This window comes from Patella vulgata, chromosome 1, assembly GCF_932274485.2.
Source record: "Patella vulgata chromosome 1, xgPatVulg1.2, whole genome shotgun sequence".
NCBI lineage: Eukaryota > Metazoa > Mollusca > Gastropoda > Patellidae > Patella > Patella vulgata.
This window is the reverse complement of record NC_065879.2, coordinates 24,088,525-24,335,151: the sequence shown is the minus strand read 5'-3', so window position 1 is coordinate 24,335,151 and position 246,627 is coordinate 24,088,525. Positions and strand designations below refer to the sequence as shown.

Here is a 246,627-nt window from a genome sequence, read left to right as displayed (position 1 = left end):
CTACAAAATCGTACATGAAGCAGGTCTGTGATATCCCCCTGGTTTTATTACAACATTAAATGGAACTGTTTTTCACTCATACGGAAGAACCGATGTTCTGTGTCAAGAAGTTGTTAAAGAAATGATTGGGTTTGGTGGAACAAAAATAAGCCGTTTTATGATTCTGTTAATTTCTAACCAGGATTTTGTAAAACAAAAAAAAAAACAAAAAAAATGTTTTAACATTTATAACCCTTGACAGACATATCCAGTCTTTTTAGCTCCTCACTGACTACTGAATTACTTTATACAGAACAGTTCAGACATGTCACATGACACAATTAAATAAATCTCAGGTTACTAGATGTTTATTTCTGGCGAATTCTCGATGCAGATTCTCTCGTCGCTATTAGGGAATGAAAAACAGTTCAAACTATCTGCGTCACCAACTCGCCTTCACTTTAGCCCCCCCCCCCCCCGATACATATAAAATTCTTCACAACAGATTGGAGCCAATGCCAAACTATACATCCTTGTCAAATGCAACCATACGAATAAGATCAACCAACTAAAATAACGCAAGCAAAATGGCGTGTCCTGTATCTAAAACTTGACGTCGATATTTTCCCAAATATTATCAAAACTTGATCAATCAGTGCAACAATTTTTTAAAAATGTAATTGTTAGAGTAGCATTGCGACGCGCATATATCACATCTATATGTTTGCCGTCTAGATATTTACATGGTACTGGATGAAATAATGTTCAGTGCGTACACGGTGGTACTTTTTACCGCCGACCACCACCGACTACCGCCGACCAAATGCTTTTTACCGCCGACCGTCGTGTAATTACCCCCGACCAAATACTTGTTACCGCCGACCAAAGGGTCAAAGGCACAAACCAATTCACGAAATTCGAACTCAACCGTCATTATGGTGTGACCTGTATAGTTTCCACAAGCTAAAACGCGCCAATATCGCAAGGAAGCGAGATCTTTGGGTTATAAACATAATGGGATAAAAATTGTGACCTCTAGAGTATACAATCAGGGGCCATAATCCACGAAGCCAATATCGAAAGGAACTGAAATCTTTGGGATATAAACCTATATTTCAAGTTATGACCTGTAGAGTGTCCACAAACAAAACGTGAACGAACGGACATAGGCCACGTCCATATACATGTACGTCCACATGAAAATGTGGGCGTATAAAAACGTTTCTTCGATCAAGTGATTGTGACCTCTACATAGGAACCACAGGCTAAAAACGCGATTTGATTTTTCGTACAGTCAAGGGCCACAATTCATGAAGTTATGATCCGATATGCGCAAATATCGAAAGGAACCAAGATCTTTAGGTTATAAATATGTATTTCATGTTTCATCAAAATCGGATAAAAATTGTGAGGTCTAGAGTATCCACAACCTTGATATACCATATTTTTACACTGTTTGCGTACGAGGCGCGGCCATTTTGTCCGGCAGTTTTGGTCCGATTTTCACAAAATTCGAACTCAACCGTCACTATAAGGTGTAACGGTGATATATTCAAACGATGTTTTTTTTTTAAATCGGAATAAAATTGTGACCTCCATAGGGCCTACAAGCTAAATAAACATGATTTTTCGTACAATGCAGGGGCCATAATTCAAGGAGTTACGGTTGGATATGCGCGAATATCGAAAGGAACAAGATCTTTGGGTTATAAACTTTCATTTCAAATTTCAACAAAATCAGATAAAATTGTGATCTCTATAGGGCCCACATGCTAAAAACGCGATTTTTCGAACAATCAAGGGTCATGAATTAAGTTACGGTCCGATACATGCCAATATCGAAAGAACCGAGATCATATATAGGGAGATAAACCTGTATTTTATGATCAGTAGTGGAATACCGCGTTTTATCAGTGAATTAAAGTGTTTTTCCACTGGTTAGTTGTTTTTACCTAAAATGATTGTAAAATAATAAAATAAATAGAACATTTGTCGTTTTGTCGTGAATAACATATTTTAGTTCACCTCTAAGCAAGAAAACGTTTATATTTTCACACATGCTACGCATTCGTGAAAATATAAGTTTTCTTGCTTCTCGATGAAATAAAATATGTTATTCACTCTAAAACGACAAATATCCTCTATATATTTCAAGTTTCGTTGAAATCGAATAAAAAAATAGTGACCTGTAGAGTGTCCACAAACAATTGTGGACGGACGGACGGACGGGGCGACGACAATGTGGGGGCGTATACAAATAGGCGGGTCAAATGACGGCTAAATCATGTCGTACGTAGAACAAATTGCAACAAAAGGTTTTTTTGTTTTCTATTGATTCATTATGATGTCCTAAGTAACGAAAAGAAAGTTTACCAAAATCGGAGTCAAAATAAGGACAGGGGGCGTGGCCAAATCCAAGATGGCGGCTGTCGATCAAAAATTGCAAATATCTCTAAAACTATTGGATTTAGACACCATAAATGTATTGCGGACAGATAGGAAGTCGGTACCAGCGAGTCCAAAAATGGCGACGTTAATGTCTCTACGACGTCATGACGTTACTGTGACGACACAACGGCATATCAGACGTCGCATTTCTTCCAAAATTAGTCCATTTATGTCAATCTGTTTTACAGACCTAATGCGACATCCGTCTTTTATCTCTGTCCAAGATGACTGACCTTTAAATGGTCAGACCGCTGTAGTTCTAAGGGTGACGTCACATCACAATGTTTACCAACAAAGCAAGATGGCATCGATAACGCCAAAAAAAATTACTTCTGTGGCTTGTAAACAAACACGAGCAGGTCAATCAGATTAGACGGTAAAAAATGTACTTCTGAAAGAATTCAGAGTAAACAAACAGAAAAAAACGTCAAATTGATGGTCACACGTGCGTTGTTATTTACATCGAACGTAGTAATATGAACTGGTACGGGCAGAATTATATCGTTCTACCCATTTTCACCTCCGCGTACTATTTTCTGTACCTATTTACGCTAATTATGGAATATTTTTTTATCAAGATATACTTCAAACACCATTATTTATTTTGCTAATACTAAAAAAAAATGTTTCAGAATTTAATTTGTCGAAAGAAAAAAGTTAATATTTTGTAGTCATTAAGTCGCATCAATGTCCTCCTTATCAGTGATTGTAGCGGCCAAGCGAATATTCACTGCGGATCAGTGTGCATTTATGCATGTTAACAGTAAAAACGAATGCTGATTCAGAGAAGAGGGTATGCCCATTATGGGTTGATAAACAAGAACAATGTGTTACAATAACGTAGAAGGAAGCTAAAAGTATATGAATATCGCTGCATTGTCGAAAGGTGATACTATTACAGTAGCCGCAGGAACACGGATTCATTTCAATTGTCGACAAAAATAGCCTATATCAATAAAAAGAAATGAAATGAAATGGGGTGATACATATACGTCCTACTGTTCTGCTCCAACTGGGCTCCACCAGTGTGCTATGAGGAGAGTTTTGCCGTGCAGAGCGCAAAGGCACTCTTATATCGAATTCCAACTGCAAAGGGTGCTTTACTGGAGAACAGAGGCGTAGCCGTGAAATATATATTGGGGGGGGGGGGGGTCCGCAACCCTAACCCCTAGCCCTAACCCATTTTTTAAAACCCCTAAAAAATAGAAACAAACACCATGTGGCCATGCTGTCTACCAAGACAAAGCGTGTAAATGCATTATGGTTACGTTGCTGGCTGAGCGGGCGATAAATATTTGGTTTAGGCGGTTATGTTTTGGGGTACCTACATGCGATTCACTCTGATAAGTGGCAGAAACAAATTAACAAAATATTACTGACAGGCTAACTAGACACAATTTTATGGAACACAGGTACTTTTCACTTCACACATGTTTCCAGGATGATTAGTCTGTGTTTTATTTTAGCAGTATAAACCATATTGGGATATGTACAGGTTTCATACAGATAGAATCTTAACTAATCCTAATAATTGTTGTAAATAAATAGGAGTTTGGGCCTACTATGTAAATTTTTTTGGGGGTCCAAGTATATTTTGACACAGGCGTATTCGAGATGTGTTACAAAAAAAAAGATTTGGCTGTAATGCGACCAGCGCCCCCTGGCAGTGTTCCTAAAGGCATCACTTAAAGAATTACGTTTTGGGGGCCCCGTATATGTGGACAGACAGGGAGTCAATACCACAGAGTTCAAAAAGATGAAAACTGGTCTACCCGACATTTTACGTTTTACCACGGGCTCTAGCTGAGAGTCTGTTGGGGTGTAATTTTCCTGATGAGCCAGGCTAATAGTACTAATCCGGTAGTCAAACACCAGGTTAAGCCTTGCAATGGAAATAAAGCAGGGCCCGTAAGAGAGGGGGGGGGGCGACTGCGACATTTGTCCAGGGTCCCGGAAGTATGCCGAGTAATGGTAATGTTTAAAAAAATACATTTGTTGGTATAAAGTAATAAATAAAAACACACTGTTACTTGATCGTAAAGCAGAAGAAAACCGGTAACCTTTCTGAATGTAGGTATCTAGTTCCATGGGGAAGATTAGAATCGGATTCTGTCAGTTCTACTTTTTGGGAAAAATTGGTAAATTTAAAACTATAAATCACCTGCCCCAGCCTTAGTGCCCTCCCTGGAGCCCAGACCTGTTCTCGTTCCGTTTGATGCTATCGTCATCGTCAGGGTATCCGGGCCTGTAGAACGCTACAATGAATGAATGATCGCTCTAGGTCGGCTGACTCATATCCGATCATTAAGAACGAAACTGAAAGCAAAACTTCTACTTTCGTCTTCGTTTTATTAGGTGCTAAAAATCTCGAGGTTTTTCGACATTTTTGCAAAGTGAGGACCCTTTTCCCACCAATGTGCTTTAGCAAAGTGACCTCCAGTTACCCCAGATATACGCCAAGTGACGCTGACTATGTCTCTTGCGAAGCCTTTCGCCGAGTTGCCTGTCCCAGGGCCTCGATCTCACTGTCGCAGGCCATGAAGGAGCAACATTAAGGAGCTCAGCGACTCAATGTTTGACACCTATTTTGTGCTTGTACTGTGGAAGTGCATTGAATGTTGCATGGACAGGGCTAACCGATTTTCACCTTTTTGGACTCTCTGGTATCGAGTTCCTATCTGTCCACATATAAAGTAATGCTTTTGGGGACACCGCCAGGGGGTGCTGTTCACATTACCGCGAAAGTTGGTTTTGTAACACATCTCGGGTACATCTACGAAACCGGTGTCAAAATATAAATCTTTCTGATGATTTTTGGGCCAAATGTCAAAATTGATCAGCCCCACCCATTCACCCTTTGATGCACTACTTCTCCAGTAAAAGACCTCTTGGCGGATGAAATTCGATATACGAGAAGGCTGTTGCGCCATTGCAGGGAAAATTTTCCCTCATAGTACACTAAGGAAGCCATATCGGAGCAGAACAATAGGATGTATAACCTCATTTCATTTCATTTCTTCAACAATTGAAATGAATCCGTGTTCCTGCAGCTACTCTAATAGTATCACATATCGGCAATCTAGCAGTAGTTCTTTTAGCCCCCTTCTCCGTACTTTTAACATATTGTTCTTCTTTGTCAACCCAACAAAATGGGGACACACTCTTCTCTGCATCAGCATTCGTTTCTGCTGTTAAGATGCGTAAATGAACTAATTTTGGAAGAAATGCGACGTCTGGTATGCCGTTATGACGTCACAGCAACGTCATGACGTCATAGAGACATAACGTCGAAATTTTTGGACTCGCTGATACCGACTTCCTATCTGTCCACAATACACAATACATTTATGGTGTCTAAATCCAATAGCTTTAGAGATATTTGCAATTTTTGATCGACAACCGCCATCTTGGATTTGGCCACGCCCCCTGTCCTTATTTGGACTCCGATTTTTGTAAACTTTCTTTTCCTTTACTTAGGACATCATAATGAGTCAATAGAAATCAAAAAACCTTTTGTTGCAATTTGTTCTACGTCAAATGTTAGTTTGACCCGCCTAAAACATCAAAGGGTGACGTCATGTCAATGTTTTAAATGATAAGACCTGATAGGCTCACCACGATTACTCCACGATTAAAAACACGATTTCTATCGTGTGTAGCGCGAATGGTGACAGCTGAACGTAGGCTTAATAGGAAGCTTTTCGGGATTATGGTTTATTTTTAGATTTTTCTGATACGTCTGGATAACCTATCTATCGAAAGTAAAACGATTGGACAGGATGGGACCGAGTTAGATACAAAATATGCTGCTGTTCGTCTTTGTCTTGAGTTTATTATTTTTAAATACTGATTTCTCAAATTGTTTACAGTGTTTAGATTACGAAGGAAAACCAGTTGACTGGTAAGTATTAATTCATGGTTCCAGGAGGTCCTATGTCACACTGATCCTATGTATGTAGACTAATTTCAAGTCTGTACGGGAAGTTCAAGAAAGAAGTACGAAAGTGCATATATATATGGCCATTAATAATTATTAATTAATATAGTTACTATAAGTATAAGTATATTAATTAATAATTATTAATGGGCATATATGTTCATTATTGTAGATTTTTGTTGCACTCTTTGCATCTTTTAACAGTTTTTGCAGGAGATAAGAGCACATAATTACGTACTAGATAACAAATAAACAAACCTTAATCTCCTAACCCTCCGTGTTTCGAGATAAGAGATGATACCATTACCTTCAATGTAGCACATGGGGGAGCGATTCGCACCCGGCATTTGTAAACAAAATTGACAATATTTTTAATCAAAAAAACGATTGGTTATTGTTATTTATAATATTTCTGCCACACCCAACTACAATTAAGCATATAATCCTACCTGAAACGGGTACAAATCCCCTCTTTTTAAATCGAAGCGACAGTAGATTGCCTTTTCTGACATTTAAAATTTACGTCTGTAACACATAAAGGCGGAGCCTCGTGTGCAATAGCCGATCAAAGTACCCATCTGATCAGAGTTGCGCAGTAGTAATACAGCGTAACTATGAACGTCCGAATCAATTTTGATAAAAACAACGCTTGATTTACTTTATTGTCAATATTTGCTAATAAATGAATGTTGTTTCAGTAGATTGGACTGCATATGTGTAATAAGTACTAATAGTATAAAATTAACTTATTTTTAAGATGGTACATACATTAATAAAGAAATTGAGTTTGCCACTTAATAATAATAATAATAATATCTTTATTTTCAAAGGTGAAAAATTAGGCTTAGAGCCTGTTTACAATTTTGCCCTTTATAACAAAGAAATGAAAAAGACAGTAACAGAACAAGACACTTAACAAATACTCACACACAAGACATTCAAATATACTATTCAAAAAAAGTAGGGGATATTTGATTTTTAAGTGTTATTAAAGTCACCTAATGAAACTGACGAAGAAACAAATGACAAAATGAAATGAAGTTCACATTCATCGATTTATTCCAAATGATCGTTAGACTAAGTAAGGCACAGACTGACCATTATAAGGGTAAAATGATACCCGGGGTCAAACAGCAAAGTTACCACAGCATCACAACCAAGTCAGTAACGGGTAAATCCTCCTCTGTTTGCCAAAAAAGCATTGATCCGACGTGGCATACTCCTAATGAGACGTCTAAGGTCATTTTGGTCCAGATTGTCCCATTCCTGTTGCAACGCAGCAGCAAGTTCTTGGACATTGGCAGGACGTTGTTGACGTTGACGTAACCTCTGTCCAAGCATGTCCCAGACATGCTCGATGGGGGAGAGGTCGGGACTCAGTGCTGGCCAAGGTAATGTGGTGATGTTCTGTTGTTGGAGGTAACCTGTAACGATCCTGGCCCTGTGACATCTTGCGTTGTCATCCTGGAAGATGAAACGGCGGCCATGACGTCGTGCGAACGGCACAACATGGACTGCCAAGATGTTGTCCCGGTAGTACTGGCCTGTAACACGCCCTGCAACAACATGTAAAGCCGTTCTTCCAGCAACAGTGATGCCTCCCCACACCATAACAGAACCACCCCCAAATCGATCATGTCTGATGACGTTAACGTCTTGGAAGCGCTCGTTTCGACGACGCCACACCCTCCTACGTCTGTCCAAAAAATCAACAGTGAACCTTGACTCATCACATTGCTCCAGCGTCGATTATCCCAGTGTTGACGATCCCTACACCAACGACGTCTTGCCTGAATGTGATGATCTCTCAAACAAGGGATCACGCGAGGACGCCAGGCGCGAAGGTGACCCCTATGCAGTCGATTCCGAATCGTCTGGCCACTCACTCTCACACCAGTGTCTGTTTGAAGACGAGCGCTGATCTGATTTGCTGTGATGACACGATTTCTCAAGGCCAAGGTACGGATAAATCGATCCTGGGCTTGAGTTGTCGGCCTTGGTCGACCTGAGCGTGGTCTGTCCTGTACAGATTGTGTATCACGGTATCTGGACCATAGCCTGCTTATGACAGACTGAGAAACATTCATCGTCCGCGCCACAACCGCCTGTGTTGTGCCGATCTGTAGCATGCCAAGGGCACATAACCTTTCATTTTGGGTAAGCCGACGCATATCAAAATTTGTTTTCTGGTCACTAAAACAATTAAACTGATGTTTCCACCCTGGAATTCAATGCCACAATGACTGTAACATTCAAAGTCAGAGTCGTGCAAATCTTGGGTTGGACCCCCATGATGATCCCAAGCATCACCTGCATTCCATGCGGTAGCTATTGGTGCGTTTGGGCGTCACATGTAACTGGAAATGTTTCTTCTGTTAGGTTCTATAGTGACTTTTTTCGTAGTCATTTGCATATTTTAGTATTATGCCCCCAAAATCAAATATCCCCTACTTTTTTTGAATAGTATATATATTGATAAGCTAATTAGTTTAACTTTAAAAACTAAAAGTAATATGATAGATAATATGTAGTAAGTAGTTGATATATTAAATATAGGCTACAGGTTAAGAAGAAGAAATAACATGCCTAGTGATATTTTTCTTAAATAAATGAAGATTTTTAATATTTTTAAGTGAATATGGGAGAGAATTCCAAAGCACTGTGCCTCTATATTGTAAACCTCATTTAAATATTTCATTATTAGGTCTACAGATAGAAATTCTATTATTGTCCCCCGGCTTTCGAAGAAAGCAGGGGACTATTAAAATGGGTTCGTCCGTCTGTCTGTCCGTCTGTCTGTCCTGTCTGTCCGTCCGTCTGTCTGTCCGTCACACTTTTTGGGACACAATAACTCTCTTCCTAATTGAGCTAGAATGTTCAAACTTGGTGTATGTGTTTATTAGGTCAATGCCTTGATGGAGTTCGAAGATGAGCATTTTCCGCTTAGGGTAAGCAGAGATAAGCAATTTGATTGGTTGATGCTTTGGGACACGATAACTCTCTTCCTAATTGGGCTAGAATGTTCAAACTTGGTGTATGTGTTGATTAGGTCAATGCCTTGATGGAGTTCGAAGATGAGCATTTTCCGCTTAGGGTAAGCAGAGATAAGCAATTTGATTGGTTGATGCTTTGGGACACGATAACTTTTAATTGAGCTAGAATGTTCAAACTTGGTGTATGTGTTTATTAGGTCAATGCCTTGATGGAGTTCGAAGGTGAGCATTTTCCGCTTAGGGTAAGCAGAGATAAGCAATTTGATTGGTTGATACTTTGGGGCACGATAACTCTCTGCCTAATTGAGCTAGAATGTTCAAACTTGGTGTATGTGTTGATTAGGTCAATGCCTTGATGGAGTTCGAAGATGAGCATTTTCCGCTTAGGGTAAGCAGAGATAAGCAATTTGATTGGTTGATGCTTTGGGACACGATAACTTTAGTTCTAATTAAGTGAGATTGATGAAACTTGGTGTATAGTTTCATTACATCAATACCTTGACTAAGTTCAATCATGAGCATTTTCTACTCAGGCTAAGCAGAGCGATAAGCAATTTGATTGGTCGAGACATTGGAACACAATAATTCACATTCTAATTGATGTAGAATGTTCAAACTTGGTGTAGGCTTTCATTAGGTGAATGCCTTGATGGAGTTCAATGATGAACATTGTATGCTTACGGTAAGCAGAGATAAGCAATCTGATTGGTTGATGCTTTGGGGCATGATAACTTTGAGAGAGATGAAACTCCGAATATAGATTCATTATATCATTACCTTGACTAAGTTCGATGGTGAAAATTTTCTGCTAAGGCTAAGGAGCAATAAGCAATTTAATTGATTGGTCAAGACTTTGGAACATAATAACTCTGCTTTTAATTGAGGTAGAATGTTTAAACTTGATGTAGATGTTCATTAGGTGAATGTCTTGACTAAGTTCAATGATTAACATTTCGAGCTGAAGCCAAGCAGAGCTTATCAGTTTCATAATCTTGATTCTATTTGATAGACAGTGATGAAACTTAGTCTATAGTTTAACTGTTCGATACTTTTGAAAAAAATAAATGTTCTATTAATTAATACGTGTCATCTAATTATTTTGCTATTTCGGCGGGGGACATCAGCCTCACTGTTGGCTTGTTGAGAGATGAATATGGAGTGGTGTTATAATGAAAAATATTATATAAATATGATGGACAAAGTTTATGGATAATTTTTTAAACAAAAATATATTTGTTAATTAAAAGTCTTTGATAAATAGTTTGAAGATTTAAGGATGAAGATAAAAATTGGTAATAAGATGAGAAGGAATGATCAGAGATATTTCTATTGTAAATTAATTTAAAGGATAATTTTTGAAGTCTCTCAAGTTTAGATATAGATGTAATTGAACAAGAGTCCCAAATAGTGGAGCAATAATTGATATGAGATTGAATATGAGCAAAATAGAACAATTTAAGTACTTCAGTAGGAAGCAACTGTTTTAATTTGCGTAATTGAAAATTTTTTTGTCGAGGAAGCTTAGGTAAATGATCAACATGAGGAGACCAAGTGAAATTTTCATCAAAAATGATGCCTAAAAGTTTAAATGTAGAGACATTTTCTATAGGTGAATTATTTATGTGAATTTGAAATTTTGTTGAAAGTAATTTACGCCTTGAAGAAGGTGTAATACTCATTGTTTTAGTTTTGGTTTCATTAATTACCATGTCATTTGTGGAACACCAATTTTGAACAATAGAAGTTTCATTTTGCAATGTGGTAATTAATGAAGTAACATCAGAAGATGAGAAATAGACAGTAGTATCATCAGCAAATAAATCACTATTAACATGTAAATGTAAAGGTAGATCATTAATAAATAAATTAAATAACAAAGGACCAAGGATTGAACCTTGGGGAACACCTTGAGTTATCATAGCAGGGGCAGAATAAGTTTGTCCAATACTGGTACATTGTTGTCTATTATATAAATAGGAAGTTAACAATTTAATAAGAGTACAAGATAAATTATATAATTTCAGTTTTTGAAGTAGAAGATTATGATTTACTAAATCAAAGGCTTTGCGGAAATCAATAAATACCATACCTGTATACAGATTATTATTAATAGCATGATAAATGTTATCAGAAATATTAGTTAATGCCGTTTGGAACTAAAGGCATCCAATCGTAGCTAAAAACAAGCACATCAGTATATCTCAGCATTTTTAGTTACGTTCTCGTAGCTAATAACGTACTATTGTTCAATTCTGTTCTCTCCTCAGTTTTAATTTTTCTCAGAGAAGAAAATAGTCTCTCTGTCTCTGAATTTGAATTTGGTATCAATTAACAGTTTTTCCCTTAAATCAGACAGATTTTTAAACCTTGGGGAACCATCCATTAACTTAATTTTTTTTAACCTTCATCCAATATTGATCTGGTTGGAGAATTTCAGATGGCAATTCTTGCTTTGGACTAAGCTGTTAATCTGTAAACTCTTCAGTCAATTCATCTGACAATTTGAAATCAAGTACCTATATTAGCGCAGGCAAGAACTGAAAAGATAAATTGGGAAAGATCAGACAATTTCATACATAATTATTGCTTATCTAGAAAATAATTGAATTGAATTCTAGAAAATAATTGAAATAAATTCTTTGTGTTCTTACCAGAATTGATTGTAAAATGTTCTCTTCTCTCTGTTTCATGATGAATCCACCCAATATTTTTCAAAATTTGATTATGAAATGGAAATTTCTTTATCATCTTTCTAACCGATTCTTCATAAAAGAACCTGACATGCCTGAAACATAAACAAATAAGTTGTTAGAATATCTTCAAACGGAAGATTGTTACATACCAGTCACAGGATCAAGTGACTAAGTGAGTAAGACGCTGGCTCGCTAGCCTGGAGGTCGGGTGCTGCCTCAACTTTTCACAGTGTATAACTCACTTAATTCACAGAGTACATGTAGATAAAGAAATAGAAACATTACCTGAAATGCAGTATTGAATTCATTCAGAGGTGTTAGAATATACTGAAGAAATAGGAAATACAGCTTCGTTTCCTTGCTTGAAAGGTACTCAAAGTATGTCTTGACACGGCTAGGTTTTTCAACATCATCATGACTTGTAAAATACGAGAGGAGAGCTGGCCATTGCTCAAGAGTGCACCTTATGCACCTTTCAAGGCTTAACCATCTTGTTTGCACATACTTTAGAAGCTTGTTTGGCTCCACCTCACAGAACTCCTGAAAAGCTTTATATTCTTCTTTTCTTTTTATATAAATTATACAATGTTAGAAAGCTATATGACAAAAACACAGTGGATAATATTTGAAGGATCAACAAAGTTGGGCAAAAAGATGAACCCTGCCTCAGTTTTAGGTAAATAACCTTATCAACACTTTTGAAAGTATTACATCACTGATTTCGAGTCTGACTCCTCTGGTAGTGTTTTGAGGGCTATTGTTATGTTTGATCGCCTGGGGATAGCCAAAAAGAATTGGCAATAATTTTTATCAATCCCTCCGAACTCCAATAGGTTTGTGAGGTTTTTACGTATTTTACACACAGATTCAGACAGTAATATATAAATTCTACAATGTTAGAAAGCACTTTCCAGACTTATCTAATATCTGTGACTTGGCACATCTATCCAAAGTTGAGTAAGTACAAAACAATAGACCTATAATATTTTGTCGATCAGGGAGAGTAATTGATAAACAAATCAACTAATTCAGCTTTCTATCCAAATATAATATAAGGTCTTTGAGGGAATTTGTGTGAGGATTAAAATTACCAAATCCTTCATTGTTTTGACCTGATCACTGCAACCTTCCAAATGCTCTGGTTAGCATGTGCGTGCTGCGCTGTATCATATGGTCTGTCATTGAGTCAACTGGCGGGGTTTTGATTCCCCGGTTGTACCTCGTGGGTTTTTTCTCCGGGTCCTCCAGTTTCCTCCCACTGCTAAAGACCCCTACGCGCAAGCGAATTATTGAAATAAAATTGAACCATGTGTTAGTCCTGAAATGACCTAGTTTGTGTCGAGTGGACGTTAAACCCCATTTCTCTCTCTCTCTCTCTCCAAATGCTCTACAGGTTGAGAGCTTTTGAGATTATTTTTGTTATTAAAAAATCTGCTAGTGGATTGTTGCCTGGCAACACTGTGTTACTATTGATAATATACAATGAAAACAATGTTAATAGAAACATTCTCATCTTTCAATTTGATCTCAAAATATAACCTCTTCCACATTGAAATATTGTATTAGTTAGGCATAATATATTTACTGCTAATCACAATCAGAGGTTTAACTTTTCAGCACCGACTTGGCTCCAACCTCACAAATGAAGATGTATGATGAAAAGCCCAAAAATTTAAAAATGTTCAGTTAACAAGTACAAAGACAATTTAAGCTGTACTTCTGGGTGTTAAATATAACAGCCATATACAACCACATCTATATTCAATGGGTACAATACAAAATCATTAACAGTGCCCATTGAATGATCATTGCACAGCAATTCATAACTTGCTGAGAACACTTGTGTTGGCCACTAAAAGTGCAAAAGTTGAATTTCAAGGTTATCCTGTTGAAGCCTATGGGTATGAGATACACCAAAGAAAAAAAAATGATTATTACATTACTTTGTTGACAATTTTGATGAAACTTGAAATGCATGTTTATAACCCCAAGATCTTGGTTCCTTTCGATACTTGGGCATATCGAATGGTAACTTCCTGAATTAGGGCCCCAGATTGTATGAAAAATCACGTTTTTAGCTTGTGGTCCCTGTAGAGATCACAATCATTTTCCGATTTAAAAAAAATGTTTGAATATATAACCATTACACTGTAATGATGCTTGAATTTCGTGAAAATCGGACCAAAACTGCCGGACAAAATGGCCGCCCCTCGTATGCAAGTAATGTAAAAATATGGTACGGCAACGTTGTGGACCCTCTGGAGGTCATAATTTTGATCTGATTTTGATGAAACTTGAAATACCTATCTATAACCCAAAGGTCTTGGTTCCTTTCAAAAATCGTGCATATCGGATCGTAACTTTCTGAATTAAGGCCCTTGATTGTACGAAAAATCATATTTAGCTTGTGGTCGCTAGTGAGGTAACAATTTTTATCCGATTTAAAAAAAACTTTGAATATATCATTGTTACACTCTAATGATGGCTGAGTTCAACTTTTGTGAAAATCGAACCAAAACTGCCAGACAAAATGGCCACCCCTCCTATGCAAATTTTAATATAAATGGTATATCAAGGTTGTGGACACTCTATAAGAGGCCACAATTTTGATCTGATTTTGATGAAGCTTGAAATCATGTTTATAACCCAAAGATCTTGGTTATTTTTGATATTCGCGCATATCAGATTGTAACTTCTTGAATTATGGCCCTTGATTGTACGTAAAATCGCGTTTTTAAGCTTGTGGTCCCTCTAGAGGTCACATTTTTAATCTGATTGAAAAAAACATTTGAATATTTCACTGTTACACCCTAATGACGGCCGAGTTCGAATTTTGTGAACATCGGACCAAAACTGCCAGACAAAATGGCTGCCCCTCGTCCGCAAATAGTGTAAATATATGGTATATCAAGGTTGTCACAATTTTGATCCGATTTTGATGAAATTCGGAATATATCTTTATAAGAGGCCACAATTTCGATCGGATTTTGATGAAGCTTGAAATCATGTTTATAACCAAAAGATCTTGGTTCCTGTCGATATTCACGCATATCAGATCGTAACTTCCTGAATTATGGCCCTTGATTGTAAGAAAAATTGCTTTTTGTTTAGTTCGTTCTCAATCCATTTCTTGCAAAATGTGGGCATATCCTGCCTAGCAGCCACTGGTTATATTTTAATATTGTGTTTCAGGTTTGTTGTATACAAGTTACCAGAATTAGACGAAAATAAATCGAGCCCAATTCTTCATCATGGGTTAGGCCATTTTTATCTGGATGCCAATAATCCAGAATTTCAATTATCAAAATATTCTTTGAACTCTTCAAATGATGCCATTTATTACACTCTACAGCAGATTTACACTGCCAAGGTATTAGTATGAAAAGGTTATTAGCAAAATGCAGAAATGTGATTCAGATATCTAATTTTCCAAAGAGCGAATCTGATCTTCACTTTTGCAAACTGATTTTTTATGACCCTTAAAATGGCTAAATCTCTTTGATTTGCCAATTTTATTTGATTTTATATGTTGATCTCTTTTGTGGGATGACAATTTGGCTTTGTTTAATTAATAAAATTTGATGTCTATAGATATAGCTAATGATGAGATAGAACTGATTTTATATCCCTCTGTTGACACGGCAAACTAAAATTGGTAAAATCACTTGAAATATACCTTTAATTTGAAATAAGACCTCACATCAACTCAATGAAGCATTTTATTTTGATCTAAAGCAAAGCAGTTTAGTTCCTTCAAGGCTAATGTGTACCAGCTTGATATCTGAACAGATAACGTCATAATTCCAAACTAATCCTTGTTTTACTGCTGCCATTTCTGAAACCTAACTGGACCTAACAACATTCTTATTGATGGGGGAATGTAGGAGGTGGTGTTGTTGGTGGGTAGCAGAACGGTTGAACGTGTGTGCATTAGATCATAAAGTCTGTGGTTTTGATTCCCCGCAAGTACAAGCAAGGAGTAGGGTCATCTGCCCAACCTCGTGGGCTTTCTCCAGGTGCTCTTGTTTTCCCCCCACTGCTAAAGACTCCTATGCACAAGCAAATTATTGAAATAGAATTAAACCTTAGTCCCGAAATGACCTAGTTTGTGTCGAGTGGATGTTAAACACCATTTCTCTCTCTCTGTGTTAAAGTTTTAGTTTATGCATTTGCCCATACCCTAATTCTCAAATCAGGACAATGTTTACTCATAAAATTCACTATTGATAGGCCTTTTTACTTCCCATCAAACAATCATGCAAAACATTTTCACAGAGTGCTTTAAAAATAAGGGAAAAAAAATCACAAGCTGGTTGTAGGCCTATGACAAATATTATTGTCACCTTTAAATTTGTATACCATTATTGTCCGTCTATAGTCGCTTGTGAGAACACTACATATAAAAGTTGTTTGCAGATTTTTTTTTCAAATCAAAAGGGATAGTTTATTTGTTTATAAGGAAGACTAAACTGAAATTCAAGATCCTTTTATCACAAACCATAAAGTTAATATCTTGTTGGTTCATCTTCCACTATTTCTGCATGAAATTCTTATGTATTGTTCAGATTAATGAAATGAAGAATCTTCCTCAATTTCAACGATTTATTTATAACAATTTTTGAATATATTTGCTACAGTTATTGCCCTTGATTATGTTATAAAATATTTTCAGATTTCCAAAGATGTTTTACAATATATTACACATTTTACTTTTTATTTAAGCAACAAATTATAATGCGACAACATTTATCGACTGCTCGGATGACTTAGCTAGCTGCTGTGGGTGTATATTTCGTTGCCTGATTGCATTGTTATTTTTTTAAATTTAGGATGATTCGATATTATATGGTATGTATAATGATCAACCACCAAAACACAAGGGTTCCTTAAACCATGGCCATACAAAAGGTAGAAGTTAGCCTTTAATCATTAATATTACAGAATGAGGGACAAAATGAAAATTGATAGATAAATTTGGTGGTGAGAGGGAATTGGGCACTATTAAAGTTGGCATGTCTTATAATGGACATTAAAGGACTTTGCAAACATGACTCTTTTCTCTCTTTTTCTATGAGTCATTAAAGGACTATTATGCTGTTCTCATAGGGCCAAAAACGGCACATACCGGTAATAAAAACAATTCTAATTACATTGCTGATGGAATGTTAACAATATCAGAAGTAATCATGAATAAGACTAACCTGTTATTTTTAGGTGCATGAGATTGGGGCCTTCATTGAGGAATAGCATGTGAGCGATATCATTTTTCGACATAAAATACATGCAAATATCATATTTGATACAGGGATCTTAATTGGGAGATTATAGGTGACTGCAGACTTTAATGTTTGAAAAAAAAAAAAACAATTGATAAAACAATGAACAGCTACCATGGTATCATAAATTCAACAAGTTAATTATTTTTTTTTGATTACTTGTTGTAAATACAGTTTCATTCAGTTCACAATCCAAGTAATAAAGAAAATTTAACAGTAATTGTGATATCCTGCAAATCTTGCTGATTATTCATAAAATTTTCAGTTAATAGTATACTGACATTCCAAATTATTTTCTATAGTCTACGAGGACTGACTGGAAGTTCTAAGCCTGAAAATGATAGATCAATTGTGTTGAACAAACTTTTGCGACCAACAAGTACAATCATAGTGATTCAGACATAAGAATTGCAACTGTAGTGTTATTATTGTCTTCGTACCAGACTATCTTGTGAACCTACCCAATGAAATCACCAGAAATGGTCAAAACTGCCCATAGGGCAATCATCAAGTACCTGCTTCTGAAAGGACAATCCCAACACAGATACATGTTGACATAGTCTCCACTTTAGGGGATGATTCCCCTTCCTGAAGTGGGCTGGGGAATTTAAGCGTGGCAGAGAGAGCCGTGATGATGACCCGCATCCTGGAAGGGCAGTCATTAAGCCCAGCAACTGAAAGGACTAATCCCAATATAGATACATGCCGACATCGTCAGACTTACACCTGTTTCCAAAAATGAAAAAAGGAACTAGCTAGTCGTCATTTTCCTAGTAATGATGACGACATGTCAGCTGTGAATGACATTTTTTTAGAGTGACCTTTCAACTTTGTTGGCAAAAGTGTGTAAACCTCAAAGGGGACTATGTAGAAAAATAAATGAAAACCATGGACTTTGTACAGGTCTTTCACAGATAGGCTTAGAACTTTTCAGCCAGCCCCTGTATGTAAGTGGTAGTATATGTTTATTATTACAATTATTGTTAAGATAAATGTATATTATAGGTGTGATAGCAAGTAATGAAAATCAAGGCTATTGGTTGGTACACAGTGTACCCAAATACCCTCCACTTAAAAATGAATCTTACACCTGGCCAAAAAGTGCGACAGTTTATGGTCAGAACTTCTTATGTATCACAATTGATTATGAGACAGTTGACAAGATAGGTATGTAGTCTTACAAAACATCATAACATCACTGTATATACAAAACTTTGTGCTTGTACTATGATAGCTGCTCTTCATATATAGACACTGAGCTTGTTAGATCAAATGCTATTACATGACCTGCTCTGTATTAGTTTTGTTAAGATAGAGACGACAGAAATACCCTCATGTCACAGTCAGTGATTTTTACTTGTAGTGCATGGTTGTAACTAATAACAATACCAAAATTCAATCAGCCATGGCTTGAAACATTATTTGAATTTGAATATTTGAGTGAGCACTACAACTTTTCAGGGTAGGATGAAAAACTTAGATCCACCAAATAATATAATGTTAGCTACCTTTAAAGAGGCATTAGTTAAGAGTTTAATAAAGAGTTGGCCATTCTTGTTATAATAAATTACTTTATTCTGAACGGAGTTGTCACTGTTGGAAGTTTGGACTAGAAATAGGCATCAACTATGTCCGCACCGTCTACGAGAATTGCCGATCGTTTGATTGACAGATGATACTTCCACCCATATATATTCTCGATTATCAAGTAACATTCTCAATGGCTATGGTACCCTCGCTTGGTAGGCCTTTCATCGGAAGTCTCCCGATAAACGTTAGCTTGGTCGGCCGTTTCTTGATTTAATTTTAAATGGACGACTGTTTAAATCCAAGCTATATCCAAGCCATCCGAGGGTCTACAGAGGTCTAACAAATAATTTCTGTAACATCTGAAGCCTAAATAAAGACTTGCAATAGGCAGGTTTAGCTCTTGCATAATGTATGTTTAAGTGTTTGTAACTTTAAATAATCAGTTTACCTGGTTGTGAGTTAGTTACATGACTAAGCACTTTGAATCCTCTTGTCAACCACCAATGCTGCTTGATCTCGGTATTTGTAGTACTATATATGTTGAAATCATACCAAACATTCATCAAAACATTCAATTCAACATTGAAAGCCCTTTCATTCTAAGGTTAAGGGTTTGTGCCGCCCAGGGCAGCCTTTGAGTTTCCTGTTTTCAAATCTGTATTTATTCTGGTAGACTAATGAGAAATAAAACATGGATAATTAATTTACTAGAAAAAAATCATTAGTTTTTGGACCAGGAACTGGTTTCTAACTGCTACTCATCTTCTTCTTGGTCTTCTTCTTGAACAATTTGCAGAAAAAAAGCAATTCAGTGAATGTATGATCTTACCAGCTTATTTTTTAGCCATTTTATTATGGTACAGTACAAGGCCATAATGTTAAAAAATGGCGACTGATAATGACCTTCTCTTACTTTGATACCTTTTAACAGGTTTGTTTCTTCAATATACTTAATTTATAGATATTTTACATTTCAGGAAAGCAGTATTTGTATAATTATCCCAAGTTTTATGATGAATATATGCCACCACAATTTGCTGATGACAATCCAAATATGGTTAAGGCTTTTAACAAAGTACATGTTCAGTCTCCACCATGGAACAACACGGCTGATTTCTATTCAAGTGGTGGAACTAAATTTTACAGTTTTGCAAAGTTTTGTAATTTTGAAAGAGGTGTGATATATAGCTTTTACCTTAAATCATAAATTATATATAGCTTTTACCTTAAATCATAAATTATTTCTTGAGTAGTAGGAGGAAGAAGTGGTGGTTAAGGGACTGATTATTTTTATTATTATTTTTTTATTGGTGTTCTGCAAACTGTCGCCAAGTTGTTGCAATGTAGACATATTCCCTCTCTTTGTCTCTCTCTTTCCCATCCGCCCTCCACCATCGCATTTTTGCACAGCACAGAGAATACTGGAATGTTTAATAATTTGCTGTGATTCTTTATTCAGGTCCGATATATGACAGAGTTATGACTAAAAATTTTAAAACTTGATGGAATTGGTGATTGGGGCATCAGCAAAAATCCTATTGAATTTCAGAATTTTTTTACTTTTAATGCTCTCGAATATTGAGTTACCTCCCTCCCCCAATATTTTCAAATGCTTGGTATAATGGCTGGATTTATTCTTTAAAGGAAAGGTTCATGTAAACAAGACATATTGTATATAATTCTGATAATTGAAAACAATATTGTTACATTTATAATGAAGATACAAATTGGTAGTGAACGCCAACATGTGTGACGTCATAGTGCACTACGTATTACATCATCTAGTCCACTTACCTTTAGAATAGTTTGCTGTTCAAAACAATTTTTTTCAACTTCCAATTAACTATTCCGATAATTTATTCTGTGTTTGTCCGTCCACAATTTGTTTGTGGACACTCTACAGGTCATAATTTTTATCTGATTTTGACGAAACTTAAAAATATAGGTCTATCTCTTGAAGATCTTGGTTCCTTTTGATATTGACATGTATAGGACCATAACTTCCTCGATTATAGCCCCTGATTGTATGAAAAGTCACGTTTTTAGCTTGTGGACAATCTATAGGTCACAATCTTGATTTGATTTTGATGAAACTTGAAATACATCTTTATAACCCAAAGATCTTGGTTCCTTTCGATATTCGCTCATATCGGATCTTAACTTCCTGAATTATGGCCCCTGTTTGTACGAAAAGTCGTAGTTTTAGCATGTGGTCCCTCTAGAGGTCCCAATTATTATCCGATTTAAAAAAACGTTAGAAGATATCACCGTTACACCGTAATTTTGGTTGAGTTCGAATTTTGTGAAAATCAGACCAAAACTGCCAGACAAAATGGTATATCAAGGTTGTGGACCCTCAAGAGGTCACATGTTGATTCGATTTTGATGAAACTTGAAATACATGTTTATAACCCAAAGATCTTGGTTCCTATCGATATTTGTGCATATTGGATCATAACTTCCTGAATTATGGCCCTTGATTTTACAAAAAATGGTATATCAAGGTTGTGGATCCTCAAGAGGTCACATGTTGATTCGATTTTGATGAAACTTGAAATACATGTTTATAACCCAAAGATCTTGGTTCCTATCGATATTTGTGCATATTGGATCATAACTTCCTGAATTATGGCCCTTGATTTTACAAAAAAATCACGTTTTTAGCTTGTGGTCCCTGTAGAGGTCACAATTTTTATACGATTTAAAAAAAAAATGTGTCAATATATCACCATTGCCCACTAAGATCTTGGTTCCTTTTGATAATCGCGCATATCCGAACGTAACTTCATGGATTATAACCCCTGATTGTTTGAAAAATCGCATTTTTAGCTTGCAGATTCTCTAGAGGTCACAATTTTTTTTCCGATTTTACAAACCCTTTAAATATATCACTAATACACAATAATGGAGGTTGAATTCGAATTTCGGGAAAATTGAAATGAAACTGCCCAACAAAATGACCACTCTTTGTATGCAAATTCTGTAAAAGTATGTAATACAAAGATTATGGGACCCTCCGGAGGTCACAATTTTTATCCGATTTTGATGAAACTTAAAACATATCTTCATATCCCGAAGATCTCAGTCTCTTTTGATATTTGCGCATTTCAGACCATAACTTTCTAGATTATTGCCCCTGATTGTACAAAAAATCGTGTTTGTTTTTAGCTTGTTCTCTATCCATCTCTTGCAAAATGTGGGCATGTCCTGCCTGGCAGCCGCTGGTTGGAATGGCATATTTATTTAAACATTATCTAAGTGTTGCTCCAACAATTCACCACACAAATCCTGCACACAACTGTCATTACTGAAATGGTCGGAAAGCAGAGTCTTGTTGCTGAACTTAAATTTGTCTATTTTATGACTGGTACACCGATGTTCCTTTCTACTGGTCATCTGGGTGGGATGGAAATTTTAAAATAGGTCACTTTCCTAATTTTGCAGGTCTTATTTAAGCACCCATAAGTTGCATATTTAGTTATGTCATCTGTATGGATATTGCATTCTGATGTCAACAGTTTGTCGACATAATTAATTTGTAATCTTAGTTTTGATTGGTTGAGAATTAGCGATGGACAGGAACATGGTGCACTCCTTTGCAATGACATTTATTAAATAAAATGAGCCTATTTGGTCTATAATATTTAATAATATTTTTAATTTTTCAACACAAGTACTTTTTGATTTATTATTATATGATTAAGCTTGGATGAACATTTTCTTTAAGACAACTGATAGTCATATGTATGTTACTTCTGATTGAGCAATTTCACAATTTGTTCATTTATATATTTAATTATTTTGAAGATTTATATGATGCCTGGCTTGCTCCATATTTTAAGTCTGACATGTTCGCAGAAACCTGGCAGAATGGAAAAGGAAAATTACCTTCCTACTGTTCGGTCCCTTTTAAGGTAAATGAAATATTTTTCTGTTAATTTCAATACTTTATTTAACTTTAAAGAAAATAATAAAAAATAATTCACACGCCTAAATATTTATATTGGTAATTTATCACCTACATCATGAAATCTGAATAACTTTAAACCTTGTGTTGCAAATGAAATTCGCTTGAGTAAACTGTGGACATGTTCTATACATCATCCATCTGTCCATTATTCTTTAGATTTTCTCATTTACTCTGTTCCTGATGGAAATTTTAAATTGATCATCATGGCATATGGATGAACCCTTTTCAATTTCAATGCTTTCTGGTAACAGTTCTATATGCCAACATTTAATGTGGTTGTCGTCTTCTGCTTCCAATGTCCGGCGGTCGATTCAGCCTTTCTTGTGAACGCTCTACGCAATACATTTCCTATCAAACTTGGAACGGTTTGTATCGCATATTTAAGGAATATTTCCTCATTACATTCTAATTTTATAAAACTGTTTCTATTGCATATTTTAGGATTATTTCCTCATTACATTCTAATTTTATAAAACTGTTTTTATTGCATATTTTAAGATTATTTCCTCATTACATTCTAATTATAGAAAACTTGTGAACATGATACATTTATTGATGGAATGCTTTTAAACTCAGTGAAACTGTTCACTAGGATATTGGAAGAACACTTTTGAATTTTGTGTTTTCCAAGTTGGATTTTGATTTTTAAACATATGGAATCTATAAAAGTTGATGGCATATATTGTTCATTTCAGTTGAAGCGGGAACCCTATAAAAATTCATAATTTTTTGAGCGCATATTGCAGTGTTGAGATATGCTCCAATTACATTAAAATTTATGACATTTTGTGAACTCACTACAGGACAAAAGCCAATCCAATTATTATATCAGATTTTTCATGTTATCCGAATGACTAGACACTGCTTCTTGCAAGGCTCTCCATTTGCAAAATTTTATATGTTATAGGTGTTAAATGTTATAGAAATTTCACTACCTGAAGGTATCAAGTTTATAGAAACAAAAGATCATTCTAAATGGGCCATTACCAGAGATGTTGGCAACTGGGTGTGTATCGGAGATATCAATAGAGAGGTAACCATATTTAGTTGAATTTCATACTTTTGACCACTTGAGAGCAGTGGTGGCTCAGTGGGTACGGTGCTGGCTCCATAACGGGGAGGTCTAGTTTCGATCCCAGTGTTTGTCAAGAAATTATCTTATAATTTTCCAGTGTGTTTTCCACTTGTATTGGGTGCAGATTCAGGGCATGGCAAGGAGCGTTGTCTTGTCGCGGATGGAGACAGGGGTGTGGTGACCCATGACTTTGCATGAGCAACAAGATCCCTCCCAATGCCGCCGGGTAATATTGGAACATGCTAGGGGCGATTTGTAGCATAACTGACCTACGGTATATGGTTGACACTGGTTGAGCATTATGATTACGATGCTGAAAACTGCATAATTTCCTGCCATTTGCTGGCTCGCTAGCCTGGAGGTCGGGTGTTCGATCCCTGCATTGGCCAAGAAAGTTCATCAGGATTTTCCGACGTGGTTTCCTCTTGTCAATGGTGCAGAACGGAGGGACTGACAAGGACAGCTGTCTAGTCCTTCGGATGAGACAAAAAACCGAGGTCCCGTGTATATGGAATGCATGTAAAAGATCCCCTGGCATTTGGAATTCGATATAAGAGAGGCAATAGTGCCGCTGCCCGGGCAAAATTTTTACTCATAGCACACTGTATGTGGCGTATGCCCGTCTTCATTAGCTCAGTATAGGAGCAGAACAGTAGGACGTTAAACCCCATTTCATTTCATTTCATTTCCTGCCATTTGCGAGGGGGCACAAGAACTCGAGCGGATGCAAAAACTCAAAAGCATGTCACAAAGCTCTTCATTGCATCCCTCTCACTTAGCCCCTGGATGGAGAATCGCTGTCCCATGTACAATTAAAAGAACTCTTTTATAAACAATTTAGGTTGCACCAAGGCAATGTATCTTCAACAAAAAAACAAAAATAACTTGTATAATGACATCACGTTATCAATTCAGACATGTTTGTATAATGTTGACATTGTAAAGGTGCGAACAATTATCAGGGTACTTTTGTTTTTTTCAGGAAACACAGGAGAAGCGGGCAGGAGGTACTGTGTGTTTTCAAAATAAAGATGTTTGGAAGAACTATAATAACAGTATATTTGATGTACAAAACTGCTCACCTAGATATTCTGTTGTAAATCTTTAAAAAGAACCCAGATATGTTTGTTATCTCCCTTGATATGAAGAACACATTCCAGCCCTAACCCCCACATCTTTAATAGAAGGCTTGATCTCGCTTTAACTACATACATCTTATCAAGCCCTTCACGTAATACCCTGCATTTTTCGGCACTAATTTCGATTGAGTACAAGCCCAGCTTGTGAGCCTATCAGATTCCTCAATCGTTGTGAATACCAAGTCTTGCGCTTTCAAGCTAAAACGTCTACCTGTGATAATTGAGTTGCAAAGTTAAAGGTTCATTCAATGCCAAAGTTTCTTTGGAGGTCGCTATCTTACAACTTCTGATTGGACGCTACTGTTCACATGTCTGTAGATAACGTAGCTATAAGCTCGGGAATTGTGAAGTAATCTAGCAATGTCCAGATGTTATAAAACACGCAGTCATTGCTTCAGGAACATATGTAACCCCCACAGATTATTTTGTTTCTCAATAATGGCATGTTGTTATGTTTTGATCAAAAAGTAGTCATATCAAGAACACTTAGAATATCCCATAGATTATTTTTATACGCCCACATGGAAATGTGGTCGTATATTGCTTGCCATCGCCCCTGTCCATCCGTCCGTCCGTCGTCCACAATGTCTTGTGAACACTCTACAGACTACATTTATCATCTGATTGTTTTGAAATTGATGTTGTTTGCATTAGTGAGATGAAGAAGCCCATTGAATTTCAATAACTTCCGTTAATTTCTTCTGGAGTTATGGCCCCTGTTTCTCTTAGTTGCACCTTGTGAACACTCTAACAACAAAAGTTATCAACCGATCTGTATGAAATTTATATGCATCATTTAAATTAGTAAAACAAAGAAGCATATTGAAGTTCAGCAATTTCTGTTAATTACATCTAGAGTTATGGCCCTTGTTTCACTTTGTTGAATCTTGTGAACGCTCCAACGACAAAAGTTATTATCCGATCTGTATGAAATTTATATGTATTGTTTAAATTAGTAAAATGAACAAGCCTATTGAGTTTCAGCAAATTTCCGTTAATTACATCTAGAGGTATGACCCTTGTTTCACTTTGTTGAATCTTGTGAACGCTTGAATGACAAAAGTTATCACCCAATCATATGCATGATTTAAATTAGTGAAATGAAGCAGCCTATTGAATGTCAGCAATTTCCGTCAATTACTTCTAGAGTTATGGCCCTTGTTTTACCTTGTTGTACCTTATGAACGTTAGAATGACAAAAGTTATCATCCGATCTGTATGAAACGGATGATCTGTATGAAATTTATATGCATTATTTGAATTAGTAAAACAAAAAAGCCTGTTGAATTTCAACAATTTCTGTAGAATACTTCCAGAGTTACGGCCCGTGTTTTAGTGTTTAGAACCTTGTGAACCCTCAAACGACGAAAATTATAATGTCATCTGTATGAAATTGTCTATTAGATGCCCCTAATTACCTACAAAAGAATAAATATGTGACAACCCTTGTCGTCGACTGCTCGGACGATTTAGCTGCTGTGGGCATAGGTTTTGTTGCCTGGCAACCTATCTTGAGACTACTAATACATTTTATTGTCAAGACTTTAATGTGTTGAAACTAATTATAATGAGGGTTGCCACTTGTCATAAATGTGTATTGAAATTCAAGTGTTATAAATGCAATCTACAATACAGTATCTTACTCTTCTGATTCTAAAAAGAGAGAGAGAGAAATGGGGTTTAATGTTCACTCGACACAAACTAGGTCATTTCGGGACTAACATGTGGTTTAATTTTATTTCAATAATTCGCTTGCGCGTATGGGTCTTTAGCAGTGGGAGGAAACCGGAGGACCTGGAGAAAACCCACGAGGTTGGACAGGCAACCCTACTCCTTGTCACGTACAACCGGGGATTCGAAACCACGCCAGTTGACTCAATGACAGACTTAATGATACAGCGCGCACGTTCTAACCACTAAGCTATCCAACCCCCCTGATTCTAAAAAAAAGTGGTCCCTTTAAGTGTAATCATAATATACATAAGACATTTTTTATCTATTGACTTTAGCTTTATGTTATCAACGAAATTGATGATTTTATTGTTTTCTTAGATTTAAGAGGGAAGATACTCAAAATGCTTATTGGAATTAATGTCAGATTCAACACATTAATTTGTTTTGCAAGCATTCTTTTCTTGTTTTACAGTACTCAAGCTTAAACACATTTTATTATTTGATACTATTGCAATTCTATTGTATTGTACAGCACTGTATGCCCACATTGATTATAGACAAAATGACCAAAATATTGACCACGACAAGATGTTAAACTCCATTCCACTCCTATTGAACATAATACTCAAATCATATACTTTATTGCTCACCTTACTGGATCAGCCGACACACTTTTTATAGTCCCACATTTAATAACAAAGATACTGTTATCGGCCCAAATAGGCCTATATTTTTATAAATTTAATCTTGTCACATATTGTAAATATCCATATAATTTGGTTTCTCATTCTTGGGTTTAACCAAGTGCCAATTTAAATATTTTTTGTTTTTTACTTTCCTTTGTTTATGTATTTTCTGTAATTAAAATATGTACATGGACATTCTGAACAAATAATATGGCTGAAACCAAAATTGATTTACACACGATATGTATGTATTAAAAATATATTATTGTTCTAAAGATATTGAAATATAATATTGTTCATAGATAAGACAAGATTTTGGCACACCCTGTTTTGTTTTTTTCATTTATTATTTGATTCATGTGGTCGTATATTGTCGTCGCCCTTTATCCGTCGGTCTGTCTGGCGTCCACAATTGCCTGTGAATGCTCTAGAGGCTAAACTTAATATCCGATTGACTTTCAATTTATACACAGTGTTTAAGGTCATGAGACGAAGAATCCTATTGATTTTCAACGATTTCTGATAATTACTGTCTGAGTCATGGCATGATCACTCTAAAAAATCTTGTGGACGTTCTGGAGGCTACAGTTAATATCCGATTGACTTTAAATTTATTACTTTTAAATATTTAATTCATTTTTATACGGCCACATTGAAATGTGGTCGTATATTGTCCTTGCCCCCGTCCGTACGTCGGTGTGTCTGGCGTCCACCATTGCTTGTGGATGCTCTAGTAGCTAAAGTTAATATCTGATTGACTTCAAATTTATGCATGGTATTTTAGGTCATGAGCCGAAGAAGCCAATTGATATTCAACGATTTCAAATAATTACTGCCATAGTTATGGCATTTGATCACTTTGAAAAATCTTGTAGGTACTCGGGAGTCTTAAGTTAAAGGCTCAATACCACTCTTGTTGTAACTGAATAATATATCCCAATCTTTATTCTGGTCAACAAATTGTACTATTTTAGAATATTTCAATTAATTGATGATACAAATTTCATCTTAACACACCTTATTTAAAAATTTTGAAAAATTCAACATAATGGTTTGAAACGTCTAACGTAAACCTTTTCAAATAAAACTTCGATTTAAAAATATTTTCGAACCCTCTGGACAAGTAAAATAGGATGTAATGGATAATTTACACAACAGGTAGGACACTTAAACATCTGGTACTTAGATAGAGATATTATTTATTTTCTGGAGCTTTCAAGCCAGCAAGAATGTTATTGTCCCTTTAAAATATCTGGTTGAATTTAAATTTTATGTTTAAGGTCATGAGACAAAGAAGTTATTGATTTTCAACGATTTCCGATGATTATGGCAATTGATATTATATGTTTTGTATGCTAAATGTTAGAATAGGGCAGAACTAGAAGCTAAATGGGTTGTTACTCGTAATCAGATTTTAGTGTGTTGTAAATGTTTTCATGTCTGACAAAAGAAAAAATATGACACAAGTCTTGTTGACTCCCCAGAGCATTTAGCTGCTGTGGGCATATGTTTCGTTGCCTGGCACAATGCAAGATAATCTGTAAGTAACTTAAGAAATGAAATGGGTTTGACGTCCTACTGTTCTGTTCCGACTGGGCTAATAAAGATGGGCATATGCCATACAGTGTGCTATGAGGGAAATTTTGCCCGGGCAGGGGCACTATGGCGTACTCTTATATCGAATTCCAACTGCCAACGGATCTTTTACGTGCACGCCAATGTATACATGAGACCTCGTTTTTTTGTCCCATCTGAATGACTAGTCAGCTGTCCTGGTCAGGCCCTCCGGGAAGTATCTTCAGATTTATTTGACTGACATTACATGCGTAAAAAATTGTGCCCTTTAATTTTCGGACAATCCGGTTTTTCGGCAAACAGGTACTTTGTTTCTTTGCCTTCTAGTCTGCAAAATCAAGTGTCCTTAACCCCTTAAGTCTGAGAATATTTTGAGAACTCGGGGCCAGGTTCCTGTATTAATGATTTGGAGCATTTTTATTTTATACAATGACATGACGTTACCCAAGTAAAATCTCGAGTAGCCGTTGTATTAAAATCATAGACGTATGTGGTTTTCATTTTTTATTGCAATGTGGATTAGTTAATTATAAAGTAAATTATGTGTAGTACCTTTGAGGCTCAGATTAATTGGAAATCATGAGAGTTAGAGCCCTGTAACTTTTCGTAACTTACAAAAACTCAAAGGACGTCCTAAGAACGGAAGTTATCTGTAGTGGATCCATACCCCCGTGAACCTGCGGTTGGCACTCTACTATTTTAACTATTTTGATAAAAAAAACAAAACAACAACGACAAAGTAAGTATAAGCTACGCACTTTTTTTCAGACTATATGATCCCAAACCAATACCAATGTAAAGCTGCATAAACATTATCAGTCGGTACACAAACAAGGGAACTTTCATTCATCAGTTGAAGACGATGTTAAACATAACCGACCTATATAATGTTAATCTTTACTTGGCTTATACCTCTAGTAAACTTATTTATATATGGTGTATGGTATTTTACACAAATCTCTAGATTAACACACAAATTAAAACAAAAATCCTGACCCAAAATCTGGTTTATCAATGAATTTTATTAGGTGTTTTACAAATAGCGACATTAATGTAGTTATTGCAAATGATGCACATAAAATAGTTCTTAACATGGTTTAAAATAGAAAATGAATCTGATAAGAACATAATTTGATAACTGAAACGACGAGAAAGGCTAAAAGTTCAAGACACGTGCCTGTAAAGACTACTATCTCGTGCCCTTTCCAGTAATTTTGCATTCCTGAAACATCTTAACGAGGAGTTTATGTCTTCACAAAGTAATAAAAGCTAATAGTCACAATCTAACTTGAATATTTTTGAAAGGAATGCGGGTGACACATGATTTTAGCATTTTGGATATATAACACCAGCTTACTGAATTCACACCAATTACGCTGCTTTTTTTCCCCTCAAATCTGGAACACTCTCAGACTCGGTGAACCAGTGTTGTTGTCTATTTCACCAATGACATGCTTAATTTGTATGTATCCGAAAATACGTTATATTTTAGAGAATCAACTTCTCTATTATGGGAGTACATATATTATATTATTGTCATCATGACTGCCCGTCAGTCCTTTCTAATTTTTCCGATTTCTTGAATTAAATTTCCAAGATCGTTCCGCTATATTCGCGCAATGAAGTTTCTTACATGAGTTATTGCCCCCCACTAGACCGGGAGCCCAGGGGGCCAACCTAGCTAAATAGTTTACCAAGTTTTTTCTTTATGTTATCAATGCATGTATATCTGTTATCATCAGAACGTAAGTCTGCCGGGTTTCCGGTGGTGGGTGTGGTATTCCACGCCAAAAATGACATGCACCCTAACTAGGCTAGATTAGCTCAAAAGTGTGCAACATGAAAATCGTACAGCAGTGTACCGTACATCTTCAGGTGTTACAAAAACACTCTAACAGACATTTCTAGTGGTGGGTTACCCCTGACAGAGCTATGTAATTGTCAGACATTTGTAGTGGTAGAGTATCCTTGACAAGAGTTATCTAATTTCCAGTCCACAGCTAGGCTAGATTAGCTGAAATCTGTACCCCCTAAAACAGCTTCGGAGTTGTTCAGTACCACCACAGGAATCATGAATGACCACTGCCAGACAGTGCCGGTTAATCTATCGTAGTGGGGGGGGGGGTCATTTTGGGCGTGTCTGTTAGGGGTAATCCACCGCATAAACTGTCTGGCAGTGGTCAGTCATGATTCCTGGAGTGGTACTGAACAACTCCAAAGCTGTTTATATAGAGATGTTCATACCATAAACATTATTGGGCCGACATGTGAATGCTATAGCCTACAAAATCGTACATGAAGCAGGTCTGTGATATTACCCTGGTTTTATTACAACATTTATAATGGAACTGTTTTTCACTCATACGGAAGAACCGATGTTCTGTGTCAATAAGTTGTTAAAGAAAAGGTTGGGTTTATCGTTGTTCAAAGACACCGTAAGAACTGTGTTGTGTGTAGGTCTACCATTTGTTGGAACAAAAATGAGCCGTTTAATGATTCTTAACCAGGATTTTATATATATATATATATATATATATATATATATATATATATATGTTTTAATAAGTTGCAAAGCCGTCCTTTGTTAAAAGCTTTTGTTAAGTAACTTTTCAAGAATTTCCGAGATATATATATATAAGAGAATCAATATTTAAGAAGAGCGAAAAGCTTGATACATATAATATGTGTACCCTCACGTCCATTACAAACAGGTAATTGATTTGTCAATGTGACAGTAGTCTGATTGGCGGTACTATAATTAATGAACCAGGAGGTCTCCAAATCAAACTAACAGTAGAACCCATGGGTTCATCTCCAACTAGCTTAGAGACTTTGACATACATGTGTTAATTATTGTATGGTGCAAGACAATGATCTTTACGACGCCAGGCCTAAGTAGGAGGCCTTTAGATCAACCTCTTTCCTTCTCGGTTATATGTAGATCTAAATCCCTTGTCTGATATTAACTACAAAACATACTTTATAATTTCCAATATTCCAAAACGTGTGATCCTTCCCTGTGTTCTTTATGGTTATTTTGATTGTTGGCTGACAGGGGGAGTCAGAACGACAAAGGCCCGTTTTTAAGAATTTTCACACAAATTAATTACCATTCCAAATATGTAGCTTTTAACCAATTGATAACGCAAGTCGGTGAAAAATTTGAACAAATTAAATGAAATGGGGTTTAACGTCCTACTTTTTTTTTCATCCTCCGGGCCAACTGAAGATTTGAATAAGCGGCGTCTCCCCTGCTCTTCTTCTGTCAAGGGCTCTTTACGTGCACGCCAATGTGAATACCGGATGACTGTTCATTGTTCCCTGCAGTGCTAAAATAGAAAATTTCACCTTTTGACCTCCGGGGGCACAAAGAACAAAGATGAATTTAGCGCGTTTACATTTTTATTGAAAGGGTGATTACTTTCGATCATTTCAGCATATTTTTATGATACAAGAATGGCTGCGCATTCACTTTCTGTGCAAATGAACTCATTTGACCTTTGACCCCGAATATCTCGAAAACGCCCCAACGGCGGACTGATTACCACTCGGCGTCGTATTCTACGCAAAATTTTACTCTAGAAATGTTGTGTCTGCTTTTGTGCCCATTTGATCTACACCCCTCCGCACTGAGCCTCCAGACTAAGTCACTTCCTATTAAAATCCGCGCTGACGAGTAATATGAAAACAATCATCTTTTACAATTTCGGGTAAGGGGGGTAACCCACAACCCCTCAAACTGAACGCCTACACACACTCACACCTGCAAATTCCTAGTTCCTCCACTGCTACGTTATCTATATAGACTAAGAAGCCGTATTCTTTGCCAAATTCTTATCATTCCTGTAGCATGATTGTTGGTGTCTCATTATCGCATGTCGAAATATTTCCTTGCGTTAAATGTCATTTGTATGACCACCTTTTAATCCCGGATAATCCTTGTCACATATTAAACTGTCATAATACCGCCTGTTTTATATATCACATTAATACATGTTAATGTAAACAACCAGTCGCGTGACACGTCTTACTGAATGAATGAAATACCTTAATCTGTAAATATATGGTTACAAAATGTCAAGGAGAATTATTACAACGTCTATAACTCCTGGACAATGTTATGGCTCTTAATCGTTTTGTAGAAAACCGTGAACGCTGTAACCACCAAAGCCTTTATCGCTTTGTGGAATCTTGTGCTTGGAATGAAGAATCATGTTGATTTTATACAATTTCTGTGAATTACTTCTTGAGTTATTGCCCTTGTCATAAGAGTACGAATCCTATCAATTTTCAGCGTTCCGCTACCTTACGTTGCGGAGCTTTGAACTATTTTCTGTATACCTTGCTTGTATGAACACAATAAAGGCTATACAGTGTTTAACGTATTTTTATACGCCCACATTCCAGTGTGCAGTGTGGGTGTATTATGTCGTCAGCCTGTCCGTCGGCCCGTCAACAATTTCTTTTCAAATTTGGTGTGAAGAATCGTGGTCATGAGAGAACGAACCCTATCGATTGTCAGCGCCCCGCGACGTTTCGTCCTGGAGATATGCCCCCTTTTTCAGAAATACTTGTAAACGCAAAAGAGGCTATAGTTTTTGATGTCTTCTTTTTAAATTTTATATGAGAGGGCGAACCCTATCGATATTAAGCTTTCCACAACTTTCGGTTCCGTAGTAATATCCCCATTGCCGAAAGCCTTCTGAACGCGATTGAGGTTATATTTTTTAACGATTATTTTTTAAAAATATTCAGAGAGAGAGAGAGAGATGGTTTTAACGTTCATTCGACACAAACTAGGTCATTTTGGGACTAACACATGGTTCAATTTTATTTCAATAATTCACTTGCGCGTAGGGGTCTTCAGCAGTGTTTAATGGATCTTTTTCATATTTGGCTTAAAGCATTGGGGTCATCGATTCCTATCGATATTCATAATCCACAGTCCCCCATTCCGTTCCGTTGCCAAAAACCGTGTGAACGCGATGGTTGGAAACAATGGGGTCATAAGAGGATGAATCCTAGCGATTAGATTTCTTAAATGATTCTAGATCCTTATAAAGTTTGTTCAGCATCCAAGCTTTCCTTTCGGATAAGCTGGCTGTAGTTGAGACAAAGCTGCTGTGTCGGCGTGTTCTACGTTTGCGTGGTTATCTTTATCAAATTTGATAAGAAGCATTGAGGCCATGAGAGGCCATATCGTATTGACTTTATGCAGAATAACGTTTCGCAGTTATGTCCCTTTTCCGAAAACATTGTGAACGTGATAGAGGTCAGCCGGGGGGGGGGGATCCTATTGGTCTTCAAATTTGGTGTGAATCATCGAGGAGGATGAACCCTGTCGATTTTCTGCATTGTGGGACTTTCTGTTCCAGAGATATAATACATGCCCGAAAGCCAATATAGACCAGTCTAATCAACATCCAAGTTTTCCTCTCTGATAAACTGCTATCTATGACCTCCTTTCTTTCGAAACGTAACTGCCGTGTTATAGTCTCGCCATTATTTTATCTGTTAATTTAATTTGTCATCTTTCAGAGAAAATATACATGTGTAGAGACAGCTGCTAGTTTACTGTTTGGTCTGTGACGTCATGGCAGTGTTAAAAAACTAATCTTTAAACCGGATTACCCCTCCACACCACTGTCACTAAGTTTTCGTTGATTATATAATATCATACAAGGAGGTAAGATTATGTATTATGTTCCTGGAGCAATGACCAGACACATCCTCGGGTGGGATTAGGTCTAATCAAGTGAAACACTGTGAGGAATATGAAATTGTATAGACCTTTCTGCCCAGAACTGAAAGTCTAACAGTCGAATCCCCAGCATTTTGTCTTGAACACCAAGAGCATATGCTGGAACAATGTCTATCATAATATATCACTTTTCGGTGATATCGCCATAGGTGGAAGCGACGTTATCCCCCAGTAGTATAGTTCATGTCTATGTTCTGCGACTAAGCTCTTCACAAACATTTCCAATCAAACCGGTGAATACGATATTTAGTATGAGCCCGTATTATGCTTCATTTTATTTGACTGTAATGTATGATCATGTACAATGTAGGCCGTTTCGTATTTTTATTATGAACACAACTGTTTCAGTAAATCAATATTATTTTTTTTCTACAATTTGATTAACTTTATCAGTACGCGTATTATGAGTTCAGGTTTTTTAACTGTTGTAATTAATTGGCCTTCAGTTTATGGAAATACTTACTTTATCATCAATCTGTACTAATTTCATAGTTTTTTGTGTATGATCGAGGGAGCAGAAATAATTTTATTGGCGTGACCTGCACATTTAAACCACGTGCAATAGCAACAGAGGTTAGTCAATAATACCAAGCAATCAACGGTATAATTTTGACCTAATCTGAACGGTAAATCCTTCCACTGTGTAAAAGGTACAGATATTACCGCGATATAAAGTGAAAACCTAAAAACGAAGCGAAGATCAATCGAAAGTATTATTAATAAACGTAATGACCAATGTCTGTTTACAGTCCACTATTGTAATTATTATTAATAATTAAAGAAAACAAGTCCAACATAGTTTCAGTCAGATGATTTTATTAATTTCTTATAATTTTAAAATATATCACATATTTTGTATTTATATGTAAAACATTCGTGGATTTCTTAACACATTGCAGTGAAAACAAAACAAAACCAACAACAAAAATGGCATAGTATAAAAATTATACCAATAAATGACACCATCATTATTATATATAAAATGACTTAGCTGCGTTGATTATGATTATGGTTGTTTAAAAAGAATAAAAACAAAAACAATTTTACTATACTGTAATGAATTCCTATAATATGTTTTACAGTATTTGGCATAAAGGTACAAGGTTTCCCGCTCCCCATCAAAGTATGTACATTGTATTTTCAAAGTCAAGAAAGGTACACTGTATGTTTATTTTTTACATACGAGCGAAGATCTCCAAAGCGCTACCCTTTTAAATACATGTAATACATTTTGAGACGGACAATATACTACCGTCTATATTAATAAATTTATATCAAGGAAAATTAAAGTATAAACCAACGAAAGTAAAACAAAACAAAAAGAGAGCAAGTTAGGAAGCATTTTAAAGGCTCGATGCGTCACTTGCATTTTCGTTAAAATATCAAAGTTCACACGCCTTATATACACGCTGAATATGCGCTCAGGTTGATTAGTTAATAGAGCAGGAGCCCAGGGGGTCAACCTAGCTGAAAAGTGTATCAATTTTCTCCTATATGGTATCAATGTATGTATATCTGGTATCATCAGAATGTAAGTCTGCCGGGTTTCTGGTGGTGGGTGTGGTATTCCACGCCCAAAATGCCATGCCCCCCAACTAGTCTAGACTAGCTCAAAAGTGTACCACATGAAAATTGCACAGCAATGTACCGTACATCTTCAGGTATTACAAAAACATTCTGACAGACATTTCTAGTGGTGGGGTACCCCTGACAGAGCTATGTAATTGCCAGACATTTGTAGTGATGGAGTATCCCTGACAAGAGTTATCTAATTTCCAGACCAAAGCTAGGCTAGATTAGCTAAAATCTGTACCACCTAAAACAGCTTTGGAGTTGTTCAGTACCACCACCGGAATCATGAATGATCACTGCCAGACAGTCTGTGCGGTGGGTTGCCCCTAACAGACACGCCAAAAATAACACGACCCCCAACTAGGATAGATTAGTCGGCACTGTTCCTGTGGACCAAAAAATTAAAAATTATGCCAGGATGCGTAGAATACTAATACCTAGCACATATGGGAGAGGCGATAAACTGCGGTTGTAGGAACAATTTTATTTTTCAAAAACGCATTTTTAGGCCATTAAATGTTTTTTGCCCAAAAATCAATTTCTTGCAATCGCAGTTTATCGCCTCTTCCATACGTGCTAGGTATTAGTATCCTACGCATCCTGGCTAAAAATCTAATTTTTTAGAACACGGGAACAGTGCCTGCAAAGCTAGCCTAGTTGGGGGCGTGGCATTTTGGGGCGTGTCTGTTAGGGGTAACCCACCGCACAAACTGTCGGGCGGTGGTCATTCATGACTCCTGTGGTGGTACTGAACAACTCCAAAGCTGTTTTAGGTGGTACAGATTTCAGCTAATCTAGCCTAGCTTTGGTCTAAATATTAGATAACTCTTGTCGGGGATACTCCACCACTACAAATGTCTGGCAATTACATAGCTCTGTAAGGGGTTCCCCACCACTAGAAATGTCTGTCAGAGTGTTTTTGTAATACCTGAAGATGTACGGTACACTGCAGTAAGATTTTCGTGTGGTACACTTTTGAGCTAATCTAGCCTAGTCGGGGATCACGGCATTTAGGGCGTGGAATACCACACCCACCACCAGAAACCCGGCAGACTTACATTACTAGATATACATACATTGATACCATATAGGAGAAAATTGGTACACTTTTCAGCTAGGTTGCCCCCCTGGGCTCCCGGTCTATAACTCAATATCATCCAAAGTCTTCGACATTGAAAATACCAATTGTTTGCCAGTTTAAATCAACATTGATGTTCTGATCTTACCGGGAAAAGAGGTGTTTCTGATATCCAATTGCAACAAGGGACTCAAAGAACGAGGCTAGACATATTCCACAAGTCATGTCTAACGGTGACGTCATATTCCTATCTGGAGAGCATGCGCAATAAATATACTATCGGTATAGACTGGAATAACCAGACGCTAGAGATTGCCATTCGATTGAGACTTCTGGCGTATTTCGCCGAACATAACTGATTTGAAATTAGAGTAAAAACGGAAACGAGTGTAAATCAGTTTATATAATTCATATTGCATTATTATATGCGTTACGACCCATTTGGGTCAATTTTTAAACATATATAGAAAATAAATCAACAAATAAACTGCAATCAAATCAGTATGTTTAATTTTTTCCCCAAATCAAAGAAGGGATGTTATCTCGAATTCTATAGCTGATATTTTAGAAGGTTGAGAAAAATTCCTGTTGAAAAATAAACACATTAATCATATGTTTCTGTATAGAATTATTGTTAACAAGAAAACAGTTGGTTGTCATTGCTGGTTATAGAAGTTGTAGATTAACCAACATTCCAGGATCTTGTTATAACCTTTAGGTTATTAACTTCACTACTGTTTCTTAGAAGTGATAGAGTGGTTTTAAAGTTAAACCAGTGGCTTAAAGATGTATTAGGTAAGATTTAGATAAAGAGCTGGACGTTCTTGCTATAATAGTTCAAAAATAGAGAATGCAAAATGAGTATATATTTAAAGTTTCGTTCAAATTACTTTATTCTGAGCGAGGTTATCCCTAGTTGAAGTTTTGACTTAGCCTCAAGTCGCCATTTTGAAATTAAATCATTAATGTTTTAATATTTAAATCGCCGACAGACGATATTCTAGAGAGTTGATTATGGGCTTGTCACGTGAAACAATGTCCAAACAGTAGTTTATATAACATTTGAGGGCCAAATAAAGACTTGCAATAGGCTGATTTAATGCATCTTTCTTTAAAGATACATTATGGGAGATAAGATAAAGAAATGGCAGCTCTCGCTATAATAGTTAAAAACTAGATAGTGTAAAGGTAATTTGCTGAAAATTTCAGTCAAATTGATCCACTATGAGCCGAGAAAGAAGCTGGTGAAATTTTGGCATAGTCTCGGTCATCATTACTAAAATCATTAATATAAACAGCATAGTCTATATTATCCACTTTATCTGATTTAATTATCTTTGGCCGTTAGCGGCATAGATGAATCTAATCCAGCCTACATCGAAGGCTAGCCTTGACATCGAGAGTTTATTATGGTCTGGATAAGTTAATTAATGTCTAATTGATAATTTAGATAACATTTCAGGCCTAAAGAAAGACTTGTAATAAGCATATTTTGCTCTTGCATGTTTAAAGGAGCTAAGTGGCTAATATTTGGGACCTAGAAATTGACACAAATGGGTCGCAACGCATAATATGAATGTATATAAATTGATTTACATTCAATCGTTTCTGTTTTTACTGTAATTTCTAATCAGTTAGGTTCGGCGAAATACGCCAGTATTCTCAATCGAATTTCCAGTCTACACCGATAGTATTTATTGGGCCTGCTCTCCAGATAAGAATATAGCGTCACCGTTTGACATGACTTGTGGAATATGCCTCGCCTCGTTTTTCGGGTCCCTTATTACAGATAGCGCTGAAACGCATTATGGTACACTATTCGTGTACCAATTGTAAAATGTTTATTTTTTCTTCAATATTGGATATCAGAAGGCCATCTTTTCCCTGTAAGATCACAAGACCAATTTTGATTTGAATTGACAAATAATTCGTGTTTTCAATGTCGAAGATTTTGGATGATATTGAGTTAGAGACTTAGCTACTTTAAGGCTTGAAATGATGATTTGTCAAACATTAGCTAAGAATGAGTTTAATTGTCGTTTATGGCGGTTTTCTAAATTTGTGTTGTACTTTTGAATGCTATAACCAAAACTAAACCCAAATAAACAAACAAAAGAACCCCCAAAAGCTACTATTCTCCTGATGCTGTAAATGTTTATGTTGTTATAATCTTTACACGGACAAAATAAGCCTGAGATTTATATCTGTCTCCGCATGACATATATTGTTTTTATTGCTTGGATTAAACAAAAGTAAATTGTTAGTAATAGTTTTGACTTCAAAAAACTTTGACAGCGATAGCTACATATACCAAGTAGTAAAAATGAAATTCCTTATGGCTGTAAATAATGAAAAATGAAGTTGGATAAGAATTTCCAGATTTGTGCATGCACAGTGACATATTCCCGGCACACCTTCGTTTTTTCCCTTATTTTCTGTTGCGGACTGCAGGCAGCGATTAATAGGATTTTTCAGGTTATTGCTGCCTCTTAATTACCTGTTGGCAAAGTTTATAACCTCTCGTGTCCGTATTCTTCAATATTGTGAGGTGAAACTTTAAAGCAGGAGACACACTAGCCGAATTATTCGGCCGAAACCAATCGCCGCCGAATTGCAGCCGAATACATTTGGCCGATTGAGTGAACACACTTGGTGAATTCTTCGCCCGATTCATTAGTCGATTGCATCACCTTTCACGTGATAATTCACAAGAAAAAGAAAAAGAAAAAAAAGCTGCAGCGGTAATAATGTCATAATGAAATAAAATGGGGTTTAAAGTCCTACGGTTCTGCTCCGAACTGGGCCAATAAAGACGGGAATACGCCATACAGTGTGCTATGAGGGAAATTTTGCCCGGACAGCGCCACTACGGCCTACTCTTATATCGAATTCCAACTGTCAAGGGATCTTTTACGTGCACGTCAATGTGTACACGGGACCTCGGATTTTCGTCCCATCCGAACGACTAGACAGCTGTCCCTGTCAGGCCCTCCGTCCTGCATCACTGACAAGGGGGAACCACGCCGGAAAATCTGGATGAACTTTCTCGGCCAATGCAGGGATCGAACACCCGAGCTCCAGGCTAGCGAGTCAGCGTCTTACCCACTTAGACCGTGACCCCCTATAATGTAATAAAGAAATTATATTTAGCAACAACATCTTAATAAACTCTTTTAAAAATTTCAAATTTAAATACTCCAAATCCATTTGTTTAATTTTACGCCGTATAATAAGTCCCGATTCTTTCTCGGAATTCTACGTTTGTCTTAAAAATACCATATTACTTTCTCGACATTAGTGTTGATTGGCTAATAAATTCAGTGTCCGTGACAGGTGGGCCTAGGTGCATTAAAAAAACGTGGGCCTAAGTCTATAAAGAAAAAGAGAAAGAAAAAAGAGAAAGAAAAAAGAAAAAAAGAAAAGAGAAAGAAAGGAGGGGGGAAAGAAAGAAGGAAGGAGAGGACAGGACACAGGACAGGAAAAGGAAAAGATGGGGAAAAATGACTGACAAACAGCACAAGGAAAGAACTCCAAGGAAAGAACTTTATGAGTTTGACCTCATTATACCGAGAACCGTGTAATTCATCTTTTAACCTCTACTTAGTTCAGGAAATAAAAAATTTGCCTTCTTGTGCTTTGGTCTGAAATGCTTGGAAAATGGGTTTGCGGTTGTCAATAAACATGTTTGATTCGAGTGAATCATTCGGGCGAATACATATTCGGCATCGGGACACTGGACACACTAGGTGAATTTCGGCGGCGATTGATTCGGCCGAATGATTGGGCTAGTGTGTCCACCGCTTTAGACCGTAACAATTTCTCCCCATTTTGGCGATTTACTTGCATACTTAGTACTCTGCATCCCCAAACGACCCCCACCCCCTTTACATGTATGTGCTGTCTCATTTTAACATGATTGCACAATTTTCCTTTCCCTTTTATTAATATTCATAAAATACGTTACTCAACCTATTTTCCATGCGATATTCATTACACTGCTATATCCATCACACTCTGTGATAAAACTTCCTCAAACTTTTGGATAAAATCATTTAAGATGTTTACTTTTACAAATCTTATTATTCGTGGGAACCGTGTTATATAACTCTTTTCCAGCCGGTAAATTTAAATTTTGTATTCAGAGAAAGGCCACTCCCGGTGATATTAGGGCTATACTATATACCGGAAAACACCGAAAAAAAACGGAAAACAATCGGAAAACTACCGGAAAACACCATGTTATAACCGCGAATTAGCCGTAGTTATATTATGGTTCATTCCAGTTTTAAATCAAAATTTAGCAACAATTACATTATGGCTCATTCATATTTAAAAGCGAAGAAAAGATAATGGTTCATATATAGCCAATGAGATATTGGGGACACTTTATTTGCCGGCAAATACTTTTGGGCCTGTGGTGGCCGAGTAATATGATAAAAAAAAAAATGAGTCTAAATATCAATTCTGTATAAATATGTAAAAACGGTGTGGTCAAACTATTGTGGTTAAATCATCAGTGGTCAAACTTCTGTCTAATCCAACTGTTAACACATCATACGGTCTAAAAGTACTTCCGGGAAAGGATGAAGATGGGACAGGGTAAATGAGTATTTGATCACGTGGTTGAGGTAACGTCACTTTTTTGGCTGGGGTAACATATTCTTGTCTTAATGGAACAACTTCCGGCGGAACATCGCCAACCACTTCCGGCATATCGGTTACCGTTCGATTAGATTCCCGTGAATAGCAACACAATAACACAGACTTGAAATGATTCCTGAATTTACCACTTATTAAGGTGTAAATAATTGGGTTCACAGAATTGGCACCATAGGAAAAACACAAAGCAAATACTTCCCGTTTACGGAATATCAGGGTATCTCCTTGTCCTGTAAAATCCTCGTAAAGATATATTATATGAATAGGGAGCCAGCCAACACCAAAGGCTATTGTAATAGCTAATATTATCTTAGCAATTTTCCGTCGCGTCCTTAAACCACTTAAAGCTATATCATTTGGCCGGAATCCGGGTCGAACACTTGTCCACAGCTGTTTAATAATCCTTATATGGAAAGCACCAAGAACTATCTGAGGCAGTATGAACATTGTGATAAACATAACCAATGTGTCAATCTGTTTGTGACCTAAATTATCACTTTTTCTCATACAAAACATTCTAGTCTGAAACACAAGAAAATACTCTTCTTGGTGGTATATAAATATACGTGGTATCATAACAACTAAAGAAATACACCATATTAGACATATCACAGTCTGAGCTCTTCTTGATGTCCTGAAATAAAACAAATAATTATATATTCATCTGAACAAAGGGAATGGCCATGGATAGTATTTTACTCATCTAGGTATTTTAACCACTCAAGGAACTATAAATGATCAACATGGTCTCTATCGTCATTTTGGAGTATATACATACACACTAAGCGTTTTAAAGAGAGAAATCTAACACAAAATGAAATGAAATGAAATGAAATGGGGTTTAACGTCCTACTGTTCTGCTCCGAACTGGGCTAATGAAGACGGGCATACGCCATACAGTGTGCTATGAGGGAAATTTTGCCCGGACAGCGGCACTACGGCCTACTCTTATATCGAATTCCAACTGTCAAGGGATCTTTTACGTGCATTCCAATTTATACACGGGACCTCGGTTTTTCGTCCCATCCGAACGACTAGACAGCTGTCCTTGTCAGGCCCTCCGTCCGAAATCCAACACATTACTTGTGGTATCACAAATGCCTATATTATTATCTTGCACTTTGAATGCCAATCCACGAAGAAGGCATTCGCTATAAGCCATTATTATGCAGCTGGAGTGCGGGCATTGCTAAGTTCAGTGAACTTGAGCTTTTCCACTATTTCAGAGCAGTGAAAATAATATTGTACCTCTCTTCACCCTGTTAATTTAGCTGGTCTTGCCATGATATGCTTACCAGATTTTGTATTCACCCGCATGTTATTGTTTGGTGTGCCATTATAGTGACATTCACGTCCAAAAACAACAGCTTATATCTACGTGGCAAGTTTCATTCATTAAACATAGTTGGAATAACTTCTTTGTGTGGCAGAATTTTAATATAAGGCAATGTGCCTTTAAGTTGGCATTGCACACCAACCTTTACTTAAAATATTCGACTAAAACGGCGCTACAATATTATTAGTTTAAGCCTACCTGGTAGTTCTGGATCTAACGGGGTGAATTATAGCATAATATCGATCTACACTAGTCGCTGTTAAAGTTAAAACACTTATAGCCAAGCTAACACTCTGTACATAATTGACAAATCTACCTAGAATTACAAAAGTACATGTTACCAATGGAATTAGTACATCCTCATCGAAATAAAGGGAGAGAGAGAGAGAGAGAGAAATGGGGTTTAACGTCCACTCGACACAAACTAGGTCATTTCGGGACTAACATATGGTTTAATTTTATTTCAATAATTCGCTTGCGCGTAGGGGTCTTTAGCAGTGGGAGGAAACCGGAGGACCCGGAGAAAACCCACGAGGTTGGACAGGCGACCCTACTCCTTGTCACGTACAACCGGGGATTCGAAACCACGCCAGTCGACTCAATGATAGACTTTATGATACAGCGCGCGCACGCTAACCATTCAGCCATCCAACCCCCCTCGAAATAAAGGACACACCGGTCCTTATGTATATCATTGATACATTGTATTGTTTTATTTTCGTTTTTATTTTTTTTTTTTCGTTTTGGGGGGATCACGTGGCTAAGTGGGTAAGACGATGGCTCGCTAGCCTGGAGGTCGGTTGTTCGATCCCTGCATTGGCCGAGAAAGTTCATAGCCAGATTTTCCGGCATGGTTTTCCCTTGTCAGTGATGCAGGACGGAGGGCCTGACAAGGACAGCTGTCTAGTCGTTCGGCTGGGACGAAAAACCGAGCTACCGTGTACATATTGGCGTGCACGTAAAAGATCCCTTGACAGTTGGGATTCGATATAAGAGTAGGTCACAGTGCCGCTGTCCGGGCAAAATTTCCCCCATAGCACACTGTATGGCATATGCCCGTCTTCATTAGCCCAGTTCGGAGCAGAACAGTAGGACGTTAAACCCCATTTCATTTCATTTCATTTCTATTTTCGTTTTGAAATTCCCACATTATCAAACCACGGTGTGGAATGTACCCTTTACGCGGTGGTATGAATTTCTGTTCCGATTTAGTGGAAACTATGTCGTAGGTTGATTTTGTTTTATTGCCAGAAGGCTAGCCTCTGTTGCAATTTCATGGGATAGAAATCGGCAAGTCACGTCAATAAAATGATTTCTATTCCCACAATCAAACACAAAAAAGACGATGAAATTAGTACAATATGGCATTACTAACGCAAGTCGTTGCTAACGAAAGGTCTGACTTTTACGCATTCTATATGAAAGAGAAAACAAGTTAAAATTAGTGTTTTGAGATAACAATAGCCGCCACTTCAGTATATTGTTAAGAGTTTCAGGAATGTGGCGTTTTGGGGAAAAAAATTCCGCCATGAAGAATGCACAGATTAGCTCGGCATCAATGTATGTAGTTATGTAGGGGGGGCGCCGAGCAGATAGTGCAAGTGCTTTTGGGAAGCAAACCCACACTACACTCCACTGACCATTTTTGGAATTTTAAAGTGTATTTAAATATTTTATAATCCCTACTTTCGTACTTGCAAGTACTTTGTATTTAAGGAAAAATAAATTAATATACAAGCAATGTCGTGCGTTTTAAATACTGTAAATTCCAGCTGAGATACAGATAGCTGTTTATCGATTTTCATCAAATAAGCGTACGGTTGGATACAGGATGCAAATACAAACTGAATGACACGTAAACAATCCAGCTCAGGTCATCTTTCATAAGACCTGCCGATGTATCTAAAAAACGTTTCTATCGTTGCAGTACAGACCTATATTATTTTCCGTGTCCGAAAAGTTACGTTTCCTCGAATACAACTGCCCAACCACACTTTCATTAACAGCTCCACAGCTCTGAAAGTTCGTTGGGTCTCCGTGGACAAGTTGTAGTCTACCCGTGCTTTAAAATCCCAAATGTTATCAGTCCAGCGACACTTAGGTATCTCGAAGGTTCTTCTTCGTCCAAGATACAACTGAGTTTGACCATGCCTACCAGTCTACCCCCGCCACCGAAAGTTCTCCTTGGCCAAAATTGGATCCACACGTTTGATGATGCCCGGGGCCACTCCTTGATTATATGCCCCCAAGAATTAAATATAGGACCTAGAGGGTTCACGAATGTGAAAAAGGGCGACATTTTGAATATGTAAAATAGGATGAAATAAACTTTGTATTCAAATTAAGTAGGGCAGATTGTTCAACCAAGTGACAATTTCACATTTAAAAAAAAAACTTAATTTTAATTTCATTCTTTGATTTGATGACCGCTTGGTATGGATGTCCGGGTCTGTCACCCACTCGGCTTCCCCCCTCATCTCTGTACGCCACCGATGGAATCAATACTTGTCAATCTAGTCTTTCAAAATATATAGAAGCATTTTCCAATGACAATTTGGCAAAAACAACCACTGGTGTTCTCTTTTGACTGGATTAGAACGCATCCTAGTTTAACAGATAATAAACTATTGTAAGTAAACAACATAGAAGTAGACTTGCCAGACTACCTAACATACACATTTCCATGCACACGGCGCTACACGTAGGTGCCAAACTGGAGCACAAATAGATGAGTTTTCAATTCTGTTTGGACAGTGCCCCATGGGCTTCCAGCCTCTTTGGGACCCTCGACTTAAATTAATTTTAGCGACACGAAGGGATGCGTTTGCCGAATCCATAGGGTTAACATTTAAGACTAAAAGAAAAAAAAAAGTGGCTGCATGAGACCCTGCTGTTCGTGGGCCCATAGGTTTGAGCCTTTCGGATAGTACGGTAATACATTTGGAAGATATTGGATGCGAGTTTATATTTTGTAACTAGAAGATGTTTCTGTTAAAGCGGGGTGTGCGAGAACTTAAAGTCTATACTTCGCATCATGGGTAGCCAAAAAACTTTTCGACATCTCTGGTGACATGTGTTAATAAGCAACTCCAGCGTCTGGAGTTTTGATATTGGGTTATAGGTTATGCTATATATAGATAAGAGGCTGTTACAGTAGTCTAGTCTTGGCAAAACAATACACCGAACAAGCGGACACAGCTCACACGAGGTAAGGGCCAAAGTTATTTTAGTCTCCACCCTCCCCTTTCTCCCTTTTGCATGGCGATCTCTGCTGACATTTAGGTCTAGAATCAAAGAGAAAGGTTGGAATATACACTTTCTTGTTGGTGAATATTTATGATTTGGAGACGGTAGGAAACACGAGTTAAGAGGTTGGTTAGGTTTAATTGTAGGATGAGAAGTTGTATGTCACATGTTGCTCCATCTGTAGTAGAAAGCGTTCAACCCCACGACAAATTGGGAAAAAGTTAGAGCTGGTCTAAGAAACGAGAATTATCATTAAAATCAATGGGAAAAAAATTAATGATCAGTGGTCAAGTGTATGAGCTGCAATCTTAGGTAGGAGGCGAAAGGATGTTTCCAATAGTCCGAAGGTGGAAAAAGCAAGCTTTACAAATATTAACTATTTGAATGTCCGATCAGTTTTGCGGATTTCACAAGGTTTTCAGAAACGGGACAGAACTCCAGAATGGAAGGTTTAAAATCGTCCTCATATGACCCCAATTCTTCAAACCTAATTTGAGAAAGAAACATCATTAGAAGACTGTTGGACACAATAACCTCTACCGCCTGCACAAGGTTTATGTAAAAGTAGGTGAGTGATGTGGTGTTTACTCCGGAACGGACAATCGCGTAACCCTGAACATCGATAGGCTTCGTCCTCTCATGACCAAAATAATGCTTCCCAAAGAATTTGAAAAAAAAACCCCAAATCAATCCAATTTATTGTTTAGCTTCTATCTCATTTACATGGGATGGCGAAATATTTTAGATGCAGAATTAGTTTTGCGTTTGACGTACTGTGGCGATTTCTAATTTGAGCTACGATCGAATTGATCACAGCCTATATAAAGAAGTTTGCTGAAATTTATTATGACATAAAACTTTGATGAAAGTTGTAATGACCTAAGTTACACCAGGAATGACCTAAAATGTCTACTTTGTTGCGCAAGTGACACATGTATGAGATAAATAGTCTAAATAATGACATTTATTGTATTTAAAACATTTATATTTGACACATTATGTCATTTTTGTCGCCCTCTCATAGATGTACTTAGACGCTTTTAAAGGGGCATTGGCGAATTTGGTGACCCTGACTATTTAACTATTGATTTCACGCTCTAAATATTGAAAAAATATTAAATGTGGTTTCACAATATTTTCTCTTTCACACGTTATTAACAAAAGATTTAATTATTCAAAACTGGCACTAATTCTGCCATGTTTGAAAATAAATATTGCCTGGATAATCGGGGTTAGAAAGTTATCGTAACAATTAGCCTGACGCCCGGACTTTCAAAATGATCTTTGATCGGAATATTATATAACGACGAAAATCTTACAAATACTACGTTACGACATGGTATACTTGAGGCACTCACACCCAACAACGCCAGAGCTCCTGTCTGGTAAATTTTACCGTTAAACACAGCTGTAATATCTGACTTTATCCCTTACAAACATTGTCAGGGATTCCGGTTGCGCTCTGTCGTAGTGGAAATAATCAGCGTCGATTCATTGAGCATCGGAATTTGGAACAATGGACTGATCTGTGTTATGCAGGCCACCCTCATTATACATCCACCTGCACGATTTTGAAAATATTATATTCCTTACGATTGACTTAACAAAGGATTCTAGCATATTCCACTGGGTGAGGAGGATAATATAAGTCTGAATTGTAACTGAAATATTCGCTGAAGGGCAAACTTTTAGTATCATACCGATCAAATTATATACTTAATTTAAATTTTACATTAATTTCTATTGATTTCAAACCGCCATCTTTATCTGACTTAGACCAATCAACTAAAAACAATTCAACTACCTTTTCCTTACAACCCAACCCGTCCTTCGCCAAGTTTTCATTTTTATACAGGTGTGCTTAATTACATAATAATAACGAAAGTCTTTAAATTAAAATAGTATAATATATATATTTTTCTTTTGAGATATTTGTGAACAATCTGGCTTGCTGTACCTTTAAGTTTGAATCTTATACTTACAACGTTTAAGGAAAGTACGACCAAATTCCTAGAACAGACCAATCCTACAATTAAATATGGCTGTAATGTAATTGTTTGCTTTAACTTGTATCCGTAAGTGAAAAAAAAAACCATCGCAAATGTGAGCGTTGAAAATTGTCTAGTAGTGATCGAGATATTACTGTTTTAATAAATAAAACCAAGATAATTTCACTGTTTAAATATAAAATAACTGTATTACACCCTACAAGACAAAAGATCGCTACGAGCAAACGAATTATTGAAAATAAAATTGTAGCATATGTTGGTCCAGAAATGACCTAATTTGTATCAAGTGGACGTTAAACCCTATTTACTCTCGTTCTGATTTCTTCACTATACATAAGATCTAACATCCATTATGCATTATGCCACAGTGAGTTTATAAAGAGATCATTAGAGGACGTTTGGTGTGGTAGGACGAATTGAGACAAATAATAGGACATATTTATTTAAAGGACAATATTGGTGTCAGTCATTATTACATATGTGATAGAACTGGTTAAATACATTCCAAATATAATTTCAACACAGAGATCATTGCTATGGGAGATGTGTAACAAGCACGTGAAGAAACGGGAAGTGACGCCAAACATGACAAACACGGGTTATCTATATATATATTTGTGACTGTCGTTTGTCTGTTCGGGGTTGGCGGCTACAATAGGTCTGCCCCGAGTCTGAAATTTGGGGTATAGGGGTAGCTCGGACCGAGGAGTAACATAGGCCAGGTGGCGTTAGTCTACCACTTCCGGTTTCGGAGTTATGACCCCCGAGCGAAGTCTGTTCGGGGTTGGCAGCTACATCTGCCCCGAGTCTGAAATTTGGGGTAACTCGGACCGGGGAGTAACATAGGCCAGGTGGCGTTAGTCTACCACTTCCGGTTTCGGAGTTATGACCCCCGAGCGAAGCCGGTCTGTTCGGGGATGGCGGCTACACTAGGTCTGGCCCGAGTCTGAAATTTGGGGTATAGGGGTAGCTCGGACCGGGGAGTAACATAGGCCAGGTGGCGTTAGTCTACCACTTCCGGTTTCGGAGTTATGACCCCCGAGCGAAGCCGGGTATCCTGCTAGTCCTTATATAAAACTGACTGAAGTAACGAGCGATAACAGACAAACGATCGAATTTCATTTCACTGATAATTCCGTTGAAGACGAAAGGTTATTATATGGGACGGCAAGCGGGTATCTCACAATTCAAAAATAGAATTGGCTGTCACTAGATAAGGGAAAACGAGAAAAATAGAAATATCCCGTGCATTCCCCCGTTTTTATTCATTCTGTTCTTAATAAAAACATGGTAATGCACGGACTTTTTCTAATTTGTTCGTTATCTTTAATCTACTGACAGCCAATTCTGTGTTAAAATTATATTTGGGATGTATTTAACCAGTTCTATCACATATTTTATAATGACTGACACCAATATTGTCCTTTAAGACCGGTAAAATATAATATACGGAATGTAAAAAAGAAGAAAGTAATTTGAAAGGCGCAGGAAACATTAAATACCGAGACATAGAAATATAATCTGTCACACGAACAAAACTGTTAATCTTGAAATAATATTTCTCCTAAAACGTCAATGCACATAACCTTTAATATTTCTTTTGGGTCTAGCATATTTTTATAAATATTTTTAGATTATAATCAAAGAACAAAAGAATAGACTAAGAAGTATAGTGGGCGTTTGACTGACAGGAAATATCATGTATTATTCCTTAAATAGACAAAAATCAATTTTTATAATAACATAAAGAATATATTTCATTCCTCCCTTTTATTCCAAGAATAGTTATTCAATCAACCGAATGATCAAATAATGACTTTGGTCACAAATTGTTATTTTTTGATTGAATGCGTATTCTAAACTAAATTAATATCGAATTACTTGGACTAAAAAACTGCTAGGAGGCATTCCGAAAATTCCCCGTTTTAATGTCTACGCGTTGTACTATAATTAACGAGAATATGGATGTAGTTGCTAAACTTTAAGAAAATTATCCATGTAAAACACAGTACAACAAATATAGATTATTAAGAAAGCGGAGCCGAGGACGGTACCTTGTGGTATCCCATAAGCAAATACAAAGCATAAAGACATTCACTGATCTATGACGCAGTATTTAAACTAAAATATATATCCGGTCGTCACCTGATATTGAAAACCAGAGCAAACACCTTAATATTTTAGGTGTTTAGAAAATAGTGTAATACCCCACCTCGTGCACAATCCATACCACTACTTAGAAATAATTCTTGTAGCCTTGGAATTCAGAACCCAATGCTGCTTGGTATATATAGGGCGATCTGGAGGCATTTGCCAGTAGTAAATTGCAGCATTTAGACTTCATGGTAAAGACTTATACGTGTTATGACCCGAAGCAAAGCAATGATTATATTGGGGTAGATTAATTAAAAAGTAATTCGTTTATAATAATACTTACATAAAAATAATCCAAAAGGCCAGTATGTTAGAGCAAATCCTGCTGAGGTAAGGGGCACACAAACTAATAAATACAATAAATCTATGGCAGCCAAATTAGCTAAATATAGGTTAGTCACGGTTCGCATGTCTGGACGTCGCATAACAATATATATCACAATAGAGTTACCTATAGATCCAACAAGAAATATGAACATAAATACCACAGGCACAATAAACTTTTCTAACTGTTGTTCAACATCAATAAATGACGTATCGTTGCTATCATCAGTAAAAATATAAGCATCCGAATTATTAATGAAATCTTCGTAATTAAAATCCTCGTAATTAAAATCTTCATAACCAGAGTCGTCATAATATTCATAATTTCCATAATTTCCATAATTTTCATCCTCACTCGTCGGTATGGGCTCAAGCATTGTTTGCCGGCTACCATCCATGCGACAAACGTCTGTTAGCGCAGTTTATTGTTGATCAATTTCATTTGTGTAATGATGTCGATAAGGTTGGTCATTAACGTAATATTCCAAAAGAAATACGCAAGGCATCGCATGTCGTGTCGGCAATCCAGCCGTACCACCTGCAGAGTTACTGCTACGATTTCTTAATCCGGTAATCCGATAAAGATCCAATGACGCGCGGCACTGGGGTTCGGTCTTGACCAACGGCGAGGTAAAAACAATAACAAAGCCACTAATATTATGTTTACCATTTTGCCCAGTGGATATATATAGCTGGTGGAATTTTAAAACTATTCAGAATTGTTGAAATAGTGGGAGAGAGTCCCACAATGCAGTATAATTAAGTACCTTGGGTTATATTTACAAGAGTTGATAATTAACCCATGACAGATACTCATAAAACATGACTTACTAATTCACATTACATAAAAAACGGCACACGGGTTTAAAAGAATTTAGCTGGAATCACGCCAGTATTTTTTCGGTCAATGTCCGTTGGAATGGACGTAAAGGACTGAAGTAAAGCGGAAAGAACTTAGTAAAAGTTGGTTAAATTATGCAAAACGAAATAAAAAGAAAGTTCTTCTGTCACTCATTACATAATGAATACATTATGTACAGGTAACGCTTGAGTAATTTACACGAATTCTTTTGACGTTTTATTAGTTTGTCTAATTGACGTCTGTGTATTCTCATTCATACAAATTTAGTGAATTGCGAGGCGGTGGAACTTGTTGAGATTGGCTAACCCCTACCAAGAAGCCCCTCCCACATCGCTGGCCGCGATAAGTATTCAGGCGATAAATATCAAACATGTTTGATATTGACGGAGGGGGGTTGGGATAGTCTAGTTGTCTAGAGTGCCGTGCTTCGACCTCTAGCTGGCCGGTCACCTCTGGTTGCGGTTGTGGTTTCGATTCCTCGTGGGTTTACCCCGGTTTCAACCCACAGGAAAGGCTCGGGTGTGCACTAGGATAATACACATGAAAATAGAACAACTTGTCTGCGATATCACCTTCGATGGAAGCGGACGTTAAACACTGAGAACAGCAACAATATTAGCGGATGGTGTCGACCGACGCCAGAGACACACTAGGTGAAATCCGCTTGCAAAGGGTAGGCGCGAATGATATGCCGTAAAAATTCGCCTAGTGTTTCCTAGACCCAGAACTAATGACTGGGTTTTCAACCGATATAAAGGTTTTCAACCGATATAAATATTCGTTCCTTATGGGCCCAGACCGCTATATTTCAACAAAAAATTTTACAACCCAAGCCAGAGTTTGTTTGCCTGGTTCTTATTCGGAAAATAGGAAACTTGCCCCTTTGCCTCGAAGATATCTAAACTTGCCCCTCTGTAATACTATTTGGTAATTTATGAGAATATAAGTGCACCAGGTGCAGAGGTTTCCTGAGGACTAGTTAGAAATTTACAAGAGTGGGGTTGAGAGAAAGACATGTTAATTTTAAGTATTGTAATGTAGACTATTGTTTAACTGTTGCTTGCAACATAAAACTTTATAGAGAAAAACTATCGTTGTTCCCGTTACTTATTTAATTTTGGTATCGTGAGAAAACACAATGGTGAAGTCCTTAAGAAGAGAGATATAACAGTAGTCAGTCCAGAGTCAAATCGACGCCAAGACGATCAGGCCAAAAGAGTGGTAGTGCTACGCCTTCGAGGTACCCCTGCACCGTTTCTGGCAACTTCTTTTGATCTGATATCTACTACCGGTTTAGGAGAGGATCTGAACAAACCAAAATGACATGATCACCAAAAATTATTGATCTACATCTGGACGGAATTGGTGGCTCACTTTAATAATGGGTATACCGGACATATCTGTCCATATCCAACAAACACGTTTTGTTTAGTAATTTTTAGTTTTCGGTTATGAAAATGGAATAAATGTGATTCCGTATTCTTTGATCAGAACTAATTTACTGGAAGCGAAACCGAGTGATCCAGACTATCAAGCTCCTACCAACTCACTTTACTTTTCAGATTCCAAATTCCAACTGTTCATTTCTATATCTTTGAAGAAAACTATGATGATCGTAGCTTTAAGTTTATGAATCAGACCTCTTTAGTCAGATGTCACAATTCATCTAGTGGGAGTTTTAATTCACAACTCTATTAACGGCCTTTTCGCATACGTAACAGTAAAGTGCTTGTTAACTTTATTTAATTCTGATACTTTACACGTACAAAAATCTGTCCGTTGCCAAATTCGTCATTCACAACCATGTGTTTACAATACATTTTGAAGCCAGGATAGCTCCCAGAGAAAGGCAGTCGCTAAGGCTTACGCTCCCGGTTTTGGCCGAGAAAGTCGCTCGGGATTTTCCAGTCTGGTATTCACTTGTCAGTGGTGCAAGACTGTGGGTCTGGCAAGGAGCATCCTCTGGTCGTTCTGAAGGGACGATACCCGAGGTCCCGTGTGTATGTTAGCTCGCAGATAAAAGAAAAATATTCATTGACAGCCGGAAACGCCACTGTTCGGGCAAAATTTCAATCATAGTAATCTGAAGAGTTTATGTATGACTTCATTGGTCCGGTTGGTGCAGAAAGGGATAGACCGGGGGCCCAGTGCGGGGAGGCGTCCATCAAATCGGCCCAACTTTTCTATGGTAAAATTTTGCGTAGAATAAGATGCCGGGCCGTAATCAGTCCGCCGTCGGGGCGTTTTCGAGATATTTGGCGTCAAAGGTCAAATGAGGTCATTTGCACTGAAAGTGAATGCGCAGCCATTCTTATATAATGAAAATATGCTAAAAATGATCGAAAGTAATCACTCTTTAAATAAAAATGTGAACTTGCTAAATACACCTTTGTTCTTTGTGACCCCGGAGGTCAGAAGGTGAAATTTTTCGTTTTAGCACTAGGAAGATTTAAAGCAATAAATGTCAGCGTAAAATATAAAAACTAAAGCGAAACCTGTTCTAATTAATAATAGGAAGATTTAAAATATATCTTTAGGTGGTCTAAGCACCGAACTTTTACTTTGGAACGTCGTAAAAGATCTTGCATTACAGAACCAAAACACTTCGAAACCTGATTCAAAAATACGTAAAAACTGCCAAATCAAAATCTCCCCGAATTAGTTTTACAACGAATGTTATACATAATGATACTAGTCGTCTGAAAAAGACTGCCAAACTTTTCCCCGGTAACATTTACAAATACAACATTTATATCCCGTGAGCTATTATGTACAATGCATCCGTCGGTTTTATCTGTGTCCATGTTCCGGCGAAATTCATGAAAACTCTCGTCGTTAGATACATGTTTTCCGGTCACAGATTAATGTTGGTTTTCCCAGATTGGGATTCCCGGAAATCCACGCGCCTGCAGGCTGGAGTCCAACCATTGAACTATTCAATTGTTTTTCAGACAACTAGTTTCATTATGTATAACAATCGTTGTTAAACTAAATCGGGGAGATTACCATTCGGTATCGTATTCTAAGCAAAAGTTTACTGTAGAAAAATTAGGTCTGGTTTTGTGCCCATCTGATGCCCCCCCCCCCTCCCACTAAGCCTCCGGACCAGGAGCAGGATGTTAAGCATCAGATTTCGTTTACAGTGTATTTTACCTAAAACGCCTTCTTTGTAGTCTCAAACATCCAGACTACATCTATACTGATATTTGTGACTGTCCTTTGTCTGTTCAGGGTTGGGGAGTAACATGGGCTAGGTGACGTTGGCCTACCGCTTCCGGTTTCGGAGTAATCGGCGCAATCCGTGCAGCGCATCATTCGCTAGTATCTATATATATATTTGTGACTGTCGTTTGTCTGTCTGTCTGTCTGTCTGTTCGGGGATGGCGGCTACACTAGGTCTACCCCGAGTCTGAAATTTGGGGTATAGGGGTAGCTCGGACCGGGGAGTAACATAGACCAGGTGGCGTTAGTCTACCACTTCCGGTTTCGGAGTTATGACCCCCGAGCGAAGCCGGTCTGTTCGGGGTTGGCGGCTACACTAGGTCTGCCCCGAGTCTGAAATTTGGGGTATAGGGGTAGCTCGGACCGGGGAGTAACATAAGCCAGGTGGCGTTAGTCTACCACTTCCGGTTTCGGAGTTATGACCCCCGAGCGAAGTCTGTCTGTTCGGGGTTGGCGGCTACATCTGCCCCGAGTCTGAAATTTGGGGTATAGGGGTAGCTCCGACCGGGGAGTAACATAGGCCAGGTGGCGTTAGTCTACCCCTTCCGGTTTCGGAGTTATGACCCCCGAGCGAAGCCGGTCTGTTCGGGGTTGGCGGCTACACTAGGTCTGCCCTGAGTCTGAAATTTGGGGTATAGGGGTAGCTCGGACCGGGGAATAACATAAGCCAGGTGGCGTTAGTCTACCACTTCCGGTTTCGGAGTTATGACCCCCGAGCGAAGCCGGGTACCCTGCTAGTATTATATATTCTAGTCTGAGGGTTTTATTATTTGAAAATTATATGTATGTATAGCCAGTGGTTATATATATATCTTACCAATTATGGCAAGTTCACACCAATAAGACGTCTAATAATCTCTACTCCACATCTTCAGTAACTATGTATTGTTCAACTTATAAATATCTCGAAATTTTTTCATGCACCAACAATAAACCCAATAATGTCACTTTTATAATTAATAAATCATAATATTTAACCCGAGCAGACACTGAAATGGTTAAATTGTTCTAACTGTTTTATGGATACATGAATGTTAAAGAGACAGTGCCAACTATTTTATGAATTGGCGTCGATTGGTAATTTCGTTTTAGAATATAATTGCATGTCAGCCCGTGCAACAGGCGTACCTGGACAAAATAAACAGTCATTTCAACCAAAGATTCCAAATATAATACTAAACAATCTTAACTGTGGTGGACACATTACGTTTACGCGTGACGCAAATACGGTAGAGCTGTTATTGTTACTGATTCAAATGGAGAGTACTAACATACTCTGGACACGCATATCCACAGCACCATGGAAACAATAGTTCAAAATGATATAAATAAAGTCATAATATTGTTCCAGACTAGTTATTTTTACTGACGGAAGTTCATACCGGTATACATGAACTAAAGTTGTACTATTTAAATTTGCAACCCAGGTGATCTTAATTGATCAAATACTATATTTATTTGCGTTTCCCAGTCGACATAATACGTTCGTGCATATATCCATAGACAAAAAGACCTTGTAACACGAAGTCTTGTTCAGAAATGTCCACATATTCGATGAATTTTGTGCTGGAAGGAATGCGATAGATCTATAAATAATGATAGTTTTAAGCCTAGACAAACATGCTCATACCTGTATATTATACATGGCAATTATCTAAAGCTATAAATCAGATGATTTGTATAAAATATTTTTATATTCGATTTCTGAAATCAGTGTTTAGCCGCAAACATTTATGATATCGGATGGGAAATCCATACAAAGCCCAAGCCGGATTTCGATTTGTAATCCATGTGGTGGACTTAATAGCTTATTTTTTTTTTAAACAAAAAGATATATCGTGTAACTTTAGTTCGTATATAACGGGCAAACGCTAAATGCCAAGACTGATAGCAGATTTCGTCATAGGTCACGAGATTTATATAGGGTTAGGGCACGTGATTGTTGACGAAATCTGCTACCGGTCTTGGCCTTTAGACCTTACCGTATATACGACGTAACGCTGTCTAATCAGTGATAATAACTGGTCTTACAACATTTGCGTCAAACTAGGTACATGTGCATGGACCATTCTGATCAACCCTAGCAAAGATCTGTACTTCAAGGTTACATCTGGAGTCTATGATAGGCCCGTAGCTAGCGAGGGGGGTGGGGTGTGTGGGGGTGGTGGTTGTTATGGAAAAAATCGGCGGCTCAATGGGGACAAAATCACCGCCCCCACCCACATCCATTGTCACTTAGTTTTGTGGGCACCCCGCTATTTATACCCCCTCCACCTCCCTGGAGAAAAATTCGGCGCCCGTTGGGGATCCCCCCCACCCGCCAACCAATGTTACTTGATTTTATGGGCGCCTCGATAATCATGTGGTTATATATGACGCCCTCCGCCCCCCCCCCTCCGAAGAAAAAAAATGGCGAGGCGCCTCAAAATGAATGACACAACTTGATTGATGGAGCGCCCAAAGCGGTGTAGTGTTTGGGATGCCTTATCCCGGAGTGGCGCCTATAATGACATGAATGGTGGAGCGCCTTATAATGACAATATATACTATTCAAAAAAAGTAGGGGATATTTGATTTTTAAGTGTTATTAAAGTCACCTAATGAAACTGACGAAGAAACAAATGACAAAATGAAATGAAGTTCACATTCATCGATTTATTCCAAATGATCGTTAGACTAAGTAAGGCACAGACTGACCATTATAAGGGTAAAATGATACCCGGGGTCAAACAGCAAAGTTACCACAGCATCACAACCAAGTCAGTAACGGGTAAATCCTCCTCTGTTTGCCAAACAAGCATTGATCCGACGTCTAAGGTCATTTTGGTCCAGATTGTCCCATTCCTGTTGCAACGCAGCAGCAAGTTCTTGGACATTGGCAGGACGTTGTTGACGTTGACGTAACTTCTGTCCAAGCATGTCCCAGACGTGCTCGATGGGGGAGAGGTCGGGACTCAGTGCTGGACAAGGTAATGTGGTGATGTTCTGTTGTTGGAGGTATCCTGTAACGATCCTGGCCCTGTGACATCTTGCGTTGTCATCTTGGAAGATGAAACGGCGGCCATGACGTCGTGCGAACGGCACAACATGGACTGCCAAGATGTTGTCCCGGTAGTACTGGCCTGTAACACGCCCTGCAACAACATGTAAAGCCGTTCTTCCAGCAACAGTGATGCCTCCCCACACCATAACAGAACCACCCCCAAATCGATCATGTCTGATGACGTTAACGTCTTGGAAGCCCTCGTTTCGACGACGCCACACCCTCCTACGTCTGTCCAAAAAATCAACAGTGAACCTTGACTCATCTGAAAACATCACATTGCTCCAGCGTCGATTATCCCAGTGTTGACGATCCCTACACCAACGACGTCTTGCCTGAATGTGATGATCTCTCAAACAAGGGATCACGCGAGGACGTCGGGCGCGAAGGTGACCCCTATGCAGTCGATTCCGAATCGTCTGGCCACTCACTCTCACACCAGTGTCTGTTTGAAGACGAGCGCTGATCTGATTTGCTGTGATGACACGATTTCTCAAGGCCAAGGTACGGATAAATCGATCCTGGGCTTGAGTTGTCGCCCTTGGTCGACCTGAGCGGGGTCTGTCCTGTACAGATTGTGTATCACGGTATCTGGACCATAGCCTGCTTATGACAGACTGAGAAACATTCATCGTCCGCGCCACAACCGCCTGTGTTGTGCCGATCTGTAGCATGCCAAGGGCACGTAACCTTTCATTTTGGGTAAGCCGACGCATATCAAAATTTGTTTTCTGGTCACTAAAACAATTAAACTGATGTTTCCACCCTGGAATTCAATGCCACAATGACTGTAACATTCAAAGTCAGAGTCGTGCAAATCTTGGGTTGGACCCCCATGATGATCCCAAGCATCACCTGCATTCCATGCGGTAGCTATTGGTGCGTTTGGGCGTCACATGTAACTGGAAATGTTTCTTCTGTTAGGTTCTATAGTGACTTTTTTCGTAGTCATTTGCATATTTTAGTATTATGCCCCCAAAATCAAATATCCCCTACTTTTTTTGAATAGCATATGATTGTTGGGCCGCACATAATGCATAATGCCGAGTGAGATTGGTTGGGTACCCACGACTTGATCAGTTGGGCGCCCAAAACAGCATGATAGGTGGGGTGCCTCATCCCGCAGGCAGGGGTGACCATAATGCCGAGATTGGCGGGCCGCCCACGACGAGATTATGGGTGCCCATAATATAATTGGAGGGGGGCGCATAATTCCGATTTTTTTATCGCCCAAAAATTCCTCTCCTCAGATGCAAACCCTAATTTCCAAAATTTTCTTGGGGGAGGGGGGGGGAGGTACCCTAGACCTTTCTCCGAAAGGAGGTACGTGCGTCCACAGTGCCGTTTCCCGTGGGCCGTCAAGTGTAGGTACATCGGCGCCCCTAGAAGCACAATCGGCGCACCCAGAAGTCCTTGGGCTAGCTACAGGCCTGTGTGATGGACGGTAACACTGTCCCTTAAGCCTACGGCGCCCTTACCCATCCCACAAATCTTTAAAACGACAACGACAAAAATTGTCCCTTTAAACGAAGGCTTTAATTAAGTTAATGAATACTGGTGAGACTACATGTAGGGTATGAGGTTAATGGTCGATAGGTTATTTTAGCATCATTATATTTAGTATAGTCTTTATATTCCCTTAGTTAAAAACGTTATTCAGTTTCACGTAATGTATTATTTATCATATTCCCTTAGTTCAAAACGTTATTCAGTGTGTGTGTCAATAATGGAACTCGTTTCACGTAATGTATTCTTTAAAAACTTAAGACGCCGTGGAATTGGATTCGCTGATATCAGTGATTCTGATTGGTTTATATATAGGTTACACCGTTAAGTTTTAAGAGCTAGTGCATTTCTCCCCATAGCATTGTTTGCTTTTTCAGAGAGAGAGAGAGAGAGAGAGAGAGAGAGACTAGGTCATTTCGAGACTAACATATGATTCAATTTTATATTTTTTATTTTTTTAAATTTCTTACGAGAGAGAGAGAGAGAGAGAGAGAGAGAGAGAGAGAGAGAGAGTTTAACGTTCACTCGACCAAAACTTGGTCATTTCGAGACTGACCCCTTATCTGAGTTGAATGTCATTTGCCAAGTAGTCTTCCATCTCTCTAGTAATTTGAGATCCTCCTGTAGGGCGATGGTGACCTGAAGAGATCGGATTCTTCTGTATAACAGTGAGTCATCCGCAAACAAGCGTATATATGATTGTGTTTGTTCCTGCATGTCATTCATACATGTCGGGAATAATAGGGGTTTGAGAACTGTCCCCTGGGGGACTCCGGACCTGACGTCTGCACTGGTTGGTGTTACACCCTCTAACACTACTTGTTGCTTCTTTGTTGATAGGAAGACCTGAACCCATTAGGCGGTGTTCCCTCGTACTCCATAGTTCATCTATTTCTGCGGGAGACGGTTGTTGGGGGACTTTATCAAATGCTTTAGAGAAGCCAAGGAGGAACAGTAGCTGACTTCCTCCAATCCTCTGGAATCTTAGCCTCATCTAGCTACGTGTGGAATAATCGGGTTAGCAAAGGTATCATCTCATTTTCATATTCCTTCAACAACCCTACCTGGAACCTCAACTGCTTGGGGTTACCCAGAAACTTGTGAACGGCCTGGATTCAGTGGTGATCGGCCCAGATCTGGTTGGTTGCTCATTATCTCAGTTATATACAAGGATTCAAACTGTGAGTTCAGGAGCTCCGCCTTTGTTTAGCTGTCGCTGCGTAGGTAGCCATCTGGATGTTTAAGTGGGGCTACTCCGCTTGTGACCTGCTTCTGGCTCTTCAGGTAAGTCCACGGTTTCTTGTTGTTACCTTTCTCATCACCGAAGGTTATGCTATCTAAATATTTGCCATGGACTTTTCTGGCCTTTTGCTGGAGTATTGCGCTGTTGGGTTGTTTATAACGCCTCCAGTCGTTTGCGATTTTGGTGGATTTAGCTTTCTTATAAGTCCTCTGCTTCCGTTTCTCTAGTGTTATTAGCTCGCGAGTGGTCCAGGTTTTTTTGATGTTTGGTGTCCACTTAGATTAGATATGGTTCTTGATGATAGACATGCAGAAGTTTCTGAAGGTAATCTACATGCCATTAACACTACCAAAACTTTTCTCCAGGATTTCTGTTTGGAATTGTTCAAGGTCGTTTTTGATATTGTCATAGTCGGCTCGTGTCCAGATCTTAATCTTTCTCTTTACAGGTTGGTGCGGCTGGCGGTAATAGCAGTGCCTATTAATACAATGTCGTGATCACTCTTACCCAGCGGTGGGATGGATTCGCATTTGATTAAAAACAAAAAGATAGCTGAATAATCTACAACATAAAACACTATAGAATACTATTTTCTTATTGAAATTTTAGCATAAACTTTAGGCGTTTGTTCTTGATGCTTTGAAAATTAACAACGAGGATGCGTAGGCTTTAGAAGCTATTTGCTTTCAAATTTGGTAATTTCATTGTCTTTGGAGAGGAGGTGGTTTTAAGTCTCCATACAACAGATCTAGATGATGATAAAAATTAACCTAAGTGAGAATTGTCACTAGATGATATGGATGTGAGTCTTGGGAAAGAGTTGTTGCTGACTGTTATCGAGTCATATACGATGGGAGCATAGTTTGGTTGGTTGCATGTTGTACAATGCCATGCCCATGACACTGAGCTGTTATTGAGTCTGTCATACACTGAGTTGATCATGCCCATATACCCTGCATGGTACCATGTATCGCACTCATCGCACGCTACTGCCTTTTGGTTCCATATGCTTGCTTTGTTGCAGGATCCACATGGATGTTTAGGTAGGCCGGGGTTTGTCTCGATGCCGCTAATTACACGGACTAGTGACTTATAATTCAACTAGAATTAGCGAGATTTTCCCTCTGTATAAACGATTTGGGTTTATCGCGCACTATCGGGCTTTCAAATATAAATAGAGATTTCGGCTGGAAACGATGATATAAATTAAACAAATGATGAAAACTGGTCGAAGATTGTCTCCTATCAGACGAGCAAACAGTTTGTCTGCAAATTGATACCAGTCATTGTAACCATACCCAGACCAAAGTGTCAAAGGTCCCGTTACTGGAAATTCGAATGGCCTACGCGCATGACAAGAAAGGTCCAATTTTCGAGGGTGTACATCTTTAAACGTGGAGACATACAAGACATTCAATAATTAAATCAACAAAATTTTCTAGGCTGTAATGGCGTTTTTAAGTCGTTTAGTTCATTTTTGGTGCGAAAATGTACGTAGATTTATCCAAAATCTGAGATTGTAGCCAAACATCCTAGATGGAGGATAATGTTTATTTTTTAGCCCATGTAGACCATATAGTATGTTTCTTTCTATGGTTTTTGGGGTCGAAGAGTACGAATCCAGAATCCGTGTTCAAAAAGACTGGTATGATACAACTGGATTATTCACTTCATTATAATGGCTAAGCATGTGAATGGTATAATTGTGTTGATTGGTAGCTACAATGACGATTTGAATGTGAAGTGGTGCCCACTGACTGATATTGATCATGGGCGTCACACAATTGATTTTCTGAGGGGTCTGAATATACTTGGACCCCCCAAAACTTCAGGCCCAAACTCCTATTTATTTACAACAATTATTGGGATTAGTTCAGATTCTATCTGTATAAAACCTGTACATGGTTTAGGCTACATTGCTAAAATAAAACAGAGGGAATCATCCTGGAAACATGTGTGAAGTGAAAAGTAACTGTGTTCCATAAAATTGTGTCTAGTTAGCCTGTCAGTAATATTTTGTTAATTTTTTTCTGCCACTTATCAGAGTGAATCGCATGTAGGTACCCAAAAACATTATCGCCTAAACCAAATATTTATCGACCGCTCAGCCAGCCACGTAACAATAATACTTTGCACGCGGTGTCTGGGCCAATCAGCAAACGAGTTGTGTAGACAGCATGGCCACATGGTGTTTGTTTATATTTTTTAGGTGTTTTTTAAAAGGGTTAGGGGTTAGGGTTGGAACCCCCCCTAATATATATTTCACGGCTACGCCTCTGATATTGATCAGTACATTGTATTGATGTATTTGATATTTCATCCAAATTTGAAGTAATGCGCTGATGTCATGCAAAGTGTATAGATGTTTGAATTAATTGTCATGTCGAATAATTGACATTTTCTATTTTCAGATGAAATAGAACACGATTGCTTCGCAGAAGCAAATTGTTGACTTGGTGTATTATGAAACAGCGAACTTTCTTAATGGATTTCTACCTACAACACAGCCAATTCTATTTTTGAATTGTGAGATACCCTCTCACCGTCCCATATAATAACTTTTCAACTTCAACGGAATTATCAGTGAAATGAAATTCGATCGTTTGTCTGTTATCGCTCGTTACTTCAGCCAGTTATATAGAAGGACAACTCGTGTTTGTCATGTTTGACGTCACTTCCCGTTTCTTCACGTGCTTGTTACACATCCCCCGTAGCAATGATCTCTGTGTTAAAATTATATTTGGGATGTATTTAACGAGCTCTATCACATATTTTATAATGACTGACACCAATATTGTCCTTTAAACCATTGACAGTTAAATTACCACACTGATCCGCAGTGAATATTTGCTTGGCCGCGACAATCACTGATAAGGATGACATTGATGCGGCTTAATGAGCTAGAAATATTAACTTTTTTCCTGCGACAAATTAAATTCTAAAACATTTTTTGTATATATTGGAAAAATAAATAAAGGCGTTTGACGTATTTGTAGGTAAAAATTATTTCCGATTTAGTGTAAATGGGTATTAAAAGGACTAAAATGCAGCATTCCCTCCGAAGCAGTTATGTCTTATGTAAACAATGCACGCGCCATTCAGCCAATGATTCACACCGCGTGCTGTGACAGCACGTGTTAAGGCAGTCATCTATGACAGAGATATTATACGAGACTCGTAATTCTCTGTGAAACAGATTGTTAAATTATATACGACGAAGAGTAGGCGAAAACGTCGCTATCCGAGCAAGATTTTCTCCCGTAGCGCACTATGCGTAGCGTATGTCCGTCTTCATTAGCCCGGTTGGCACAGAAAAGTGGGATGTTAAACTCAACAGTTCATTTCATTTCTGATATTTTGCTAAATCGCTGTATATATATAAATAACCAAACACCGAAACATACAGGGATATAAACAACGATAGAGAAGTTAAAAAAAAACCCAACATGATAACATGTGACTAAACAGGTTGTATGTCATATTGCTTAATCGCTGTAAATAAAGACACTAAAGACACGCAGTAAACAATCTTCTAGTTATAAGTAAATAAGGTAAATATCTGGTTTCCTAGCCAACAAAATAATAAGTTTAGCTAAATATAGGTTTTGTTTTTCAACAACATAGTGGATTTAAATTATAAATTTAGGTAAATATCTGGATCCTTGACAACAACATAACAATGTTAAATTAAAAGTTTAGATAAATATCTGACCTGTCATTGGCCAACATCCGGGTCTTCCTCAGATAAACAGTTACATGCCTCAGCAGGGTATGTTTACCATTTCTAAGAAAAAATACAAATTATCTCTTTGTTTTCCGAGGGTGAGAGGGTGAGGAATAGGGTTTAACGTCCACTCGATACAAACTAGGATTAATTTTATTTCAATACTTCGTTTGTGCGTAGGGGTCTTTAGCAATGGGAGGAAATCGGAGGACCCGAATGGTTAGCATGTGCGCGCTGCGCTGTATCATAAGGTCTGTCATTGAGTCAACTGGCGTCGTTTCGATTTCCCGGTTGTACGTGACAAGGAGTAGGATCGCCTGTTCAACCTCGTGGGTTTTCTCTGGGTTCTCCGTTTTCCCCTCACTGCTATAGACCCCTACACGCAAGCGAATTATTGAAATAAAATTAATCCTAGTTTGTATCGAGTGGACGTTAACCCCAATTTTCCCCCTCGGAAAACAAAGAGATAATCACGAGAATAGAAAACGACCAGTCGTCAGTCACCAATAAAAGCTCTGTTATGGCACAGTGCTACTTGCAAGCATGTTCCTTATTATTACTGATTGGTCTTTGCTACTGCAATATACCTTATACCATGGGGATATGGGATTCCAAAGCTAACAGACGGTTGTAGGTAACGAAAGGATTGGTTAACAATGGCAAAGGGGCTTCGTATGGCTCTGTCAACAAAACGCAAGCTTCCACTTCAATGGTTTAAAAAAGTTCGGACAGGCAACAAACTGATCTTGAAACTCAAATCTTATTTTACTAATAAATAGGCCTATATCAAAATAAAGCTTTCAATTCTTGTTTTTAATGGACTAATGAAGTATTAAATCTCTAATATTGTAGTAGGTTCATTTGATTATTTACCTCATTACTCCGTTAAACATACATTATGCAAGAGCTAAATCTGATTATTGCAAGTCTTTATTTAGGCTTCAGATGTCATAGAAATTATAAATTAGATCTTTATTTACACAACAAGCACAAAATCAACTCTGTAGACCCACGGATGGCTTGGATTCGCTTGGATTTAAACAGGATTTCATTGATTGATTAAATTTTTAAATGGCGTCGTAAGCTGAGATTAACCGTTAGGCCTACGTTGACGTCATACTCCGGGAAATTTTAGATCAAGGCTGAATTATAGAGTGTACGAAGCGAGGCCGCTGTTGAGCCAGGCCGCATATTTGATTGAAAGTTCGATATATACGGCCTTGATATTATGTTTATTTGTGGTTAAAATGAGTTTGGATGTCAGTATTATACACTCTTTTGTCACTTGCGTTTACAGAAAAATTATGGAAATTGATAAATATCGCAGCCCATGCAGCCCCATTGGATCAATGTTTCCTATTTCAATTTGTCGGCTTCGGGAGTACACGCAGGCTAATAAGATTGAAGAAGTCGGCTATAATTATGCCTCATTGATTTGGTCCATTCCTTTAAAACTTTCGCTTCTTATCTATATAATAAAAGTCCTATTTTTAACTTGTAGTAAAAATAAATGTGATACGAATTGAAAACGTTACTTGATAATCGAGATGATGTAGGTGGAGTTAACGTACGCCTGTCAATCAAACGGCCTGCATTCTCGTAGACGGTGAAGAGGGGTTTGACTCCTATTTCTAGTCAAAAATTACAATGGTGATAACTTTGGTCAGAATAAAGATATTTGACTGAAATTTTCAATATATTCTTCTTTTATCATCTAGTTTTGAACTGTTATAGCAAGAACGGCCAACTCTCTATTAAAATCTCCCATAATGTATCTTTAATTTCACTGAAAGTCTCCTATGCCAAGATTATTTCTAACGCTAACGAGTGTGGAACAACCTCGGGGTGCAAAACCTGACAATGTGGAATATGTCTCCGAAAAGTCAGTTCCCTACTAACTCGAATTATAAAGCTCCGAAATTAGATCAGTGCCCACTGTCCCCAGATGTCACTGTTTGGTTAAAAACACAAGTACGCTGACCTAGTTTCAACTGTACCCAATTAAATGTAAAATAACAGAGTGTTGACCGATGTGTACGGCAGGTAACTACATTTCCTTCACCTCGAGCCGCTGTGGTTAGCTACCCTTGGTAATTGCGGAGGTATATATAAAGATGATGGAAACAATTGGCATTTGATCTGTGCCAGACGGCTAGTTTTAGTCTATCGGCTGAGGTAGGTTCATCCTCGGTATCCCCATGCAGTGTACTCATTCCGTTCTACTCCACTATACCCTGGGTTAATTCTTAAAGGACAATATTGGTGTCAGTCATTATAAAATATGTGAGAGAACTGGTTAAATACATTCCAAATATAATTTTAACACAGAGATCATTGTTACGGGAGATGTGTAACAAGCACGTGAAGAAACGGGAAGTGATGACAAACACGAGTTATCCTTCTATATATCTGATTGAAGTAACTAGCGATAACAGACAAAACGATCGAATTTCATTTCACTGATAATTCAGTTGAAGTTGAAAAGTTATTATAAGGGACGGTGGAGTGCGAGTTATAAATAGACAATTTTTCCCTTAATTTTTTTCTCCCCTCTTCCTGCATTTTTGGGTTGACTTTTTGGTCTAGAATTGGAGAAAAGGGATCAAATTTGCAATTTCATAGCAGTTTTGGGTAATACTGATGATATTACAGCGGAGGGATAGGGGCACACTGATCCGCAGTGAATATTTGCTTGGCCGCGACAATCACTGATAAGGATGACATTGATGCGGCTTAATGAGCTAGAAATATTAACTTTTTTCCTGCGACAAATTAAATTCTAAAACATTTTTTGTATATATTGGAAAAATAAATTAAGGCGTTTGACGTATTTGTAGGTAAAAATTATTTCCGATTTAGTGTAAATGGGTATTAAATTGACTAAAATGCAGCATTCTCTCCGAAGCAGTTATGTCTTATGTAAACAATGCACGCGCCATTCAGCCAATGATTCACACCGCGTGCTGTGACAGCACGTGTTAAGGCAGTCATCTATGACAGAGATATTATACGAGACTCGTAATTCTCTGTGAAACAGATTGGGATAGGGGGTGTAAAGTGTCTTTCTGCAGAGCAATCATTGTGTCGGAAGTGAGATTTTCACCCCAGTCAACTTCAAATCCGTGTAGCAAAAAATCTAAATGGTCAACCCCCCTACAAAATTATGATGAGGAGATTGCCAAATGTTGTCCCCATTGTGCCTATAAAGATTGGAACCAACGGATTGTTGAGAAAAAAGCTACAGCCTGTGATGTTACAGCCATTTAACATTGAAGTCAATGGGCAAATAATTGCTAGTCTGGGTCCTTAATTGGAGGCAGACCACCATTAATTTCCCCATTGACTTCAATGTTAATTCTGGCCAATTTGCCCACCTCCAACTTTTCCCCAAATTTTCGTTGGGCTGAATGCTTTCCACTACAGACAGAGGAACAAATGGTCATGTCTTTGCACTAAAATTTGTATGAGGTTGACCACCAAAATTTTGAGATACACAAACTTGAAGAAGCATACTAAAAACATGTAACTAGTTGCCGTACATATCGCCGTAGCTAACCTGATAACCCTCTTATCCTTCCGCCTCAAAATCATGAATATTTACCAAAACCTGGCAGAAAATGTTAATTCAAACCCTCTTCATCCATTCTAGACCAAAAAATCAACACAAATGGGCATGCAAAAGGGGAGAAAAGAGAGAGAGAGAGAATTGCTATAAATAGACGATGATGAAATTTAATGGTGGTCTGCCTCCTAAACGATAAGAGTTATGCCCCTTTATTTTCCGGAAAAGTTTTGAAATCCCATCACTGCGCCTGTAGGATAATCACCAACATATCTGACCAGAGGGGAAAGTGTCAAAATGAAATGGGGTTTAACGTCCTACTGTACTGCTCCTATACTGGGCTAATGAAGACGGGCATACGCCATACTGTGTGCTATGAGGGAAATTTTGCCTGGGCAGCGGCACTATCGCCTACTCTTATATCGAATTCCAACTGCCAAGGGATCTTTTACGTGCATTCCAATGTATACACGGGACCTCGGTTTTTCGTATCATCCGAAGGACTAGACAGCTGTCCTTGTCAGGCCCTCCGTTCTGCACCACTGACAAGGGGAAACCACCTCGGAAAATCCAGATGAACTTTCTCTGCCAATGCAGGGATCGAACACCCGACCTCCAGCGTCTTAACCACCTAGCCACTGTGGCTCCCCAAAAAAGAACGACATGAGTGAATCAAAAGTGAATGAATATCTCGCCGCGTCAGACTCTACAACATACAAGTCTACTGCTATGACAGAGTGGGAGTGTGGGATTTAATCACCGCTGAAGTGATTCAGTACCGAAACATTTCAGAAATATTTTATTTTTTAATATTGGGGGACAAACAGAGGGCAGACCAGATTTAAGGCAGAGTGGGGGGGGATAATACCTACACTTCACCAGAAAGTCTGGGCGTATAAATATAACTCAGTGGTTTAATAGTGAAATGGCTTCCTCGTGACCAAATTATAGATAGATAAAAGGAGATAAACTGCTTTAGGTGAAAATAAAGTATTGAATAGATCTGATGTGTTTTATCAATTAGTGGAGAGGTAGTTCTACATGATTAAATGTTTGTTTTGGTATCGACTTGTTAACTAATTTTAGTTTTATTAATTATAACTAAACACTGTCATTAACGTGCATTTCACCCCAAAACACAAAGCAATATATGAAATCCAATAAAATCCACAATTTTTATTCTTGACTATAATCGAAAGGTCTATCCATTTAACGGTTATAATATACAACATACATTCCACATTAAAGCTGAACTCCGATTACAAAACTACAGAAATAATTAAATAAAAACAATTAAAGATACATTATGGGAGATAAGATAACGAGATGGCATTTCTCGCTATAATAGTTAAAAACTAGATAGTGTAAAGGTAATTTGCTGAAAATTTCAGTCAAATTGATCCACCATGAGCCGAGAAAGAAGCTCGTGAAATTTTGGCATAGTCTCGGTCATCATTACTTAAATCATTAATATAAACAGCAAGTCTCGATTATCCACCTTTATTTATATAATTATCAACGGCCGTTAGCGGCGTATAGGAATCTAATCCAGCCAACATCGAAGGCTAGCCTTGACATCGAGAGTTTATTATGGTCTGGATAAGTTAGTTAATGTCTTATTGATAATTTAGATAACATTTCAGGCCTAAAGAAAGACTTGTAATAAGCATATTTTGCTCATGCATAATGCATGTTTAACTCCCTAAATAATCGGCATACTTGTTTTCAAGTTGTAGAACAATCATGCCGATTGTACGACGTACAAAAACAGAGGCAGGCCACGCCCACATCCAGTTCAAGCCTTGTCAACCACGCTGTCCACATCCGGCTAGCAATATTTCAGCTTACTGATTGACGTTTTTCACTATCAGTTTACTGAAAATATTATTGCTACTCAATTATTATGTCTGATCAGGTACATATTATTTTACTAATTAGACGAAATAAGTAAACCATGGTGTACTTTTGCACTAAAAATATGAGAAAAACTGCCTTACCCCAAACAATAACAAATCTACCAACGTCAACAATTTTTTTCTTATTCCTTGAAATGTTTTGTACAGCAACATTGAAACACCAAATAATTTCTAGTATTATCAAGTCTAGTATTATCGTTCCAAAATATATCCAAAGCAGCAATAAAACTGTTGTTCTCTTAATCAAAGTAGTATGTTAACACTTCAAAATATTCACCATCTTGTGAAGTAGTTATGTCCCTTGATGTTATGTCAACAACATAGCACTGGTTGGTGTTCATAGATTTGTTATTGTTTGGGGTAAGACAGTGTGGTTGAAAAGGCGTGAACTGGATGTGGGCTTGTCCTGCCTCTGTTTTTGTACGCTGTACAATCCTCATGATTGTTCTACAACTTAAAAACAAGTATGGCGGTTATTTAGGATGTTAATTTTTTTTATTTGATTATTTCTGTAGTTTTGTAATCGGAGTTCAGCTTTAAATATGCACATATTAAAAACAAATCTTTAGTAGGTCGGTATAAACAAGTTTATTTACAAAATATATATACAAACGTTTCTTTTTACAAGATAACAAAACAATACTTGATGATCAGTTGGAACCATTTACTATTTAGTTTTGAAGAAGAGCAGCTTTGAATGCAAGGTCTAGAATCTAACAGTAATCAGTGAACATACTGTATGTCTAAATTCTTGTAAGCATCAAAACAAAATTTAATTCTAAACAATTTTTACGAAGTTCTAAAATGTTAGAAATCAAATGCTTCTTCTTTAAAACTAAATGGAAACCATTGGATATGAAGTGAACAACAACAAATGCCTGATACAAATAAATGCAGTTACTAAAATATTGTTAAAGACATATCCTTGCCGGTCGTAAGCTTAAATAGGTAACAATGAAAGATTTCTAACAATCTATAAATTTTAACATACCTGCCACTCATACCTATTACACTTTCAAACCTACAGTAAGGTGTGGGTAATGCACGCCCCTGACATAGCAATTAGTTGTTGACAAACTGTAATAATCAAGTGTTTTAATTAATTTGTCACTTATTAAACAATTTGATTAAAAGATTTGATTCTTCCTGAGCATTACAAAATATATACTTTCAGATACAAAAGAGTTTAGAAGGTCCAACAGACAAGACAATTATGCTTTAGGAAACACATTTTTAATATTTGTATTGGAGTTTGATTTTATGTATTTATGATTATTTACCACAAATCTTAACCATACTGATGGTTCAACCACAACAAACACTCTTTAAACATACATTATGCAAAAGCTAATTATCGCCTATTGCAGGTCTTTCTTTAGGCCTGAAATGTTATCTAAATTTTTAATTAAGCATTAATTAGCTTATCCAGACCATAATCAACTCTTGATGCCATCGCTAGCCTGCGATGTTTATTGGATTAGGTTCCGATTTGCTGTTCGACTTCCATTCATAATTTAATCATGAAATGTATAATCGAGACTATGTTTTTATCGTACCGACTTTAGTAATGATGATCGAGACAAGGACAAAAATTCAATTGCTAAAATCTTGGTTCAGAGTGGATCAATTTGACTGAAATTTTCAGCAAATTGCCTTTACATTATCTAGTTTTTAACTATTATAGTGAGAACTGCCTGCTCTTTGTCTAATCTCCCATAATGTATCTTTAAGTTGTTGATTTATTTTCTGTAATAGACTTTGCTTCTTGTGGGGTGTTTTGATTGTACAAAACATAACAGCGCCATTGAACAGCATATGGTTGTTGGTGTTCGAGCACTTTATAAATATATTATAAAATTACAATTACTTAACGCTTGGATACAGTAGCCAATTTGTTGGACCAATTAATTGCCTGTATGTAACAGGACTGCTGCTCATACATTTAATATTACTAGCAGCGCCTTTGTTAGTGATTACCATGTGTCACTGGGTGATTTGTAAGTAATATTTTGATACAATGTGTAGTAACATCCATACACTATATTTGTTCTTCTCAGCTGTTTTTCTGTCTTTTCCAGAATTTTTTAACATCATCATGTCCTGATCTTGTTACAACCATTACTCTCTTAGACGCATTTTCAAACACTAACACTCCTAAATCCTGAAATCAATAATAAAACAAAATTAAATCATAATTCTCTGTAATTCTGTGTCAGAAAATGTTATCATTGATTATATTTAAGCCATTATGCCATTTTGAAAAATTTGCTTCACATACATTTGTTACAAAAAGACATAATATCTTTTGAGTAACTTCAAGGGAAACTTTTGTGGAACGATCTACAAATGTTAACATGTTTAATTTATTGCGAGTAATTTGCTTATCATGGTCTTTACATATATCATACTTTCCGATATTTGTTGTAGTCTATTAAAGAAGAGATATATTAGGCTGTTGTGATTGAGTATAGCCTTAATGTATATGTATTGTTCATACCTTGGCATAATCACTGAGTAGTTCGTAATCTGACTGTGAGTTAAACTGACTATATAATACGCCATCATCAAACTTTAACCTATCACGTTCTAATTCCCATAATCTAACTTGATCTGTTATAGTCGGAGGTAATACTGGTGCCTGAAATAACACAATTAGAAGGGAGACAACTATATTTACGAAGAAATATAAACTTGTTTCATCTTTGTTTAATGTTTATTAGTATTAAACCCAGCTTTATACCTTCCCTAAGGGTTCTTAAACTGATCTAATATACACAAACAATGTATCTAATATGCATTCTGAAGATAATAATTGACCTTTTATTTTGCAATTTTTCATTTTGTGTAGTGTCAAAAGAATGACTATTTCAGAGCACTATGTACTGAAAATCGACTGGACTTCAATTTGTTTATAAATATATAGACTAAGTATAAGAAACAACAACAAGTGGTTACCATGCAAGACACGCCCACATTTTGCTAGAGATGGAGAGAGAACAAGTAAAAAAGATTTTTCATACAAGGCTGACCTTAAAAATATCTTTGTTTCACCAAACCCGACCCACAATCGAGGAGAAGGGTCGGTAGGTCGGTTTTTTTTTCAGATTTTTTTTTTAAGAGCTAATTTGACAGCTTGATAATTTTTCGGGTGCAAACATTCGTCTTCTTTTATTGGCAAACAAATCAATGACATCGGGATTTTTCTTGATGCACGACTCGAACACAAATTGCCACAAACTCACGTTTGAAACTCCCTCAACACGTTTTTAACGATCGTGCGGGTTGTGCCTTCATTTTTCTCGAAAACGGATATTGAAAATATCGTCGTCATGTTTAAAACGACGCCCCACAGACATAGAGGCAGAATCATTTCGTGGGAATGGACGTGCTTTCGTCTGCAACCATTTTGTTGAGAAGCGACACCTATGACGCTTTCGTCTTGATCAACCAGTTTCAATAATGAATCAAACCATAGCCATAGTAAAGGGAAATAACTCTTGTGATATATTTCAGGTTGACACACAAAATAAAATAAAAAGATCGCGGAAAAGTGCAATAAAATAATTTAAGTCGGGGGTGGTTTTAGTTAGTCGGTCGCGTTAGGCGAAACAAAGATATTTTTAAGGTCAGCCCAATCAGGAGCCATAATCCATGAAGTTACTGTCCGATACATGCCAATATCGAACAGAACCAAGATCTTTGGGAATAAACCTATGTCTGTATTTAAAGTTTTGTCAAAATCGGATTAAAATTGTGACCTGTTGTATGTCTTGATGGACAGGAACGATGACAATATACGTCTATAAGAAAATGTTAGCATATAAAAACTAAAATAGGTCACAGCATATGAGTAAACTAAAAGTAGGAAAACCAACATGTTTTCATATAAATAACTTACTGTGGCTAACATTTTAGGATGGGCATGAGATCGCAGAAAATTCAGTATCTGAAAGTAGACAAGCTATATAACAATACAACGATATAACACTCTGTCAACAAAATTTTGTCTTATTGTTTGTAAAATGTTAAATCAAGCATTTATTTTCAAAATTCAGTGAAACATTACTGTCATCTCAATCACAATAGCATGAGTAGTTTAGTTTACCAAAAAGCTCAAGCAAATATAATAATGAATCGGGTTGTCAGGCCCCCTCAGACACCCACCAGCAGCAAATTATTGATACTAGCTCTAAAAATGATTGCCAACAAACCCCAATAACGCAATCCACCTAAATTAAAAAGAATTCAAGTGAAGAACTTTGATCTATATCTCAAATAATATTTCATAAACAGGAGATCTTGAAAATTAATAGGGTTCTTCCTTACACCCTAATGAACAATCCACAGAGTTTGAAAAATTATACCAAAAACTTATATCATGTTCAGTAAAACAGGTGGCTGACAGGAAGTAAATGGATATTTATAGAGGACTTTATTACCAAAATGAACTAACTCGCAGATTTAAAAATAAAATGTTTTTTATTTTGTCAAAATCTAGCATTTTGTTTTTTTTAAGAAACACATTTAATATTTATTCAACGCTTAATAAGGAAAACAAAAGATAAATAAGATTTTGAAATAATGACTGAATAATTCTGTGACTTAATCAAATTTACCTCCTGGGAAAAATGATTTCAAAACTGTCAGATTTTGTTTTGGCGACCATTATTACGTGGTATCAATACCTTACCGATTGTCATACATGGATTTTTCTGGCGATTTAAATCAAAGTCAACACCCTCGATCTCCTCACAAACAATACTTTTGGTCGTAGTTCTCAGGAAAGGCATTTTGACAGCAAAACTGTCGCCATCATTACAGAATAACAATTTAACTGTTGGTTATTCAGTGCCCATTTTTGATGACATGGCAGTATCTGAGAATCAGAATATTATTTTGGTGTGGCCTAAATGTGGACATATAAAAACTTTGTATTTACTTGTTCTGCTGTGATTCCTCTTATAAGAGCTTCCCTAACACTTGTTCGACTTAAATTACACACTGTCATGGTTGGAAATCTAAATATGAACGTAAAAACAAAAACATCTAATAACCATTTAAATAGATAGCTTGCCTGGCAAAATAATATGCTTATGAGAAGCTTTGTTGTCCATACATATATAAATATTATTTTATATTGAAAATCATTCTGGAAATAGAAATGAAATAAAAGTAAAAAGGGAATCATTAAAAAACAATCCATTTTAAAAGAAAAACTTTGTTTGGCCTCACCTAGGATTGTTTTGTGTTGTTAAAATCTGAAAGGATTTATAAAATTATACAACTTACCTATATAACATATCACAGAAAATGGCTAATAAAGCAATCTTTAGCGGGGAATCTAAAATATAAACAAGCCAATAGTGAGGCTGATGTCCCCCACCTCAAACCCAAAATAAATAGATGACACTGATTCATTACTTGCACATTTTTATATTTACAAATCATCAAGTACAATTTGCTTGTCACTTTGTTATGGTGAATATGTTCATTTTCAAACTTGGTCAAGATAATCACCTAATGAATATCAATACCAAGTGTGAGCATTCTACTTCAATTAGAAAGAGAGCTATTGTTTTCCAAAAAAGTGAGCTGGACAGGCTCACACATAGTAATAGTCCTGTACTTTCTACAGGGCAGTAATAATGAAATGCAATGGTTTAGTTAACATGGGACAATCAGTTTTGAGCCAGACTGCTAAATTTCAACCAAAAGTCTTCTACAAGTTACAGTAACACAACAAACAATAGTATATAAGAGTAAACAAGTTTACAATGGATTACTTAAAGTTACAATTTCATATTTTTAAGTTATATTATAAAAATGTATTAAAATAAAGCCCTAAAATAAATGGTGTCTATAAACAGTTCTACCTTGTTAAAGAATAAACCTATTAATCCTATAATTCACTATTGCCAGTTGAGAAATTGGCAAAAATATAATTTTCAACTTCAAATTCAAACATTTGAAGATAGCTATTCCATGGTGGGGAATAGGAAAACAAGGGCGTTAATTGGGAGGTAATTGTGTTATTATTTCCGGTGTGAAGATGTTTAAGTGTGAGAAAGATAACCTATGATCCTATAATAGTGAGTTGACAACCTATTGAGCAAAAGACATAGAAATAATTATGTTTTGACTTTCTTAGAAAATATGAAATTGTAACATTAACATATTTATTGAAGAAGTGATTGAGTGTGTTAGTAAACATAACAAAATGTCTTGAGAACTGATGTAATCATATCTGTGAAGAGAAGATGAGTCATTCAGTAAGAATAAACCTACCTGTATAGGCATATATTCTGTAGTTGGTTTCTACAATAATAAATCCTACTTTCTCTTGATCAGAAGATACACCGGACAAACCGGATGCTAAATTTATAGCTAAACATGTTGGATAATAACGCTGAGATTTCCTCTGAAAAATGAAAATTGATTATGTCAATCAATGGGTAAAACCACATATCCAGTTTTGTAGTTTTCAGTGTCCATTTTTTAAAGAGGCATTATCACCTTCAGTAAGAATAGAAATATGTGTATCTCAAAATTCACTATTCGTGTAAGTACTATTTACAAGTACTGTAGAAACTTTTTGAAATGTTGGCAGAGCTAGGAAAATACAATTCTTTAGCATTTTTGACAATGAGTTTCATAGGCATAGGTTTTCTTAATTATTCAGATCATTCACTTACTTTCCTCTGATAAACTAGACCGAATTCCCTCAAATGTTGTAGAAACTTTAACTGTGATTCACTCATACCATCTGTGGAATAATCCTGTTTATATACAAAATAATACCAATATAAAACTCACAGCTCTTTTTTGGGCCAGTTTTGCTATATACTGAAGATATACATCAGAGTAATCAGCCATTTGCATTCCAAATATTTAAAAAAAAATTAAGAAAGCAAAATAGGCAATCATATTCGACTTAGACAAAGGCGATAACTCTGTGAATAATTGGTGAATTAAGTTAAAATTAGAAATCGTCCCAGATCTCTTGGATATAAAGCCATATCTTAGACAATATATGGCCAAATCTCAGCAATCACTACACGAATAATTCACAAACCTAGTTCAAATTCAACAGTATTTTAAAAACCAAATGAAAAAGATTTGGTGGTTACCATCTCCATCCATCCAGGGTCTAGGGTAACATCACAGATAAATGTTTTTTAAGAAACTTGCCAGAAGTGCCAGTTGTGTCTGATGCACTAGTAAAGCATAGGGTGGGAAATGCAGGTCAATAAAAGGAAATATGTGACCCCATCAAAAGAAAAGCCTTTCAGTAATTAAACACAAATAGAAAACCAAACTTGTTCTCACCTGACCCAGGGTAGAGAAACTTAGTTGAAAGAGAAATGAAAGACATTCTACTAAATCCATTCCTCTATGCTGTAAAAACAAGGTACATATACTATATAGTTATATAAAGATAAATTACCAATATATATATCATATTATATCTTTCTTGTAAATTTTAATTTTTTTTTCATTTTGAGTGAAGCTTATATTATTATATTCCCAGGACTGTACTGTGCAGTGGATGGCAATGGCTACACCCCTTATCCATTCACTTCATTTGATATTTGTTGTTTATTTCTTGCATGGTCTGTGTAGTTTGTTTTGTCCACAGGTTTGTCTTATCGGGTTTGTTTTGTATATAGTTCAGTCCTCCTGCACATACTAATACAGACACAGTAGATTTTCTAAGAAACCGACAGTTCAAATTTTCAATATCAATGGCTGTATTGGTCTTTACATTTAGCATCTACCAATTGCAAACATATATTTCTTTATACGGTTGAACATGACAAGTAGGGTCAGCTGTCCAACCTCGTGGGTTTTCTCTGGGTCCTCCGGTTTCCTCCCACTGCTAAAGACCCCTATGCTCAAGCGAATTATTGAAATAAAATTGATCCATATGTTAGTCCCGAAATGACCTAGTTGTATCGAATGGACGTTAAACGCCATTTCTCTCTCTCTCTATTTCTTTATATTTTATAGTACGATTTTATTTACAATGTCCTGTGACATCTAGGACTGCTTGTTTAACCTTTACTCTCACAGATTGGGGGTGGGGCTAACTCACCTCAACAGTTTCTAGATACTGTAACATGAAATACCAGACTTGAGATTGTGTGTCCATTAACAGAAACTGAAATCCTGCTGGTGTTATCAGTGGGTTTGAATCCGTGGCATCCCTGTCAATAAAGAATACAATCATATAAAATTCTTATAACATATAAAAAGATGCAGTAAAATAGAAATGAAAAGAAATGGGGGTTTAACGTCCTACTTTTCTGCACCAACCAGGCTAATGAAATGAAATCAAATGAAATGGGGTTTATCATCCTGGCTAATGAAATGGGGTTTAACGTCCAGGCTAATGAAGACAGCCATATGCCATGTACTGTCCAATCTGAACAACTTTCTCGGCCAACAACTTTGCTCCCCAGTAAAATAGAAATCTCTGCTCTTCATTCCTTTGACCAAAGAAAGCTCCTTATTAACTCAGCACAGAAAAGAAGATTGCATTATAATTATATAGTAGATTTTCACTTTTTTTAAATATAAATTTGTAACAATATGTTTGCTTTAAAGCTAGGTCTTTTCTTCTGTACAAAGATGCCTTCCTTATTTACTTTTCATATTTTTAAAAAATCAAGTAAGATATTCAAAAACAATAGATGTACCTACACTTTCATAAGACCACTATTATTGAGCACTTCAATTATATCTCTACTGACACCTTCACTACCCTCGGATGACCCAACCATAAAATGTAAAACACACTAAAAAGAAAAATACTAACAACAATATATTGGGTATTAATTGTTGATTTCAAAGATAGAGAAATCATTCTGAACTATATGTTGCATGTCACTGATATATATGGTAAGGTAAGGTATGTAAACCCTTTCTGTCACTATTACGAAATAGAAGGGAGACCACTTTTGTTTACCCAAGCGGGAGTTTACACCATTCTGAACTGTTTTATGTGTTTAATAATGTTTAAACATCATAAAAATTTCACAAAAGGTATCTGGGATGGATTTTGATTATTTATCGTTTAAATTTCATGGTTTAAGGTAAATAAAACATGTACAACTTTTCTTTAAAGATACATTATGTAAGATTTAGATAAAGAACTGATTGTTCTTGCTATATTGTGATAATTGTTCAAAAATAAATAATACAAAATGAATATATTGAAAATTACATTAAATTTACTTTATTCTGAGCAAAGTTATCAATGTTTTTAGTTTTCATAAGATGTATCCATTGACTGGGTATTATCATAACCATAGTGCTACTTATTCGAGGCTTAGCGAAGTTATTAATGTTTTTAGTTTTGAATATATTGAAAATGTTATTCAATTTACTTTATTCTGAGCAAAGTTATCATTGTTTTTAGTTTTGACAAGATGCATTCATGATTGTTTATTATCTTAACAACAGTGCTGGTTATTCAAGGCTTAGCCTCGAATCTCCATTTTTAAAATTAAATGGCAGAACCGTTTTAATCTACTTAAAATCGGAGCCATCCAATGGCATCAAGAGTTGATTATGGTCTTGTCATGTTAATAAATGTCCAATTAATAATTTATATAACATCTAAGGCCTAAAGAAAGACCTGCAGCAGGCATAATATTAGTGAAAAGTTTGTGAAACTACATGTATTTACTAATATGTTCAATATTCTCACCTCCCATCTATCTTGACCATATTTATCTAAAAAAGGAATATCTTTAGCATATTTATCTACAGTAGTTGATCTTCCTCCAATCCATGGACTTCCTCTGAAATGTCATTTAAATATATTAAAGGCCTTATATGCCTAAATAACGATTAAATATAGAGTTTAAGCCCATACGAAATCAAAAATACTTATATTAAAAACAAATTAAATTATAGTTATTTAATGTTTCTACTGATTTCACAGCTCCATCTTTAGCTCTACTGTTATCTTTTCTTCAAGACAGATTTTTTATACCTGAAACTGCTTAATTACATAGTAACAAGAGTCTTTAAATAAAAATACTAAATATTTGTGAGCCGATTAAGTAAAACAATGAATGATAAAAACATGTGGCCTGATGGTTTCATTATCTCCAGATACATGTACACATAATTTACTTCATTAATGCTAAAATCGGAGACTTGACATAGTTCAATATATACCGATGTCCAAAAGAAAGTATACACACTCAAAGTATGACTAAGTTTTGTTTAGATTAAAAACATTTGATAAAGCATTACTGAGTTTGTCTCTTGTGTCCAAACTCAACATATCTAAACAAAATAAAAATATGAAACAAATTGACTTTCCACCCAAATATCATATACCATGGAAAAACGACTTTGGTTGATGCAGCACAAAATGCACAGTGTATACTTTCTTTTGGACATTAGTATATTAATATTTGAAATGAACTGTAATGTAAAATGTAATATAAAATGTAACAGAAAAGTAACTGGCCATTACATGTATTCTGGAATGTACATGTATTTAATTACATTTCATTTAATCATTATTTTTGGAATATTCCATTTCCCTGTCATAATACTATACGTTGTTTCCTTGTTGTTGGATACAGTCTCTAGCTTATTGTTTTATAAATAGAAGGACAAATGTTGAAGGAATATATGTTTAAATGACAGAGTTTACAAAATGAAGCTATTAATATTATCTTGGTTGTAAAAAAAACTAATTTAATATAATATATAACATTCAAATGAATTTACTCACCCTCCAAGTAGAGCTACCTTTGTATTATTTCTAAACGTTTGATTTAGAATCCATCCTGGTTGACCTCCAGGAATCGGCTGTTCATACCATACCCGCAATTCACTTAATGCTTTACAAGCATATTTATGTTCGCTAAAAAAAACCAAAATAGATACATTGACTTACACTTTGCTAGAGAAATTTCTATAAAATATACTTTATACGTTTCAAACAGATACTTGTAGTCATTTTTTTCAGACTTTCTGGATTGGATTTGAATTCATATAAAAAAATATAAAATAAAGGCAGAGGTTCCACATAGAGATTGGACATTAAATGTACATTTGGATTTGTAACCTTCATGATATGCTTGGTTTGTGGTTTGCGTTTTTCCTGCTTTGTATAAATACAATTCAATACAAGTAGAGGTTTGGTGACCAAGTAGTGTCAAACACTTTAAATTAAGAAGGATTACAAAAACTAAGTTAACACCTAATTTCCTGATGTTGATGTAACCTTCTACATGTTTATTTACCTTCTACATGTACCTACATAACATACTATACTGTTAGAATTTGGTGAAGAATAAAAAGGAAATAAATATTTAATTTGTTTGACCTTATGGAGATGCTTAAAAGGATTTTAGACTTGTTAGAGTATTTATAGACTACTGGAAATCTCTAATTGAAGAAATTTTAACATAAATTGTATGATGGTTCTTACTTAGTAAATTTATTAACAACCCATTGTCCTATCACAGCTTGGGAGACTGGTTGTTCTATAAATAGATTTCTCATCACATACTGTCGAGCTAAATCTGGTAATTCTCTGAAAATACAAAATAGGTAAAAATAAAGGATTTTCCGATGACTATTTATAGAAGTTTTAACTCCCAATCAACACACAATCTTGTTAAGTTAAGCACTAAAACTCAAGGCATGGGCCAACCTATAAGGGATGTAAGCTATTTTTCTTAACTTCTTTTAGATATTGTTCAATTCAAAATATATAATTTTTGCTACCCCAAGCTCATTCAGTCAGCCTACATGTAATTTTATGCTTTTTGTCACTAACATATAATAGCTATAAAATAAAAAGTTAAATAAACTTAAAAAGCAGGTAAAGGATGAGTTCTATCTAATCGTTTGGAAAGTTTTGTCTCTCTAGCTCAAAACTGAATTTCGGTAAGTCCATGGTATGCTATCTAATTTTACTAATCCATGGCATTTCATTATTATAGGCTACTTATATAGGCTAGCGGTTTAAGTCCATATTTTTTCCAATACCCCTACCATAACAATGGTTATTTGGTATGGTTGGAAAGGTAATTTTATCGGCATTATAAAATCGGTTCTTGGGTGATTTTCAAAACAGGCTATAATAGTTTTTTCTCCTGGTTTCAATAGCAACTGTAAAAAATCATCATAGACGCATCACATAAGCTATATTTTGTGTTTTTTTCCAGCACACTCTGTGATTTAAATTAAAAAATTGCAAATAACAAATGCAATATCATTTTAGGACTAGTAATTGGCCCCTTAGCGCTACTGATCTTGTCCTTGTTGTTCTGTAGTTGGCCCTTTTCGATAAAATCCCAAGGCTCTGTCAATTTTGTGGGCGAATTCTGATATCTTCAAAGTGAATTCTGGTGATTGTAAGTGAATTCCGGCATTTATATAGAGCAAAGCTCTTCTAAAGCAAAGCTCTTTTCCGGTAACACAGGAGCATAACTAAAACTGTCACCCACAGACTGTTGATTAAAAAAAAAATTCAGATCGGAACCAGATACACTGGGCCAAACTGGTAAGTGAGACTACACATCTCCTAGGAATATTTCTATGACGCGTCTAATCAATGACGTCACATATTTTTGACATCAATGAAATAATTTTCACACATTTTTGTTCTTTTTTTTTTAAAACAAAATTAATCATACAATTTACATGTAGATCTAAATTAAAATCAATTCGGAAAATGAAATTATTTAAAGGGCCAATCCCGATAATATTTTGGAGAATAAAACTGCTAAATTTTTTGTTAAAATCCCCTAAATTCCTCTACCTCAAGCCGAGCAACTAACTCAATATATGTGATACGTTTTCAAACAACTCAAATCCGTCAGTCTTCATCTGAAAATGGAGACCAGTGTCTCAACCGGTATTATACGGTGTCTGGATAAAACCAGACTTTTATATTATAAAAATAATGTGTAGGTGAAATTTACCTTTCGTTATCAAGTACAGCACATGGGTCAATCACTGTATAGACCTCTAAAGGAATGTGAATCGATTATTAGGTCACCCAACAAAAAAATCGACCCAAAATCTTAAAAGGGTTACGTGTCCGGATAAGCAGTTTTGACGTTCATGTCCAAACGACTCAACATTTTGGGCTGAAATTTTAAGACAAGCTAAATACACCCTTCCTCTATATTTTTGCGCTTAAATTTCATACATACTCAGACTTTTATTTTTGAGGCTCTGTTCTAATCGGGATAGTCCCTTTAACATTTTTTGTATCACTTGAACTTGAAGGTTTTATATTTTCAAGACAACAATCACATCAGCTTCGCTCAACTCGGGTAGGCTAATCTGTTACATATTAAGTGAATTCCGGTGATTAGTCTATCCGTTTACATTGTACAATATTTTCGAAATAAATAGTTTAAAGCAATTTAGATGTTCATTCCGTAAAGAATGTCTTGACTCACAATGAATGACTGACGACCTACCTCATTCATGCTATTACTATACAGAACCGATAGCCTACCCTACTATCGTCAAAAGCGATTAACTAAAATACAAACTGAACATAAATGAAACATAGGCTATGTCATAGCAGCTACGTGTACCTGAATACGGCAAGGCATGTTGCCGGGTGATTGTAAAGTCGGTCTAACACAGGGCCGGGTAACGTCTTCAAATACGAATGCAAATCTTTACAGTCCAACTTTCTTGGCGTGAAGGAGGCTGCCATATTGCCATTCTAGGACCATTTGTAACTCATTGACAGGAAGATTAAAGATTGACTTCTAAGGGAAGTAACCGCGCTTTGTAATTTGGGCTCAGACTAGCAATCAATGGCCCGTTGACTTTTTAAATGGCTGTAACATCACAGGCTGTACCTTTTAGCTCAACTTTCCGTTGATTCCAAACTTTACAGACACACAGGGGAACCCATTTGGCACTTTCCTCATCATATTAATCTTGTAGGTGGTTGATCGTTTAGGGGGATGGGGGGTTGGATGGCTGAATGGTTAGCGTGCGCGCGCTGTATCATAAAGTCTGGCATTGAGTCGACTGGCGTGGTTTCGAATACCCAGTTGTACGTGGCAAGGAATAGGGTTGCCTGTCCAACCTCGTGGGTTTTCTCCGGGTCCTCCGGTTTCCTCCCACTGCTAAAGACCCCTACGCGCAAGCGAATTATGTAAATAAAATTAAACCATATGTTAGTCCCGAAATGACCTAGTTTGTGTCGAGTGGACGTTAAACCCCATTTCTCTCTCTCTCTCGTTTAGGGGTATTTGATGTTGACTGGGGTCAAAATGCCACTTCCGACGTAATGATTGCTCTACACAAAGACACTTTACACCCCCTATTCCTCCGCTATAATATCATTAGTAATACCCAAAATTGCTATAAAATTGCAAATTTGATCCCTTTTCTCCAATTCTAGACCAAAAAGTCAACACAAAATCCTCCTAGCAAAAAATCTAAACGATCATTCCTCTACAAAATTATGACGAGGAGAGTGTCAAATGCGGTCCACTTTGTAACGTACTGTAAAGATTGGTACAAACGAAATGTTGCGCAAAAACTTACAGCCTGTGATGTTACAGCCATTTAACACTGAAGTAAATGTGCAAATAATTGCTAGTCTGAGCCCATTTGGTCTAAGGCCCCAATGCGGGGGGGGGGGGCGAAACTTTTTGCAGCCCCCCCCCCTCCTACTTACGGACCTGCCCCAATGTTGAATTTCTCAAAAATAATCTAGCTCCTTTATACTTATCTGAACTTGTATAAATATATAAGATTAAACCAAATCGCACGTCTCATAAACTTTCAGTCTTTTAAAAGGGTTATATCTCTTTGATTTGAGTCCAAATAAACAATCAATTAATAAGTGGATATGGTGTGTTATTCGATGAGTGATGGAAGAAGCTTTATACGATTATTTTTGTTTGTTCGGAAAGATAAAGAAGAGGCCAATTGGTTTCATTTTTGGCGTAGATCGACTGTGTCGACACAGGAACACACAATCAATAATATTTCAAAATCGGCTTTATTTATGTGGATGTATAATTTTAAACGAAGACAGTTTGTCATCATACAAAACACTAGCTTTGGCATTTCATGGTAAAAGGGACCAAGGGCATCAAAGAGGTATGTTGTCATCTTTACATGTTCAAGTTATCGGACTGTTAACATATTTAGTGCGCAAAGATGTCGTATACGTTTTAATTGTTACCGTGTAGACTTTAGGTTTCCAATTAACAAAATCTGCTTGTGATAAATGGATGCCTGCTTACAAAAGTTACAGAAGATACCCAAGACTTAATGACGAATTATCAGTTTACCCTATTCAGACCAGGTCATCGGTATTTTTCTGATCATTCATTTGTTAAATATAGATAGAAACGAGTACTCTATCCATCTGGTAGGTTCTGACGAAATCGTAATTTTCAGGACCCCACCTCCACTTCTGTCACACCAGAAATAGAATCAGATGACTTAAAGGACGCATATGTTTCAATATTTCAAATTGTAGCAGGTAATCCATTCGAAGCCTTCGGTGCACTGTACATAAATGCTCTGTAGCCATATGTTTTGTTTGACATAGTTGGCAAGTTGAGTCTGACAGCTTCTGATGATCGGGTTATCTTGTTTGGATATAACGAAGTTCTTTTAAATACATAGGAATAGTCCAGTGGCTGAAGGGGGGAATCGCCACCCGAGCTGTTTTCGAGACCATTTTTTTGCGTAGATTCCGAAATCATTTGGTTCAATATTGACCTTAATTAAAAGTGGTTTTTCGTTAGCTTTTCGTTCAGTACCTTTATTTGGTCATTCAAAATATTAAATTATGATGGTACTTTTCAAGAGATCTGGAAATGTAAATCGAAAACACAGTAAATCAGAGACATGTTTAGATGTTAGTTTATTCTTAGTCTTTATCAGAAGATTCAAAATCAAAAGTTCATAATATGAGCGAGATATATATCTTCATGGTTGCTTACCAAAAGCTCTCATATGTCCTTTGGATATGCTTCAGATACCAGTTCACATTGTAAATCTTCATTTCGATCCCTGCATTGGCCGAGAAAGTTCATCCCGATTTTCCGACGTGGTTTCCCCTTGTCAGTGATGCAGGGTGGAGGGGCTGACAAGGACAGCTGTCTAGTCCTTCGGATGAGACGAAAAACCGAGGTCCCGTGTAAACATTGGAATGCACGTAAAAGATCCCTTGGCAGTTGGAATTCGATATAAGAGTAGGCGATAGTGCCGCTGCCCGGGCAAAATTTCCCTCATAGCACACTGTATGGCGTATGCCCGTCTTCATAAGCCCAGTATAGGAGCAGAACAGTAGGGCGTTAAACCCCATTTCATTTCATTTCATTTTGTAAATCTTCATTCCAGCCATGTTATTTTTTCACCCAGAAAATCTTTCTTCTAGTGTCATCTACTGATGTAAGTCGCCTTCCGTCATATTTTCTACCTTTGCCTGTCTCATTATCGATCAAAATGTGTATTTTTGGATCATCGTGTGCGAGGAGAATGATTGGGATGTCTATTTCGCCCGAGCAAGAACACAAAATACAATTCGTTTCAGCGCCTCCATTAATTTGCAATACAAAGAGGAGTAGATAAGCTAGTTTGGTGTCCTCGTGGTTTGCTTCGGTGGAAGCGGACGTTAAACGCTAAGAACAACAACAACAACAACTCGTGGTTTGTTGTCAGTTCTAGGATATTCTCGACACTTTCAATACTAATCTTGATATAAGTGTCTAGGAATATCTAGGCCTGCATGCTTTCAATGGTAATGACTATCTGTTTTTCTTTTACAAGATAATTCCAACTTTCTAACAATTTTTAAAGAGCTGGGACAGGCAAATGATGTTTCTGATGACGTAATTACTGGAATAGAACTAAGTGTTTGTGCCATGTACGGAAAAGGCGACTTATCAGTAGATGACATTAGAAGAAAGATTTTCTGGAGGAATTTTAATGGTTTCTTTTATTACCATCTTGCCTGGGTAGTCTTTTGCTGCACATTAAATGATCGAACAAGATCACATTGCGATACAATACGAGGCTGGAATGAAGATGTACTATGCGAATGGGTATCTGAAGCATATCCACAGGATATATGCGAGCTGTTGACCACCCATAAAGACGCCAGAGATTGATTAATCAACCAGCGTTGATAAGAACCCGCCGTAACAGACCGTTTCATTGGCTAATCCCTCACATTAACCAGAACGCGGCTTACACAACAACTTTTCCAGATCCTAGTGTTATGAAGACAAAATTTTGAACTATAAAAAACGGAACAAAATAGGATCAGTGTTTTAATCAGATTGCAAAATATAATATAATATTTTGAATGATGAAATTGGTACTGAACGAAATAAAAAGCTAACGAAAAGCCACTTTTCAGGTCAATTTTGAACCAAGTGCTTTCTGTCCCCAAAAATACATTTTACCCCCACCCCCCATACAATGGGAATCTGATACACATATTTAGAGATGTGCAATGATATTAAAAAGTAATGTTTTTATCAAGCTCTAAGAAAATCATCATTTAAATCAACGTGAACTCATTTCCTGCCAATTTTATCCCCCCCCCCCGACCCTTCCACACACGCACACCAGCACCCCCCACCTCCACAAATTAAAACAGTTGTCCAGGGGCATCATATACACTTATTTAGAGGTAGGCAGTCCTAGAAATTTATGTTTTATTAATATATAACATGATAATCATTTATGTCAACATAATGACATTTCCCCTCAATTGTAGACATTGGACCCCCTTATCTCGAAAACGCCCCCCCCCCCACCCTAAAACGCCTGATCACTTTTTGCCCACACTGCCACCCCCATTAAATGGGAATTTATACTCATATTTAGAGATGTGCAGCGGAATTTAAAAAAGTAATGATTTTATCAAGCTCTAAGAAAATCATCATTTAAATCGACGTGAACTCATTTCCCGCTAATTTTACCTCCCTCCCCCCCTTACACACACGCACACCTGCAACCACCTGCCCAACCTCGCCACAAATCAAAACAGTTGAACAGGGGCATCATAAACACTTAGTTAGAGATGGACAGTCCTAGTAATGTATGTTTTATTAATATATAACATGATCATCATTTAAGTGAACATAATCACATTTCCCCCCAATTGTAGACATTGGACCCCCTGTATCTCGAAAACGCCCCCTCAAAGGCCTGATCACCACCCAGATTCGGAATCTACGCAAAAAACTGGTCTAGAAAAACGTGGTCTCATAAATTCACAGATCGGGTGGCGACCCCCCCCCCCCCTTCAGCCACCGGACTAGAACGGAAAGATCGAAAATTTAAAGGTTAAACATAAAAGCTTAAAGAGACATCTTTGTACTATGGGAAACCAGCGCAGGTCGCGAAGAACGGGGGTGATATGTTTCCGAGTAACAAGCCGTGCTGCAGAATTTGGAATTCTTTGTAGCCCCCCCCCCCCCCCTCACAGTCTGCGTCAGCTAGTCCATGTAATAGACTATTACAGAAATCTAATCTAGAGGTAACGAAAGCATGAACCAATTTCTCAGCAGTAGACTGACCGAGAACTAAATCTTGAGGTACTCCGTAGTTCAAACGTACCACGTCGGACATATTCGAATTTATACTAACCCTCTGTGTGCGACCCCGAATGAACGAGTTTATCCATTCCAGGACTAGTCGTTTGAATTAATCAACACTCAACATTCCAGGACTAGTCGTTTGAAGTAATCAACACTCAACAATTCAAAATTCAGTAACTGGGAATTACAGGTTAAAGGCTCTGACGGTGCCACTGACCTAGCACCACCACATGAATATTTTGGATGTTAGTGACACTGGACATTCCCCAATAAATACCGGTAATTTCTGTTGTATTTGAATGTACCGTCGGTCATTGTTTAGGCTGGGGGATTATAGATTTAAGACTAATAAACTTTCTGCGAGCGCATAAAGTTTTATGAAATGTTGTTTATTTTCTTTCCGATTTTAGAGTTTGTTTGAATATATCGAATAGACATTGAAGGAAAACGAGAGCTATAAGCATTTATATATATGTCACAGACTTCATGATCTAATCTGTTTTTATATAGTCCAGTAATCACGTATGGTTATTTGATTATTGTAGTCTCTATCATTGCTACTTCCTGCAGCCTGCAGCGGTCTCTTCACGAGTTCAAATTGAATATGGTGCCCGATAGACTATCTGATTCTGTGACAAGTAAAATAGGATTAAAATGAAATGTTTATGGCATTTTCTAAATCGTGATTACCAGCTAAGCGAAGCGTCCGACGGGGGGTGTGGGGGGCCTCCCCCAGAAAATTTTGAAAACCAGACGGCCGTTGACGCGATTTCCAGGCATTTCGAAAACTTTCTAGTAATTTGGAGTGGGTAGTAAATTATGTCAGTTGCAGCATAAAAACTGGTAAAAGTCATCTTTAAAATACAAGCTCTATTACTACGAAAACAAGAACAAGTCAAACGATTTACTTTTGCCACATTTTATGAGATATACTTTTGCTTCATTTTATGAGACTTCACATTTTTTATCCAGATCTCAGATGTATAGAAGACTTGTATATACTTTATCTTCTTTTAATATATGAATGACCATTTTAAAAGAGTTCAAATTTACAATCTATATATTCCGTATTACGATTTACTTTTGCCACGTTTTTCATTATATGACAGTTCACATTCTTTATCCATATCTAAGATAGATATATCTAGAATCAAGATAGAAGACTTTTTGAACTTGTAAAATTTATATACTTTTAATATATGAATGACCATTTTAGTTCAAGTTTATTTTTTTTTTATGAAAATATTTGGGGGGGTGGGGGCGGTGCGCTTCCGCTCCCCGCCTCGTACGCCTATGCATTTCACGCATATTAACGGTGGTGCTTTAATAATACAAGAATTATTTCCAGGCTCTCAGTGCACAGCTGCTCGCTTCCTGTGCAAAATGTCCACCCTTTTCGAAAGGCTAGATTCATTAACGTTGCTTTTATATTTGTGTATTTTTATAACCAGGCCCATTTATCCCTGGTAACCCTTTGAACACTCATTTATTTAGGAACTGAAAATTCGATGTGGTAATATGTATAATATAGCTTTGATATTAATGCCATTAATGGGGTCGTTTATTATTAAATAAAAATATGGAAACACATAAATATTTGAGATAATATTTTATTTTTGATGAGGTTGTGCCTTTTTGGAATGCTTGGCAGAGGTATGTAACAAATTTGTACAGTTGAAATTAGCAGGAATGGGGGATTTCCCTGTGGAACTGTAGATCACAATGCTGGCACAGTGTGTCTTGGCATCAATGATGTGAGTGTTCGTATTCACTACTCCGTTGACAGAATAAGCAAAAGTAACATTTTCATTCGCAGCACCTCGTAAAGTGACTGCAACATTGTCATCGTCCACCCATAATTTTGCAACTCTTTGTGATGACATCCAGACAAATTTGTTTGTTCCGCCATAGATAATTATCGTTTGATTTCTGAAGAAAGAAATAAGAAAAATATAAATACATATGTTTAATTCGAAATCGGACAGGATTCTCGCAAATTTTAAGTAAATACTAGATCATATTCAAAATTGATCATGACTTTATCATTCGATATTAGGATAGCAATATCAACTCACCCTCGCTTCATAACAGGACTGGTATAATAAAGACAGTAGTTTGCATTATCCAGTAAACATGTTGGTAAGCTAAATGGACTGGTCTCGCTGAAACTTGTAGATTTGGTCATGTTTTTGCTGTCATATATCACAGAATCGGGGTACTAGAAATAATGAAAATAAATATAACAGATCTATGCAAAAGCACAAAATGGTAAGTAATGTTTTAGAGAGAATAAGCACACCCACCACTTCCCCATTGTACGACTGCTGTCATTACACACAGCAGACCTGTATAATAATTACGATATGATTTTTACTTGATACGTCATATTTGACGTAGTTTTATTATATAATACCTTCGATAAATTGAAACGCCTAGCATATCGTTTTCGCCGTTTGAATACAAGTTGTACCTAACTTGTTTTCAGCAAACTCCGAAGTACCATGGCAAATAAACGACGTATAATCAAGATGTTCATTTGAAGTAATTTGCTCGGAATCACGACAGATTAAGCGACAACCATCTATAGCTCTTTATCTTGATGGGGAAATAAGCACTCATATTTCACAAGTTAAGATTTCCATCAGTATAAGGTCCGTGACATATACCGAACAACCATATATATTACCGCAGAATTATTAGAAGCATTATCGACTCATTAACCATTGCTACATTTAGATTCCAATTATGGACGACTGTTTTCATTGATCTTGTCGACTGATTAAAATACGATACATCCTCTGGTGACAGAAACTGGACCCATGGAAAATAGCCACCGTAAATATTGCTTATCAATATGAAACATACTGGACTATTTTAAGAAGAAATTGGATTATAGCAAGGGCAGATAATAAGGCACTTGATATATAAAGACCATACCTGATTAATTTCCACATCTAAAGATGCCCTAGAAGGAGTTATAGAATAAGGTTTGGATAGATTAGCCACCATTATAATACCAAACCGTATTTTATTATATTCACCAAAATCTGTATACGTCGACCATACTTGACCACTTGCTCCACTACCATCATTAAAAGCTGTCTGTAAAAGAAACAGTCCTTATTGTTAATCCAACTCAAAAGAACAAATAAGACTTAAGTAACTAGACCAGCTATATGAAAATAGTTTTGAAACGGTTGTTATCAACAAAACCAATTCCTGCGTGACGTCCTATTGCAGTAGTTTCGGTAGCATTTGGAAATTCATCATGCAGGCACTGTAGTTGAATTAGCCATTCTTAGCATTGATGCTACCAAACGCGACGCCTTAGGCGATTCTAAAAGATAGCTTTCATGTTAACTTTGACGGTATCTGAAACGTGATTGAAAAAGCGGTCAGACTGACACCCCTGTTATCGCGTGAATGACGTTGGTAGACTATTGCGTTAATAAAATACAATATGTTTTGGTGGTATTTTATACATATTGACACCGTTTGTGGCTTTTGCAAAATAGGCGTCGTTTTTATAAGTCGTTGGGTATTTCTACAATGCACATTTTTAATAATGGAAACAAGTGGTTTTAATCTGATTAAATTCTTGACTGTAGTCCTGATACTGTCATACTATTGAATGTATTGGCTCTTGGTTGGCAATAATGCTTCTGTGTATTACTAATAACCTGATTAACTTACCTCGATAATTTGATCATTTATAGCTGTAGCAGGTTTGGAAGGCTTTAATATCAAACCATCCGAATTACAACACCTGAAAATCAGATGTATTCTATTAAAATACAATTATATTAAAACATAAACATATGTGAATGAATATACACTAAAAGTGTGGGGCCTGTAATTTGAAAAGTAATTGCACAAAGCTGATTTTTCCATCGGATTGAAACCCACCGGGCCAAGTGAGACCAATTCCAATGGCCTTTTTAATACTACATGTAGTTAATTCCGAAGAATTTATGTTGCCTATACAAGAATCGCTCATCAAGTGATTTTCTGTGTCTCACTCTGATTGCTGTTAGGAAAGTAAATGAACTGGCCATAATTACTTCATTAATAGATCTTTATTTGTGTAACCAATTTTATCACTGGGTCCAACTGGTCCAGTACTTAAAACAGCTACTAGTGTCTGTAGAGCAGGATATTGTTCTGTTGTATCTGAAATACGTAAAGGGGATATAAAATAAATATATTCGTACATACCACTTAGGTTCTTGGTAGTCGAGTGACGGGGCACTCTTTCGAATCCAATAGTGGGCCGAGAAGAACCATTGGTATTTTTCGAACCCGGTTCTTATAACTTGTTAGTAGTGAACCCCGAAGGGAGGGATTAAAAATCCAGGCTAACGTGAGTATATTGGTGTGGACATAAAAGAACCCTTTGCAGATGGAATTCGAAGCGCACACATAACTACACAAATAAAAATATCGCATATTAGTCTCAAAATGACCGAAGTATTGTGTTGAACCCCATTCCAGGCATTCGACTAACATACCCTTTTGTTTACGGTACACTTTACTCAGGTACTCATAGGTGCAGTCAAAATTATAATCGCAAGAAAGAACAAAATCGTTACAGTAACAGTACATTAACGACACACGCAAATTAAAACTGCCGAAGATTATTTTAGTACTTTTAATAAATTTTAGAAACGCCGTAAAAAATATTTGTAAGTAAATTTACTGAAAGGATTTCCAGGTTGGTTGGTTGTTGTCCAGAATGTATCTTTAGATGGTGCCACGCCTACAGCATGAGCAAACAGCGAACTTATTCCGATCTTCCATTGATCGTGCTGTAAATGATAATCATCTGACACACGGGCCTGAAAAAGAACAAATGAAATCAATTATAATCGTTCGTTAAATTTATGATTTCTTTTAGGTTTCGTAAATAGATCTGAGTTCGGGAAAACCCCGAAACGGAGAATAGAAAGGGTTCATCCTCGCATAACTCCAATGCTTCCCACCTTATTTGAGAAAAAAAACCAACATTCAATAAAAACTACAGCCTCTATCGAGTCCACAATTTTTCGGCAAACGGGGGTAACTCCGGAACGGAAAGTCACGGAACGCAAAAAAGCAATCCGCTCATGACCCCATGCTTTCCGACATATTTATAAAGAATCCATCAAAAACTATAGCCTCTGACACGTTCACAAGATTTTCGGTTAAGGGGTGATAACTCCACAATGGAAAGTCGCGGAACTCTGAAAATCGACACGGTTCCGTCTTCTAATGACCCCAGTGCTTCCCACATCCGTTACAAATTACAGCCTCTATCGCGTTCACAAGGTTGTTGGAAATGGAGGGATAACTCCGGAACGGATACTCGCGGAACGGTGAAATCGACACGGCTCATCCTTTCATGGTTCCAATGCTTCCCACCTAAACATCCGTTTAAATTTACAAACACGATCGCTTTCATAAGATTTTCGTGGAAGGCTAAAAATCGATGTTTCATTCGTCTCTTGACCTCAGTGCTTCCCACCAAATTTCAAAAGAAAAGCGTTCACAAGTCAATTGTTGACGGACGGACCGACAGACAAGAGTGACAACATAATTCGAAAGATGAAGAATGATAAATAGAAACATATACTGATAAGTTCCTATATTACCTGTGTGACAGCGGTATATTTTAAACTCTGTAGTGCCTGTCGAGATTGGGCCATACAGTATTGTATAGTAACATCATTATTCTCTGCTGATTTAGCCATGGCGTCCATCCAGGTTGTTGCTAGGGTCAAATTAGTTTTCATCACTTCAAGAAACATAAATTGTACATACATCCAATCCTTTAATGTATAAATTTATAGAAATAAACAGAGATAAATAAATAATTAAATAAATAAATAAGACCCCCCCCCCTCCCCCGAAGTATATTATTATTATTATTATGCTTATCCTCGAAGACGTCGAGAGTAGCTTGTATAGTTCGTGCTCCATATACAATGTAATATCGAAGTTGATGGACTGCTTGAACGTTTAATTTGCATTGTCAGAAATTTCTTCTGAAGTAAAGGAATTATACCTGTTCGTAAACGATGAGACCCCAGGTCTTGGCTCTTTGTAACAGGAAATCCCAGAATCTCTGAAAATTAAAAATACTTATTAAATGTGTATTATGTAAGATTTAGATAAAGAGATGACCGTTCTTGCTATAATGGATCAAAAATAGATAATAAAATATTTCTACTGAAAATTTCATTGAAATTAATTTATTCAGAGCGAAGTTATGGGTGCTAGAAGATGTAGCCGATATTGTTTATTATCGTAGCAACGGTACAGAGAGACTTAGACTCGACTATCCATTTTATCGTTATTATTTTAATCTAGCGAGAGTTTGAATCCATTTAAATCTCTGTCATCCGATGATCTAGAGCGTTGATTATGGGGGGTTTATCATGTTAATAAATGTCTAAATGATATTTGAAGCCAAAATAAGGACATAGACAGATTTAGCTCTTACATAATGCCCCTTTCAGTTACTAGTTCACATAACTGCCGGTACTTAATATTTGGCTTAAACCAACATTTCTATAAAGACTTTAAAAATGGCCATACTGAAAAACCCACTACAAATAAAATCTCTGTTCATTGCTAGGCGCCTGGGACTTTGTTTCTGGCCTTTGGCCCCAATGTTACCTTAAACCCAATAGCCTTTTTGGCTTGGTTGGTTATAAGCAGTGACCAGTATTGTGCATGGGAAGGGTATGCCTACTATTTCTAGAATACCTGATACCACTTCCCGTTTGCCGAGTTGACATAACTAACAATGCCCCGCACACCTTTGTCTTAATAGTATTCTTTTTGCCCAGAATTTTAGAAAAGTAAAGGCCGGGTCGCACTAAAGAGAATACCTCAGGTACGTGAGCGGTTAAATTCGTTCAATGGATTACATTATGTTTTAGCCTGCACATAAATCCTAAAGTATATAACAAGTCCTATTCATATAGGAGTTGTCTGACCAGCACCGATTCTTCTTAAAATGGCTGATGTCGAGCACAAAGAACCGAAACCAGACCATCTTGAATATTTAAATTTCCCCACGCGTGCCAGGGTGGCATCCGGATTCTGAATCGACACATACTAAAGATTTATAATCCATCAAAAAATATTAGGTGGGCTATATTTCCAGGTTTGGCGAGCTGCTGCTGGACGACTACAGAACATATCCTTATACGATTTTGGCTAGTATTTGTCTTAAATGATCAATTCACAAGTGTAACTTTACGGAGATTAACATACGGTTGTAATTGGAACACTTAATCCAAGGCCTTTCAGAAATTTGTAGTTTACTGCGTATGGTGTATCTTTTGACCTGTAACAGATAAACACAATAAAACCCAATTAAACACTTTTATTTATTAAATAGTTTATAATAAATGATGAGGCAGACAATATTATTTGAACAATAACTTATCACCTTCGGGGCGTTTAACATATTGGTCAAAATACATTACGAGTTGCATGTAAATTCAGTTATAATTCTGTTAAAATGAACATGCCACCTTATACAACCCACTTAAGCAATACAAAAACAAATGCCTACTATAAGCGAAATTCGCAAAAATTATCGATCAAATAGTTCGCAAGATCAGATTTCGTAAAATAAAAGTTATCACGTTCAAGTCTTGGAATGACCTCATATAGATAGCCGATATATTTAAAATCTAATTGAAATCAAATGTTAATTTCGTTTCGTTTAATACATGTAATACAATTTGAAATGACAAATACTAGTATTTGTGCTAGTTAACAGTGAGTCTGAATAAGAAAAATAACGGGAATGTTATCTTAATATCTTATTAAATAATCACAAATTATAACTTACCAATATCTGTTATGAAGCACTAATGGTAATCCCAGTTCTTGTCCCACTTTCCTATATTTCATAACATAAAAATGAGTGCACTTCATAATATTATGTAATATAGCATGCTGGTACTAAAAACGCCACAAGTAACTTTCTCATATTTAAAGGACTATGGTTTTTGGTAGACATGGTTCAAAATAGTCCATATAACTTCTTTGGTGATTTTACGTTCCACTCCTAAATCTCACAAATTGCGTCCTTTAAATTTTTCGAAAATGTCCAGTAGTCCAGTTTTAATGCGATCGACATTAGCAGATAAATTGTGATTGACGTTAAAGGTCGAGACTGTGGACATTATCAAACTGGATGATTTAGTAACACAGTTGTTGAAAAACCTTAAAGAACTGAACTGTTATAATATCATAGTGATATTAATTCATGTTTTATTTGAGACATGAGTAAAACAAACACAGCAACTTACACTAAACCGTCCGGAAATATATCAGGACGAGGTTCCCATTTTGTGACCGCTTCGTTTGTATCTTTATAATACCACCAGGAATCCAGTTGTATATACCTGTAATTAACATAGAACATGCTATTGAAGTGTGCGCTATACAAGCAGGGTTATATTGTTTTAAAATACAGGACAACATTTACTTATGTTCTAATTGTAGTTTATATTCAAATTTCGGTCCACACTCTTATAAAAGGAATGTACCCGTTAGACTGTTGTTGTTTTTGTTCTATGTTTTAATCTAAATACTGAATTTGAGATAAATTACCGACATCTATATCATTCAGTAATCTAGGTTTTATAGCGTTTCAAAACTCATTGTATGTAATTAGAACATGTGTAAGAGTTACAAGATTTCATCAATTATTTTAGATTAAATAAAATATAAAAGTAAACATAAAACAAAATAAAACAACAACAAAACAAACACAAGAGACAAATCCGGGGTAAAAGTTTTTATAATAGAAAATGTTGGCAAGTGTTTAGGAACAGATAATATGTTTTCTTACTTGTATGGTATTTGTGTTTTATTCATATCTTGTTTGATGTCCAACATTGTCTGCTCATAATTCTTACCGGGTTCTGTATTATAATAGTAGTAACCACCTTAAATATAGAAACAAAACAGATTCGGTATTATTATATTGGCACCGGTCTAAATATGGATAAACAGATTTGGTGTTATTATACTGGCACCGGTCTAAATACAGGTAACACTGGTGCGATATTATCATAGTGGCAGCGATCTAAATACATTATAGTGACACCGGTTCAGTATTGTGCCAGGACACCTAGTCCTGGTTAGTATTCACTAGAAAGTGAATAAGGGCACCTTTGTACCAGAATGTGATATTATCGGATTTTAACGATATAATATAATAATATTACTAAGGCAACCATCTAATCACTATTTGCCTTACTCCTAGTTGTGATACCTAACAAGATAGATTTTTACCTTTGTTTTAGATATATAGATAGATTGTTACCTTTGATTTAAATATATACTTCTCCCAGATACAAAGTTAGCTCTATTCACAATGAAATTTATACTCTAATAACGATCTTCATATGAACCAGATTGGATTAGTATTTACTTCTAATCAAGCTCATCACGTGCATTTCCCAATAAAATATAAATTGAAACTATTAACAAGCTTACCATTATCTGTCCAGTAACCAATATAATTTAAAGATACATCAGTCTTCTGGCGTTCTGTATTTTTATCATGGTAATATCTCATAATGGTGCCAAACTTAGAAAATACCTAAGGAATATATATTTAAAATGTAAATACCTAAGGAATATATATATATATATAACATGTAAATATCTAAGGAATGTATATTTAAAATATAATACCTAATATATATTTCAAATATATATTTCAAATGTAAATTACCTAAGGAATATATATTTAAAATGTAAATGCTCTTCCTTTCTGAAATTGAATTGAACTCTTTCTAAAAAATAATAACACATAACTGATATATGAGCTGCCGTATTTGCAATTGTTTTGATAGGAAATATAGCAATTGAGCATATTAACACATAGTGCAGTTTTAGAGCTACTATAAAAGGTACTACTTTCGGGTAATTTTGGTTCCTCTCAAAAACCTTTGACAAGTAGGTAGAATGAAGGTCGATGTCATAAGTAGGTAGAATGAAGTTCGATGTCATATTATAGTTAATATTTTATATCGCAATACTAAGTAGTTTTATCGTTACTTGTAATATACCAGAATTTGTCTTAATCTGGCAATCTTTTGACTCATTTGAACTACCTTCGTAAGGATCTTCGCTTTTACGATTATACAAAATATTATTGAGATTTGAAACCGAGGTCTTGGGACCTGGAATATTACTGCCAATTTAGCAAGTCTCGCGTCTTTGTAACCAATTGTATATTCAACTTACCCCGTTTACACCTTGATCACTGTAAACCATAATGACAGAATATGTGAACCCAGCAGGTATTTCATCAACACCTCCCATAGTTCCCCAAGATATAGTCGAATTATCCCGATCAATAGAATACGAAGTGGTCATAAAACTATCTAAGGGAGCAAACAGGAAGGCATTTCCCAGTTTATCGAAGGTTACGATTGGACCTGTCCCATCCAGTCCATCACGGACGGTCAGAGCGTCTGGACCCCAGCTATTAAATAAGAAATAAGTAATTAAATAAACTGTCAGAAATAAATACAATGCTCAATATGCTATCCTAGATATTTGAATATATTTTATTCATGTAATATTTAAATCTTAGCTCACATATTGTTTTAGTTCTACATGGATCTATTGGCCAGTCCAACCCAACAAAATGAAGCTTAAGCCTTAGAGCCCCTTCTCCCAAAGAAGCCCCCAATAACGACTTTAGTCTACATTGCTCAAAATTTTAGTGGTGGTACCGTTAGTGCTTAGAATAGGAAAGTTTATTGGTGAATAGAATGTGGTTATAATCCATTTGAATGGGGATTTATTGTAATTGAATTGGGCGAGTGTAGGTTTTGCATTAACTTCACCGTCTTCAAAAATTGAACAATATACTATAGAATACAGCTATGGTTATCCCGATCTCTTTCTGTTTGCGAAGGTCCCCCCATAAGAGTTCAAGTTTCAGGGTTCCGAAAATGTAATTCCGCCAATGAAACAACCAGGTACAATGGCAAACGGCGACATCATGTGTGACTAGAACATTGGTATTTAAGACATTAGTTATCAATTGGTGCAAAACGCTTGGAAGCGACATACATTCTATCAGTTCTATTGGCGCATCATAGGTTGGCACACAAGCAAGCCTGGGCATAAGACATCTGTCACATATATTGTCAGACACAAATTATCACACAACTTATATATTATAAAATGTGCGTTGTGTAAATTTCTGTGACAGGTGCCTTATTTCCAAGCTAGCACACAAGGAAGAATACGCCAACATTGTCTTGTTGATTGAATTTGGGAAGGCTAAAAGAAATAACTTACATTCCTAGCTTCTTCTTTCTGTCCCCGAACATATCAGCAGAATAGGCAAGATACCCAACCGTTTGATTTAAATCTAGAATATTAAAACTCGGCCAACCACTTATAGTTTTATTGGCCGATGTAGCTTTAGTACCTTTAGCTGATGTCACATAGTTCTGAAAATAAAAATATAAAATGATGTGATAATATAAATATCAAGTGGTTCAGGATCGTCAACATCACTGTTAATATTTCACGATATATTTTGAACATGGAATAGAGAAAGCTTAGAAACTGAATGAAAACTCAGATCAAATTTGCATCGTATAATAAAATTACAGCCTCAGCTGTTCGCATATAAAGATATTTTATTTTCTAAACCTATCCACCATGCAATTTTTTGGTAGATTTCAGTTCGCACTATTTTAGCTTGTGCTTCGCGCTGACAAACGCAGGCTTGAAATATGTTTTACTGGACCAATAAACGTTAACCGCTTTGATATCATTATTTTGAAATGCATATGAAATGGCTGACTTACCATTGTAAAAATAACAGCTGGGATGTCGTTCGTTTGGTAAGATTTTATCTCAAATACAATCCTAGTATCGTTATTTTTAAACTTAAACGTATTTGACTGCCAAGGTCCCAATTTATCTAAACCACTATACGCATAATCACCATCGAACGTCATAGACTTGTCAACGGTAGAGAAAACTTTACCATCCAGGTTGCAAAAAGTTGGACCGCTCGTGAACCATTTGGTATCATTAATGGATACATAATACCGATTGTCCGTAACAATGCCAATAACAAAATCTGAAATGAAACCAGAGTAGGATAAAAACTTACCATGGTAAAAATAACGGCGGGGATTTTGTCTGTTTGGTATGTTTTCATCTTAAACTCGACGGTTGTATCGTTATCTTTAAAGACCCATCTATCTCCTTGCCACGGACCCAACTTATCCAAACCACTACTTCCATAATCAACGTTAAAAGTAATATTAGAGTGGGTATTTCCGTTCAGGTTGCAAAACGTGTGGCCGCTCGTAAACCATTTAGTTTTGTTGACAGTTACGTAATATTGACCGGACGTTATGGTTCCAATACCAAAATCTGAAAACAAGTTAGTATTTGCTCTAGAGCTCAGGTATGAGTAGGAGAACAACACCACACATAACAATGAACTAGAAACACAGAATAGAAACCCGGGCAATATACAAAAAATAGACATTGGAATAGTAATATATACAGTTAACTAGAAACACAGAAGTCAAACATTTTTGCAATACAAAAACACTATCAAATCAATGGAATGGGCCGGGCGCAAGCGACCAGTACACTTCGCAATTCTGGGGACTGTGGTAACACAGACTTCGCTTAACTTGCAAATGAAAAATCACAACAGTATACAGTTTTTGAATAGGGCAAATAGGACAGTGCTGCTTATTAGAAGACTAAAATATAAAGTTTCTGAATCCGGATCAAGTAAGTTACAAAGACACATATAAACCATGTACAACCACCATGTCAGTTAACTGACTCATAATTATCAACCTGATGATAAAAGAAGTCATTTGCCCCAGAAGGTCAATAAACATTTCTTTATTTAACTTTTAGAAACATAAGAACTGAAAATATAATTCTTTAGATAGTAATTTTTAAGTTTACCCCACACCCACCTCATCCACCCCCACCCCCGTTGCCAAAAAGACAGACAAAGCAACAAACAAACAAACAAATTATAAACAACAAATCAACAACAAAAACAAAGCCAGCTAAAATCTTGACCGCCCGCGATAGTGAGGGACTAACACCTGGTTCGATTTTATTTCAATAATTCTCTTGCGCGTAGGGTGGGAGGAAACCGCAGCACCCGGAGAAAACCCACAAGGTTGGACAGGCGACCCTATTCCCTGGGGAAATAATTGAGCTATCCTTGGTAAGACAATAAGATAGCGGTACAAAATAATAGAACGTAATTAGAAGTTTAGATGATCATAATTTTCTTTAGGGTTAATCCGTTTAAAATCATTTTTGGAATAATTTGATTAGATAAGATAGGATTTTATTTCCATACTCACGTTTTGATAAATTTAACTCTTTATTTTCTGACTTGTGTTATTGATAATATGCTGTGATATTGCTTTCGTTCTTGAATTTATTTAAAGTATTTCGCGGTTTTATACATTGTAAAGCACCCCTGAACACGGAAGGGAAAAGAGGGCTACATGTATACTAACAATAAGACAATAACTAATTGGTGCACATACCTAAATAAATGTTTCCCTTTTAATTAATTAATGGTTTCATATAATATAATGGTCTGAAAGTCTATATTAGTCTTGGATATTGTGACTTTAATATCAGTTCATCTTCTGGTGAAAAACGTCTCCAGTTATAAAGTAATTATATAAAATCGACCTACTAACCAGCAGTAACTGAAGAGAAGACAGATGCCAGAAGCAACAGGGGTTTGAGATCCTTCATGGTGGACACCGATCCACTGACACAGTAGAGAATATTTATAGAGCAAATTTGATCGGCTTAATGATCCACGTTATCTTGAACTTTAAACATATAAACATATGAGAGTGACTGACGTAGAGATATAGATATCTACAGTCGCCAAGGATAGGTATAGTATTGATAGAAAGATTGCATAGTAAAAATCAACTGTTCGTGTAGCCTATTTATGAGCAATGGTGTTCACCATATATGGAACCTTAAATGATAGACGGAAAGGTTGGAAGGCCAATGTCAGGGCCAAATCACATCTTAGACTTGTACACGTATCCACTGGGAATATAAATAACCACATATTAGTCCCCAAATCTCCTAGACAAAGTGTACTCGAGACGTTTGAGTCCATTCCATATATTTGGCCCTAGAGTTAGATTAATTGGAGAAAAAAGTTCTATTTAACAAAGGGTTGTGGAATAAAAAGAACTTGAATAGGATTTGACATGGTCATTTTGAGATAAGATTCCAGTATTCAGTGGTGAATATTTCTGTAGCAATAGTTCACCATTGGTTATGCTGAAGTTGTGTTTCTGATTAACTTATTTTCTAGTCACAGTCAATTTCTGTTTTGAATTGTCAGATATCCTTTTCACCGTCTCACATAACAACTTTTGGTCTTCCAAGGAATTATTAGTGAGCAGAAATTCGCCGTGTATCTGTTATCACTCGTCACTTCAGTCAGTTATATAGAAGGATAACTCGTGTTTTCCTTTTGCGTTCGCCATTCCGTTTATTGAAACCTTGATAACGTATCTATCGTAGCAATGATCTCTGTGTTAAAATTATATTTGGAACGTGTTAAACCAGTTCTATCACATATGTGATAATGACTAACACCAAAATTGTCCTTTAAGAATTTTCTAGGAATCGGGGCCCTGATGTTTTTCCACTATGAAATGTTGCTATTGATAGTTTAGAAGTTTTGATTACCTTACCCATTAGTTTTTTATTCGTTATAAACACTATCCTGTCTAGTTTAATAAAATAATCACTTTGATTACGTGGGTATGTTGACTGAATTATACAGGGGGGTGGGGTGGATGGCTGAATGGTTAGCGTGCGCACGCTGTATCATAAAGTTTGTCATTGAGTCCACTGGCGTGGTTTCGAATCCCCGGTTGTACGTGACAAGGAGTAGGGTCGCCTGTCCAACCTCGTGGGTTTTCTCCGGGTCCTCCGGTTTCCTACCACTGCTAAAGACCCCTACGCGCAAGCGAATTATGTAAATAAAATTAAACCATATGTTAGTCCCGAAATGACCTAGTTTGTGTCGAGTGGACGTTAAACCCCATTTCTCTCTCTCTCTCTCTGAATTATACATATAAAATCGGAAGGTTTACAAAAGAACAATTAACAGTTTAATATTTATAGTGTAAATCATAATTGTATATTATACTCATATCTGGTTATAACACCCATGACTCGCTTATCATTTAAAATATTTCACAATTAATATATCCTATCTTATGATTAATGGTCATGTTTTCTTCTAGATTCAGTCAAAGATTCTTGTTTTAGACAGAAGTTAATTTCTCATCAAATAATACATAGTATGCCAATAAAATGTGTTCCTGTTCAGTCGGTTATAGTTAAGCTAACCGGAAATCTCTAGTAATAGTAAGCGTGACTTTGCCGTCTGAAACCAAACCCGGGCAATTAAGCCAGTTTAAATTCTCCTGCTTCCGATGTTGTTTAACTCCCAACCTTCTGGTATAAATGATATCCTGTTATATGATATGCACATGCGTAATTTGTAATATCTGACCAATAAAGTGAGATTCATTGGTCAGAACTGTTTAAGTCAGGTGAACGCTACACTCTCCACGAAATGTCAGTTAACTATTTCTCACTGCATGTTCAATTATCTGTGGGGGGGGGGGGGCTCGGTGGCTAAGTGGGTAAGACCCTGGCTCGCTAGCCTGGAGGTTGGGTGTTCGATCCTTGCATTGGTCGAGAAAGTTCATCAAGTTCTCCCTTGTCAGGAGAGCTGTCTAGTGGTTCGGATGGTATGGAAAACCGAGGCCCTGTGTACACATTGGCGTGCACGTAAAAGATCCCTTGACAGTTGGAATTTGATATAAGAGTAGGCCGTAGTGCCGCTGCCCGGGCAAAATTTCCCCCATAGCACACTGTATGGCGTATACCCGTCTTCATTAACACAGTTCGGAGCAGAACAGTAGGACGTTAAACCCCATTTCATTTCATTTCATTTCTCAATTAACTGTGCTTTCGTTAAGAACAGCGACCGAATAAAATTCTAAATAAAGGGAGACAAACATCGTTTCCTCATGGGAGGACTATACTAGTAGCAAAGTTCCTTTTCCAAATTGATTTCGATGTAACAGTATGACATTCTGTGCATTAAATTTCCAATTATCTGATAGAAATATTGAATAACGATAGTTGCAGTTACAAAGTAATGTCCCTAGGCCTAGTCCGAAGCAATGGACCCCAAACCCGTAAGGATGTGGCTTTTGATATGCAAAGTACATCGATTCCTAGTCTACACAGTAATTATTCAGCTGACTGACATATAGTTAGACGCAGCCTTTTCATATGTACACCAGGGCGTGTGCATTTTGCCCGAAGCATATGCGCTTGATAATACCCGCAAATTATTTTTGACAGTGACCTTTAATTTTAGTTGTACATGTATCTAATAGTTTGAATTGTAATGATTATGTTCCTATCTGTCTATAATTACCCGTAGTTAATAATTTAAACGGTGCCTATCAATAAAAGTGCACAAAAGCAGAATTAAATACATGACGTATTAATGGCTAAATAAACAACAAATAACATTTCCTGTGATGTACAACGAACTACTCCGTGGGCGTATACAAGACAATGCTTACGACTGTATTCATACACTGATCACACTGCCCGTGTGTTGCTTAATCAGTGTCAGTTAGAATTCGATTACTGTCCGGCCAAATTTTCCCAAAGCAAACTGTGAGAGGTAGTAGGCCCGTCTTCATTAGCGTCGTGAGTGCAAAAGCGTAGGACTTTAACCCCCAGTCTATTTATAGCCAGGTTTCAAAAGTGAAGAATCTCTCACTTAAAAAAAAGGTCAACCATGAAATCAACCATGCCAAAGCCGTGATATGCCGGAGCAATTATAATGGCTGCTACTGTGCAAAATTAAATTTGATTGGCTATAATGATCACGTAGATGTACCCAGTCTCAATGTAATAAAACTGCCAAACCAAGGGATTTTCTAAACAAAATATTATCGGTGACATTCATTCAGCATAATACAAAACCTTGTCTCGCGACCTTCAACGCCATGAATTCCAGTTAATTTTTTTAAAAAATGTAATAGTTAAATGTGAATGTTCCTTGAATAAAACCCTGACTAAACACCTGTTGTCCCGATAAACACGGAATAATAATATATTCGTCCTACAAGTATCCCGATTCAAATTTATCAATGATGTGCCATGCATATCGTGGGTTGGGCAAGGTTTTCGTAAAAAAAAATCGTCAAATAAGACATACCACTTTCTCGTCAAATCGACCAGAAAGTGCTTCCTGTTAGCTTGTTCATCACCTTCGTAATGAGAATGTATTTTAATATTAAAATTCGTTATCTTTATTATTGGATTCTTCCGAGAGACGACGAGTTAGTAGAACAGGTCTTCCGTAGAACATAGAATTGTTTTATTCCCTCTCGTTAAGAGGTTTTTGTAATTTGGTATGCTGATGTATTTTTCCAATTATCATTAAAGATCAGAGAGTAGATTTATACGTCTGTGGATAAAATTGTTTACTCTGATATTTAATCCAAGATGTAAGAAATCGATTATACTGTTTTGTAATTTGAAAAGTTCGATGTCCTAACAGTCTTGCTCTGTATAGTATTACATGTTATGTTCTCGACTCACGTATTTTCAACTTGCGTCCGGCTGACTTAGGAAAGAAATGCATAATTTTAGCACGATCATCTCCTACAATATGTGAATGTCGAATTGATTGATTATCAGTGGTGAGAATTCTCTACGACAACAGATTTAGAGACCAAATCCTCATTGCAAATGAATATCAAGGCGCATGTATCGGAGAGAAATTGGTTTAAGGGATTAAAACTTTTTAACCCCGATTTAAGATTGTTTGTATCAAACTGGTTCATACAGCCGATCAAATCAGTTTAATTATTTAGCAGATAGTCAAAATTTAAGTTGATTTGTTGATTATTTGAGAGACGGGTTATCAAGTAGGCAAACTGCCTTCGGCCCGTCGAAAATCGGCCCAGTAGAAAATTGAATTACATTGAAAAAACAAATCCAACGTAAACTGATAATACGGCATGAATTGAATTGTATATATATATAGAGTGACATGGTGATCAATCTAATCCCAGGTGTCAATGTTTCCTTTTGTATCGTTTTACAGCCGATCTGACCCCGTATGCAGATGCAGTGTCGACAACTCACCATAAGCCCGGATGTGGTCGCCGGGCTTGATGCTGTAAGTAACGTCTGTCCCGATACTGGGAAGATTGTGGTTTAGAGGCCACGGCCACAGGATCGGTCACAGGGCCTATATGGTACCTAGCTGTGAAATATCATCGATACACAGTATTGCAACGGGTCTATTTTCCCACAGGCATCTGTCCAATATCGGATAGCAGACTAAAAGTTTCCTCAGTATCTGAGCGCATCATCCCTCATCTGGCATCATTGGTATTGTCTTTTTTGTGGTGCAACATCCGTATGTTAAACTGAAATTCTCAATTTATTGCAAGGTTGTCAATTACAGATATAGTATGTGCCCGGAAATAATTTCCTTGTGGCATAAAGGATCCGCATTCAAGTCTTGACCGGCGAAGTATGGAAAAAGTCTTCCGAAAATGAGATGTTATATAACTTACTGCTGATGAAGTGTAAGATAACATTCTGCTGGGGCCTGTTTCACGAAATTTTAACTGAGATAAAATCCAAATTTTAGTAATTTGATTGGATAATATTAGATTGATTTTAGTGCTTAGCCAATCAAAATTGAAGTATCTACTAAAATTTGGAGAAACAGGGCCCTGATAACACTCGGTTAATGAATTGTAAAAAAGCTGTAAAAAAAACCGGCTTCTAAAGAAGTTTAAACTAACTGGCTGCGGATGCAGAAGAACTGTAAAATACTATTGTTAATGAACCTTAAAATACGATTATTTCAATGAATTGTAAGATAACATAATGTTAATGAACTGTGAAGTAACCTCCTGACAATAAAGTGTAAAAAAAGCTTGCTTCTGATTAACTGTAAAGTAAATTTCTGCCTATGGAATGTTGAATAACAATAAATGTATTACCGCGCAGTCTAAAATAAAAAAAAATAGTCTTTGAGTGTTGTCTTTATCGGTGACTGAAAAGAATATTTTTAAAAATTCATTTTAAATCTCTAACAAGCAGGCGGCTATAAAAACTGACGACTTCGACGTATTACTTCCACGTGTTGCTCCCACGTGTTATGCCATTTATTTTAATGGCCGGACGAACAGTTTTTCAACCAGTTTTCAACATGAAATGTCAGTGTCGAATTTCCTTATAAACAGAGATAATAACGCTGTATTTACTGTTAAATTGAAACTCTATTTAAACATGCTAATTTTGTTGACATACTATTGATTAATGGCCTAGTTCAGAAGTTAGAAATATGATAATAATACGATAGGACTAATATTAAGTAAGAATAAGTGGTGTTTGTTTTTCTTAATTTATCTTTCTAAAATAAACCAGCGGCTGCCAGGCAGGATACGCCCACATTTTCGAGAGATGGATAGAGAACAAGCTAAAAAGAAAGTGATTTTTCCTACAATCAAGGGCCATAATTCAGGAAATTACAATTCGATATGCGCAAATATCGAAAGGAACCGAGATCTTTGTGTTATAAACTTACATTTCAAGTTTCAACAAAATCGGATAAAAATTGTGACCTCTATAGGGTCCACAACCTTGATATACCATATTTTTACGCTATTTGAGAACGAACGGCGGCCATTTTGTCTGTCAATTTTCGTCCGATTTTCACGAAATTTGAACTCAGCCATCCTTAGGGTGTAACGGTGATATAATAATACGTTTTTTTTAAATCGGATAAAAATTATGACCTCTATAGGGTCCACAAGCTAAAAACGCGATTTTTCGTACAATCAGGGGCCATAATTCAGGAAGTTACGGTCCGATATGCGCGAATATCGAAAGTAAAAGAGATCGTTGTGTTATAAACTTACATTTCAAGTTTCAACAAAATCGGATAAAAATTGTGACCTCTATAGGGTCCACAACCTTGATATACCATATTTTTACGCTATTTGAGAACAAACGGCGGCCATTTTGTCTGTCAATTTTCGGCCGATTTTCACGAAATTCGAACTCAGCCATCCTTAGGGTGTAACGGTGATATAATAACACGTTTTTTTTTAAATCGGATAAAAATTATGACCTTTTTAGGGTCCACAAGCTAAAAACGCGATTTTTCGTACAATCAGGGGCCATAATTCAGGAAGTTACGGTCCGATATGCGCGAATATCGAAAGGAACCGAGATCTTTGGATTATCAACTTAGATTTCAAGTTTCAACAAAATCGGATAAAAATTGTGACCTCTATATAGTGTCCACCAGCTAAAAAACGTGATTTTTCGTACAAACAGGGGCCATAATCCATGAAGTTTCGATCCAATACATGCCAATATCGAAAGGAACCGAGATCTTTTGGAGATAAACCTATATTTCAAGTTTCGTCAATATCGGATAAGAATTGTGACCTGTAGAGTGTCCACAAACAATTGTGGACGGACGGGCGTCCGGACGGACAGGGGCGACGACAATATACGTCCACATGAAAATGTGGGCGTATAAAAAGTATCTAGCCGACTTAAGTTCTTGAATACTAGCTTAAAGATACATTCCGATGAAAGTATTTACAGAGTAGTAATTTCCAATAAAAGTATGTCATATCTGGTATATAGAAAGTAGAGACAGCCGATCTTACTAGAAAATTACTGGATTCCCTGAAAAACAATCATGGCGCGCCCACAATGTATTTGTCCGAGTGACGTAAGGAACATTTTGTACGTGTTGATCTAATTATTAGCGGTTGTGAAAAGATTGAGAGACTTAAATACAAGCTGGTAAATGCAAGCTGATAATGGATTCCCCTTCAATCAAGTCACGTGACAAACAGGGAAGTTTAAAATCGAGGGTAGTATAGGGTAATTTTCTTACGATTAAAATGTTTTGAAAGGTTTGAATATGTTTTTAGTAAAAATGTATCATCAAATCACACAGTGTCTACGCGGGAAGGCATCTTTTATGGACCTGTATTAGTTAAATCATGATCTGTGATCATCAGTTTTAACTGCAGGATATGAAAGTGGATTTCCTTCTATTAAATGTTATAGAAGTGGAGTTCTGCGGGATTTCATTTTACAACATTTTTTAAAAATATTATGATCAAAGTTTTAGAAGACAAGGAAAAAAAAATCGCGAATTTAGACATTTTAGATCTGTCCGATTCCCTTTAAATAGCCGATGTTATTATAGGTGCTGTTTGCAACAAAAAAGGTGGGGAATAACTTCCATAAGTAATCAGTGTACTAGGTAAATAATCGTGATACGGAACATAATTATATTTACACTAATTGACGTATATGTAACATGCCGGGATATGGTGGGTTTATTCAATATTTAACTACTTAGGAGGTCAAGGGTCATAGAGTAAGTGTGTATATAACAGAACATGTACAGAACCAAAGAAGCAGTAGAGTTTGTATAGAACCAGGCACTTTACATTGTATATATAGTTGGTAAGTATTATTATGCTAAAATGGTTGGGGTGCGTCGCGAATGCGGGGGGGGGGGCACATAATTGCTAGTTTACTTAAAATGACATTAATGTGACGCGGGCGATATTCTGATCTGTACACTGTTTAGTTTATAATGAATAGACGCCCCTACAGAAGTCTGTGGGGTTCTCCTTGTCTCCAACCACTTCAAAAACATGTTTATTAGGACCAACAAGACATTGGAAATAAACCTAGTTTTAATTTAAGCCGGGTTTCATGGGTTATCCTCAAGTGGCTGATCATTCATGACATCATTAATCTTCCTCTCATTAAAACTTTCTCATCTTATTATCATGTAACTTTATATTATCATCTCTATTCTCATTTTTGTCTCTTGGGGGGAAAAAAGCCTATAAATGTTATTTTGAGAATGGCGATAAAATGTAGACTAGTGTGATATAAATGTTAACTTACTTCCTCAATCCATCTATATGGTAAATAGTGTGCTCAAATACCAGAACAACTACTAAATGGACGAGGAGCAGAGCATGGCGTGCACGCAGCCATCTTTGAATTTATTATAAAGTGATGCGCAATTGCCCATTGAAGAAGCATGTCCAGTTTTATGTCGATCGTACTCGAAGAACAAGAAGATGAGTAGAGCTTAAACTGGGGACCAGTTTTTTGTCCAAAATCTCTGCATTTTTGCTCAATCAATCAACAATATTTGCCCTTCACATCCATTATTTATCACACAGTTCAATGATTAACTATCGTTCTAACCATGTCAGTTATGTTATTGTATAATTATAAACATGTTCTACAATGTATAAACGTCAATGTATAAACGCGATGAAAATAACTGCCTTCTGTGGACATTCGAATCCCAATGTCGCTGCTATTCCATAATGGAATTTCCATTCTACATAAAACTGTTCCTTAGTAAGGTGTTCCATAGCTGTAAACACCTTTTCTGTAAAAGGACCGCCCAACATATCACAGGTTTAAGTATACAAATCAAACACCAAAATTAGTCTAATAGTCTGACATTTTCCAATTGAGTCGTTCGGAAATTAACACTACATTATTGATTAACAGGGGTTACGAAAGTACTTTTAAGTAAGTTCGTTGTTCTAGTGTATGAGTGACTTGATAAACCTGAGCACGATAGCTTTACAAGTATAAACAGGGTTGTCTAAGCAATTATTTCAGAACTTATCCCCCCAACTCCCACATGGAATCTGATAGAGCAGCACAGAGTTTCACAGGTCTAGAATAAAGGTTTCTAAGAGTCTTTCTTTAATATAGAATTAATAATGTTATTTACTGAAATATACATATTTATGAATAACTTAGGTAATGTCTTACATTGTAGATTTAAAAAGATATTCAAAATGAAGATTGTATTTGCTGCGGTCATCTGCATGCTTGTTATTATGGTTATTGAACCCATCGACTCGTATTGCTTTGCCGGACGTCCTAAAGTTTCAATGACAGGTAAGCTATTTAGAAATCTCAGGTGGGAGCTGCGCAATAAGTAAATTTGGCAAAAGAATATATTCATATTCTAGAATTACTTTCTTTTCACAAAAACATAACATCTTCATTTTGTAATTTCCATATTTGCTCTTCCCCGGTGTGTTTATTTACAGCATGACGTTATTTGAGACTTGAAAAGTCAGGAATTGATGTATCATAAATGGGTGATTTTGTTTATTTAGTAGTATCTTAAAGGACAAGCTTGTCTCCACCAGTTTTACATAAAACCTGGTTAAACATTCCAAATAATTATGATATTAATATAGAAATGTGTCCTACACACCTCGTGTTATAAAATGCAGCCATTTAATTTTATTCAAGGGCGACTTTAAGTGTCAAGAGCTATGTAATAGTCTCATACTAATAAATTTGTTTCAAATGGGTAGCACTGCTAAGCTCTAGATATTCAACAAACTTCGAATATTTCTTCAAATGCAACATTGACTGCTGCTACAGTCGGTTACTTATTAAGAAAGTGAGAAATAAGATAAAAATCATAATTACAACAAAGGAAATCGATGATATACAACACCTGAACACATTTATCGATCACAATCGTATTAATGGGGTGCTGTCCAATTTAAATCACATTCAGTCGTGTATAAAAAAATAAACATTTATAGATGGACTTTATAATGGAAAATTGATTTTAATCGTATTAATAGGGTGCTGTCCAATTTAAATCACATTCAGTCGTGTATAAAAAAATAAACATTTATAGATGGACTTTATAAAGTCCATCTATTAATGTTTATTTTTTTATACACGACTGTTTCTGAAAGTCTACCCAAATAAATCTTTGTTGTTGTGATCTACTCAGTTGATACGTTCCTTGCAGACATTCGTGTACTTGATGGGTGCACGATTGAATAGTGTTTACCGTCCAGGTGAATTTTGTTTATAACCAATTAAATTTTGGGGACGACGCCAATTCAAGTATGATCGATATAAAACTTGGCAGGTCTTTTTGATTTGACTTCACAATTCCAAGATGACGACGATGACATCCCGGTCGGTTTCTGGTTTATATAGTACTATCGTCCTCTTTTAAAAGTTAAGGACAAAATATTCTGATTAATACATTCGACACTATGTTATTGCGAATAGCCCACAGCATCAGCTTTTGTCTCCATGACAAAAGCCATCTTTAAACACAACTGTAAGGTCTGGCAGTATCCATTTAGAGCCTTAAATATTGTTAAGTATCACTTCTAATATTTCAGTTAAGATTCACAACAACTGCTACATTGTTACTTTCAATGGCACTTATAAAATTTGATTTTAACGCAGTAGAATCTGTCTCCTATTAATGAATACTCACTAACAACCCCACTGTACTATTATAACAGTGCCGAAGATCTTCCGGCCAAAACTATAACCTACATTTTTTTTATATTTACCACATGTCGCGCAACTTCTCGAAAATAATTAGGTTTTGTGGGCCTAGATTCCTGTTAAAGTGACCTAATGAAGAAAGTAATATATATACACCCAAGCCTGGCTTTGGTCATCCTCGGTTACCCAGTGTAATCATTCCGTTCTACTCCACTATACCCTGGGTTAATCCATAGGATTTCCACGATTTCAAATTATCTGCCCTGGCCTAGAATGTAGCTACAATCTACGAACCAATCAGAAAACAGTTTACAAACCAATCGTTTCGCCTTCGTTTTTATAAGGGTAGATAACCATATTCATGTCCATTTACTGAATGATTTTTGTAAATAATGTATATATTTATAATTTATTTATATTCAATTGTATTATCAAAATCTGTAGTATGTGTTGTTGATTTCAAATATGTATAACATCTATATGTTTGACTTTTGTTATTATTATTACTATTCTTTCTTTGTCTGAAATATGTCATTCTGTTATGTTTATTATTATTGAACTTATACTTGGCAATTTGATTCTCAATAACCTAATACCATATCACGTGGACATAAAATTCCGGGAACGAATGAACGATTCTAAATAAAACTAATTTCCCCCTTCATTATTATATGAACGTCTGGTCTTCATTAACATAATATATAATTAGTTGTTAATAATTACGCATTTAGAATAGGCCAACTCCTAACATTGTCCGATGAGAGTTACTTCGCTTTGCCAACTTCCTTTTCAAATAACAATTTATTTGATTGGTCGATAAAAATAGCACAATCATCAAGGGCGGATAACTTGAAAACGTGTCTCCCCCTTAGATTAACCCAGGGTATAGTGGAGTAGAATGGAATGAGTACACTGGGTAACCGAGGATGGGCTTTGGTCCTTCGTAGTCAATTTTTCCCTAATTACGAGCAGGTTTATTTAAAGAATCATAAAAAGAATTTTTGTTATTTTTCAAAAATTTCCTTACATATTAAGGAGCTTGTGATTTTAAATTGTAAATGGTGGAAAACACACCAAAATCTGAAGCCCTGCTTAGCCCTGAATCAAACAAACAAAGTTTCTCTTCTATGACGTAAAATTTTCGGCAAATTATTGTGATGCACAACCGAATTTACTTATTAGACTTTTGGCAAGCGGAATTTTCCCATCCGTATCACGTATCCGTATCGTATACGTGACACGTTGCGTCAATCTAGTTTTAGAGTTTTGGCAGATTTTCGCTAAGCTTAGTTCTATTACAGCATGATGGCGGATATCTACCAAGATCACTATCAGTGCTAGTCAAGTACCTATTATAGCCGACAATTTCCAGGAGGGAATGAAGTCGCTCAACAGTCGCTGAGCTATTAAAAAAAAATGAATGTCGAATCTTATTAACAATCTTCGACTTCGACTCTACTGCAATTTTTGGTTTCACTAATGTATCATTTCAGAAAGTGTATACCCCCTTTACCATAGAATTACATCATTTACAGTTTTGCAAGGTGCCACCTCCCTAACTTTAGCACGTAGATCAACCATCATGGTTAAAATCACATCAAATATACACCTTCGTGTTCTAGAATACACAAAAATTCATAAAAACGCTACGATACAACATTTCGGCGTCAAAAAGTAGCAAAAAAGACGGTAAAAGGACACGACAATGTTATACGGCCCTTTTCCGTATGAAAGCTGTTCGATACGTGCTGCCGTATCCGTGTGCCGTATCACGTATGAGAAATACACACACATTGATGACGTCACACGCAAAATCCATACGGATACGGACCAGAAATTTACGCTTGTCAAAAATCTCTATGGCGAGTCGTGGTTCTTGTATGTCGTGGAGATCGTGAAAATGTATAGCTGCTTTCATGTCCGATTTTCTGCCAACCACATAGCTAAAATACAATTGAGTTCTTGAATGTAAAGCAGAAGGTTGGATGACCGAATGGTTAGCGCGTGCACGTTGTATCAAACGGTCTATCATAGAGTCAACTGGCGTTCATTCGATTCCACGGCTGTACGTGACAAGGAATAGGGTCGCCGGTCCAACCTCGTGGTTCCTCTGGTTTCCTACCACTGCTATAATTGAACCATATTATGTTAGTCCCGAAATGACCTGGTCTGTGTCGAGTGGACGCTAAATCCCATCTCTGTCTCTCTCTCTCTCTCTCTCTCTCTCGAATATAAAGCAAAAAAGTAATGTTTAACGTCTTTCGTCCAATCTGGGGGCCCCTATATTAGATGAGAAAGCCATTGTACACAGTTGGTTCCCATTGAAAGACTTTCTACAAAATTTAGTCTTTAAACGGGTCACTTTTTGTCCTAAAATCAATATGGACGTATTATTCATCATACATCTATTCGTATTACGAGGAAGGGGTTCGACAAGTGTAGATGGATAAAATTATACTTATCTATTCATCGTATTACACACGAAGTTAATACGAAAGTATCCAACTGATCGAAGAATGACGGAAATTGAAGTGACGCCCCCCCCCCCCTTCCTCCCCGACGCACACTTGCGGATATAAGATTAAACATGTTATTTTCAGGAGGTAAATTTGAGGTCTTCTGCGACAGTCCACATGGTATCATGAAGCCTGGTCAAGTTATCAGAGATAATTGTGAAGAATGTCGTTGTACATTTCGAAATTTCAACTGTTGTGGGTTCGTAACATTCAATTTATTATACTCCAACATTTTCATGTGGTCGTTATATTATGTCATTTTTGTGAACAATTTAGAGGTCACAAATTTTATCTGATTTTGCTCAAAGCTTAATTTATTTGTTTATAGCCAAAATATCTCGGATGTTTTCAATATTGGCACGTATTAGAACATTATCTTAAGTTACCCCCCCCCCCCGCAACCACCCACCCACACACTCACATACTCACACACTCACGCACTCACACTTTACGCTAATAGTGGCGAAGCATGTAATGCATATAATACCAAGGTTCGTGACATCATTTGTCGCCGAGGGAGTTGATACCAAGATTTGAAACCCAAATGCATCGAAGCCCGTCAATACCGATTGCGATTCTCCTTTTGGATTATGATCATTCACGTCTTATTTCTTTACAGAATTGGTTATAATGCTGGTTCATTTAAGATACCCGGATGTAAGATAAAGAAACTGGATAACTGTTGCTACCAATTTGTAAAGAGCAGTAACTCATCTATTCCTTGTACTGAAGTGGAATGTCCCACGCCATATAAACCATGAGACCACATTTAATCGAGAAAGATATCAAATGACTAAATATGTTTCAGTCGACCAGTCAGAAAACATTGTGATTGAATAAACAAATATTTTCTGATATAAATAGAGTATATGCTTGTCATTTGCGTGGCCTTAATTCGATGATATATTTTCAAGAACTGACTAAGAACATCTGCAAAGGATCTTCAGTTATGCAGTGACTAAAAATACTTTATGTTTCACTGGTCACAAAGCCTGTCGATAATGATTTCATATCATCTCTCTGTAATTGGCTAAGCTGGGTTAGCATGGCTGAATTTTGAATTCCAGAAACATGTTTTCGTCAAATTAGGTCTTGTACCCCTTTAATGATGTCTAAGCTGTTGTTTTGTTGTGTTAGGACACGAATCCAATACGACACAAACAGCCCGAGTTATTCCCCGGTTTCACATGGACTACGAATGCCACGAATCGCCCCGAATAGTGCTGAATTCATATTAATCGAAATTCGTGGCGCTGCGGAAAAAGAAATGAACATTTGTGGAGAATGGAGAGTTACAAAAATTCGTAAGTAATCGGGTGAAAATATGCCGAATGTCAAGATGGGGTTACGATAAAATACTGAATGAAGTAAGCATCTACGATTCGTAGCGATTCAGTTACGAAGTAGTTACGAATATGCCGATAAGGCTACGCAAAGTTTCCGATATTCTTTGGTCTCTAAACGCTATAAAAAGCCACCGATCGTTGCAGTAGCCGTCATCTGCGCAATGGATGTTCAACGGAGAGTAGATCTGACTACCAACTACTGGTAGCTGAGAACCTGGGGAGAACCCCCAAGAAGACAGAAATGAAATGAAATGAAATGGGGTTTAACGTCCTAGTGTTCTGCTCCTGTGCTGGGCTAATGAAGACGGGTATACGCCATACAGTGTGCTATGAGGGAAATTTTGCCCGGGCAGCGGCACTATCGCCTACTCTTATATCGATTTCCAACTGCCAACAGATCTTTTACGTGCATTCCAATGTATACACGGGACCTCGGTTTTTCGTCTCATCTGAAGGACTAGACAGCTGTCATTGTCAAGCCCTCCGTCCTGCATCACTGACAAGGGGGAACCATGCCGGAAAACAAGAAGACAGAGAAGACCGCAACGCTGGTAGGTTCGACCATGGCTGAGTCCCCAGAAAAGGCCAGAATATGGCAATTACAACAGACTGATGGATTATCTGACGGTGGAAGTTGAGAAATCTATCAGAATGCCACCCCAGATGAGCTCCTCCAGAGTATTGACCCTGAAATCCAGAGTAAGCACATCCCCATTAGACCACACCTTGAAGCTGAACTCAAGCTGGCAGTGACCCTCAGACACCTGCTGGCTACAGGAGACCAGTACCCCACTCTCCACTATGACAAGGGCAATGCTCGAGACATCATCACAGAGAAGTGACAGGCCTTCATTAAAGACCTGAGGGACGAGGTCATGCCACTGCCCCGGACCCAGGATGACTTAAATGCCAATGCCAAGCAATTCCAAGACCGGTGGAATGTTCCTCGTGGTGGCCTTGGATGGAAGAGACCACCTACGTCCGGCTGTGTCTTCTACAACTACAAGGGCTTCTTCTCCTGGTTTCGATGGCCCTGGTGACTGCAAGTTCATCCGAACAGAATGAAGTCATCGAAGACGGGGCCATTAACTTCCCTAATGCTGTTCTTGACCTCTTGGCCACTTTGTAAATGGCGTTTTGGAGTCGTTGGAAGGAGGGAACGGCACTGATGGGGGGGGGGGGGGCTGGGGAATCTCCAGTAACTTTATTACCTCTACCTGGAGCTGGCCATCTCGGACCGGAAATCCGCCTGCTCCTGGTTGGCGAGGTCGGACACCACCCTGGGCTTCTTGGTATTTGCTCCGGTGGTAGGCGCTCACCCGTTGGCAATCTCGTCGTCCTCCTACTCCATCACCCGGTGTGGCTCGTCATCCGCCCGCTGGCGCTACTCCTGGGTGGGGTCATATCTTAAGAGCCTTCATATGCTGCCAGAATGTCACCCGGTGGAGGTGTAGATCCCCTGGGGCTTTCCTGTTCCCGTGGCCGCTTGCCTTTGCCCTTAGTGGACATTGGAGGTTTGTGTGGCATCATGAAGATATTGGGAATCGTGCCTTACAGATAAGTGATATAAAAATTTGAATTACTATTTTGTTCTGAAAATAACCGCGTTACATTAATAGCGAAATGTAATCTTTGAGGGATGTTACAATAATTCACTTAATTACTAAATGAGTAGAATAATTGAATCACAACCGCGGTTCTGAAATTTGACATTATAAGGTGTCAAAGGTCATACCCAAACTGTCTATATTAGCAAGTTAACTTCCATATTATATAGCTACAAGAGATAATCGTAGTGCTAAATAGTTATAGATTCGTAAGATCTAACTAGGATTGGGGTGAGTAATTACACAATAATTTGTTAGTGATAGTTCTGGTTGATTAGTAATTATAAAAGTCATATTTATAATTAAAGGAGTACTTAGACAGTCAGACTCTGATCGTCTAACCCTAGATTGCATTCACATTCTGTGGCAAGTCTCTCCAATCAATAGACGTTTTAAGATTCAGTGCGACTAACTGGAAAATGATTTGTTCTATGGAAGCCTATGATGGATTACCGTGTGTTTAAGGTTATCGTGAATATACTTTAATTACATTTGCTTTTTGGTTAATAGTGATAATTCCTCTTTAGAGAAAGGACGAGGGAAGGTGGGTGGGGTGTGTGTGTAATGGTTAACCAGGTTTATTATACAATGTTATGGAATACATATTATACGAAAGTTGTTTGACTATTATTATAATTATTAATTATCATTATGATAATTCCTAAATAATATTATACAGTCTGCGTTAATAATTATTTAATAATAACAGATTTACTATCAAAATGACATTCCTTCTTTAGCACTGGTCATAAACAAAATTGTAGATTTCAAGGGATTTTATATGTAGATGAAACCAATGTTGATATATTATTGTTCAAGTATCGACACAGAATGCTAAAAATAAATCTGAACCTACTTCTGGTTTTAATCTTTAATAATCATGTAGCGCTTGTTCCATTACTAATCGAAAAAACAAATCAGATTATCCCAATTCATTACTTTAGATTCAGCTCCTTTAAGGATTGTGTAAGTTTTAAATAAAGAGTTGGTCGTTCTTGCTATACCAAATCAATCAACAATACATAACGATAAATAAATATTTTGAAAATTTCAGTCCAATTCCATTTACTTTATTCTGAGAGAATAGGTGTTTGACAAGATGGTCTCGATTGTCAATTACCATTGCTACGACAAAAAAACTCCCCAATAAACGAAAAAGTCTCGCTTATCCATTTGCACGTTAAATTATTAACTGGCGTGGATGTTCTAATCCATTTAATATATCGATCACCCGAGTTGATTATGTCTAAATAATGATTCATATAACGTTTGAAGCTAGGGGAAATTTAGCTCGTACATAATGCATCTTTAAATAGTAAATATTTTTGTATTGTTGTGACATTTGTGGACCACCTAGCTGCATGGTAATTATACGAGCAACACCACCATGATTTGCTTATCTGTTGTTAAGATACAAAAGTCAATGTTATTCAGTTAATTAATAATATACATCATTAATGCCCAATCATTTTTCTGTATTATGAATTCTCATTATTGGGCCTAGTTGGACAGAAATAGATCCGAATCCCCTTTCTTGGCAGGATAATATGAAATGAATTACATGCTGCTTATCTATTTGAACAGAACTTTTCAGACTAAAGGAATATTTCTTAAAAACCCTCCAACATTAATTACTGATTTGTTTTCGTAATCCCGTAACTATTCTGATGTCCACAAAACACAATACAGCGCAATAGTTACCGGTATTAAAATCCCTTTTTATCTGGATAACTGATGTGAAAGGTGGATAAATATGTCAACGAAACACAACCAACCTATCTGATGGTTTCCGGTTTGAATTTCATCGGGATTTTCCGGCGTGGTTTCCCTTTGTCAGTGGTGCAGGACAGAGGGCCTGACAAGGACAGCTGTCTAGTCGTTCGGATGGGACAAAAGACCGAGGTCCCGTGTATACATTGGCGTGTACGTAAAAGATCCCTTGGCAGTTGGAATTCGATATAAGAGTAGGCCATAGTCGCGGTGCCCGCGCAAAATTTCCCTCATAGCACACTTTATGGCGTATGCCCGTCTTCATTAGCCCAGTCGGAGCAGAACAGTAGGACGTTAAAACCCATTCATTTCATTTCACCTATCCACAACCCCTGCCCACACCCACACCTGCCACTATGGTCTTCGTTCCGAAGGCCGGGTGTATATGTTTTTAATTCGGGGGATCAGCTTGTTTAATGAAATGTTTTGTCATTTCAGATTTGAAACAAAATTGTATCGACAAATACAATGAAGTTTAGGGAGATTTTGGCTATCGGCTTATTGGTTATCTTAATGCGTGAAGAAATAAATGCTTTCTGTTTCTATGGACGCCCAAAGATTGCATTTACTAGTAAGTATTGAAATGTTTAATGATATTCGATAACAGAATCATTGTGGTGTTTAATGGAGTCCGATCAACTTTTCGAGCGCCAAAAAATAACTATTATAAGTATTGCAGATTTCCATGTCTTTGCCGGGTTTCGACTAGATCGGGGTGGAAATAGGAATGCTTCCATCACTCATGACTTGCAGACTTTGGAATATACTACTGGTTGTTTTTATATGAACAACTGCAGACTTTTGAATATCTGGTTGTTTTTATGTGTACAACTGCAGACTTTTGAATATACTGTTGGTTGTTTTTATACGTACTACTATTATAAAGACTGTTGATTATACTGTTGGTTGTTTATATATATATATATAGGTAAAGGTAAACTAGATATATATTGTGCTGTACCAAATGGTAAGATGAGACCCGGTGACAGATTTCGTGCTGGTTGCGAAGAGTGTTCGTGTACACGTACTAGTTGGCGCTGTTGTGGGTGGGTATTTTTATAACCTTCATATACTGTAATATCCAATAAACAGTGTGCTCGCCATTTAAAATAAAACGGTTGAAAGGGATGCGTATTGTTTCTATAGAAGTATTGAATGATTCTGTACAGCTCTAATATTTGTGAATGGACAGAATACAATACTGTCATTAACTATTGTCAAGTGTCGATTAACTGATTTTCAATTCTGGTGGGTTTGTGGTAAACAGGAAATCGTCTGTCATTCCTGTTGCGGGATATTTCCCGGTATTTTAATTTTAGTCCGTCAATCGTCAGATCGGATTTCACTAGCAAAGTTAATAAAGCACACCTGCCACTTCATTAATGCCTGACACCGAATGAATAGAAGAATGAATGAAAAATGTCAGCCGGCGGGAACAACTGAAACCATGACGACAAAATTAAATGACTGGTATTATTATTATAGGATTAACTCATAACGTATTTTAATTTTGATAATATTGACATATCAGTACCACACAAGGCCATCATTTCAATCAGTTAAACTAAACACAGATGATTACGAGTGCAATGCGAGTAGGTGGAGTGGGGTGGATGCCAAGAAACTGTATTTCCACGTTTCTTCTTTGTATTACAACTGTCTTGTAGAGAGGGCGAGAAAGGGGAGGGGGAGAGGAAGATGGGTTTAACGTCCGCTCGACACAAACTAAGTCATTTCGGTACTAACATATGATTCAGTTTTATTTCAACAATTCGCTTGCACCTGGGGTTGGGGGATCTTTAGCAGCGGGAGGAAACTGGAGGACTCGGAGAAAACCCACAAGGTAGAACAGGCGATCCAACTTATTGTCACGTTCAAGCAGAGAATCGAAACCATGCCTATGACAGACCTTGTGATTTTCACACGCACGCGTTAAACCACTAGGCCCCCACCACCACCACCACCCCACCGCCCCACCGCACCCAAAATGTCATTGGATTTGCTAGGGCTACTATCCAGTTTGTACACCGGATCTCTACACACCTTCCTCGTCAGTTTCGGAGGAGCCACCCTTGTTGAGAGAAGGGGGGGGGGCATTCTGGTTGCATGTCCAATGTCATAATCTTGAAAGTAAATTTTTGATCTAGCTTGTCAAATAATGGAGCACAAGAAATGTAGATGTGGAGTGTGTATAGAAAGGATTTTATAACTATTAGGCTCCTAGCCGTGAAACACCTGGGGGTGTAAGTATGTTCGCAATCCAAAGGCCCGCTTTCCTTGTGCACGTTTTCGCGCGCATTTTGTTTTGTTTTTTTTTATTTCCACATGTACAGAAAAATCGCTGAAAACTTTGGGGAATGCCACGTTTAAAAAAAATGTCCAAAACACCTGGAGAGCCACGGTGGCTAAGTGGGTAAGACACTGGCTGGCTAGCCTGGAAGTAGCGTGTTCGATCCCTGCATTGGCCGAGATATTCATCGGGATTTGCCGACGTGGTTTCCCCTGGTCAGTGGTGCAAGACGGACGGCCTGACAAGAACAGCTGTCTAGTCGTTCGGATGCATTGATGTGCACGTAAAAGATCCCTTTGCAGTTTGAATTTGATATAAGAGTAGGCCATAGTGCCGCTGTCCGGGCAAAATTTCCCTCATAGCACACTGTATGGCGTATGTCCGTCTTCATTAGCCCAGGATAGGAGCAGAACAGTAGGACGTTAAACCTCTTTCATTTCATTGTAAACTGAATTAGCAATAAGAGCGGTTTATTGACTTAGAGATCCCGTCCAGAAAATAAACATGCACACCTCGCGCCCGGAAAACTGCGAAAAATCCGCTCACCGAGCAACTTTTTTTCCTCGTGGGGTTCTATCGCGCGCGGAAACGCTTACATGAAAGCGTCCCCATTACATTTGCATTCGTCCGACTTTTTCGCCGGCGGAAACGCGTACATGGCAAACGGGCCTAACCGGAGGTCCGAAATCGTTTCCGAAATTTGTCTACAGTGCTTCAAGATTTAAAGATGGTTCAAAGTTTTTCCTCGTGGGTTTTATCGCGCGCGGAAACGCTTACACGAAAGCGGCCCTATTACATTTGCATTCGTCCGACTTTTTCGCCGACGGAAACGCGCACATGGCAAACGGGCCTAACCGGAGGTCCGAAATCGTTTCCGGAATTTGTCTACAGTGCTTCAAGATTTTAAGATGGTCCAAAGTTGTAGCATGGGTAGTTACAGACCAAGTCCGAAGACGACATTTAGTGCAATTACGGCCATTTGATTTAGAAAATGTTTTCCGGTTCTTTTCCTTTTATGCTTCAAAATCTGAAGCTGGTCCATAGGCATGTAATATATGCACACGGGATATAATTTTACAATTGACAGGCGTGTATGTTTATACATTCAAGACCACCTGATACCACTTCTGATTTTGATTAAAAATGTCCACATAATTTCACATTAAGTTGCACTTTTTGTTGCACTTTTGCATTTACTAAGCGTGCTCTTAATTAGAGTATTCTCTTGGTCGTTTACGACCGTAAATCGTCGAAGCTTGGTCGTTTACAACCGTAAATCGGCGAAGCTCTCTACTTTGAGCCCACCACCACACTGGCTTTTATTTCTCTTTTAAAATCGGCCAGAATCTGTTAATGGACTTTTGTTGTTTTATTTCCTAGGATTGGTTTTAAGTCCGGTTTAACTGTAATGCCGGGCTGCACGAAGAAGAAGTTGGATTATTGTTGCTACCAGTTTGTGAACAACACAGATCCTTATATTGCTTGTTCGCCTGTGCAATGTCCACCATCATTCACAAGACTGAGTTATACACCGGTTAAAAATATTTATACCAACTTTGTGCACAACTGATTCTTGTACCCAAGACTGAATTTGCTGTACTCGATGAATATCTGTATAAAAGAAAGTAGGGGTGGATGGATGACGGTGCATTACTTATGATTTAAATTTTGGTAATGAATATTATAGTTCAAATAAAATATTTTTGCAATCTTTTTTTTGGATTTTATATAACACGATTAACCTGGGGGGGGGGGGGGTAACTAACTAACGCCTTTCAAGGCAAGAGAAACATACATCAAGATGATAGTGTTCACGAGCAATTTTACGATCAATCCCGAGGAAATCCCTCTTTGAGAGAAATTGTTGACGAAAGTTGCATGACAGTTGGAAAACCTCCACAAAATGTTAATTTGCGAAACTTGTTCGAGTTTATCAGAAAAAGTATGATTTGTGAGATATAGACATATAAGAGAGAGAGAGAGAGAAATGGGGTTTAACGTCCACTCGACACAAACTAGGTCATTTCGGGACCAACATATGGTTCAATTTTATTTCAATAATTCGCTTGCGCGTAGGGGTCTTTAGCAGTGGGAGGAAACCGGAGGACCCGGAGAAAACCCACGAGGTTGGACAGGCGACCCTACTCCTTGTCACGTTCAACCGGGGATTCGAAACCACGCCAGTCGACTCAATGACAGACTTTATGATACAGCGCGCGCACGCTAACCATACAGCCATCCACCCCACCCCCCCCTAGACATATAAGGGAATATAGAAATATGTAATTAAATATTGATTGATCCTTCAACCAGCATAGGATCTGGGTGGTCGAGTGGTCTATAGCGTTGGCTGTAGATCATAAAGCCTGTTGTCTATGCAAGGTATGGGTTCAGCTTCTGATTTGAACGTAACACATAGTAGGGTCGCCTTGCCTAACCTCGTGGGTTTTTATCAGTACCTCCCTTCTGAGTCAACAAAAATGGATATGGTGATAGAAGCCATTATTGGCATTACATATGTAAAGATTGCCGACTTTTCGATCATACACGCTGCAGATAATCCTCCAATTACATGCAACCCCAAAGGATACCCCAAACCCCCCCCCCCCCCCCCCCAGAAAAGAAATAATTTGTCCCCTAAAATCTGGCGGGAATGTACCCTTGGATCGATTTTATTTTTTATGCATCGAAATCTCAAGGTCCACGCTATATGGACACGACTATCAATCACATTTGCAACTCGGGCCACAACTCAGTGACCATACCAAATTAATCTCAATGATGGGGAACGCGGTCCCGGTGATTCTGTATTTTTAATCGAACCACGAACCACGAAGCAAGGAATGGTTTTACTTATCTACTTAGAATTTTTAACCCATAACGTTAATGAACTATGATGATCAAGTTTACACTAGCGAGCAGGTTGAAGAAAGTTACCTCCCCGTTGATCTCAACTGAGCGAAGCTGTTGTGTCACAGACGGGTCAAATGTATTTACCAAGGCCACCTGCAGATTTCGTCCATATCACGAGATGTAAACATGGTTGAGACACGTGATTGTGGGTTAGCTTTAAGAATTTGGGAAAGAGGTTAAGCCTCCACATTAGCACTGATCTAGGATGATGGAAATTTAGTTCGTGATATTTCCTAGTTTTATAAAAAAAAATACATACAATACATTAGATTTATATACAGAGTTGATTTCGCTGTTTTGTTTGGTATTGGTGGCGTTGATGGCCTTCCTTAGGTGTCGCTTGTGGTATTCTGGTATTTTTATTTCTGAAGAAAAGAAATCAAATTTGAGATTCTCCTGTGACAGACACATTAGTGTGTTTCCCACCAAGGATTGGATTTTCAAAAAATAAGTTTGTTTCAATATTCTCGGGTTAGTGCTAGGTATTCATATATCTAGTTGATTTTATTTACTCAGGGTTAAGACTAGGGTTTGATATATTGTTCGCTTTTGGTTAGGGAGAGGACTGGTCTTATTTAGTCTAATTTACTGTGCACTAAAATGTCCAGATTTTTTTTATAGAATATGTAATTATAAGTTTCCGTTTGAAGACTTTCGGATGATTTTTCTGGAGATCAGTATAGTGTTTTCTGATTGTTTTGGATGCACTTGCTGCTGTTGCACTAAATGGGACTACAAAAGGTGTTCTTGCGCAAGCCGCATGACTATTCAAACCTATGTGTGTGTGTGTGTGTCTGTGTGTGTGTGTGTGTGAGGCGGGGGGGGGGGGGGCTATTTGTTTCCAACTTGTCAATCCAGATTTTTTCTCTTGTTAGCCTAAACGTTTTAATTTCTTCTGTAGTTTCAAAGTCGCTCTTAGTCTTTTCTGTTGGCGTGACATTGAGGTTAGAGGTATCATGATTTGGTTGGTTGAAGTGAATTGAGACCGGTTTGTCTTTTTTGGTGACCGGTGACTGTTTATTCTTTCAAGTGTATTTTCGATCTCCTCTACGTATTGTTTGTCACATTGTCCACATGAAATTAGACAAATTATGTAAGTTGGTCTAATACTGGAAATTGTGTGCCAGATGTTTTGTTATGGAAGTGGTCGGATATGTTTATGATTTTGCATGTTTGACATCTGGGGTGGCCACAAGTTTTGTTTTTATCTGCTGAATCCATATTGTTTGCTTCTTTGGCAGCAAGTTCTACAAATTGAAAACAAATGTTGCGACTGTTTAGGGCGTTAACCTTTTTTTTATTTAATTAATTCTGTAGTTTTGTAATCGAAGGTCAGCTTTAAACACGTAGATAGCATGTATATTTTTAGCATATATTATATTCAATGTTCCTAATAAAACTCAAGAAATTGTTAAATTTTTGGAAATTAATAAACCTGTTCATAATTGGTAAAATTACTCTTATGCATTCATTATTGCTATCACAACACTGTTACAATCTACCTGATATACTATTTTCCTAAAAATTGAAATATAAATGTCCAAATGTTAAAGACTAAATTTTGGTGTATATGGAAATTAGAGACACCCAATCTTACTCGAAAATTGCCGGATTCCCTGAAAAAAAAACACCCATGGGGAGCGCAGAAGACAAAAATGTATGGGTATCCCTTAACAACAGGTCGTCAGTTTAGCTGTCTGTTTGAGTGACGCAATGGACATGTGTTGTGTTGATCTAATGGCTAACGGTTGTGAGATTAAACGGCGGAATTAGAAGTTGGCAGGGGATAATCCAGAAATTTCCTTCGATATTTATAGTAAATGGAAATCGACTAACGACAAATACAAGCTGTTAATGGAGTCTCCCTCAATCTATTTACGTGATAAACACGAATGATTAAAATTAGAATAGTTCAACTATATTATCCAATCGCGCGGTTTGTATGAATGATATAGGTGAAACGCTGTCAACTCTTGCTATAATAATTCAAAAACAGATCATGAAAAATGAATGTTTATATTCCTAGTTTCAGTCAAATTACTCTATTCTGAGCGAAGTTATAAATTTTAGAGGCTTTGACAAGAAATAGCCTTAATTGTACCAACGCCACTGTAATAAAAGAAGTGACGATTTCAGACCTTCTATCGACAGCGGCGGCCATATTATCGTTTAACGCAGATAATGGGGTTTAGCCTTTTACTGTTATGCTCCGACTGAACTAATGAAGACGGCATACGTCACGCAGTGTGCTATGGGGAAAATTTACCCGTACAGCGGCACTACGGGTAAACGACTTATTCACTAAGCCACCGCGACTCCCTATATATATATATATATATATATATATATTATATGCCGATATTTAAATAGTGTACATAAAACCTGTTAATGTTTCATTACCATGAAGCCATCATAAATTATATACTATTATCTAAAAACAAGTATAAAACGTATTTAGAATAGTCAATTGGTATAATTCCTTTTTACGACCACTGCACTGATATTAACTGTACTGTATGTGAATAAATATCTTTACAAGAGAAAAAAAATCTTCCCAAAAAGGAAAAAGAGTACGGTAGGCAGGCAATGCTGAACGGGTAAAGAATTAATCTAAAATTGAAATTAGAAAACGATTTCAAATCAATATAGCCTTTTCCATTTTCGATCTTTTAGATCTTCGCATCGCCATCAAGGGGTGGGGGGTGGGGTGGATGACCGAATGGTTAGCACGTGCGTGCTGTATCATAAGGCCTGTCATTGAGTAAACTGGCGTGGTTTCGAATCCCCGGTGGTACGTGACAAGGAGTAGGGTCGCCTGTTAAACCTCGTGGGTTCCCCGGGTACTCCGGTTTCCTCCCACTGCTAAATACCCTTACGCGCAGCGAATTATTGAAATAAAATTAAACCATATGTTAGTCCCGAAATGACCTAGTTTGTGTTGAGTGGACGTTAACCCCCATCCCCCTCTCTCTCTTTCTCATCAAGGGATAATATCACCCACTTTGGGACGCCTGTACCATACAGACATATTTTCTGATGAATTTTCTTGGGATATTTTTTATTCACAGGCGTTAGAAACAGACAGTATAATCATTGCAAATATTGTAAACAGAAACCGATAAAGAGCTTGGTGAACGCGGGGGCTTTGATGGGCGATTGCAAACTCAAGTAGAACTAGGTTTCACGATCCGGAAGATCATGTCAACCAAGCATGTCATAACAAATACAGCTCAGCTACAGGCGTAGTTCGATACATTTCCCCTACGCGCAAGCGAATTAATGAAATAAAATTGAACCATATTTTAGTCCGGAAATGACCTAGTTTGTGTCGTGTGGACGTTAAACCTCATTTCTCTCTCTCGATACACTGATTGTTCTTTTATTATCAAACCTTTTTTTGTAAACAATGTTTCAAAATTTATGAAAAGGGATCAGGGAACGAGCATAGCGTATCAGGTCTGCTCAGTGCCGGACTGGTGAGCCGAAGGCCCACCTGTCAGGTCATTGACCAAGGCCCACACAAGTACCCGCCGAAGGCGTGTAACGAGCGAGGTCCGAGGGGGTCTTTGGGGCTCTCCCCCAGGAAAATTTTGAAAATTGACAACCGCAAACCCATTTTCCAGGCATTTCAAACCTAAGCAGAAGAAGGAAAACGTTTGATTTCCTGATACAATTAGATAACAGAAGACCTAAGAGCACTATCATTAGATGAATTTGAGAATTCTAGTACATATGTACACTTCTTCTTTTGTGTTGTCTGTCATTTTTTTCCTATCTTTTCTTTCTCCTGTCCTGTCTGTCTCCTGTCCTCTCCTTCCTTCTTTCTTTTCTTTCCTCCTCCTCTCCTTTCTTTCTCTTTTCTTTCTCTTTTTTCTTTTTTCTTTATAGGCTTAGGCCCACTTTTTTTTAATGAGTTTCGGTCCACCTGTCACGGACAGGTGGACAGATGGGCCCAGTCCGGCACTGGGTCTGCTATGTGCATTTTGTAAAATAATGGGGAAAATCATATAAAATAAATAAGTTATATACGCACTATTGATAACAAATGAAAGAAGAGGAAGTGCTATTTTATAACATTAATGTCACTATTTTACATTACATTATACTAACCACAGTTGAAATACGTGACGCTGACAATGTCTGTTCAACATAACTATAAGTTCTCCGTTATATACATTAACTAATTTAACAATTGGCATTATTATAACAGCGTTTAATTGTTCTCAAGTACGTTATAGGAATAACAATTTCAAGTACTCATACAGCCACAGGAAAATATTCAATTGAGCTTTCATTAATATCAATAAGTAATCTCCAATGAATAATTATTTACATTCATATTAACTGAGTATAATTGAAAGTTCAAAATGTGTAGTTTAACAATATCGTTAATTAAAATCATATCAAAATATATTTTCAGGCAATTTGTCTGCTCTTCGAAAATAACTACCATTCAATCCCAACTCAACATGAAAACTTTTTACATATAATATATATATTTAGATCTATATAATGTTAATGTGATATACAATTATTTATATTGTCCAGATTAAAAGTATGATTAAATACAATTATAGAGTATAAACCACCTAAATTTAGGTAATAAATGGGGATGCATTAAGAGTTAGCGGAAAACCTATTTTATTCATTTTTCATTTAATTCAGGCACATAAATGATTAGTACATAATATGACGTCGTGGGAGGCCCTGTTAACCACTGCAAATAAAGTTTACAACAGAATGTCAATACAAGATAATGAATAAAGTATCATCTAATGTGTTACATTTGGCTAAAGCCCACATTTGTTGGCCGAACAATGTTTTCCGACAAAAGTTTGTCGGTGTATGTTGGATTTCATATGACAATAACATCGGTCTCTTTTGAACAAATGCTGGTCGGTTGTGTTGAACATTCTTCGTTTGCGGGAAATTTTAAAATATATAAAACATTTGTTAGTCGGTCTACAGAGGGCTTTATGCAACAATATAGATATCATATACGCACAGACCAATCAATCATCCATTGTAGTAGTTGCAAGTTATGAAATAAAATGGGGTTTAACGTCCTACTTTTCTACTCCATCCAGATTTTGTCCGGACAGTGGCGAAATGGCCTACTCTTATTCTGAATTCAGATGGGACAAAAAACCGAGGTCCAGGGTACACATTGGCGTGCATTTAAAAGAACCCCATGTAGATGAAATTGAAAGAGAGAGAGAGAGAAATGGGGTTTAACGTCCACTCGACACAAACTAGGTCCTTTCGAGACTAACACATGGTTCAATTTTATTTCAATAATTCGTTTGCGCATAGGGGTCTTTAGCAGTGGGAGGAAACCGGAGGACCCGGAGAAAACCCACGAGGTTGACAGGCGACCCTACTCCTTGTCACGTACAACCGGGGATTCGAAACCACGCCAGTTGACTCAATGACAGGCCCTATGATACGAAATTCAAAGAAGAGTAACAGGAAACGCCGCTGTCGGACAAAATTTCTTTCTTCATGTTGGTTTAGCAGTTACACGTTAAACTCCATTTTATTTTATTTCCATGAAGGCAAAGTCAGGATGGGTAATGACACGTATATCAGTTAAAATAGCATGGGGTTTTAGCGTCTGGTAATTTTTATTTCAATATCTACGTGTGCAATGCGGTGCGAGACATGTTCCCCGACAGAGGCTATTCCGGCTAATATCGTTAACTTTCCTTTTATAAAGGTATTATGATTTAAATCTGTGCAGCTTTAGCAGTTTATTTGCAGCGGACAGGGGAATTAGATTCTCATTAGACATCCCTGTTCAGCTCATTACCCTACTTATTCTTTAACCTTTGATTTGATTAAGGATAAATGAATCACTGAACTATTTTTACACCCAACGGAACACATCCTATATAAAAGTAACGGTTAATGACTTGGAAAGATATAAGATGGAAACCTACATTAAATGGCACCTGAAAAAACATAAAATATAAAGTATGGGGTGGGGAAGGAGAGGTCACAATTAAATGGCATCTGTGACAGCATAAACACTATATAGAGTATGGCTTGGGATGGGCAGCACAGATACATCAATTCATTAGGAAAGGGTGAAATCAAGATCATTTTATAGTAAATAGGAATATGTCAAGATTATAAATAACGCAATAGCGAAGAGAAATCGAGTGTTCTAGAAATAGTGAGATACCTACAGAGACGTAAAGAACTAAAAAAAAAAAAAAAGTTCATCATAATAATCTACGTTATTCAGTCATAGATCACCTGCACATTTGAGTGTAGGCAGACAAAAGTGTAATATTATTATACGAAACGAAATAGAGTTCTGAATATTAATCAGATGAGGTTTTCTAAAGATCGATGCCACAGTGGACTTTATCTTAGTGACTGGGACGTGTACAGGAATTTGAGCAGAGGAGGTCCAGATCCCATTTTTGGAGACACGCCTGTGGGAGCAGTCTTACCCAACACAAAGTTAATGGAGATTTGAAACACAAAACCAAGTTAAGATGAGCCATAGAACAATCGCAGCAGCTTTTCATTTGGGTGAAAAATAAAAGTGTCAATGTATTCAATTGTTTTGTTGGGTCGATATATTATTTTATAATTAAGATTGGAAAAATATTTTTTTTCATATTTAAACTTTCAAATACGATATTAAAACAGATACATCGACCGACTTCCGCTTCCCATGCCAGAATGAAAATTTAATGGTACAGAAGGCAACTTGGTTGTAATCGAAAGTTTAGCGCTACATAACGAAGAAGATACGTCCTTTATATATTTCTAGCAAACGACCCCGGTACTTTTGAATATTAGAACACTGCATACGGTAGACATCTCACACTATACCGTCTACGTAGAAAGAGTCTTAATTCACTTGTGTGATCTTTGTAAACATTGCATACTGGAACATGGAATGTTTTCATTATAGGTTTTCACAAATTGATAACAGCAATTCTCATAGATCTTGATAAAACACCCTCTTTCCTTCACTGACGCATCCCGGTAGCCCATTCTGAAAAATAAAATAAATCATAAAGATAAACAAAAACAAAAAATTATTGGCTGGATTAATTGGCCTCGATGTTTGTGGATAGAAAATGGTTATTATCGTTCATATGGCAACAGACGATAACTAGAAATTAAAGATGGCGGCGTGAAATCAACAAGAACTATTGTGAAGTCCGGAATGGCCATAACCAACGGTAGGATTGATCGATTTGATTGCAATCTGAACCAAAATGTTTTTGGGGGAAAGTTTAAACTAAGGAATATCGCACATTATAGGGATTACATACAAATTATACTCTTCAAAAAAAAAGTAGGGCATATTGAAATGCCAATAGCTATGCAGGTTGTGATATGATAAATAGTCATGGACATTTAACCTGCTTTGAGAGTATGTTCACAGATGATGAACACTTATCGCCCCAACAGAACCACTGAGCTTCATGTGCGACACACAATAGCGCCATACACGTGGGAGGGGTTCATTGTCAAATTTGACACTTCAAGGAAGGGTTGATGAACACTGCCGCTTGCTGGTTTATCCTATCCATGTGTGCTTTCTTGCATAAGATTTACAGTTTAGCGTATCTTTGCTTTAGTGTGTTACATTTAATTTGATCGGGAGACGTGTTTGTCGACGTCAACGTCAACGTCAACCGACAACACTGCAGGAATTGGCCGTGGCACTGCAAGAGAAGTGGGACGGTTGATTAGGAGCATGCCACGGCGAATTGCTGAAAGTCAGAGGATTGGTGGAGCAATTACTCATTATCAGTGACATTAAGACAAAAAATCAAAAACGTCCATTTTCACTTTTGACAGTGTATCTCTTTGCGAGTGAAAAAGGGCCGTCGGATAAGCCGCCCATATGAACTGTTTATGTTCATGTGTAGGCAATTGACCTGTTATTAACATACACTGGTTACCTCTAATAAAAACAGCAGTGAATTTCCGCAGTTTTGTATTGTTTCTGAATATCCCCTACTTTTTTTTGAAGAGTATATAATTGATCAACTGTTCAATATACAAAAAAACTGTCCCAAAGTAAAATAAAATACTTACCCACAACAAATCCAGTATTCTTTAGAGCACATACATTCTTTACACGTTCTACTTAATACTCTTGTTTCATTTATTCTTAATTTTACACCTCCAATTTCACAAAAATTCTTTCCTGAAAATATCAATATGAAATATACAATTCTTCATATCGAAATTCAATGAAATCGAGCGGTAAAGAAAAAACAAACCAGGGGCGGATTGGGGCTGGGAACCACCCGGGCTCCCGTGTCGGAGCGGCCCCTTTTACGGACCGCGGTGTCCGGGTCCGGGGCTTTCCCCCGGGAAAATTTTGGAAAATGAACCCCAAATATGCGATTTGGTGGCATATCTGATTATAATATCTGTCAAATAATATATCTCATAAATCGATTAATTTAGGCCAAAACCCCGACCTGCAAGTAATTTACAACCATCAACCTGTGAAATTATCGTATCGTCATATTATTAATTAACGTATTATCATTGTATCGTCAAGATTCAAGAGAATTTAACTGGTTAAAAAACACCAGCCTCAGGAAATCGTCTCGCACTCATATTCAGCCAGCCAACCAGCTATCATCAAATTTTGCCGAGACCTTAAATTTGAATTTTTTTTTGAGTTACGAACCATCGGCAGACGTTTCTGGCGTATCCCCACAAACAGGGTGCAGGTGACTTAATAATTAGTAAATTTGCGGGCGACAGTGTCGAGTGAATCCGATGAAATTTTCGGATGAAATTTGGAATGCCCACACCCAGCACACCCGGCCCAGAAAGTCTATTATACCAGGCCATTCCAGACTCCAGTGATGGCGTGGCGGCTTGTTAAAGCCACCGGCCACATACAACATGATCATCATCGCTCCATGGCCGGTCCAATACCCCCCCCCCCCCCCCATAGGTTTTTTAGGCGAATTGGACAGAATTATTTTTTTCACTTTTTGTCCGACCGGCACTTCGGGCGGCCCAATCCGCCCCTGCATCTGACTTCTAAAGCGCATAATCTTACAGGGAATTCGTGAGAAACTGAAAATGAGCTATAAAAGGAAACCGGGAAAGAAACCGACAGTTATACTATATGACCTGCCTTGTTAATTAGCATTCCACGAAAGATCCCGCAAACAACAATGTATTATTAAAATACTTAAAGCACTGTGACAAACAAAAGTCATCTGTGTGATTGATGTCATAGCGCGTGCAAAAATAAACTTAGAGAGCGACTATAATTCGTACTTATATACATATACATACCTCCATTTAATCCAATATCGCAGTCACTCCAAACTCCCGCCAGCAAAACTACACATACAACTAATAGTACTAGGCAACACGTGGACGTCATCTGTAATTACAGGAAAAAGGAAGAGTACCGAGTGTTAATTACTGCGGCAGAAATCAATAAAATGCTGTCAGTTTTATAAGTATTCAAATGGACACAGAAGCCCAATAAATTCCAACATCTGGTTAGGTTACCAATAAAATCTTACATCTGTTTACGTTACCAATAAATTCCTACACCTGGTTAAGTTACCAATAATAATACATTCCTACACCTGGTTACGTTACCAATAAATTCCTACATCTGGTCCCGGTTTCACAAAACATTCTCAGACTTAAGAATTTACTCAAAATTGTTCACCTTATTTTAACTAAGATATAGCCCTTTATTAGACGTTTATTGTTTCAGTGTATCAAATACATCAATAAGAAACTATGTGCAACTGTTTGTGTTTCTGGATTAAAGATATTTCTTATAAACAGTGATTGAAAGTTGAGTTAATTCTTAACTTAATTCTGAGAATGCCTTGTGAAACTGGCACCTGGTTACGCATCCATTGTTGGATTGGCTTTTGATACTTGAGCTTTTGAAGGAGTGTGTCTATTCTCCCCGTTTAATTAAATCTATCCCAAATACAGCAACATGACAGCCCTTGGTTTACTCTGGGGTCTTCCCTAAAACTTTGGACAGTGATTTAATAGACCAGGAGCCCAGAGAGTCAACCTAGCTGAAAAGTATATCCATTTTCACCTATATGGTATCAATGCATGTATAACTGGTATCATCAGAATGTAAGTCTGTCGGGTTTCTGGTGGTGGTCATTCATGATTCCTGTGGTGGTACTAAACAACTCCAAAGCTGTTTTAGGTGGTACAGACTTCAGCTAATCTAGCCTAGCTATGGCCTGGAAATTAGATAACTCTTGTCAGGGATACAAATGTCTGGCAATTACATAGCTCTGTCAGGGGTACCCCACCACTAGAAATGTCTGTCAGAGTGTTTTTGTAACACCTGAAGATGTACGGTACACTGCAGTAAGATTTTCGTGTGGTACACTTTTGAGCTAATCTAGCCTAGTTGGGGAGCATGGCATTTTGGACGTGGAATACCACACCCACCACCCAAAACCCGACAGACTTACATCATGCATTGGTACCATATAGGAGAAAATTGATACACTTTTCAGCTAGGTTACCCCCCTGGGCTCCCGCTCTATAAGGTATAATAACGATGAAAGTATTGTTTGTCTCTAAACAGTAATGTTTACATTGTATCCGTGCTGATTGCCTCGTTTGTCACGCAATTAGTTTCTCTGCAATATTCTGCTATGCATTGGTTAATTGGGCATAATTTTCGGCCCGGTTTTAGTAAATGTTCACGATTTTGACGCGAAGAATAACAAGGTTGCAAGATGGGTGACGTATATATATTTCAGTTTTAATATACTACTCCCAGTTTGAGTTATTACACGGCTTCTATGAACCTCCTAGTGCATGCTTTTTGGCAAAAGACGTTGCCACATGCAGCCCCATCGCCGGCTCAACCCAATAGCGGAATCAATGATGCAGTCGTCAAATGGTTCATAGTGATCCGATATATTTGAAATCCCATATCTAGAATACGACTAGACCTAAAAAAGCCTTATTGGCAACATTTTTTTTTTTGCTTACTTTATCATAATTGCCTTAATCCCGATTCCATTTTGCCCTGTTAAGAAATTCTTGACTCTTGGAATATTTCCTTGAAGGACATTATCCCACAATCAATAGTTAATAACTTTGGTGTGGATTAATTTTAATTTAATCATATTTGTAAATGTTAACCACTTTACAGCATATTTTAAATTAAAAGATAATAATTATCACTTTACGGGCGAGATTGGCGACAATGGAAGTGTCAAGGTCATTTCGATTGTTTTAAAACGTTAGATTGTTGTAAACATGTTTATCAAAATTTATTGAATCAGTGAATATAGGTCTAGGTCACGTCTAGGTTTCAATCCCAGTATAGGCCAATAAATTTGCTCGGGGTTTTCTATCGTTCTTGCTCCTTGTCAGTGGTGCTGGTTGGAAAAAGAGCTTCTATACGTTCGGATGGGACGAAGTTCCGTGTACACATTGTCATGCGCATAAAAGCAACCCCGACATTTGGAGTAGGACATAAAACCCCATTTTATTCCATTTCAACAATTTAATATTTATGTATCTGTCCAGAATGGAGTTACATGATTGGTGTACGACATATGACGTTTCGTTTAGACATTTATGGGGGAGGTAGAAAGCCTCGGGGATGTAAAATGATTATTACATTAAATTACACAACGTTATAGCCGTTTTTTGTTTCCTCCATTTTTCTTTTCACGGGAGTATGTTTGGCGATGGTGGGAGAGGTCCAGCCTAAAAAGGTATATATTATTTCGGAGCCAATATATAGTATATTTCCTTTGCTGGTGAAATAGTCCAGAGAACCCAGAAAGCTCAGTGTGATGTGAATGTTCCTGGCCGTGTAGTTACATACATACACAGGCGAGTGGAGTGAGTCAAAATGGCATTAATGGTTCGCACGTTTGTTTGTTCCAACAAAATGCCCCCCTTGAACCCCCACCTTAGATACACACCTGCACCACCTCAGAGCAACGTCACGTAATCCACCTCAGAAAATCGTCTTTGATTTCGCTTAACTGTTGCATAAGCACACATGCACTGCCACGTCTCCGTAAATACAATGGGGATAAATTTGTTTAGTAGAAATTGATTAATTTAATCAATTATCAATAGTACAAGGTCCAACAATAAAAACAATAAAAAAAACAAACAATGGTACAGAATACAGGCCCGTAAGAAAGGGGCGAAGCCCCCCCCCCACCGCGAAAAAAATTTTCGTCCATAAAAAATAGATATACATTGTCCTTTAATATTACAGCACCCCCGAGAACACCCCCCCCCCCCGACAGAATAATACAATAAACATAAATTTGTTAACGAGAAAAAACGGTTATGTCAATGGATTATCATAATAGTACAAGGTCCAACAATAACAAAAACCCAAAACAATGATACACCACATAATTGACATAAATTATATTTAAAGAGACATACAGTTGTATAAAATCATAGGGAGCCACGGTGGCTAGTTGGTTAAGACGCTGGTTTCCCCTTGTCAGTGGTGCAGAACGGAGGGCCTGACAAGGACAGCTGCCTAGTCCTTTCGGATGAGACGAAAAACCGAGGTCCCGTGTATATATTGGAATGCACGTAAAAGATCCCCTGGCAGTTGGAATTCGATATAAGAGTAGTCGATAGTGCCGCTGTCCGGGCAAAATTTCCCTCATAGCACACTTGTATGGCGTATGTCCGTCTTCATTAGCCCAGTATAGGAGCAGAACAGTAGGACGTTAAACCCCATTTCATTTCATTTCTGTATAAAATCATAGAGATCTCTGCCTGTTTGTAAAAAAAACCAAAAAACAAATTCGATTTGCCGTAATATGCATTGAAATTAGATTGATGTAATACATATTTTGGACTTTCTAAATCGAATATACATAAATGTGATTTTATGATTGGTATTCGTACATCTCTATACAAATACCATTTATACCGTCTATTAAATTTAATAGTTTTAGCTTTTATTGTCTTGTTTTGATACCTGAACTTATTAAGAAAGGTCAGCGAAAGATAACGAGACAATACAAAACACCATCTTTGAGTATCACACGAGTTCATTATTATTCGGGTATACATATGGAACGGTAAACCGAGGTATATCATTAGTAGCACATTAAAGATGCTGGACAAGATTTCCCTCAATAGCACTGCATAGCGTCTGTCCGCCTTGATGCAGGAAAGCATCCTAAGATGTTCAAAACCATTTCATTTCATTTTTGCAAATTTACTACAGTCTCATATTGTTCGGCATTCAAGTGTCACCAATGTCCAGTTGCCCTGTGTTGGCCAACCATTTATTTTTTTATTCGAAATCAGTTATTTAAATCTAAGGAAGGTTATCCCTTTAGCCTAAGTTAAAGAGGGTCTCTTTCTATATTCTTACAAAACATGGGTTATAGCCCCTTCAAACATAACGAAGACCTCGTTACGCACTAACTAAGCGCAAAAATTCTATAGAGCGTAGTGATGTCGAGGTGAAATGCAGACACCTTCAAGTGTGAAGGCAACTACACTCTCAGTCAGTGGCGGCGCCAGCTGCCGGTGGTTGGGGGGGGGGGGGCAAAGCTGGGGCAAAGTCCAAGGTTAAGGAGGCAAAAGCACGAGCTTCAACTACGGGTAGGGGGGCCTCCCCCAGAAATTTTTAGAAAAACATACTGCCGGGAATGCAGTCTGGCAGTATTTCAGGCACTGATCGTTGAGATAAAGAGTCAAACGACCGAAACCCACTCACGAGCGCCAAAGTAGGGAGGGTATGGGGGACCTGTCTGACAGTATTTAGGCACCGATTGTCGAGATAGAGCTGATCAGATACCATCTGTCGCCTGATCACTAAGCTATCCGACCCAAGAGAGGAAAGTGTCAAATGAACGGACCTGCGAACCTCAAGGGAAATGTCAAACGAACGGAGTGAGTGTATCAAGTGAATGCATATTCTCGCCGCTTTGAACCTATATACATAAAAACTTTGAGGATCGTAAAAAGCACTTCTCAAGTGGTTCACGTGTTATTGTTTATAGTAGGTTTACAGCAGGATGGGCTTGGTAAGAAATCACTGAGACTCTACAACATGCAAGTCTATGACTGATTGGGGATGTGGGATTTAATCACCGTAGAAGGTATTGATTACCGAAACATATCACAAATAATTTTTTTTTATTTTCCAAAATTATGGGGGGGGGGGGCAAACAGAGGGCAGACCAGATTTATGTGGGGGCAAACGCCCCCCCCCCTTGCCCCCTCTTGGCGCCGCCACTGCTCTCAGTTCGCGCAAAATCGCGACTATGCGTACCATGTTCCACACCAACCACACTCTTCGTACGCTGACAAAGACCTCGCTACGTCCATGCCACTCTCAGTCACAATCGTGGTCATGAGGGTATAATGAACACCGTCAGCCGATCATCGTTTAGCAAAGTTCTAAGGGGACTCGGTTGAAGCACCACCCTTTGTTAAATGAATGCATTAAACTATTATATCGTGTAATATGGCGCCCAGAAGTCTACAGTCATTCGGCAAATTGTGTTTTTCTTGTGTGTGTCAAAATTAGTCGTGTGTCCACCCTTTCCTATTGACATTTTATTTTGATAGTTCTGGTTCTGTCATGAACACAATTTTTAATTTAGAACGGAGTACGAACGGAGGCGCCTAATAGTTTTTTTAAAAGTCAATTCTGTTAACTATATCAGTCATCTCTATTTAAGTATTGTGTGTCTGTAGAAATATTTGGACCATGACCGTTAAAGATTTGTCAATTTATTGCGTTCGTTATGTGAACTACTCAACTGAGAAACGAGTATTTGTGATGAAATTGAGTTTAAAATACCCGATTTCTTCTACATCGCCGTTAACATTAAATATGATATCAATAATATGATCTCAAAATTGACCTTCCCTACTTAGATGACAATCATTTATGTCTGATGAGATAATTGCCACATCATCACAAAATCTGCATCGATATTTTCTATCGTTTCAAACAAACATTCCCTTATATCACTCTTTAAAGTGCATAAATATCCAAGTGCAACGTCATCATCTTTTCGGCGAATGCTCAATAGTCCGCGAGTGCACTAGTCCGCCGATATCTATTATTGTCATTTTTTCGATTGAAAAATCGAACTCTGACAATAATACTAACGCATCCACCCTAACAATGAAATGTAACACATCCTCGCTGACAATGAAATAATGCACCCACCCTGACAATGACATAACACACCCACCCTGACAATGACATAACACACCCACCCCGACAATGACATAATGCACCCACTCTGACATAATGCAACCAACCTAACAATGAAATGTAACAACACACCTACGTTGGCAATGAAACGTAACGGCGCACCCACCCTGACAATGACATCACGCACACACCCTGACAATGGCATAACATACCCACCCTCAAAATGAAATGTAACGCACCCACACTGACAAAATAGGCACCGATCTTGGGTATTTGAATTTAGGTTTTATCATCCGCTGTATTATGATTTATGTGATATCCATATATGTCTTGCATTTTTCAAACCCTGGTAGCTGTTTCGATTGATCGATATCTTCTAATATTCGCTGGTTCTTTTGATACCCATGTAACAATATTTTGACTTCCCGGTCTGATCGTGACCTTTGACCATGACAAAACATGACCTAAAACGGCGGACTAGTGCACCCGCGGACTAGTGGACCCCTTTCATATTTTCCTGTTTGATGTTTCTTTTTTCGACAACGAACATCTAAAATCAGTGTAAGCTATTTGTAGAGCATTTTTATGTTGTCAATGTAAACAAACTGGATTTCAGTTTACGGCTGTATTCCCGTGGCGGCAATTAGCTAACCGATGGCGTACCTTTATTGTCCGATGAAATATCATATAAATTATTCATGTTTCGTAAAATTATCAGTAGTATTGTGTGGGAGAATAACTAGTTACTGTTGATATTGATTAAGTATACAATGATGATTAAAATCGCAATGGCACATTAAATCGTCCGCCCACGCGCCGCCCACACCACCACTCCTAAATAAGACATTAAAGGGACAATAACACTCTTGCTGGCTTGACAGCTCCAGAAAATAAAAAATAGCCTTATTCTAAGTACTAGATGTGTTAGTGTCTTACCTGTTGTGTAAATTATCCATTAAATCCTATTTTACTTGTCCAGAGGATTCAAAAATATTTTTAAACCCAAGTCGCGTTTGAAAAGCTTCACGTCAGGACTTTCAAATCATTTAGTTGAATTTTTCCATTTTTTTAAATTAGGTGTGTTACGATGAAATTTGTATCATCAATTAATTAGAATATTGTAAAATAGTACAATTTGTTGACCAGAATAAAGATTGGGACATATTATTCAGTTACAACAAGAGTGGTATTGAGCCTTTAAGCACCAAGTAGAATGTTTGAGCCGAAATTACTCCTGCCCTTCCAACTCTCTCTCTCTCTCTCTAGGATTGTTCTGTATTTGTACTAGACACCTATCATATAATATTTCCTAATAATAGAATCTTCTATATCCAGAAAAGGAAAATATTTTACAAAGGTAAATGGGATATTGTTTTACACCATCTTGTGTTTAAAGATGGGTTCCCGCGTACAAACTGGGTGATTTAATGGTATATAGGGACTAAAAACATATTCAAACTAATTAATTTGTCATAATTTTGCTTCAAATCCTTCTCAAACATTGTAATTTCGAAGGAATGTCCTGCTATAAAAATTCAATCAAACCAGGTCATGTTTACGTCACGTGACTTACCTCTCTTGGAAGTCAGAGGAGAATTCATTGCATACATAAGACGATGTTGTCTTTAATTGCTTACTATTTATTACAAATATCGAATCCTAATTAAATTCTCGGATTATCCACTACCCGCGTCTTTTCCCGTCATTTTTATCTCAGAATGTGTTGTACGTCTAACTCTTCATAAAGTTTATCAACTTTTACATCAAGCGCTCAATGTTCGCGTGTGACCTTTGACATCACGCGTGCAGAAATTCCTAATCGTCGGGCTGTTGATTAGGGGAACCCTTACATTTTGTCCTGTATACGCTCCATGAGTCTTTTTCGGGGAATCCAGTATTTTTCTAGTAAGATTGGATATCTCTACTTTCCATATATACCAAAATTACCATACTTTTATTGGAAATAACCACCCGATAAATACTTTTCTGGGAACGCATCTTTAAATTACAGAGGATAGAATTAGAATATTTCCGCCGAGTTTGGTCGTTTAATTGGCTGAAAAATTCAGATAAATTAAAATTTCAATCAATAAATCTTATAGCAAAAAACTGGTCGAAATCAACCAAGCCCATTAATTGATAGGGAAGCTGAAATTCGATTAATCCAATTTTTTAACTACCTGCAAGGTCTGTGGGTCTAGACGTATATACCATTCTTTTCCGATTGATTTAAAAACTATGTACATCGACGATTAATTTGTGGCGGTTTTCCATCACCAACGAATAACCATTGATCATTACATTACCCCTGATGTTTCAGTGGTAATAATAAGTAATCACTGGAAGGACAATGTATTTCTAGGCCTCCGTCCTGCACCACTAACAAGGGGGAGAAACCGCGCTGGGAAATCTCGAGCGACTTGCTCGGCTGACATTGGGAGGGAACCTGAGAGTTCCTGGTTAACGAGAATCTTACTCACTGAGCCACCGCGGCTCCACGCGTGAGCGAATAAAATGAAATGCAATTTTAAGTATAGTTTAAAGTCCCACTGTTCTACAGTCATACAGTTTGCTATGAGGAAAATTTGGGGAATTTGGTCGTTTTAATTCGGGATTCATTTTACTCGTTACAATAATTACGATCAAAATGACGATTAAAAACGTAACGTAGAAGGATTATTTTACACAGGCTGCATAAGCAAATACTGTATGTATTATTTTGCATGCATATATAGTTTTACTAAGATATTTGCTCGATGTTTTTCATATCTTGGATTGTTTCGTATACACATTAGCAGTACTATCAATATATTGGAATCATTCCTTAGTTTTATCACACCACATCTATCTGATATTCCTGGAAGCGGACCTGTTTAAAGATGTAAAAAGAATAAAGGTTTCTTTTGGGTGATGATCACGCTGTATTTGAAAGACGATATACCAGTTTCCCCACTAACCGACCGGCACTCGACACTGTTGTTCATCTAGCAGTTCTAAGAGTTTGCTTTTGAATCGAAATAAAATGAAATGGGGTTTAACGTCCTACTGTTCTGCTCCTATGCTGGGCTAATGAAGACGGGCATACGCCATACAGTGTGCTATGAGGGAAATTTTGCCCGAGCAGCGGCACTATCGCCTACGCTTATATCGAATTCCAACTTCCAAGTGATCTTTTACGTGCATTCCAATGTATACATACACGGGACCTCGGTTTTTCGTCTCATCCGAGGGACTAGACAGCTGTCCTTGTCAGCTCCTCTGTTCTGCATCACTGACAAGGGGGAACCACGCCGGAAAATCTGGATGAACTTTCTCGGCCAATGCAGGGATCGAACACCCGACCTCCAGGCTAGCGAGCCAGCGTCATACCCACTTAGCCACGTGATCCCCACTCGAAATTGTCAATCTTTTCACAAGGGCATTTCATCTTGGTGTTCCCCTTCTTTGGGGCTACGCTCTTCGAAAAATTCTAATATTCCGCCAATTGAAGTACGACGTCATAGTATGAAGTACGCTTTTTGCATTCTAGGGCGGCTAGGCTGCCTTTAACATTGGGTATGACCAATTGTAATGGATTTTTATAGTTATGTATTGTAACAATGTCGTTAGCATCGGTTTTCAGAATTTCGGTTAATTGTTTTCTTGGAAATGTCTCAAGTTAACTTTCCCACAGATGATGAGGAAATTTGACTTAAGAAGAAGGAAGTATATAATTCTTAAGTCGAAATAATCCTAATAATATTTTCCCGAATTTTAACAATGACGTCTTTAACGACCTGTCTGGTATTTCCTTAAGTCGCATTTGCCACGGATGATAAGTATACCCGTCTGTAGTCCTTCGGATGAGACGAAAAACCGAGGTCCCGTGTATACATTGGAATGCACGTAAAAGATCCCTTGGCAGTTGGAATTCGATATAAGAGTAGGCGATAGTGCCGCTGCCCGGGCAAAATTTCCCTCATAGCACACTGTATGGCGTATGCCCGTCTTCATTAGCCCAGTATAGGAGCAGAACAGTAGGACGTTAAACCTCATTTTATTTATACCCGTCTGAATAGACAAACTGCACAGACATTACACGCAATAACAGACAAACATATATTTCATATCAAGTACATGGGTCCGCAATGTCTTTCAAAATCATTATAAACACATACGTAAAAACAAATACACTGATGAAAATAGAATAACAGGAAACATCAATACCAAGGAAAAAAATAATGCGAAGAATGTAAATGATCTGTTAAGTTGCATTAATATCAAAATCGATTTTAATATTTAATTTATTACCGTATTTAAGTTCTAATTAAATTGCAATATTTTCATGTCGCACATATATTTACAACAATTATATAAAAATCTGATATATGATAAAAAATTAAATAAAATATATATATGTACTTACCGTATATAGATCCAACCCTGTTGGTTCGCAGTTGTCAGTGTGTCCTTGTTCTATGACTAGATGAGTAGTTAGGAATTACTAGAGTTACGTCCTTATATAGCGGTTAGTCTAACAAACTACGTGCGCAATCAATGTTTAATATCTTGATATCTAGATATGTTTAATTAATGATAGGATGTAAACTGCGTAGCTGTGTATTTTATGGACAGTTTGTCGTGGCTATCCACACCTACAAAATGACAAAGGCAACGCCTCTCGAATTCATACTTTTATCTTTTGTATAAGTCCGGATATGGGAATTTAACCAGTGTGGAGTGCCTACAACACGAAGTGTTTTGCGCTCCCCTCCCTGCATGCATTGGTTTTGCACGACACTCATCATTACCCCTGGTTGGTACAGACAAGTAGGACGTTAAACCCTATTTTATTTCCGATCATTACTAATATTGGTTACAGACTGATTCCGCTATAATTGTTAACATATATAATACATTCTTGGTATGCTAGTCTCTAAATATTCATAGTACAGCGTCAACACCCATTTCCTGTATTAAAATATGTCGTCGTTTTTTTTGCTGATCTATGTACGGTTCCGAGAGATTCAGACATAGCTATCATTTCGCTATGTATTTTTTTATTTATTTTTATTTTTTTATTTTTTGGGGTTTTTTGTTGTTGTTTTTTTGGTATAATTATTGCGCACATTATCGGGTGGAAAACGTAGTTAATGCGTCAGTTTGGCAGATGCGGGGTAAAATATAGTCAGGCGATGAAGGGAATTACAGTTTTTTTTTATTATTAAACACGCTTCATATCTTTGTCTAGTTGGTCTGAAATTGTATTTTGCATTATAAAGATATAAAAAGACTGAAGTTATTATGTCATGAGGCCAAGAAAAAAATACCTATGTTTACGTTTACTTGCACACACCAAATATTATTTCTATTTCTTTCATGGGGTTTGAATTATTTATTTCCTAGCTTAAAGAGGCGAGAGAGAGAGAGAGAGAGAGAGAGAGAGAGAAATTCGGTTTAACGTCCACTCGACACAAACTAGGTCATTTCGGGACTAACATATGGTTTAATTTTTATTTCAATAATTCGCTTGCGCGTAGGGGTCGACAGTGGAAAACTATAACGGTTCATTGTATCATTATATCTATGTAAGATTTTCAACTTTGACATAATATAGTCCACAAAAAAATCAAGTTTTATTTTTGTTCCAAATCAAAGTGTCCAAGCCATTTTAAAATGCAGCTGTTAGTTCAGAAACATAACTCTGCAACAGAAAAAGGCTATAAAAGACCTTCGCAGTGATCCAAAGATAACCATTGTAGCTGCTGACAAGGGTAAGGCAACAGTAGTGATGAACACAGATGAATACCAGACCCTTGTGAAAGACCTACTCAATGATACCTCAACCTACCGACGCCTTAGGAAAGACCCTACCAATAACCATGTTAAAGATTATGCTAAGCTTTTGAAATCACTCTGTTAAGAGGAGAAGATCACCGACAACATCCATAACAGACTGAAACCAGACCACCCCTGTTCACCATACGCTAGAGCATCAATAAAGATCCACAAAGATCCAATTAAAGCCAGACTCCTGATATGCTCCATAGACTCAGTTTATTACAATACTGCCAAGTATCTTTCAAAATTACTCTCACCACTAGGGAAAATGGCAGATTCGTTCATTAAAGACTCCACTGAATTTTGCGCCCAACTCAAAGAGATAAGAAACCCAGGGAAAATGCTCTCGTACGATGTTATTGATCTATTTACCAATGTGCCAAGAGAAGATGCCCTCAAAGTCCTAGAAACCCGCATCCGCCAACTCTCTACGCCACTGGAAACATCTTTACAAGTCGATACCATCATCTGTCTAATCAAGCAATGCCTGGAATCTACATACTTCACATGGGGAGACAACTATTACCAACAGATCCATGGGTTACCAATGGGCAGTCCCTTATCCCCCCTGATAGCAGAAATTTTCATGACGTCACTGGAAGAAATAGCCATTGAAACCGCACCATTCCAACCCTTATTCTGGTCTCGTAAGGTTGACGACGTAGTTGTCATGATGAAAGAACAAGATGATGCGGGTATCCTACTACACCATTTGAACAACCAACACCCAAGGATCAAGTTCACCATGGAGAATGAAACCAGCAACAGTCTTCCTTTCCTAGACATACTAGTTAAAAGAAAGGACTCTAAAATAATTACCTCAGTATACAGAAAGCCAACCCACACGGACCAGTATATTCATTATAAATCAAACCACCCTAACAGCACTAAGGCAGCCGTCGTCGCCACCCTAACAAAAAGAGCCAAAAACATTTGTGACCCTGAAACACTCCCCCACGAAGTACAACACCTTACAGACGTTTTCACCAAACACAATGGGTATCAGCTACAGATGGTCAAAAAGATTATTAATTCCACACTATCCGACCTACCAAAACCAGATAAACTAAAACCTGTTAAAGCCCCTATACGAGTGTTTATACCCTTCCACGGAAACATCTCCCACCAAATTAGAAGATTATTAAAACAAGAAGCGCAGATAGAAACCACATATCTCAAAGGCAAGACAACCAAGGATTTAATAAAAGCAAATGGTAAGATAACCCCCACCAAACCCATCTCCCCAAAAGGGTGTGTTTACCAAGTCATCTGCAGCTGTGGGGAATCATACATTGGAGAATCGAAGAGGCCCTTAGACATCAGAATTAAAGAACACATGTCGAAAACACCCACTAACCAATCTGCCATTGCCGAACACCTATTTGAAAACCCGCGCCACCGAGTGAACTGGACTAACGTCAAAAGTTAGCTGTTAATTGCCACAACAAACGAAACCGAAGAACCAATGAAGCTATTAATATACGCAGGCATGAACCAAAACTAAACAGGGACCCAGGAATTTACATTCCAAGAGCGTATGATCGCATCATTAAAATGTAGTTTACATCGTCTCTGAACTATCCTTTAATTTTAATATTTGTATTGCTTTTAACTTTGTATATATTTAAATTGTTAGATAATTTCTGAGTATTTTGTAAGGATGTCTTTTCGTTTGCAAATCTAAACGTACCGCTATTTACAGGAATAAAGCCCGGCTCAGATCGGCGACTATCGTAGATTGCACTCAGATCGAATTCAGCAATGATCGCCGACCAGTTGCTATCGGTCGTACGATTGAACGCGAGCGCGCTCACATCGACACCGATACACCGACTTGTGGCGTCTTCACGAATAGATCATGTGACTCGTTCAAAATGGCGCCACACAGAATGCAGGTACGCGCACACAAATTTTCCCCATAAAAATACAAAACATGCCTAATTATTCCATAATCTCTCCATCTAATTAGCGAAATTATAGTGAGAAAGCAATTTAAATTACCTCGAGGGATTCACATTTTTGTTTATGATTCTATTTGATATGATTTATATTCGGTCGTCCATGAGGTCGCCATGTTGATTTTTTATTCGCCACTCTGATTGGCTAAAGTTTATAGCGCAGTCGGCAACCGATTGTAGAAACGCACACATCGACGATGACGAGTCGGCGACTGGTTCCGTCGCGTCGTAGAAGTAGAACATGTTCAACTCCTGCGACTCAGTCGCAAATCGTGAAAAACTGTCGCACGACGGTCGTAGCTAGATTCAGATCGACTAGAATCGGCGACGGAAATTGTGCGACGATCGCCGGCAGTCGCCGGAAAACCAGTCGGCGACCAGTTGAGTCGCGTCGTAAGGTCGATCTGAGCCCCCCTTTACAGTACTTCTACCCTAGCTGCAATATTTTAGCGGCGTCTTGTTTTGTCAACCGCTACAATCGATACACTCATACAGTGTGCTGTGAGGGAAATTTTGCCCGGACAGCGGCGCTACCGCCTATCAAATTCCAACTGCCAAGGGATCTTTTACGATCACTCGATTGTGTACACGAGATGTCTGTCTTTGCCAGCCCCTTCGTCAGGGCAAGACGGGAGAAATCAGTAGTGGAACCATTTCTACTTCGTGATAAGTATGCGTTGTACGGAAATTTAAGTTTATTCTTACAATGGGTTATTGAAGATATCGGTATCTTTCATAGTGTATGTATACAAATAGTTATAATATAGAATTGTAGTTTACTGAGTACGTTGTCGAGCCCACAAGACGTGTTTTTTGTCAAGAGAAAGAAAATTTAAAACAAATCGATCTTTAGGTTAGAAAAATTATTTGTATTTTGACCCTATAAATACAGTAATAATACAGGCATTTCGATTTGCGCGTTAGCATAGATATGTACGTAAAACTGTTAAAACATGTAGGGGGGGGGGGCAAAGCAGAGAGAGAGAGAGAGAGAGAGAGAGAGAAATGGGGTTTAACGTCCACTCGACACAAATTAGATCATTTCGGGACTAACACATGGTTCAATTTTATTTCAATAATTCGCTTGCGCGTAGGGTCTTTAGCAGTGGGAGGAAACCGGGGGACCCGGAGAAAACCCACGAGGTTGGACAGGCGACCCTACTCCTTGTCACGTACAACCGGGGATTCCAAACCCCGCCAGTTGACTCAATGACAGACCGTATGATACAGCGCAGCGCGCACGTGCTAACCATTCGGCCATCCACCCCCCTCCCCACCCCCAACTCAAAAGCAACTAGTTCCAGTTATTTGCAGGTGAGCTTATGTCGAACATATCAACAACTGAGGACAACTGAGAGCAACTGAATTCAGAGCGCTCATGTCGACTCAGAACTGATAGCGATAACACTTGACACGTGACTAATATTTCTTTCATCGCCTAATCAACAAAATGGCGAATACCTTAAAAGAAGCACCCCAAATATTAAGGCCACCAGCAGATTTCGTCAAAGTGCAAGAGTTGTTAACAGGGTTAGGGCACGTGATTGTTCCTGAGGATTGTGGGCTAGGGTTAGGGTTAGTGCTCACCATCAAGATTTGAAACGTGGGTGTCTTCGTTCGCTTCCATTTTGCTTAATTATAAAGTCACATGACACATGTTTCTTATTACGTGATGTTATTTCCATGGAAACGAGTTAAGGCCAGTTGTAAGAGCATTCATGTCGACGACAACTAATTGCCGCTAGTTGGTCTCAGACTAGCAATTATTGGCCCATTGACTTTAATGTTAAATGGTTCCAATCTTTATAGGCACAATGGGGACCACATCTGGCAATCTCACTTCCGACACAATGATTGCTCTGCAGAAAGACATTTTACACCCCTTATCACTCCGCTGCAATATCATCAGTATTACCCCAAACTGCTAAGAAATTGCAAATTTGACCCCTTGTTTTCCATTTCCAGACCAAAAAGTCAACCCAAAAATGCAGGAAGAGGGGAGACAAAAATTAAGGGAAAAAATGTCTATTTATAACTCGCAAGGGGAAATAATTACTAGTCCTAGTCCAATTGAAGCGAACTGCAGAAATTTAAACATGGGCAACTGACTAGAACTAGTTGCTTTGAGTTGTGAGAGGCGCTAAGGTCCCAAGTTCACAAAGCACTCTCATACTTAAAGTTAGGAATTTACTCAAAATTGTTCGCCTTATTTGAACTAAAATATAGCCGTTTTTTATAAAGCTTTTGTTGTTTTAATGTATCAAATACGTCAATACAATAAGAAACTACGTGCAATGTTTCGTGTTTATGGATGAAAGATATTTCTCATAAACAGTGATTAAAAGTTGAGTAAATTCTTAACTTAAGTCTTAGTGCACTGAATTTGTGACGTGGTTGCTGATTGATTTCGAGGGTGACCAACTGTTGCATTGTAAAAGAAAAAAAAAAACTCCTCAGAGTCAGTTAATCTTTTTTTTTCACATTATTTTGTGTATTAATGCATTTTATTGGTTTCAAGTTTCAGTAACAAGTGTTCTTCATTTCTGCGATGTTCAACTCCAGAAAGAAATGAAATATATCGGTAACGTTTACTAGACGGTCTGTCATGGTAGGACTTGTTCGGGTCACCCTGAAACGCCAGAGATACTGCCCAGCCTTAGATGATAATTCTCACTTAACACCAACCATGAACACTCTATGGGATAACCATCAACAAACCGGATGTTCAGTGGCGTCAGAGATTCTTCAGAAATTTCAGAAATTATCGACAAAAGATAACTTTACTCATGCAAGGCTCCCGATCACTCACAGACGACAGTTCTCATATAGATCCCACTGCGACTCTATAACTTCATTTTAAAATAATAAATGTCCAAATATATATTTCAGTTATTGATAATTGTGGTGTCTAATAAGTGTTTTTATAGTGTTTCTAATGGTGATTGTGTTACTATAATGATATGTGCAGGAGAACCGCACATTATGCAAAAAACAAAAAGCCGACAAGACAAACGAGCGGACAAGACAAATGTGCGGACAAAACAAACTACACAGACATTGCAAGAAATAAACAACAAATATCAAATGAAGTGAATGGATCAGGGGGCCAGCCGTTAGCATCCACTGCAAGGTACGGTCCTGGGGATATAATACAGGCTTCACTCAAAATGAAAAATAAATATGATTTACAAAAAAGACGTAAAATAAATAATACGACCGATCATGACAGTGGTCATCTCAATGAAATAGGGGCTATAATCCGAATGGAATGTACAACTCTGTGGACCTATTTAATTACCCGCAAAGCACAGTTATTAGGGTATGTTTGATATATATCGTTATTTTTATCTGTATAATATGCATTGCAGAAGTTTCCATTGTTCTTTACAACCTTCGATAAACTTCTAATAAGTTCTATATGGCAATTCTTCGAATTTTCAACTGTAAACGTATCCGCATCCGTATCCGCACCCGCATCCGTATCCGCGTTTTGCCGTTCAATTTACTTCAAACAGAAAACGCGAAAACGTCCGGCTTTCAAGGCTGAATTGTCTGTCTCTTATCTAATGACATTCAATTACTTTATTGAATTGTCAGGTATCCTCTTACAGTCCCATATAACAACTTTTGGTCTTCGAAGGAATTATTAGTGAGTAGAAATTCGGCCGTGTATCTGTTATCACTCGTCGCTTCAGTCAGTTATATAGAGCGGCGACTCATCTTTTCCTTTGGCGTTCGTCACTTCCGATACGGGAAACCTGTATTACTCAGCTATCGTAGCAATGATCTCTGTGTTAAAAATATATTTGGAATGTGTTTAACCAGCTCTTACGCATATGTGATAATGACTGGCACCAATATTGTCCTTTAACGGACGCAGTTGTTTTTGTGCGCAATACGTGCCGGATTCTATTTGAACCCTTTCTCTAAAAATGACTAAAGTATACCAGTACGTATTCACGCACGTATTTACAGATACGGATACGGATGATGTATGAACGGACCTTTACTGTATACCTACGAATACAAAAAAGCGAGTCTATATACAAAACATGTCAATCAATGTAGCTGCCATCTTAGATTTCCGCAATTTTGTATTTTCAAATCATAACGTTCATATCCTAAATGTACTCAGCGTCCCCCAAGACTTCCAAATCAGAATAGATAGAGTGAATAGTAATAAGACATTCGGTGAAATCACTACTTGTTTCCCCTTATTGTACCACCCTAAATTCACGGTGTATGTACAGGGAGGGGGTGGGGCAGAAAACGGGCTGGGTAACAATAACTTTTGAGGCGGGTCCCGATAAAATACATATAAGTATATGCTATTGGACTACCACGGCAGACAATTTCCACATTCGCTTGTAAACTGGAATGGTGACGGTGGTGAGATCAGCTTATTGTTTTAAACTTGCCTAGAGTTGGCGTATAAAAGGGAGATAACCTCATACTACAGTGTCGACGAATTTCAGATTTTTACAAATATTCCATCCAGGCTAATCAAGACGGGTATACGCCGTGCTATGGGGGACATTTTGAGGAGGGGGGGGGGTTGTATAATCTATGCCTGCTCCCTGGTCCTTTTACATTCCTTTGAAATAAAACATTGTTTACACAAAACATAAGCAAGGGCGCCATCAAACGTGATCTGTTAAACAGATTATTTAATACAGGTATACTGTATACCACCACCACACACACACACACACACACACACACCCTTTTTATTGTCTTATTTTAAATCACTTCTCTAATAAAAACTTTTCTCCGAAATAACACTGTTTACGATATTAACTTCATCAATTTAGCTGTCAATTTTCTATAAACTTTAATGGCATATTCTACATTTTATTTATCCTTATTTGGGGTTCTCGTAATTCTATGCTTACCCAACAACTAATCTGGACTGTCGGAACACTGTTATTTTTGTGTTTGCGGGATTTAAAGTACGATTCAAAAACGGCGCCGGGTGTGGACCGATCATTTCGAAAATTAAAATTTAACTACTGAGCTTTTATATACTAACTTTGCTTAACATGTTGGAACACATAAATATGCTACTGATTTGTCAATATATACTCAGCCAAATTAAAAATTTGACACTCGGGATTTTTGGGACTAGATTTTTAATATTTGGTTTAAGGCAACTGTTTTAGTGTTATGTTGTGCACAGACGACCTTGGCATCAACAGAAAGCAAGAATACGTCTCGCCAAAGTCCTTGACATTGATAACGTTCATGATGTCACAGTACCCCCAAAGTGAAATTCACAGACTTGGACAACAATCTGAATAAAGTGTTTAGTAACGGTTGTGGCCTCCTCTAGCGTCTCGTACTGCCACACAACGTCTTCTCGTGTATCTCAGAACATTAGTAAACACTACCCGAGGAAGACGTCGCCACTGCTCAGCAAGAGCATGTTGAAGGTTCTGCAACGTCAGTGGTGGATTCACTTGCTGACGAACACGTCGACCCAGTTCGTCCCAGATGTGTTCAATAGGATTAAGGTCGGGGCTAAGCGACAGCCAATCCAGGACTTGGACACCGGCATTTCTTAAAACAATTCTGGGTAGCAATTGCTGTATGGGGTCGAGCATTGTCTTGTTGAAACGTTAGTCCAGGCCCATGTCTCTGCATAAACGGAAGAAGAACAGGTTGCAAAATCTGATCCCTGTACTGGACAGCATTTAAGTTCCCTTGGAAAACAAGAGGAGAACGTCCATGTGCACAAAAAGAACCCCAAACCATGACGCTGCCGCCATCAAATCGGTCAACTTCTCTGACGCATACTTGAGCGTAACGTTCACCTCGTCTGCGGTACACTCGGACCCTGCCATCGGAAAATCTCAAAGTGAATCGAGATTCGTCACTAAAGACAACCGAATTCCACTGTCTTTGAGTAAATCTTATGTGTCTTGTGGCCCACACAAGTCGGTTACGGCGATGAAGAGGTGTCAATATTGGTCCATTATAGGGCCTCCGAGCTCGAAGACCAGCAGCCTGCAAGCGATTTCGAACAGTTTGTGCAGTTACCCTTCCACCAAACATCTCTCTACTTGTGGAGGTTGCAGTGACAAATCTGTTTCTAAGATGACGTAATCGTATTGCTTGATCTTCCTGGAGTGACGTCACACGTGGCGCTCCCGCCCTTGGGCGGTCTGCAATAGTTCCAGTTTGACGCACTCTCATTCTAAGATTAATTATTGTCTGGCGTGAACAATTAAAGGCTCTTGCAACAGTGACCACAGACTGACCAGCATAGAGCCTACCTATAGCAAGTAGACGTTCTACATTTGAAAGGCGCGGCATTTTCTAACAAAGATGAAAATAACAATTTTAATTTGTTTTTCCAGTTCAAGTTACGTGCGCGTGTTCAGTTTAAGCAAACTTGCATCGATTGACCTCACGAGTTTGTGTTTGTACGTGTTTTTCAGGTTTTTCATCTTTATATGCTCAAAAGTCACGTACGTGACTTTACAATTTTATGAAATTAAAGGCTTCTTACTACTTACTATTGTTAGAAACACTTTAAAATTTATTTGACTTACCAGAAAAAAAAATTGTTGAAATTCATCAGTGTCAAGTTTTTAATTTGGCTGAGTATATTATTTTGTATAAAATATTATAAAATCTCAAAAGGAACAATCAACATGTCCTTTATTATATAAAAACGTCGAAAGTATATTTGTATATATCAAGATTCAAAGAGCTAGGAATTTTTTTATTTGGCTATATGTCGGCTCGGGGTTCTTTCTATTCTTAAATCTCTTTGCAGGGAATGATAGGTGTTACCACATATCGGTAAGAAATCAAAACTGTGCCGCGGACAATATTGTGTCAACATATGAAACGGGAATAAAAATATCACAAACAACAAATTGCACTTTTTTTTAGTCCACTTTGCTATGCTTTTTTCTATGAAAAATCGCAAGAAATGGTCCCAAATATTTTGTCAATTAACTTTTTACTTGTTTGTCATTATATTATATAAAATGATATAAATTGTATATCAAGCTTCAAAGAGCTAGAATAATTTTTTTTGGGGCTGGTAACGCTCAGGGTTCCTTCTTTCCTTATATCTTTGTCGGGAATGTCGTCAATAAGAATATCAAAAACATTTTAGATGTAACAAATTGCGTGTTTAGTTCACTGTGGGTTTATTCTGGTAAATAAGAAAACGGTCCAAAATCATTTTGCTTCGTTTGCTCCCACCCTCTTTCAAAATTCCCGTATCCGCCCCTGGTATAGTCGTCCGGGTGGGACGAAAAACCGAAGTCCCGTGTACACATTGGCGTACATGTAAAAGAACCATTGGCTGTTGGAATTCGAAATAAGAGTAGGCCGTAGCGCCGTTGTACGGGTAAAATTTCCCTTATAGAACACTGCGTGACGTATGTCCGTCTTCAATTCATTAGAACAGTCGGTGCAGAATAGTGGGACGTTAGACCCCATTTCATTTCACTTGGGCTGTTTTCAATTTATCTTAAATATGCAACAAAGAAGGACAACTGTGTTCACATTTTATTGAAATACAAAGTTAATATTTTTACAGATGGATCTATAGTTAATATAACTGGTTCTATATAACTAATTGCGTGTATCTTATTTGTTCTCTAGGCTTATCAGGGGCACCTTTCACGACGACAAGGGACAGAGTAATTTGCTCTTAGGACAAATTGGTAACAACAGTTTTCTAGTCTTTTCTGAATACACCCTTCTGGTGTGTAAGCTTTCCCTGCGTTATATCCAATTCTGTAAAAAAAAAACATGACATAAGTTAAAAAAATAAAACAGGGGATACCTTTCTAAATATACAGTAGGCCTATTACTCCCTTAACACACATAGCCCACTTATTTTTCTTGTACACACAAATGTGTTTTAGTTGATTACCTGCAGCATATGTATTGTGAATCAACCCCAGGTCCGTTTTATTCATTGGTGAAACATATACCAGATGAATAAAATTGAACTCTTGTTTAGTTACGTACCGGTCACTTTGTTTACCTTTAATAAATTCTTAATGACCCCTAGGATTTCATTGCATCATAAAACGAACTATTACATCTCGTACTCGTAGTCCAATTAATAGACTACAAAATCATGTAGGATTTATTAAGAAGTGATCAAAAATAAAGTAATAAAAAGATATGCCACTTATACCCCAACCCTTTTTATTTCACTTTTTTAGAGTTGTGACAGTTTTGGGATATGGTTAATAGTGGAACCTTTTTTTAAAATTGATGCTTGTGTTATGACCACAGGGCTCCTGTCCACATGGCCCACTCTTTCGTAACTCACAAGGGTGTAAAATTACAGGTTAACTGGAACCAGAGAATTATATTTATGATATAAAACATGATAACAGTTCATCCCCATCTTTATGTATTGTTTAATGGTCGAGAGCGAGACATTAAGTAATATATTGTAACAACATGAGGGCCGTGAGGCCCGAATGTTTTTACAATATATTACGCAATGTCTTAAGCTCGAGACCATTAAACAACTTAAAATACAGACACTTGCACGTGCTTTGCAATGAAATACGTCAAGTTACGCTTGGTACATTGCCCGTACGATTATTTGAAATAATGGTACTCCAACATCAAAGTATGACGTCACATCTGTATTTTAATAGTTCGATGGAAGCGGACGTAAAATACAACTCACACACAGATACCGTAACAAAAAATGTAAACCAGGACTAAACTATGCAAGGCGTGCCGACTTGACATCGCTACACTTGGCATCCACCCAGCCATATACTGCACATCGCGATCTACTTTATTGCGGTGGTATGCACGTGTCTAACATGAAATGATTTTAAAATTTTCATGTAATTCCGCCCCTCTACTATAGTGAAATATCTCAAGACTGCTAAATTCTGCAATGCTACTATAACATATAAAGATATGTTGCCAATTACTTACCCACAACAAGTCAAACTAGTTGAACTACATGTGCATATTTCACATGTTACTAAATCTACTGTTTGCTCATCTATCTCCCACTTTTTTGTTCCTAATTCGCAGTAATCGACTGGACTCATTGTTTTTATATCTAAAATAAAAACACATTATTCCAATATTTCAGAATAAAAACATACATCACACAAGATACACATATTAATAGATAAATAAGATTTTATTGTATCATTGCATCCACCAAGGACAGCATACACAGTTTAAACAAAAGTTGATCATGATTATAATATAGCATCTGGGGTGATGCAATTTGATATAATCTATAAGCATTAAAAGATGGTCTGTATAATGAAAATCAGTATAGAGCTAAAACGAAAATTATCTAAACTAGCTGGAAAGTAAACAAACTATTTCTACCGTAAATTTTAGTATAATAAACATATTGTATTGAACAGGGGTGTTGCTTAACGGGTAACCTGACTAGCATTTTCGTTTGGAGGATTTAAAACAGTAATCATATTACATGAGATGTGCGGTTGCTTTTGAAAATTGGCGTAAATTTAGAATTTCTAAGATTGTTATATTTATTACAGTCAAATATGAAATGGTATTTTGTTTATTATTATTACATTGTTTACATAAACGTGCATGTGGCGGAATATTTTTATAACGACCACTCTCTATCTCGAGATGGTGTGTGCTAAGCCTAATCGAAGTCTGCGCAACTTTATGGGCCTTCGATTTAACGGAGTGCAGATAGAACGGTATCGCATAAAAATCTGGCTTAATCTTCCCATACGTCAGAAGTTTATGGATCGATTGTGAATTTTCTTGTTGATCAGTAACTATTAGGAAAAGATCGACAAGTTTCTTTTCGGTGGCAGATTTTAGGTCATTTTGTTCAAGTTCAAAATATCTGGTTAAAACCCCTATGCTATGACAATACGATTGTCTTGAACCAGCAGTTTTACAAGAAAGTTCATAATCCGTTACAAATGACGCGTCAAGGGGTTTGTTTTTATCATCCGATAAGAATCTTTTGAAGTAAAGAAGCGTGCGCTGATATATGTCCAGAGATAGTAGATGATTACCACATTCAGCTAGACATCCCATGTTACTGGCATATTTAAAATGGATTTACAAGATCGTACTTCTATTTTCTTCAAATTTATCCCATCTGTCAATCTTAATTATGTTTTTGTTTTTGATAACGTATGAAACCCAAATCTCTGCCCCATAAAGGGCTATCTGCTTAACAATAGAATGATAAAGTTTTATCATTACTGTAGAGGCCAGGGATTCAGTACAGCATAGTTTCTGTCTTATCGCATACCACGCTCGTCGGGCTTTTTTCATTTGGTCACAAAATGCTGTTTTAAAGCTAGAAGTACTAGTAATCGTTAATTATTTTTGAGTTTAAATTCTTCAAAATAAAATTTATATACACACTTTTGCTTTTTACTTGTTTTAGAATTAAGGAACGTCATTATTTTTTGTTTTATTCGGATTAAGTTTCAGTTGCCAATCCGAAAAGAACTCAGATAAATTATTTAATTGATTCTGTAGGTTAGCCTCATTGGAAGACAATAAAACTAAATCATCCGCAAACATAAGATGAGTTAACAGTTTACCATTAAGCAGCGGGGTGCTAGCTGATATTTGAAGGTACTTTGGTAGATCATTAACATATATTAAACAGGGTTGGGCTCATGTTAAAACCCTGCTTGACACCAACCGTCGAAGAAATTACCTTGGATAATTTATCATTAGATTTTATCTTATAAGTTGTTTTATGACACACAGATTGTATAATATTATATACATTACCGTTTATATTATGTTTAACTAATTTGTAGAAAAGGCCAATTCGCTATACTGAATCAAATGCTTTTTTGAAATATTAAAGACGAGACTATAGATATAACACTGAAATCAAGACCGCCCCCCACCACACACACACACACACAAACACACACCTACTACCACCGCCACTCCCCCACCCCCCATAAAAACATTTGAAGTACCTTCGGGGAGGGGGGCGTCACATAACCGCCACACAAGATAAATGCATTAAAGCCAAGATTGTAGATCCCAGAGAAGATAATACCATTGAAATTAAGAATCCAAAGAAAAAAGACACGTAACCGCGTAATGTACTGTATATGTACAGAATTGAAGACCTTAATTCATCCACGTATTACCTCAAGGCAACAATGTCGGGCGTCCTTTATTGGACCAAAATTAATCTTTACTTGTTTTGTAATAATTATGATCTTTAGGCCTGAGATGTTATCTAAATTATTAATTAGACATTAATTAACTTATCCAGACCATAATCAACCCCCGGTGTCATCGCTAGCCTGCGATGTTTATTGGATTAGGTTCCGATTTGCTGTTCGACTTCCATTCATGATTTAATCATGAACTGGATAATCGAGACTATGTTTTTTTTTATCGTACCGACTTTAGTAATGATGATCGGGGCTAGGCCGAAAATAAAATCGGTAAAATCTCGGTTCAGAGTGGATCAATTTGACTGATATTTTCAGCAAATTTCCTTTACATTATCTAGTTTTTAACTATTATAGTGAGAACTGCCAGCTCTTTATCTAATCTCCCATAATGTATCTTTAATTACTGCTTGATTGTGGCTATTATTTTAGATTTAAAGTATTTGTGGACTATCTCTGCCCAACCTCAATCCCAAAATAAATAGATAACATTTATATGTTACTTGTACGTTTATCTTTTTATAAAGTATCTAGCAATCAAATTGCTTATCACTCTACTCACCCTAAGCAGAAAGTGCCCATTAACATCCTACTGTTCTATCTAGTCGTTCGGATGGGACGAAAAACCGAGATCTCGTGTACACATTGGCGTGCACGTAAAAGATCCCTTGGCAGTTGGAATTCGATATAAAAGTAGGCCGTAGCGCCACTGTCCGGACGAAATTTTCCTCATAGCACATTGTATGGCGTATGCCCTTCTTCATTTGCCCAGTCAGAGCAGAACAATAGAACGTTAAACCCCATTTCATTTCATTTCATTTTCAATCACATAACATTATATGTCGTTATTTGAACGTTCCTGGTGATAATACGTTATTTTGTTTATTAGAAACTATATTAAAACTTATATACTTTTTATAAACAAAAACATTTTGGGGACAGACCACGTTTATTTAAACTACGTCTTAGTTTATCAAGCAGGGTACTTCTCTGCATCAATGAAGACGCGGTAAATTTTGCCCAGACAGCGGCTCCACGGCCTACTTTTATTTAAAATTCCAACTGACAAAGGTACCATTACGTGGGGAAGCCATGCTGGACGCAGACCTTCTCGTTAGTGAACCAGCGATACAGTTAATCCTAATTTTTGGCAAAGTCAGGGAGATTTGAAATTGGGGTGTGGGCAAGAAAAAGCCTTAGCGTATTCCGCAAAAGAAACTTGCATAGAAACATCCTAAGAAAAAGGGATTTAAATTTTAAATATTTTTTATTATAGCAAAGCTAGCATAGTGTATTCTCAATTACGATATATATATATTGAAAGCATGCATTAGAATACATATCAACATATAAAACTGACTCTCTTCTGAAATATAGACTCCTAATTTTACGGGCCGTTAGCTGCAAATTTAAGCAAACGATCATTTCAATCCTATCTGTGTAATTCTCAGGTGTAGCAAGCAAAAACAAATACTGAATAATTGCTCCCTCGTCTCGTCGGGATTAGGCTTCCATACTTAACCGAAGAATGCTTGCTCATGCGCAGTGATTGACTTTCGAGGCGACAAGTCGCGGCACGACAAAGCGAAGTGTAATTTGTCCGACTTGTCGTGTTGTGAATAAGTCAAAGGTGAAATCAGAAATAACAACAACAAAATGTATACTTTACCAAATAGTCTGACTATTTCTCTGGCGTAACAGTAGGCGTGGCAGTAAGGAAGTACAGTCGCTAAAAATGCCACTAAAGCAACAGTCAACGATTTCATCTTGATAATCTTGATAAAATAAACAAAATGAACAGTTATAATATTTATGTATTTCAAATACCACGTCGTGGCATATATTTACACCATAATTATGCATACTTAATTCAAGGGATATTGCGGAGAGAAATATTTTCACCATAATTTTATGCATACTTAATTCAAATGATATTACGGAGAGTGAGAGAAAGAGAGAGAGAGAGAGAGAGAGAGAGAGAGGAGTAAACAAAACCTAGAGAAAATCCACGAGGTTAACCATGCGACAAAACTGAAACCATAACAATATTCGGTGCATATGACTATTCGCATGTCCACTGTCGTTACTTGATTTTGCCGTATTATTTGAATATGATATTACTATAAAACTAATTACGTTGATTTTCTTCTTGAAAGTGACTGCTTGCTTAACGACGGGGTGTCTCTTTAAGGAATGTAACAAATAATGTTAATTTGCACATGTTCTAATGAGTAAATCATTAATTCGTTTTCTAAAGAGCTATTATTTTATTTTGGTGATTAATCTAAATTGTGTGGACTTACTGAACCCTATGGTAAACCCAAATCTCTTTTTTATAGGTTGTTCGCTAATTTCAAGTATTCGCTTAATTCTTGCATCTTCCGGAACATACAGCTTTTTGTAAAAGAAAATATTTCTGTCTTTCTTGTTCAAAGAATACATTTTTTAGTACATGCTTCTATTATCAGGATGGCGCCTGTGGGAAATTACGAAAAGCGATGTTCACCTATTTATTGGCATGCACGTAAAAGGGCCCTTGATATCGAAGAATCGGGGAAAATTACCCTATCCTGCATTGCAGATAGGAAATAAAATTACCATATGCTTGTCTCAAAACGACCAAATATATTCCATATATTACGGTATTCACCTTGATGGTAATACAGCGCACCCCCCCCCCCCCCCACACACACACACAACCACCCACCCACCCACACACTCACACTTTACGCTAATAGTGGCGAAGCATGTAATGCATATAATACCAAGGGTTCGTGACATCATTTGTCGCCGAGGGAGTTGATACCAAGATTTGAAACCCAAATGCATCGATGCCCGTCAATACCGATTGCGATTCTCCTTTTGGATTATGATCATTCACGTCTTATTTCTTTACAGAATTGGTTATAATGCTGGTTCATTTGTGATACCCGGATGTAAGATACAGAAACTGGATAACTGTTGCTACCAATTTGTAAAGAGCAGTAACTCATCTATTCCTTGTACTGAAGTGGAATGTCCCACGCCATATAAACCATAAGACCACATTTAATCGAGAAAGATATCAAATGACTAAATATATTTCAATCGGCCAGTCAGAAAACATTGTGATTGAATAAACAAATATTTTCTGATATAAATATAGTGTATGCTTGTCATTTGCGTGGCCTTAATTCGATGATATATTTTCAAGAACTGACAAAGAACATCTTCAAAGGATCTTCAGTTATGCAGTGACTAAAAATACTTTATGTTTGCACTGGTCACAAAGCCTGTCGATAATGATTTCATATCATCTCTCTGTAATTGGCTAAGCTGGGTTAGCATGGCTGAATTTTGAATTTCAGAAACATGTTTTCGTCAAATTAGATCTTGCACCCCTTTAATGAAGACTAAGCTGTTGTTTTGTTGTGTTAAGACACGAATCCAATACGACACAAATAGCCCGAGTTATTCCCCGGTTTCACATGGACTACGACTGCCACGAATCGCCCCGAATAGTGCCGAATTCATATTAATCGAAATTCGTGGCGCTGCGGAAAAAGAAATGAACATTTGTGGAGAATGGAGAGTTACAAAAATTCGTTAGTAATCGGGTGAAAATATGCCGAATGTCAAGATGGGGTTACGATAAAAATACTGAATGAAGTAAGCATCTACGATTCGTAGCGATTCAGTTACGAAGTAGTTACGAATATGCCGATAAGGCTACGTAAAGTTTCCGATATTCTTTGGTCTCTAAACGCTATAAAAAGCCACCGATCAATGCCGAAGCCGTCATCTGCGCAATGGATGTTCAACGGAGAGTAGATCTGACTACCAACTACTGGTAGCTGAGAACCTGGGGAGAACCCCCAAGAAGACAGAAATGAAATGAAATGAAATGGTGTTTAACGTCCTACTGTTCTGCTCCTATGCTGGGCTAATGAAGACGGGTATACGCCATACAGTGTGCTATGAGGGAAATTTTGCCCGGGCAGCGGCACTATCGCCTACTCTTATATCGATTTCCAACTGCCAAGGGATATTTTACGTGCATTCCAATGTATACACGGGACCTCGGTTTTTCGTCTCATCCGAAGGACTAGACAGATGTCATTGTCAAGCCCTCCGTCCTGCATCACTGACAAGGGGGGACCATGCCGGAAAACAAGAAGACAGAGAAGACCCCAACGCTGGTAGGTTAGACCATGGCTGAGTCCCCAGAAAAGGCCAGAATATGGCAATTACAACAGACTGATGGATTATCTGACGGTGGAAGTTAAGAAATCTATCAGAATGCCACCCCAGATGAGCTCCTCCAGAGTATTGACCCTGAACTCAAGCTGGCAGTGACCCTAAGACACCTGCTGGCTACAGGAGACCAGTACCCCACTCTCCACTATGACAAGGGCAATGCTCGAGACATCGTCACAGAGAAGTGACAGGACTTCATTAAAGACCTGAGGGACGAGGTCTTGCCACTGCCCCGGACCCATGATGACTTAAATGCCATTGCCCAGCAATTCCAAGACCGGTGGAATGTTCCTCGTGGTAGCCTTGGATGGAAGAGACGTCCGGCTGTGTCTTCTACAACTACAAGGGCTTCTTCTCCTGGTTTCGATGGCCCTGGTGACTGCAAGTTCATCAGAACAGAATGAAGTCATCGAAGACGGGGCCATTAACTTCCCTAATGCTGTTCTTGACCTCTTGGCCACTTTGTAAATGGCGTTTTGGAGTCGTTGGAAGGAGGGAACGGCACTGATGGGGGGGGGGGGGGGCTGGGGAATCTCCAGTAACTTTATTACCTCTACCTGGAGCTGGCCATCTCGGACCGGAAATCCGCCTGCTCCTGGTTGGCGAGGTCGGACACCACCCTGGGCTTCTTGGTATTTGCTCCGGTGGTAGGCGCTCACCCGTTGGCAATATCGTCGTCCTCCTACTCCATCACCTGGAGTGGCTCGTCATCCACCCGCTGGCGCTACTCCTGGGTGGGGTCATATCTTAAGAGCCTTCATATGCTGCCGGAATGTCACCCGGTGGAGGTGTAGATCCCCTGGGGCTTTCCTGTTCCCGTGGCCGCTTGCCTTTGCCCTTAGTGGACATCGGAGGTTTGTGTGGCATCATGAAGATATTGGGAATCGTGCCTTACAGATAAGTGATATAAAAATTTGAATTACTATTTTGTTCTGAAAATAACCGCGTTACATTAATAGCGAAATGTAATCTTTGAGGGATGTTACAACAATTCACTTAATTACTAAATGAGTAGAATAATTGAATCACAACCTCGGTTCTGAAATTTGACATTATAAGGTGTCAAAGGTCATACCCAAACTGTCTATATTAGCAAGTTAACTTCCATATTATATAGCTACAAGAGATAATCGTAGTGCTAAAAAGTTATAGATTCGTAAGATCTAACACGGAGTGAGTAATTACACAATAATTTGTTAGTGATAGTTCTGGTTGATTAGTAATTATACCTTGTCATATTTATAATTAAAGGGGTACTCAGACAGCCAGACTCTGATCGTCTAAACTTAGATTGCATTCACAATCTGTGGCAAGTCTCTCCAGTCAATAGACGTTTTAAGATTCCGTGGGACTAAATGACAACTCGTGGAAAATGATTTGTTCTAAGGAAGCCTATGATGGATTAACGTCCGTTTAAAGTAGCTAAGTCTCTAACTCAATATCACCAAAAATCTTCGACATTGAAAACACGAATTATTTGTCAGTTCAAATCAACATTGATCCTGTGATCTTACAGGGAAAAGATGGGCTTCTGATATCCAATATTCAAGACAAAATAAACATTTTACCATTTGGAACACGGGACTCAAAGAACAGGGCTAGACATATTCCACAAGTCATGTCAAATGGTGACGCTATATTCTTATCTGGAGAGCATGCGCAATAAATACCATCGGTGTAGACTGGAAAAACCAGACGCTAAAGATTGCTATTCACATGAGACTTTTGGCGTATTTCGCCGAACATAACTGATTAGAAATTACAGTAAAAACAGAAGCGATTGAATGTAAATCAGTTTATATACATTCATATTACATTATTATATGCGTTGCGACCCATTTTTGTCGATTTCTAGGTCCCAAATATGAGCGATTTGGCTCCTTTAAGTTTATCGTGAATATACTATAATTACATTTGATTTTTGGTTAAAAGTGATAATTCCTCTTTAGAGAAAGGGCGAGGGAAGGTGTGTGTGTAATGGTTAACCAGGTTTATTATACAATGTTATGGAATACATATTATACGAAAGTTGTTTGACAATTATTATAATTATTAATTATCATTATGATAATTCCTAAATAATATTATACAGTCTGCGTTAATATTTATTTCATAATAACATATTTGCTATCAAAATGACATTCCTTATTTAGCACTGGTCATAAACAAAATTGTAGATTTCAAGGGATTTTATATGTAGATGAAACTAATGTTGATGTATTATTGTTCAAGTATCGACACAGAATGCTAAAAATAAATCTGAACCTACTTCTGGTTTTAATCTTTAATAATCATGTAGCGCTTGTTCCATTACTAATCGAAAAAACAAATCAGATTATCCCAATTCATTACTTTAGATTCAGCTCCTTTAAGGATTGTGTAAGTTTTAAATAAAGAGTTGGTCGTTCTTGCTATACCAAATCAATCAACAATACATAACGATAAATAAATATTTTGAAAATTTCAGTCCAATTCCATTTACTTTATTCTGAGAGAATAGGTGTTTGACAAGATGGTCTCGATTGTCAATTACCATTGATGAGACAAAAAACCCTCCAATAAACGAAAAAGTCTCGCTTATCCATTTGCACGTTATATTATTAACTGGCGTGGATGTTCTAATGCATTTAATATATCGATCACCCGAGTTGATTATGTCTAAATAATAATTCATATAACATTTGAAGCTTGGGGAAATTTAGCTCTTACATAATGCATCTTTAAATAGTAAATATTTTTGTATTGTTGTGACATTTGTGGACCACCTAGCTGCATGGTAATTATACGAGCAACACCACCATGATTTGCTTATCTGTTGTTGAGATACAAAAGTCAATGTTATTCAGTTAATTAATAATATACATCATTAATGCCCACTCATTTTTCTGTATTATGAATTCTCATTATTGGGCCTAGTTGGACAGAAATAGATCCGAATCCCCTTTCTAGGCAGGATAATATGAAATGAATTACATGCTGCTTAACTATTTGAACAGAACTTTTCAGACTAAAGGAATATTTCTTAAAAACCCTCCAACATTAATTACTGATTTGTTTTCGTAATCCCGTAACTATTCTGATATCCACAAAACACAATACAGCTCAATAGTTACCGGTATTAAAATCCCTTTTTATCTGGATAACTGATGTGAAAGGTGGATAAATATGTCAACGAAACACAACCGACCTATCTGATGGTTTCCGGTTTGAATTTCATCGGGATTTTCCAGCGTGGTTTCCCTTTGTCAGTGGTGCAGGACAGAGGGCCTGACAAGGACAGCTGTCTAGTCGTTCGGATGGGACAAAAGACCGAGGTCCCGTGTATACATTGGCATGTACGTAAAAGATCCCTTGGCAGTTGGAATTCGATATAAGAGTAGGCCATAGTCGCGGTGCCCGCGCAAAATTTCCCTCATAGCACACTTTATGGCGTATGCCCGTCTTCATTAGCCCAGTCGGAGCAGAACAGTAGGGCGTTAAACCCCATTCATTTCATTTCACCTATCCACAACCCCCGCCCACCCCCACACCTGCTACTATGGTCTTCGTTCCGACGGCCGGGTGTATGTCTTTAATTCGGGGGATCAGCTTGTTTAATTAAATGTTTTATCATTTCAGATTTGAAACAAAATTGTATCGACAAATACAATGAAGTTTAGGGAGATTTTGGCTATCGGCTTATTGGTTATCTTAATGAGTGAAGAAATAAATACTTACTGTTTCTATGGACGCCCAAAGATTGCATTTACTAGTAAGTATTGAAATGTTTAATGATATTCGATAACAGAATCATTGTGGTGTTTAATGGAGTCCGATCAACTTTTCGAGCGCCAAAAAATAACTATTATAAGTATTGCAGATTTCCATGTCTTTGCCGGGTTTCGACTAGATCGGGGTGGAAATGGGAATGCTTCCATCACTCATGACTTGCAGACTTTTGAATATACTACTGGTTGTTTTTATATGAACAACTGCAGACTTTTGAATATCTGGTTGTTTTTATGTGTACAACTGCAGACTTTTGAATATACTGTTGGTTGTTTTTAAACGTACTACTATTATAAAGACTGTTGATTATACTGTTGGTTGTTTATATATATATATATATATATATATATATATATATATATATATATATATATATATATATATATAGGTAAAGGTAAACTAGATATATATTGTGCTGTACCAAATGGGAAGATGAGACCCGGTGACAGATTTCGTGCTGGTTGCGAAGAGTGTTCGTGTACACGTACTAGTTGGCGCTGTTGTGGGTGGGTATTTTTATAACCTTCATATACTGTAATATCCAATAAACAGTCTACTCGCCATTTAAAATAAAACGGTTGAAAGGGATGCGTATTTTTTCTATAGAAGTATTGAATGATTCTGTACATCTCTAATATTTGTGAATGGACAGAATACAATACTGTCATTAACTATTGTCAAGTGTCGATTAACTGATTTTCAATTCTGGTGGGTTTGTGGTAAACAGGAAATCGTCTGTCATTCCTGTTGCGGGATATTTCCCGGTATTTTAATTTTAGTCCGTCAATCGTCAGATCGGATTTCACTAGCAAAGTTAATAAAGCACACCTGCCACTTCATTAATGCCTGACACCGAATGAATAGAAGAATGAATGAAAAATGTCAGCCGGCGGGAAGAACTGAAACCATGACGACAAAATTAAATGACTGGTATTATTATTATAGGATTAACTCATAACGTATTTTAATTTTGATAATATTGACATATCAGTACCACACAAGGCCATCATTTCAATCAGTTAAACTAAACACAGATGATTACGAGTGCAAGGCGAGTAGGTGGAGTGGGGTGGATGCCAAGAAACTGTATTTCCACGTTTCTTCTTTGTTTTACAACTGTCTTGTAGAGAGGGCGAGAAAGGGGAGGGGGAGAGGAAGATGGGTTTAACGTCCGCTCGACACAAACTAAGTCATTTCGGTACTAACATATGATTCAGTTTTATTTCAAGAATTCGCTTGCACCTGGGGGTGGGGGATCTTTAGCAGCGGGAGGAAACTGGAGGACTCGGAGAAAACCCACAAGGTAGAACAGGCGATCCAACTTATTGTCACGTTCAAGCAGAGAATCGAAACCATGCCTATGACAGACCTTGTGATTTTCAGACGCACGCGTTAAACCACTAGGCCCCCACCACCACCACCACCACCACCCCACCGCCCCACCGCACCCAAAATGTCATGGGATTTGCTAGGGCTACTATCCAGTTTGTACACCGGATCTCTACACACCTTCCTCGTCAGTTTCGGAGGAGCCACCCTTGTTGAGAGAAGGGTGGGGGGCATTCTGATATTTGATATAAGAGTAGGCCATAGTGCCGCTGTCCGGGCAAAATTTCCCTCATAGCACACTGTATGGCGTATGTCCGTCTTCATTAGCCCAGGATAGGAGCAGAACAGTAGGACGTTAAACCTCTTTCATTTCATTGTAAACTGAATTAGCAATAAGAGCGGTTTATTGACTTAGAGATCCCGTCCAGAAAATAAACATGCACACCTCGCGCGCGGAAAACTGCGAAAAATCCGCTCACCGAGCAACTTTTTTTCCTCGTGGGGTTCTATCGCGCGCGGAAACGCTTACATGAAAGCGTCCCCATTACATTTGCATTCGTCCGACTTTTTCGCCGGCGGAAACGCGTACATGGCAAACGGGCCTAACCGGAGGTCCGAAATCGTTTCCGAAATTTGTCTACAGTGCTTCAAGATTTAAAGATGGTTCAAAGTTTTTCCTCGTGGGTTTTATCGCGCGCGGAAACGCTTACATGAAAGCGGCCCTATTACATTTGCATTCGTCCGACTTTTTCGCCGACGGAAACGCGTACATGGCAAACGGGCCTAACCGGAGGTCCGAAATCATTTCCGGAATTTGTCTACAGTGCTTCAAGATTTTAAGATGGTCCAAAGTTGTAGCATGGGTAGTTACAGACCAAGTCCGAAGACGACATTTAGTGCAATTACGGCCATTTGATTTAGAAAATGTTTTCCGGTTCTTTTCCTTTTATGCTTCAAAATCTGAAGCTGGTCCATAGGATAATATGCACATAGGATATAATTTTACAATTGACAGGCGTGTATGTTTATACATTCAAGACCACCTGATACCACTTCTGATTTTGATTAAAAATGTCCACATAATTTCACATTAAGTTGCACTTTTTGTTGCACTTTTGCATTTACTAAGCGTGCTCTTAATTAGAGTGTTCTCTTGGTCGTTTACGACCGTAAATCGTCGAAGCTTGGTCGTTTACAATCGTAAATCGGCGAAGCTCTCTACTTTGAGCCCACCACCACACTGGCTTTTATTTCTCTTTTAAAATCGGCCAGAATCTGTTAATGGACTTTTGTTGTTTTATTTCCTAGGATTGGTTTTAAGTCCGGTTTAACTGTAATGCCGGGCTGCACGAAGAAGAAGTTGGATTATTGTTGCTACCAGTTTGTGAACAACACAGATCCTTATATTGCTTGTTCGCCTGTGCAATGTCCACCATCATTCACAAGACTGAGTTATACACCGGTTAAAAATATTTATACTAACTTTGTGCACAACTGATTCTTGTACCCAAGACTGAATTTGCTGTACTCGATGAATATCTGTATAAAAGAAAGTAGGGGTGGATGGATGACGGTGCATTACTTATGATTTCAATTTTGGTAATGAATATTATAGTTCAAATAAAATATTTTTGCAATCTTTTATTTGGATTTTATATAACACGATTAACCGGGGGGGGGGGGGGGGGTAACTAACTAACGCCTTTCAAGGCAAGAGAAACATACATCAAGATGATAGTGTTCACGAGCAATTTTACGATCAATCCCGAGGAAATCCCTCTTTGAGAGAAATTGTTGTCGAAAGTTGCATGACAGTTGGAAAACCTCCACAAAATGTTAATTTGCGAAACTTGTTCGAGTTTATCAGAAAAAGTATGATTTGTGAGATATAGACATATAAGAGAGAGAGAGAGAGAGAGAAATGGGGTTTAACGTCCACTCGACACAAACTAGGTCATTTCGGGACTAACATATGGTTCAATTTTATTTCAATAATTCGCTTGCGCGTAGGGGTCTTTAGCAGTGGGAGGAAACCGGAGGACCCGGAGAAAACCCACGAGGTTGGACAGGCGACCCTACTCCTTGTCACGTTCAACCGGGGATTCGAAACCACGCCAGTCGACTCAATGACAGACTTTATGATACAGCGCGCGCACGCTAACCATTCAGCCATCCAACCCCCCCTAGACATATAAGGGAATATAGAAATATGTAATTAAATATTGATTGATCCTTCAACCAGCATAGGATCTGGGTGGTCGAGTGGTCTATAGCGTTGGCTGTAGATCATAGAGCCTGTTGTCTATGCAAGGTATGGGTTCAGCTTCTGATTTGAACGTAACACATAGTAGGGTCGCCTTGCCTAACCTCGTGGGTTTTTATCAGTACCTCCCTTCTGAGTCAACAAAAATGGATATAATGATAGAAGCCATTATTGGCATTACATATGTAAAGATTGCCGACTTTTCGATCATACACGCTGCAGATAATCCTCCAATTACATGCAACCCATAACGTTAATGAACTATGATGATCAAGTTTACACTAGCGAGCAGGTTGAAGAAAGTTACCTCCCCGTTGATCTCAACTGAGCAAAGCTGTTGTGTCACAGACGGGTCAAATGTATTTACCAAGGCCACCTGCAGATTTCGTCCAGATCACGAGATGTAAACATGGTTGAGACACGTGATTGTGGGTTAGCTTTAAGAATTTGGGAAAGAGGTTAAGCCTTCACATTAGCACTGATCTAGGATGATGGAAATTTAGTGATATTTCCTAGTTTTATAAAAATAAAAATACATACAATACATTAGATTTATATACAGAGTTGATTTCGCTGTTTTTTTTGGTATTGGTGGCGTTGATGGCCTTCCTTAGGTGTCGCTTGTGGTATTCTGGTATTTTTATTTCTGAAGAAAAAAAATCAAATTTGAGATTCTCCTGTGACAGACACATTAGTGTGTTTCCCACCAAGGATTGGATTTTCAAAAAATAAGTTTGTTTCAATATTCTCGGGTTAGTGCTAGGGATTCATATATCTAGTTGATTTTATTTACTCAGGGTTAAGACTAGGGTTTGATATATTGTTCGCTTTTGGTTAGGGAGAGGACTGGTCTTATTTAGTCTAATTTACTGTGCACTAAAATGTCCAGATTTTTTTTTATAGAATATGCAATTATAAGTTTCTGTTTGAAGACTTTCGGATGATTTTTCTGGAGATCAGTATAGTGTTTTCTGATTGTTTTGGATGCACTTGCTGCTGTTGCACTAAATGGGACTACAAAAGGTGTTCTTGCGCAAGCCGCATGAATATTCAAACCTATGTGTGTGTGTGTGGGGGGGGGGGGGGCTATTTGTTTCCAACTTGTCAATCCAGATTTTTTCTCTTGTTAGCCTAAACGTTTTAATTTCTTCTGTAGTTTCAAAGTCGCTCTTAGTCTTTTCTGTTGGCGTGACATTGAGGTTAGAGGTATCATGATTTGGTTGGTTGAAGTGAATTGAGACCGGTTTGTCTTTTTTGGTGACCGGTGACTGTTTATTCTTTCAAGTGTATTTTCGATCTCCTCTACGTATTGTTTGTCACATTGTCTACATGAAATTAAACAAATTATGTAAGTTGGTCTAATACTGGAAATTGTGTGCCAGATGTTTTGTTATGGAAGTGGTCGGATATGTTTATGATTTTGCATGTTTGACATCTGGGGTGGCCACAAGTTTTGTTTTTATCTGCTGAATCCATATTGTTTGCTTCTTTGGCAGCAAGTTCCACAAATTGAAAACAAATGTTGCGACTGTTTAGGGCGTTAACTTTTTTTTTATTTAATTAATTCTGTAGTTTTGTAATCGAAGGTCAGCTTTAAACACGTAGATAGCATGTATATTTTTAGCATATATTATATTCAATGTTCCTAATAAAACTCAAGAAATTGTTAAATTTTTGGAAATTAATAAACCTGTTCATAATTGGTAAAATTACTCTTATGCATTCATTATTGCTATCACAACACTGTTACAATCTACCTGTTATACTATTTTCCTAAAAATTGAAATATAAATGTCCAAATGTTAAAGACTAAATTTTGGTGTATATGGAAATTAGAGACACCCAATCTTACTCGAAAATTGCCGGATTCCCTGAAAAAAAAACCACCCATGGGGAGCGCAGAAGACAAAAATGTATGGGTATCCCTTAACAACAGGTCGTCAGTTTAGCTGTCTGTTTGAGTGACGCAATGGACATGTGTTGTGTTGATCTAATGGCTAACGGTTGTGAGATTAAACGGCGGAATTAGAAGTTGGCAGGGGATAATCCAGAAATTTCCTTCGATATTTATAGTAAATGGAAATCGACTAACGACAAATACAAGCTGTTAATGGAGTCTCCCTCAATCTATTTACGTGATAAACACGAATGATTAAACTTAGAATAGTTCAAATATATTATCCAATCGCGCGGTTTGTATGCGGAAAGATATCTTTACAGAGATTATGTGAATGATATAGGTGAAACGCTGTCAACTCTTGCTATAATAATTCAAAAACAGATCATGAAAAATGAATGTTTATATTCCTAGTTTCAGACAAATTACTCTATTCTGAGCGAAGTTATAAATTTTAGAGGCTTTGACAAGAAATAGCCTTAATTGTACCAACGCCACTGTAATAAAAGAAGTGACGATTTCAGACCTTCTATCGACAGTCCCCGTGAATGGCGGCCATATTATCGTTTAACGCAGATAATGGGGTTTAGCCTTTTACTGTTATGCTCCGACTGAACTAATGAAGACGGCATACGTCACGCAGTGTGCTATGGGGAAAATTTACCCGTACAGCGGCACTGCGGGTAAACGACTTATTCACTAAGCCACCGCGACTCCCTATATATATATATATTATATGCCGATATTTAAATAGTGTACATAAAACCTGTTAATGTTTCATTACCATGAAGCCATCATAAATTATATACTATTATCTAAAAACAAGTATAAAACGTATTTAGAATAGTCAATTGGTATAATTCCTTTTTACGACCACTGCACTGATATTAACTGTACTGTATGTGAATAAATATCTTTACAAGAGAAAAAAAAATCTTCCCAAAAAGGAAAAAGAGTACGGTAGGCAGGCAATGCTGAACGGGTAAAGAATTAATCTAAAACTGAAATTAGAAAACGATTTCAAATCAATATAGCCTTTTCCATTTTCGATCTTTTAGATCTTCGCATCGCCATCAAGGGGTGGGGGGTGGGGTGGATGACCGAATGGTTAGCACGTGCGTGCTGTATCATAAGGCCTGTCATTGAGTAAACTGGCGTGGTTTCGAATCCCCGGTGGTACGTGACAAGGAGTAGGGTCGCCTGTTAAACCTCGTGGGTTCCCCGGGTACTCCGGTTTCCTCCCACTGCTAAATACCCTTACGCGCAGCGAATTATTGAAATAAAATTAAACCATATGTTAGTCCCGAAATGACCTAGTTTGTGTTGAGTGGACGTTAACCCCCATCCCCCTCTCTCTCTCTTTCTCATCAAGGGATAATATCACCCACTTTGGGACGCCTGTACCATACAGACATATTTTCTGATGAATTTTCTTGGGATATTTTTTATTCACAGGCGTTAGAAACAGACAGTATAATCATTGCAAATATTGTAAACAGAAACCGATAAAGAGCTTGGTGAACGCGGGGGCTTTGATGGGCGATTGCAAACTCAAGTAGAACTAGGTTTCACGATCCGGAAGATCATGTCAACCACGCATGTCATAACAAATACAGCTCAGCTACAGGCGTAGTTCGATACATTTCCCCTACGCGCAAGCGAATTAATGAAATAAAATTGAACCATATTTTAGTCCGGAAATGACCTAGTTTGTGTCGTGTGGACGTTAAACCTCATTTCTCTCTCTCGATACACTGATTGTTCTTTTATTATCAAACCTTTTTTTGTAAACAATGTTTCAAAATTTATGAAAAGGGGTCAGGGAACGGGCATAGCGTATCAGGTCTGCTCAGTGCCGGACTGGTGAGCCGAAGGCCCACCTGTCAGGTCATTAACCAAGGCCCACACAAGTACCCGCCGAAGGCGTGTAACGAGCGAGGTCCGAGGGGGTCTTTGGGGCTCTCCCCCAGGAAAATTTTGAAAATTGACAACCGCAAACCCATTTTCCAGGCATTTCAAACCTAAGCAGAAGAAGGGAAACGTTTGATTTCCTGATACAATTAGATAACAGAAGACCTAAGAGCACTATCATTAGATGAATTTGAGAATTCTAGTACATATGTACACTTCTTCTTTTGTGTTGTCTGTCATTTTTTTCCTATCTTTTCTTTCTCCTGTCCTGTCTGTCTCCTGTCCTCTCCTTCCTTCTTTCTTTTCTTTCCTCCTCCTCTCCTTTCTTTCTCTTTTCTTTTTTCTTTCTCTTTTTTCTTTTTTCTTTATAGGCTTAGGCCCACTTTTTTTTTTAATGAGTTTCGGTCCACCTGTCACGGACAGGTGGACAGGTGGGCCCAGTCCGGCACTGGGTCTGCTATGTGCATTTTGTAAAATAATGGTGAAAATCATATAAAATAAATAAGTTATATACGCACTATTGATAACAAATGAAAGAAGAGGAAGTGCTATTTTATAACATTGACGTCACTATTTTACATTACATTATACTAACCACAGTTGAAATACGTGACGCTGACAATGTCTGTTCAACATAACTACAAGTTATCCGTTATATACATTAACTAATTTAACAATTGGCATTATTATAACAGCGTTTAATTGTTCTCAAGTACGTTATAGGAATAACAATGTCACGCACTCATACAGCCACAGGAAAATATTCAATTGAGCTTTCATTAATATCAATAAGTAATCTCCAATGAATAATTATTTACATTCATATTAACTGAGTATAATTGAAAGTTCAAAATGTGTAGTTTTACAATATCGTTACTTAAAATCATATCAAAATATATTTTCAGACAATTTGTCTGCTCTTCGAAAATAACTACCATTCAATCCCAAATCAACTTGAACACTTTTTACATATAATATATATATTTAGATCTATATAAAGTTAATGTGATATACAATTATTTATATTGTCCAGATTAAAAGTATGATTAAATACAATTATAGAGTATAAACCACCTAAATTTAGGTAATAAATGGGGATGCATTAAGAGTTAGCGGAAAACCTATTTTATTCATTTTTCATTTAATTCAGGCACATAAATGATTAGTACATAATATGACGTCGTGGGAGGCCCTGTTAACCACTGCAAATAAAGTTTACAACAGAATGTCAATACAAGATAATGAATGAAGTATCATCTAATGTGTTACATTTGGCTAAAGCCCACCGCAGACCGGCTAACATTTGTTGGCCGAACAATGTTTTCCGACAAAAGTTTGTCGGTGTATGTTGGATTTCATATGAAAATAACATCGGTCTCTTTTGAACAAATGCTGGTCGGTTGTGTTGAACATTCTTCGTTTGCGGGAAATTTTAAAATATATAAAACATTTGTTAGTCGGTCTACAGAGGGCTTTATGCAACAATATAGATATCATATACGCACAGACCAATCAATCATCCATTGTAGTAGTTGCAAGTTATGAAATAAAATGGGGTTTAACGTCCTACTTTTCTACTCCATCCAGATTTTGTCCGGACAGTGGCGAAATGGCCTACTCTTATTCTGAATTCAGATGGGACGAAAAACCGAGGTCCAGGGTACACACTGGCGTGCTTTAAAAGAACCCCATGTAGATGAAATTGAAAGAGAGAGAGAGAAATGGGGTTTAACGTCCACTCGACACAAACTAGGTCCTTTCGGGACTAACACATGGTTCAATTTTATTTCAATAATTCGCTTGCGCATAGGGGTCTTTAGCAGTGGGAGGAAACCGGAGGACCCGGAGAAAACCCACGAGGTTGACAGGCGACCCTACTCCTTGTCACGTACAACCAGGGATTCGAAACCACGCCAGTTGACTCAATGACAGGCCTTATGATACGAAATTCAAAGAAGAGTAACAGGAAACGCCGCTGTCGGACAAAATTTCTTTCTTCATGTTGGTTTAGCAGTTACACGTTAAACTCCATTTTATTTTATTTCCATGAACGCAAAGTCAGGATGGGTAATGACACGTATATCAGTTAAAATAGCATGGGGTTTTAGCGTCTGGTAATTTTTATTTCAATATCTACGTGTGCAATGCGGTGCGAGACATGTTCCCCGACAGAGGCTTTTCCGGCTAATATCGTTAACTTTCCTTTTATAAAGGTATTATGATTTAAATCTGTGCAGCTTTAGCAGTTTATTTGCAGCGGACAGGGGAATTAGATTCTCATTAGACATCCCTGTTCAGCTCATTACCCTACTTATTCTTTAACCTTTGATTTGATTAAGGATAAATGAATCACTGAATTATTTTTACACCCAACGGAACACATCCTATATAAAAGTAACGGTTAATGACTTGGAAAGATATAAGATGGAAACCTACATTAAATGGCACCTGAAAAAACATAAAATATAAAGTATGGGGTGGGGAAGGAGAGGTCACAATTAAATGGCATCTGTGACAGCATAAACACTATATAGAGTATGGCTTGGGATGGGCAGCACAGATACATCAATTCATTAGGAAAGGGTGAAATCAAGATCATTTTATAGTAAATAGGAATATGTCAAGATTATAAATAACGCAATAGCGAAGAGAAATCGAGTGTTCTAGAAATAGTGAGATACCTACAGAGACGTAAAGAACTAAAAAAAAAAAAAAAGTTCATCATAATAATCTACGTTATTCAGTCATAGATCACCTGCACATTTGAGTGTAGGCAGACAAAAGTGTAATATTGTTATACGAAACGAAATAGAGTTCTGAATATTAATCAGATGAGGTTTTCTAAAGATCGATGCCACAGTGGACTTTATCTTAGTGACTGGGACGTGTACAGGAATTTGAGCAGAGGAGGTTCAGATCACATTTTTGGAGACACGCCTGTGTGGGCAGTCTTACCCAACACAAAGTTAATGGAGATTTGAAACACAAAACCATGTTAAGATGAGCCATAGAACAATCGCAGCAGCTTTTCATTTGGGTGAAAAATAAAAGTGTCAATGTATTCAATTGTTTTGTTGGGTCGATATATTATTTTATAATTAAGATTGGAAAAATATTTTTTTTCATTTTTAAACTTTCAAATACGATACTAAAACAGATACATCGACCGACTTCCGCTTCCCATGCCAGAATGAAAATTTAATGGTACAGAAGGCAACGTGGTTGTAATCGAAAGTTTAGCGCTACATAACGAAGAAGATACGTCCTTTATATATTTCTAGCAAACGACCCCGGTACTTTTGAATATTAGAACACTGCATACGGTAGACATCTCACACTATACCGTCTACGTAGAAAGAGACTTAATTCACTTGTGTGATCTTTGTAAACATTGCATACTGGAACATGGAATGTTTTCATTATAGGTTTTCACAAATTGATAACAGCAATTCTCATAGATCTTGATAAAACACCCTCTTTCCTTCACTGACGCATCCCGGTAGCCCATTCTGAAAAATAAATCATAAAGATAAACAAAAACAAAAAAATTTGACACTTCAAGGAAGGGTTGATGAACACTGCCGCTTGCTGGTTTATCCTATCCATGTGTGCTTTCTTGCATAAGATTTACAGTTTAGCGTATCTTTGCTTTAGTGTGTTACATTTAATTTGATCGGGAGATCAACGTCAACGTCAACCGACAACACTGCAGGAATTGACCGTGGCACTGCAAGAGAAGTGGGACGGTTGATTAGGAGCATGCCACGGCGAATTGCTGAAAGTCAGAGGATTGGTAGAGCAATTACTCATTATCAATGACATTAAGAGAAAAAATCAAAAACGTCCATTTTCACTTTTGACAGTGTATCTTTTTGCGAGTGAAATAGGGCCGTCGGATAAGCCGCCCATATGAACTGTTTATGTTCATGTGTAGGCAATTGACCTGTTATTAACATACACTGGTTACCTCTAATAAAAACAGCAGTGCATTTCCGCAGTTTTGTATTGTTTCTGAATATCCCCTACTTTTTTTTGAAGAGTATATAATTGATCAACTGTTCAATATACAAAAAAAACTGTCCAAAAGTAAAATAAAATACTTACCCACAACAAATCCAGTATTCTTTAGAGCACATACATTCTTTACACGTTCTACTTAATACTCTTGTTTCATTTATTCTTAATTTTACACCTCCAATTTCACAAAAATTCTTTCCTGAAAATATCAATATGAAATATACAATTCTTCATATCGAAATTCAATGAAATCGAGCATGTATTTATATCCAAGATAGTCCTGGTTCCAAGAACAGCGGTAAAGAAAAAACAAACCAGGGGCGGATTGGGGCCGGGGACCACCCGGGCTCCCGTGTCGGAGCGTCCCTTTTACGGACCGCGTTGTCCGGGTCCGGGGCTTTCCCCCGGGAAAATTTTGAAAAATGAACCCCAAATATGCGATTTGGTGGCATATCTGATTATAATATCTGTCAAATAATATATCTCATAAATCGATTAATTTAGGCCAAAACCCCGACCTGCAAGTAATTTACAACCATCAACCTGTGAAATTATCGTATCGTCATATTATTAATTAACGTATTATCATTGTATCGTCAAGATTCAAGAGAATTTAACTGGTTAAAAAACACCAACCTCAGGAAATCGTCTCGCACTCATATTCAGCCAGCAGACCAGCTATCATCAAATTTTGCCGAGACCTTAAATTTGAATTTTTTTTTGAGTTACGAACCATCGGCAGACGTTTCTGGCGTATCCCCACAAACAGGGTGCAGGTGACTTAATAATTAGTAAATTTGCGGGCGACAGTGTCGAGTGAATCCGATGAAATTTTCGGATGAAATTCGGAATGCCCACACCCAGCACACCCGGCCCAGAAAGTCTATTATACCAGCCCATTCCAGACTCCAGTGATGGCGTGGCAGCTTGTTAAAGCCACCGGCCACATACATGATCATCATCGCTCCATGACCGGTCCAATACCCCCCCCCCCCCCATAGGTTTTTTAGGCGAATTGGACAGAATTATTTTTTTCACTTTTTGTCCGACCGGCCCTTCGGGCGGCCCAATCCGCCCCTGCATCTGACTTCTAAAGCGCATAATCTTACAGGGAATTCGTGAGAAACTGAAAATGAGCTATAAAAGGAAACTGGGAAAAAAAACCGACAGTTATACTATATGACCTGCCTTGTTAATTAGCATTCCACGAAAGATCCCGCAAACAACAATGTATTATTAAAATACTTAAAGCACTGTGACAAACAAAAGTCATCTGTGTGATTGATGTCATAGCGCGTGCAAAAATAAACTTAGAGAGCGACTATAATTCGTACTTATATACATATACATACCTCCATTTAATCCAATATCGCAGTCACTCCAAACTCCCGCCAGCAAAACTACACATACAACTAATAGTACTAGGCAACACGTGGACGTCATCTGTAATTACAGGAAAAAGGAAGAGTACCGAGTGTTAATTACTGCGGCAGAAATCAATAAAATGCTGTCAGTTTTATAAGTATTCAAATGGACACAGAACCCCAATAAATTCCCACATCTGGTTAGGTTACCAATAAAATCTTACATCTGTTTACGTTACCAATAAATTCCTACACCTGGTTAAGTTACCAATAATAATACATTCCTACACCTGGTTACGTTACCAATAAATTCCTACATCTGGTCCCGGTTTCACAAAACATTCTCAGACTTAAGAATTTACTCAAAATTGTTCACCTTATTTTAACTAAGATATAGCCCTTTATTAGACGTTTATTGTTTCAGTGTATCAAATACATCAATAAGAAACTATGTGCAACTGTTTGTGTTTCTGGATTAAAGATATTTCTTATAAACAGTGATTGAAAGTTGAGTTAATTCTTAACTTAATTCTGAGAATGCCTTGTGAAACTGGCACCTGGTTACGCATCCATTGTTGGATTGGCTTTTGATACTTGAGCTTTTGAAGGAGTGTGTCTATTCTCCCCGTTTAATTAAATCTATCCCAAGTACAGCAACATGACAGCCCTTGGTTTACTCTGGGGTCTTCCCTAAAACTTTGGACAGTGATTTAATAGACCAGGAGCCCAGAGGGTCAACCTAGCTGAAAAGTATATCCATTTTCACCTATATGGTATCAATGCATGTATAACTGGTATCATCAGAATGTAAGTCTGTCGGGTTTCTGGTGGTGGTCATTCATGATTCCTGTGGTAGTACTGAACAACTCCAAAGCTGTTTTAGGTGGTACAGACTTCAGCTAATCTAGCCTAGCTATGGCCTGGAAATTAGATAACTCTTGTCAGGGATACAAATGTCTGGCAATTACATAGCTCTGTCAGGGGTACCCCACCACTAGAAATGTCTGTCAGAGTGATTTTGTAACACCTGAAGATGTACGGTACACTGCAGTAAGATTTTCGTGTGGTACACTTTTGAGCTAATCTAGCCTAATTGGGGAGCATGGCATTTTGGACGTGGAATACCACACCCACCACCAGACACCCGACAGACTTACATCATGCATTGGTACCATATAGGAGAAAATTGATACACTTTTCAGCTAGGTTACCCCACTGGGCTCCCGCTCTATAAGGTATAATAACGATGAAAGTATTGTTTGTCTCTAAACAGTAATGTTTACATTGTATCCGTGCTGATTGCCTCGTTTGTCACGCAATTAGTTTCTCTGCAATATTCTGCTATGCATTGGTTAATGTTCACGATTTTGACGCGAAGAATAACAAGGTTGCAAGATGGGTGACGTATATATATATTTCAGTTTTAATATACTACTCCCAGTTTGAGTTATTACACGGCTTCTATGAACCTCCTAGTGCATGCTTTTTGGCAAAAGACGTTGCCACATGCAGCCCCATCGCCGGTTCAACCCAATAGCGGAATCAATGATGCAGTCGTCAAATGGTTAATAGTGATCCGGTATATTTGAAATCTCATATCCAGAATACGACTAGACCTAAAATAGCCTTATCGGCAACATTTTTTTTTTTTGCTTACTTTATCCTTTCATAATTGCCTTAATCCCAATTCCATTTTGCCCTGTTAAGAAATTCTTGACTCTGGGATTATTTCCTTGAAGGACATTATCCCACAATCAATAGTTAATAACTTTGGTGTGGATTAATTTTAATTTAATCATATTTGTAAATGTTAACCACTTTACAGCATATGTTAAATTAAAAGATAATAATTATCACTTTACGGGCGAGATTGGCGACAATGGAAGTGTCAAGGTCATTTCGATTGTTTTAAAGCGTTAGATTGTTGTAAACATGTTTATCAAAATTTATTGAATCAGTGAATATAGGTCTAGGTCACGTCTAGGTTTCAATCCCAGTATAGGCCAATAAATTTTCTCGGGGTTTTCTATCGTTCTTGCTCCTTGTCAGTAGTGCTGGTTGGAAAAAGAGCTTCTATACGTTCGGATGGGACGAAGTCCCGTGTACACATTGTCATGCGCATAAAATCAACCCCGACATTTGGAGTAGGACATAAAACCCCATTTTATTCCATTTCAACAATTTAATATTTATGTATCTGTCCAGAATGAAGTTACATGATTGGTGTACGACATAGGACGTTTCGTTTAGACATTTATGGGGGAGGTAGAAAGCCTCGGGGATGTAAAATGATTATTACATTAAATTACACAACGTTATAGCCGTTTTTTGTTTCCTCCATTTTTCTTTTCACGGGAGTATATGTTTGGCGATGGTGGGAGAGGTCTACCCTAAAAAGGTATATATTATTTCGGAGCCAATATATAGTATATTTCCTTTGCTGGTGAAATAGTCCAGAGAACCCAGAAAGCTCAGTGTGATGTGAATGTTCCTGGCCGTGTAGTTACATACATACACAGGCGAGTGGAGTGAGTCAAAATGGCGTTAATGGTTCGCACGTTTGTTTGTTCCAACAAAATGCCCCCTTGGGCAGGGTCCGGATATCAGACATCACCCCCACCTTGGATACGCACCTGCACCACCTCAGAGCAACGTCACGTAATCCACCTCAGAAAATCGTCTTTGATTTCGCTTAACTGTTGCATAAGCACACATGCACTGCCAGGCTCCGTAAATACAATGGGGATAAATTTGTTTAGTAGAAATTGATTAATTTAATCAATTATCAATAGGTCCAACAGTAGAAGGTCCAACAATAAAAACAATAAAACAAACAATGGTACAGAATACAGGCCCGTAACAAAGGGGGGGGGGGCGCAGGGCGGGCGACCCCCCCCCCCCCCCCGCAAATAGTTTCGCCACCCCACCCCCCCCTGTGAAAAAAATTTTCGACCATAAAAAATAGATATACATTGTCCGTTAATATTACAGCACCCCCGAGAACACCCCCCCACCCCCGTTGCTCTGAGCTAGTTACGGCCCTGACAGAATAATACAATAAACATAAATTTGTTAACAAGAAAAAACGGTTATGTCAATGGATTATCATAATAGTACAAGGTCCAACAATAACAAAAACCCAAAACAATGATACACCACATAATTGACATAAATTATATTTAAAGAGACATAAAATTGTATAAAATCATAGGGAGCCACGGTGGCTAGTTGGTTAAGACGCTGGCTCGCTTGCCTGGAGGTCGGGTGTTCGATCCCTGCATTGGCCGAGAAAGTTCATCGAGATTTTCCGACGTGGTTTCCCCTTGTCAGTGGTGCAAAACGGAGGGTCTGACAAGGACAGCTGTCTAGTCCTTTCGGATGAGACGAAAAACCGAGGTTCCGTGTATATATTGGAATGCACGTAAAAGATCCCCTGGCAGTTGGAATTCGATATAAGAGTAGGCGATAGTGCCGCTGTCCGGGCAAAATTTCCCTCATAGCACACTGTATGGCGGATGCCCGTCTTCATTAGCCCAGTATAGGAGCAGAACAGTAGGACGTTAAACCCCATTTCATTTCATTTCTGTATAAAATCATAGAGATCTCTGCCTGTTTGTAAAAAAGACCAAAAAACAAATTCGATTTGCCGTAATATGCATTGAAATTAGATTGATGTAATACATATTCTGGACTTTCTAAATCGAATATACATAAATGTGATTTTATGATTGGTATTCGTACATCTATACTATTCAAAAAAAGTAGGGGATATTTGATTTTTAAGTGTTATTAAAGTCACCAAATGAAACTGACGAAGAAACAAATGACAAAATGAAATGAAGTTCACATTCATCGATTTATTCCAAATGATCGTTAGACTAAGTAAGGCACAGACTGACAATTATAAGGGTAAAATGATACCCGGGGTCAAACAGCAAAGTTACCACAGCATCACAACCAAGTCAGTAACGGGTAAATCCTCCTCTGTTTGCCAAACAAGCATTGATCCGACGTGGCATACTCCTAATGAGACGTCTAAGGTCATTTTGGTCCAGATTGTCCCATTTCTGTTGCAACGCAGCAGCATGTTATTGGACATTGGCAAGACGTTGTTGACGTCTATTAAATTTAATAGTTTTAGCTTTTATTGTCTTGTTTTGATACCTGAACTTATTAAGAAAGGTCAGCGAAAGATAACGAGACAATACAAAACACCATCTTTGAGTATCACACGAGTTCATTATTATTCGGGTATACATATGGAACGGTAAACCGAGGTATATCATTAGTAGCACATTAAAGATGCTGGACAAGATTTCCCTCAATAGCACTGCATGGCGTCTGTCCGCCTTGATGCAGGAAAGCATCCTAAGATGTTCAAAACCATTTCATTTTATTTTTGCAAAATTACTACAGTCTTATATTGTTCGGCATTCAAGTGTCCCCATTGTCCAGTTGCCCTGTGTTGGCCAAGCATTTATTTTTTTATTCAAAATCAGTTGGTATTTAAATCTAAGGAAGGTTATCCCTTTAGCCTATGTTAAAGGGGGCCTCTTTCTATATTGTTACAAAAGATGGGTAATAGCCCCTTCAAACATAACGAAGACCTTGTTACGCACTAACTAAGAGCAAAAATTCTATAGAGCGCAGTGTTGTCGAGGTGAAATGCAGGCAACTACACTCTCAGTCAGTGGCGGCGCCAGTCGCCGGTGGTTGGAGGGGCAAAGCTAGGGCAAAGTCCAAGGTTAAGGAGGCAAAGGTACGAGCTTCAACTACGGGTAGGGGGGCCTCCCCCAGAAATTTTTAGAAAAAACAGGCTGCCGGGAATGCAGCCTGGCAGTATTTCAGGCACTGATCGTTGAGATAAAGTGTCAAACGACCGAACCTCGACGAAGCCCACTCACGAGCGCCAAAGTAGGGAATCATTGTGGAGGGTATGGGGGACCTCCCCCAGAAAATTTTGAAAAATAGACCCCCTCCCCCTGCCCTCTCTTCAAGTCGCCACTACTCTCAGTTCGCGCAAAATCTCAGTCACAATCGTGGTCATGAGGGTATAATGAACACCGTCAGCCGATCATCTTTTAGCAAAGTTCTAAGGGGACCCGGTTGAAGCCCCACCCTTTGTTAAATGAATGCATTAAACTATTATATCGTTTAATATGGCGCCCAGAAGTCTACAGTAATTCGGCAAATTGTGTTTTTCTTGTGTGTGTCAAAATTAGTCGGGTGTCCACCCTTTCCTATTGACATTTTATTTTGATAGTTCTGGTTCTTTCATGAACACAGTTTTTAATTTAAAACAGAGTACGAACGGAGGCGCCTAAAAGTTTTTCAAAAGTCAATACTATTAACTATATCAGTCATCTCTATTTAAGTATTGTGTGTCTGTAGAAATATTTGGACCATGACCGTTAAAGATTTGTCAATTTATTTCGTTCGTTATGTGAACTACTCAACTGAGAAACGTGTATTTGTGATGAAATTGAGTTTAAAATACCCGATTTCTTCGACATCGCAGTTATCAATAATATGATCTCAAAATTGACCTTCCCTACTAGATGACAATCATTTATGTCTGATGAGATAATTGCCACATCATCACAAAATCTGCATCGATATTATCTATCGTTTCAAACAAACATTCCCTTATATCACTCTTTAAAGTGCATAAATATCCAAGTGCAAGGTCATCATCTTTTCGGCGAATGCTCACTAGTCCGCGAGTGCACTAGTCCGCCGATATCTATTATTGTCATTTTTTCGATTGAAAAATCGAACTCTGACAATAATACTAACGCATCCACCCTAACAATGAAATGTAACACACCCACGCTGACAATGACATAACACACCCACCCTGACAATGACATAATGCGCCCACTCTGACATAAAGCAACCAACCTAACAATGAAATGTAACAACACACCTACGTTGGCAATGAAACGTAACGGTGAACCCACCCTGACAATGACATCACGCACCCACATTGGCATAACATACCCACCCTCACAATGAAATGTAACGCACCCACACTGACAAGATAGGCACCGATCTGGGGTATTTGAATTTAGGTTTTATCATCCGCTGTATTATGATTTATGTGATATCCATATATGTCTTGCATTTTTCAAACCCTGGTAGCTGTTTCGATTGATCGATATCTTCTAATATTCGCTGGTTCTTTTGATACCCATGTAACAATATTTTGACTTCCCGGTCTGATCGTGACCTTTGACCATGACAAAACATGACCTAAAACGGCGGACTAGTGCACCCGCGGACTAGTGGACCCCTTTCATATTTTCCTGTTTGATGTTTCTTTTTTCGACAACGAACATCTAAAATCAGTGTAAGCTATTTGTAGAGCATTTTTATGTTGTCAATGTAAACAAACTGGATTTCAGTTTACGGCTGTATTCCCGTGGCGGCAATTAGCTAACCGATGGCGTACCTTTATTGTCCGATGAAATATCATATAAATTATTCATGTTTCGTAAAATTATCAGTAGTATCGTGTGGGAGAATAACTAGTTACTGTTGATATTGATTAAGTATACAATGATGATTAAAATCGCAATGGCACACTAAATCGTCCGCCCACGCGCCGCCCACACCACCACTCCTAAATAAGACATTAAAGGGACAATAACACTCTTGCTGGCTTGACAGCTCCAGAAAATAAAAAATAGCCTTATTCTAAGTACTAGATGTGTTAGTGTCTTACCTGTTGTGTAAATTATCCATTAAATCCTATTTTACTTGTCCAGAGGGTTCAAAAATATTTTAAAACCAAAATCACGTTTGAAAAGCTTTACGTCAGGACTTTCAAATCATTTAGTTGAATTTTTCCATTTTTTTAAATTAGGTGTGTTACGATGAAATTTGTATCATCAATTAATTAGAATATTGTAAAATAGTACAATTTGTTGACCAGAATAAAGATTGGGGCATGTTATTCAGTTACAACAAGAGTAGTATTGAGCCTTTAAGCACCAAGTAGAACGTTTGAGCCGAAGTTACTCCTGCCCTTCCAACTCTCTCTCTCTCTCTCTCTCTCTCACCCACTCTTGTCGAAATACGAGAATTATCAGACGGTTACTTCGTGAACTGAGAATACATGAATCTATTTCATCAGATTTATGAAGAATGTCAAATAACATTTCTATTTGTGGATTCTAGGATTGTTCTGTATGTGTACTAGACACCTATCATATAATATTTCCTAATAATAGAATCTTCTATATCCAGAAAAGGAAAATATTTTACAAAGGTAAATGGGATATTGTTTTACACCATCTTATGTTTAAAGATGGGTTCCCGCGTACAAACTGGGTGATTTAATGGTATATGTGGACTAAAAACATATTCAAACTAATTAATGTCAAATAACATTTCTATTTGTGGATTCTAGGATTGTTCTGTATGTGTACTAGACACCTATCATATAATATTTCCTAATAATAGAATCTTCTATATCCAGAAAAGGAAAATATTTTACAAAGGTAAATGGGATATTGTTTTACACCATCTTATGTTTAAAGATGGGTTCCCGCGTACAAACTGGGTGATTTAATGGGATATGTGGACTAAAAACATATTCAAACTAATTAATTTTTCATAACTTTGCTTCAAATCCTTCTCAAACATTGTAATTGCGAAGGAATGTCCTGCTATAAAAATTCGATCAAACCAGGTCATGTTTACGTCACGTGACTTACCTCTCTTGGAAGTCAGAGGAGAATTCATTGCATACCTAAGACGATGTTGTCTTTAATCGCTTACTATTTACTACAAATATCGAATCCTAATTAAATTCTCGGAATATCCACTACCCGCGTCTTTTTCCGCCATTTTTATCTCAGAAAGTGTTGTACGTCTAACTCTTCATAAAGTTGATCAACTTGTACATCAAGTACTCAATGTTCGCGTGTGACCTTTGACATCACGCGTGCAGAAATTCCTAATCGTCGGGCTGTTGATTAGGGGAACCCTTACATTTTTGTCCTGTATACGTTCCATGAGTGTTTCGGGGAATCCAGTATTTTTCTAGTAAGATTGGATATCTCTACTTTCCATATATACCAAAATTACCATATTTTTTATTGGAAATAACCACCCGATAAATACTTTTCTGGGAACCCATCATTAAATTATGGAGGATAGAATTAGAATATTTCCGCCGAGTTTGGTCATTTAATTGGCTGAAAAATTCAGATAAATTAAAATTTCAATCAATAAATCTTATAGCAAAAAGCTGGTCGAAATCAACCAAGCCCATTAATTGATAGGGAAGCTGAAATCTGATTAATCCAATTTTTGAACTACCCGCAAGGTCTGTGGGTCTAGACGTATATACCATTCTTTTCCGATTGATTTAAAAACTATGTATACCAACGATTAATTTATGGCGGTTTTCCATCACCAACGAATAATCATTGATCAGTACATTACCTCTGATGTTTCAGTGGTAATAATAAGTAATCACTGGAAGGACAATGTATTTCTAGGCCTCCGTCCTGCACCACTAACATGGGGGAAAACGCGCTGGGAAATCTCGAGGGACTTGCTCAGCTAACATTGGTAGTGAACCTGAGAGTTCCTGGTTAACGAGAATCTTATTCACTGAGCCACCGCGGCTCCACGCGTGATTGAATAAAATGAAATGCAATTTTAAGTATAGTTTAAAGGACAATATTGGTGTCAGTCATTATCACATATGTGATAGAACTAATTAAACACGTTCCAAATATAATTTTAACACAGAGATCATTGACGAACGCCAAAGGAAAACACGGGTCATACTATGGAAGACCAAATGGGACAATATTCATGATTCTTGTTTCTACATTCCAGTTTGAACATTTTAGACACGAACGCACTTTCTAAACAAATGATTCTTGTTTCTACATTCTTTTGTAATGATATATAAAAGTTACCGATAAAACGCCGAAAATGAAACATAAAGTCCTACTGTTCTACTCCGACACGTCATACAGTTTGCTATGGGGAAAATTTGGGGGAATTTGGTGGTTTTAATTCGGGATTCATTTTACTCGTAACAATAATGACGATCAAAATGACGATTAAAAACGTAACGTAGAAGGATTATTTTATACAGGCCGCATAAGCAAATACTGTATGTATTATTTTGCATGCATATAATATAGTTTTACTAAAATATTTGCTCGCTGTTTTTCATATCTTGGATTGTTTCGTATACTCATTAGCAGTACTATCAATATATTGGAATCGTTCCTTAGTTTTATCACATCACATCTATCTGATATTCCTGGAAGCGGACCTGTTTAAAGATGTTAAAAGAATTAAGTTTTCTTTTGGGTGATGATCACGCTGTATTTGAAAGACGATACACCAGTTTCCCTACTAACCGACCGGCACTCAACACTGTTGTTCATCTAGCAGTTCTAAGAGTTTGCTTTTGAATCGAAGTGAAATGAAATAAAATGAAATGGGGTTTAACGTCCTACTGTTCTGATCCTATGCTGGACTAATGAAGACGGGCATACGCCATGCAGTGTGCTATGAGGGAACTTTTGTCCGGGCAGCGGCACTATCGCCTACTCTTATATCGAATTCCAACTGCCAAGGGATCTTTTACGCGCATTCCAATGTATACACGGGACCTCGGTTTTTCGTCTCATCCGAAGGACTAGACAGCTGTCCTTGTCAGGCCCTCTGTCCTGCATCACTCACAAGGGGGGAACCACGCCGGAAAATCTGGATGAACTTTCTCGGCCAATGCAGGGATCGAAAACCCGACCTCCAGGCTAGCGAGTCAGCGTCTTACCAACTTAGCCACGTGATCCCCACTCGAAAATATCAATCTTTTCGCACTATTGCACCAGGAACTGCGTCCCAAGGGCATTTCATCTTGGTGTTCCCCTTCTTTGGGGCTACGCTCTTCGAAAAATTCTAAGATTCCGCCAATAGTATGAATTACTAGGTGTCTCATCCATAGTACGCTTTTTGCATTCTAGGGCGGCTAGGCTGCCTTTTCCATTGGGTATGACCAATTGTAATGGATTTTTATAGTTATGTATTGTAACAATGTCGTTAGCATCGGTTTTCAGAATTTCGGTTAATTGTTTTCTTGGAAATGTCTCAAGTTAACTTTCCCACAGATGATGAGGAAATTTGACTTAAGAAGAAGGAAGTATATAATTCTTAAGTCGAAATAATCCTAATAATATTTTCCCGAATTTTAACAATGACGTCTTTAACGACCTGTCTGCTATTTCCTTAAGTCGCATTTCCCACGGATGATATGTATACCCGTCTGTAGTCCTTCGGATGAGACGAAAAACAGAGGCCACGTGTATACATTGGAATGCACGTAAAAGATCCCTTGGCAGTTGGAATTCGATATAAGAGTAGGCGATAGTGCCGCTGCCCGGGCAAAATTTTCCTCATAGCACACTGTATGGCGCATGCCCGTCTGTATTAGCCCAGTATAGGAGCAGAAGAGTAGGACGTTAAACCTCATTTCATTTATACCCGTCTGAATAGACAAACTGCACAGACATTACACGCAATAACAGACAAACATATATGTCATATCAAGTACATGGGTCCGCAATGTCTTTCAAAATCATTATAAACACATATGTAAAAACAAATACACTGATGAAAATAGAATAACAGGAAACATCAATACCAAGAAAAAAAATAATGCGAAGAATGTAAATGATCTGTTAAGTCGCATTAATATCAAAATCGATTTTAATATTTAATTTCTTACCGTATTTAAGTTCTAATTAAATTGCAATATTTTCATGTCGCACATATATTTACAACAATTATATAAAAAATCTGATTTATGATATTAAATTAAGTAAAATATATTTACTTACCGTATATAGATCCAACCCTGCTGGTTCGCAGTTGTCAGTGTGTCCTTGTTCTATGACTAGATGAGTAGTTAGGAATTACTGAGTTACGTCCTTATATAGCGGTTAGTCTAACAAACTACGTGCGCAATCAATGTTTAATATCTTGATATCTATATATGTTTAATTAATGATAGGATGTAAACTGCGTAGCTGTGTATTTTATAGACAGTCTGTCGTGGCTGTTCTCACCTACTAAACGACAAGTGGGGGTGGGGGGGGGTGGCCGAATGGTTAGCACGTGCGTGCTGTATAATACAGCCTGTCATTGAGTCAACTGGCGTGGTTTATTATTTCGATATGTATTTTTTTTTTTATTTATTTATTTATTTTTTTTTTTTAATTATTGCGCACATTATCGGATGGAAAACAGATAGTTAATGCGTCAGTTTGGCAGATGCGGGGTAAAATACAGTCAAGCGATGAAGGGAATTACATTTTTTTTATTATTCCACACGCTTCATATTTTTCTCTAGTTGATCTGAAATTGTATTTTGCATTATAAAGATATAAAAAGAATGTAGTTATTGTGTCATTAGTCCAAGAAAAAAATACTTATATGTTTACGGTTACTTGCACACAAAAATAGGGTTTTTATTTTTATTATTATTTCTATTTTTTTCATGGAGTTTGAATTACTTATTCCCTAGCCTTTCTAGCTTAAAGAGGCATTATGTGAGATTAGATAAAGAGTTGACTGTTCTCGCTATAATAGTTAAAAAATTAGATAACATAAATAGAATATGCTGAAATTACTGTACTCTGAACCTAGATATTAGCTTTTGAATTTTACGCTAGCCTCGGTCATTATTACTAAAGTCGATATGATAAAATACAAAGTCTCGATTATCCACGTGATTATTTTTCAAAAAATGTATTCCAATCCGCTAAATAAGGCAGGCTAGCGATGGCATTGAGAGTTGAATATGGTCTGGATAAGTTAATTAATGTCTAATTTATTAATTTAGATAACATTAATTTCACGCCTAAAGAAAGGTCTGCTATAGGCAAATTTGGCTCTTGCATAATGTATGTTTAATTGCTGAGTAAGCTTCTTAAAAAAAATACCGAAATTTCAGTTAGATTTTTTATAGAGAAAACCATGTCTATACCGAGTTATAGGGGATGAGAAATGAGGAAAAAAGTTTAGGTTCGGTAGGATCGATCGGGTAACCGTAAACACGGGTATTTTTGTTTTATTATTTGGCCTTCGTTATTGTCTTCCGGACATTGCTACGTGAAACCGACTTGAAGTGGGAGTAGTTCTAGGAAATTAAATATAGTTTATGATGTAGATGTTTTAAAGCGACTAAAGCACTTTGAGGTCAAAATAAATAATAATTTGAGTTGATGTTTCATTTCGATTAGCGATTGGGTGAGTTCTATTACATGAAAGTTCACTATCGACAGTGGAAAACAAAAACGGTTCACTATACCATTATATTATCTATGTAAGATTCTCAACGTTGACATATAGTACCACAAAACAAATCAAGTTTCATTTTTGTCCCAAATCAAAGTGGACAAGCCATTTTAAAATGCAAATGTTACTGTGTATATTTTTATTTTGGGATTCCCCAATGTTGCTTACAAAACGACTTTGGCTGTATAAATTCATTTTAACAACAACCAATAGGTAAACAATGGGATATCCGTATAAGTATCAAAGACTGCTTAGTTTTAAGGATGCCATTAATGAACTATTGATTAGACAAATATATTTATATTACCACGATAATTTGTGAGTAGTTTGTGAGGATTTCTTGTCGCTTGCAAATCTAAGCGTACCGTTATCTACAGGAGATTTACGAAAGTACTTCTACCCGAGCTGCAATATTTTAGCAGCGGCTTGTTTTGTCCGCTGCTACAATCGATACACTTGATACAGTGTGCTGTGAGGGGAATTTAGCCCGGACAGCGGCGCTACCGCCTATCGAATTCCAACTGCCAGGGGATCTTTTTCGATATCAGTAGTGGAACCATTACTACTTCGTGATATGTACGCATTGTACGGAAATTTTTAAAGTTTATGCTTACAATGGGTTATTGAAGATATCGGTATCTTTCATAGTGTATGTATACAAATAGTTATAATATAGAATTATAGTTTACTGAGTACGTTGTCGAACCTACAAGACGTGTTCTTGTCAACAGAAGGGACATTTCAAAACAGGTTTATCTTCATTTTAGAAAAATTATTTGTATTTGGACCCTATAAATATAGTAATAATACAGGCATTTCGATTTACGCGTAAGCATAGATATGTACGTAAAGCTGTTAAAACATTAAAGGTGGGGGGGAGGGTATGTCAACTGTGCAACTCAAAGCAACTAGATTCAGTCAGTTACGGGTATAACTTCAACTTTTTATTTGCATATTACGTCTATTAAGAACAGTATACAAAACATACGCATACATCAATATACATGTATACAAAAATATATTTTACATGGAATAATATATTGGAATAACATGATGTAATGAAATGAAAATATACTATTCAAAAAAAGTAGGGGATAATTGATTTTTAAGTGTTATTAAAGTCACCTAATGAAACTGACGAAGAAACAAATGACAAAATGAAATGAAGTTCACATTCATCGATTTATTCCAAATGATCGTTAGACTAAGTAAGGCACAGGCTGACCATTATAAGGGTAAAATGATACCCGGGGTCAAACAGCAAAGTTACCACAGCATCACAACCAAGTCAGTAACGGGTAAATCCTCCTCTGTTTGCCAAACAAGCATTGATCCGACGTGGCATACTCCTAATGAGACGTCTAAGGTCATTTTGGTCCAGATTGTCCCATTCCTGTTGCAACGCAGCAGCAAGTTCTTGGACATTGGCAGGACGTTGTTGACGTTGACGTAACCTCTGTCCAAGCATGTCCCAGACATGCTCGATGGGGGAGAGGTCGGGACTCAGTGCTGGCCAAGGTAATGTGGTGATGTTCTGTTGTTGGAGGTAACCTGTAACGATCCTGGCCCTGTGACATCTTGCGTTGTCATCCTGGAAGATGAAACGGCGGCCATGACGTCGTGCGAACGGCACAACATGAACTGCCAAGATGTTGTCCCGGTAGTACTGGCCTGTAACACGCCCTGCAACAACATGTAAAGCCGTTCTTCCAGCAACAGTGATGCCTCCCCACACCATAACAGAACCACCCCCAAATCGATCATGTCTGATGACGTTAACGTCTTGGAAGACTGTAACATTCAAAGTCAGAGTCGTGCAAATCTTGGGTTGGACCCCCATGATGATCCCAAGCATCACCTGCATTCCATGCGGTAGCTATTGGTGCGTTTGGGCGTCACATGTAACTGGAAATGTTTCTTCTGTTAGGTTCTATAGTGACTTTTTTCGTAGTCATTTGCATATTTTAGTATTATGCCCCCAAAATCAAATATCCTCTACTTTTTTTGAATAGTATATAATGAGATATAATATACATGTACCATTGGGGTGATACAATGAAAGTATAACAATGAAAGTATAACAATGAAATGAAAATATGAAGTATAACCATGTACATACATGTATAATGATCATATAGACCAGGCAGGTGCCCCCTTTCCTTAAGAGCATGATATGTACACATTGCTACTGCTTTAGCAAGAAAATCGGGCGGATTAAAAAGAAGCTCAAAGGTTAATTGACAAGATTATATTAAAGTAGGGTAGATATATTTTAAGCGCAAGTTTTCGTATCTGGGACACTGGAACAGAAAATGGAATTCATCTTCTACGGTAGAAAGAGAACATTGGGTGCATAACCTTTGGTTAGGTGGAATATTCTTGTTTTGCCCTCTCTCTATTTCCAGTTTGTGTGAGCTGAGTCAAAGCGATGAAAAGGCGGATTTAAAACAACTGAGGACAACTGAGAGCAACTGAATTCTGAGCGCCCATGTAGACTCAGAATTAAGCGATAACACTTAACACGTGACTGTTATTTCTTTCATCACATAATCAACAAAATGGCGAATACCGTAAAAAAAACAACACCCGAAAGGCATGGTCAGGTTTAAATATTAAGGCCACCAGCAGATTTCGTCAAAGTCAAGAGTTGTTGCCGAGGATTGTAGGCTAGGGTAAGTGCTAGTCTTGTTTACATCTCGTGACCTTGACGAAATCCGCAGGTGGCCGTAATATTTAGACCTAACTCCACAGGCATGGTCAGTCCTGTCACAATTATATTAATAAATTATTGTCGACATCATTAAGATTCGAAACGTGGGTGCCTTCGTTCGCTTCCATATTGCTTATTTATAAAGTCACATGACACATGTCTCTTATCACGTGATACTATTTCCATGGAAACGAGTTGACACCAGTTTTAAAAGCGTTCATGTCGACGACAACTAGTTGCCGCTAGTTGGTCTCAGACTAGCAATTATTTGCCCATTGACTTCCATGATAAATGGCTGTAACATCACAGGCTGTAGCTTTTTTGCTCAACTTTCCGTTGATTCTAATCTTTATCGGCGCAATGGGAACCAGGGGCCCGTTTCACGAAATTTTAACTAAAGATAAAATCCAAATTTTAGTAGATACTTCAATTTTGATTGGCTAAGGACTAAAATCAATTTAATATCATCCAATCAAATTACTAAAATTTGGATTTTATCTTAGTTAAAATTTCGTGAAACAGGCCCTAGATTTGGCAATCTCTTCATCATAATTTTGTAGAGGGTTGACCGTTTAGATTTTTTGCTACGGGGATTTGATGTTAAATATCTCACTTCCGACACAATAATTGCTCTGCAGAAAGACACTTTACACCCCCTATCCGTCCGCTAGATCAAAAAGTCAGCTAAAAAATGCAAGAAGAGGGAGAGAAAAAATTAAGGGAAAAATTGTCTATTTATAACTCGCACTTCATGAAATAAGGGGAAATAATTACTAGTCTTAATCCAGTTGAAGCGAATTGCAGAAATTTAAACATTGGCAACTGACTAGAACTAGTTGCTTTGAGTTGTGATTGGCGCTAAGGCCCCAAGTTCACAAAGCATTCCTAGACTTAAGTTAAGAATTTACTCAAAATTGTTCGGTTTTTTTTTATAAAGATTTTGCTGTTTTAATGTATCAAATACGCCAATACAATAAGAAACTATGTGCAATGTTTCGTGTTTATGGATTAAATATATTTCTCATTAACAGTGATTAGATACATTATGGGAGATTTTTATAGATAGTTGGCCATTCTTGCTGTAACAGTTCAAAAGTACACGATGAAAGAAGAATATATTGAAGATTTCAGTCAAATTACTTTATTCTGAACAAAGTTATCATCGTTGTAATATTTGACTAGAAATGGTAGTCAAATGTATCTTCAGCTTGGCCGATCGTTTGATTGACAGTCGTTAACTCCACCTACATAATCTCCATTATCTAGTAACCTTTTTAAATGGCTTGAGACGGGGTTGCAGTTCAATTTCGTATCACATTTATTTTTACTACGAATTAAAAAATATGACTTTTATTATATAGATAAGAAGCGAAAGTTTGAAAGGAATGGACCAAATCAATGAGGCATAATTATAGCCGACTTCTTGTTAGCCTGTGTGTACTCTTGTACTGTAACGTGATTATACATGACTCCCGAAGCAGACAAACGGGAAGGAAACACTGCAGTGATCCAATGGGTCTGCAATACAACTGGGGTGATGTTAGCTGCGATGTTTATCAATTTCCATAATTTTTCTGTAAACGCAAGTGACAAAAGAGCGTATAATACCGACATCCAAACTCTCATTTTAACCACAAATAAACATAATATCAAGGCCGTATATATCGAACTTTCAATCAAATTGACTGACATGCGGCATCACTCAACAGCGGCCTCGCTTCGTACACTCTATCATTTAGCCTCGATCTAACGGTTAATAATCTCCGCATGGGGCGCCATTTATGATTTAATCAATCAGTGAAATCCTATTTAAATCCAAGCTGTAGCCGAGCCATCCGTGGGTCTACAGAGTTGATTTTGGGCTTGTTTATAATTTATAATTTCTATAACATCTGAAGCCTAAATTAAGACTTGCAATAATCAGATTTAGCTCTCGCATAATGTATGTTTAAGTCTTAGTGCACTAAATTTGTGACGTGGTGGATGACTGATTGACCAACTGTTGTATTGTAAAAGAAAACAAACAAGAAAGCAACTCTTCAGAGTCAGTTAATCTTCTTTTTTTTCACATTAATTTTGTGTATTAATGCATTTTATTGGTTTCGAGTTTCAGTAATAAGTGTTCTTCATTTCTGCGATGTTCAACTCCAGAAAGAAATGAAATGTACCGGTAACGTTTACTAGACGGTCTGTCATGGTAGAGATACTGTCCAGCCTTAGATGATAATTCTCATTCAACACCTACCATGAACACTCTATGGGATAACCATCAACAAACGGGACGTTCAGTGGCGTCAGCGATTATCGACAAAAGATTCCGATCACTCACAGACGACAGTTCTCATATAAATCCCACTGCGACTCTATAACCTTCATTTTTAAATGATAAATGTCCAAATATATATTTCAATTATTTATAATTATGGTGTCTAATAAGTGTTTTTATAATGTTTCTAATGCTAAGTGCGGGAGAACCGCACTTTATGCAAAAACAAAACGCCGACAAGACAAACGAGGGGACAAGGCACGTCTTGCGGACAAGACGAACTAAATAGACACTGCAAGAAATAAACAAAGGGATGGGGGGGGGGGTCAGAAAACGGGTTGGGTTACAATAACTTTTGAGGCGGGCCCCGATAAAATACATATAAGTATATTCTATTGAACTATCACGGTAGACAATTTCTACATTCGCTTGTAAATTGGAATGGTGACAGTGGTGAGATGAGCTAATTGTTTTAAACGTGCCTAGAGTTGGCGTATAAAAGGGAGATAACCTCATACTACACTGTCGAAGAATTTCAGATTTTTAGAAATATTCCATCCAGGCTAATGAAGACGGGTATACGCCGTGCTATATGGGGGACATATTGAGGAGAGAGGTAATATAATCTATCAGGGGCGGATTCAAGACTTTTTGCAGGAGGGGGGTTTGCCAGGTTCCCGAGACAATGTATCCCCCCCCCCTCCTCCCGCATGGTCTCTATGGTCATTTTGGCGTATATACATACACATTGAGCTTTTTAAACTGAGAAATTCAACACCTCGTTTGATGTCAATTTGTATTATGAATTAATACAATGACTGTCATTCAATTTCATGGATGCAAAGCATTAATTGTGATATCACATAATGTCTATATCATTATCTCGTGCTTTGAGTGTCCATGCTGTCCCACATCTGACGATAAAGGATAAAGCACACGGCCGAGAAACTTTTCTCACAAAAAGTACTGATTTACAAAAAAAATTATGTAGGTGAGCAGGGGGAGGGGGGGGGGGGTCGACCCCCCCAAACCCCCCCTCTGGATCCGCCCCTATCTATGCCTGCTCCCTGGTCCTTTTACATGCCCTTGAAATAAAACATTGTTTACAAAAAAAAATAGGCAAGGGCGCTATCAAACGTGATCTGTTAATCAAATTTTTCAATACAGGTATACTGGATGGTGTGCCCCCCCCCCCCAAACACAGCCTTTTTATTATCTTTTTTTATATGTCCCTTCTCTACAATAAAAACTTATCCTTCTGTAGGGTTCTCGTGACTCTATGCTTACTCAACAACTAATCTGGACTGTCGGGACAGTGGTTTTTTCGGGTTTGAGAGATTTTAAGTACGATTCATAAACGGCTCCAGGTGTGGACCGATCATTTTGAAAATTAAAATTTAACTACTGTTTAAAGAAAATTGTTTCGCATCGCTCTTGTATACTATGTGCTTTTATATACTAACTCTGCTTAACATTTTGGAACACATAAATATGCAATTAACTTACTACTGATAAAATATTATAAAATCTCAAAAGGCACAATCAGCATGTCCTTTATTATATAAAAACGTCGGAAGTATATATGTGTATACATCAAGATTCAAAGAGTTTGGACAATTTTTATTTGGCTATGTCGGCTCGGGTTTTTTTTTATTCTTAAATCTCATTGCAGGGAATGATAGGTGTTACCACATATCGGTAAGAAATCAAAAACGTGCCGCGGACAATATTGTGTCAACATATGAAACGGGAATAAACATATCACAAACAACAAATTGCACTTTTTTAGTCCACCTTGCCATGCTTTTTTCTCTGAAAAATGACAAGAAAGTGTCCCAAATATTTTGTCAATTAACTTACTACTTGTTTGTCATATTATATAAAATGTTATAAATTCTGAATAGGCACAATCAACCGATATTCGAAAGTATAATATTTGTAGGCCTATATATCAAGCTTCAAAGAGCTAGAATGATTATTATTTTGGCTGGGAACGCTCAGGGTTCCTGCTTTCCTTATATTTTTGTCGGGAATGTCGGCAATAAGAATATCAAAAACTTTTTAGATGTAACAAATTGCGTGTTTAGTTCACTAGACATGGATTTATTCTGGTAAATAAGAATAAAGTCCAAAATCATTTCGCTTTCGTTTCGCTCGGAAACAAACTCGTTTGCTCCCACCCTCTTTCAAAATTCCTGTATCCGCCCCTGGTATAGTCGTCCGGGTGGGACGAAAAACCGAGGTCCCGTATACAAATTGGCGTACATGTAAAATAACCATTGGCAGTTGGAATTCGAAATAAGAGTAGGCCGTAGCGCCGTTCTACGGGTAAAATTTCCCTATATGGACCACTGCGTGACGTATGTCCGTCTTCATTAGGTCGGTGCAGAAAAGTGGGACGTTAGACCCCATTTCATTTCACTTGGGCTGTTTCCAATTTATTTTAAATATGCAACACAGAAGGACAACTGTGTTCACATTTTATTGAAATACAAAGTTAATATTTTTACAGATGGATCTATAGTTAATATAACTGGTTCTATATAACTAATTGCGTGTATCTTATTGGTTCTCTAGGCTTCAGTGGGGCAAATTAGATTACCACAAGTGACAGCGTCATTTGCACTCTGGACAAATTGGTAACAACATTTTTCTAGATTTTTCTTAACACACCCTTCTGGTGGGTTTACCACACCTGCTTTATATCCAATTCTGTAAAAAAAAACATGACATAAGATAAAAACAATAAAACAGGGGCTACCTTTCTAAATAGGCAATACAGTATTACTCCCTTAACAGACATAGCATATTATGGGGCGCCGTTTGTAAATTAATTATTTAGCTTTTTATATAGCAAAAAACACTAGATTTAATTTAAATTTATATATATAGTTAAATCTCGACTGTTGTGCAATTTTTTCACTTTTAATATTTAAACTAAAAATACAACAAAAATTCAATATTTAACATAATATATATAAATATTTCTTGATTTGTCTCTATTTTCATATTTAACATTTAGCATTGAATATTAAGACCAAAACAAGAGATTTGATGCTATATAAATATTTAGCTAAACATTTAGTTAAATGTTTAAACATTTAGCTAAATATATATTTAGTTAAATGTTAAAATATTTAGTTAAACATTTATATATTTAGTTAAACATTTATATATTTAGTTAAACATTTATATATTTAGTTAAATAATATATATTTAGCTAAATAATATATATTTAGCTAAATAATATATATTTAGCTAAATAATATATATTTAGCTAAATAATATATATTTAGCTAAATAATATATATTTAGCTAAAAAAAATAAATAAATAAATATATATTTAGCTAAATAATATATATTTAGCTAAATAATATATATTTAGCTAAATAATATATATTTAGCTAAATAACATATATTTAGCTAAATATTTATATATTTAACTAAATAATTATATATTTAACTAAATAATTATATATTTAACTAAATATATTTAATTATATATTTAACTAAATATATTTAAATATATATTTAACTAAATAATTATATATATATATATATAACTAAATAATTATATATTTGGCTGAATAATTATATATTTAGCTAAATAATTATATATATATATATAAATAATTATATATTTAGCTAAACATATAGTTAAATTTACAAAGCTCAACCGTACCACGTAGTTTGTAAAATAATTATTGTTGTAAGCGACGTCACACTAAACGATGACGTAGTGTAGAACTTTCCATTGACTGCACCTTGCCTTGATCTGTGCGAACGGCACGGAGTACCGCGGCCGTGATTCTGGTTACAAGTTCGTGGTCAGCTTCCATTTCTAATTGCTAGTAGGCCTATTGTCGGGTACACGTCATCATTTTATGCGCAGTTTTTTGTGTCGCTTACGATAATAGAAATATTGGCGGGACCACAAATGTATTTTTAGTTAAATATTTATACATGTAGCTAAACATATATATTTAGCATGATATTTATTTATTTAGTTAACTGTTTATATATTTAACTAAATATATATATTTAGTTAAATGTTTATATATTTAAATAAATATATATATTTAACTAAATATATATATTTAGCTAAATGTTTATATATTTAGCTAAATGTTTATATATTTAGCTAAATGTTTATATATTTAGCTAAATGTTTATATATTTAGCTAAATGTTTATATATTTAGCTAAATGTTTATATATTTAGCTAAATGTTTATATATTTAGCTAAATGTTTATATATTTAGCTAAATATTTAACTTTAGATTTTTCAGTGATTTAGTATTTAGCATTTATACCTACGAAAAACAGCACATTTAGCTATATATTTAACTAAGCGATGTGAAATCAAGATATAACATTTAAAGTTTTTCATAGACCAAAAACTCGACTTTTAGGTACAATATTTTTTGATATTTACATATATGCCATTTTTGTTCTAATATTTATCTAAATATATATATTCGGAGTTAAATCTAATGTTTTTTGCTATAAAAAAAATTAAATAATTATTTTACAAACGGCGCCCCATAGCATATTTCCTTTTTCTTGTACACCCAAATGTGTTTTAGTTGATTACCAGCATATGTATTGTGAATCAAACCAAGGTCCTATTTATTCGTTGGTGAAACATATAGGCCTACATGATGAATAAAATTGAACTCTTGTTAAGTTACTGGTCACTTTTTTACCTTTAAATTCTTAATGACCCCTAGGATTTCATTGTATCACAAAACGAACTATTACATCTCGTAATCCAATTAATAGACTACAAAATCATGTAGGAATTATTAAGAAGTGATCAATAATAAAATAAAAAAAAAAGATCTGTCACTTTATATATACCCCACCCTTTTTATTTCACTTTTATAGAGTTGTGACAGTTTTAGGATATGGTTAATAGTGGACCCTTTTTTTTTTAAAAATTGATGCTTGTGTTATGACCACAGGGCCCCTGCCCACATGACCCACTCTTTCGTAACTCGCAAGGGTGTTACAGGTTAACGGAATCTGCCGAGGTTTGCCGAGTGAGACTTAGGTTATCAGACCAATATATTCAGACCGCGTTAGTATTTAAAAGAAAGCGAACTAGATACCATAGGCTACCCTTAGCAGGGCGGATCTAGGAATTTTGAAAAGGGGGGGCGCTGCAAAATGAAGGCATTGACCGCGGAGACGGGGCACGTCGCTGGGGGGGGGGGGTCCCAAGAAAATTATCCGTCATTTCCTTGCATCTGTAGCCATTCCAAGAGCTATTTCCCAGATTGGTGTGTTTGAGTCGATGGTTTGAGTCATTTGGGATCCCTACAACGGGTTGGGAACGGACATGTTTGAGTCTGAGAAAAGGCACTTTCAGCAGTAAAAAAGGGCACTGTCGAAAATTAGGGGGGTCGCGCGCCCCTCGCGCCCCCCATTGAATCCGCCTCTGCTTAGGTGGAAATGAACGTAAAACTCTAGGAATGAACGAACGAAGATACCGTAGTGTCTGCGTAGTGACTTGACATCGCTACACTTGGCATCCACCCTAGCCATATACTGCACATCGTGATCTACCTTATTGCGTTGGATGCATGTCTCTAACATGAAATGATTTTAAAAAATTTATTTTGTAATTCCGCCCCTATACTATAGTGAAATATCTCAAGACTGCTAAATTCTGCAATGATACTATATAGATATGTTGCCAATTACTTACCCACAACAACTCAAAACAGTTGAACTACATGTGCATTTTTCACATGTTGCTAAATCTACTGTTTGCTCATCTATCTCCCACTTTTTTGTTCCTAATTCGCAGTATTCGACTGGACTCATTGTTTTTATATCTAAAATAAACACACATTATTCCAATATTTCAGAATAAAAACATACATCACACAAGATACACATATTAATAGATAAATAAGATTTTATTGTATCATTGCATCCACCAAGGACAGCATACACAGTTTAAACAAAAGTTGATCATGATTATAATATAGCATCTGGGGTGATGCAATGTGATATAATCTATAAGCATTAAAAGATGGTCTGTATAATGAAAATCAGTATAGAGCTAAAACGAAAATTATCTAAACTAGCTGGAAAGTAAACAAACTATTTCTACCGTAAATTTTAGTATAATAAACATATTGTATTGAACAGGGGTGTTGCTTAACGGGTAACCTGACTAGCATTTTCGTTTGGAGGATTTAAAACAGTAATCATATTACATGAGATGTGCGGTTGCTTTTGAAAATTGGCGTAAATTTAGAATTTCTAAGATTGTTATATTTATTACAGTCAAATATGAAATGGTATTCTTCTTCTATATTTTGTTTATTATTATTACATTGTTTACATAAACGTGCATGTGGCGGAATATTTTTATAACGACCACTCTCTATCTCGAGATGGTGTGTGCTAAGCCCAATCGAAGTCTGCGCAACTTTATAGGCCTTCGATTTAACGGAGTGCAGATAGAAGGGTATCGCATAAAAATCTGGCTTAATCTTCCCATACGTCAGAAGTTTATGGATCGATTGTGAATTTTCTTGTTGATCAGTAACTATTAGGAAAAGATCGACAAATTTCTTTTCGGTGGCAGATTTTAGGTCATTTTGTTCAAGTTCAAAATATCTGGTTAAAACCCCTATGCTATGACAAAACGATTGTCTTGAACCAGCAGTTTTACAAGAAAGTTCATAATCCGTTACAAATGACGCGTCAAGGGGTTTGTTTTTATCATCCGATAAGAATCTTTTGAAGTAAAGAAGCGTGCGCTGATATATGTCCAGAGATAGTAGATGATTACCACATTCAGCTAGACATCCCATGTTACTGGCATATTTAAAATGGATTTACAAGATCGTACTTCTATTTTCTTCAAATTTATCCCATCTGTCAATCTTAATTATGTTTTTGTTTTTGATAACGTATGAAACCCAAATCTCTGCCCCATAAAGGGCTATCTGCTTAACAATAGAATGATAAAGTTTTATCATTACTGTAGAGGCCAGGGATTCAGTACAGCATAGTTTCTGTCTTATCGTATACCAAGCTCGTCGAGCTTTTTTCATTTGGTCACAAAATGCTGTTTTAAAGCTAGAAGTATTAGTAATCGTTAATTATTTTTGAGTTTAAATTCTTCAAAATAAAATTTATATACACACTTTTGCTTTTTACTTGTTTTAGAATTAAGGAACGTCATTATTTTTTGTTTTATTCGGATTAAGTTTCAGTTGCCAATCCGAAAAGAACTCAGATAAATTATTTAATTGATTCTGTAGGTTAGCCTCATTGGAAGACAATAAAACTAAATCATCCGCAAACATAAGATGAGTTAACAGTTTACCATTAAGCAGCGGGGTGCTAGCTGATATTTGAAGGTACTTTGGTAGATCATTAACATATATTAAACAGGGTTGGGCTCATGTTAAAACCCTGCTTGACACCAACCGTCGAAGAAATTACCTTGGATAATTTATCATTAGATTTTATCTTATAAGTTGTTTTATGATACACAGATTGTATAATATTATATACATTACCGTTTATATTATGTTTAACTAATTTGTAGAAAAGGCCAATTCGCTATACTGAATCAAATGCTTTTTTGAAATATTAAAGACGAGACTATAGATATAACACTGAAATCAAGACCGCCCCCCACCACACACACACACACAAACACACACCTACTACCACCGCCACTCCCCCACCTCCCATAAAAACATTTGAAGTACCTTCGGGGAGGGGGGCGTCACATAACCGCCACACAAGATAAATGCATTAAAGCCAAGATTGTAGATCCCAGAGAAGATAATACCATTGAAATTAAGAATCCAAAGAAAAAAGACACGTAACCGCGTAATGTACTGTATATGTACAGAATTGAAGACCTTAATTCATCCACGTATTACCTCAAGGCAACAATGTCGGGCGTCCTTTATTGGACCAAAATTAACCTTTACTTGTTTTGTAATAATTATGATCTTTAGGCCTGAGATGTTATCTAAATTATGAATTAGACATTAATTAACTTATCCAGACCATAATCAACCCCCGGTGTCATCGCTAGCCTGCGATGTTTATTGGATTAGGTTCCGATTTGCTGTTCGACTTCCATTCATGATTTAATCATGAACTGGATAATCGAGACTATGATTTTTTATCGTACCGACTTTAGTAATGATGATCGGGGCTAGGCCGAAAATAAAATCGGTAAAATCTCGGTTCAGAGTGGATCAATTTGACTGATATTTTCAGCAAATTTCCTGGCAAAGTCAGGGAGATTTGAAATTGGGTTGTGGGCAAGATAAGGCCTTAGCGTATTCCGCAAAAGAAACTTGCATAGAAACATCCTAAGAAAAAGGGATTTAAATTTTAAATATTTTTTATTATAGCAAAGCTAGCATAGTGTATTCTCAATTACGATATATATATATTGAAAGCATGCATTAGAATACATATCAACATATAAAACTGACTCTCTTCTGAAATATAGACTCCTAATTTTACGGGCCGTTAGCTGCAAATTTAAGCAAACGATCATTTCAATCCTATCTGTGTAATTCTCAGGTGTAGCAAGCAAAAACAAATACTGAATAATTGCTCCCTCGTCTCGTCGGGATTAGGCTTCCATACTTAACCGAAGAATGCTTGCTCATGCGCAGTGATTGACTTTCGAGGCGACAAGTCGCGGCACGACAAAGCGAAGTGTATTTTGTCCGACTTGTCGTGTTGTGAAGGCGACAAGTCGCGACACGACAAAGCGAAATAATTGTATTTTGTCTACTTGTCGGGTTTTGAATAAGTCAAAGGCGACAAGTCGACAGAATTGACCCGACAAGTCGACAAAATGAAGGCGGACAAAATACAAAATACAAATACAATTATTTCGACTTGATATGCTGCGACATGTCGCCTTCACAACTCGACAAGTCGAGAATATAGAATGACCGCTAACAGCCACCATAGATTTCTTTGGGGTTTTTTTTCATGCAGCTATCTTCTTCAATATTAACTGTGAAATCAGAAATAACAACAACAAAATGTATACTTTACCAAATATTCTGACTGCGTTTGCGGTGTAACAGAAGGCGTGGCAGTAAGGAAGTACAGTCGCTAAAGATGCCACTAAAGCAACAGTCAACGATTTCATCTTGATAATCTTGATAAAATAAACAAAATGAACAGTTATAGTATTTATGTATTTCAAATACCACGTCGTGGCATATATTTACACCATAATTATGCATACTTAATTCAAGGGATATTGCGGAGAGAAATATTTTCACCATAATTTTATGGTGACTTATTTCACATGATATTACGGAGAGTGAGAGAAAGAGAGAGAGAGAGAGAGAGAGAGAGGAGTAAACAAAACCTAGAGAAAATCCACGAGGTTAACCATGCGACAAAACTGAAACCATAACAATATTCGGTGCATATGACTATTCGCATTTCCATTGTCGTTACTTGATTTTGCCGTATTATTTGAATATGATATTACTATAAACCTAATTACGTTGATTTTCTTCTTGAAAGTGACTGCTTGCTTAACGACGGGATGTCTCTTTAAGGAATGTAACAAATAATGTTAATTTGCACATGTTCTAATGAGTAAATCATTAATTCGTTTTCTAAAGAGCTATTATTTTATTTTGGTGATTAATCTAAATTGTGTGGACTTACTGAACCCTATGGTAAACCCAAATCTCTTTTTTATAGGTTGTTCGCTAATTTCAAGTATTCGCTTAATTCTTGCATCTTCCGGAACATACAGCTTTTTGTAAAAGAAAATATTTTTGTCTTTCTTGTTCAAAGAATACATTTTTTAGTACATGCTTCTATTATCAGGATGGCGCCTGTGGGAAATTACGAAAAGCGATGTTCACCTATTTATTGGCATGCACGTAAAAGGGCCCTTGATATCGAAGAATCGGGGAAAATTACCCTATCCTGCATTGCAGATAGGAAATAAAATTACCATATGTTTGTCTCAAAACGACCAAAGTAACGTGTTGACGAGACATTCGTTTCCAATGGCAATATTCCATATATTACGGTATTCACCTTGATGTTAATATAGCGCACCCCCCCCCCCCACACACACACACACACACCCTTTAGGATACAGGACCCAGTAATCGACGCGGAATGGCGCTGATTTAATAAACAATGTACATGAAAGCAATGGTCACATATACCGTTGGTTGGTGAAATTCAATTCGATTTTAAAGCAACCAAAGTACACCAGAAATTATGAATTATTAACCGGATCAAAACGAGGTGTTATTTCTGGGTCTCAGTTGACAACAAGATAATATTTTGACCATGCTAAGACAGTAACACTCGACCTATTGAGTATCGATAATTCTGAATTTCTTGCTGATATAAGATATCAAAAGGTGGTATTTTTTTAATACAGAACATACATTGAAGTCGTAGATGGGTCTTAAATACATTCTCGGAAAGATGATGATTAAGCTGTTGACCGATTTATCATTTAATGGAATACATGTAAAAGTTGTGTAACACCTCGGAACTCTACTCTGGCCGCCAGAACTCTAAATAGCCATAAAACTTCGGAAAAGATAACACTGGACTAATCTGTCTCTGCTGTTCCGTATTCCTCTTTCAAGTCTAAATATATCTAAAACCAAAAAAGGCTTTGAAAACTGAGTGAAACCATTTGAGAAAGATTTATATGACCACATTACTGACCTGAGAAAGATTTATATCACCACATTACTGACCTGAAAATTGTGGATAACTTGACTGACGAAAAGCTGTTAGTGTGTTAATATTTAATTGATTCCAGTTATTTATATACCTGCTCCTACCAACTGTTACCTATATATTAATATTTGTTTTCTGTTAAAGGGGCTAAATCTCTAACTCAGTATTTTCCATAAAAGTCGAAATTAAAAACACCAATTAGATTTCCATATTGGCCCATTTCAATTGATATTAATGTTGTTATATCTTTCCCTGAAAATGTGGGATCCTAATATCCAATATTTAAGACACATTTTATCATCAGTATATTTTATGGTTTCGGGTTCCATTTGTTATACACAAAGAAAAACATATCCTACACGAGAATGCTAAAGTAATTAGTAATGGCTGATTCAACCACAAAATAATAATGATAAAAAAACCGTGTAGAATGGACTAAGCAGGCGTCAATGACTGTCGTTCAATCTGGACTGTTCACGTATTTCACCGAATATAAGGGTTTATAAGTTACAATATTATTCTTTTTACAAATTGAATATAAAACACTTTGTATACATTCATATGAGCTTTTAGGCCCATTTTCGTCTTTGTAAGGTTCCAACCAGGGGCGGATTGGATCATCGGGCGATCGGGCCCGAAGGGCCGGTCGGACAAAAAAATTTTACAAATTGAATATAAATCACTTTGGCCGGTCGGACAAAAAACATTATATGGGGGGCGGGGGAATTGGACCGGCTATGGAGCGATGATGATCATTTTGTATGTGGCCGGTGGCTTTAACGGGCCGCCACGCCATCACTGGAGTTTTGAATGGGCTGGTATAATAGACTTTCTGGGCCGGGTGTGCTGGGTGTGGGCCGGATTTCGGAATCTTGCAATGGGGATTCCGAATTTCATCCGAAAATTTCATCGGATTCACCCGACACTGTCGCCCGCAAATTTACTAATTATTAAGTCACCTGCACCCTGTTTGTGGGGATACGCCAAAAACGTCTGCCAATGGTTCGTATATCCAAAAAAAATTCAATTTTAAGACCTCGGCAAAATTTGGTGATAGCTGGTCTGCTGGTTGAATTTGACAGAGATTATAATCAGATATGGCACCAAATCGCATATTTGGGGTTCATTTTTCAAAATGTTCACGCGGGAGAGCACCAGCCCCCCCCCCCTCACGTCCGGGCTCCGCGGCCAGTAAAAGTTGCCGCTCCGACACGGGAGCCCGGGCCGGTTCCCGACCCCAATCCGCCCCTGGTTCCAACGAATAGAGCCATATATCTTTTAAAGATGTATTGTGTAAGAGATGAATATATGCAGGTCTCTTTCTGGCTTGAAATGTTATATAAAGTATTATTTAGAACATTATAAACCCATAATCAACTCCTTAGAACAAAGGCTGGCTGAAATATAGAATCCGCACTATATAATCGTTTAACGTTAAAATGGACGTCACTCAATAAAAGGACTGGCAATCAGCTATTTCTTGTCAAAACTTCAAAAATGGTGCATCTTTAACTTTTTCATTAAAAAACCTTCAGCTTTTCCTCATAGGTCAATATTGACGAGATTTTAAATAAACGTTTAACAAGAAGCTTGTTGGCGCGTAAAGTCTACAGAATTATCAATACTAATTTACAATAATATTTATTTGTCGATTTTAAGATAAACTGTTACTAGAAGCGCACACTTATTCAAATAAACTTAACTGGACTGAAATGGGGTTTAACGTGCTACTTTTCTGCAGCTTCACATAAACAATAAACAGAAACTGATTTGTGTAGCTAACGTTTCTTGTTTATCGTGTGCTACCCTCAAATTAGAAACAGAAACCAAACCGCATTACAAGGTTCGGACGAAAACCAGGGCCCCGTATACAAAAAGGCAGTGACCATAAAAGATCGTTTCAATCGTTTAAAGCGAGAATTTCATATTTTCTAAGAAAGTCAAAACATAATTATTTCTATGTCTTTTTCTCAATAGGTTGTCAACTCACTATTATACGATCATAGTTATCATTCTTACACTCAAACATGTTTCACACCGGAAATAATAACACAATCACCTCCTAATTACCTCCCTTGTTTTTCTATTCCCTACCATGGAATAGCTATCTTAAAACGTTTGAATTTGAAGTTTAAGTATATTTGCCAATTTCTCAACTGGCAATAGTGAATTATAGGATTAATAGGACTATTTTTTACATAGCATCGACTTTAAGGCGTCGTTTTAATACATTTTAAAAATATAACTTAAAAATATGAAATTGTAACTTTAAAGATGCCTTCCCGCGTACAACCTGTGATATATTTGGACTAAAACATATTCAAATTGATTTTTCTTTCCAGTAGAAGAGGACAGCCTAACTCACTTTAGATGATGTCTGTCATTGAGAGTGAACTCGGGCTTAATCGAAAGAAGTATCGAGTTATCTCAAATCGTATTTGTATACAAATTCATGCAAGATGTGTTTAACTGTGTTATTGTAGGAACACGTGTGTTTGACATGCTGTCACGTCAGAAAATATCACTGGTTTGTGATGTATTAATATACATATAATTTTCTTCTATATATTTATTGATTTAAAATAATGATTAAATAAATTCCTATATATATGAGTGACACCATTGTGATTAAAATACGTCACATGTCAGATTAACCTGGAAGCCCAAATCCTTATATACAGCTAGCTATCTGATTATTGGCAAATGCTTCATCTGCTCTCGTGAATCTAGTGCCTTTGTTTATAGTAACCCCCCCACACACACCCACACACACACACACACACACACCAATTCCTTTTGCATAGTAAGTTTTGTTGACTTTTTGGTCTTGCTTCAAAGAAGAGTGTTTGAATTTCCATGTTCTGCCAGCTTCTGGTGAATATTTCATGAGTTTGAGGCTAAGAGCCGAAAAATAAACAGAGATGAATTAGGTTGATCGCCCCCTAAAATGACGTCACTGCCTATAGATTTTTTTTGACAAGACCTCGCAAAAAATTGAAAAGGTCAACCCCCTTCAATATTTTTCTTATGTTGGTGTCCACCAATATTGCATGTGATAGAACTGGTTAAACACATTCCAAAGAACAGTTTGTTAAAGATGTCTGATGTCTGACAATTAATTATGCTTCAGTTCAATATTTTGACAGGGTTTTTTTTTGTTTGTTTTTAAAAAAAACATAAATGTCCAGTTAGGTGCGTTTCCCGTCTGTTTTCTATGTAAAAGAAGTGTTACGTCGCATATTTTAAACGATTTATAGCTTGTCACTTGGCTTTGAATGAAATCTGTCATTTTATTTCGAAATGGCACCATTTTGAGAGCTAAGTATTTATATATGTTTTACTGTAATGGAATTGATGGGTGTTACTATCCATATGTATCTTATATAAGAAGGACAGTTTAAAATCTCAGATCCCTTCAATCTTGGTTTACAGGATACACAATGCAGTTAACGTATAGTGGTCATATACACAGGGGCTTTCACCTAAATGTGTCTACGTGGTTGAATATTAGCCAGAGATGGTAAAACAACATTTAAAACGTCTGGTAGCCATACAACTGTTTAAAGCGACAGTATATGGCCCCTCTATATTTAGGCGATAGGTTCCTCACAATTTCCATTTTTAAAGTCAAATACCATGAATTTTAATGTACAATATCTGGTTGCTGTGATTAATTTTCGAAATAGTAGTCTCGTTTAATTGATAATTCGAAGACCAATTATTGCCCGAGGACCTGTATTCACCGAAATAGCTATGTCAATAAAAATGGAATGAAATGGAATTTACAACTGATTTTGAAGGTGTGGGTGTTCCGTAAAGACAAACCGAGTCAAAACGGCGCGTGATATACTTTGGTATCCCCAGCGGTATACTAGACAAGATAATGTCGACATTACTTGACGGCAATAGACTGCCATTTGACGTCAAAGTGAAAAAATAAACAATAATATCATTACACGAAATTTGATCAGCTATGAACTTGTAAGTTAAAATGGCCATCTTTGTATTTTTGAAATTTGTGTTTCACCATAGGCAATGCGTATTGATAAACGAACGATCGCGGGATCTATTGTTCGTGATCAAACCGGTCTAAAAAAATATACGAGGACTGGCTGAAAAGTTCTAAGCCTGAAAAAGATAGATCAATTGGATTGTAACACACTTTGTCACCAACAAGTACAAGCATTGAATGAATCACAGACATAAGAACTGCAACTATAGTGTTATTATTGTCTTCGTACCAGACCATCTTATGAACCTACCCATTGAAATCACCAGAAATGGACAAAACTGGCTATAGGGCAGTCATCAAGTTGGACCTCGACAATGTGTTCGATCACTTCGTTAAAATATACTCAAATTTAAGAATATTGTCATCCTTTGATTTCGGTAATGTATTAACAATTCTTGGGTGTTTTGATAGCAGCTTTGCCCCCCAATCCACCGGCAGTGCCATCCGCCACTGATGACGCCCCTTTCTTTTCCAAAGTAAAGACGTGGGCTGCAGAATATAAGCGAGCTTGGCGATGACCCGCGTCCTGGAAGGCCATCAACAGCAACCATTCAAGAAAATATTGCCCTGGTGCATGACATGGCGATGGCTGATCAACCACTCGACATATTGCCAGTGAGACGCTTGGGCACATTATCGCGAACGAGTTTGTAATAACAAAAATTTCTGCAAGGTGGGTGCAAAAGCTCTTCACTGCGGCTTATAAACGTATCAGATTCCTGACGTCCCGTGACAAGCAGATCCTGGTAATTATTTGGAACTAGCCGGCGGTCATTTTCCTAGTAATGGGTGGCTGAAGGCAGAAAATTTCTTCCTGACCGACATCCAGGCCTTGCAACACCGTTGGCAAAAGTGTGTACACCTCAAAGGGGACTATGTAGAAAAATAAATGGAAACCATCGACTTTGCACAGATCTTTATCAGAACTTTTCAACCAACTCTCGTATGTTATTACTACACATCAATTCAAAGGTTACCTTTGTCAGTGGTGCAGGACGGAGGGCCTGACAAGGACAGCTGTCTAGTCGTTCGGATGGGACGAAAAACCGAAGTCTCGTGTGCATATTGGCGTGCACGTAAAAGATCCCTTGGCAGTTGGAATGAGGGAAATTTTGCCCGGGCAGCGGCGCTACGGCCTACTCTTATATCGAATTCCAACTGCCAAGGGATCTTTTACGTGCACGCCAATGTGTACACGGGACCTCGGTTTTTCGTCCCATCCGAACGACTAGACAGAACAGTAGGACGTTAATGGGCATTTTCTGCTTAGGGTGAGTAGAGTGATAAGCAATTTGATTGCTAGATACTTTATTAAAAGATAAACGTACAAGTAACTGACAAGGGAGAACCACGCCGGAAAATCTGGATGAACTTTCTCGGCCAATGCAGGGATCGAACACCCGACCTACAGGCTAGCGAGCTAGCGTCTTACCCACTTAGCCACGTGATCCCCCACATTCGAACAGATAAGTCTTTAATCTCGATTCAGATGATTCCAGTGAAGGGGCAGATTTTACACTTAATGATAAGGAATTCCATAGATTATGAGCACTGAACCGGAAAGATTTGTATCCAAAAGTTTAAAGATTAAATTTCGGATCTTCTACTAAATGCTAGTCTTTGCATCGTAAATTAAGTTGAGGAGTATACACATGAAATAGATCAGACAGATATGTTAAGCCCGGCCCATACCGCTACTACACACAACCCGACAGGACTCAGCGTCTTGGGTAGTTGTAAAAAAAATCGGGTCGCGTCTTTACTTCACTTGCCTACGACGGTACCAGTCCACACAGGCCCGACTGTCACAGATTATGCGTCGTGATTTACGCCACTTCCCTCTCTTCTGTCCAAAAATCTGCCATCTTGAATTTTCCCCGGAAAACAAGGAGCACATGACCTGCACAGTCACATGACTAAATGCTACTCTCTGATTGGCTAAACAACAGTAAGACAATTAATCGTGTCGTGTTAGTGTCCACACCAACACGATGGGTTACGACTGCATCCAACTGCATCCGACTACGACTGAACATGCTCAGTCGGGCCGACGGGCCACGACGCGACGGAAATCGATTGAATCGTGGTCGTGGAACTGTCCACACTGCACTGATTATCTGAGAAAAGATGTTGCGTTGGGTAGAGTCTGGGCAAGTCTTGGCGGTGTGGGCCGGACTTTAGACTAGTTCCATTGAGACATCTCCGTCTTCATTAGCCCAGTTAGGAAAAGAACAGTAGGGCGTTAAACCCCATTTCATTTGAGACATCTAACCATGACATAGTTTTTGCAGTGGATTCCCGAATGGATAGGCAGCTAGTAAAGATCATTTAATAACGTTTGGGTATATACCTTTTGAAGTGCGACTGACTATCCTGGCAGCAGTAATTTGAATAATTTATAGTTTTGAAATTAAGACCACTTAATTTAGACCACTCAAGATTCTGTTGCAGTTATCCAGTCTAGAAAAGACTAGTGACCAAACAAGCGTGTGAGCAGAGTCTTTTTTTACCAGATGCCTGATATTGCCAATAGCTCTCAAATGAAAGTAACAAGTGATTGACATGTTTTTCCGTTGTTAGATTGGTATCTAAGAATACATCAAGTTTGGTTTGTATATAACAGTCCGCAATAGTCACTATGGATGAATCAATATTATGTAGGCTCTTTTTGTACCAATAGATGATCCGCCTCATCTATTATCTTGCTTCATCTAATCACATACAAATGAACTACAATCTGTATTCAGCATTCCATCCAGAAATCCCCATGACGGAAAATATAGTATCTAAATCTGAAAAATTTAGCTTTTTAAACAAAATATACATTGTATAAATCACGCTTACATCTGTTGTGAACTAGGTAATTTATATTGAGTATGAAATTTGCGAGGGCCAATAATTGTAGCTTCTGTTGTCATTTGCGAGGGCCAATAATTGTAGCTTCTGTTGGCATCCGACAATTGAATATAAAGGTCTAAAAATTCTTCACTCTACGGATCGCAGTTCAATATGTTTAAATATCATGCGATTGTAGTCATCAAAAAAGAATAAACTGAGTGTCAGACATTTATGGAGTTTTTGTTTTGTCCATATGATCTAGGCTGATAATCTATTACACCTCGAATTTATTTTAAATATGCAACAAAGAACGAAAACTCTTCAATAACTTTGTTTACGTTTTATTGAAATACAAAGCTAATGTCTTTAAAGATTGATTATAGTTAATAGCTGGTTCTATATAACTAATTGATTGGTTCTCTAGGCTTCAGGGCAAATTATTTCACCACAAGCGAGAGCGTCGTTTGCTCGCTGGACAAATTTGTAACAACATTTTTCAAGATTTTTTTTAAAACACCCCACTGGTGTTTGTATCATTGGTTTATTATGTCCAATTCTGTAAAAAAAAAATCATGATCAGTAATAATACAGGGGCTACCTTTTTTTATGATAAACATTATCACTGTCTTACCTGGGGACACGGACAATTGCATTAATCTCTCTTATCTCTATAACATACATGTGACATGAATTCAAAAACTTTAAAAAAAACAATTAGCCAATATCGCGTGTATACATATTTCAATTTCGCTTAAAGTTACAATTTCATATTTTTAAGTTATATTTTTAAAATGTATTAAAATAAATTCTAAAATAGATGGTATCTATAAACAGTCCTACCTTGTTAAAGAATAATCCTATTAATTCTATAATTCACTATTGCCAGTTGAGAAATTGGCAAAAATATCATTTTCAACTTCAAATTCAAACGTTTAAAGATAGCTATTCCATGGTGGGGAATAGGAAAACAAGGGAGGTAATTGTGTTATTATTTCCGGTGTGAAGATTTTTAAGTGTGAGAAAGATAACCTATGATCGTATAATAGTGAGTTGACAACCTATTGAGCAAAAGACATAGAAATAATTATGTTTTGACTTTCTTAGAAATATGAAGTTGTAACTTTAACACAAATCGTTTTTATCTAAAAAATGGACCTTTAATAATAAACAGGGAGAACATGAAATATAATTAAAGGGGTCTAGTCTTTATAAGATCAAGGGATGCATCATGAAATTGTTACACCCGAGGGGTATGCCAGTAAAAAATACACCTTTCTATGGTTATAAATACAAACAATATAAACATTATTCAATAACTAATAAATTAATTGAGATGTTTAATGTTTGACCAATCCTCCTTGGTGGTCATGTTAAGAATTTTCAGCAGATGGACGGACGATTTGACATAAGACGAAATAAAACGACAAACAAATCGATATTATAGGTTTTGTGTTCAACAGCCGCCCGGTTAATCCCGAAACAAACTAAAATTATCCGCTTAAAGATCTTTTTAAATGACAATGTTGGTAAGCCAATATTAGGCCTACATATGTGACAGATCTTGTTAAACACATTCCAAGTATAATTTTAACACAGAGAATCAGGAAGTGACACAAAAAAGGATAACATACATAGAAATAACACGCCCGATTAATCCAATTCAACACTTTATTTACACTTAAATTCAAGCGATTTACCTGCTTCAAAGGGATATTGCCAGATATCAGTGAAGATAAAAGACTGATGTTATGAACTGTGAAGGTTTTTATAAAGGCGAGAGCCGCGGGGACTCAATTGGTAAGATGACTCGTTAACTTAGAGGTCCCGTGTTGGCCGAGGACGTTTACCGGGATTTTTACGACAAGGTTCCCCCTTGTCAGCGAGCGAGCATGGCGAGGGACAAGGCATAGTTGTTCGGATGGGACGTAAAACCGAGGTCACGTTCACACATTGGCGTGCGCGTAGAAGAACCCTTGGCAGTTGGAATTCCTCATAGCACACTGTATAGCGTATGCCTATCTTCATAAGCCTAGTAGGTGTAGAAAAGTAGACCGTTAAATCCAATTTCATTTCATTTTCTATAAAGGCAGGTCGAAACCGGCATTAACACGTGTTTCCATCCTTATGCCCAACTACATGTATGTCAGTTTATGGTTTTCATTTGCAAGTGTGGAGATGGATCAATGTCTATAATCACAAACTCTTTAAAGTTTTAAGACGTGCGTCAATATATCACCGATTATCAAGGAAATATATTTATATATTCCAACATGACTGGCGGAATTACTGCAAACACTAAGTGAAACATCTCAAGGTTGCTAAAGTCTTCAATGCTGCTATAAGATCTATATGTAGCAAATTACTCACCCACAACACTTTAAATCAGATGGTCCGCATGTGCATCTTTCACAATTTACTAAATCTATTGTTGGCTCACCGTTTATTTCCATCTCTTTGTCACCTAATTTGCAGTATTCCTGCATTGACATTGTTTTCATATCTAAAAATAAACCCATACCAGCTCAATAATTCAGAATAAGTGCCAAGTAGAAAAAAAAACCATTTCTTTGGGGCGGGGGGGGGGGGGAGGGGGAGGGGGTCATGTAACTTCTTCCTCCGCAAAGTTGTCATACTGTTAATGAATAGAATTACAGAGTACTCAATTTAGATCAATCCAGCAATATCAAGCATGGGCAGCAGGCCTCTTTGAACTTTTCATTCATGCATTAATTTCTTGTCTTGTAATACCGGGAATTCTCGTATTTAAGCCCTGGGCTTAATTTCGAATTTGACCATGTCAGTGACGAAACATTTCTTCTGAAATTAAGCCCAGGGCTTAAATTCGAAAAGAGGAAAAAACGACAAACATTTGGGTTCTTTTTATAATTTTAAATGGAACGAACCAAATTCATCAACAAAAATGGCTTTTAAAACATAATTGTGACACCGTCACATAAATGTTCTGAAATACAAAAAGAAACTGTCCATAAACTTTAAATTTCAAAGTTATTTGAACAAATCAGATCTCAAGGCTAGCTTTTACTAGTATGGTGAGCATTCGTTACCCATCAATGGCCTCGTCTGAATTGGAATCCTCGAACGGGTCGGGTCGTCACTGAGTTGGTCCTCAGCTGGCAGTACAATACCGGAATGTGACTGGAGAACATCTCAGCCTGTAGTTCACATGTAGTTTGAAAATTTAAAAGGGAGACCAAACTAAAATGAAATTTAAAATTTAAGCCCATGGGCTTAAATTCGAAATTTAAACTCGTTATTTAGCCCATGGGCTTAATAACGGCATGGCTTAAATACGAGGATTCCCGGTAATTATGAAATCTTTGGCATAAACTGTAAGTCGACATATTATTCTCTACAAATCATTTTGTTAGATTCAAATTATTTGTGGACCATATAGTTTGTGGTCAATAATGAGGCTGATCCCCACCACCCCCATCTCATCATCCCAAAATAAATACAGAACATTAATTAATTACTGTCACATTTTATATTTTAATGTGTCTATTAATCAAATCGCTCACCATTCTACTTAACCTGATCAGAAAATACTCCCTATACACCAAGTTTCATCACTCTCACTCAATGAGAAGCAAAGTTATAGTGTTTCCCATCATCGACAAATCAAATCTTTACTTAGACAAAGCAGAAAATGCCCACAAGCGAGCTCAGTTATCACAGTTATGGAGTGTTTCATAAATATGAGCTAAGCAACATGATAAATCAATTCAAGCTATTATAACTGATCCGGTTTCACTCGAGTCCCGTTTCATTCTACACAATCAACAATACACACAAGGCCTCGATAAATTGTGAAAAATTCAATGTATGAGTCAAGAAAATTTTCGTTTGCATACATACAGGGATCCAGCTCCTCACGCGTAACATTCTTCACTGGCCGAACACTCATGTACAGTTTAGCGTCACAAATCCACGCAAACGATGATGACGTTTTCGTATTCGGTTTCGTACCGCTGCGAAAGGTCCCTATTTATGTGAATTCCTCATATGAGACGTAGTGTATGATGTTTGTTCTACAGAGGAACCCAACCAAACCGGGTACCGAGTCAAACCTCCATACCGTTCGTACATCTATGGGAATTCCTCATATGATAAGTAGTGTGTGATGTTCTAGAGAGAGTAAGCGTGCCCCGAGCCGTGTCAGACACTAGTCACTACTTATCTAACTGGGACCCAGATTCAGAAGCCGAAGCTACTTGGTGAAAGGATCGATAACCCCGTGATTTTGAAACTGTTGTTCCTGTTTGCGTTATTAAAAAAAAAAGTTCAATAACTATCAAAAGAAACAAAAGTTTATACTTTACCGAATCTGGCGGAAAATGGTTCTGTCCGGCAGAATGAATCATTACAGTAAGAAGGTACTGCCACTAAACATACCACTAAAGCAACAGCCAGAGATTTCATCTTGATAATCTTGATAAAAACAAACAAAATGAAATGAACATTTATAGTTTTTATTTATTTTAAATACCACGTCGCGGCATAGAGAAGATCTAACGCCCACTCAACACAAGCAAACGTGGTCATAATATAGTAACATAGCCGAGGGAGTAATCTGAATATCTACAGGTTCCTCCTCACGTGACACCAAATTTGATAAAAATCTGTGGCCTCTCATCGCGTTAACAAGGTTTCGGAAAAAGGGGTAGAGGAAGACCAGATTCACCCCCCTGTGACTTAAATGCTTCACGCTAAGTTTGACAAAAATCAGTTAAAAATTTCAAAAACATGTGTTAAAAACTGTGGCCTCTATCGGAAAATGGGAGGTAAATTCGGAACGAAAGGTCCTCTCATGAATGACCCCAAATATTTCACAAGTTTCGGGGTCAAGGGGAGGGAGAGAGGGTTTTTACTCTTTAACGATTGTACCTTTACAGTACACAATATTTGGTTTGTCATTACCGGGGGGGGGGGGTGTTACGTGGCTAAGTCGGTAAGATGCTGGCACGCTAGCCTGAAGGTCGGATGTTCTATCCCTGCATTGGCCTAGAAAGTTAATCCAGATTGTCCGGTGTGCTCCACCTTGTCAGTGATGCAGGACGGAGGGCCGTACAAGGACAGCTGTCTAGTCCTTCGGATGAGACGAAAAACCGAGGTCCCGTGTATACATTGGAATGCACGTAAAAGTTGGAATTCGATGTAAGAGTAGGCGATAGTGCCGCTGCCCGGGTAAAATTTACCTTGGCGCTGTTATCTTGGCTGGTGAGTTTCATATATTTTCTCTGGTATAGTTTAGAAATGTTACCCAGCAATGGTTATGTATATATGATACCGACTGTCAAGAAACTATATCTTTAAGCTTCCATCTGCAAGTCCTAAATTATGACCGAATGGTTAGCGCGAGCGCGCTGTGTCATAAGCACTGTAATTGAGTCAACTGGCGTGCTTTCGTTTCCTGGTTGTGCGTGACAAGGAGTGGGGTCGCCTGTCCAACTTCGTGGGTTTTCCCCGGGTCCTCCGGTTTCATCCCACTGCTTAAGAACCCTAGGCGTAAGCGAATTATGGAATTGAAATTGAACCATATGTTAGTCCCGAAATGACCTAGTTTGTGTCGAGTGTACGTTAAGCGCGGTATTTTCTGTTTCACGGATTTCACGATGAAGTGGTGTTTTTAAAACAACAAAAAAGAAAAACCAGCGGCTGCCAGGCAGGATACGCCCACATTTTCGAAGGATGGATAGAGAACAAGCTAACAAGAAAGTGATTTTTCCTACAATCAAGGGCCATAATTCAGGAAATTACAATTCGATATTCGCGAATATCGAAAGGAACTGAGATCTTTGTGTTATAAACTTACATTTCAAGTTTCAACAAAGTCGGATAAAAATTGTGACCTCCATAGGGTCCACAACCTTGATATACTATATTTTTACGCTATTTGAGAACGAACGGCGGCCATTTTGTCTTTCAATTTTGGGCCGATTTTCACGAAATTCGAACTCAGTCGTACTTAGGGTGTAACGGTGATATAATAATACGTTTTTTTTTTAAATCGAATAAAAAATTTTGACCTCTATGGGGTTCACAAGCTAAAAACGCGATTTTTCGTACAATCAGGGGCCATAATTCAGGAAGTTACGGTCCGATATGCGCGAATATCGAAAGGAACCGAGATCTTTGGGTTATAAACTTACATTTCAAATTTCAACAAAATCGGATAAAAATTGTGACCTCTATAGGAACCACAACCTTGATATACCATATTCTTATGCTATTTGAGAACGAAGGGCGGCCATTTTGTCTGTCAATTTTGGGCCGATTTTCACGAAATTCGAACTCAGTCGTCCTTAGGGTGTAACGGTGATATAATAAGTTTTTTTTAAATCAGATAAAAATTATGACTTCTATAGGGTCCACAAGCTAAAAACGCGATTTTTCGTACAATCAGGGTCCATAATTCAGGAAGTTTTGGTCCGATATGCGCGAATATCGAAAGGAACCGAGATCTTTGGGTTATAAACTTACATTTAAAGTTTCGACAAAATCAGATAAAAATTGTGACCTCTATAGGGTCCACAACCTTGATATACCATATTCTTACGCTATTTGATAACGAACGGCGGCCATTTTGTCTGTCAATTTTGGGCCGATTTTCACGAAATTCGAACTCAGTCGCCCTTAGGGTGTAACGGTGATATAATCATACGTTTTTTTAAATCGCATAAAAATTATGACCTCTATAGGGTCCACAAGCTAAAAACGCGATTTTTCGTACAATCATGGGCCATAATTAAGGAAGTTATGGTCCGATATGCGCGAATATCGAAAGAAACCGAGATCTTTGGGTTATAAACTTACATTTCAAGTTTCAACAAAATCGCATAAAAATTGTGACCTCTATAGGGTCCACAACCTTGATATGCCATATTTTTACGCTATTTGAGAACGAACGGCGGCCATTTTGTCTTTCAATTTTGGGCCGATTTTCACGAAATTCGAACTCAGTCGTCCTTAGGGTGTAACGGTGATATCATAATACGGTTTTTTAAATTGGATAAAAGTTATGACTTCTATAGGGTCCACAAGCTAAAAACCCGATTTTTCGTACAATCAGGGGCCATAATTCAGGAAGTTATGGTCAGATATGCGCCAATATCGAAAGCAGCCGAGATCTTTTGGGGATAAACCTATATTTCAAGTTTCGTCAAAATCGGATAAGAATTGTGACCTGTAGAGTGTCCACAAATAATTGTGGACGGAAGGACGTCCGGGCGGACAGAGGCGACGACAATATACGTCCACATGAAAATGTGGGCGTATAAAAAAGAAAGAAAGGAGAACGTGATTTGTATGACGTGTCACGAAACGTCGTTTTTAAATAACAGTGAAGAAATAATATCCATATACATGTATACCGTGTGTTGTGTTTTTGTTGTGAATATATATATAATTTATCACTGCGCGAGTATATTGACCTAATCTCTAGGCTCATATACGCATATACAAAACACCTCAAGACAACACCGCGGACAAGACGCGTAATAAACATACAGTGCGAATAATGAACAACAAACCTATTTTATCTGATAAGTGAATGAATCCGGGGACCAATCTTAAGCGTGCAGACCTCGGTCTGTAGTGAAACAGATTTCATTCAAAATGAAAACAAACTAACAATAAAGCAAACGGTCCACAAAAAAGGAGGAATAATAAGTACAGTATTACTTACCTGAAAATGACGGATAACTTGGCTATGGAGAAGTGTTAGTGTATTAATATTTCATTGATTCAAGTCATTTATATACCAGCTCCTACCAACTGTTACCTATATATTAATATTTGGTTTTTGTTAACTCTTTTAATAATAACGTGGCATTCATTAAAAAACCTACACATTTTCCGTATAGGTTAATATTGATGAGATTTTAAATAAACATTTAGCAAGAAGCTTGTTGACGCGTAAAGTCTACAGAATTATCAATACTAATTTACAATAATATTTATTTCTCGATTTAATATAAACTTTTACTATAAAGACTGAAAGTTGAATCGGTCAGTGAGATTATTTAACGGGGTTATATATCACTCGTTCAAGGAATTTCTGCGCGCAACTGTTACGATCGGCTTGATAACCTCGAATATTACCACTTACCCCAGGTAAGAATGTAGACCTGGCTATTTAGGCACGACAGGGGTCGGACGAAAACCGAGGTCCCGTGTACAAACTGATAGGTGGTAGTTTGAGAAGAGTAGGCGGAAACGCTCAGTGCCTGACTGGGCCCACCTGTCCACCCGTCCGTGGCCAGTGGGCCTAATCTCATTTTAAAAAAGTGGGCCTAAGCCTATAAAGAAAAAAGAGAAAGAAAAAAGGAAAAAGGAAAAAAGAAAAGAGAAAGAAAGGAGAGGGGGAGGAAAAGAAAGAAGGAAGGAGAGGACATGACACAGGACAGGAGAAAGAAAAGATAGGAAAAAAATGACTGACAAACAACACAAAAAAAGAAGTGTACTACAAGGAAAGAACTTTATGAGTTTGACCTCATTATACCTAGAACCGTGTAATTGTAATTCATCTTTTAACCTCTACTTAGTTCTTCATAAGTCATTATCGCCGAAATAATCGCATTATTTTCATCACGGAGAATAAAAAGTTTTTGTTTTTGACACTCAAGAGAATTCTCAAATTCATCTAATGATAGTGCTCTTAGGTCATTCTGTTATCTAATTGTATCAGGAAATCAAAAATTTGCCTTCTTCTGCTTTGGTCTGAAATGCTTGGAAAATGGATTGGCGGTTGTCAATTTTCAAAATCCCCCCCCCCCCGCCAGACTCCCCTAAAGTACCGACTTTAGTAATGATGATCGATGCTAGGCCGAAATTTCAATCGCTTAACTCTCGGTTCATAGTGGATCAATTTGACTGAAATTTTCAGCAAATTGCCTTTACATTATATTTAGTTTTTAACTATTATATTGAGAACTGCAAGCTGTTTATCTAATCTCCCATAATGTATCTTTAATAGACAGTGCAGCACTTAATATTAGACTGATTAGATATTAATGTTTTGTTATATGTGTCCTGCTCAATATATACCGATAAATGTTAATAGAGCAGTTGACATTTTATAACAGTCTAGTTGATATTTAATTTTAAAAGCTATAACTATGTTATTACTTAATACTTTAGCAATGGGTGCACTAAAATGCGACACAGGTGCCCATTTTCATGATTGGGTTACTTAAGTGCGGTGCAGATCACACTAGAACTTGCTTGCCCCAACATCATAGATACATTTTTTAATGATAAGTACACAATTTTGAAATAATTCTCTAAAATATTTCAAATCGCCCGATAAATTACCATTCATCTGACAGAGAGAAATCCCGGATGTTATGTTTATTCCCTTCCTGATGATATAAATTGATAATATTAAAAACCTGAAGATTTAGTAGTTACTTACAGTTTGCCCACATTTGAAAATCATTTGCGAGCAAGGTAGTGTATGATCGATGTCATATTTACTCGCGCTGTTATTACAGTAACCTCGAATATTTGGACGCGTTTCATATTTCGCAACAGTATTATTTGGACTTGAAAGCTTACAAAGTCAGCTTGTGTATGTTATACACAGCTGCTATAATATCCCTTTAACACCCAGAAGTAGAGAATCTATCTAATCACGTATACAAATAGCTGGAATATCAAAGATATGAAAATCCAAATCAACTTACGCCCTTTTAATCGGCTACAGACAGTTCATGATAATTCCATAAAGGTCATAATGTCCAAATTGGAATTGGGGGGGGGGGGTGGATGCAAGAATGGTTAGCACGTGCGCGCTGTATCATAAATAAGACCTGTCATTGAGTCAACTGGCGTGGTTTCGAATCCCCGGTTGTACGTGACAAGGAGTAGGATCGCCTGTCCAACGTCGTGGGTTTTCTTCCTGTCCTCCGGTTACCTCCCACTGCTAAAGACCCCTACGCGCAAGCGAATTTCTGAAATAAAATTAAAACATATGTTAGTGTCGAGTGGACGTTAAACCCCATCTCTCTCTCTCTCTCTCTCTTTCTCTCTCTCTCTCCCTCTCTCCAAATTGGAATCAAATATTAGTTTGACATATAATCTTTCCATAAAAATTCACCGGTGATTAGTTTGAATACATAGGGAATAGATGAAACTGGATAATAATATTGATCTGGTAATCACCCCTCCCCACGAGTCTCATACCTCAATCATTCCTCACACCAATACACACCTTCCAGTTCCAATAGATTGGCTCTTTCATATATAGGCCTACCGGGACATGTTACGAAACTGGATTTGTAACCACATTTTACCCTTGTTGCCGATATGTAATTTAAATAAAGAATCAGACACCTGAAATTATTAATAACGATATATATTCGTATTCACGGTTCGAAGGCCTGAACTGTCAATTTTATTTCACATGATATAGATGGGAATTATCACATTGTTTATGACATTACGCATAGTCACACCAAGATTTAGCTATCCAAAGAAAGCATTAATTACCACTGGTCCATATGTTATGTAATTAACCCAATACTTAGCTTCGTTTATACACAATAGTATTAATAGCCGTAATAATCCGACAAAGATATGGTGATGTTTATGTTGAGCGCAGATTACCCTCCGTGGACAGATTACCCATCGCGCATGCGCGAATATCTGTCTAATTTCCGTTGACTAATCTGCGCGCGCGAAGTGGACTTTGCTCGGGCTATTTAATGGTATTAATCGTTTTAATGAATTTTGTGACCGAGAACATTTTTGATGCGTCATAGTCCGACAGTCTTGGGGGAAAAAATGAAAAAATTCGGCCCATACATGTCATCATAGGCATACGATACACATATCTGAGAACTTCTGACCACCGAACCAGATTTCAGAAACTTTAGGTTACATTGCACTTTTATAAAATATTTAGAAACTGTTTGTTATAAATGTGTTTATTTCTATTATACAAAAATAAGACAAAACTTTACGATATAGTAATTTTTTTGACATTCGAACAGTCACGTGGTCAGCGACCAATTATGAAATACTGTGGACTTGAATTAAAAATCTGTTTTTCGAAGCACCAACGCTAATTATGCAGTGATTTTAAAAATTATTTCACTACAAAGTCGATAGGGGGCCAGGTCATATATATAGTTACGTATAGTTACGCCTGACACAACACTTACGTCAATAAAAACATCGAGGGGTAATCAGCGCAAGGTTGGCAATCTGCGCACCAGCTTAATACTAGCGCGCTCAACGGTTGGTTAGTTGTGCTACCAAAAATAGATGATTTGAATAGCAGACGTGAGTCTTCCGGTTGTTCCCGTTGAGGTCGCAGGGTGCTAAAGGGAAATCCATCGTGTCATCGGTATGTTTGTTTACATTAGGCCTATATTAAATGGGCTGTAGTGGTTTGTAGCCTTATTCATTTATTAATTATTGTATTGCTAATAATTGTTACTATTTACGTTGATAGAGGGCTCATTGGCAGTTTATAGGCTATCCCATATTTTCCGTGAGTTTTAACGACTTGCGATTGTCGATGTTTATATCTAGGCCTAACTATAAATAGGCATGAATTTATCGAGTTTTCCCGTGACCACGCGAATTTAATTGGAAGTGAAAAGCTTCACCGCACCGGAGATCTCCATAATTTTTATAGAATTACTAGGCCTAATATTAGTAAGTATTATTAGTAAGTAATAATAATAAATAAGCTTTTCTGACTAAATCATAGATAGCAAGGCTTTAATTACTATTGTTGAATAGGCCTGAATTGAACTAATTAAGATTAGTTTTACCGGATATAATTTGGACTATTATTTTTATGCCTAGTATTAGTGTAATTGTTCCTCATTTACGTTGATAGAGGGCTCATTGGCAGTTTTTAGGCTATCCCATATTTTTCGTGAGTTTTAATGACTTGCGATTGCCGATGTTTATATCTAGGCCTAACTATATAAATAGGCCTGAATTTAGCGAGTTTTCCCGTGACCACGCGAATTTAATTGGAAGTGAAAAGCTTCACTGCACCGGAGGTCTCCATAATTTTTATAGAATTACTAGGTCTAATAATAGAGTATTATTATAATAATAATAACTAAGGTTTTCTGACTAAATCATAGATAGCAATGCTTTAATTACTATTGTTGAATAGGCCTGAATTAAACTAATTAGGATTAGTTTTACCTTATATAATTTGGACTATTATTTTTATGCCTAGTATTAGTACTAGTATAAATTAGTAAGTCTACAGATTAATTAAATTGATTCAATTTATTGCAAGGCCTTATTTAATGGCTAATAAGCTATTAAGCTATATAGGCTAAACTAATTTTGGAATTAGTTTTTACCCGTGACCCGTGAGAACCATAATTGTTGTCCAAAAGGGACACACTAGAAACTCGATAAGCTCACCCGTCACCCGAATCCCATTCTTCACCCGAAGATCACCCGTCACCCAAGACTCAACCGTCACCAAATATTCACTCTTCACCCGAAGATCACCCATCACCCGAGGCTCACCCGAAGATTACCAGTCACCTGAGGTTCACCCTTAGTGACTTGTTGAATGTTATAGAACCCACTATTAACCTGTGGTGTAACCCATAATATAACCTGCTTCACAGGACCAGTGACCATTTTTATAAGTAACGTAATCACCATGCAGTGATTACCTAACCTTATCCATTGTAAATAACCACAATAAGTGTTCTTGTATTAGAGACCTTGATTGCTAAAACTTAGTAAAAGGAAGAGTGGAAATCACGCCTTTGTATTACAAGAGTTTGGAACAAAGGGGAACAAATCCTGCTCGATACATTTATTTATTAAAGTAAATGACTTTTATTAATTGTATAATATAAGATATATATATGATCTATAAATGAACATTATTGTAAAGACTATTTAATATATCTATTCATTGTAATTTGTATTATGTAAGTATTAATTATAATTATTTGTTGAATAAAGTTTATGTAATTTATTATTGAATTTGTTATTCTTTTGATTTACGTGCTAAGACTGAGACGAGCCCGAATAGCGTTAGAAAAAGGGAAACGCAACATACATATTTTAATAATATTATTTGTTGAAAGTCTACGGGATTGAATGAAATGCATTTTAACGTCATAATGGGGGGGGGGGGGGGTAACGGCCACTCGACACATAACCAGGTCATTTCGGGACAAACCCACGAGATTGGACAGGCGACCCGGCCTACCCTTTGTACGTACAACCGGGGAATCGAAACCCCGCCAGTTGACTCAATGAGAGACCTTATGATACAGCGCGCATGTGCTAACCATTCGGCCAGCACCCCCCCCCCCCTCCACAAATTGTATAGAATTCGATTTTTTCTTTTCACGTTGAAGTTTCGGAGGAGGTTGTAGTCTAACTTACTTTAAAATAGATCTTAAGGTCTGTAATCGAATATAACCTAGATTTCAACAAATTCATAGCAAGATGTATTATACTGTGTGATTGTAGCAACATATGTGTTTGACATGCTGTCATATCACAAAATATCATCATTGTCTTGTGTTTATATACATAGAATTTTATTCTATATTTTTTATTAATTTAAAAAAATAAATAAATTCTTGTCTGTGTATGTTTGAGGGACACAATGGTGACTACAAAAAATACATCACTTTGCCGGATTAACCTGAAAGTTCAAATCCCGAAGTAGAGAAAGCTGTCTGATTAGTCATAGACTCAATCCAGTAATTCAACAAACCAGTTGGACCCAAAATTGCTGGCTTAGTACAACACAATTGGATAAATCAAACCAAATAGTATCAGTAGAGTGCGAAATGAAATGAAATGCAATGGGGTTTAACGTCCTATTTTTCTACAGGAGTTAAACATGTCTACCAGCTAAAATAGAGGGATCCTAGTCTTTCACATTCAAGGTTGTTAAAAGTTGACTGACAACCATATTTTTTTCAACAATGCAATTTTACTATCCTTGGCTAATATTCAATCGTAAAAAACATATAGGTGCGAGTCACTGTGTATATTACCACTATACATTAACTGGATTGTGTTTCCTGGCAACCCAGGTTAGAGGGATCTGATCTTTCAAAATTCCGGTCTTCTTTAGAGAAACATATGAAAACTTAGCACCTATCATTTTCATTATAACAAGAAATATATTCATCTATATTTATCTCTCAAAATAAAATGATCGGCATATTTAATTTATAGGCAAGTGAACTGATGTACAGTCCTTTAAAATATGCGGCGCAACACTTCTTCTACATAGAAAACAGAAGGAAAATTCCCGGCAGGACAATTGTGTTCTAAAAAGCTCTCAAATTATTGATGATGATGAAATGCGGTTTAACGTCCTACTGTTCTGCTCCTATACTGGGCTAATGAAGACGGACATTCGCCATACAGTGTGCTATGAGGGAAATTTTGCCCGGGCAGCGGCACTGTCGCCTACTCTTATATCGAATTCCAACTGCCAGGGGATCTTTTACGTGCATTCCAATATATACACGGGATCTCGGTTTTTCGTATCATCCGAAGGACTAGACAGCTGTCCTTGTCAGGCCCTCCATTCTGCACCACTGACAAGGGGAAACCACGTCGGAAAATCTGGATCGAACACCCGACCTCCAGGCTTGCGAGCCAGCGTCTTAACCACCTAGCCACCGTGGCTCCCCTCAAATTATTGAAATGAAGCCTCAATTCAGTTACTCAAGAAAAGGGTTCAGATTTTATAGCGGTATACTGTTCCGATGCGTCTTATGTACCAGCATCATTTATATCTATTTATTCAGTTTTTAGCATTCTATGGTCTTGAAAGTTTGTTGTGCGGTTGTCGTGTCTTCGCCCTAATAATGTCGTAATATTATTTTTTTCGGGTTGTGAAAAGGGTGAGATTTTACATGGCGACTATCAGCCACCATATCATTTTAGACAGCGTGGTTAGAATTATGTCCCTTTTTCCATGTAACATTAATTTGTGACATGTAGAAAAGTTTACGAAATTAAAGAGAGAAAGAGAGGGGTGGTGTTTAACGTCCACTCGACACAGTCTAGGTCATTTCGGGACTAACACGCGGTTCAATGGCAGATCTCATAAATCTTTGCAGTTTACGCGTTAGACAACTTGGTCCATTCAACGCACACATTCCTTGGATATCAAGGTCTGCTAAATTGTACGAAGACCCGGCTTAATGTCCTTTTAAGGCAAAAACTTGTCATCTAACATGCGATAAAGTATCATGGATGATGGACATACGCACCGCCGATAAAATATCACATGATCTCTTAATAAAAAAGAAAAAAAAGGCACGAAACGTGGGAACATAACACCAAAGTGTCGATATGTAATAAACGTCAATGTATATCAAAAAATAAAATTAGATTAAATAATCAAGTACGAAAATCTATAGTTATTGTTATAAATATATTGCACACATGACCTCGCGTGACATACCGGCTTGTTAGAGTATTATTAACAGGTGTTGCATTTACTTTACTATGGTACACACTTGGTATTTATTTTTATTTTTGTCCTTATAAATCGGAAAATTTTAATATATATTTCTTTGAAAGAAATATTTTTAAAAGGTTTTGATTTAAGTAGGTAGTCCCACATTTCACGGTAAAATTTTATTTAAACATGTAAAACTTGACGTTAAGATGTGATGAAGGCTCGATTTGTTTAACCTGGTTTAGAAACTCATTAATTTAATTTCAATTATTCTGAGTCATGTGATCTGATTAGTTGGGGCAGCAGTGGCCGAGTGAATAAGACGCTGGCTCACTTGCATGGGGGTTTCGGGTTCGTACCTGGTTTTGGTCGAGAAAGTTCCTCGGAGTTTTCGGCGTGGTTTTCCAATGTCAGTGGCGCAGGACAGGGGGGCACTGAAATCCGAGGCCTACGTGTACACATTAGCGTCTCGAAAAATAACCTTTGACAGTTGGAATTCGATATAAGAGTAGGCCGTAGCGCCGCTGTCCGGGCAATAGCACTGTATCAAAATTTTGGGAAGGACTAGCCGTTCACGTAAAACGACCACTTCGAATTTTATTTAATGTGATATACCAAATTCATTATTAACGGTACATATATTTTGGCTGTCAGAACTGGGCTAATAAAGACGGCTTATCAAAAGAAAGGCGACTATCCGTTTTGAACTATTTCCGAACCGTCCAAAAACTAGAATGTTTGTGTTTATCTTGCGTAAGGCATTTTGAAGCACATTTGCGACAACTACTCTAGAGCAATTTAAGCTTATGGCCGATTTTTAGCATCACTATAGAGTATTAAATGATAATGAGTAGATTTGTGTATGACTTTCTGGTCGTTTTCGTGTCTTTAATCCCCAAGCTTCGAAACCTGAATTGATAAGACAACTGAATTCTATAGGACTATAATTTTATGCAGATCGCCTGTTTTTAGTAATTAAACCCCCTATCCTTGTCTAGAGCTGCAGAGGAACGTTTTTAATTTATTTTTCTTTTCAGCCAGGTTTTGGTGAATATTCATGTTTTAAAGGCGGAAGGTTCCTAAAGTAACTAGACATGAATTAGGCAAATCAAGCACGCCACACCCTGGCCAATAAATAGCATTGATTAACATTGAAGTCAATGGTGGGGTGGAGGGGGACTTAATAGTCTTTGTATGTTTGAGTACACACTGGCGTTCGCGTAGAAGAGTAGTCGGGAACGATGCTGTCCGGGCAAAATTCTCATCATAGCACACTACATGGCGTGTGCCAGTTTTCATTTGGTGGAGAAAGTTAGGGTGTTAAACCCATTTCATTTCCCTCTTTAATCGATAGACTTTGTGACAGTATTGTGTCTTTATATCAGGTTCAGAGGACAAAGACTAGTTTAACATCTTATAATATTTTTATTCTCTGCTTCTTACATATCACTTACAAACATCGTAATGTTAAAGACACCCAGAACTAACTTGTATTGAGGTAGCCATGTCCTAGCTTGGCTACCTCGTTCCGTCTCGTCTCATTCCAAGACGCCCATGGCCTCCGTTCTCTGCCTCACCTCAACCTGACTCCCGATGTCGTTTCCCTTCTGGGTTTATAAACCCTTCAAGACATCTGGCTAATGTATCATATCAGGTTTAACATTCAGTAGAGTTTGCTTATCAGACAAAGACAGTTAAATAAAACATGCCAATAACATGTTAAGGTTCCATAATGACATAAGGAATGATTGAAACGTAAACTCGTTTCTGAATCACGAGTTAAATATTAGATCCCTACGTCATCATTTGACCACACATTGAATTAATATTATCAACAAACAAAATGACAGACAATGAGATTTAAAGGACTTCATTTCATGACGTCTAAATATTGTATTACATGTACAATGAACACAGATAGTGACATCAATATGTAAACAACAATAAAATGAGGTTAGGGAAAATTTACAATTAGACTACACATTACCTAGACAGTCGAATGGTGCAACGAATTTATCTTTTTTTCTAGACGTTCTAATCGTTCTGAGTACACTGTCTATTGGGTTAATCAGGTCACTCTTATAAACAATTCTAGTTATATGACATCTATAAACTGACCCGAGAAGTAAGGCGCTGGCTCACTCACCAGGAGGTCCGGTGTTCGATCCAGCGCGGTTTCCACTTGCCAGTAGTGCAGGACGGGGGGCTTGGCGAGGACAAGGGCAAGTCGTACTCATTGATAAAAGAACGCTTGTCAGTTAAAATTCGATAAAAGAGTAGTCTATAGCGCCACTGTCCGGGTGCAATTTCCCCGATAGCACACTTTATTAGTCCAGTCGGTGTAGAACAGTAAGACGTTAAACCTCATTTAAACATGCATTATACAAGGGCTAAATCTGCTTATCGCAGGTCTTTCTTTAGGCCTGAAATCTTATCTAAATTATTAATTAGACATTAATTAACTTATCCAGACCATAATCAACTCTCAATGTCAAGGCTAGCCTTCGATATCGACTGGATTAGAATCATATACGCTGCAAACGCTCATTGATAATAACAATGAATAATCGAGACTATGCTTTTTAACGTACTAACTTTAGTAATGATGAACGAGGCTAGGCGGAAATTTACAAAGCTGATATCTCAGTTCATAGTGAACCAATTTGACTGAAATTTTCAACAAATTACCTTTACATTATATAGTTTTTAACTATTATATCTTTAATAAACTGTTTTGACTAAATGGTTGAATAGTTTGAGCTGGAACTTTCATACGAGGTAAATTACAGGCAGTTGTTCACAGTTTGGCCTTTGATTGGCATACTTAAACTTTTGTTTTTCGGAGACCGGTTGATATCTGGTAAGGCATGAAGTTCGGCATATACCAGCGCATGGACGATAATATCACGTGATACCGTAAATAAAATGAAAAGAAAAAAAACTAATAACTCACGACCACGCATTGATTTATAATACTTGTCAATGTATTCCCAAAAATGAGCGAAAATAAAAATTCAGAAAATCTATAGTTACTATTATTTATATATTACTTGCCATGTTTATTTACTAAACCGTAAAATGTGTCGCACGTGATTCATCAAAGAATGCCATTGATATTTGATCTTTTTATCTTAAGAAATAAGTAAGTGAAAAATAACATATTTTTCGCGTTGAAATAACAACATTATCGACTGATGGATTGAGTTTAATTTGTTTTTTTTAAATTTTATTTGCCCTACGAAATCAGACAAGAATTATATGTACCCTTTTGTGGAAACCTGTTCACGCTGTCTGTAGTATTTTTCAGCACATACGGGCCAGAGATTTCATCAAAATGTTCTGAAAATTTCAGAAAAAATGTATTTTGATAAGACGAGTATCCCTATATTCGGCAAAATCGGATTAATATGTATCCCCCTTTTTGACCCAAAACAATTGTCTAGACCACTCGTTATCATGATCAGAGAGCGAGAAATGGTGTTTAACGTCCACTCCACACAAACTAGGTCATTTTGAGACTAACATATGCTTCAATTTTATATCAATAATTCGCTTGAGTATAGGGGTCTTTTGCAGTGGGAGAAGAAACCAGGGGACCTGAAGAAAACCCACGAGGTTGGAAGGCGACCCTACTGCCTGTTACGTACAACCGAGGAATCGAAACCACGCCAGTTGATTGAATGACATACCTTATGATTCAACGCGCACACGCGCTAACCATTCGCCATCCACACACCCACCCCCTACAATGATCAAGGTCGCAGTTATCAGAATGTTCCTGAAACTTTTATTCTTTTTTTTTTTGGGGGGGGGGGAAAGAAGGGGGTCAAAACATTATTACCCTTTCGATATTCGGCGTTCCGCGTCGGGGTTATTTTTTTTTTTTTTTTGGAGGTCGTAGGGATGGGGGTAGGAACTTTTCCGGAAAGCTTGTGAACGCGTTTGAGGCTGCAGGTTTTAATTTTAACAGATATTTTTCAATTTCAAGATTAGATTTCTTGAAGGCTTGTTGTCTCAAAGAATAATATTTAAACATACATTATGCAAGAGCTAAATCTGATTATTGCAAGTCTTTATTTAGGCTTCAGATGTCATAGAAATTATAAATTAGATCTTTATTTACACAATAAGCACAAAATCAACTCTGTAGACCCACGGATGGCTTTAAACAGGATTTCATTGATTGATTAAATTTTTACATGGCGTCGTAAGCGGAGATTAACCGTTACGTTGACGTCATACTCCCGGAAATTTTAGATCAGGCTATATGATAGAGTGTACGAAGCGAGGCCGCTGTGGAGCGAGGCCGCATGTCAGTCAATTTGATTGAAAGTTCGATATATCCGGCCTTGATATTATATTTAGTTGTGGTTAAAATGAGAGTTTGGATGTCGGTATTATACGCTCTTTTGTCACTTGCGTTTACAGAAAAATTATGGAAATTGATAAACATCGCAGCTAACATCACCCCAGTTGAATTGCAGCCCCATTTGGATCACTGTTTCCTATAGTATTTGTCTGCTTCGGGAGTTACATGGGCCAACCAGTTACAGTACAAGAGTACACGCAGGCTAACAAGAAGTCGGCTATAATTATGCCCCATTGATTTGGTCCATTTCTTTCAAACTTTCGCTTCTTATCTATATATTAAAAGTCTTATTTTTAATTTGTAGTAAAAATAAATGTGATGCAAATTGAATTGCAACCCGGTCTCAAACCGAATAGGCTAACGGTACCACATCCATTGAAAACGTTACTTGATAATCGAGATTATGTGGTGGAGTTAACGCCTGTCAATCAAACGATCGGCCATTCTCGGAGACCGTGAAGAGAGAGTTGACCCCTATTTCTAGTCAAAAATTACAATGGTGATAACTTTGTTCAGAATAAAGTAATTAGACTGAAATTTTCAATGTATTCTTCTTTGATCATCTATTTTTGAACTGTTAGTAAGAATGGCCAACTCTCTAGTAAAATCACCCATAATGTATCTTTAAGAGAAAAAGTTTTGAATTTGACGATAAAATCGTGAAGCAAGGATGACGGGATTAAAATGGTCAAACCCGTTATATGAGACAAATAAATAAATATAAATAAAATAACAATCTTGGTATTTGATATATTGGTATTTTCTTGTACGTTTTCTAAACATCCGATGGTTGGATTGTGTTAATTTTATTGAGAATTTTTAAATGGTGGTGGACAGGAGAGATCTGTACAGTTACCTCCAGTTAAAACATCAAAAAACTGAAAACAACAATTATCATACTTCTTCTGTACACAGTCTTTAATTACCATTACACCAGCAGCATGGCCAACTCTGTTTTTTAAACAAAAAAGCAAGTAACAATAAGCACTCCTTCATGACAGAGAGAGAGAGAGAGAGAGAGCGAGAGAGAGAGAGAGAGATGGCGTTTATTAAAGTCTACTCGACACAAACTTGGTCTTTTCGGGACCAACTTTATTTCAATAACTCGCTTGCACGTACAGGTCTTTAGCCGTAAGAGGCAAATGGAGGACCGGGAGAAACCTCACGAAACACGACACATAGATAGCACATCTTATTCGCTGAAAGGGTATAAAATTGAAATGCATTAGTGTGCATTAGTCCCGTGAACTTGAAAATAGTTTATTCGTGTTCCGTGCCCCCCCCCCACCAAAAAAGCCCTGAAACGACATATTACACGTACATATTGTTATTGGTCTTCGCGCCAATTGTTGACGCCATTTTGGATTTTGGTCGCTATATTGGATCAAACGTTTGTGGGATGAATTAGAAACTATCACAAATGAGTCAAGCAACCAACAAAACATATAAAATGACATATTACATGGGTAATTTCGTCAAACTCTGTTTCAGACCATTTTTGACCGCTATTTTGGATTTTCAGCTCTCCCGAAGTTAGCCCGTCGTTTTCAGAGGTAGCAATCTAAATATATCTTCACTAATGTCCCTTCTACCAGAACCACCAGCAAACCTTGTTTCATGAGAAATGGTCACGTTTCTGAGGGTTGTGTCCAGACTATGTGGAGACGAACTTCAGTATGGTGAGATTCGAAATAGTTGCGTCGTCCTTTACAGTTTATGTCAATATTAAAAAATGATGCGAACTTGGAAGTTAAAGTTAAAAGGGTTTCAGAAATAAAATATAATATGACATACCCACAGCATTGCATTCCGTATTTTCCACAATGACATTGAAAACAATTATCTGTCCTATAACTTTCGCCCACTTCTAATTCCTTATCGGCCTGTGTACAAAACTGTTTTACGACACCATTCACTATAAGTTAATCATACCATGAAACAAAAACATAGCAGAATAATTTATTAGATAGTTATGTGAGACTAGATTGACAAAAATCGACCAAGATAGATCTTGCTTTCACCTCTTCTGTTTGCTGAATCACTTTTTTTTTAGGAGAGATTCCCTTTTGATGTTATATTCGGCCATACGGTCTCATGTCTGAATGACGGAGAAGGTTTGTATACCGCTGTTAACCAAACACTATGACTAGAGGCGCTCTAGGTCTTAATTTGAGGTTCTCCGTTGTCACACCTTGCTTAATAGTATACGTATGTTCGTAAAAATATCCGACTTACTGAGGATACAGATGATTAAAGTGATAAAAAAGGTAGTTTACCAATTTTATGTTTAGGCAGATCTCTATAACAAGATGAGTGTGTGCTGTGAATCCAGACAGCAACCAAGAAGAAACCTATAACAGCTCGTAATGCCTTCATTTTCTGTAAAAATTAAATTACATAAGCATTATTTGTAGTTTGAAAACGTGATAGTACAGCGTTGAAAACGTACCAGCATGTTGAGCTGAATAGTTAAAGGTCAATGATTTGATCATTTGACAGTGGTAAGTGACCATGTTTGTGTTCTTTCCAACATAGGTATGGTACTTACGGCAGAATTGTTTACCTAGATCCACTGAAATTCACCATAATTTCAAATTCCAATCTTATCGTGGATTCTTTTGGTTCGCTAATTATGTCATTTTCCGTTAAATATTCATTTATATCACGTTATGTACAACCCTGTTATACTTACAGTTACCTGTGATGTTAATCTGTTTTAACAAAACTCACTGTCATATCAAAATCCTGATAAGATCTGTCACAAGAAATATTTCTTTATGGTTTAAATACAGATAAGATAATGCTTGTTTACTGTGACAATAAACATTTTGCTCTTTCGAAGATCTGAAGACAGTTTTTGTTATCTACAATCTGATTAAAATACCTGGGCCCGGTTCCTAGAAAATTCTTAAAGTAAGCACAAAGTCATGCTTCACTTTTTCTTACGTAAGAAACTTATAAAAATACCGTCCCTAGAAAATTCTCAAGACCATTCTTACGAAAGCACAAGTAAAGTATAAGTCTAAGCACATTGTGACTGGTAAAGTTTACCATAAACTGAGACTACGATGCTGCTTAACGTCATAAAAACAACTTTGGTATGCGAATTACGTCTTAAATTTGTCGTCTGCTTCATTGACGTCATATATATGGTTCATTTCGATGCATTTGACATGTCCCCTATTCAGATATAAGATGTGCCACAAGATAAAAAACGCAGACATATACAAACTAACTGAATAATTGTGAGAGCGCCTGATCTTAAAGTAGCCTGTGTGTTTGTTGCCTATTGTTTACTAATTGGCAAATAAATAAAATGGTTTCAGGGTAAGCCTAGAAGCGAAATTTTCTATAGGCCTAGCATTCTTAATTTGAAATTCCTTCTGGAGAAGGATTTTCTCTGTCTTGTAATTGTCTCTTTGTTATCAAAAGGTGTCGGAAATGGAAATGCCGTCGAATAGGCTAACTCTACTATTCGTGAGAGAAAAGCGAGATTTCAAGACGTATAGTTTAATTTTGTTCAAATTAGTTCTACACTAGTAAGTACACAACACAGTTTACACATTTAGAGAAATACACTAAAAAAGTAATTATGGATATGAAATTCACTGAACATAATAATGCAGGTATTGTCACTGGCATAAATAAATACTGTGTCCTTCACATCATAATTGTCCTTGTTTAATTTGTTTTTCTCGGTGAATTCATGTAGGAAAGTTCACCTTTACTGTTTAGTTCAGTTTGTTTATGATTTTTACACGAGGAAGTTTTCTAGAAAAGCACCGGAAGTTGTAATACTAAAAGGGAGATAAACTGTGGATAATTTGTGGATCAAGACCACAGCGATAATCAATAAGCTACAAGGCCTTAAAGAGAGTAAACACGAACATCGCCACCCCCCTGACAGAGTCAAACAAGTAGTTAAACTGAAATAGGACTATAAAGATTAATTAAGATTAAGGAATATTTGATATTCAAATGTTCTTTGAAGTATCAGAGAATTCGAGTCTTTAGATGTTTTCTTCTAACAAACAGATCTTTGCAGCGGGACGGATGTAAATTCCATGGGCTGTTCCGACTTTCACAGTTCGTATACGACCATCCTCTCCTGGGTAAACAGCGGTGATACGACCAAGTGGCCAACTACCACGAGGTTGGTTGTCTTCGACCATAAGAACCAAATCATTAACATGTAGGTTTGGTTTTTCCTTTGTCCATCGATGGCGTAAGGTAAGATTTGGTAGGTATTCCTTAAGGAAACGCTTTGATACATGGTTAGCAAGCACCTGTACTTGTTTCCAGCGTTTTCTGCTGTTGATTTCTTTGTCGTGTACAACAGCTGGTGAGAAGGTTGTTTCTGCTCTTCCGATCAAGAAATGATTTGGCGTGAGAGCTGTAAAGTCATTAGGATCGGAACTGTTATGCGTCAAAGGACGGCTATTCAGCACAGCTTCTACTTCGATAAGTGATGTTCGAAGTACAGACTCAGAAACATTGAGGTTACCAATAACTGCTTGGAGAGCTGTTTTGGTTGAGCGTACAAGTCTTTCCCAGGCACCTCCAAAATGTGGACTTAATGGAGGGTTGAAATGCCATTCGATCCCTATTGGTGCTAGAAAATTGGTGACTTGTTGTTTGTTCAATTCGTTTAAGGCTAACTTCAGTTCATTGTTCGCCCCGACAAAGTTTGTGCCATTGTCACTGTAAATATGTTTAGGGTGTCCACGGCGACCAATGAAATTACGTAGAACTAAGATGAAATCATCTGTTTCAAGGGAGTCTGCAACTTCAAGATGAACTGCTCGGTAGGTCATACATGTAAAGATGCATCCCCAGCGTTTGACATTACTGCGACGAACTTTAACGAGCATCGGACCAAAATAATCAATACCAGTATGATGGAATGGACCAGTCATACAATCGATTCTGCAGCTGGGAAGATCAGCCATTCTTGGTACCATCGGTGAGCTGCGTCGACGCTTGCAGTAGAAACAGTTGTTGATTACAGTTTTGGTAGCACGTCGAGCAGATATAGGCCAATATTGCTGTCTCGTATGAGCTATTACGTGTTCTACTCCACCATGGGCAGTTTTGATATGAGCGTCATGGAGCAGTAGATTGGTGACATTGTGTCCATGAGGTAAAATTAGCTGATGCTTTGTTTCGAGTGGTTCTTTCGATCTGGATAGTCTACCACCAACTCGTAGATGAGTTCCATCATAGAGAGGTGTTAATGGTAGTAGAGAACTATTGTGTGGAAGTTCTTGATGATCGTCAAGACATGCGATCTCTTTAGGAAATTCGTCTTCTTGAGCTTGTCGAATCCAGCATCGTGAAGCGTGTTCATATTCCTTTGGTAGTAGATTGTCGTTTCTTATGGGAATAAGATTCAATCGTTTGATTGGAACAAGAAAATTCCGGATAGCTCGAAGTAGCCATGCTGTTCTTCGAGTGAGTTTTATCCACGTTGAGAAATTTTTAGCTTCTAATATATTTCCAACTTGAACTATAGGAAGAGTGTCCTTTGGAAGATTATTCTCTTTGGTGGTTGTAAACATGACTGAAGATCCTTTGATCTCAGGATCATTAACTGGGACTTCATCATGTTGTGTTTGTTGACTTGGCCAAAACTCTTCACGACGATGAAGATAATCTGGTCCGTTGAACCAAGGATGGTCCAACCGTAGTTTCGATGCAGGTAACCCACAAGAACAGAAATCTGCAGGATTATCCTTTGAGGGTACAAAACGCCATTGGTAATTTTCAGTTGACTCCTGAATCTCTGCTATCCTATTTGAGACAAATGGTTTGAAACGCCTCGTATGGTTGTTGAGGTATTGAAGTACTGTTGAGGAATCAGTCCAGAATATGACCTTTGTAAGTGGTAAAAACAATACATCCTTCAGCAAACACCAAAGTCGCACTGCAAGAACTGCCGCTTGAAGTTCGAGTCTGGGAATTGATAATGCAGGTTTGATTGGTGCTACTCTAGTTTTAGATGCCAGGAATGAGCAGATTATGTCTCCGGACATATTTGAGTATCGTAAATATGCCACACTTCCGAAGGCCTTTTCTGAGGCATCTGCATATATGTGCATTTCAACCAAGCGGACGTCTGAAGAGAAGTTAAGATGGTGACGGTTTAACTTGAATGATGAAAGATCTTGCAGTTCACGTACCCACGAACTCCATTTGTCATCAATATCTGGAGGAAGTGGATCATCCCAGTCATTATTAGATCTCCAAATATCTTGTATGATGATTTTAGCTCTTAGTGTGAATGGGGAGAGATATCCACATGGGTCAAAGATTGAGCTAACGATGCTAACAATCCCTCTTTTGGTAGTGGGTGTAACCTTTGGTTGTGGATTAAAGATGAAGATGTCTTGTGACACATCCCATTTTAGGCCAAGGGCTCGTTGTAAGGGTATGTCATCTAAATCAAGATTAAGGGTAGTGATTGCTCGTTCCGATTCAGGAATGGAGTCGAGTACATCGGTCGAACTAGACATCCACTTGTGGAGGTGGAATCCGCCAAGTTTCAGTAGCTCAGTTACTTCCTGGTAGATGCGAATAGCTTCTTCGGTCGTTTCTACTGACTTTAGTAGGTCGTCTACATAGAAGTCTTGAAGAGTAGTGTCAATAGCTTGCTTACTAAATTTATGTTTATTATCAGTAGCAGTTCGTCTCATAGCATAATTCGCACAGGCTGGTGAATCGGCTGCTCCGAATATATGCACATTCATTTTGTAAGCATCAGGTGGACCAGGTTTTGATATATCAGTCTTCCACAGGAACCGAAGAGATTGGGCATCTTTGTCAGGAACTAATACTTGATAGAACATCGCCTCAACGTCACCAACGATGGCGACACTATATAACCGGAACCTTTGTAGAACTCCAAAGAGGTTGTTAAGGAGATCCGGTCCGGACATGAGGTTATCATTAAGTGATGTCCCGTTGTAAGTAGCAGATGCATCGAAGACTGGGCGTACTTTGCCTGGTTTATTTGGGTTGATGACACCGTGATGAGGTATATACCAAGTGAGAGGAGAGGTAATAGATACATCTTCATTGGTAAGCTTCTGTGCGTATCCATTTTCTACATAACTGTTTAAGGTCTTGCTGTACAAATTGTTTAGGTTATCATCACGAGCTAGACGCTTTGCTAATAACTGAAAACGTCTTTCTGCCATTGGGTAGTTGTTCGGAAGTTTAGTTTTAGGGTTTTTCCATAGCATGGGAACTTCATAATGACCGTTGACTATACGTGTATTCTGATCCATCAAAAGAGATGCCTTCCGATCTTCAGACGATAAAGCAATTTTATCATTGTGGGAAATACCAAAGGACTCTGTTCTCCAGAAGTGAGTCATCTGCTCGTCCATACTGCAACTGCGAGTTATGAGGTTAACGTTCACTGTTGGATCTGTAGGATTATCCCCGGCCACCCCCATGAGAGACCATCCCAAGGTAGTGCGAATGGCTATGGGTTGATCAGTGTCCCCGGATCTAGATTCGAGTTGAAGATGAGCTTCTGGGATATTGGCTCCTATTAGTAGTTTTACTTCTTCTTGCATGACATTCAAAAGTCCAAGTCCGGTGAGATGTTTCCACTCCGGATTAATTATCTGTGGTGAGCATTTAAATATATCAGTTGAAACCATCCAGGCCTCATTTACCTTAATTAGACTACCAAGCGCATCATCAGCTGATTTGAGCGAGAATGATACCGTAGATGATTGTTGTGATGTTTCACCATTGATAGTCTGAATAGTTAGCAACTTGCGTTTACCTTTAAGTCCTAATTCTTGACCCAGTTCCTCCCGTATGATCGTTATTTCGCTAGCTGTGTCTTGAAGGGCGTACGTTTTAACACATTGTCCATTTGGGCCGTATATTAGTACTCTGACTATTTGGAAACAGACTCGTGATGACTTTGACTGCATCTTATACATAATCTGTGCTTTTGGCGTAGTATGATCACTAGATTTGTTTAAATGTAATGTAGTGTGATGCTTTTGTTGACAATTGGGCTCACGACATAAGATTTCAGAAAAACATGTATCCGGTTTGTGAGTTCCCTTTAAGCAGTTTTCACATAACTTATTATCTTCAACAAGTTTGCGTCTCTCTAGTACAGACTTATTGATGTAAACTGGACATCTGTATAGGTAATGTAACTCTGCACATAATACACATTTATTTCTGGCAGTAACATTGGTACTTGTAGCGTTTGGTGCTGACACACGGTTATCAGACGATGATAGACTTTGGCTTGTAGAATTTTGCTTACTCGTAGTACTAGTAGTAACTGGGGCAGGTTTCTTAGCCATGTTATTCAAAGTTTTGTATTTAACTGAATGATCATGTGAATATGATCTGTGTTTATTTTGATTAGATTCTTGTTTTGTGTACGTGGCTGCGTATGGATTCATATCCGCATTAACACGCTCATATAGCCAATCCTGCATGTCAATTAGTGTGGGATCACGTAATTTCACAATTCGTTTTGAGAATTCGTTCCAGCTATTAATTTTATCAGTTGGAAGTCTTTTGATACACTTTAATAATATTTCACTACTCATTATGTCCGACATGTAGTTCATCTGACGAAGTGTAGTTATGCTGTCTCTTACAGAAACGTAAAAATGTCGTAACGCAGCTGGGTCGTTCCGTGCTATCTGCGGTCCGCTTATAATTTTGTCTAATACGGCTCTGGCTACTTTAACACGATGTCCAAAAGCAGACTTTAATTCTTGTAAGGCTAATGCATAATTCCTACCACTGTAACCAAGTCCCTGGATGTGTGACTTAGCCTCGCCTTTAAGATGTGAAAGTAATAGGTCCATCCTGCGAGTATCATTTATTCCGGGTCTACAATGGATCTGCGAGTGTACTTGTTCTATGAACTTAGGCCATGACATAGGTGAACCAGAAAATATTGGTAAGTCTACTTTAGGTAGATCACGCTCACTTTCAAGTTTAATAAGCGTTTGTGTTAATTGATCAGTAGTATTTGTCAATGTGTTATGTGGTATGACAGTTTCTTGACCGGGTACAAGTTGGTCTATCCACGCATCTATAGGCCCACTAGTAGATTCATGGTTCTGTATATAGCCCTGTGGTGTGGCATAATCACTATTATTGTGACATGTAATAGGTTCATAAGGTGCTGCAAAAGGATTCATTTCAAATTGTGGTGGTTCTTGCACATTGTTATTGTTTATGTTTTGCAAAAATGGATTTCTCGAAAACTCTGTATTTCTTGGTGACTGTCTCAGTGGAGTACTACTTATAAACGGATTGAGACTGTGCTGCGTTTCCATGTGATGCTGACCATTTTGAGATTTAACATTATGTGTTTCCAATGTTGTTGTTTGGTTGGAGTTGAAATCCTGATTAATAACCCACTGGCCTACATGTACATCTGAGGTATGACGGTTTTCAGGTACTGACGGTGGTTTGTGGTAATCACGTAAACATTGTTCTTTGTTAAGAATATCTTGATAGATGTCAGCTTCTAGATTAGCAATTTCCACAGCCTGCCAAGCCCTTTCCTTTGCACGGTCAGCCTCAAGGTCTGCTGCCTTTCTGGCTAATTCAGCATTCTTGACAGTATGTTGTGCCTTTAATCGTGCCATCCCGGCTTTAACTTTCAGAGAGTGGCTACTGTGGCTTTCACTACGTGTATGGTATGAAGGAGTACTAGGCCTACTTTGTGTCTTATTACTACCTTGAGTTGATAATATTGACGGCGATATCAAGTGACGGTTTGAGTTATGATCTGACATTTTAGTACGTTTGTATGTGTAAAAAAGGGTAATACATGTAAATAGTAAACGTAAATAGTAAACGTAAACAGTAAAAGCGAGTATCCCTACTGTGTCTGTAAGTCGAGAAAAACTTTCTATTCGTGAGAGAAAAGCGAGATTTCAAGACGTATAGTTTAATTTTGTTCAAATTAGTTCTACACTAGTAAGTACACAACACAGTTTACACATTTAGAGAAATACACTAAAAAAGTAATTATGGATATGAAATTCACTGAACATAATAATGCAGGTATTGTCACTGGCATAAATAAATACTGTGTCCTTCACATCATAATTGTCCTTGTTTAATTTGTTTTTCTCGGTGAATTCATGTAGGAAAGTTCACCTTTACTGTTTAGTTCAGTTTGTTTATGATTTTTACACGAGGAAGTTTTCTAGAAAAGCACCGGAAGTTGTAATACTAAAAGGGAGATAAACTGTGGATAATTTGTGGATCAAGACCACAGCGATAATCAATAAGCTACAAGGCCTTAAAGAGAGTAAACACGAACATCTACGGTCAGCCATCTTTTTGAAGCAGAAACAGACTTAAGGTTGGTAAGCAAGCCGTATACCTTGCTTGGGACTTGTGCTTAGATTGCCTATGTTTAAGAACGAAGTTGTGCTTAAACATGCATTATGCAAGAGCAAAATCTGCTTATTACAAGTCTTTCTTTAGGCCTGAAATGTTATCTAAATTATCAATTAGACATTAATTAACTTATCCAGACCATAATAAACTCTCGATGTCAAGGCTAGCCTTCGATGTAGGCTGGATTAGATTCCTATATGCCGCTGACGGCCAAAGATAATTAAATCAGAAAAAGTGGATAATCGAGACTATGCTGTTTATATTAATGATTTTAGTAATGATAACCGAGACTATGCAAAAATTTCACCGGCTTCTTTCTCGGCTCATAGTGGATCAATTTGACTGAAATTGTCAGCAAATTACCTTTACACTATCTAGTTTTTAACTATTATAGCGAGTGTAGCACCATAGGTCTTCTGTCTGACGTGGAAAGCGGGCATATGTCGGAAACCGGTCGCCACATCCTACATACGACCCATGCATCTTTTCTTACTACATATTTCTGTAGCCTTGTGATCGTCTAGAATTTGTCTCTAGCTGTCTTTACTTCTGCTTCACGTTGTGTATTTACTTCTTACAGTTTCTTAAGACGTTGTCTTACCAGGAATAACAATGCGACAGTTTGCTTCTACATTTTATATATATATAGCTGAATACAGGTATACAAGCATAATAGATAACAATACTAGCTAAAACCATTTCTCTACCCTAGCCAGCCTCGCGGCTGTCTAGGAACTCAGATGGAAACTCTCTGGAACCTAATAGAAGTCTGGCGAATTCTCACCGGTATTGTAATTTTGTGTCTACTGGTTTTGGACATTCAATTATCCAATTGGTCAAATATGATGTAAATAATTATAGAGATTGGTTAATTGAGCCCAATGACGTCGACAACCCACCCTTATATGGTGGAAT

At 37.4% G+C, this 246,627-nt stretch overlaps 4 protein-coding genes and 9 long non-coding RNA genes across 22 annotated transcripts; 4 read left to right on the top strand and 9 right to left on the bottom strand.

Moving 5' to 3' along the window:
* The first annotated feature begins 5,983 nt into the window (after positions 1-5,983).
* On the top strand, positions 5,984-27,726 carry LOC126829828 (plancitoxin-1). Its single transcript, XM_050560021.2, has 8 exons — positions 5,984-6,328; positions 15,243-15,420; positions 16,880-16,958; positions 18,332-18,493; positions 19,834-20,031; positions 22,664-22,770; positions 23,734-23,859; positions 24,884-27,726. Exons 1-8 carry the CDS (start codon positions 6,231-6,233, stop codon positions 25,007-25,009), a joined length of 1,074 nt encoding a protein of 357 aa, XP_050415978.2. The 5' UTR covers positions 5,984-6,230; the 3' UTR covers positions 25,010-27,726.
* Positions 27,727-40,750: 13,024 nt separating this feature from the next.
* LOC126811472 (nociceptin receptor-like) lies at positions 40,751-51,200 on the bottom strand. The gene is made up of 4 exons (XM_056098438.1): positions 51,138-51,200; positions 43,580-43,674; positions 42,658-42,679; positions 40,751-40,756 (listed from the first exon to the last, which is right to left on the bottom strand). Exons 1-4 carry the CDS (start codon positions 51,198-51,200, stop codon positions 40,751-40,753), a joined length of 186 nt encoding a protein of 61 aa, XP_055954413.1.
* Positions 51,201-70,744: 19,544 nt separating this feature from the next.
* LOC126829819 (general transcription factor IIH subunit 4) lies at positions 70,745-83,929 on the bottom strand. Its single transcript, XM_050559967.2, has 14 exons — positions 83,776-83,929; positions 81,648-81,752; positions 80,946-81,077; positions 79,902-79,995; positions 78,893-78,987; positions 78,285-78,396; positions 77,519-77,587; positions 76,885-76,968; positions 76,478-76,610; positions 75,482-75,533; positions 75,132-75,210; positions 74,091-74,138; positions 72,690-72,830; positions 70,745-72,353 (listed from the first exon to the last, which is right to left on the bottom strand). The coding sequence occupies exons 1-14, from the start codon at positions 83,898-83,900 to the stop codon at positions 72,246-72,248; spliced, it is 1,377 nt and encodes a 458-aa protein (XP_050415924.1). The 5' UTR covers positions 83,901-83,929; the 3' UTR covers positions 70,745-72,245.
* A 6,451-nt stretch (positions 83,930-90,380) lies between these two features.
* Positions 90,381-102,606, bottom strand: LOC126811499 (uncharacterized). Its single transcript, XM_050537168.2, has 17 exons — positions 102,507-102,606; positions 100,925-101,190; positions 100,096-100,250; positions 99,028-99,268; positions 98,272-98,377; positions 97,622-97,718; positions 97,077-97,172; positions 96,614-96,664; positions 96,028-96,100; positions 94,811-94,870; positions 94,398-94,574; positions 93,467-93,605; positions 92,832-92,940; positions 92,464-92,536; positions 91,708-91,872; positions 90,846-90,988; positions 90,381-90,699 (listed from the first exon to the last, which is right to left on the bottom strand). The coding sequence occupies exons 1-17, from the start codon at positions 102,562-102,564 to the stop codon at positions 90,381-90,383; spliced, it is 2,328 nt and encodes a 775-aa protein (XP_050393125.2). The 5' UTR covers positions 102,565-102,606.
* A 7,171-nt stretch (positions 102,607-109,777) lies between these two features.
* On the top strand, positions 109,778-116,630 carry LOC126829940 (uncharacterized). Of its 4 annotated transcripts, none has more exons than XR_007683607.2 (5): positions 109,778-109,796; positions 110,294-110,400; positions 111,755-111,876; positions 115,854-115,968; positions 116,389-116,630. It is a non-coding gene; the product is annotated as an uncharacterized LOC126829940 (long non-coding RNA). The 4 variants fall into 4 exon arrangements; XR_007683606.2 differs by having other exon boundaries at positions 109,778-109,806; XR_007683608.2 differs by lacking the exon at positions 109,778-109,796 and adding an exon at positions 109,891-110,158.
* Positions 116,631-118,457: 1,827 nt separating this feature from the next.
* Positions 118,458-124,425, top strand: LOC126829953 (uncharacterized). Of its 2 annotated transcripts, none has more exons than XR_007683610.2 (4): positions 118,458-118,953; positions 120,931-121,063; positions 121,421-121,538; positions 124,163-124,425. It is a non-coding gene; the product is annotated as an uncharacterized LOC126829953 (long non-coding RNA). The 2 variants fall into 2 exon arrangements; XR_007683611.2 differs by lacking the exon at positions 118,458-118,953 and adding an exon at positions 118,988-119,187.
* Positions 124,426-131,777: 7,352 nt separating this feature from the next.
* Positions 131,778-145,417, bottom strand: LOC130012457 (uncharacterized). The gene is made up of 4 exons (XR_008787892.1): positions 145,279-145,417; positions 134,993-135,083; positions 133,763-133,874; positions 131,778-132,707 (listed from the first exon to the last, which is right to left on the bottom strand). It is a non-coding gene; the product is annotated as an uncharacterized LOC130012457 (long non-coding RNA).
* A 10,743-nt stretch (positions 145,418-156,160) lies between these two features.
* LOC126829921 (uncharacterized) lies at positions 156,161-161,607 on the bottom strand. Its single transcript, XR_007683588.2, has 3 exons — positions 161,477-161,607; positions 157,583-157,712; positions 156,161-156,406 (listed from the first exon to the last, which is right to left on the bottom strand). It is a non-coding gene; the product is annotated as an uncharacterized LOC126829921 (long non-coding RNA).
* Positions 161,608-167,755: 6,148 nt separating this feature from the next.
* On the top strand, positions 167,756-170,782 carry LOC130012437 (uncharacterized). Its single transcript, XR_008787859.1, has 3 exons — positions 167,756-167,794; positions 168,200-168,317; positions 170,449-170,782. It is a non-coding gene; the product is annotated as an uncharacterized LOC130012437 (long non-coding RNA).
* Positions 170,783-175,748: 4,966 nt separating this feature from the next.
* LOC126829928 (uncharacterized) lies at positions 175,749-191,597 on the bottom strand. Its single transcript, XR_007683594.2, has 4 exons — positions 191,464-191,597; positions 180,581-180,671; positions 179,316-179,427; positions 175,749-178,720 (listed from the first exon to the last, which is right to left on the bottom strand). It is a non-coding gene; the product is annotated as an uncharacterized LOC126829928 (long non-coding RNA).
* Positions 191,598-200,361: 8,764 nt separating this feature from the next.
* Positions 200,362-208,703, bottom strand: LOC126829892 (uncharacterized). Of its 2 annotated transcripts, none has more exons than XR_007683573.2 (4): positions 208,653-208,703; positions 206,959-207,064; positions 203,609-203,738; positions 200,362-200,610 (listed from the first exon to the last, which is right to left on the bottom strand). It is a non-coding gene; the product is annotated as an uncharacterized LOC126829892 (long non-coding RNA). The 2 variants fall into 2 exon arrangements; XR_007683575.2 differs by having other exon boundaries at positions 208,621-208,670.
* Positions 208,704-215,810: 7,107 nt separating this feature from the next.
* Positions 215,811-228,182, bottom strand: LOC126829903 (uncharacterized). Of its 5 annotated transcripts, XR_007683583.2 has the most exons (7): positions 225,995-226,009; positions 225,717-225,838; positions 225,190-225,456; positions 223,191-223,286; positions 219,826-219,934; positions 217,853-217,985; positions 215,811-216,041 (listed from the first exon to the last, which is right to left on the bottom strand). It is a non-coding gene; the product is annotated as an uncharacterized LOC126829903 (long non-coding RNA). The 5 variants fall into 5 exon arrangements; XR_007683584.2 differs by lacking the exons at positions 225,717-225,838; positions 225,995-226,009 and adding an exon at positions 228,168-228,182; XR_007683581.2 differs by lacking the exons at positions 225,717-225,838; positions 225,995-226,009 and adding an exon at positions 228,080-228,094.
* Positions 228,183-236,069: 7,887 nt separating this feature from the next.
* LOC126829977 (uncharacterized) lies at positions 236,070-238,110 on the bottom strand. The gene is made up of 4 exons (XR_007683627.2): positions 237,998-238,110; positions 237,582-237,684; positions 237,100-237,220; positions 236,070-236,256 (listed from the first exon to the last, which is right to left on the bottom strand). It is a non-coding gene; the product is annotated as an uncharacterized LOC126829977 (long non-coding RNA).
* Between the last annotated feature and the right edge of the window lie 8,517 nt (positions 238,111-246,627).

Bases quoted from the DNA above. Each gene is read 5' to 3' on its own strand.
- LOC126829828 (XM_050560021.2), top strand. From the start codon at position 6,231: ATGCTGCTGTTCGTCTTTGTCTTGAGTTTATTATTTTTAAATACTGAT. The intron at 16,959-18,331 runs GTAGAAGTTAGC...TGTATATTATAG, and splicing joins AAACCATGGCCATACAAAAG to GTGTGATAGCAAGTAATGAA. The intron at 18,494-19,833 runs GTATGTAGTCTT...TTTACATTTCAG, and splicing joins TGAGACAGTTGACAAGATAG to GAAAGCAGTATTTGTATAAT.
- LOC126829819 (XM_050559967.2), bottom strand. From the start codon at position 83,900: ATGGCAGCCTCCTTCACGCCAAGAAAGTTGGACTGTAAAGATTTGCAT. The intron at 81,753-83,775 runs GTACACGTAGCT...TTGTATTTTCAG, and splicing joins ACATGCCTTGCCGTATTCAG to AGAATTACCAGATTTAGCTC. The intron at 78,397-78,892 runs GTAGGTACATCT...CTTTATTGACAG, and splicing joins AATAGTGGTCTTATGAAAGT to GGATGCCACGGATTCAAACC.
- LOC126811472 (XM_056098438.1), bottom strand. From the start codon at position 51,200: ATGCGAACCGTGACTAACCTATATTTAGCTAATTTGGCTGCCATAGAT. The intron at 43,675-51,137 runs GTTTGTGTGCCC...AATTATGTACAG, and splicing joins TAGATTTATTGTATTTATTA to AGTGTTAGCTTGGCTATAAG. The intron at 42,680-43,579 runs GTAGGCTTAAAC...GTTTTATTTCAG, and splicing joins GTTAGATCCAGAACTACCAG to GACATCAAGAAGAGCTCAGA.
- LOC126811499 (XM_050537168.2), bottom strand. From the start codon at position 102,564: ATGAAGGATCTCAAACCCCTGTTGCTTCTGGCATCTGTCTTCTCTTCA. The intron at 99,269-100,095 runs GTAAGTTATTTC...CTTATTTAATAG, and splicing joins AGAAAGAAGAAGCTAGGAAT to CTGGGGTCCAGACGCTCTGA. The intron at 93,606-94,397 runs GTAATATAGGAA...GTTCTTTTTCAG, and splicing joins AATATACCGCTGTCACACAG to GCCCGTGTGTCAGATGATTA.